We start from the raw sequence: 250,960 nt of genomic DNA on the forward strand, positions 1-250,960 counted from the left end.
GGAAAAAATTCACTTTTTTAAATTAAAAAATAAGACAACAGTAAAGTTAGCCCAATTTTTTTTTTTATATTGTTAAAAGATAATGTCAGGCCCCATACACACGAGAGGATCCATCCGCTGGAATTGATCCGTGGACCGGCTCCAGCGGATAGATCCCCTGGTGTGTACAATCCAGCGGATCTGTTTCCGCGGATTTTTATCCCCTGGGATGGATTTCCAGCGGATAAAAATTTGAAGACATGCTTTCAAATCTATCCGCTTGAATCCATCCCAACGGATTGATCCGCTGGTCTGTACAGAATGGCATCAAACTTTTACCCTTAAAAATCTCCATAGTCGACGTTTAAAAGAATTCTATAGGTTGCATCTTTTTAGTTACAGAGGAGGTCTAGGGCTAGAATTATTGCTCTCGCTCTAACGATCGCGGCGTTACCTCACTTGTGCAGTTTGAACACCGTTTTCATATGCGGGCGCTACTCACGTATGTGTTCGCTTCTGTGCGCGAGCTCGTCGGGGCGGGGCGCTTTAAAAAAATATTTTTTTGGTTTTCTTATTTATTTAAATGTATTTTATTAATTTTTACGCTGTTTTAAAAAAAAAATTGGTCACTTTTATTCCTTTTGTAAACATCCCTTGTAATAGAAAAAAGCATGACAGGTCCTCTTAAATATGAGATCTGGGGTCAAAAAGACATCATATCTCATATTTAGACTAAAATGCAATAAATAAAAAATTGTCATTTGAAAAAATTACAACAGGAAAATATGCCTTTAAGAAGCTTGGGCGGAAGTGACGTTTTGACGTCGCTTCCGCCCTGCAATGCTATGGAGACGGGTGGGGACCATCTTGCTCTCACTCATATCCCAGCCAGGCAGGAGGAAGGACCCGATCGCCTCCGCCGCTGCCGACGGCTCCGGTAAGCGGCGGAGGGCGAATCTGCCGCGGAGACCACCGTTATCGTTTACAGGACCGCTCACAACAAAAATGGATATCTCGGTTGTGGCAGCAGCAGAAGTGCCGACGTATATATACGTGAGCGGGTCCTTATACGTGACATTATTCGACTGGGGGTCATTTTTGTGCCATGATGGTGCCAGTCAGGGCACTGATTGGCATATGTTATGCTTACATTTGTACATGTAGATGGCCATGGGGACTTACCTGGCCATCCACATGTTGGGTGCTTCCCCGGTGGTCCTGGGCGGCATCCTGGTGGTCCAGTGTGGGCATCTGAGGGGGTGCTGCTATTATAAACAATCAGCGCAAACCCCCCCTGTCAGGAGACCCGCCGATCGGCTCTCCTCTACTCACCTCTGTCAGATGCGAGTGAGGAAAAGCCGATCAACGGCTCTTCCTGTTTACATTTAGCCAGATTCAGGTACGTTTACGCCGGCGTATCAGTAGATACGCCGTCGTAACTCTGAATCTACGCCGGCGTTAATTTAAGCGTATTCTGGAAACCAGATACGCTTAAATTAGGCTAAGATACGAGCAGCGTAAGTCTCCTTACGCCGTCGTATCTTAGGTTGCAATTTTCCCGCTGGCCGCTAGGTGGCACTTTCTGTTGAGTTCGGCGTAGAATATGTAAATGACTAGATACGCCGATTCACGAACGTACATTTTTTTTTTGCGTTGTTTACCTTTGGCTTTTTCCGGCGTAAAGTTATTCCAACAAATAGCTGGCCTAGCCAATGTTAAGTATGGCTGTCGTTCCCGCGTCAAAATGTGAAATGTTTACGTCGTTTGCGTAAAAGTCATCCGTGAATGGGGCTGGACGTAATTTACGTTCACGTCGAAACCAATACGTCCTTGCGGCGTACTTTGGAGCAATGCACACTGGGATATGTACACGGACGGCGCATGCCGCATTACCGTTTTAGAGAGCGATCTTCTCCGCCGCTTCCGGGTATAGTCTTCGGGACGGTCGCATCCATCGCGTCACGAGTAGCCGAAAGAAGCCGAACGTCGGTGCGGCTCTATACGGCGCCTGCGCACCGTCGTTCGGCTACTTTCGGAAAATCGTGACGCGATAGATGCGACCGTCGGAAGCCTGTCGGAAGACTGTCAATCAAAATAGGAACGCCCAGTCCCGCAGACCATACCCGGAAGTGGCGGAGAAGATCGCTCTCTACAACGGTAAGTACAGCTTCGATTTTAAAAAAACACCAGATTCCCCTAGACAAAATGAGCCTCAATCTAAGGTTAAAAATTGTAATTTCCGGGTGAACCTCCACTTTAAGATCAGTTGTAAATGCGTCCCGTGTACATGAAGCCTTACTGAGCATCAGGTCATAAAATAAAATTATGTGGAACAATTTTCTTTTTTTTTTCTTATCGAACATCAGTTCTACCTCATTGTTCAGTAATTATTAGTAATAAAATCTATACGTAATGCTATAGATAGCAGCAATTCCAGATCCTTAAATCCCGGTCTGGACCACCCACAGCTACATTGTTGGTATAAGCATTGTTAAATGATCCCTTAAGCTTAAATACCTGTTAGAAAACAAAGCACTCATTAACAGCCAGACTGCTTCCAGTTGTGGGATGCAGACAGTCAGAATAATACAAAAAAACTGAAACCTTCCTTCAGGTCCTCTACAAACTTCTATGGATATCAATTAATGTCGTTCTTAAAATGAAACTCCAGCTAAAACTTTATTCTAATTTTGTGGAAAGGTTAGATCTTGTGTCGGGTATTTAAATGTAGGCCCCTTTCACACTGAGGAGTATTTCAGCTGTTTTAGCACTAAAACTAGCGCATAAATAACGCCTGAAATACTCCTGCCCCAGCATTTCGAAGCTAAAGTTAGAAGCTGATTGGCTTCCATGTACAGCTGCACCAGATTTTGCACGCTCCAGTTTTAGTAAATCAACCCCATTGCTTCCTCTTACTTTATATTTTGCTCCAAGACAGGAAGTGAAAGGATATTACTAAGATAAATACCACAAAAACAGTGGTCATTGACTGTAGATATCTCCATGTGAATGACGGGAGGTAGACATGTGCACAGCAAAAATTTTCGTTTATTTCTGTTTCGTTTTTGTTCGTTTATCGTGATTCGTAACGAGTCGTAATTTCGTAAGACGTTAGTTATCGTATTCGTACTCTTTAGTATTTCCGTAACACTTTTTTTTCTGTTTCCGTTTTTTTCTGTCAGTTTATTTTTCGTTGAATCGAGATTCGTATTTTAGTTATATTTTGTATTCTGCCGCGTTCGTATTTTTAAAATGATTTTATTCGTTCCTTCGTTTTTACGTTAGTTTAATTTTCGTTGTTTTGCTATTCGTATTTACATTATATTTTCCATCATGCCGCATTCGTATTTTCGTAAGAAATATATTTTCGTTGCTTTATGATCATTCGTATTTTCGTGTCTAATTTCCTTTGATTGTAAAAATTAACTTTTTTAGATTTTATTGCATTCGTAATTCTGTTAGAATACATTTTACGTTTATTCGACACACTACTCATCGCAATTTTGTAATTCATACTTTACTGTGATTGACTTGACTGTCTTAGCACACACACCCTGTCTAGAATGAAGTCTGACGTAGAAGAAAACTAAAATATGTCAGATATTACAAATACAAATCTAGAAATTAGATGCACTGCAGTCTAACACAGAAAAAGACACAAGGAGCCAGGAGGTAATGAGAAAGAAGCTCATTGGGGGAAGGAACAAACCTCTTCAGAGGAAAGGGACAGTGCTCAGTTGCTATTGGTCAATGTCCAGAAATATTTCAGTACTAACAAAAGCTAATTTACATTATTTTGTATTTTCGTTGTTTTCATTTCCGTTTTCCGAAGATTCGTAATTTATTTTTCGTTAGTTTTGATTTTCATTTTTTATTCTTTGTTCGGCATTTCCGTTGTTTTTTTTTCGGTCATTCGAATATTAGTAAGTTTGCATTTTCGTTCATTTTGTTTTTCGTAATTATTATTTTTTTTGGGTTCGGTATTTTCGTTGTTTCTATGTTTTCGTTTCTTTCATCTTTCGTATCTTCCTTGTTTTTCATATTCGTTATTTTGAAAATATCGTTATTCGTTATTAATTGTGCTAAATTGTTCGTTCATTCGTATGTTAACGAATCAACTAAAATAACGAAAATTGACGGAAAACGTATTGTAACTTAAAAAATTGCACATGCCTAACGGGAGGTGAGACAGATCTACCCATCCACAAACACACTGGAATGCGTTGGTCTTGTGCCTTGGGTGCTGGACACAGGAGGCCATACATTATTCTTCTTCCTCTTTTCATTGAGCAGAGAGAAGTTCATCCCTGTTGTACAGACATTTTCCACCTCTGCAGGCAGGAGTTCTTATAATCCCGTGTACACACTATGGCCCAGATTCTCAAAGGAGATACGTCGACGACATATCTCCAGATACGCCGTCGTATCTCTGAGTCTGAGCAGTCGTATCTATGCGCCTGGTTCTTAGAATCAGTTACGCATAGATTTCTATTAGATCCGACCGGAGTAAGTCTCTTACGCCGTCGGATCTTAACTGCATATTTACGCTGGCCGCTAGGGGCGTGTACACTGATTTACGCCTAGAAATATGTAAATCAGCTAGATACGCAAATTCACGAACGTACGCCCGGCCGACGCAGTACAGATACGCCGTTTACGTTAAGCTTTTCCCGGCATAACGTTACCCCTGCTATATGAGGCGTACATGCGGCTTACCAATGTTATGTATGGACGTCGTTCCCGCATCGAATTTTGAATATTTTACGTCATTTGCGTAAGTCGTCCGTGAATGGGGCTGGACGTCATTTACGTTTACGTCGAAACCAATACGTCCTTGCGGCGTACTTTGGAGCAATGCACACTGGGATATTCCACGGACAACGCATGCGCCGTTCGTGAAAAACGCCAATCACGTCGGGTCACACGTTATTTACATAAAACACGCCCCCCTGTTCCAAATTTGAATTAGGCGGACTTACGTCGGCCTATTTACGCTACGCCGCCGCAACTTACGGAGCAAGTGCTTTGAGAATACAGCACTTGCCCGTCTAAGTTGCGGAGGCGTAACGTAAATAGGATACGTTACACCCGCACAAAAATACGCCGATCTACGAGAATCTGGCCCTATCGGTTTTTCCTTTGGAATAAACTCCGACGGCTTTTTCCGACGGAACTGCCCTGGGTTTGGTTTGAGCAGGGTTTGGAGAACCAGAAGATTTTATACACCTTCATGATCAAGCCATTTTTTGCTATTCGGCACTGCGCTACTTTAACTGGCAAGTGTGAGGTTATGCAACGCTGTACCCAAACTAAATTTATAAAAAAAAAAAAATTCACATAAACAGAGCTTTTTTTGGTGGTATTTGATCACCACTGGGATTTACATTTTTTATTATATAAACGAAAATGACCCAAAATATTGAAAAAAACAAACAATATAAAAAAAAATAAAAAAAATTTAATTTCTTCATAAAATGTAGGCCAGAATGTATTCTGCTACATGCAATTGGTAAAAAAAAAAATATCCCAATAAGTGTATATTGATTGGTTTGCATAAAAGTTCAAGCATCTACAAAAGATGGGATATATACTGGATTTTTTTTTATATACAGTATACTGTACTAGTAATAGTGACAATCAGTGTCTTGCTGCGACAATCTAACTGATGTTCAGGAGAACTGACTTTCTTACAGTGATTAGTGCTAATAATGTACACTGTCACTGTACTGATGACACTGGCTGGGAAGGGGTTAACATTTGGGGCAATCACAGGGTTACCAGGTGTTCCTACAGTGTGCAGGGGCGGACTGACCGTTCTGGCACTCGGGCACTGCCCGAGGGCCCCATGCCACTAGGGGGCCCCATCAGGGTTGCCAGCCTCAGTAAAACCAGGGACAGTGGCCCATATTCTCTCTAAAAATCCGCGGGCTGCGCTTAAGGCACTTACACTCCGCTGTCCCAACTTACAGGAGCAAGTGCTGTATTCCCCAAACACTTGCTCCATAAGTTGGGACGGCGGAGTGTAAATGCCCCGGCGTATCCTGGCGGATCTCCAAGGGGGCGGCTTGTATTCAAATTAAGCGCGCCCCCGATTCTAATGAACTGCGCATGCGCCGGGCTTCAAAAAGCCCAGTGCGCATGCTCCAGTTCTCGGCGGAAAACGTCAATGACGCCGACGTGTGCGTCATTGACATAAAGTCGTATTCAAGAACGACTTACGGAAACGACGTACCCGACGAAAAAACACGACGCGGACCCGACGCCATCCGTAACATGGCCTACGTGGGACTTGCGGAAATTTACTCCTCATATACCAGGACTAAATTTCCGCTTACGCAAACGACGTTAGCGACGGTTACGTGACGCAAACTCGTTCGGGAATCGGCGTAGAAGGATCATTTGAATACGCAAATGAGTCCTTCACGTAAATGCCATCTAGCGGCGGCCGGCGTCATTACATTTAAGATCCGCCAGTGTAAGTGACTTACAGATGGCGGATCTTAAGTGTATCTATGCGAAAATGATTCTGAGAATCAGTCGCATAGATACACGGGCCAAAAAAGGGAGATACGATGGAGTATCCTGAGATACTCCATCGTAACTTCTATGAGAATATGGCCCATTGTTTTTTTACATCTATCCCTGAAATGTCCCTTACCGAAATCCTTTTGGTCTAAAAATCCCAAGATTATAGCTCCCGCGCGTCTCCAGTACCTTTTCAGTGTGTGTATCCTGTGTGTATGTATATTGTGTGTGTATACTCATGCATACCCAGCCGCCATTTAATGTGTATATGCAGCTATGTTTGTTATGTCATTAAGGTTTCCATCAGATAGCGCTGGTACCTGTGCTGTATAAACAAGTCTACATTGTGGCTCCTTCTAGGTGTGCAGATATTTTAGGTGTCCACTTTGTTCAATTATCATTAACAGACTAGTATAAGGAGGATTATTATGGTATTAAAAGATTTGTGCAAAGTAATTTTTCCCAAGGCTACCTGGACAGTTATCTGCTATCACTAATGTGCTATGATAATGCAGTTCATGTGTCATACTGTGATAATCTGATAATGGCAGGCTCTACAGACAGTACGATCATGCGGGCAACGTACCTCTTATATCGGACACGAGTGTGGTCTCTTTTACTAAGCCCTGGAATGTTATAATAGAGTTTTCTGCTATGTAATAGCCAGGGGCTTCTGCTAGAAACATATAATGGCTACTAAATATACATGTCGTTAATTTATATGAACTTGTTTATCTTAAAGTGGTGTTAATTGAAAGTGATTGTAAAGTAAAAAAATGTATCTTTTTTTGCATTAAAGTGATATTAAAGTGGAGGTTCACCCAAAAAGTTAATTTTTAACATTAGATTGAGGCTCGTTTTGTCAAGGGGAATCGGGTGTTTTTTTTTTAAATCGAAGCAGTACTTACCGTTTTAGAGAGCGATCTTCTCCGACGCTTCCGGGTATGGGCTGCGGGACTGGGCGTTCCTATTTGATTGACAGGCTTCCGACAGGCTTCCGACGGTCGCATACATCGCGTCACGATTTTCCAAAAGTAGCCGTACGTCGGTGCGCAGGCGCCGTATAGAGCCGCACCGACGTTCGGCTTCTTTCGGTTACTCGTGACGCGATGTATGCGACCGTCGGAAGCCTGTCAATCAAATAGGAACGCCCAGTCCCGCAGCCCATACCCGGAAGCGTCGGAAAAGATCTATCTCTAAAACGGTAAGTACGGCTTCGATTTTAAAAAAAACACCCGATTCCCCAGGTGAACTCCCGCTTTAAAGGGGTGTTCCAGGCATTTTTTTATGTTTATTAAAAGTCAGCAGCTACAAAAAGTGTAGCTGCTGGCTTTTAATAAACATACACTTACCTGTTCCCCGGTCCAGCGACGTGCCGCTGGGAGCTTCGTTCCGGTCCCCCCCTTCACCGCCGGCACCTCCACTGCAACTGTGGGCACCCGGCCGTGACAGCTTTAGGCTTCATGGCCGGGCACCCACTGCGCATGCGTGAGCGGCGCTGCGCCATACGATTGGACAGGCGATCCCCTGGGACCTGTCACGTGTCCCAGGCGATCGCCCACTGGGAGGGGCTGCCAAAAGGCGATTAAGTTATTCGCCTTTGCAGGAGAAAGTGGGACAGGAAGTCCCACTCCTCCTGAAGCCCCCACTCCCCCCCAAAAAAAATGACATGCCAAATGTGGCATGTAAGGAGTGGATTAAGCGGAAGTTCCATTTTTGGGTGGAACTCCGCTTTAACCACCTCAACCCCCAGAAGGATTTCCCCCCTAATGACCAGGCCATTTTTTGCTATACGGCACTGAGTCGCTTTACCTGACAATTGCGTAGTCGTGCAACGTTGTCCCCAAACAAAAATTTCATCCTTTTTTTCCCCACAAATAGAGCTTTCTTTTGGTGGTATTTGATCTCCTCTGTGGTTTTGATTTGTTGCGCTATAAACAAACAAAGAGTGACAATTTTGAAAAAAAAAACACAATATTTTTAAATTTTTGCTATAATAAATATCGCCCCCCAAAAAATGTCTTCCTCGGTTTAGGCTAATATATATTCTTCTACAATACGCGTATATTGATATGTTTGCGCAAAAGTTATACTGTCTACAAAATAGGGGATAGATTTATGCATTTTTCTTTTTTTTTTACTAGTAAGGGTGGCGATCAGCGATTTTTATCGACATTGCAGCAAAAAGATTGGACACTTGGGACCATTGACATTTATACAGCGAATAGTGCTGTAAAAATTCACTGATTGCTGTGTAAATGTCACTGGCAGGAAAGGGGTTAACACTAGGGGGCGATCAAGGGGTTAAATCTGTTCCCTGCTAGGTGTTTCTAACTGTGGGGGGATGGGACTTACTTGAGGATGAGACTGATCACTGTTCCTATTCTTTAGGAGCAGACGATCTGTCTCTCCTCCCCTGACAGAACCGGGATTTGTGTGTTTACACACTCAGATCCCCATTCTGGCTCTCGTGCCTGCAATCACAGGTGGCCGGCCGGCATAGCGCCAGCAGACCATGCACACCAGATCTCCCGCCGTGCAGCGCGCGTGAGCGCTCACGCCTGCTAAGGCTCCTAAAGAAGCCAGCGTACCTGTATGGCGGTTCATGCAGGGCTGTAGCCAGCCAGTAAAAAACGGGCACTTTTCTCCTGCAAGTAAATACCAGTGACAGGAAAAGGCTGGCAGTAAAAAATACGGCTGTGACGCCCAGCCAAGACCATCCAAGTGCCTGCTACAGTGTGTTCGGGCGGAGGCAGGTCTGGCAGAGACGGTGCCTGAGCGTGTTGTGTGACGTCATGGTGCAAAGGAACCTTAGCGGAGGGGCCGGACCCTCAAGGGCAGGTCTGCAGGATGGAGCGAGGGTGCCTGCCCATTCTAATTTCTTTTGCTATATCGGAAATAAAATAAGAAATATGTTTTTGTGCCCTAATATCTACCGTAAATCACATGGCTGATTACATATCGTACTTCTGTGTAGACTAAATACTGAAATCTGAACTTAAAACATTTTTTTTTTACTTTTGGAAATACCAGTAAAAACTTGGATGTGCCAGTAAATTTTGGGTGTCGTGTCAGTAAATTTCAATCTGGTAGGCTGGCAACACTGATCTTCACTACTTTTGTGGTCTGAGATACAAACTATGAAGCCTCGTACACACGAACGAGGAACTCGACGGGCGAAACACATCGTTTTCTTTGTTGAGTTCCTTGTTAGGCTGTCGAGGAACTCGACAAGCCAATTTTCTCCATTCCCGTCGAGGAAATAGAGAACTTGCTCTCTTTTTGGCTCGTCGAGTTTCTCAACAGTTTCCTCGACGAAAATGTACACACGACCGGTTTCCTCGGCAAAAAAAAATCTCCTAGCAAGTTTCTTGCTGTTTTTTGCCGAGAAACTCGTCATGTGTACGAGGCCTGAGGGCTATTCAGACTCCTTGAAATAAGACAGGATGTCTTCACAGGACACAGTTATTTTTTTTATACAAATCTAACACAGCCAACCTGGTAAGCATACAATTACTGAATTTGTGTTATTTTCTTTAGATAGACTTTTTAACTAAGAGATTCACCCACTGTATGTGTCCTCTTTCCCATTCTCACCGAAGGTGACTACATTATCGCCGTAGTCACCAGAACAGGAATAGAGGAGAAATCTTCCAATGGGAACATTGGTTCCGCTGACCCTTGTGCATACCAGGGATTCCATCAAGTTGAAGGGATTTCCTTCTTGTTTGGCTATGGGACAGAAAGTCAAGGGGAATCTCCATAATAGGGCATTAATGGCAAAATGGCAGATTAGTCTATCGAAAATGAAGAAAATTCTTTTAGGTAGATTCAGTAAGAGTTAGGCCGACTTATCAGTAGATAAGCCGACCTAACTCAGAATCTACGCCGACTTATGTTTTAGCGTATGCTCAAATAGAGATACGCTTAAACATATCTAAGATACGACGGCTTGCGCCGTCCTATCTTAGATTGTAATATTTTGGATGGCCGCTAGGTGGCGCTTCCATTGCGGTCGGCGTAGAATATGTAAATGAGGAGATACGCCGATTCACGAACGTACGCCCGGCAGACGCAGTACTTTTATTCCGTTTATGTAAGAGATAGGCCGCGTAAAGTTAGAGCTAGGCTTTATTGGAATAGTAATGTCAAGTATGGCTGCCGTTCCCGCGTCGAAATTCGAATTTTTTACGCCGTTTGCGTAAGTCGTTCGTGAATCGGGATTTACGTAGTTTACGTCCACGTCAAAATCAATAGGCCCGTGCGGCGTACTTAGCCGCAATGCACACTGGGAAATGTAGGCGCCGTAGAAGAAAACGTAAAAAACGTGAGGTCAAGCGCCATTAACATAAAACACCCCCCTCAAACACATTTGAATTAGGCGCCCTTACGCCCTCCGATTTAGGCTACGCCGACGTAACTTAGCAGGCAAGTACATTGTGAATCATGTACTTGCCTCGCTAACTTACGGTGGCGTAGCTTAAATTCCTTAAGCTACGCCCTCGCAAAGTTACGCCAACGTACCTGAATTTACCTATTTGCCTTTAGTTCTACTTTAAGCTAACTGACAGTGCCTTCTATATTTTATTGGCTGCCCAGCTGGTGGTTTTATAGGTTGTCGTCTCCGCAGTATAATGCACAAAGAAATTGAGATGTATAAGTAAAACAGACAGAAAAGAAGTAAAGTGTTCATGATGACCACACACCTGGCAATGACTGAGGATTTGATGAGAGATTCAGGTAAGACTCACCGGCTTGTAATTGGGATCGTTGAAATACTAATTGATTTCTTACAATCCTCTTATTGCTAATGCTGTGGGGTTTATGTCTGGTATTTTACCTAATTCCCCTTAGGACCAGTAATGAAAACAAAAACTCAGTGCTGATCCCAGAGATGAGAATGGCTGAACAATAAACTGTAGATCCCCAGTCGAAAAGTATTGTTTGTGGGGTAATACACAGAAGTACATATAGAATAATGCATATAAATGCACATATAAGGGCTTAGCTGCCCTTGAGATCTGAATCACTCGTAAGCGTAATATTTAACCAGCCAAGGCAGCTGTATTAAATAAAGTTTATTGTAAATACTGTATTGATTCATCAATCTCTGCAAACCTGCACCTCTGGGTGTTTGGTAGATTGGCTACCAAGACTTCCTTTGTTGGGTGGACAATCACAATCTGCCTGTTTTATAGTGAACTAATTGAAGTATGTTAATCCAACCTTTGTCAACTTTTTTTTTTGTACGCCATAGGAACCCCCAAAATTATTTTTAGGTTTTGGAGAACTCTTACTAAAACCAATCCATCATGATTCAATGGGGGAAATGCCCCTTATATTGGATACATAGTTACATAGTTAATCTGGTTGAAAAAAGACCCAATTCCATCCAGTTCAATCAACAGAGAAAAAAAGAAAGAAAATTAACACACAGACAACCTCCATTAAATACACTATCCTGTACCCATGGATGACCCAGAGGAAGGCAGAAAAACAAAAACAATTTGCTTCAGCAGGTGAAAAATTCCCTCCTGATTCCCCAAAAGGCAAATGGCATATTCCCTGGATCCAGAAAGAAGAGGATTTTAATGCATCCTCACATGTAGTGAGCACGTGGATGCATGATCATAGTGCGTGTGCCACGTCCTAAATATATTCAAAAAAGAGAAATGACCTAGGGGCGAGTCATGGACTTTGAGGGCACTGTAGACTAGTAAAGATAATAGTCACCACAAAAGGGGGATTTTGATAAAAAAAAATATTTATTACAAAGTTACACAGCGTTGCAGTATTCATTGAGAACCATCAGGAGTTGATAATTAGACATAATTGCAATTATGTCTAATTATCAACTCCTGATGGTTCTCAATGAATACTGCAACGCTGTGTAACTTTGTTATTGTGCAAATTTAATCATATGGAGATTTTTTAAACTGTTTAATATAATTTTTTGTAATAAATATTTTTTTTATCAAAATCCCCCTTTTGTGGTGACTATTATCTTTACTAGTCTACAGTGCCCTCAAAGTCCATGACTCGCCCGTAGGTCTAATTATCTAATTATCAACTCCTGATGGTTCTCAATGAATACTGCAACGCTGTGTAACTTTGTTATTGTGCAAATTTAATCATATGGAGATTTTTTAAACTGTTTAATATAATTTTTTGTAATAAATATTTTTTTTATCAAAATCCCCCTTTTGTGGTGACTATTATCTTTACTAGTCTACAGTGCCCTCAAAGTCCATGACTCGCCCGTAGGTCATTTCTCTTTTTTGAATATTCCCTGGATCAACTATACCTATAAATATTATTATTTATTTATATTATGTGCATTTAGGAATGAATCCAGGCTTTTCTTAAAACAAGCTCCTAAGCAGTGGCAGCCAGTGGTAATTTTATTTGGGGGCAGCAAACCGTACCACCCCCCTAGTCGGCCGGCTGGCGAGCGTGGTACACTTACCCCATCAGCGCTTTTCCTGGGTTCTCGGCGGGGCACGGCACTTCCCCCCTGCTCTCCAGTCTCCCCAAAGGCTCTGGCTTTGTTTCCTCCTACTTGGTGGCCAATAGGGAGTCTCCTCTTTTTGACCAATCAGAAAACGGGTCTCAGACCTGCCTATGGATCTAATCAGATGTGGCAGCGGTGACCGTGGATAGATTCATGCTATGCATGAATCTATCTATTAGTCATATAGGAATGGCAAGGAGAGAGGGGGCGAAGCACGGACGCCCCTAATGGACAGGCCGTCACTGGTACTGAGCTAGCCAGAACCAGCTCTTAAGGAAGTCCATTCCACCTTTTAAAAGCTCTTGATGTGAAGAATGCATTAAGGTGAAAAAACGTTTTCCTTTACAACTCCTTTAAGCTTATGACCGACCAGGACCAGATCCTTCTCCACCATTGATTCCCCCAGTTGTACTCCCCCTAGTATGTATTATACATGCATATTCTTAGCCCCCAAGTGCATAACTTTACATTTATCAACATTAAACCTTATTTGCAGTACAGTTGCCCAATTAAACAGAGCATTGAGGTCAGCTTTTATTTGGAGACATCCTGTGAGGACATTATTCCACTGCATAGCTTGGTGTCATCTGCAAAGACTGAAAGGGTACTTTTAATCCCAGGCCCTATATAATTTATAAATATATTGAAAAGTAGGGGACCCAACACTGAACCTTGGGGTACACCACTGATAACCTTAGACCATTCAGATTAAGAATCATGGAGGTTCACCCAAAAACTCAATTTTTAACATTAGATTGAGGCTCATTTTGGGAAGCAGAATCGGGTGTTTTTTTTAAATCGAAGCAGTACTTACCGTTTTAGAGAGCGATGTTCTCCGCCGCTTCCGGGTATGGGCTGCGGGACTGGGCGTCCCTTTTTGATTGACAGGCTTCTGACGGTCGCATACAGCACGTCACGATTTTCCGAAAGTAGCCGAACGTCGGTGCGCAGGTGCCGTATAGAGCCGCACCGACGTTCGGCTTCTTTCGGCTACTCGTGACGCGATGTATCCGACCGTCGGAAGCCTGTCAATCTAATAGGAACGCCCAGTCCCGAAGACCATACCCGGAAGCGGCGAAGAAGATCTATCTCTAAAACGGTAAGTACAGCTTCGTTTAAAAAAAAAACACCCGATTCCCCTTTACAAAATGAGCCTCAATCTAATGTTAACATTTTTTTTTTCCGGGTGAACTCCCGCTTTAACCACTTCTCTCTGAATCCGGTCTTTTAGCCAGTTTTGTATCCATTTACAAACTGATTGTTTCCAAGCCTGTAGATATCCCTACACACATTAGCAGTGTGTGGGGAACTGTGTCAACCGCTTTTGCAAAATCCAAGTATACACAGCCACTACCTTGTCTAAGGTTTTGATTACCACATTAGCTGTCTATTGCTTAATTTTTTATTTTTTTTTGCTGCAAAAACTCATCTATGTGGTCTTTTATAAATCTCTCCAGTATCTTCCCAACTTTAGAAGTTAAACTAACAGGTCTATAATTACTTGTTAAAGACTTTGGGGCAGATCCACAGAGATCTGCACCCGCGCAGTGTATCAGAGATACGCTACGCCGCCGTACCTTACCTGGCTTTAGTTCGAATCCTTAAAGATTTCGCGCCGTAAGTTACGGCGGCGTAGTCTATCTCTGGCGGCGTATTCAAATCGGTGATTAGGGGGAATGTTTCATTTAAATAAAGCGCGTCCCCACGCCGAATGAACTGCGCATGCGCCGTCCCTAAATTTCCCGACGTGCATTGCGCTAAATGACGTCGCAAGGACGTCATTTTTTTAAACATAGACGTGAATTACGTCCATCCCGATTCACGGACGACTTACGCAAAAAAATAAAAATAAATTCAAATGAGACGCGGGAACGACGGCCATACTTAACATGGCAAGTCTAACTATACGCCGCAAAACACCAGCTTTAACTATACGCCGGAAAAAGCCGGCTAGAGACGACGTAAGAGAATGCGACGGCCGCACGTACGTTCGTGGATCGTCAGAAATAGCTAATTTGCATACTCGATGCGGAAAACGACGAGAACTCCACCCAGCGGACGCCGAAGTATTGCATCTAAGATCCGAAGGCGTACAAAGCCGTACGCCTGTCAGATCTAACCCAGATGCCGTCGTATCTTGGTTTGAGGATTCAAACTAAAGATACGACGCAGGAAATTTGAAAGTACGCCGGCGTATCAGTAGATACGCCGGCGTACTCGCTCTGTGGATCTGCCCCTTTGTCCCCTTTTTAAATATGGTCACCACATTGGCCTTACCCCAATCCAGTGTTACTATGCCAGTCATTAAAGAGTCCCTAAAAATTAGAAACAATGGTTTTGAAATGACAGAGCTTAATTCCTTTAGGACCCATGGGCGTATGCCATCTGGTCAGGAAGAATGCCACCCTTAAAGGAGTTGTAAAGGAAAACATTTTTTTTTTCTGAAATGACTGTTTACAGGGTATAGAGACATAATAGTTAACTGATTCCTTTTAAAAATGATTAAAAATAGATAAAAATCAATCATATAATGTACCTGCAGTTTCTAGTTTCGTTTTTGCATGTTGTTTCCTGCTTCTGTGATGTACAGAGCCACAGAGCCAATACAGGGCAGTGATGGTTTGGAAAACGAAACTGATTGGTGCTGAGGGGTTTTAGACACACAGGCCCAGATTCTCGTAGGGCGACGTAACGATGTGCGGGCGTAGCGTATCTTATTTACGCTACGCCGCCGCAACTTAGAGAGGCAAGTGCAGTATTCACAAAGCACTTGCGTCCTAAGTTACGGCGGCGTAGCGTAAATGTGCCGGCGTAAGCGTGCCTAATTCAAATGTAGGTGGGCGTGTAAGAGGTGGGCGTGTTTTACGTAAATTAAGCATGACCCCACGTAAATGACGCTTCGAACGAACGGCGCATGCACCGTCCGTGGACGTATCCCAGTGCACATGCGTCGGATAGAAGGCCTAAGATATGTCGAACACTGCCTACGACGTGAACGTTACTTACTCACAGCCCTATTCGCGTATGACTTACGTAAACGACATAAAAAGATACGTCTGTTCCGACGTCCATACCTTGCATGGGCTGCGCCACATAGAGACCAGCTTTATCTTTACGCGGGCGTATGTCTTACGTAAACGGCATAACTAATTGCGACGGGCGTACGTACGTTCGTGAATCGGCGTATCTTGCTCATTTACATATTCAACGCGGAAATCAATGGAAGCGCCACCTAGCGGCCAGCGTAAATATGCACTCCAAGATACGACGGCGTAGGAGACTTACGCCGCTCGTATCTTGGCCAAATCTATGCGTAACTGATTCTATTAATCAGGCGCATAGATACGACGGCGGCCATTCGGACTTACGACGGCGTATCTGGATATACGCCGTCGTAAGTCTTTGAGGATCTGGTCCACAGTAATCACACCACCTTGATTAGTGACCACAGAGAGAAAGCTCCCAGTACTGTGGTCATCAGGAAACAGACAACCAGGAAGTGTGGAGATCAGAGAATAATTACAGCAACTTGAGAGCAAAAACGAACAATGAGGACATGAAAACAACACTGCATTAAGGTAAAGGAAGCTATTAAGATAACAAAAAATCCTTTACAAACCCTTTAAAGGCATCTAAAAAGCTAACTCAGTCATACTGCTGGTGTTGACCCTGGAGTTATGCAGGCACCATCAGATGGGAGGTCAATCACCCATAGCTCAGGAAACTCCTAGCAACCTGCGAAGGGACCCTAGGGGTTCCAATGAACCCTGATTAAGAATAGACATGTGCATTCGCCGAATCTTCTTCGAACATTCGACAAACAACATAAGCCTTCAATTGACAGATTCAACCTTAATTTGGATTTTCGGACGGATTTATTTTTAAATTTTAAATAGATAAAAACGAATTTTGGGAGTAACTAAATAAATTTAATTCCGAAACAAAATATTTCAGTGTGCACATGTATAATTAGGAATAGATGTGTTAAAGCGGGAGTTCACCCATTTTAAAAAAAAAATTTTTTATCCCCTTAGCTTCCTGCTCGTTCGGTCTAGGGGAATCGGCTATTTGTAGTAAAATATGAGCAGTACTTACCCGTTTTCGAGGTGCATCTTCTTCCGTCGCTTCCGGGTATGGGTCTTCGGGAGCGGGCGTTCCTTCTTGAGTGACAGCCTTCCGAGAGGCTTCCGACGGTCGCATCCGTCGCGTCACTCGTAGCCGAAAGAAGCCGAACGTCGGTGCGGCTCTATACTGCGCCTGCGCACCGACGTTCGGCTTCTTTCGGAAAATCGTGATGCGATGGATGCGACCGTCGGAAGCCTCTCGGAAGACTGTCAATCAAGAAGGAACGCCCATTCCCGAAGCCCATACCCGGAAGCGACGGAGAGGATGCATCTCGTAAACGGGTAAGTACTGCACATATTTTAAAATAAATAGCCGATTCCCCTAGTAAAAACGAGCAGGAATCTAAGGGGGAAAAGTGCCCTCTAAGGGTGAACCCCCGCTTTAACATAATCCCTAAAATCTCATATTTACACTTTATCATGTTAACATCATTTTAAGTGTAATTTTTAGTACTTAAACTCACAACTTTCATTTAATATCTAGTGACCTGCCATGAAGGTCCTTGTTCAGGCACTTTCTGTTACACAGTTACAATGTAACTATGCATGTATACATGTAGCCTAGCAATTAAAAATATGTTTACGATATAAAGTGTAACTCCTTTAGGGTTTACATCTACTTGAAGAGGGTCTAGTAGACCCTTTACTAAATCCCTCTGTACAACAGCATGTAGGACCCAAGCCGTATTCCCTAATGGACCTTAGTCCATGAGTGCATTGAATCAAGAGCCAGGATGATGGGTAGAAAGACATGAGATCTAATCCTTGTCCTTTTTGTTATTCCTAGCATAAAATGCATCCTACCAGAAACTCCTGAAGAAGCTCAAAGAGCGAAACATGTTGAGCGGTATTTTCTGTATATATGCCTTTAGCGGAATCTATAAAACATAAAGTTTTTTACTTTTATAATAAAATATTGAAATTTTATTGATGCTGTTATCGTGTCTATACCGTGTCTCTATTTTGGACACCGTCAAAGCCCCAGGGTTTGTTACCCCCTTATTTTTTTCTATAGAAATTATTGGGATGTGGTGTTCTTTCTGACGTTGCTGCCTTAATCTTTATTTTGGTAGAAAGACAAGGTTCTCACCTCAAATACGTGGGTGAGGGGAGATACAATCAGAACCCCTTTATAGATAGGGGAATCATCCATAAATGGTATTGGCTCATGTATACAATGATGTAGACTCATTAATCAATTTCCTGATACAATCTCAGGGCTATCCATTTCTGCCGGAAGACCCAAATTACTATGGCTGAAACAATGCAATCTTATGGAGAAACACATGGTATCGATTTCAGAACCTCAACTAACAATTAAACAATCAAATATGTTTCCTTAATTAAGATATATATTTTTATGACTTTTTTAATTTATATAAAATATTTGATAGATTTTTTATGTTTTTTTGTGTATACTGGTGTTCAATTAATCTGTAAATATTTAATTGACATATTTGATTTTTAATTACATCATGGACAGTTTGTTTTTGTCCTGAGGTATGAAGACAGACTGAGCAACAGTACACTGAGTTTCCTAGGCTGTAAGTTACAGCCTGTAACTACTTCTGAACTGGCTATGTAAAAAATCAGCAAGTGCTGTCTATGTCTTCTATTCCTTGGAACATCTGTTGTTCTGATTTATTTTCCAGGTGTCACTGGAACAGGAAACCATGGGAAATCTTTGTAACAGGGACACAGACAGCAGTATAAAAAATGCTGACCAAGGTGTTAATCTTTTTTCCATCTTATCCAAAAACTAAATGTTATGGCTGATGTTCCGGTTTAAATCCTTCCTATTTTAAAATGTTGAAATTAAAAATGTTGCCCTCTCCCTTTTATCTGCTTTGGCCCCTGGGCCTCTTGGCTCAGGCATATCGCACTGCCCCCCGGCCCCGGCTGGGGTGACGGTGGTAACTTGTGATTAGTTCCTTTAATAGTATGTTTTCTACTATGTGCTTTATGTATACCTTTGTTTTCGCATCCCCTGCGTGGGAATTTGTCGATTTGTCTAAAATACTTTAATAAAAAATATTGTACCAGAAATTAAAAATGTTGGTTACTGTTGAATACAACCAATAATTTATTTTTTTCATATTGATCTTTGGGGCCGCGTACACACGGTCGGTCCATCCGATGAGAATGGTCCGACAGGCCGTTTTTATCGGTTCACCGCTGAAGCAGACTGATGGTCTGATGTGCGTACACACCATCAGTTAAAAAAACTTTGGCCCGGTTGTCCAAGGCTATGGCCTATGTTGGCTATGCAGAAAGAGTATAAGCTGCTGTGCGAATGCAATGAGAACTTGATTGATATTTTGGCTCTGCTCTTAAACACAGCCACATAGGAGTGCTCACAGCCCACCGTACTTAACACATATGAAGAAAGAAGATTGGATGACTGCACACCCATATGATGCAGATAACATCTTCTTTATTCATAAAAGTCATCAATAAAAACAGGCACAAGGCTTATTGACAGGAGAAAAAAAGGTTGACGCGTTTCACACGTTTAATACATGCTTTATCAAAAACGGTTTTGACAAAGCACGTATTAAACGTGTGAAAACGCGTCAACATTTTTTCCCCTGTCAATATGCCTTGTGCCTGTTTTTAATTGATAATTTTTTTGAATAAAGAAGCTTTTATCTGCAGCATATGGGCGTGCATTCGACCAATCTTCTTTCTTCATATGTACTCTGCAGCAATGACAGGGCATGCATCCCATGCATAGCTGGATTGCAGACACCATCATTGCACCTGGATCAGCAGGATTGTTTTTACTTAACACATACCTCACCTACATATTATACTTTACATCTCAATAGAGTACTTTTCATACATTGAACACGTTTAGCTAAAAGACGTTCCCATGACTTGCACTTTATTTTCCCAGATGTACTGTATGTCCAAAGTTGTTTTGCATTTAAACATGATGGCCCGGATTCACAAAGCACTTGCGCCGACGTATCTCATGATACGCCACGTAAGTGCAAATATGCGCCCGCGTATCTGTGCGCCGGACCCACAAAGTAAGATACGCCTAAAAACAGGCTTCATCCCGCCGACGTAACTTGCCTACGCCGGCGTAGGGTGGGTGCACATTTACGCCGGAAGCATGGTGGCGCTGCAATTGATTAGCCATTCAAATATGCAAATGAGGAAAATACGGCGATTCACGAACCTGCGCGCGCCCGACACAGGCTACGAGAGGTGCGAGTAAGTTGTACGTCCGGCGTAAAGTTAAGCCCCATAAAGGAGGTGTAACTCAGCAGCAGACATGTAAAGGTCTGCATCAGGGAACACAAGCCGGCCAAGCTGGCGTATTTTACGTTGGACGTGTGTCTGGATGGGCGTAGGTTACGTTCATGGCGTACGCAGTGATCCGGCGTATCTTAGACAGTTGTTCCGACGTGGTTGTAAGCAGGCGCGGGGATGCGTCCACGTCACGACGCATGTGCAGTTCGTTAAACGTACTTGTCTGGCTCTCAAACCATCATTTGCATGGGGTCACGCCTCATTTGCATGGGTTTGCATGGGGCAAGCCCACTTCCACCTACGCCGGCCTGCGCCTTCGAAACCTACGCCACGCCGACACAGCATTGGGAGCACTGGCTTCATGAATTCCATGCTTGCCTCTCTGCGCTGCGTCGGTGTAGCGTACATTGGTTTGCGCTACGGCGGCGTAATGTGCGCCCGCTCTCTGTGAATCCGGGCCGATATTTTTGTAGATGAACAAGAAAGATGCAGAAATAATATTAAATATATTAATTTAAAAATCATTTATTTTTTATTTTGAGAAACAAAATAAAAAATGTACTAGAAATAAAACAGTTGGCAAGTACAGTATAATATGTTGGGAAATCCATCTTACAGTGCTGTCCTGCTAATACTGTGATATACTGTACTTGCCAACTGATTTATTTTTAATACATTTTTTATTTTGTTTCTCAAAATAAAAAATAAATTATTTTTAAATAATACATTTGATATTATTTCTGCACCTAAAAAATCCCAAAACATCTTCCTTGTTCATCTATTTAATCTAGGGATGTGGTGCTAAAACAAAGTTGTCCAAAAAACGTTTCATGTCATTTTTGTAGTCCCTTTATCCGCATGTAATTTAAAAGGAAAAGGTTTGGGACTTTAAATGATGCACATGACACATAGCTGGTAAAAAGGTCAACTACATAATGGCACATTTATTCTTATATATATATACATATATCATGAGTGCATATTATCATTAAAATTTATATATATATATATATATATATATATATATATATATATATATATATACACACAGGGGCAGATCCACAAAGCGAGTACTTTCAAATTTCCCGCTTCGTATCTTTGTTTTGAATCCTCAAAACAAGATACGACGGCATCTGGGTTAGATCCGACAGGCGTACGTCTTCGTACGCCTTCGGATCTAAGATGCAATTCTTCGGCGTCCGTTGGGTGGCGTTCCCGTCGTAATCCGCGTCGAGTATGCAGATTAGCTATTTCCGACGATCCACGAACGTACGAGCGGATCTTTCTTTTACGTCGTCTCTAGTCGGCTTTTTCCGGCATATAGTTAAAGCTGCTGTTTGGTGGCGTACTCAATGTTAAGTATGGCCGTCGTTCCCGCGTATCATTTAAAAAAAATGTTTTCGTTTGCGTAAGTCGTCTGTGAATCGGGCTGGACGTAATTTACGTCCATGTCAAAACAATGACGTCCTTGCGACGTCATTTAGCGCAATGCACGGCGGGAAATTTAGGGACGGCGCATGCGCAGTTCGTTCGGCGCGGGGACGCGCTTCATTTAAATGAAACGCGCCCCCCTACTCGCCGATTTGAATTAGGCGCCGTTACGCCGCGAGAGATACACTACGCCGCCGTAACTTAAGGCGCGAATTGTTCCAGGATTCAAACCAAAAAAAGTAAGTTACGGCGGCGTAGCGTATCTCAGATACGCTGCGCCAGGGGCGGATCTTTGTGACAGATGTCATGAATTACACATTGCAGTATAAAATGTAATTGTTATGAGCTGGCTTGTAATCCATATCATAAAATATATAATAAAATCACTAATGATTGCAAATTCATAATAATCTATACTGTCAACACATGATTATAATGATGAATGCGTTTACAGTTTAGCTTATTATCATAATGATGTTTGTATATACACGACAGAATAAATGTGCCATTATGTATTTGGCCACTTTACCAGCTATATGTCACATGCTTTATTTAAAGTCCCAAACCTTTTCCCTTTAAATTTCAGATTCAGGGGTGAAAGCGTATAACTATATTATGTCATGGGCCTCATTTAAAGTCCCCAAACCCCTCATATACCCACTTTATCCATTTGTATGTCTTTACTGTGACCCATTGTCACAATCTACTGCCAGTAGCAAAGAACTAATTGGGTGCAAACATCCCTCCATCCAATCCACCTGATTTAAATATGGTAATTGTTAAATAAACAAGCACATTATTATTGAAAATACTAGGTACCACCGCCCCACTCTGCTAATCTGGGTCCTTTAAAAAACAATTACACTGATTTGTCAGCATGGAACGATGTGCCTTGTGCCACAACCCATTGTCTCTTTCCCGACCACATTAACCCGCTAAATAATCATATGAAATAAATGCTGAATTTTCAGGGATTAGTCTAATAGCATTAAAGGCTTTATTTATTTATTTAATTTCCTCGGAAGAAAAAAAATAAACTTTTTTTTTTTTTTTAAATGAGATTATTTATTACTTGAGTGGTTTTCCACAATGCAGCAAGGATGGTGTCCGTGAAATTGGAAAACGAAGAAAAGAAGCGATTTTATACATTAATGGTTTCGAATAAAAGAGGAGTTAAGAGCCCTGCTCATCTGCTGGAGAAAGTTGAGATCTTCTGCCAGTGAAAGATAACACTGTCCCTCTAGGTGACCCCCCCTAGTGTCCCCATTAGCTGCTAATTACTTGCCAAACAAATAAACAATTAACTCCTCTTGCCTCTTGGTGGGAGAGTCTTCATTGAGATGCTAAGACTTTCTAATGAGAGATTTTTAATTAATGAGGTTGTAAATCCAGCCCCCTTGTTAACACAGCTATAAGGAGGGCTGCAAGACCCATCTTCTAGTACTCTGGTTTTTGTAGGATCTACAGGAAGCTTGATCATGTCAAGCGGGTCTGTTTGTGAGGCCGGCCCAAGGATGTCTGCAGAGCTTCAAAAAGGTTCTTTTCTTGGTAACAACAGGACCACAACTAGTTCATTCTCCATAGAAAGCATTCTCGGACTGGATAAGAAAAGGGACTTCACTTCCACTACTACCAGCAGGCATTACAGGCCTTGGATGGACGAGTACTGCAGTAGAGGTAAGTCATCAAACGTAACTTAGGTTTCACACATTACTAGTTAAAGGATTCACTCTCTATAAAATCTATGAGGTTTAATATACATATTAAAAAAAACATTTATAGCCATTCTGAATGGTACAAGGATGCTAAGGCTAATATCTTAAAGGAATTGCTAATCTTAAATTGAACGAATATTCACTTTAATTATCCAAGTATGCTAAAAGCAACTTCACGTCACTTGAATTCCCAGTCTTATGGAGATGAAATGAGTAAATAGGAATTTGCTTTTGCATGATTGGATAGTTAAAGTGAAAATTTGTTGAATTTATTGGGTAAGGATTATCAGTTTCTTTTTTTTTTAATCAGATACTTTTTTTATTAAGTTTTTGACATACAAAACATACTTAGTAAGACACAACTTTTTTCTTTAAAATACAGTTCAGAATATTACATATTATATTACACTACAGGTTTCACTTGTCTTCATGAACACATATATAACCATTCCGCACCTCTGTGTTCTTCAGCACTATATTGGGTACATTATATCTAAAAACCTTAAGTGTACCCTTCATAGGTATTTCTATTCCTCCCCCTTTTCCCTTCTTTTTCTCTACCTTCTTTCCACTACCCTTCAAACCTGTTTTGTTCTACGCCGGTCTAATGGGCGCTGCATCTCTATCTTCGGGGGTTCTACTTTGCATCAGCCACAGTGGTGCCAGCCCTGGAGTATTCAGCCAGGGATCCCATATTTTCTCAAACTTCCCCAAATTACCCCTGTGTTTGTATGTAAGCTGTTCCCTAACCAGAGATTACTTAACCGATACTATCCAGTCTGTGTGTGTGGGGGCCATTACCGACAACCATTTCCTAGCAATAAGCTTCCTGGCCAAGAACAGGGACCTTAGGATAGCAATAAGGGTATCTGGGCTATACCGTTCTCCATCAAGCCACCCCAACAAACATATTTTAGGGTCCATAGGAAGTTGAAGGATTATCAGTTTCTTTAGTAAATTTCCGGTACCTGCATTTAGGCAGTTGTTTCAATAAAGGGTGATCTATCGAAAAATAAATTATAAACCTTATGTAAGACCCAATACCAAACATCATATTGGTGCATAATTATAACATTGTGATATTTCAATATTCTCAAAAGACAAAAAAATTTAAATGTTTCATGTAGCAATTGCCCTTCATTATTTTGCTTTGCATTTAATTACCCAAACCTTCATGGTACTTTATGATTTATTTTGATTTTTTTTAAAGTGACAACACAAAAAAAGAAAATATAAAAGAAAAGGGAAATAAGTCAGCTATATTTCCACATAAAGAATCATATTCTCTTTACAATAGTATTATATGTATCTGACTATGGCATCTAGTACTTTAGCATTTCTATAAACATAATTAGCCAAACATTTTCTAACATCCACTCACTTCAAACTGCAAGTACATCTACTGCAGAGATCTATCTGTACTTTTTTTTCTTCCTAATGCTTATTTATGAAATCAGTTTTGTTTGGTTTCTTCTTTTTTTTTTTTTATCCAACAAAATTTTAATCAGTTTTCAGAGGTACAAGGCATACATATTCCCCTCAACATTGCGGGGAAAGACAAAAAGCAAAGACTACGGTATACACAAACAAATCAAATCCAATCCTGGATTAGGGCCGACCCTCCCTCCGTGCATCCCTATAGTCTCCCGCATAGTAGATCATAGCCACATTTCACCCAACATTAATGCCCAACAGCCTATCCGCCACTAAGGCCACCTTGCCCATATCCTCTTAAACTTGTAAGCACTACCCCTATGTTGATATATCAGTTTCTCCATTCTCAGTACTGTCCCAATGTTGGCAATCCATTCTGTCAAAGTCGGGGGAGCCTCATCCTTCCAGTGTACCATAATAAGTTTATTTTCTGCTATCCTCCTCCCTTGTTTGGTGCCTTTGCAAGGTTTAGAAGAAACCAATCTATGTTATACTATTGTATTATTTTATATATATGCTAAAAGTGGTGGTTCTTCAACAGATGGTGGGTGACTTGTTATCCAATTCTTATTAGAGATTTTTGGGGAAAATAGATTGGCTTGCACTTACAATTTGCATCCTTTAGGACCAGATTGTATCTGTTGCCTGTTAGTGCTATCAAGTGTGTCATCAGTTGTGGTATAAACATTAGCGAGTGTTTATCTGATTGCAGTGATAGAAGCACATCTGTGATTTCAAATGACAGTGTACTACATTTTTCAGTCTGATGCCCTTAGTAGGCTCGATAATGCTAAATAATAAGTTGATTTTTTTTTTTACTTTTCAGAAGTTGATAAATCTTGCTGGCGCCTCCCTATCTTCAATTGTGAAATACCACTTCAGGTTCATACAGTCAGACATACGCTAGAAAAGGAAACTGTTGGACAATATGAAAAGTGCTGTTCAGCAACAGAACGCCTGACTTATAAAAGAGAAATGAGCTGGTACAGAGGAAGGAGGCCCAGAACTGCATTCACTAGAAGCCAGGTAAGTTCATTATTATCATTTGTATATATGGATCCAATATTCTTTGTCCAACATGCCTTCATAGTAAAGGGATGATTAAAGAGAAATGAAGCTGTCCACTTTTCAAGGGAATTTTCCCTTTGCTTAGTAAAATAGGCGAAGCTCTGCTAACTCCCATCATCTAACACTATATTCAAGTAAAAATCTGTTTTTTTTTTAAAACTTTCCTTGCGCTTGATTAGGCATTCTTTGCAAAGTGAACTTTCATTGTGTTCACTAAGCTAGGGGAAATTTCCTTTGCAAAGCAAACAGCCTATTTGTCTTTAGTATAATCCTATATCTCCATTCTTTCCTGTCACTATCCAATTTAATTCCACACTGTAAGACCCCTTTTCACACTGGGGCACTTTTCAAACATTTTAGCGATAAAAATAGCACCTGAAAATGGCCTCTCAAGCCATCCTAATGTGAAAGCCTGAGTGCTTTCACACTGGGATGGTGCGCTTGCAAGACGGGAAAAAAAGTCCTGCAAGCAGCATTTTTTTAGGCTGTGCAGGAGCGGTGTATACACCGCTCCCAATACTCCCTGCCCACTGAAATGAATGGGCAGCACTGCCGAAGCACCTGCAAAGCGCTTCGGCAGCGGCGCAACACTGGCGCTATTAACCCTTTGTTCGACTGCTATCAGGGGTTAAAAAACACAGTCAATATACATATATACAGTGCCTTGAAAAAGGCAATAGCTGTATTTATACTAAGATTAAATGACACACAGGTTGACTCTATTTACTAATTGTGTGACTTCAGAAGGCAATTGGTTCCACTAGACCTTAGTTAGGGGTATCAGAGTAAGGGGGGCTGAATACAAATGCACACCACACTTTTAAGATATTTATTTGGAAACAATTTGGAAAACCATTTATCATTTTCCTTCCACTTCACAATTACCTTCGATTTTGTGTTGGCCTATCACATAAAAACCCAATAAAACACATTTAAGGGGTATGAATACTTTTCTAAGGCACTGTATATTATACATTCACATTGGTCCTTGTCCTCAAGGAGCTTACAATCTAAAGTCCCTAACTCACATTTATACATACACACACTATGACCAATTTAGACAGGAACCAATTTACCTGTTACCCAATTGTCTTTGGAGTGCGGGAGGAAACCGGAAGGAGTGTTAACCACTTAGTCACTGTGCTGCAAACTTTACTTATCACTGTTGACTAGAGTGGGGGATGAGTAGAACTTGTTTCAGGTTCTGAGCTCCCAGTGGGGACATTTCTCTTCACTTCTTCTTCCAGAGTCATGGCAGGAATAAGAGGATCTTTCTAGAATAAGGGGAATCCAAGCTTTGGAATAAGGGGAATACAACCTTTGAAGTCTGTTGTCACCAGTACAAATGCCCTTTTAGTCTGATGCCTTTAGTTTATTAATTCAATATTTTTCTTCATTTGTAGATTGAGATTCTGGAGAATGTTTTTCGAGTAAACTCATACCCTGGTATAGATGTGAGAGAAGAACTTGCCAACAAGTTGTCTTTAGATGAAGATAGAATTCAGGTAAGATATGTTTTAAATATGTATTATCTGCATGTGGTATCTTGGCTTTCAGTACTATAAAGGTTAGTTTTTTATTTTCCAAATGGGTTCCTTTAAGCTAGTGCATTGTTGGTTCACTTAAGTTTTCCTTCAATTTCCCTTCCTTTCTTTGTCTGAATTTCTCACTTCCTGTTCCTCCTCAGTAAACTTGCCCCCATCATCCGAGCCGTTCTGACTGGGTGTTAGTTAGCGTGCTCGCCCCCTCCCTTGGGACTGAACAGAGCGTCTCCCTGCAGGGATGTAGTCCCAAGGGAGGGGGCGATTACGCTGACTAACCCCCAGCCAGAACGGCTCGGATGATGGGGGCAAGCTTACTGAGGCGGAATAGGAAGTGAGAAATTCAGACAAAGAAAAAAAAACATTTAGAATGGAAATCGAAGGAAAAGGTAAGTGAACCAACAATGCACTAGGTTAAAGGAACCTATTTAGAAAATAAAAAACAAACCTTTACAACCCCTTTAAGCTGACCATAACAACTTACCTCCTCCTTCCCCAACCTTTAAGCTTTTACCCATACCCTAGATTTACCTTCTCAACACTGAAACCTAAAGAAGACCTGTAAAGGGGAAGTAGGATGCTATTGCTGACCTGCCCATGTAAATGGAAACCATTTCTAAAATGATTCCACTGTTAGCAAAACACTAGTGTTGACTTGAAGTGTTATTAAACCCAAAAACAAAAATGCAATAAACTTCAGCTCCCCAATTCTTAGTTTTGGTGGCTATATTAGTTTACCTTTTTTTATTTTTTTCACCAGGTGATCTTGCCAGTAACTCTGTTATTTTCCAATTTACTTCAACAGGCCAAACTGTTCAGACAAAGTAGCAGTTAAAGGGCTGACACAAACCCATTTAACACTGATAGGGTTGCTTAAAATTGTCAACTTTTGCTTGATTATGTAAAAGTTAAGCTTCAGTTAGTGAAATCTATCTAAATCTGCCAGTCCATCTAACATTACCCTCTTCCTAGACTGACAAAGGTGTCTGCTTTAGTACTTCATCAAGAATGCAGGTACTTCATCAAGAATGCAGACACCCTAATGCCTTGTACACACAATCGGAATTTCCGATGGAAAAAAGTCTGACTGACTTTTTCCATCGGTTATTCCAATCGTGTGTATCCCCATCTGAGTTTTTTCATCTGATATTAAGAGGAATTCCGTCGGAGTTTAGATTTAGAACATGTTCTATTTTACTCAGATGAAATTCCGATGTGATTTGGCCGGGCAAAAGCCCGATCGTGTGTACGGGGCATAAGACAGGAAGTGTGTTACTGGCCAGATCTCCAGGTTAAATAAAAGAGAAAAAATAACTTTTTTGGTCTTGTATAGCACTGCTTTAAAACAAAAATCCAGACCAAATGCTGTTTTTTTTTTTTTTTTTAACTAAACACATTGCCTCCAGCTGACAGGTGGCACCAGAAAGATGCATTACCTGCACACCTATATTTAAACCTTATGGTGCCCAAGTGTCAGGGTCCATATATATGTATTGTGTGCTCGTCAGAATGGATCCATCAGGACTTTAGATCTACCCAGTCTGCCCTTGTCTATACTGCCCATCACCCATTTTTACAGCACTTCATCTTGAATGGGGGAACAAATAATTAGTAAAGACCAAGAAACACAAAGGAACAATAGACCTCATTTATACAAACTGGTAGAGCAACAAGTGATCCTTTCTTTTATTTTGTATCCTGCTGTAAATCATAGTGTAGGATAAATAGATCTTGGTAACCCAAGTTTCTGGGTATATAATTTGTACTCTATCCTACTCCCAAGCTGTGCAACCCTAGACGGATGCTTTGTTTTCCTGTTGACATCAGCCCTGGTGCCAATTCTTATTCTCTTTGTGAGAATGCCAATCCTTATTCTCATGTTTTATTGGAAAGTCCACCCTTTACACACTGTATATCTAATGTATTTACATCTATTTTTATTACAGATCTGGTTTCAGAATCGTCGAGCCAAAATGAAGAGGTGTCATCGTGAGTCTCAGTTCCTTATTGTGAAGGAATCCTTAACACCAAAAATCCAAGAATAAGGACCTTTCTACTTCATGTTACTGTAAACCAGTGGTCAGCAACCAGTGACTTGTCCATTAAATTCGGCCATAAATTACCTCTGGCCTTGCTTGTGATGACCACTTGCCAAGTGCTTAGCATCTGGTTGTCTGAATATCTGCTGCATTATAAACTTTTCAAAAGTGCAAAAATCGAGCTAATGTAGTAACAGTTTATACAAATTAATTTATAGAAACTTTACATAGAAAATTGAAAATTTAGCTTTAACTTCATATATTTGGGCATTGGTGTAGTGAACTATGGCAAACCAGTGCACAAAGGGTTTGGCCACCTAATAGTGAAATTTTTGGTTGATGCTGGTGAATTAAACCAAATGACAATTTGTTCGTTTTCTTGGGGACTTTTGGTGGAATCTCTGTCTCTGGGTCTGGATGCCTGCTGTGGCAAGTATGGGGAGTTCTCACATTTCCTGCTGGATTTTAATATATATTTATTAACACTAAAAATTCAAAAGGAGGTGCTAAAACAAGCAAAGATGGTCGAGACTCCACTACCAGATTCCCTGATAACTAAAATATATTTTGAACTGATTGGCAGTGAGCTGATGTTCTAGGAATACCAGTTACAAAACTTTCTGAAGACCATTTTTAATGTTTTCTACTGTATGCTCCCTGTTGTTTTTCGGGGAAAGAGAGGGAAGTTACACAGTGACAAGAGACTATAGTCCCACCCAAAAGCACACGTGAGAGCTACAACAAGCCTGAAGCACAGATTAGGGCACATTGAGTGAAATGTCTTAAGCAGCCCATAGATTTTGCAAATTTCTTTCCTTCCACCACATGTGAAAGGAAAGAAAATTGCTTGATTCCCCCCATCAACACATTCAGTGTTGATGGGGGAATCCCTCCCGCTGAGCTATTGTGCTCTGCCTGCCCATAGATAGATTGAATAACAGCCAGTCCCTGCTGATCCGGCTGAGATTCGATCCATCTATGGCTAGCTTTTCTTTAGCCCAGATAGCAAGGATAACTTGCCACAAATTTGGGGCAGTGTTGAATGTAAGTCTGTTAACTTGCTGCATATTTTATCTGGCAAGTTGTACACTTGCAGAGCACTTGAAGCAGAAGTACTAGCTGACACGTTTCCAATTTGTAGCAAATTTGCATGGCAAGTCTCTCTAGCAAAAACAAAGTTGCAGCGGTGAGTCTACAGCAAGAGCTCTGCAAGTCTACAGCATGACAATTCAGCCACAGTGACCCCTGTGGTGGGATGACTATTGCACAACATAACTGAACTAGAACTTGCAGCAGACTTGCAGAATGTTTGCAAAGAATGTTTATCTGGAGTCATGCAATGTGGACTTGCTGCAATTGTGCAACAAACTTTTAAAGCCTGGAAGGTCTAGCAATAGCTTAACAAGTCGTTTTCAAACTTGCAGCACAATTGTTTGCTATCTGGGAGCTTAGTTTTTATAGTGTAAGCTGTTTTGTGTCTAATTTCATTATACTGGAATTTAGCTGACAATGAACAGGCACTTTTTGCTTTGCGATGACAGTATCCCCAAATATAAGAAAACAAAGGAATGACACCTTTGGTAGCCATCATTAATGACTTTACTAATAATAGAAGAACTTGGACTTCTGATGGCCTAAGAGAAAATTGAATACATTGTTCTGGTATAATGTGCTAGCTAACACAGTTTTAAAATATGTAAATAGTTTGTGATATAATAATGATATGTCCATGCTGATATGTCCATGCACTTTTTGTAAATAGAAATTTTTAAATGTTTTAATAAATATTTTTAAACACAATCTGTATTCTGATTCTTGATTTATGTAGTTAGTGGCAGCGTGGTGCACCCTTATTAACCCTACACACATTACTGTCAACTTTTACCCACAAAAAAGGTAACAAATTCATAAGGTCTCTGCTTGCACCAATGACTTAGGCCTCGTACACACGACCGAGTATCTCGTCGGGCGAGACACATCGTTTTCCTCGTCGAGTTCCTTGTTAGGCTTGTCGAGTAACTCGACAAGCTTGCTTTGCGTACACATGGTCAAGACAAAATCTCCTCGTTCTCAAACGCGGTGAAGTACAACACATACAACTGTAGGGGAAGTTCGATTCCACTTGCACAACTCTTGGGGCTGCTTTTGCTAATCTCATGAGTTTGCGTGTTAAGTAAACGTTTGGTAAGAGACGATTTGCACTTTACAGTCAGTTACAACTTGAAAAATTTGTTATCTCCATTACAAATGCTACTTTTACTCCCGTCTCATACTTTATTCTGAGCAAGCGCGGGTTTCTTAGCATACACACGCTCCAGTTTCTCGTCAGAAACCAGCCCGACGAGGAACTCGACGAGCCAATTTGAGACTCCAGTAGAGGAAATAGAGAACTTGCTCTCTTTTTGGCTCATCGAGTTCCTCGACAGTTTCCTCGATTAAAAATGTACACACGACCGGTTTCCTCGGCAAAAAATCTCTCCCACCAAGTTTCTTGATGGATTCTGCCCAGGAAACCGGTTGTGTGTACGAGGCCTTATTGTTCTTCCTCAGCAACCCAGTTGTTACTATCCCCAATTTGCTGGCTGATTTAACAGCCAATGAGGAATTGTCTAACTTCCATATCAATAATCAAAAATATGAAGCCCTAAACCTGATGTTGCCATCATCTCTGGGCCAAAAACTCAAAAAATGCAGTGTGCATCCTCGCATATCAAATACCTTTACATCTTGTTACAAAGGGTCCTTCCAGATGCTTTACTCAAAATTTTACACCACTTTTAAACACGAACTATCAACTTGAATTTTTTTTCAAACAAAACTTATTTCCCAGCATCCTTTTCCTTCTGCAAGCGATCCCGGTCCATATTGAATCATCATATGTTAAAAGTGTTCAATCTATCTTTAATAGGTTTGTGTGGGCCTCCAAAACTGCCTGCATTAAACATAACATATTACCAGTGGCGGCCGCTCCATAAGGGGCGCAGGGGCGCCGCCCACTAATCCATGCGTCCTGCCCCTAATCTACATGCAGGGCACCGGATGCATGGATTTAATTTTTTTTTTTATTGAAGCACATGATTAGTGCTTAAGGTTCTAATTGGCTTTAAAAAAGGGGTGGGCTCTGGGGTCCTAAGACCCCATTGGCCAGGAGTCCAAAGACCCGTTTGGCCATGAGGAAAAGCAGTGACCGCCAGGACACAGAGGAGACGGAGGGGGGGGGGAACGTTTAAGTGTTTTCAAGTGTTCAAAAAGTTTACAAATCACTCTGTACCTAAAGACCCTGCATATTTCCTCCTCCACAACAAGACGATACCCCTGCAAATCTAGAAGAAAAAAAAATCTGTGAAAATACTGTAGCGCTACCCCCTCAGGAGCCGCTGGTTTGTTTTGCGATCGGCGTATTAAGTTACCTTGGTGTTGTCTAGGGGTGCAGTTGGAGAACAGAGTATTGAGCGAATGTCTAGACAGTGAACACAGATTTTCCAATGCTTTATTTCCAGGCCAACACGGCCAACATCAACATCAAATGGGAAAGAAAGGTTGATGAAGCAAGAGAGAGAGAACTTTGCAGTATCAGGCCTGGATATGAACCGAGCAATCCTGCTCTCAGTAGCATCAATTTCAATTTGTCGCCACCCCAGTCAGAGTGGGTGAAGTGCCCCCGGACAGACTCCTGCCACAAGCCTGGCAGCCAAAGTGTCACTTTAGATTGCTGGGAGGAACAGGTCTCTCACACAGACCTGGCTCTAGGGCCTCTGCCACAGGCCTATTACTTTAAATGAGCTAAATGCACGAGTTGAGCGAATCCTCCAAGTAGGTTTTAGCAGAGGTCACCGGATGACAGCAAAGTGTACCTGTCAGCATTCGGGTCACCAGCTCCCCGATTGGTTCGTCCAAGCCCTGTCAGACAACCTGCCTCCGGGTTCTCCTCAAGCCGACCCCCCCAATCGAACGGCACCCAGCCTGGGATCCTTTCAATAGAACTGGGGACCCAGTAAGTCACTGGGCCCCTCTCAGGAAAATGGAACTCCGCATAGAATGTGACCCAGGCCTGGTAGGCCATCGCCGGGGTCCGTTGGATGCGCACACCCTAAAGGTGGGTGCCGCACCTGGAACCCGCAAAGGATTCCGAAAAATGGCGTCTGCCACAGATATACTCTCCCCCAGCATGCTCCCCGAGGGAAAACTCCTCTAATTGGCTGCTGCAGCCAAAAAGTGGCTCTGCCAGAACCCCTCTAGCGCCACCTGTTGCTCAGGGGTGGGAACAGCACCCCTGGAGTGCAGACTGACCTACAGGACTGTTCAGGAATTACAGCAGCCCAAATTTAGAAAATTGTGAATGGGAGCAAAATAACTCTCCCATTCCCCACTAACTTTAGCGTAGTGCCCATACTGAAAGTAAGGGGGTGCTACATACTCCTCCCACTTGAAATGACACTGTCCCCAGTGTCCTAAGGCATTAAAGCCTGAATGCCAGCCTGATAGTTGCTAATCACATAGAAAAAGGAGGAAAAGAAGAAAGGACAGAATGTAAAACATTGCATTACAATATTGACATCATTTAAATAACAGGAGACATACAAACATACACAACCCTATCTATCTAGCTGCCCATTCTCCGCAGTATTGACAGTAGGTGGGTCCAGAAAAACCTGCATAGGAAAGACACAAAAAGCATACAAAATACACATCCTGATGTATCAATATAATTTACTATCTATGTACAACCTCCAAGGTCGGAATTGAAACTGTGCACTTGGGCCCGAGCGCAAAATTTCCAGACCCCCCAAAGAGTCCTAATGTAAGTGCGTAAGCATATTTCTCTATTTGCAAGAATATAAAACTAAAGAACTGTATATACATTTCTGTCCTGCATTGTAACGTTGCAGAACACTGCCCCTAGTGGTCAGTGCGCTGGTACTGCGGCAGTTCTATTTCTTTTCAAGTGCAAGAAGTAGCAGTGAAAGGGAAGTAAAAAAAAAGTAGAACAGTACTTTTCTTGCTGTTTCTTCCTGAACTGCTGTGGAGAAGTTTGCAAGGACCCCCCTCTAACTGACTGAACCCAAACCCCTCCCAAGAGTTCTTCACAAAAATGTCAATGTGGATCTGGAGGAGCAGGGGGAAAAAGGGAAACATGGAGAAAACTGAACGGGACAAAAATCCTTGTCCAAACTTCTGTCAAGGTAAGTAGGCCAGGCAACACACCCTCTGGCCCACTCAGTCACACAAAAAGGGCCCGGCAACTCAAACATCGGCGCCCGAACAGGACGGGCACATCACAGGTTGGAGGAGCGGTGAGTAAAAAAAACACAGCAACAGACTCACCAGCTCCTCAAGGTGGGCATATTATGCTAGACTCGCAGGGTGTACCCCGGGCAGGGCGCTTCTTCTTCTTCTTTTTCTTGCCAAGGGCCCGAAATCCCCCAATGCCCTGTTGCTCGGGGAACCGAGGTTCAAAAAGATGGTTGGGAAGATCATCACCACCCATCGTAGAATCGCCCGACCAGAACTCAAAGTCTGAGTGATCCTCCGCTCCGGCGGGGAGGTAATTTCGGCCCTCAGGCAGGACAACCGCCAGGTCAGGTCGGTAGGGCAACCTCCATTCACCCCAGCCGGGTGGTCGGGGAGGTCCCTCCCTAGCAGCAACACATTGGATGGAGGCCACGCCAACTGAAACAGCCTCGCGGGTGGTCTTGGCCTGCACGCATGCTGCGGGGGCCACATGAGAGAATGAGGTAGCCAGCAACAGAGTCCTAGTGGACGGGACGGTGGCATCACCATCACTCGGGGTCTCCGACTCCACGATCCCCTCGGAGTAAAGAATTTCCGGCCATGGGGCCTCCACTTCTGCGGTGACCACCCCTGAGAATCGGTCTACGTGGTAGTCCCTTGGGGGACCGACAGACGGTGCAACATCAAATAAATATGCCCGACACCTCCGGCATCAGGTGAAGGGCAAGAGGCGAACAACCAGCTCCTGTCATTGAGGGCAGGCCAGGCCCAACATCTCGGTCCCTCCAGAGGACAGCAGTGCAAACTGCCCTCTCGTAGACAGCCGAATGCCCGTGTCCGTTGCGGGCACTCCAGTATAAATAGGCACAGAGGACACCCCTGGTGTGGTCATGGGGCGCCTCTGGGCAGCAGGAGCAGCAGTGTCCTTCGAGGTTCTGGACATCCTCAATAGAGATCCGTCCTTCTCGAAAAAAATGGTGGTTCTGCTGTTTTGGCGCGAAGCTGTAGCCACGTCTCACGCAGGGGAGGGTGGCTCCTCCCACTTGAAGAACTTGTCCGGACACGTTGTAGGCGCATGCTAGGCTGCACGTACGCCCAAGCTTAGCGATGCGAGGTTAACTCCCTCGTAACCGGACAGTTCAAAAATCACAATACCGAACACTCTTCGCTCCTTAATAAATGGCTACTCACAATCTCCATTGTCAATGGCAACAGCCGAAATCCCGGACGAGCCCCCACGTGTAGCGCTACCCCCTCAGGAGCCGCTGGTTTGTTTTGGGATCGGCGTATTAAGTTACCTTGGTGTTGTCTAGGGGTGCAGTTGGAGAACAGAGTATTGAGCGAATGTCCAGACAGTGAATAAAGATTTTCCAATGCTTTATTTCCAGGCCAACATCAACATCAAATGGGAAAGAAATGTTGATGAAGCAAGAGAGAGAGAACTTTGCAGTATCAGGCCTGGATATGAACCGAGCAATCCTGCTCTCAGTAGCATCAATTTCAATTTGTTGCCACCCCAGTCAGAGTGGGTGAAGTGCCCCCGGACAGACTCCTGCCACAAGCCTGGCAGCCGAAGTGTCACTTTAGATTGCTGGGAGGAACAGGTCTCTCACACAGACCTGGCTCTAGGGCCTCTGCCACAGGCTTATTACTTTAAATGAGCTAAATGAACGAGTTAAGCAAATCCTCCCAGTAGGTTTTACAGAGGTCACCGGATGACAGCAAAGTGTACCTGTCAGCATTCGGGTCACCAGATCCCCGATTGGTTCATCCAACCCCTTTTTAGACAACCTGCCTCCGGGTTCTCCTCAAGCCGATCCCCCAATCGAACGGCACCCAGCCTGGGATCTTTCAATAGAACTGGGGACCCAGTAAGTCACTGGGGCCCCTCTCAGGAACATGGAACTCCGCGTAGAATGTGACCCCGGCCTGGTAGACCATCACTGGGGTCCGTTGGATGCGCTCACCCTAAAGGTGGGTGCCGCACCTGGAACCCGCGAAGGACTCAGAAAAATGGCGTCTGCCACAGATATACTCTCCCCCAGCATGCTCCGCGGGGGAAAACTCCTCCAATTGGCTGCTGGGGAAAAGTGGCTCTGCCAGAACCCCTATAGCACCACCTGTCGCCCAGGGGTGGAAACAACACCCCTGGAGCGCAGACTGACCTACAGGACAGTTCAGGAACGACAGCAGCCCACAATTTAGCAAATTGTGAATGGGAGCAAAATTACTCTCCCATTCCTCACTAACTTTAGCGTAGTGCCCATACTGAAAGTAAGGGGGCGCTACACAGCCAAAACAGTATTCGTAGGGTTAGGTACTGATGGATGAGAAGACTTGTGTGTGTAATTCTGACGCGCAGTCATAGGCAGTCTCTTACAAAATGCAATCACTGTAGTGCATAGGTGTGCGCAGCCTATTGCATTAGGGTGTGCACCCCAAAGATCAAACATATTTGCATGTGTATATACAGTATACTGATGGTGTCAGCAGAGCCGTGGATGGTGTCAGTAGGGCAGTGGATGGTGTCAGCAGAGCGGTGGACAGTGTCAGTAATTTTTTTATTTTTTTTTATTTGTTATTTTATTTATTTTTGGTGAAATATCAGGGGTCTATTTCTGTGCGTTACTGCACATTTAACAAAGTATATTCCAGTGCGTTACTGCATGTTTAATGCAGCATATTTCTGTGCATTAGTGCACACTTAACGCAGTATATTTCAGTGCATTACTGCATGTTTAACGTCGTATATTTCAGTGTGTTATGTGCCATTTAATGCAGTATTTTTCTGTGCGTTAGTGCACGTTTGACACAGTATATTTCAGTACAATCTGCACCACACAGGGTGATTAGGGTGTGCCAGGTGTGCCTAGGCACACCTGGCACACCCTGTGCGCACGCCTATGCTGTAGTGTCTATGTAGTGCAGTTGCCTATGCATAAAGATGGATTCTTACTTAAATATATCTGCTCAAAGTTAAATCATGCTTGTGCAATAGCAATGCCTGTCATTCTTGTCATTAATGGGCTTGCTCCTCAGTAATATGCTCCCTTCTGCCTTGACATATTTGTTTTCAGAAACGTCAGTGACAACACTCTGGAACATTGTCCAATTAGTTCTGTAAACAGCCGGAGGGCAACATGCCAGAGGCCCTTGTCAGCAGAGGTCCACCTGACTCAGAGCTGGGGAGCTGAGATAAAAACTCTTGTTGTGTTCTTCCTACGTTGTGTATTCCCTGTTTTTCTCAAATCCTGTTTCCTTGTTAATGGGTTTTCGTGTTGACAGAACTGGTTATGTCACTGCTCTTGCTGTAATGATTAGTTTGGTGACTTGTGTCATCAGATTAGTACTTTTGTCATTTGCTTACACATACATGCTGCTCTGCTTCTAGACTGACCAGTAATTGTCTCTGTTAAAGGTTCAGTGCACCCAAAAGTCATGTATTTTTGGTATAGCTGGAGGGTGAGCTAATTTTTACATTATTTCTGCCTCTAATCCTTAACACATAAGAGTTTTGGACGTTTGAAGGTGGGTTGCAGCTTGGTGAAGTGGCAGTAACACTCAGTCCTAGTGTGATGAAAGAACATATATTGAAATAATAGTAAACTGCGCCAAGTAGGAAACCAGATATCAGGCTGGTAAAAAGCAATGATAATAGATAATATGAATAAAAGCACATTCAGTCCAATAAAAAGTTTGTAGCAGCACCACCATGAGTCAGCAAAACTTCAGTGTGAACACACCACCACCAAACTGAAAGCCGCTTACCAGAACCACCCAAACATTAGGCATGTAGACAGATTCTATTCAATGGGCTCCACATCAGATTAGCATCAGACTGGGGAGGGATCCAGGGAGCAGATCTCAAATTGCACCACATCGATGATTGAACATATCCTCGGTATATAAATAAAAACGGACCATAGCGTGATACAGTCAGAAATATTTAATAAAAATGCATGTACTTACAAACATCTCATGATTAAAAGCGTGTATGTATGCCGGCCGGCAATAGCAGCCCTTCCTCCTTCAGATGGAATGCGGTGACGTCAGTGTGCGCCTTGCCAGACGACGTTTCGTCATTAACAGACGTTCTCAATGGGGATAGGGCGATACACTGAACCACCGCTATAAGAACCCAGCCTCGTTGTGGAGTGTTGTGCTCACCCCCTCCCTTGAGGGGGCGAGCAGGAGAGTCAGGACGCTCTCTACGTTGCAGATAGAGAAAGGAGCTGTGTGTTAGTGGGCTTCCTTACTCTCCTGCTCGCCCCCTCCTCCCTCAAGGAAGGGGGCGAGCATGACACTCCACACCAGGGAGAAAGCCTTGCATTACTGTGTGGAGTTACAGACAGAAGAACAGGAAGTGAGGATTTCTCAGAAGAAATAAGGACATTTAAAAGCAAAATCGAAGGATGAGGTAAGTGAAGGAGGACTGCACTATTGGGGGGGGGGGATTCCTTTACAACCCCTTTAAAGAGGAACTTCTCCAGGTATTGATAAAAGTAAGATTCAACAGCCTCAAGTACTGTAGCTGTTGATGTTCAAAACTTAGATACTTACCAGCCCATTCAGTTGTGTAGCCAACGCTTCTTAGGCTGCGTTCACTATTGAGAGTGGATTTCCCCGCATCCAATTTGCATGTCAGGAGATTGTGACTGGCTCTCTATAGAGCCAGTTCACACATCTCTGGAGCGGCTCCAGAGCAGATTGCACGGGAGACCCGTGCGTCTTCCGGTCCATTTCAGGTCCGAATCCAGCCAAAAATTCGGACTGAAATCGGACCTGAAATGGTGAACAGGGATGTACTGGACCCCTGCTGTGAGCAGCTCCATGTGCCAGTGTGAACAGTAGGTTGTCCATGTGCCAATGTGAACCCAGCCTTAAGGTCCACCATCTTGGTTTCAGAAGCTGGCTTTCACTTCCTAATGACTCACAGTTGGCTCCTTATTGCTCATGCGGCTGATATGGCATACCTAGAGACTTATCCTGCAGCCTCCTGGGATTCAAATGTTAGCAACGGTCTCATTAGAGTGTATGTAAGAATGGCTGTTGGATGTAAAATGGAAAATTACCTCATCAAGAATAATGGTGGTATATCTGCTTCAAGTACACAGGAACCTGACACAGGTATCTGTCAAGCTGGGCAATGGATTAAACAGTGTGGGCCAGATTCTCAAAAGAGATACGACGGCATATCTCCAGATACGCCGTCGTATCTCTGAGTCTGGCCGGTCGTATCTATGCGCCTGATTCTTAGAATCAGTTACGCATAGATTTCTATTACATCGGACCCGCGTAAGTCTCTTACGCCGTCGGATCGTAACTGCATATTTACGCTGGCCACTAGGGACGTGTACGCTGATTTACGCGTCAAAATATGTAAATCAGCTAGATACGCGAATTCACGAACGTACGCCTGGCCGCCGCAGTACAGATACGCCATTTACGTTAGGCTTTTCCCGGCGTAAAGTTACCCCTGCTATATGGTGGCGTAAGTGCGGCGTACCAATGTTAAGTATGGCCGTCGTTCCTGTGACGAAATTTGAAAATTTTACGTTGTTTGCGTAACTCGTCCGTGAATGGGGCTGGACGTAATTTACGTTCACGTCAAAACCAATACGTCCTTGCGGCGTATTAGGAGCAATGCACACTGGGAGATTTCCACGGACGGCGCATGCGCCGTTCGTGAAAAACGTCAATCATGTTGGGTCACAGAACATTTACATAAAACACGCCCCCCTGTTCCAAATTTTAATTAGACGGGCTTACGCCGGCCTATTTACGCTACGACGCCGCAACTTACGGAGCAAGTGCTTTGAGAATACAGCACTTGCCCGTCTAAGTTGCGGAGGCGTACCGTAAATAGGTTACGTTACGCCCGCACAAAGTTACGCAAAACTACGAGAATCTGGCCCTGTAAGTTTAGTGAGCTATTTCTTTGCCTTTTCCTATTGGGAAAGGGAAAAGGTGAAAGCTTGAGTATAGATTGGCCCCATTCAATTGAGTTTTTCAAAAAAGTTGGAAAAATGTGATTACAAGCACTTACAATCATCAGATGCTCAAGGTCTTTCCACGCTCCTCTCACTTTTGTCACAAAAATTAAAAAGTACATATACTATACTTTATACTTTTATAAAAGTATAAAAAGTATCAACTTGTAAGTACATGTTTTTATACATGTCCCATTTTCTAAGCTAATTGATTATAATGTGGGATTTTTTATAGAGACCCCTAGAAAGTACATTTACCCACAAATGCAATAGCAAATATACAGATAAAAAGTATTGGCTAAATTGTGTCTACTCTAAACCCAAAAACAAAAATGCCATATATTGAAACATATCTGTCCTTTGGATATGATGGTTGGACTAATTTTATTTATGCAGGCTTTTTCCTATTAGGCTTCATTCACATCTAGACATTGCTATTTTACTGGCGTTTTTGGGGCGTTTTTTTCTAGGCTTTTATTCAGACTTTTTGCAGACTTTTCGCAGGTCACCAATGTAAAACAATAAAAACGCCTGTAATCTGCCAAAAAAAAAGCTCATGCACTTCTTTAAGTGACGGGCGTTTTGCTTTAGGCAACAGAACGTTCAGATATGAACAGGATCCATTAAATGAATGGGATTTATCCTGTTGGGTGTTTATAGAGCTAGGGCTTAGAGCAGAAAAACACCCAAAAAACGTCTAGAGTCTTACTTTCACCTTTTTATTCCGTTAATAACACGGTTCCTGCTCTAAGGTGACAACACTCAAACATTGAGATATATCGCTCTCAATATTGAGCAATGTTGTCATCCTAGAAAATGACTACAGAACACCTCCCTCTCTCCTCAACTGTATAACATGTATAGGTGTGGCTGGTATTTCGCAGAATATAGCTAAGAAAGCTTATAAATTGTTTTAAGATTTAATTTCAGCACGCAAGAAGTCAGAAGGAAACCTAATTTCTGTCAGGAGCAAATAGTATATTTCAATACTTTCAGAAAATGTTATTAGCCTTAAAAAAAGAAAACAAATGCAGCCAATGATAAGAGCATTTGTAAACTGAAAAATACTAAAGTGATTGTAAACCCGCAAATATTATACTTACCTGCTCTGTGCAATTGTTTTGGACAGAGAAGCCCTGCCAAGTGCCCCCATGGCAAGCTATGGGGGCACTCATGCAGGCTGGCTCCTGAGCTGGCTCTGTGTCTCTCCAGAGCGTGTGTTGGCCCCGTCCCCACTCACTCCTCACTGGCTGCTATTGACAGCAGTGGGAGCCAATGAGGAGGGAGACATCACTGAGATCAAGCTCACATAAGTATAAGGGTATTAAAGCGGAGGTTCACCCAAAAACACAACTTTGTACCATCCAAACTAGCATACTAGCATCAGCTATAGTATGCCTTTTTTTTTTTTTGCGCTGTACTTACGGTTTAATCCGTAACTTTCGTTTCAGACACCTGCGGGGAGTAGGCGTTCCTATGAAGAGTGGAACATGATTGACGGCGGGCTATGGCGCGTCACACGTTCCGAAATTAGCCGGAGTAGTACTCGGCTCTTTACGGCGCTATACGGCGCCTGCGCACAGACTAGGAGCTGACTGCGCAGGCGCCGTATATGTCCGCGTCCTATTTCGGCTTTTTTCGGAAGGCATGACGCGCCATAGCTAGACGTCAATCATGTACCCCTCTTCATAGGAACGCCCATTTCCCGGCCGGAGTCTGAAATGAAAGTTACGGATTAAACCGTAAGTACAGCGCAAAAAAAAAAAAAAAGGCATACTGTAGATGACGCTAGTATGCTCGTTTGTATGGTAGATAAAGAATTTTTTTTTTTTAGGGTGAACCCCCGCTTTAAGAGTCCTAGGCACTAAATAAAAGTGGACAGGAACCAGGGCTCAAGTCCTGCGGGAACGCGTGGGAACGCTTCATGTATATGGATTCATCGGGTAGTGTGCGGGTATTCCGTCACTTCCTCGATGCCGCAATGTCTCCTGGGAGCTTTTGTCATTGTTCCCAGGAGACATTGCGGAGGTCTGCCGCAAGTTTAGAAAGAACTTGCACTAACCGATGAATCCATATACAGGAAGCGGCCAGTAACATAAAGGATTACTAAGGTACAGTGGATCGAAAAAAACAAACAAAAATGCTGTTTAGTAATTATGCATATGAGCGTATCATTTTTTTTTTGGTGGGGGAGTGGATCTTGGGTGGGAGTTCCCACACTTTTTTCCCCAAGACTTGATCCCTGACAGGAACATCTAAAAATATGTATATATATGTGTGTATTCCAATAAAATAAATAGAATATGTGGTATAAAAATACATGAAGTAGAATAAAATGAATAGATCATGGGTGCCCAACCAGTGGCCCAGGGGCCACATGTGGCCCGCGGAGCCCTCTGATGTGGCCCTCTGCCTCCTGTTCTGGGATAGCAGGTTGGCAAGCCCAGATCACGTGTTGCCGACCGCCATCCCAGAGCAACAGTTTTGTGAATGAAGCCGCTGGTAGAGGAATCAAGCACTGAGCCATAGACTTCTGTTATTATCTGCGGGGTTTTTTTGCGCTTTCACCTGCAGGATATAATAGAAGTTTATGGCAAAGTGCAGCTAACAAGCAAAAAATATACAGGTGCACTGCGCTGCACCTGCAGTTTAGGCAAATCACAGTGCATCAGTGTGAAAGCCGCCTTAGGCCCCTTTCACATGCTCAGTCTGACCCAATCAGACTTAATATTCACCTATTCAGCAGAGGTAAACAGGCCTGTGTCCTACCTAAAAAAAAAAAAGTAGAAAGGGATCTGCCCCCTTCCGTCTGGGCAGATTGGATTGGATCAGAGGGCCCATAAGGGTGGGCTGTGTCCGTGAACACGGACCTGTCATCCTCCTGCTCCGCTTATTGTGGCCCCCGACCAGTTACCAATTCGCTTAAGTGGCCCTCGCTCTTCAAAAGGTTGGGCACCCCTGGAATAGATTAACTACTTGCCGACCGCCCACCGTCGTTATACGTCCTCACTTTAGAGATGAATATCTCGGTAACGGCAGCAGCTGCTGCCACAATCGAGATATTCATCTCTTCTGTGGGCGGCCGTGTTAACGATAATGGCGGTCTCCGCGGCGGATTCGCCGCGAGATCGCCGTTATCGGTGGCGGGAGAGGGCCCCCCCTCCCGCCGCTCTCCTGCGCCCTCCGCCGCTTACCGTAGCCGTCGGTAGCGGCGGAGGAGATCGCGACCATCCGGCAGCTGAGCGGGGACGAGACTGAAGGAAAAATCTCCTTCGCCCGTCCCCAGAGCTCTGCTGGGCGGAAGTGACGTCAAAACGTCAGTCCCGCCCAGCGTCTTAAAGAAACATTTTTTTTTTTTGTCATTTGAAAAAATGACATTTCCAATTTTTTTTTTTTTTTTGCATTTAAGCCCAAATTTAAGAGGACCTGTCATGCTTTTTTCTATTACAAGGGATGTTTACATTCCTTGTAATAGGAATAAAAGTGATAATTTTTTTTTTTTTTTTCAGTGTTAAAAATTCGAAAATAAATGCGAAAAGCAAAAAAAAAATGTTTTAAAGCGCCCCGTCCCGACGAGCTCGCGCGTAGAAGCGAACGTATACGCGAGTAGCGCCGACATATGAAAACGGTATTCAAACCACACAAGTGAGGTATCGCCGCGATCGTTAGAGCGAGAGCATTAATTTTAGCCTTAGGCCTACTCTGTAACTCAAAAAATGCAACCTGTAGAATTTTTTAAACGTCGCCTATCAAGATTTTTAAGGGTAAAAGTTTGACGCCATGCCACGAGCGGGCGCAATTTTTAAGCGTGACATGTTGGGTATCATTTTACTCGGCGTAACATTATCTTTAACAATATATAAAGAAATTGGGCCAAATTTATTGTTGTCTTATTTTTTTATTTAAAAAAGTGATTTTTTTCCCAAAAAAGTGCGCTTTTAAGACCGCTGCGCAAATACGGTGTGACAAAAAGTATTGCAATGACTGCCATTTTATTCTCTAGGGTGTTAGAAAAAAATATATATAATGTTTGGGGGTTTTAAGTAATTTTCTAGCAAAAAAAAAATGGTTTTGTCTTGTAAACACCGACTCTGAAAAACAGGCCCAGGGCTAAAGTGGTTAAAGATATGACTATAAATATAGATCTGTGTGCTGTTACATGTAGTGCTGTTTTGGATATTTGGATTTTACAATAAAGGCAATCTTTTATTTTGTGTGCGGCTGTCCAGAAGAATTTGTTCTTTTGTTTTGCAAAGGGGAGGGGCTGTGTCAGAGAATGCATTAAGGTAAAAAAAAAAACTCCAGCCTTTAGAACTACTTTACATTTTGGTTCTTGAGCGCAGAAATATTTTACAACATATAAATTGTAATCTCAACTCATAAATAACAGATAAACAGATTTTTTCAAATGTTTCAGGTTAACAAATTTTCAACAAACTTCATTCTCAAAATCCCATTCTTTCAGTAAATTATTTAAAGTAAAATGATTTAGCTATAATATACTGCATAATATAGCCATTAACTTACACTAACGGGTGGGAACAAGATAATCTCTACCAGTATAATACAAATGCATCCACACTGTGTTTGGATTAGTCATAGAACGGACTGCATTCACCCAACTGCTGTACAATGATAGAGAAAGAATTAAAATCTTCTACGACTGTGGGAAGGATCCACTGTTTAGATTCAACCATTTGCAGGTAATTCCCCATCTATTGTTCACCTTAATGCTGGGGAAAACCTATTTAATGGTGGCTGAGCTGCCTAATCCAGTCAGGGCAATCAGTTTGAGTAATTCTCTATTAACTAGCAGCAGTTGAAATCTGTCCACAGTAGAGGTAGAATGACAAAGAGCCCAACTCGAGAGGGATAGAAAAAACAATGGCCATCGCTGCTGGTTGCATGTCAATTAACGAGAGGGTGCCATCAACATATCAATAATCCTTGACTTGACTGTATTGCTTCTTTACAATACTTTTGCATGTTTTTCCATGAGAATACTTACTCATACTCATATGTTTGTTTTATTTATTCCATTTTGTTATATTGGTTTAAAGGGGTGGTTCCCCCTAAAACAAATTTCTAACAATACATTCGTAAGACCCGTTACACTGCGGGTAGGCTGGCTTTTGTTTTGTTTTTTTAGTACATACCTCGATATCGCCATTTCGTCCCTTGGCGGTGGGCGTTCCTAGTTGATTGACGTTCCTCCGACGGGCACATACGTGACGTCACGACTTTCCGAAAGAAGCCGAACGTCGCTGCGCAGGCGCCTGCGCAATGACGTTCGGCTTCTGTCGGAAAGTCGTGACGCGCAGTATGCGCCCGTCGGAGGAACGTCAATCAACTAGGAACGCCCACCGCCAAGGGACGAAACGGCGATATCGAGGTATGTACTAAAAAAACAAAACAAAAGCCAGCCTACCCGCAGTGTAACGGGTCTTACGAATGTATTGTTAGAAATTTGTTTTAGGGGGAACCACCCCTTTAAAGCTGACCATGCATTGAAACACGATGCTCTGTAACCCAACTTGGGTCAAAATTTCTAAAACGTTGTTTATTTGTTTTCTGCAATTACAATCATCAAAAAGGCACAGTAACGGTTACAGCTCTTGCATAGATTAACGCAGATTCAACATTTTCATGGCAGACATTGACTTTTCCCTGACAGTAAGTACCCCGGTTCCTCAACGGAAGAACCATAACAATAAGTGTTCCAGGGCTTGTTGTTATGGTTCCTCCGTTGAGGAACCGGGGTACTTACTGTCAGGGAATAGTCGATGTCTGCCATGAAAATGTTGAATCTGCGTTAAAGGGACACTAAAGGCAGAATTTTTATTTTTTTTAAATAACAAATATGTTATACTTACCTCCGCTGTGCAGTTAGTTTTGCACAGAGTGACCCGGATCTGTGTCTTCTGGGGTCCCTCGGCAGCTGTCTTGGCTCCTCCTCGCAAAAGCTTTCCACGTTCATGCAAGCTCCCTGGCATGGTGGAAAGCTTTTGCCTGCGCGCTCCTGTGATACATCGGCGGCCATAGCCGCCGACTGTATCACTCGGCCCGCCCCCCGGCGCGCTGCGTCATCCGCTGTGATTGACAGCAGCGCCAGCCAATGGCTGCACTGATATCAATCCGCCCAGCCTAGCCAATCAACGGCCAGGCTGGGAAACCAAGAACATCACGTGAACGCGCCCGGGAATTCCGAACGGTCAGGTAAGTAAAACGGGGGGCTTGGGGGGGGCGGTACCATCGGATGTTTTTTCACCTTAACCTCCCTGGCGGTATGATTCTGTCTGGAATTACGTACCAAAAGCGGTACAATTATTTTGCAAGGAAATTTGGCGTTTTATACTGTAGGCCTGTAATTTTTAGAAATAACTCACTTAAATCTGACCAAGCAAGAGTCTTGTAGGCATCCCGGGTATGATTTTTTTTTTAAAACAAAATTATAAATTATAATATAATAAATAATTATAAATAATTATAACAAATAATAATATAATTATAATAAAAATTATTCAATAATGTAATCAACTCAAAATCACTGAAATTTGCTCAGTTGCAGAATTGTCGCTGTCATTATTTTTTTTTTTTTATGACGAATTTCCCCACAAATCGCTATCGCACAATTCTGTAAGTGATTGTAATTTATTATCGCTGTTTTCTAGCTGATCTAAAACCATTTTTGACATAAAGGGACACTTTTGGACAATCTACAGTTTTTAGGCAGAAAGAACATTTTTTATTATATAAAAGTACATGTAGGGTACTGGGCAGACCACTAGGGACACAGGGGGGGGGGGGGGGTGTATTTTTTACATACAGTACTGTAATCTATAAGATTACAGTATACTGTATGTAAAGTGTTTGTTTACTTTTTTGAATTTGGCGCCGATCTCCGTCCCCGTGCGTCGTAACGTCGCAGGGAACGGAGATCGGCGGCACACGGGGAGACTGTGAATCGAGCGAGGAGGTCCCGCTCGCTCACATAGCGGGGTGGCATCGCTGGATCCAGGGACAAGGTAAGTAACTTGCCTGTGGATCCAGCGAAAGGTAAGCCGCGCCGCTGCACACTCTGGACGTCCAGCCCGAGCGTGACTCGGGGTTACCGATCCTAACATTGGAAACCTACCCCGAGTCACGCTCGGGTTTACCGCCAGGGAGGTTAATGCATAGGATGCATTAAGGTGAAAAAACTTTTACCTTTACAACCCCTTTAATCTATGCAAGAGCTGTAACCGTTACTGTGCCTTTTTGATGATTGTAAATGCAGAAAACAAATAAACAAAGTTTTAGACATTTTGACCATAGATACAGATCGTATGGACATATCCAAATGATCTAGAGAATCTGAAGTCCTGCAGAACGCCAGGATCACTTTGGGAATAACATAGAATAAATTCAATAAGTATTCAACTTTGTTCTGTAAATGGTTTCCCAACATGTTAGAACATGATGCTGGTTGGGCCACATTAAGTGGTGGTAGTTAACGTCTCACAGACAAACCTGTTATCTAAGGTCATCTTTACTTGCATATATGAGGTCCTTTAGAGCCGGTTCACACTGGGGCAACTTGTCAGGCGACTCAGCCACCTGACAAGTCGCGTCCCATTCTGTTCACCAGAATCGTTCTAATAGGAGCGACGCAAGTCGCTCCGACTTAGAAAAAGGTTCTTGTACGACTTCGGGGGAGACTCGGGGCAATTTGCATTGACTTCTATACAGAAGTCATTTTGCTAATCGCCTCTGAAGTCGTCTTCAGGACGACTTGCTGAGTCGCCCCCAAAGTCGTGCCGCCCCAGTGTGAACCGGCTCTCATGGTCACTCCTCCTTCCTTGGGTTTTGCAATTCACTAACTCATACTAAGATTACAGAAATTATGTTAGAAATCAGATCATTTTGGTGTAGTTTGTTTTATAGATCCTGCTCTCCTTCTGCAACAATTTCATAAATGAGATACCTAAACTAGAAAAACCCATCAATCGCTTAACAAATGGCATATGAGGTTTATATTGTTAAGTTAACCAAGTCAGAGAAGAGGTACAAAGGTGGGAAAACATTATGAGCTGCATTTTAGTAATTCTACAAGCGGTTTTTGGTTTAATGCAGAGATAAGCCTCGTACACACGACCGGTTTTCGTGGCAGGAAAAATGGCAGGAGAGCATTTGGCAGGAAATCCCTGCCGTGTGTATGCTCCCTAGCAGTTTTCCAGACAAGAAAACTGCCCGGGAAAAATAGAGAACCTGCTCTCTATTTTCCCGTTGGGATTCCCGGCAGAGTGCTTCTCTGCCTCTAGTTGCTGACATCACCCTGCGCTTTACTTTTCAAATGTTTCAAATGTTTTCATCCTTTGTTGCATTTTCATGCAGATGATATCCCAGAGTTTGCCTTCACTTCCTAATTAATCACATGTATTCTAGTACTGGCTGCAGTGCTGAGCCAGGGCAAGCATAACAAACTGCACCCCCCTCCCCCTCAAGATGTATGAGCATTATGTGTCAGAAAAATTCCCCCCCCCACAAAAACACTGAGCACTAATCTGCATACTTACCGCCTAAGTATAAACTCCCCCTCCTCCCAGTATAAATGCACATCCCCTGCTGAAATCCCTCCTCTTAGCACAAGCCTTTACCCCCCCCCCCCCCCCAAAAAAACAACAATTCACCCCTCCAAGTCCTCTACCCCTAAAATTTCTAATTTTTTCTCCTTTTAGTATACATCCCCCCCCCACCCCCTTCCACTTCAAATCCCCTCCAAAACAAATTTCCCCCCAAATCCCTCTTCCTTAGCCCAAATCATCTTCCCCCTGTCCTCCCACCAAACACTAATCCCCTTAAATCAGCACTCTTAGTCGTCGTCCCAATCTCCCCTCCTAGAACAATACCCCCTGGTGCTCCCTAAATTCCCCCTTCCAAAACAGATTCCCTCCCCACTCTCCTGACATGATGCCACAGTGCCCAGGGAAACCACCCCTCCTGCCCAACCCTTGTCGCCCTGCCTGGCTGTGTGCCATCTCTCACGGCTGGTTTCCAAATGTTGACAACAGTGGATCATGCCTATGTTTTGATACAGACACTTGTAGTCTCCATCAGAAAAGTACATGACAGATTGACAACACAGGAGTCTGAATGGGAATGGGAGACAAAGGGGTTGATTTACTAAAGGCAAATAGACAGGTGCACTCTGCAAGAGCAGTTGCTCCAGAGCTTAGTAAATGAACAGAATCTCTGCTGACTTTCACCATCCAATTATGTTTTTTTTTCCTTGCATGTGTAGCACTAACCCGAAGGAGCTGCGGTTTAGATTTGGGCCTGCCGTTACCTCACTGTTCCATACGCTTGTTTCTGGGGTTCTTCTTGAAGAGTTGTCACAGAAATGTTTGCACCAAACACAAAGTCTCTTTCAAGGTTTTTGTTCTCCAACAGAGGGGTAGAGGGATGCGGTGAGGCTCAGGTACCTTTGCTTTGCGGATCACGGGTACAACTTGGATCCAGAGGATTAATTCAGTTCCACACTGGATGTCAGCAACCACCAGATAGGTCTACTCTCACTGGCCTAGCAGCTGGTGCGAAGCTCGTCAAAGTCTCTGCCACAGACTTGATAAGTGTTGTCAGGCCATCCCACGATCTCCTGCCACAAGATCGTGCAACCACTCGCACACTTTGTACAGTTCCAATAAAGTACACAACTAAATTTGCCAGGATACGTCCTTCAATTGAATCCCACTGGTTCAGCTTCCTCCCATAGGCAACGTAGCGAAGGACCATCCCTGGATCAGTAGGCCCCATAAACTCCTGGGCCTACTCTCAGTTGCGAGGCCTCAGACCAGCCTGTCCCGAGGCTACGAAACAGCTCACACATCCCTGAGGCCAGGAGGGCCATCAGGTCGGGATCGGAAGACGAACCCCACCAAAACGGTGTCTCTCCCTTAAGTACCCCAGAATGCACCTTGACCTGTGGTAACAGCGACACCCACCGACAGGGGGAAAATTGTGCAACCCAGCTGAACTGAAACAGAACCAACAATTTAGCATAATTATTCTGAAATTGTTGGTTCTGTTTCAGTTCAGCTGGGTTGCACATTTTTCCCCTTGACGATGGGTGTCGCTGTTTGCAAAAAGTACCCAATCACATGTGTAGCGCCATGCTCCCATTGAGTATATGTTAAATTCTAGTTGCCTGAGTTGTAGTTTACTACAGCTTAGGCAACTAGAATTTAACATATACTCAATGGGAGCATGGCGCTACACATGTAAGTTGGGTACTTTTTGCAAAATGAAGCTTTACCTCATTTACTAAGCTCAGGAGCAATGGCACATGCAAAGTCCAACTGCACTGTGCAAAGAGCACATTCTATTTGCCTTTAGTAAATGAACCCCAAAGACTGAGCATTGTCACCCTACAACAAGAAGTGCTCTGAAGAAAGACTTTCAGGACAGTATTATTTTAATGAGAGCTTCAGATTTAAAGATATTGAAATTTGACTGTTAAATTAAATTCACACATTAAAGTTTTCTGAGATGGGTTTACATGCTTTAAGGCAATACAAAATTACTGGCTCTTACAACAAGAGAGTCGAAACCAGAGTATTTTTTTCCTTATCTCATCTAATGTTTATAGGCTTTTACTGGTGTTTCTTTTATGCAAAGTCTGCTATATATACAGTAAGAATAAATTTACTTGAAATAATAGGGATTTTATTTTGTTCCCATGTTCTTTTTGCATTGATTCACAATATTTTACTTGTATTTTAATATAATTGTAAGGTTACATGCACACTGGAGTTGTTTTCTGACCACAAAAAAACGCCAAACGCTCAGAAACGTCGATAAACGCTCACCAGCGTTTTTTAATATTTTAAAACAATTAAAAAGAATTAAAAATGTAAAACAAAAAATTAAAAACCGCTAATGCGGAAAACGATAAAAACCTAGCGTTAAAAAAACTTTAAAAAAATTTGAAAGACTCACTGCAAAGCTACTGCCGTTTTTATAACATTATTTTAGCGTCCAGTGTATATGGAGCCTTAGGTTACATGGTCAAAATGTAGGTAAAGAAAATTAAGTATGTCTCAAGTTTACTAATTATCTGCTATTACCTGGAGTTTACAGACTACAACCAATCTATGAAGAGTCTAAGAGCAATCCTAGTTGATCCAGGAGGATTATTGACGGCAGACAGACAGTAAAGTGATTTTCCACTTCAGTGTAAAGTATAGTATAATACATGCAAATGTTTCACTATTCTTTGCGTAGTAGTAATTTAGTTGCATGGGGAAAAATAAGTTATAATAGAAATAAGTGTAAAAACTGACTATGGCTTTTGCCAGCACAACATGGAACTATCACAGCTTCCTGTTATAATCTTCTGTTGGGCCCGTGCATGTGCGCCGCCATCTCCATTCAACCTTTATGGATAATATGAACTCTGTATTCCAATCCACTCTATGGAGATTTTATACTGTGCAATCTATTCTCTTTTTAAATTCTTTGGAGAATTCATACTATGCTCTCTATTCAGTCCTATGGAGAGTTTGCACTTTTTGTACTTCATTCTCCATTCAATCCTATGGAGAGTTTATACTTTATACTCCCTTCTCCATTCAATCCTATGGAGAGTTTAGGCCCCGTACACACGTCTGAGAAACTCGACGAGCAAAACACATCGTTTTGCTCATCGAGTTCCTTGTGAAGCCGCCGAGGATCTAGGCGAGCCAAGTTTCCTCATTGACTAACGAGGAAATAGAGAACATGTTTTCTATTTGGCCCGACGAGACCCTCGTCGGTTTCCTCGGCCAAAAGTGTACACATGACCGGGTTTCTCGGCAGAATACGGCTCCCATCGAGTTTCTGGCTGAATTCTGCCGAGAAACTCGGTCGTGTGTAAGGGGCCTTATACTTTATACTCCCTTCTCCATTCAATCCTGTGAAGAGTCCATACTCTGTACTTCATTCCCTATTCTGTCTCATTGAGGGTTCATAATATGTAATTCTTCTTCTATTTAGTCCTGGAAAATGTGTACTCCATACTCCATTCTCTATTTAGTCCAGGGGTCTCCAAACTTTCTAAACAAGGGGCCAGTTTACTGTCTTTCATGCTTTAGGGGGGCCAGATTTTGGCCAGTGGGTATAGAAAAAGGCCTGTTAGTGACAGGAAATAATGCCCCATCATTGGTGGCAGTGGGAGAAATAGTGCCCCATAAATTGGGGTCAGTAGGAGGAACAGTTCCCATCATTGGTGTATCCCCTCCCACTTCAAATCCCCCTTCCTAGCCCAAATCATCTCCCCCTGTCCCCCCACCCAACACAAATCCTCTTAAATCACCACTCTTAGCCCCCCCATTTCCCCTCTTAGAGCAATACCCTCTGTCGCTCCCTAAATTCCCCTTTCCAAAATGACTCCCCCCCGCTCTCCTGACATGATGCCACAGTGTCTAGGGAAGCCTCTTGTTGTAAGGCTGCATTCACACCTGAGCGTTTTGTAGCCTGAAGCGCGACGTTCAAAAAGGCTAGAGGGAAAAAAATACATTATTCCCTATGGAGACGGTTCACATCTCCACTCCAAAACGCCTGACGCCGAACGCCTGAAGCTTAAACAAGTTCCGGACCCTTTTTTGTCACGCGTATCGGGCGGTTTGGTAGTTTTTTAGCGTTTCCATTTCCCATAGAAAGTAATGGAAGCGCTTGATTCCAGCGACTAGCGCGACAACGAGCGTTTGCTAGGGGCGTTTCGTCGCTTTAATCAATAGAACATTTCACCCAGGCAGAAGATTAAAAAAATCTACCAACATAGCAACAAGTGATAAAAAGATGATCATTTTTCCTATTGGCTAAAATAAAAAACGTCGAAGTACAAAAACGTCGGACGATGCTGTATGCAAACGCGCAAATAAGCATGAATACGCGCGACAAAACGCCGTAAAAAAACGCCAGAAAAAACGACCGAACGACCGACGCTCAGGTGTGAATGCAGCCTTAGAGTCGGAGGCCCCATTGTTGACATCAGTGGCAGGAACTATGCTCCACTGCTGCTAACAGTGGGGGCAATAATGCCTCAAGGACCGGATAAAATCAAGCAAAGGACTGCATCTGGTCCTTGAACCGCAGTTTGGAAACCACTGATTTATTTCTATGAAGAGTCTATAATCCCTACTCTGTTTTCCATTCAATCCTATAGACAGTATGTACACTGCAATTCATTCTCCATTCAATCTTATAAAGAGTTTGTACTATGATCTCTATTCAATCAATGGAAAGTTCCAACTGCATAATCCATTTTCCATTGAATCCTATTGAGAGTCCGTAAATCGCACTTCCTTCTCCATTCAATCCTTTGGCAAATCTTTACTTGGTGTTTCATTTATTCCTTCATACATCATACTCTGTTCACAGTACTTAGGGCCAAATCCACAGCCCCGCAGCGCAACGTAACTTAAGTGATTTAAGTTACACTGCCGCAAATTTCCTAAGTTAGGTATCGATCCACAACACACTTACCTGGAAATTTGTGGCGGTGTAACTCAAATCCGTCCGGCGCAAGGCGTGCCGAATCTAATGGGGCGAGTCCCATTTAAATTAGGCGCGCTCCCGCGCCGGATGGGCTGCGCATGCTCCGTTGGGTAACTTACCCGACGTGCATTGCGCTAACTGACGTCGCTCCGACGTCATTTGCTTAGACGTTAACGTAAATGGCGTCCAGCGCCATTCACGAACGTCTTACGCAAACGACGTAGAGTTTAAAATTTCAACGCGGGAACGACGGCCATACTTAATAGGGCTTAGTCAAATAGGACTCAGCCCTATTTTTACGTGGCGTAACTCGACGTAAACGACGTAGAATTAGCGCGACGGGCCCGTCGGAACGTTCGTGGATCGCCGTAAGTGTTCATTTGCATATTCTAGGCCAGCCGCAATGGCCTCGCCACCTAGCGGCCGGCCTAGAATTGCATCCTTAAGATCCGACAGTGTAATTCAATTACACATGTCGGATCTTCTGCCTATCTATGGTAAACTGATTCTGTGGATCAGTTCCATAGATAGTAAACAGGGATACGACGGCGTATCCCTTTTGTGGATAACCCCATTAGTCTACATGGAATTCCACTTTAAGGCTGGGTTCACAGCACCAAGCGGCTCACAGCAGGGGTCTGGTGCATCCTCGTTCACCGTTTCAGGTCTGATTTCAGCCCGAATGTTTGGCTGAATTGGGACCTGGACCGGACTAGAAGCCGTACTGGAGTTATGTGAACGGGCTCCATACATAGAGAGCCTGTCACAATCTCCTGACATGGGAAACCTGCATTCAATTCACAATAGTGTGAACCCAGCCTTAAGCATATCTTAACCACTTAAAGCGGAGTTCCGGCCACAATTTCACTTTTTAAATATAAATACCCCTGTAATACACAAGCTTAATGTATTCTAGTAAAGTTAGTCTGTAAACTAAGGTCCGTTTTGTTAGGTTGTTACAACATTTAGACACTTTATAAAATAGAAATTGACAGGGGCCATCTTAAGTGTGGGCATCATGAAGCCAGACTGTATGACTTCCTGGATTTCAGCCTTGCAGATCTCGCACATGCTCAGTGCTGCACAAGCAGTGTAATAGGTTTCAGATCAGGTTTCAGCACCTGTACTGTCCAAGTCACATGATTCTTCGAGACTGGGGAGTGCACAGACTCCTGGAAAGTTACACCCACTACATTCCCAGGAGTTTGTGTAGGTTAGGAAGCTTAAGCACCTAGGTGCAAGAAGTGGGAAGATTAACTATTCTGCCTAGTAACAACACTTTGAAGGCATCTAAAAAAAAAAAAATTTTTCTTAAAGGACTAATGACATTTTTTTAAAACTACTGATGTAATGTTATATTTATGGGCCGCCGCACGACGATATATGTCAACAGAATGGCACAGCTGGGCACAAGGGCGTACATGTACGTCCCCTTTAAGAACCCAGCCGTGAGTCGCGAGCGCGCCGCCACGGCGCAGTTGCGACCCGGTCCAAAGCTCCGTGACCGCACCTGCGGGACCCGCGGACCCGATCGCCGCCGGTGTCCCGCGATCGGTCACAGGAGAACGGGGAGAGGTGAGTGTAAACAAAACCTTCCCCGTTCTTCTCTGTGGCTTGTCACTGATCGTCTGTTCCGTGTCATAGGGAACGACGACCAGTGACATCACATGTCCAGCCACGCCCCCCCTACAGTAAGAAACACACAATAGGACACACTTAACCCCTTTAGCGCCCCCTAGTGGTTAACCCCTTCACTGCCATTGTCATTTTCACAGTAATTAGTGCATTTGTATAGCATTTTTCGCTGTGAAAATGACAATGGTCCCAAAAATGTGTCAAAAGTGTCTGATGTGTCCGCCATTATGTCACAGTCATGAAAAAAATCGCTGATCGCCGCCATTACTAGTAAAAAAAAATATTAATAAAAATGCCATAAAACTATCCCCTATTTTGTAGACGCTATAACTTTTGCGCAAACCAATCAATAAACACTTATTGCGATTTTTTTTACCAAAAATATGTAGAAGAATACGTATCGGCCTAAACTGAGGAAAAAAAATAGTTTTTATATATTTTTGGGGGATATTTATTATAGCAAAAATAAAAAAATTTAAATTGTCGCTTGATTTTTGTTTATAGCGCAAAAAATAAAAACCGCAGAGGTGATCAAATACCACCAAAAGAAAGCTCTATTTGTGGGGAAAAAAGGACGCCAATTTTGTTTGGGAGCCACGTCGCACGACCGCACAATTGTCAGTTAAAGCGACGCAGTGCCGAATCACAAAAAGGGGTCAGGTCCGGGTCTTAAGTGGTTAATGCAATAACAAAAATGTATTTATCTTGGTGCTCATAGAGAACCAGCCAAAGTCTTGTGTAGACAGACTATAAAAAAAAGTAGGATCAGTTGATGGTTCTGCGGTAGTACTTGTTGTCACCAATTACCTGGATATTGCTAATTTGTTGAAGTAGCCTCACACCCTTCATAGCCTCAGGCCTTACATAGCGCTTGAGATCATTTGCATTGTGTTTATAATGAGCTCCCTGCTGTGTACTAATTAACTCTTAAGCCTAGGTAACAAATAAAGTTTAAACAAAGCCTATTACAACCTGGCTCAGACACAGATTTTACATATTTTATTCTCATTAAAATTGGTAAACTTTTTTTTACTGACATTGTTTGGTCAGCATCTTGAACATACTCGTATAATACAAGACGTACAAATATGACCCAGCCAGGCAGCTGCCATGATGATATTTTACTTGGAAATCAGTGTGGAGCAGAATTTTAAATGGTATTGAAGGATAGAAATATTAGTCATTTAGAAAGGTGCACATCATAATTTTAGTAGTAAGTTATATATAAGTAATATAGTTGTAAGTAATAATATAGAATCATTACTGTGTAAACTATGGACCTTTATGTTAAAACAGTTAAATGCTAAGTTAAAATTAATTTACATTAACTCTTCAGCGGCACTTGTAATTGTGTCCAGACACTGCTGCCACACATCACATCCAGGCTTTCCAACACACTTTTCTCTATTGGAGGCAGGGGCGGACTGACCATTCGGGCACTGCCCGAGGTCCCCATGCCACTAGGGGGGCCCTATCAGGGTTGCCAGCCTCAGTACAACCAGGGACAGTATGTAAAAATCTGTGTTTTAAAAAAATCCCAAGATTGTAGCTGCCCCGCCTCTCCAGTACCTTTTCAGTGTGTGTATGTGTATACTGTGTGTATGTATACTGTGTGTGTATATTGTGTGTCTGTATACTGTATGTGTGTGTGTGTATGTATACTGTGTGGCCCCATAATCTATTGCCCGGGGGCCCCATAATCTTCTATTGCCTGGGGGCCCCATAATCTCCTATTGCCTGGGGGCCCCCATAATCTCCTATTGCCTGGGGGCCCCATAATATCCTATTGCCCGAGGGCCCCATGAGTTGTCAGTCCGCCCCTGATTGGAGGTAAACAGTACAGTTTGGTCATGAACCTGCCCCTGGTATGAGATGGGACGATGATGGAGATGCAGCATTCCGATGAGGTCTCCTCCAGTAAGCATGTCAAAACTATTGACTGACAGTACTGTGCAAAGCAATAGAGCAATGATTGGCCCAGAATGCTGGCCCCCAATCCCTCATTATCCAAGTGCGAGGGCTCCAGTGCAGAGGATAACAGAAGCCTGATATCGAGACAGATTCATTTATTTGTGCTACTTCTATATACTGCAATACTAAATATTGGTGGGTATGTCTCTGTAGCGTAGCGTGCCACATCCAAATAACTAGACAGAAAAAGAGAGTATCCCCCAGGAGGGCATGGGCCTGGAGCAGAGAAGCGGGGGGGGGGGGGGCTGCTGCCCCGCCTGAGATTGAGAGAGAAGCGGGGGGACCTCTGGGCCCTTTAATAAAGAGAAAAAAAGAAACGAAAATTATATATATATTTTTTTTTTAAAAGGGGGGTTGCCCTTTAATAATAATAATAATAATAATAATAATAATAATATATATATATATATATATATATATATATATATTTATATACACAAATTATTATTTATTTGTTTTATAAAAAAAGGGGGGTTGCCATCCGGGACCTCTGGGCCCTTTAATAAAAAATAAAAAAAAGAAACCTCTGGGCCCTTTAATAAAAATTAAATAAAAAAATATATAAAAAAAATAAATAAACATTTATAAAAAAAAAAGAGGGGGGGTTGCCATCCAGGGCCATGAATAAGCACTAATCCAGTGCGAAACGCGTCGGCTGTTCCCTTGTTTCTATTGCTGTAACCCTGTGATGTATCTGCTGTTCGTTTAAATAAAGACAACCTCAACGGTCATTGGAGTGCGGCTATCCATTTTTCTCTTCAATTCTTTTGCCATCCAGGGCCCTGGGGACATCTGGGCCCTTTAATAATAAATAAATAAAAAATAAATATATAAAACAAAAATAAACATTTATAAAAAAAATTAAAAAAGGGGGTTTGTCACATGGGGCCATGGGGACCTCTGAGCCCTTTTATTATATATATATATATATATATATATATATATATATATATATATATATATATATATATATATATATATATATATTTACATATATAATAAAAAATAAAAAAAAATATAAAAAAAATTGTCCCTTTAATAAAAAATGAGATACAAATATATAAAATATATATATAAAACATTTAAGTACACATCATATACGCATTCTTTGTCAGTAACTTATATGCTGTCATTGTTATGTTGTTACATTTATTGTGTGCTCAAACCTTTTGTTAATCTATTATAGACATATGATTGACCCTCTCATAAACACCCTTGAAGAAGGAGATTCAGAATATCCATATTGCGTTGGATGAACCACGAAAAAAAACATTGTCAATCGTTGGTGATTGTTATAATTCATATGCAGTTACTGTAAACATTCCATCTACTTTTTATCCTTTATTTTACTGATGTATGCATTTCAATAATAAAAAGTACAATTTTCTTTATACAATTCAATCTCAGTGCCTTAAAAGTCCTGTCAGGGGATACTCTCTTTTTCCTTCTATATACAGTACTGTTGCAGTGGCTCCCTAGGTGCTGCTAAGGCCTCGTACACACGATAGGTTAAACAAAGGACAACGGTCTGATGGACCGTTTTCATCGGTCAAACCCGATCGTGTGTGGGCCCCATAGGTTATTTAACCATCGGTTTAAAAAAAGCCAACTTGCTTTAAATTTAACCGATGGGAAAAAAACGATCGTTAGTAGGCACAACCATCGGTTAAAAATCCACGCATGCTCAGAATCAAGTCGACGCATGCTTGGAAGCATTGAACTTCGTTTTTTTCAGCATGTCGTTGTGTTTTACGTCACCGCGTTCTGACACAATCGTTTTTTTAACCGATGGTGTGTAGGCGCGACTGACCATCCGTCAGCTTCATCGGTTAACCGATGAAAACGGTCCATCGGTCCGTTCTCATCGGATGGACTGGTCGTGTGTACGCGGCATGAGATGTAGGGTCCCCTGGCTGCTCCCAGTGGAGACCCACCCTGAACTGAACCCAAAATCACCAACACACCAGTTACATAAAGTGTTTGTTTTTTTTAGGTCAAAAGAAATTGGTGCAGAGGAAAATTGTCAGTGTAGAAATACCAAGGCAAACGTAATAACAATTTTAGAAATAGATATTGTTATAACTGGATATGAGACAATATGGCCTATCTAAAATTCTAAAGCCCTAACTATGCCACTGGCCAGTTCTGGCCTAGCACACAGTTTGCCAGAACTGTTTTTAATGAAATGTTAATCATTTTCAAAGATCCCAACAAATTCTCTAAATTCCATTTTTCAGTAGGTTTCTAGCAGCCTAAAAACACCTCCCGGTTGTTTACATTAGAAGGCTGGTAGCCTGCTAAGCTCTGTTCCTCTAGAAAAACATTTAATGGCTTGTGAATTTTAAGGGCTCTTGCACATGGCTGCATATTAAAGGGGTTGTAAAGGTTCGTTTTTAAGGGCCAGATCCACAGCCAGCACCGCAAATTAAGTTACTCAAAACTTATGTCATTTAAGGTCCGGCGCCCTAAGTTGGTGTCGTAATTGCCGTATCCACAGCGCATTTGCACTCAAAATTGCGCTTGCGTAACTTAAATTACGAGGCGTAAGGCGGGGTTATTGCAAGTGGGAAGGAAGTGGGCGTGCTTCATTGTAATGAGCCGTGACCCCATGCAAATGAAGGGCCGGCCCTACTGCGCATGCGCGCACGAATCTGCTTCTCACTGGGCATGTGCAGAACTTTGTTCGGCGCAATCAGTGAGATAGGTAAAAGGCCAAGCGTACTTAGTTTGAGGATCGCCCTGTGTATAAATAGCCCCAGTCAAACACACTTCCCTTGCAAAAGTATTTCCCTGTGTCACCCTTCCTAGAGCAAGTTGCTTCTGCTCTGAATGTTTGTCGGTGTTTGTTGGTGAGTTGTGTGTGATAGAGAAGTTTTGGAGGAGTATTAGATAGTAGTTGGTGTTTGTTTCTGCTAAGTGTATTTTCTGTTTGTTTTTTTCTGAGTGTATTTTTTTTTTTCTGATTGTATTTTGTGTTTGTTTTTTTCTGATTGTATTTTGTGTTTGTTTTTTGCGTGTTTGTTTTTGAATTTGTAGTAGCTGTCTGCTTGTGTGTTTTGCTTTTTGTGTGTTTCTTCTGTGAGTGTTTTTGTTTGTTTGTTGTGTGTGTATTTTTGTTTGTTTGTCCTGTGAGTTTCTTATTGTTGCTGAGTGGTGTCTGTGATGGCACCCAAGCGCAGGAAGCTCAATTTTAATCAGGTTGAGAAGCAAATCCTTGCTAGGTCCATCGTCCTATATGGGTGCTATTTACATGGGCCTGAGAGCCGGAACACCTCCCCGGCCCAAAGGAAGGCGATTCTAAAGAAGGTTACGGATCAGATCAATGCGGCGGGGGGGGGGGGAGACGAGGACCCCCGCTGGCATCCAAAAAAAGATAAACGATCTTAAGAGCGTGGTCCGGAACAAGGTGGCTAAGATCAATGCCCATGCCAGGGGCACTGGAGGAGGGGGACCCTGCCCCATCCGTCTGAGTGAGGAGGAATGGGCAGTGGCCCGGTGTTTCCAGCCAGAGCAGGTGGTGGGCCTGCGTGGATATCAGACAGGTGTTCCTGTGGGGCCAGGTACGTTTTTGGTTTTTCTATCTGGTGATTAGCATGTGTGGGTGGGGGAAGGGAAGATGTGCCAAGTGTGTGGATCCTCAAACCTGTGATTGTTTTGTGTCCTCCACAGATGACCAGGAGATTGCAGGCCCATCAGGCCAGGAGGTTGCTGGCCCATCAGGCCAGGCTGCTGCACCACCCCAAGGACAAGAGGCTGCTGAGGATTCCCCAGGGGAGGGGAGTGGCCAAACCTCCCCTCATGAGGAGGTTGAGGGGGAGGAGTATGAGGGGGTGGAGGAAGAAGATCTTCAAATTGGCCGGGAAGTCCTTTTGGCCTCTGATATGATGACCTTTGAGGATACCCTTGAGGCTACACTTGAGGCTACCCCAGAGCCTACCCCAGAGGCTGGCAGCAGTCAGGCCACCATCAGGGGTAGCCCCTCCCACTCCTCCCCCAACAGGCCGCAACCCACAAGGGTCACTCTCCCCCTCCTCCCAGGCCACAAGCCTCAGGGGCAGGCAGGATGGCGACCCAGGAGACCAGTGGGGTGGCCGAGCATCAGCTGGCCAGTCTGCAGAAGGACAATGCCCGGCAGACCCGCACTCTGGGTCAGATAAAAGTCACTCTGACCCAGATGGAGCACAGCCTGGGTGTAATGAAGGAGTCACTTGGTGATGTGGCCACCAACTCATTGGCGGTCATCACATGTTTGTGTGAGCTGCAGACCGCCACAACAGACGTGGCCCAGGAGGTGACTGCCCTGACCCAGGCTGTGCAGGACAATACCCGGGCTGGCCAGGCCAATACGGCTGCCGTCACTGTCTGTCTCACAAGGATAGCAGTGGCCTTGGAGGGGAGGCCAGCAGGAGGACAGACACCAGGGGAGGCTCCTCCTTCCCCTGCTCACCCACCCCCCCATGAAGATACTCCCTCCCCTGCTAACACCCCCCCCATGAAGATTCTCCAGTTGGCCGTGGCCGTGCCCGTGTCCGTGCCCGTGGGCAGCCCAGACGGAGCAAACGCCGCCGAAATTAATTTGCAGGGGTACTTTTTATTTATTTATTTTTATTTTTTTACGATTTTGTTTGGTATACTGTACTTATGATTTGGTTTATGTGTGTGAATGATGTGTGAATGTGGGGGGGGTGGCATTCCTGATTAAATAAGGGTGTCACCCTCAGTTTTGGTGGAGTAGGGATCCCCAGGACCAGGGAGAAGTGATCCCAGGTTCCTGAATGGTGTATGAATGCACAGTAACAGAATTGGAGCCGTGGCGTGGCATTACTGCTCCAAAGTACCAATGGGGGGGGTACTTGGATCTAATCCAATTAGATGTGCATGTGATATGTCTGTGCTAGGGACCACAGTGGGTGTGCATGCATGCATTCTCATTGTGACATAATTAATGTGTGTGTTTACTGTGCAAAGATGCATTCTGCGAGGCGTCTCCTGACTGCTGTTCCCTCAGAAGAGGGGGTACTCTCGGTCACTGAAGTCACTAGTCTAGCTATGCGCATGGATGCCCCTGGCATGTTGGCATACAGATTGTAGTCCAGCAAGTGTGTGTGCTCAGCTCTTCCTTAATGGTGTTGCTTTAGCTGACCTTTACACGGCATGTGTAAAATTAGGGCACCTTTTATAATGTGTAAATTTACACATTGAAACTAACAGAAGCGCAATCTACGGCGCACACACTTAATTTTGTGGATCGCCCTATCTCCCTCATTTGCATCTTTGCCTATCAAAACAGCAGCGTTTCTAGCGTAATTTGCGCACAGAAAAGCGCCGGTGTAATTATTTTAGGTAGGACGGAAAAAACGGATTTTAAGGCGTATCTCGTTTTGAGGATCAGGCGCAAATATACGCGCCGTGTAAATTTCAATTACGCCGCGTATCTCGAGTTAAGTCGGCGCATCTGCTTTGTGGATCTGGCCCTAATTTTCTAAATCGGTTCCTTTAAGCTAGTGCATTGCTGGTTCACCTACCCTTTTCTTTCGATTTCCCTTCTAAATGTTTTTTTTCTTTGTCTGAATTTCTCACTTCCTGTTTTGCCTCAGTAAGCTCTTCCCCATCATACGAGCCGTTCTGGCTGGGGGTTAGTCAGCCAGAACAGCTTACTGAGGAGGAACAGGAAGTGAGAAATTCAGACAAAGAAAACAAAGAAAAAAAAACATTCAGAAGGGAAATCGATAGAGAAAACGGTTAGTGAACCAACAATGCACTAGCTTTAAGGAACCTATTTAGAAAATAAAAAACAAACCTTTACAACCCCTTTAAGTTTATGCACGCAAAGCCGCGTACGGCCTTTTTTTAAATGTATGTCTATGAGCGCAAATACATTTCACTGTGGCTCATGGGAGCCACAACAACAAGCATAATTTACACTGTACAGCAATACATCTAATAGACGGGCATGTAACACAACCCTAAAATGATTTTCTCCACAATGTTTATAGATACAGAGATGAATGAGAGCTTGTTTAAAAGTGTTAAATGCTTCTTCAAAATATATAAATACTTTAGTGTGCATAGTCTGGACACAGGTTTACTTTAACAGTAAGAAAAAGAGACTGTTATTACACGAAGCACTGAGCGCTCCCTCTAGTGGCTAATGTACCAATCTCTATATTTAACAAAACAACAAAAATGTAGAAAAGTAAGCATGTCAAGTTTAAGTCATTAAAATTAAATAAAAATAAAAAAACTACACCATACTTTCCAATAAAAAGAAGGACTGCAATGATTTAAAATCATAGTTTTACTTTAAGCATTTACATTAACCACCCTTGCTGTCGCAACAAACATTTAAGAATGTAAGGCAGTGCCCAGTTTATGGGTACCTATCCCTCTCTGCAGGGGCGGACTGACAACTCATGGGGCCCCCGGGCAATAGAAGACTATTGGGCTCCTGGGCTTACAGATGGCCACCACGCCAGGAGGCAGTGCAGAGGCGGGCAGCAAAAATCTCGGGATTTTCACATCAGAAGCATGTTGGTTTCAGACATATCAGGGACAGATGTAAAAAAAACACAGATTTTTACATTCTGTCCCTGGTTTTACTGAGCCTGGCAACCCTGATGGGGCCCCCTAGTGACATGGGGCCCTCGGGCAGTGCCCGAGTGACTCAATGGTCAGTCCGCCCCTGCCTCTCTGTCATCCCTGGATGTTCTGGATGTACTATATGGCGATGAACCACGCCAGCTCATATCTGTTTTCTATAACATGCTCACCATTCCAGCTGTGACTAAACTAGCATATTCTATTAAGCAGAGGTGGGTAGATGGTGTTGGAGAATTGGAGGACGAGGATTGGTTATGAGGTGCTGGAAACTTCCAGGTTGGTGTCCCCCAAACTGTCTGACAGACTTACACAAGTCTTTATTACACATAGGGCATACCTGACCCCACAACGAATGGCTACATTTTGCTTCTCACGCAGCTCTATGTGCTCAAGGTGTCTGATTTGTGTCAGCACCTTTGACCACCTCATTTGGCGGTGTCCTCGGATTCAGGGATACTGGTTGTAGGTCATCCACGACCAGATGGGCTCACTAGTGTCATTGGATCCCAAGCAATGCCTTCTGGGCTTATTTCCCGATTCTTAGAATCAGTTACGCATAGATATCCATTAGATCCGACAGGCGTAAGGCTCTTACGCTGTCGGATTTTAAATGCATTTTTTTTTCGCCGCTAGGTGTCGCCTCTGTCGAGTATGCAAATTAGCTAGATATGCGAATTCCCGAACGTACGCGCGGTCGACGCAGTGAAGTTACGACGTTTACGTAAGGTTTGCTCGGCGTAAGTTTGCCCCTGCTATATGAGGGGCAACCAATGTTAAGTATGGCCGTCGTTCCCGCATCGAAATTTAAAAATTTACGTTGTTTGCGTAAGTCGTCCGTGAATGGGGCTGGACGCCATTTACGTTCACGTCGAAACCAATGACGTCCTTGCGACGTCATTTGGAGCAATGCACCCTGGGATATTTTCCGGACGGCGCATGCGCAGTACGTTCGGCGCGGGAACGCGCTTAATTTAAATGCTCCACGCCCCCTACCTGGCTAATTTGAATTAGGCGGGCATGCGCCGGGTGATTTACGCTACGCCGCCGCAACTTTACAGGTAAGTTCTTTGTGAATCAAGCACTTGCCTGTAAAACTTGCGGCGGCGTAACGTAAATGACATACATTATGCCGCCGCAGAGATGCGCCGAAATACGAGAATCTGGCCCTATATTGGTACAGTTTATCCTCTTGTATGTTGTTTCTATGACTTTATATGCAATTCATATGGAAATAATTGACACCAGTTATTTTTTTGTTTGTTTTTTTGTTCTTATAATTTGTTTATTGGGTTGTGAGACTTTATTTATTATATACATTGCATTGTACAGTTGTTCTGTATGAATCTTTTGTATGAAACTCAATAAACCTTTGTTTCTAAAAAAAAGAGAGAAAAAAAGAATGTAAGGCAGTAATTTTAGATAATGTTTATCCTATGACATCTATTAATACATTTACAGAAAGGAAACAGGCCATTCTAATTTATATGTGGAAATTACTCTTTAAGGCTTAAAAAAATGTTCTTTGCCATCAAATCTGAGATACAATCATACTATGAGTTCCACATATGGAGAGCAGGGAAGCAGAGGAAGACCAGATGTTGGGTATTATAATCCTGAGGGTTTAAAGAGAAGTTGAACATTATATATTGATGGGAAGGTTAACGTCCCATGAGGGTGGAACAGTATCATGCAGTGTAAGGCTCAGTGATGATATATATAGGATCATCATTCACATCCAATGCGTGGCTTCAATTCCATCCTACAGTCCAGAGCTGTGCAATTCACTCATACATACAAAGGGCCAAATCCACAGACATGCAGCCTACTTTTCAGAGTTAAGTTACACTGCCGCAATTTTCCGAAGTTAAGTACCGATCCTCAAAGCACTTACCCGTAAAATTGCGGCAGCGCAACTTAACTCCGTCCATCGTAAGGCATTCCTAGTTTAAATGGGCGATTCCCATTTAAATTAGGCGCGCTCCCGCGCCGGACGTACTGCGCATGCGTGTGACGTCATTTTTCCCGACTCGCAGCGCGCGAACGTAATTTACGCCGGGCTTTGTGGATTGCGACGGGACAATAAATTTGCGACGGGTGAAAAAAAATTTACGCGCCGGGAAAAAAATTCAAATTTAAAAAAAAATCGTGGCGATCGAAAAAAAAGGTCTGGTTTTACATGGTGTACTAACTTTACACATTGTAAAACCAGCCCTAATTTTACGCGTGCAAATCGTAACTTACGCAGAAAACACAAAGCTTAAAAGCTTTGTGGATCTGCTTAAGTACTCATTTGCATACGCTAGGCGGCATTTCGACTCAAAATGCCCCCAGCGGCGGATGCGGTACTGCATCTTAAGATCTGACAGTGTAAGTGTCTTACAGATGTCAGATCTTCTGCCTAACTTTGGAAAAATCCTTTTGAGGATCGTTTCCAAAGTTAGGCTCAGAGATACGCAGGCTGAACAGCAGTTCCGCCTGCGTATCTCTTTTGTGGATTTGGCCCAAAGAATTTAAGAAACCATATGAAAAAAGAACACTTAGTTAAAGCAGAATATGCTCTTGTTTTTATATTTACAGTAAATAATTGGAAGTAATAAAACAGGCAGGTGCAAAAGTAACCCCCTTAATAAAGAATTTTGCAATTATCACAATATCTATAGGATTCAGAGTTAAAGTGATTGTAAACATTAATTAGTTTTTTTTTAAATCATAAAGATGTTATACTTACCAGCTCTGTGCAAGGATTTTGCACAGAGCAGCCACAACCCTCCTTCTCCGAGGTCCCCCGCCGGCGTTCTTGGCTTCTCCTCCCTTTTGAGTGCCCCCATAGCAAGCAACCTTCTATGGGGACACTCATGTGGGCTCGATCCTGATCCAGGCTGTGTGCATCTATAGATACACACAGCACAGCCCCATCCCCTCCTTCACTCCTCACAGGATTTGATTGATAGCAGCAGGAGCCAATGGCTCCCACTACTGCCCCTGAGTCATGTGCAGAGAGAGCAGTGCTGTTGCAGACAGGCACAGCCCTGGATCGAGATTGGTCTCAGGTAAGTGTTTAGGGGGTGCTGGGGTGAGCTGATCATGGAATGTTTTTCTACCTTAATGCATTCTCGGCCTTTAGCCTTTACCACCACGTTCTTAAAATCCTGGGTATATCAGTCAACATCAATGGCTAGCATGAAAGCTCACTATACACTCTACAATATGACAGTAAGGCTGGCTATAGATGGTTCAGATCATTAATGGGCAGGTTGAATGAACCAAGTTAATCAACTTGTGTACAACCAGCCTGCCAGATTCACTTGTGATTATCGCAAATGACTGCTATAGCCGCCAGTGATAAGTACTGCCTTTTCCAGGCAGGGAGGGCTTCCCCCACCCTCCCCTGCTGGGAGAAGACAATGGCCCGGAAGGAGGGATTCCCGCATCAACACTGTCGTGTGTTGATGGGGGAATCAAGCACATTTCTTTCCTGCAACCCTAGATTTTCAGGAAAGAAATTCTCTCTGTGTATGGCTGGCCTAAAATCACATATACAATGTACATTCTCCTTTGGATTTACCAAAACTGTGTAATATGAGGACCTATACAAACTTGCCAATCAATTCATATCAACTGAGAAAAACCCTTGCATTACATAGTTGTTGGTAGATCGAAAAGCTGTAACTGGAAGTTCCATAAAGCGTTTGGACTCTGATGTATTGTTCAATTCAGATGTAGGATAAACCATTGGTCTCTCAAATTTGCATATGGGAAACAATCTCTATGAGATCCCTGGTTAAAATTAGTTTACTGAAAATCATATTAAATGTCAAAACTTACATGGAGTCTGCCAACTCAGAAGGTCGATTGTCTAACCACATGTCTCAGATGGCCAGGAGACCATGTCTGTCCTCAGATGGAAGGATCCTAGGTGTGCCACTATATCTGCCAATGATGCCACAGACTTGACAAGGCGCAGGAGCGCGAAACATGTTGTCTCAGCGACGGGGCCAGGCACACAATGTGCTTCACTGTGCCATCTCTCCACCCCCTCCATCGGCCATTGTCTCATGCTTTGGCGCAACAAGTGACGTCACTGCTAGGCACCGCTTCTGCACGGTGCAACCACAGGGAGACCCATGCAGCCTTCGGCTGGTCACACACCATCTCCAAAACAGCACAGAGGCTCCCCATCCATTGATTTTGCCCTGCCGCTGAACACACAAGCCTTCAACATCCACCGAATCATTGACAGATATAGGGGCACACCTAGGATCCTTCCATCTGAGAACAGACATGGTCTCTTGGCCATCTGAGACCTGTGGTTAGACAATCAGCCTTCTGGGTTGGCAGATTCCATGTAGGTTTTGACATTTATTATGATTTTCAGTAAACTAATTTTAACCATGGGTCTCATAGAGGCTGTTTCCCATATGCAAATTTGAGAAACCAATGGTGTATCCTACATCTGCATTGAACAATACACCAGAGTCCAAGCCCTTTATGGAACTTCCATTTTCAGCTTTTTCATTATTCTCCCTCCCAGGAGTTATTTCCAGCAGCTGAGACTCATAGGACTGGCATCACATCTCTGGCACTGGTCTCTACAGCAGGCGCCTGATCTCTTTTGTTGGTAGATCTAAAGATTGCTTTGTAAGCTTGCCATGAATTTGGCGAGTTTAAGGCACTGAGAACTATCCAAAACATTACTGTAAACCTCCAACTATCATCTATCCCTAATACTAGCATTTCTACTGGCATATCCTCTGCCCTCACTTGTTTTTTCTTCTCCCCTTCCTATTTGGAAGGTAAGTAATTTTATACTGCCACCTCTATGTATATTGATACCACCAAAACTGGTGGTCACAACTATGGATAATCTTCCTGTTCCCTTTTTTTTCCCTTTGTTCTTCTCTCATTCTATCATCCAGACTATATTTCTGTCAAAGTATCTCCCTCTGGGACTGTCATTTGGGCTATGTGGGAGTGGCTAAGCAGGTTCCAGTGAGAGATCCACATTGACATTCTTTTGTTCATTGGTTATTTATTGTTTTCTTGTCCACTATAAGACGTGTTATCATTATTATTATCATTATTACTTTATAGAATCCATTGTAAGCTCCTGAAGAAGCGTTTTTCCAACGCGCAACATGTCGGGCTGAGCACCGTGTGACACTCCACCTCCTGAGAACGTCGAGGGTCTTTTCAAATTTTCAATTAAGTGGCTGTGAGTCTTCCACTTTTAATTTATTTTGAGTCCCTGTACTGTATTTACATGCATTAGGTGGTCTGTCATGCCAATGTTTTTGTAATTGTAGGCCTCTTTTATGGCACTATTTATGTCATTTTTTGTTTTCTAAATAGTTTTGTATTTTTATAATAAATATCCAAATTTTAATCATACTACGCCTCCAAAGTCCATTATCTGCCTTATACACATGTGTATTTTCATTTATACATATGTGTGTATATTCTCTTTTTCAAATTTATCCCTAAGGCCTTGTACACACGACCGAACATGTCCGCTGAAAACAGTCCACGGACCGTTTTCATCGGACATGTCTGCTGGAAGCTTTTGGTCTGATGTGTGTACACACCAGAAATCCTGCGCATGCGTCAAATTGATTCGACGCATGCGTGGAAGCATTGAACTTCCGTGTTAGAGAACGTCGGTGTCTTCTACGTCACCGTGTTCTCTGTCCGCAGGGGGTTTTGGTCTGATGGTGTGTACACACATCAGACCAAAAGCTTCCAGCAGACATGTCCGATGAAAACGGTCCGTGGACTGTTTTCATCGGACATGTTCGGTCGTGTGTACAAGGCCTAATACTCATCATCATCCTTACACTTTTTGCCGAACCACAATTAAAATATTTGGTTTGAGTAAAGTACGGTAGGGTTAAACCTCTGTATTGTTTGTACTGCTGTTCTGCCTGGAGTCCTTCTTTAAAAAACTGGAGTATAAGGAAAAAATGTTTACAGAAAGATCAGACCATAGACAAATGTCTCACTGATCTGTAAAATGTGTGAAATACAGCCTGCTGTCAGTTGTTAGCCCCTAAATAGAACCAGTCCAGAATCCAGAGCCCGGGCTTCGGGAGCACTTAGAGTATTTCACCCAATGCTTTGTTTACCTACTTAAAATTACATCTGAACATTAGCAACACATAACAATGGTGACTAGTTTAGGTGAACAAAACTAATGTATTTTTCAGGCTTAGGGGACTTAAGAGCCTTAAAGTCCCTGGCCACATGATTAACCAGTTAGGTGTGGCTCACATATCACTATATGACTATGAAAATTGTAGATTCACACTGATTCACACTGAAGGCATCAAAACTATGAATTACTGTAACACATGTGGAATTATACATAACAAAAAAGTGTGAAACAACTGAAAATATATTTCATATTCTAGGTTCTTCAAAGTAGCCACCTTTTGCAGCAGACACATCTCTAGAACTGTTAAGAGGAGACTGTGTGAATCAGGCCTTCATGGTAGAATATCTGCTAGGAAACCACTGCTAAAGAAAGGCAACAAGCAGAAGAGACTTGTTTGGGCTAAAGAACACAAGGAATGGACATTAGACCAGTGGAAATCTGTGCTTTGGTCTGATGAGTCCAAACTTGAGATCTTTGGTTCCAACCCCCGTGTCTTTGTGCGACGCAGAAAAGGTGAACGGATGGACTCTACATGCCTGGTTCCCACCGTGAAGCATGGAGGAGGAGGTGTGATGGTGTGGGGGTGCTTTGCTGGTGACACTGTTGGGGATTTATTCAAAATTGAAGGCATACTGAACCAGCATGGCTACCACAGCATCTTGCAGCGGCATGCTATTCCATCCGGTTTGCGTTTAGTTGGACCATCATTTATTTTTCAACAGGACAATGACCCCAAACACACCTCCAGGCTGTGTAAGGGCTACTTGACCAAGAAGGAGAGTGATGGGGTGCTGCGCCAGGTGACTACCTCTTGAAGCTCATCAAGAGAATGCCAAGAGTGTGCCAAGCAGTAATCAAAGCAAAAGGTGGCTACTTTGAAGAACCTAGAATATGAAATATATTTTCAGTTGTTTCACACTTTTTTGTTATGTATAATTCCACATGTGTTAATTCATAGTTTTGATGCCTTCAGTGTGAATCTACAATTTTCATAGTCATGAAAATAAAGAAAACTCTTTGAATGAGAAGGTGTGTCCAAACTTTTGGTCTGTACTGTATGTTGTTTGAAAAACAGCATTTAAAAAACTCATAGCAACACAAAATGATAATATAAAAACATTTGGTGGATTGAGTTCTATCAACCTCCTATGTTCCAGAGAGATAACCTGATAATATAATATTTATTTATTGCGTTTTTTTACCCCTACATAGGGAAGCTGTTGTCTGAACTCCTAGAGTGGGCATGACAATAGCTGTACTCTAATTTTCCTCTTTTTCCTCTCCCTATACTATTTCCAGGTTTGTCCATCCGCAATGATGGCCAAATGTGACAAATGCAATCGATTGGCATGGGGAGACAACCATAACGCAGTCTTAGGCCCCATACACACGGGAGAATTTATCCGCGAATACGGTCCAGCGGACCGTTTCCACGGATAAATCCTCTCAAAGATATCCGCTGATTTCGATGGGATGGAGTGTACACACTATCCCATTGAAATCCGCGCGGAAATCCTCTGGCGATGACGTGTCGCGCCGTCGCCGCGATTATGACGCGGCGACGGGCGCGACGCTGTCATATAAGGAATTCCACGCATGCGTCAAATCATTACGACGCGTGCGGGGAATCCCTTTGGACGGATGGATCCGGTAAGTCTGTACAGACGAGCGGATCCATCCGTTGGAATGGATTCCAGCAGATGGATTCGTTGTGCAGCACAACAAATATTCGATCTGCTGGAATCCATCCCAGAGGAGATTTCTCCGCGGAAAGAGATCCGCTGGCGTGTACACACCATAGAATCTATCCGCAGAAACCCATTTGCTGGGATTTATCTGCGGATGGATTCTATCGTGTGTATGGGGCCTTAGAAGAGCTGCACAAACTGCAGACCCACCCACAGAATCTGCAGTTTTTCAGTTATTATAACAGACAGAGGGGAGACATTTGACAGGTAAGCCGCCCATGGATTAATAATCTTTTTAACTCAGTCAACAGGCTTAAAAAAAAAAAAAAATGAATGGATTACCCCATCCATACAAGCGAGGTGGATGACGGAATTTTCCCACTGTAAAAAATCTTTTAGCAGTTAATATGAATACTGTAACACTGAATATCGGTAAAATACAACACAAAATTAGATACATTTCAGCTGGTGTACATGTTATAATGATAGATCATCAAAACTTATTCTCACATTCTTTCATATGCATAATTCTTTGCCATGTCAGAAAATGTTTTGATGATATTATTATTTTGATGATATTATTATTATTATTATTATTATTATTATTATTATTATTATTATTATTAATATTATTATATCTTAACTAAATGTTGTTTTTTTCAGTTATGTTTTCACTTAATTTTTTTTTTTTTTTTTTAAATGCCAAAATAGATGATTAAATATGTTGTTCTGCTCCAATTGAAAGTTTTCAGGTTTGAGAATACATACAGTACTGGTGGGATCAACTATCCACCGGATACTTGTATCATTTATACTGGTCATACATAAAGCAATTTTCAGGCTATTTCAACTACTTTTAACTAGTGGTATCATGTGCTATATGCATAGCTCCCTGCTGTCCCTGATTTCGAGGGACTGTCCCTGATTTGGAACAATGTCCCTCTGTCCCTCTTTCCTCCTCATTTGTCCCTCATTATGGGCTGATCTGTATAGTTGTATCTAAAATGCACTTTTTCTCTTTCAAAAAGTGTTTCTCAGTGCTAAAACTTTCATCCCAATTCTAAATTGCTGCATTTGTAAAGTTCGAAATCTAATATAAAGGAAAAGTAGTGGTAAAAAAAAAAGCACTTGTGGGTTTAACTAATTATTTTTTGTGTATAAGTCTCCTTTAAGGGGGCGTGGCAAGGGGAGTGTCCTATGCCTGCATACTTTTGCTAATAGGTGTCCCTCATTCCCATCTCAAAAAGTTGGGAGGTATGGCTATATGCATAGCCCCCAACTGTGCCAGCTTTTGAGGGACTGTCCCTGATTTGAAACAAAGTCCCTCTGTCCCTCTTTCCTCCTCATGTGTCCCTCATTTTGCTCTGATCTATATAATTGTATATAAAATGTACTATTTATCTTTCAAAAAAGTGTTTCCCAGTGCTAAAACTTTCATCCAATTTCTAAATTGCTGCATTTGTAAATTTCAGAGACCAGTATAAATGAATAGTATTGGTAAAAAAAAGCACTTGTGGGTTTAACTAATCTGTTTGATCAAAGTGAAATCTGCATATTGTTGGTTTCCAATATCAAATACCAAAGATCTCTCAATTTTTTTATTTAGCCTCTGAACATTCAACCAGAATATTTTCAGAAACGACATAGTAATATCATAAACAAGTAATGTAAGTATATAGGATTTGAAAAAGCACAGTACCTGGTAAATGGAACTAGTAAACTTACTGTCCCGGATTCAGATACAAGATACGACGGCGTATCTCCTGATACACCGTCGTATCTCTGAGTGGGGTCGGTCGTATCTATGCGCCTGATTCAGAGAATCCGTTACGCATAGATATCCCTAAGATCCGACTGGTGTAAGTGTCTTAGGCTGCATAATCACGCTGGCCGCTAGTCGGCGCTTCCGTATAGTTACGTGAGGAATATGCTAATTAGGTATTTACGCCGATTAAGAAACGTACATCCTGCCGGCGCATTTTTTTACGTTAGGCTTTTTTCGGCGTATAGTTACCCCTGCTATTTGAGGCGTAGCTAATGTTAAGTATGGCCGTTGTTCCCGCGCCGAGTTTTGAAAATTTTACGTTGTTTGCGTAAGTCGTTCGCGGATAGGGCTGGATGTCATTTACATTCACGTCGAATCCAATACGTCCTTGCGGCGTACTTTGGAGCAATGCACACTGGGTAACTTTACGGACGGCGCATGCGCCGTTCAAAAAAAACGTCAAAAACACGGGGTCAAGTAAAATTTAAATAAAACACGCCACCAACATCCCCATTTGAATTAGGCAGCCTTACGCCACAACACATACGTTACGCCGCCGTAAATAAGGGCACAAGTTCTTTCTGCATACGGAACTTGCGCCCAAAATTACAGCGGCGTAACGTATCGGAGATACGTTACGCCCGCAGAAAGATGCACTCATTTTTCTGAATCCGGGCCACTAATTGTAATGTAGCAGACACAATGTAGGGAATGGACGCCATCTAGTGGGAACATAGGGTAAATACTAAGACTGTACAAAACAGAACAAACCCAAAGCCTGGTACACACTGCAAGTTTATTTTTCGCTCAACCCCTGAACAAAAGAAAAACTGAAAGATCACCATACCAACACAAGCAATGTTGGTTTGGCAATCTCCTCCACTGGGTGTTTGTATTCTGATACCCCCCTGCCAGAATACACTAATCAGTGTGTAAACAGGGATGTTAAAGCAGAGTTCCACCCAAAAGTGGAACTTCCGCTTAATCCACTCCTCACCCCCTTACATGCCACATCTGGCATGTCATTTTTTTGGGGGGGGGAGTGGGGGATTCAGGAGGAGTGGGACTTCCTGTCCCACTTCCTCCTTCCGCCGAGGGGCTGCTAAGGTGAATAGTCATATCGCCTTTTGGCAGCCCCTCCTTTTAAGCGTGACAGGTCCCAGGCGATCGCCTGTCCAATCGGATGGCGCAGCGCCGCTTGCGCATGCGCAGTGGGTGCCCAGCCGTGAAGCCGAAAGCTGTCACGGCCGGGTGCCCACACTTAGAATGAAGACGCCGGCCAGAGAGGGGGGGAGAGGAGCGGACCCCCTGGCCGGCGCATCGCTGGAACGTGGAGCAGGTGAGTGTATGTTTATTAAAAGCCAGCAGCTACACTTTTTGTAGCTGCTGACTTTTAATAAACATTAAAAATGACTGGAACACCCCTTTAAGTAAAAATAAAGTTCATTTTATTTTTGTACTGTAGCATAAAATAGACCCTCACCATGCCACATCCTCAAATATGTATAACAAATTGGAACAAAAAAATGTTTCCAAGAAAGGCAGACTTTATTGGCACAACAGGAGGCAATATATTCATAAAATCATAAAGTTTATTACATATTGAATTAAAATATTTTTATATAAAAGAAACAGCAACACCCCAAACCACATGTCTAATTTGGTGTTTATTTTATATGAAATGATTTTAATTCAATATGTAATAAACTTAAAGATTTTATAAATGTTTTCTCCTGTTGTGCCGATAAAGTCTGCCTTTATTTTTATACTGTTGTTATCTGCTGAAAACGGGTCACAGGAATGCAGAATGAACTCCACTCCTGTGATCCACAGGAGAAGTACATCTAAACAAGCTTTGGCTGTACTTCTGCTTTTAAGTGGATGTAAACCAGAATTTTTTATTTATTTTTTTGATGCCACAATGTACAGTATAAGATTTCCTATCATAGAAAAAGTATTCAGCGCTGGAAAAAAATAAATATATAAACTAAAAACCTAATAAATGCAAGCCAGCACTAAGGACAAAAATAAATGGATACACAAATTAAAGTGAAAGAATACACAATCTCAAGTGTATATAATAAAAGAAAACAGTGTCCATGTGAAAAAAGTCCATAAATAAATATCCACAAAAAAATCCAGCAGAAAAAGAGATTCCAGAGTGAAAGTGAAGAGATGACACCATATACTATCCACCACCAGTGAAAGATGGCCTCTCACCTCACACCTTCGACCCTTACGGATCACAAAGCATATCTGTTTAAATCAAAGCTCAGCTGACAGCCTCCATGGGAAACGAATGGATGAGATTAGCACCACGGATCCGGACCCAATGACTTTCCAACAGAGATACCACCATATAATAGGAAAGAAAGGGAAATCTAGTGCTCTCCGATTGGATTTCTTTTATTTAAAACAAGCAATATAAAAGTTGCACTCACATGTAAGGACACTCAGTGTGCCGAGTGTCAGCGTAACAGCATGTAACAGCATGTATACAAAACCGTCTGTCTGCAATCTGCGGCGGTCGTGGGTGCCGTTCTGCGTGGCTCCTCCCCCCTGTACGCGTTACTTCCCGTGGGCGGGACTTCCTCAGCGTGGGTTAAGGGAACACCTTAAGAGCCCCCCTTTTACTTACCTAAACCCCCTTTCACCTGCTGCGCTCCCCCCCGATGTCCTCTTCTCTGCTCAGTCTGGCCGTTGATTGGCTAGAGTGGATGGAATGATAGCAGCGCAGCCATTGGCTCGCGCTGCTGTCAATCACATCCAATGACACGTCACGTTGGGGTAAACGTGTAAAAGAAGTATCTATATTCAATCAGAATAATCTGCAAGCAGCCCATAGGGATGAGGCTGTTCTTGACTGTATGGGTTGACTGACATGTATTTGACCACCTTATTTGATCACATATGATTAGCTTTCTCTGATAATTGCCCCCAACACTGCCTGTTTCAATCTTATTCCTACTCTATGCCTAAAGGAGTTTTATGGTCACATTTTATATCAACATTTAATAACAATCCAAAACAAGGGGCCCAGTACAAAGAAAATAATCAGCATTAGGTACAGAAAGGGGCCAATAGCACCAAAATGTTTGAGGCATGCCGTTATTAGTACAGGTGGAATTTTAAAAATGGTGCCCAAATATATAGCTAACAGTGGTAAAGTATAAAATGTCCCAGAGTTGGTGTGACTGGAATGAAAAAAAATCCTTGTGTAGGGTGTTAGTGAAAACAAAAATGTCCACGAGTCTTCCCTGTAGGGGGGCTTCCTCCCTACAAAGCTCCCCCCCCCAGTACAGAACTCTATTACCCACCCATAGCTATTTACCCAGTCCTGCAGAGCTCTCCCCGTTCTGCGGCTAGACAGCCCAGCTTGAGGAGGTGCTGTCACTTGAGGCGTACGCTCATCTGTAAATACAGACTCCAGCACAGGAAGCAGCTTCTGTGTTTACAACAATTGACAGCAACCAGCAGGGAGCTCAGGGCCAGAGCCGAAGGTGGTAGTACCGAGTACCGCCACGCTCCAGACGAAAAATAAGCCCTGCTGAAAGAGTGACAATGTACAAGTGTTAGCATATAAATATAAGTCATTACTTAAAATACAAATTTAAACAATTACTTTATACTTTCCAATCACTGAGATGACTTAAAATCATATTTTTATTTAAGTATTCTAAACCACCCTTGCTATCTTAACAAGCACTAAAGAATTTAAAACGGCAATTTTAGGCTATTTATCCTGTGACATCTATTAATTCATTTACAGAAAGGAAACAGATCGTTCTAATTTATATGTGGAAAAGTCTTAGAAAAAAAGTTATTTTCCCATCAAATCTGAGGGTCGTAGAGATAAAATCATACTATGAGTTCCACATGTGGCGAGCTGGGATACAGAGGAAGACCAGATGTTGGGGTATTATAATTCTAAGGGTTTAAATAGAAGTTAAACATTATATATTGATGGGAAGGTTAACGTCCCTTGAGGGCTGTACAGTATCATGCAGTGTTAGGCCCCATACACACGATAGAATTTATCCGCAGATACGGTTCAGCGGACCGTATCCGCGGATAAATCCTCTCTAAGATTTCAGAGGATTTCAATGCGATGGCGTGTACACACCATCGCATTGAAATCCGCGCTGAAATCCTCTGCCGATGACGTGTCGCGCCGTCGCCGCTATTATGACGCGGCGACGGGCGCGACACTGTCATATAAGGAATTCCACGCATGCGTCTATTCATTACGGCGCGTGCGGGGAATCCCTTTGGACGGATGGATCCGGTAAGTCTGTACAGACGAGCGGATCCATCCGTTGGAATGGATTCCAGCAGATAGATATTCTGTGCATGTCGACAAATATTTATCTGCTGGAAATCCATTCCAGGGGAGATTTATCTGCGGATAGATATCCGACGGAGTGTACACACCATAGGATCTATCCGCAGAAACCCATTTGATGGGATTTATCTGCGGATAGATTCTATGGTGTGTATGGGGCCTAAGGCTCAGTAAGCATATTTATAGGATCATCACAGCCAACGTGTGGCCTTGATTCCATCCTACAGACCAGAGCTATGCACTTCACTCATACATATGAAACAACTCAAGAATCCATATGTAAAAGGAAACTTGTAGTTCAAAGCAGAATATGTTCTTGTTACTGTACAGAACTACTCAGAAATAAATCACTGATGGACAACCTAATACATCCAGAGTCCCCATACATGTTCTTTGACACAACACAAAGTTTTGGTGAATTCTTGCACAGCCTTGTCACATCATATTTTATCACATAAGAAGTATTATACTACAAGGCGCTGAAACACAACAATGAACATTTCGACCTGTTTTTTTCTAATCATACACAATTCAAATTTCCCACTAAATTGGCCCAAAATCACGCTATAGGCCTGACTGGCCCTGTCAATACCACTTGGCTTGACCAGTTGATTTAACATTTGACTGGTGACTGGGCCGAGTGGAAAATTCTTTTTTTTTTCTCAAACAAAGGTTTTTATTGAGAAAATGCGGAAAACAACGTACAAAACTCCAGAGCACAATCATACATGAGATCACAAGGAATAATACATGTATAACATGACATAACACTCAAATGCCACTCAGTATTACAAAATCCCATAAAGCCGTCCCCCACTCCCCCACCCAGTGGGTGTATACAAACACTCAGGAGCCAATCCATTACAAACCTAGAATAACCGGTCATACAACAGATCTATCGGGGCTAGACCCATAACATTGAGCCACTGGGCCCATGACTTTTCATATTTACCGCTGGTCCCTCTTCTCTGATACACCACCTTCTCCAGCCTCAATGTGACCCCCATCTGTTTAATCCACTCCTGCACTGTAGGTGGGTCAGTGTCCTTCCAGTGTCTTAATATCACCAAGCGAGCCTGGAACAGGGTTCTACCAACAGCCTGTCTAGGGATATCCTCCACTAGGAGGCCCTCAGTTATCCCCAGCAGGCAAACCTTGGGCTCCAAGGGGACCTGTATCTGGAAGGCCCCATTAATAGTGTCAACAACCCCTGTCCAGTACAGGTGGAGCTTCGGACAGCGCCACAAAAGGTGGATGAGATCCCCATGGTCCCTGCAGCACCTAGTGCAGCAGGGGTCTACGCCAGTCCCATACGCGCTAATCTGGCTGTTGTATAGTGGACCCTTAGGAGAATGTAGAGCTGCGACAGTCTGTGTGCCACATTCATGGAACATGTGGGGACCGCCTGCAAGGCTTCCTCCCCACTGCTCATCCTCACGAGTGGAAAATTCTTAGGTGAACAATGGCTACATCCTTTCAATCACTTGGGTATAAAAGCCAAGTAGAGGTGGGAGCAAGGCACTGGATAACGATTCTTGGTTAGGGGTTGTAAAGGTTTTAGTTTGAGTCTGATTGCAAATTGGGGGTGCCTCGAGGGATAAAGGTCACTTAAAGCAATCTACCTATAGTTGAGCCAAAAGAAGCATCTGCTATATGTTTGTTAAGCTCTGTGTATTGCTATTTTAAAAGTGGTATTGGAAATAATTCCGCGCTGCCCTTCAATTTAGCGGCTAACACGGCAATTAGACAAATGGCAAAAACAATATAGGGACAAAAAGTGTAGCGCTTTTTAAATAACTTGATACAAATTGATGTAAATAATCCAAACACTCAAGTGATAAAACGTAAGTGAAAACAATAATTAACAATGGTGATAAAACTGTCAGCAAACAATTGAATGGCCTTGACATATAAAAATCGAAATCAAAACGGCACTGTTTGTGTGAAAGTTCAAAGTTTCGTGTTGACATCAAAACAAAGAACCAACGGTGAAAATAACAAAATGCTGAAGTGAGGAAAACCGCCACCAACAGGTAGAAGGCTTACCGGAGCGTTTAAACCCAAAAGAACATACGTTCCGTGGGTCAAACGAGCTTTGTGAGGTGGAACCACCGATGGAACTGGACACTCTTATATACTCCAAATGGCTGGACCGAGGTAAACCAGGTGTCAGCAGGATGGGGATATCTACAAGATGGGGGTATCCTTAAGAGGTGACCTCGTAAGGGATGATGGTCCAAGAAATCCCAGAGGCGGTGCAGATGGATATATTTAGAAAATTGGGAGAAAAAAGGGGCCACATAGCGTGATTCCATATTAAGTATAAAAGGACTTTAATGTAGTTGGAATACTTACATTTAAGAAGATAGACAAGCGCTTTAAAGGTACATATGGCAACAATGGAGTCCTCCCTTAAGTATATCCGTCTGCACCGCCTCTGGGATTTCTTGGACTATCATCCCTCATGAGGTCACCTCTTAAGGATACCCCCATCTTATGGATATCCCCATCCTGCTGACAACTGGTTAACCCTGGTCCAGCCATTTGGAGTAAATAAAAAAGAGTGTCCAGTTCCATCGGTGGTTCCACCACACAAAGCTCGTTTGACCCACGGAACGTATGTTCTTTTGGGTTCAAATGCTCCGGTAAGCCTTCAACCTGCCGGTGGCTTTTTTTCCTCACTTCAGCATTTTGTTATTTTCACCGTTGGTTGTTTGTTTTGATGTCAACATGAAACTTTGAACTTTCAGTGCCATTTTGAGTTTGATTTTTATATGTCAAGGACATTCAATTGTTTGCTGACACTTTTATCACCATTGTTTATTATTGTTTTCACTTACGTTTTATAACTTGAGTGTTTGGATTATTTACATCCATTTGTATCACGTTATTTAAGAAGCGCTACACTTTTTGTCATTATATTGCTATTTTAAGAAAATGTTATGGCATTTTATTTAAGAGATACTAGGAGGAGTGTGGGCAGGACGTTTGTGTGATTTAGTGACTTGTTAACAGTCTGTCTAATTTTCTGAGACACAACAATGGCAACTTGGACACGTGAACCCTGTGTGCAACCTCCAGAGAAATGTCTACGAGATCCTGGAGAACTGACAGTGTCCTGGCATTTCTGTCATGAAAAAAAAAAGGGACATGAAGACCAAGAAGAAGAGCAGCCACTTAAGATATGCAGTTCACCAGTCTTCATGGTTACACCACAGGACCTGGTGACCGTATCTCCGAATGACCCAGTGATTCAAGAAATTCTGACCTACTTAAATGGTGAGTATCTATCTGCTTTACCAGGACATCTTCAGCCATGCTACCAAGTAAGAACCTTTGATGGTGTGCAGCTGGCTGTGGAATCCCCTGGTCACCCCACCCCTCTGCTAGTAGTAGCTGGTCGGCATACAGAGGGAAGAATGCAGCTGGCTTCTCTCCCCTCTCTCTCTGAGATGACAGAATCAAGATCTGTGTAAAATCTCCAGCTCATCAAGTAAAGTAGTAGAACCACAAAATGTGTAAGCTAGGGTATAGAGGTAACAAGCCAAAGTAAAAAAAAATTATGCATAAAGATACGCAAAGACAACTATCCTCATTCCTGGATGAGGATAAGGAAGCCACTAACCAGTATATTTATTACTCTTCTGTCTGAAGTTCTCCTTAAAAGAATGGGGTAAAAGGAAAAATATAGGGGCAGATTCACAGAGCAAGTACGCCGGCGTATCTACTGATACGCCGGCGTACTTTCAAATTTCCTGCGTCGTATCTTTAGTTTGAATCCTCAAACCAAGGTACGACGGCATTTGGGTAAGATCCGACAGGCGTACGGCTTCGTACGCCTTCGGATCTTAGATGCAATACTTCGGCGCCCGCTGGGTGGAGTTCGCGTCGTTTTCAGCGTCGGGAATGCAAATTAGCTTTTTCCGACGATCCACGAACGTACGCGCGGTCGTCGCATTCTCTTACGTCGTCTGTAGTCGGCTTTTTCCGGCGTATAGCTAAAGCTGCTATTTTGTGGCGTATAGACATGCCATGTTAAAGTATGGCCATCGTTCCCGCGTCGAAATTAGAATTTTTTTTTCGTCCGTGAATAGGGATGGACGTAAGAAATTTAGGAACGACGCATGCGCAGTACTCCCAAGCCCCCTACCCGGATCATTTGAATTAGGCCGGCTTGCGCCGGAGGATTTACGTTACGCCGTCGCAACTTTACAGGCAAGTGCTTTGTGAATCAAGCACTTGCCCGTAAAACTTGCGGCAGCGTAACGTAAATGCGATACGTTACCCCGCCGCAGATCTACGTGAATCTGCCCCATAATGTATATCGCAAGATGAGTCCATAGGCAAATGTCACACTGACCCATAAAATAACTGAAATACAGCTAGCTGTCAGATGATAACCCCTAAATACAACTGAGTCCTGACCTCAACCCAATAGAATACCTTAGGGATGAATTAGAGTGGAGACTGCAAGCCTTCTCGTCCACATCAATGCCTGGCCTCACAAATGCGCTTTTGGAAAAATGGTCAAACATTCCCATAGACACACTCCTAAATCTTGTGGACAGCCTTCCCAGAAGAGTTGAAGCTGTTATAGATGCAAAGGGTGGGCCAACTTAATAATGAACCCTCCGGACTAAGACTGTGATGCCATTACAATTCATGTGCGTGTAATGGCAGCCGCCCATTACTTTTGGTAATAATGGCCCGGATTCACAGACATCGGCACACATTTATGCCGCCGTAACGTATCTCCATTACGCTACGCCGACACAGCGCAGAGAGGCAAGCATTGAATTCACAAAGCCAATGCTGCCAAAACTGCGCTGGGTTTCCAAGGCGTAAGTCGGCGTAAGTGGAAGTGGGCGTGAGCCATGCAAATGAGGCGTGACCCCATGCAAATGATGGGCCGAGCACCAGACAGATACATCTAACGAACGGCGCATGCGCCGTCCCGTGGACGCATCCCAGTGCGCATGCTCACAATCACGTCAGAACAACTGCCTAAGATACGCCAGATCACTGCCTACGGCGTGAACATAACCTACGCCCAGTCATATTCACGTCCAACGTAAACTACGTAAAATACGTTGGCTTGAGTTCCCTGGTGCAGACCTTTGCATGTCTGCTGCTGAGTTACACCTGCTTTATGGGGCTTAACTTTACACCGGACGTACAACTTACGCGCACCAGTCGTAGCCTGCGCCGGGCGCACGTACGTTCGTGAATGGCCGTATCTCCCTCATTTGCATATTTGAATACAAAATCAATGGGAGCGCCACATGCGTCCAGTGTAAATATGCGGCCACTCTACGCCGGCATAGGCAAGTTACGTCGGTGGGATGAAGCCTGTTTTTAGGCGTATCTTAGTTTGTGGGTCAGGCGCACAGATGAGACGGCGCATATTTGCACTTACGCGGCATATCAGGAGATACGTTGGCGCAAGTGCTTTGTGAATCCGGGCCATAGTGTGTATATATAATATATAGATATAATAAATTGTATGGTGCTGCGCTGTTGCACATAGAAAACTCAAAACATAAAAATAGCCAATCAAATGTACACATAAACACTGGCCCAGATTCAAGAAGCAATTGCGCCTGTGTAACCATAGGTTACACGGCGCAATTGCTTACTTGCTCCGGCGTAGCGAATGCTCCTGATTCAGGAACATCGCTACGCCGACTGCAGCCTAAAATCTGTGTGGCATAAGGCTCTTATGCCACGCAGATTTTAGGCTGCATTCTAGCGATGACCGCTAGGGGGCGCTGCCATTGTGATCTGTGTATAGTATGCAAATTGCATACTAACACCGATTCACAACGTTGCGCGAGCCCTGCGTACGCAAATTACGTAGTTTGCGTACGTCGGGTTTAGCTTAACGTTACACATCCTAATAGCAGGCGCAGCCAATGCTATAGGATACCCACGTTCCCGCGTCGCGACGTTCGAATTTTACGTTGTTTGCGTAAGTGAATCGTGAATGGCGCTGGACGCCATTCACGTTCACTTTGGAGCAAATTACGTCCTTGAAAGTTTCCCGACGGAGCATGCGCTGTACGCTCGGCGCGGGAGCGCGCCTAATTTAAATGAATCCCGCCCCCGGCGGGATCATTTACATTGCGCGCGCTTACGCCGGGCAATTTTGCCGGCGCGCCCTCGCAATTTACGGAGCTACTGCTCCGTGAATCGAGGGCAGCGCAAAATATTTGTGTGGGCGCAGGGCAAAATCGTTGCCCTGTGCCTGCGCAAATAAAGCGCAAATCTACTTGAATCTGGGCCACTGTGTATATTGTGAATATGGCAGTAAATAAATGTATCAAGTAAACAATGAAAAAAGTCCAAAAGGTGCAGTATCAATAAAGTGACACAAACTAATGCCGCGTACACACGATCGGAAAATCCGACAAGAAAACCGTGTTTTTTTTTCAGACGGAATTATGGCTCAAACTTGTCTTGCATTCACACCAAAATCCGACCGTCAAGAACGCAGTGACGTACAACACTACAACGAGCTGAGAAAAATTAAGTTCAATGATTCAGAGCATGCGTCAAATTGATTCAGAGCATGCATCTTTTTTTGCGCGTCGGAATTGCATACAGATGATCGGAATTTCCTCCAAAAACGTTTGTCGGAAAATTTGAGAACCAGCTCTCAAATTATTCTTGGCGGAAATTCCGACAAAAAAATTCAGATAGAGCCTACACACGGTGGGGATTTCAAAAGCTAACATCGGACTTTTCTTGTCGAATTTTCCGATCATGTGTAAGCGGCATTAGTCCTAAGTAACAGCGCTAACGGTGCTAAAGGAAATAAGTGAAGTGCTAGGTTCTTTCTTTCACTGTGAAAGATAATAAGAAGATAATAATGGGGTCCTGGATGTTGTAATCAATCTCGCTGTGAGCTTCTATGAGTGGATACAGTCAACTTCCACTAGGGGGCCATATATTCCTGGTAGCTGATTCCCACCGGAATGGATGTATATTATATACTTCTTTGGAGAGGATGTATGTTCTGGAAGTTCCTCCCGAGTTTGCCCATAAGGTATAGGAAGGGAAAGAAGGGGTCCCAGATAGTGTAGTATTGTAAAAACTAGGGTTGTCCCAATACCACTTTTTTAGGACCGAGTACAAGTACCGATACTTTTTTTCAAGTAGTCGCCGATACCGAATACCGATACTTTTTTTAAATGTGTCCCCAAATGCAGCCATGTCCCCCCCATATGCAGCCATGTCCCCCACATATGCAGCCATGTCCCTCTAGCCATGTCCCTCACATATGCAGCCATGTCCCTCTAGCCATGTCCCTCACATATGCAGCCATGTCCCTCACATATGCAGCCATGTCCCTCTAGCCATGTCCCTCACATATGCAGCCATGTCCCTCTAGCCATGTCCCTCACATATGCAGCAATGTCCCTCTAGCCATGTCCCTCACATATGCAGCAATGTCCCTCTAGCCATGTCCCTCACATATGCAGCCATGTCCCTCTAGCCATGTCCCTCACATATGCAGCCATGTCCCTCACATATGCAGCCATGTCCCTCTAGCCATGTCCCTCACATATGCAGCACTGTCCCTCTAGCCATGTCCCTCACATATGCAGCAATGTCCCTCTAGCCATGTCCCTCACATATGCAGCAATGTCCCTCTAGCCATGTCCCTCACATATGCAGCCATGTCCCTCTAGCCATGTCCCTCACATATGCAGCCATGTCCCTCACATATGCAGCAATCTCCCTCTAGCTATGTCCCTCACATATGCAGCAATGTCCCTCTAGCCATGTCCCTCGATGCGGCGGCGCGATGCGGCGGCAGCGGCGGGGGGGGGGGGGAAAGGGGGGGAAAGTATTCTATTTAGGTATCGGGGGTATTTGCGCGAGTACGAGTACTCCCGCAAATACTCGGTATTGGTCCCGATACCGATACTGGTATCGGTATCTGGACAACCCTAGTAAAAACCAAAGGTACTTTATTCAAAAAAGACAGCTAATGTACTCACATAGCATATGGAGTAAGAAACAAAAACTCCACGAGCGGCGAGCTCGTAAACCGACGTCACTTTCGGTGTGCCTGTTTGTCCCAATGCATAGCGTCACGCTTACATATTCCTTATGAATTATACCTTTTATATATTTCAGGTTGGCCAACTTTGTAGGTTAGTTTATCAAATACCATTCTAGAAGGTGAAAGTGCCTAATACTACAATATTTTTTTTTTATATGGTGTGTATGGTGTCTACATTGATCACCTAGATATTGGCTAAATAAAATAAAAACATTTTTTTTTTTTTAGAAGGTTATATTGTTTATTTATATATGTTGCATTATAGAACAACTGTCGATTAGAGGCACAGTTTTGCTGTTCTATCTCATAGTGGCAGTGGAGTCAAAGCTTGTCGATCCAGGTAATGTATGATGAACATTATGATGAGTGGTATTATGTTGATTCAGATGTTGACTTGTAACATGAAAGTATTAAATTATTTTTCCATGTATACAGACATTTATTAAATGGCGTTCCTGAAGAATCAGTCTTTGACCTGTGAAACGTGTTGAACAGGCAAAACGACCCCATGTGGATAATTATAGTTAGGGCTCTCTATAATTGTGTATATCTGCAAATGTTATGACAAATCATGTACAACATGTGAACTGTATGTGAAAATTCAACCTGTATCGGGGATTTTTATTATTACACGTTGGAAAAAAATTGTTTGCTTTTTTTACAAATGGTGTGTGGTACCGTTAAAGTCCTTAATACCTTAAAGGGTCACTAAAGGAAAAAAATGTTTTGCCTAAAATTAATGTCTGCAAGGTAGACAGACAGAATAGTGTAATGATTCTGTTAAACGAGTAAATACCTATTAAATTCCTTCATCTATGTCACCTCCAGCATTCTAGTTTCTGTTCTCTCATTCACTTCCTGGTTTGCATCGCTCGTTCATGTAAAAACTACATTTCCCAGTATGCATTGCGGCACGCCCAGTAATTCACACCTCCTTGAAGTCTCTAACACGCAGAGAGCGTCCTGCCGCACAGATGTAGTTCCCAGGAGGGGGTGAGCACGTCACTGACCACCGCAGTAAAGCCTCCCTTCACGGTGGTCAGTAAAATCAGACAAGCAGGAAGTGAACAGAACAGAGAAGAAATAGAGCAACTTCTGAGCAAAAACGAACAATGAGGAAGTGAAAAGAGGAATGTCTGCAGGTAAAGGATGCTTATTATGAAAAAATGTTTTTTCCTTTACAACCCCTTTAACTTCTTTAAGGGAAAGATGTGTACTCCTGCTCCCCACTTGTGTTTCTCTGTGTCCTCTTACATTGGTGCTCGGTGTATGTTCTCCCTTAAGTTGGTGATCCATGTCTGTACCCCTTACATTGGTGATCAGTGTCAGTGCCCCCTTACATTGGCAGTCAGTGTCTGTGCCCCTTACATTGGTGGTCAGTGTTTGTGCCCACCTTTTATTGGTCTTCATTGTACTTCCTTGATGATCAATGTGCCCTCTGTGTGCCCCCTTTGCTGTTCAGTGGTGGTCAATGTGCCCTCCCCTTGCTGCTCAGTGTGCCTCCCCTTTTGTCGGTAGTTACAGGGAGCAGTGTTACTCAAAGGATCTGTGGGGAAGCTTTGGCAGAGAAAGAAGGAAGGGGATAGGTGGCAGAGGAGGAAAGGGGGGGGGGCTGTGTTTACATTTGTGATCACAGTGATTGGTCATAAAAGTGATCACAAGGAACAAAGCCACTCTGATCTGCTCTGTGCCTTTTGCCTGTGATCTGTGTGCAGATCACAGGCATTTTTGCAGGCGGTCGCAGAGCCAGGACCCAAGACACCCTGCAAGAGATGCGGACAATATACCTAGGTCGCCTGTACCATAGGTGTGCGCAGCTTATTGCATTAGGGTGTGCATTCCAAAGCTCAAACCAGTGTCAGTACTGACCACTCATTGTGTTCATTCAGAAAAGGAAGGGGCCAGTAAATTACTTATTTACAGGCCCCTTCCCCCACTCATCCTAAAACATCCCCTTGTGTGTGCCCGCAGCAGCATCCGGTGAGAGAGAAGAGGAGGAAAGCCAGCATTGCTGCAGGTGGTAGGGGGAAGCCAGGGCAGTAGAGGTAATCTGCACTGCATGGGGTGATTAGGGTGTGCCAAGGCACACCTGGCACACCCTGTGCGCACGCCTATGACCTGTACCTATTTACGAGGGAAAGAAAAACAAAGATAATTGCGGTATTCTCTTGCAAGATAGCCAAGTGGTCTGAAATAATGTAGTTAAGCCCTATAGAATCTAAATAAAATATAAAAAGTTTGCCCTAAATAAATAAAATATATACAGAACACTAAACAGTCTCTGCTCTTTGCATTACTCCACTAAGGAAAAGCAATATCTGCTGTTTTACACAAAATCTCCATACACTTTTTGCATTGCAGTGTTTTTCAGATGCAGTGTCTTGTTTTACCTGCAGGTGGCGGGGTTGCTCTCGATACAAGATACTAAAGGCAATTTTCAAAGGTGCCTTAGACCATTAGTTGTTCAACACCTTTTACTAGAGGTGTTGTACAATTAACAGCTGTTTTTTACTACTATTGGGGACGAGGAAAATTGAGATCATTCATTTTGGTTAAAAAATCCAAAGATTTCAGCTAAAAAAAAAAAAAATGTTGATGAATTGCATTGAAGTCAATAAGGAGGGTGACGTTAAGGTTGTCATTTTTGGTTTTTAAGACCTCTTTCACACTAAGCCTAATGCGGCCATGGCCCCAGTGTGAAAGGGGTCTAAGGGAGCAATTGGATTTAAATGACTCCTGTGGGATACAGAACCTTTATTTCACTATCCTCAACCCATTCTTGTGCTCCTTTCATAGAAATAAAAAAAAAATTAAAGCAACAGTACACAAATAATGGTCAATACGAACACAAGAAAAAAAAAATAAGGACACAAATACAAAGAACACAAAATTAATAAAAAAAAATACGAAATATAAAAACGAAAATATCTAAATACCCCCCTCTCCCCACAAAAACAAAAAAATTGCCAATGGGAAATCAATAATTTTGCAGTGAAATCAATTATGCAGAAATCACTACACTTCTTCAGCCCAATGAAATGACACTGTTCTGTTGGAGCTCATCAACATGTGTAGCACCCTCCTAGGGTAGGATGCTAAGCAAATTTTGTTTTTGGCCATGTATGTAGACAAGGGTGCAGCGATTGTTTTGGTCTGTTCAGGGTTTCACAGTCCGGGAGTTCGATTGCTTCCCCCTGTCTCTGGAAGAGGCTTCCAGGACATAGCAAGGGAGATTCAAATGACCAGCCTGAATATTTGTCATGCTGTAGCCAATCCCTGAAGAGAAGTGTCCAAAGGGTGGCGTAGGTCAGCGACCTATGCCCGGAAGAGGGAGCAAATACCTGAATTACACAGGTATCTGCTCCCTCTTCCCCCCTGAAAGGTGCCAAATGTGACACTGGATGAGGGTGAGGATTCCGAAAACCGGAAGTTCCATTTTTGGGTGGAACTCCGCTTTAAGGCTATGTTCAAACAGGAGGCAAGGGGGTGGTAATAACAGGCAATTTTACATTGCAGATGCTCAGGTCAATTCACCTTCCATGGTCACTATGTGGCAAATTCAACTTGGCATGTCAAAATTAGCAGGCATTCCACTTTCCAAATATGCCCATCAAAGTCAATGGCACAGAGTCGCAAATGTGTGCCAAACACTTGTGTACGCCTGACCATCAAGAGCATGGTGGTACCCCCCAGAGACAGGGTGGGCTGACATTTCACTTCAGCGGTAGATTTCTTAGGCACACTGGGACATGTGAAAAGATGGGCGCCAGACACTTTAAGGCGCAAAACAAAAAGGGAATATATTTCTCACAGCAAACAAACTCCAGGGAGAAAGGGGCATGGAGTTTAGAACACACATTACTGGCTTGTAGATTTAATAACACACAAAAAGTCACCAGGACAGAAAAATCACCTGTGTGGCCGTGCGGTCACGAGAGCGCACTTACTTGAATGGGCTACCGTGCCCTGCGACATGCAGAAAAGAAGTCCCAGCACTATTTTTTGAAACTTCGGTTCCCAGTACGGTTGCAATTTCAGGTGCGAACAGCGTGCCTTTAGGATTAAGGGCACCTGCCCGTGGGTCCCGCATTTCTCTGTGTGGGTGGTTGCGGCTGCCGGTATTTGTGCAGGTCCCGCAGTGGCACTACCTGCACAGATGTGAACCTAGCCTTAAGCTGAACCCAGAAATCTCTACCTTCTTTGTAGCAACCATTACCATTAGCAACCACAAATTTCCAGAAGCAGCCGAGGTAGTCCAAATGAGTTCAGCTTAATGCTTTCAGAGGCTTTCCACAAGTTCCTCACCCAGGACCCTGGGTCACTGACCAATCACAGTTTTTTTTCCCCCCAAAATTGTCTGTCTTTTTTTCTTTATATAATAGAAGAAAAGAAAAAATACCTCTTTGTCTCAAAAATGGTATACATTCGAGCAGGGCCATCTTTAATGTTGATTGGACCCTGGGCAAAAAAATTCTTGGGGCCCCCCCATGCAATTTTGCTCACCACCTGCTCTGAGACATACAATAAATATCAGCTAGACTTAGGGCCCTTTCACATGTACGGACCGTATGTCCGCATTTTCATCCGTCCGTTTGCGGATGAAAACGGGACATACATTGGTCCCTATGTGATTACGGGTGTCAGCGGATGACCATCCGCTGACACCCGTAATTTGTCCGCCTCCGCAAAGATCCGCATTTGCAGACGGAAGAAATACTATTTTTCTTCCGTCTGCCGCATCGGATAGGGGAGAGCGGATAGGGGAGAGCGGAGGAAACACAGGGCGGTCCCTGCACAGTGTGCGGGGACCGCCCTGTCAGCTGCCAGCTCAGCTGGGACTTTACGGAGGATCCCCGCTGAGCTTTGCGGACACACGGAGCGGATCATTACTGATCCGCTCCGTGTGAAAGGGCCCTTACTGTATCAGATCAGGCAGATGATGATTGGTTGCCAGATGTTACAGCATATCATTACCACTTACTGACTGGTTGCTAGAGGTTACAGCACACGTTACGGCTCACTGATTAGTTACTAGAGGTTACGGCACATGATTTATTCTTGTTGATTGGTTGATAGAGATTACTGTACAGTAATACTGCTCACTGATTGGTTGCTAGAGGTTACAGCACATCATCTCTTTACTGTAGAGGGGCATGATATACATATGAATGCCACCTTTATTTACATATCAATGCAGACGGGCTTCAGCTATTTACATATGAATGCTCCCGTTATTTACATATGAATGGTGGTTATTTACAGGCAAACATAGGGTCTGCAGGTGAGTCATCTGTACACAATAGGGCAGAGCTGGGCAGCATTAGTAGCAGCACTTCACATTGAGATATCAGGACACAGCAAAGGACTAAAACTTCAAGGGACAAGAGAATTTAAACTTAAAGCGGAGGTTCACCCTTAGAGAGCACATTTTCCCCTTAGATTCCTGCTCCTTTTGTCTAGGGGAATCGGCTAGTTGTTTTAAAATATGATCCGTACTTACCCGTTTACGAGATGCATCCTCTCCGTCGCTTCCGGGTATGGGCTGCGGGAATGGGCGTTCCTTCTTGATTGACAGTCTTCCGAGAGGCTTCCGACGGTCGCATCTATCGCGTCACCATTTTCCGAAAGAAGCCGAACGTCGGTGCGCAGGCGCAGTATAGAGCCGCACCGGCGTTCGGCTTCTTTCGGCTACTAGTGACGCGATGGATGCGACCGTCGGAAGCCTCTCGGAAGACTGTCAATCAAGAAGGAACGCCCGCTCCCGAAGACCCATACCCAGAAGCGACGGAGAAGATGCATCTCGAAAACGGGTAAGTACTGCTCATATTTTAAAACAAATAGCCGATTCCCCTAGACCAAACGAGCAGGAATATAAGGGGAAAAGAGGAAAAATTAAATAAATGGGTGAACTCCCGCTTTAAAGTATGACACAGCTGTTTTTGGCCCCACAACCATGACAAGGCCCAGGGCAGCTTCCCCTTTTGCCCTGCCTTAAAGACGACCCTGCATTCGAGTCCAGTGTTGCATGACTGAGTAATTACAGGTCTGTACTAAAATGGTTAACCAATGTACCTGATGTTCCATGTTATTAGAAAGTGGAGGTCTTCTTTAACAAAATCAGAAATGGTGCAGTACTTGTGACTCAATGAGGTCACAGTACATCCTCTTGCATGAGAAGATGAGGATTTAGGTTAGTGGAAATGACATAAAGGATTGAGCAAATATTGACTGTGACAACAGGAGAGGTCCATATAACATTTACACGTCTATTATCATTTAGATAAGCATAAAGGCAGGGTAAGGACAAGGCCATATCTGACACCAACCGGTGGAAATACTGAGCAGTCTTATGATGACAGCCGTGTTTTTCAAAACCTTACATCATCGATCTGTGTTTATAGACCGGCATGTCCTTACATGTTCCAAGGAATGATTTAAAGCAAACCTGCACTTTGACCATTCAATGTAAGGATTTAAAAGAGACTTAGTGGCAAAACTTTTGGCCATACTTTTCTTCTGGGTCACAGGAGTGCACTTACTTTTGTTCCCCTTTGACAGCGTCAGCTATTAGCGGGATATTGCCTGATATGAGCTGACAGCACAGCCGCATCATGGCTCTTGAAGGATGTCGACCATATTGTCAGGATCCACCCAGATGCCTGATTGAAAGCTGGCTCTACCTCCCATCACATGGCTGAGATCTGAACCTAGCTGTGCCCATCCCTCCCCAGCCTGGCACTTCAGTGAGCAATGGAGGGGCAAAGCAGAGACCAGCGACTGACAGTCACTGCTCTCCACTCCAAGCAAACCGAGAACTGAGCGGTCAGAAGTCATGTGATTACTCAGTTCTCGGTCTTAGAGCTGATATGGGACAGTTGCAGTGCAGAGATGAGCATGAAGGGGATTTTTTATGTATCCCAAACTTCTCCCTTAACCACTTAAGACCCGGACCAAAATGCACGTAAAGGACCAGGCCCCTTTTTGCGATTCGGCACTGCGTCGCTTTAACTGACAATTGCGCAGTCGTGCGATGTGGCTCCCAAACAAAACTGGCGTCCTTTTTTTCCCACAAATAGAGCTTTCTTTTGGTGGTATTTGATCACCTCTGCGGTTTTTATTTTTTGCGCTATAAACAAAAATAGAGCGACAATTTTGAAAAAAATTCAATATTTTTTACTTTTTGCTATAATAAATATCCCCCGAAAATGTATAAAAAAACATTTTTTTCCTCAGTTTAAGGCAATACGTATTCTTGGAAATAAGATCTCGCGCCAATAAAAATTTAATTAAATAAAGTGAAAATTTGTATAAATAAATGAATATATAACCAAGCTGCTCTCTGTGAAATTACATAAATGCAATTTTGAACAGTGGAGTGAAATATAGAGGCGCTAGGTAGTAGTGTGAGAACACTAAGAAATATTATGCATAAATACCTAAATATAAATGAGTGAGTATGAAATAAAAATTATATAAATAAATAATAATGACCACGTATAACAAAAATTAACCACAATAATTGTTAAAAACAATCAATAAAAAAAGGATTTGCACAATATAAAGTGAAAAATGTGATAAGAAATATATAAAAATAAAATAGAGTCCATATATGTATAAATGATGAATCTTCAATAATATAGACAGAAGATCTTCCACCTTCACCAAGATATAGAAAGACCACCAAAAGTGCTCATGGATGGCACCTTACCGCAAATAATGGACCACTTTAACTAAAAAGAGGTCAATTAGGCAGATTGGAGAAAATTTCCCAGGTTTAGATCCCTCAGTCTCACAGTCTTGATAGTGCAACACTCCACGCCACATGAGGTATTAAAACAAGAGAAGGAGAAATCGCCATAGAATAATATTGTTTTTATTATATAAAACAGAAGAACAAACGCCAAATGGCCTCTTACTTGATGGGGTGCCTAGCCCCGGCACTGAGGTTGAAGGCGTGGGTATTATGGGGAGATGAGATGGAGTCCTATCACCGGCATAAACATGCAGAGCCGCAATCGCGTGGTTGGCGTGCGTTCCACCCTCCAAGATTGGAGAACCAGCAGGACCAGGAAGTGGGTGGGTCGAGCGTGACCTGTAAGCCTCGACGTACGTTTCGTGATGATGTCACGTCGTCAGGAAGCATACAGAGTCGCGCTCAGGGTCTGTCTTAAAGGCCCATCAATCAACTAACTAACCCACTTTAGTTGATTGATGGGCCTTTAAGACAGACCCTGAGCGCGACTCTGTATGCTTCCTGACGACGTGACATCATCACGAAACGTACGTCGAGGCTTACAGGTCACGCTCGACCCACCCACTTCCTGGTCCTGCTGGTTTTCCAATCTTGGAGGGTGGAACGCACGCCAACCACGCGATTGCGGCTCTGCATGTTTATGCCGGTGATAGGACTCCATCTCATCTCCCCATAATACCCACGCCTTCAACCTCAGTGCCGGGGCTAGGCACCCCATCAAGTAAGAGGCCATTTGGCGTTTGTTCTTCTGTTTTATATAATAAAAACAATATTATTCTATGGCGATTTCTCCTTCTCTTGTTTTAATACCTCATGTGGCGTGGAGTGTTGCACTATCAAGACTGTGAGACTGAGGGATCTAAACCTGGGAAATTTTCTCCAATCTGCCTAATTGACCTCTTTTTAGTTAAAGTGGTCCATTATTTGCGGTAAGGTGCCATCCATGAGCACTTTTGGTGGTCTTTCTATATCTTGGTGAAGGTGGAAGATCTTCTGTCTATATTATTGAAGATTCATCATTTATACATATATGGACTCTATTTTATTTTTATATATTTCTTATCACATTTTTCACTTTATATTGTGCAAATCCTTTTTTTATTGATTGTTTTTAACAATTATTGTGGTTAATTTTTGTTATACGTGGTCATTATTATTTATTTATATAATTTTTATTTCATACTCACTCATTTATATTTAGGTATTTATGCATAATATTTCTTAATACGTATTCTTCTACCTATTTTTGGTAAAAAAATCGCAATAAGCATTTATCAGATGGTTTGTGTAAAATTTTTAGCGTTTACAAAATAGGGGATAGTTTTATTGCATTTTTCTAAAAAAAAATTGTTTTACTACTAATGGCGGCGATCAGCGATTTTTTTCATGACTGCGAAATTATGGCGGACACATCGGACAATTTTGACACATTTTTGGGACCATTGTCATTTTCACAGCAAAAAATGCTATAAAAATGCATTGTTTACTGTGAAAATGACAATTTCAGTTTAGTAGTTAACCACTAGGGGGTGCTGAAGGGGTTAAGTGTGACCTCATATGTGTTTCTAACTGTAGGGGGGCGGGGCTGGATGTGTGACATCATTGATCGCCTTTCCCTATATCAGGGAACAGACAATCAATGACAGTGCCACTGTGAAGAACGGGGAAGGTGTGTTTACACACACCTCTCCCCGTTCTTCAGCTCCGGGGACTGATCGCGGGACTCCGGCGGCGATCGGGTCCGTGGGTCCCACAGCCGCGGTCACGGAGCTTCGGACCGGGTCGTGGGCGCGCGCCAGCGACCCACGGCTGGGCATTTAACAATCACGTACAGGTACGTGATTGTGCCCAGCCGTGCCATTCTGCCAACGTATATCGGCGTTAGGCGGTCCTTAAGTGGTTAAAGTGGAGTTCCACCCAAAATGGGAACTTCTGTTTTAAGTGCTAGTAAACCCCTGACGCCACATTTGGCGTGTAATTTTTTTAGGGGGGTAGCAGATACCCTGTTTTTAGAGGCACCCAGCTCCCATTCCTCCACTGGTGCTGCTGCGCCAGAAGGAAGATCACCTCTCCACCTTCCCTCCCTGCAATCTTCTGGGACACATCACAGTTTGCCTTGCCATTCACGGTGCACAGAGCAAAGAATTAGGGTTGCCACCTTTTCTTCAAGCCAAACCCGAACACTTTAGCAGCGCAGGGCACTTTTCTTCCCTGTAGTACACTATGGCCCATATTCTCAGTGAAGTTACGATGGAGTATCTCAGGATACTCCATCGTAACTCCCTTTTTTGGCCAGTGTATCTATGCGACTGATTCTTAGAATCATTTTCGCATAGATACACTTAAGATCTGCCATCTGTAAGTCACTTACACTGGCGGATCTTAAATGTAATGACGCCGGCCGCCGCTAGATGGCATTTACGTGAAGGACTCATTTGCTTATGCAAATGAGCCTTCTACGCCGATTCCCGAACGAGTTCGCGTCGCGTAACCGTCGCTAACGTCGTTTGCGTAAGCGGAAACTTACCCCTGCTATATGAGGGGTAAGTTTCCGCAAGTCCCACGTAGGCCATGTTACGGATGGCGTCGGGTCCGCGTCGTGTTTTTTTGTCGGGTACGTCGTTTACGTAAGTCGTTCTTGAATACGACTTTACGTCAATGACGCACACGTCAGCGTCATTGACGTTTTCCGCCGAGAACTGGAGCATGCGCACTGGGCTTTTTGAAGCCCGGCGCATGCGCAGTTCATTAGAATCGGGGGCGCGCTTAATTTAAAAACAAGCCGCCCTCTTGGAGATCCGCCAGGCTACGCCGGGGCATTTACACTCCGCCGTCCCAACTTATGGAGCAAGTGTTTGGGGAATACAACACTTGCTCCTGTAAGTTGGGACAGCGGAGTGTAAGTGCCTTAAGCGCAGCCCGCGGATTTTTAGAGAGAATATGGGCCTATAGGATTAAAAAAGACCTGAGACATCGTTGGGTGACCCAAGGAAAGTAGTAATGTGGCAGACATATTGGTGGCATGTGGCCAAAATACTTGCCACCCGCAGCTCCTGGACGGCAACAGATTTGTGCGTGACTAGTTACTTGGGGAGCCACAGCCTGGACTGAATAATGTGTCCGGGTTTCAGGCGGACTGAAACCCTGGACACATAATTCAAAACCCGAACTGTCCGGGTGAATCCTTGTCAGGTGGCAACCCTACAAAGAATCCCATGCGATTTGAACAGGAATGTGATGCGATTGCTGTCCAAATTGCATGTAGTTTCCCGCACTGCTCCTTAGTGAATCGAGGCTGAAGTTACTATAACTGCTAAAATGGCATGTGATTCTTTGCAGTGCGATTTGAGCCCATTCATTTGCACCACAAAGGTATTGGAGCATTTGTATGAGTACGAGAAGTCATGCAAATGCTCAGTATCGGCACTGATACACTACAGGTATCAGTACACTGATCAGGGTTACTGGCTATAGCTGGCAGCGCTGATCGAGCAGCATGTACAGAAGTCAATCGATAGATCGACTTCTATACAACTTCCCTGCTTATATACGGATTGAAGTTCAGCCGGGACCTGCTAAACCGTGGCCAGTTTAGAGATCCTTATGCCGCGTACACACGGTCGTTTTTTGTCTTGTAAAAAAACGTTGGCCCTGATTCAGGTAGGACTTGCGCATTATTTGCGGAGGCACAGGGCAACGATTTTGCCCTACGCCCCCGCAAATAATTTGCGCTGCCCTTGATTCACGGAGCAGTAGCTCCGTAAATTGCGATGGCGCGCCGGCAAAATTGCCCGGCGTAAGCGCGCGCAATGTAAATGATCCCGCCCGGGGCGGGAATCATTTAAATTAGGCGCGCTCCCGCGCCGAGCGTACAGCGCATGCTCCGTCGGGAAACTTTCCCGACGTGCATTGCGGCAAATGACGTCGCAAGGACGTCATTTGCTTCAAAGTGAACGTGAATGGCGTCCAGCGCCATTCACGATTCACTTACGCAAACGACGTAAAATTCGAACGTCGCGATGCGGGAACGCCTGGTATCCTTTAGCATTGGCTGCCCCTGCTTTTAGCATGGGCAGCCTAACGCTAAAGACGCCGTACGCAACCGACGTAACTTGCGTACGCAGGGCCCGCGCAACATTGTGAATCGGCGTAAGTATGCAATTTGCATACTATACGCTGACCACAATGGGAGCGCCCCCTAGCAGTCAACGCAAGAATGCAGCCTAAAATCTGCGTGGCATAAGAGCCTTATGCCACGCAGATTTTAGGCTGCAGTCGGCGTAACGAGTTCTCTGAATCAGGAGAACTCGTTACACCGGCGCAAGTCAGCAATTGCGCTGCGTAACTATGGTTACGCAGGCGCAATTGCTACCTGAATCTGGGCCGTTGTTTTTTTCTCATGAAAAAAAATGACGTTTTTCAAACTTCATTTTAAAAAACGACGTTGCCTACACACCATCGTATTTTCAAAATGCTCTAGCAAAGCGCGGTTACGTTTAGCACGTACGGCGGCACTCTGTTCCATTCAAGCTCGCGTCATAACTTGCTTCTGAGCATGCGCGGGTTTAAAAACGTTGTTTTAAACATAATTTTAGCCTACACATGATCATTTTTTATGACACAAAAAACTACGTTTTGAAAAACGACATAAAAAATTGAAGCATGTTCGATTTTTTTTTTGTCGTTTTTCAGAAGACATAAAACAACGTTTTCCCCACACACGGTCATTTTAAATGACATTTTTAAAAATGACGTTTTTTTCATCACAAAAAACGACCGTGTGTACGCAGCATTAGAAGGTCTCACTCGTCCCCTGAATTTCTCTCATTTGTGTGACCTCCTCTGATGAATAAAAATGGTATTTTCTGAGGTAATGTGCGCTCTGGAAATGTAACACTTCCATTGTGACATTGCGGCCTGGGATGAATTGCTGAGAGATTGTGTGAATACTAAACACATCCATTATACTGAGAGGACCAGGAAGCAGAGTCTCTGACAAGTACTTGAGGCTGGGGAATCTATTGTCTTTCACAAACAAGGTGAGAATTCTCAGTCAAGACAGGAAGTGCCTCAGCAAACAGCTCAGCAGGGGACTTCTCCTGGATGGTTCCTCTCTGTGTTTTCCCCCAAACACACTTTATTTACATGCATGTGGATACACCGATTGAGAAAAAACAAAGCCCCAGCCACACAATGACAAGTGCAGCAACTACGAATGTGTTTAACATTTTGTCCTCTTATGATACATTGTATATCAGTGTAGTATAAGGTGACCAGATTTTTTAAATGAAATCCGGGGACATATTTTTTCTTTACTAGTAATCGCAACAATGGCAACGGACTCTCTGCCCGTCGCCGCCCGCCTCACAGCCTCTCAAGTCTCAGGCCCCGTACACACGACCGAGTTTCTCGGCAGAATTCAGCCAGAAACTCGGTCGGAGCTGGATTCTGCCGAGAAACTCGGTCGTGTGTACACTTTCCAGCAAGGAAGGCGACGAGGAACTCGTCGGGCCAAATAGAGAACATGTTCTCTATTTCCTCGTTGTTCAATGAGGGAAGTTGGCCCGCCGAGATCCTCTGCGGCTTCAACAGTGAACTCGACGAGGAACTCGATGTGTTTGGCACGTCGAGTTCCTCGGACGTGTGTACGGGGCCTCACTCTTCGGGCCCCGGCTACTACTGGATGGGGAGCGGAGGAAGATCACTCCGCCAGGAAAGGCAAGGAGATAGGCAGATGGCTGGCCAGGATTTGAGCCAAGGCAGAAGAACATGCGAGCGAAGCTGAATCGGCATGCGCCCGAAACTGAAGAAATATTCCCTCCGCTCCGACCAGCACATGATCATCAGAAAGGGGCACATATAATGGGAAAAATACAACCCCCCTATGCTAGTAGGCATGGCTGAGCGGGGGGGGGGGGGGGGTGTAAGTCTTTGAAATTGCCCCTTCCCCTTATTAAATCCAATCTTGGGACAAAACCAGGGACAGACTTGGTCCGGGGACAGTGTCCTCAATCCGGGGACTGTCCCCTGAAACTGGGGATGTCTGGTCACCCCAGTGTAGTAGTTTCATTCAGCCCTGGTCACAAGGCATAGGCCATTTCTTTGTATGAGGGTGAACTTTTGGCAAAAATCATGAGATTTCATTGAACTTTCACTAGTTTTGGTGAAACACATTGCACCCAAGTGAGAAAACAAAATTGGGGAGGTTTCTTGTGATGTTTAAAAGCTTATAAGGCCTCCTCCACACTGTGGGTTTAGCCCCAAGTCCAGTATATCGCTTCTGTTCTGGGTGTTCATCCCTGTGCACATACACCCCTAGTACAACTAGGGGTGTTGTACAGCCCTGTCCACCTACAGCAGCTGCCAGCCGCTCATGGAGTTTGACAGGCTGCCAATAAATCCAATTTTGTCACATCGGTAGTAAGATGGTAACAATTTTTTTATTTGGATCCTTGGATTTAAAAGCTTAAAGCGGGAGTTCACCCGAAAAAAATTTTTTAACAGTAGATTGGGCCTAATTACGCGAAGCAGAATCGGGTGTTTTGATTAAAATCAATGCAGTACTTACCTTTTTTGAGATAGATGTTCTCCCGCCGCTTCCGGGTATGGTCTACTCTTCGGGACTGGGCGTTCCTATTTGATCGACAGCCTTGGCGGGGTGGATTTGCACTCAGTACAGGTGGTACAGGAGGGTGGGGTTGCACCCAGTACAGGTGGCGGGTGGATTGCACCCAGTACAGGAGGGAGGTGGATTTGCACTCAGTACAGGTGGTACAGAAGGGGGGTTGCTCCCAGTACAAGTGGTACAGGAGGGTGGGGTCGCACCCAGTACAGGTGTTACAGGTGGTCGGGGTGGATTGCACCCAGTACAGGTGGTACCAGAGGGGGGTTGCTCCCAGTACAGGTGGTACAGGGGGGGTTGCACCCAGTACAGGTGTAACAGGAGAGGGGGGTTGCACCCAGTACAGGTGGTACAGGAGGGGGGGTTGCTTCCAGTACAAGTGGTACAGGAGGGGGGGGGGTTGCTCCCAGTACAGGTGGTACAGGAGAGGGGTTGCACCCAGTACAGGTGGTACAGAAGGGGGGTGGAGTTGCACCCAGTACTCACTGATAGGGGGGGGACCACCAGTCCTCCTGTAGGGGGCCCGGGCACACAGGGGGGCCCAAAGAGCAGGGGGAATTAGTGTGGTTTGGCAGAGGGGCAGTTACAGAAAGATGCCCTGTGCAGCTCTCTGCAGCTAGATATGAAAGATAATTAGGACATGCGCACTCCAATCCAGCGTAGCTTTATTGTAAAAAAAAAAAAATGGAAACAGGCACTACAAATCACAGCAATGGAACCTAGGACAGCTGACGCGTTTCACACTAACTTTAGTGTTTACTCATAGCTGATTTTCATAAAAAGAACCTCTAATACATACCGATCCTATCCAAACACATGATAAAAGGAATAGACTAAAAATTATAATGATGAAAACATAAGACAAATACATGTACTGATGTAGGTAACTGCCAAAAGATTAGATACGTACATAGAGTATATCTGAGAAAAGAATATAAGTGCAGATGGAGATTTCCCCACTACTCTGCAGCAGCTGAAAGCCAGTTTCTACCCCTCCTTCAGGCTTTCAGCTGCTGCAGGGAGAGACACAGACACAGGGCATCATTCCTGTAATTGCTTCCCAGACACCGATTCCCCTCCCTGTTCTGCCTGCTTCTGACCCCCCCCCCCCCCCCCCCCTGCCCCCTCGTCACTGTGAATATAATTTTTTTTATGTAAAAAACAGATAAAAAAGGGATAATTCACACAGCTTCTCTGTTATGTTTGTGTCCACTAATAATGATTTTAGTGCATTTTTTGTGAAAATATGGTGATATATTGGGGGGGGTCTTCCCAGGTAGGCTGTGATTTCTAACAGCAGTCCTGCTGGTGGTACAGGAGGGGCGGGGGTGGATTTGCACCCAGTACAGGTGGGGCGGATTTGCACCCAATACAGGTGGTACAGGGGGGGTTGCAAACAGTACAGGTGGTACAGGGGGGGGGGGGTGAAGTTGCACCCAGTACAGGTGGTACAGGGGGTGGGTGGAGTTGCACCCAGTACAGGTGGTACAGGGGGGGTTGCACCCAGTACAGGTGGTACAGGGGGGGGGGTTTCACCCAGTACAGGTGGTACAGGGGGAGGTGGGGTTGCACCCAGTACAGGTGGTACAGGGGGGGGGGGGTTGCACCCAGTGCAGGTGGTACAGGGGGGGTGGGGTTGCACCCAGTACAGGTGGTACAGGGGGGGGGGGGTTGCACCCAGTACAGGTGGTACAGGGGGAGGTGGGGTTGCACCCAGTACAGGTGGTACAGGGGGAGGTGGGGTTGCACCCAGTACAGGTGGTACAGGGGGAGGTGGGGTTGCACCCAGTACAGGTGGTACAGGGGGGGTGGGTTTGCACCCAGTACAGGTGGTACAGGGGGAGGTGGGGTTGCACCCAGTACAGGTGGTACAGGGCGGGGGGTGGGGTTGCACCCAGTACAGGTGGTACAGGGTGGGGTTGCGGCTGCACCCAGTACAGGTGGTACAGGGGGAGGTGGGGTTGCACCCAGTACAGGTGGTACAGGGGGGAGGTGGGGTTGCACCCAGTACAGGAGGGGGGGGGGTAAAGTTGCACCCAGTACAGGTGGCACGGGGGGGGGGGGGGGGGGGTTGCACCCAGTACAGTAGGGGGGAGTAAAGTTGCACCCAGTACAGGTGGTACGGGGGTGGGTGGGGTTGCACCCAGTACAGGTGGTACAGGGGTGGGGGTGGGGTTGCACCCAGTACAGGTGGTACAGGGGTGGGGTTGCACCCAGTACAGGTGGTACGGGGTGGGGTTGCACCCAGTACAGGTGGTACAGTAGGAGGGGGAGGGATTTCTCTCAGTCCTGGGCTCCCTGTCTCTCTCTATCTCTCTAAATTTTTTTTATGTAAAAAACAGATAAAAAAGGGATAATTCACACAGCTTCTCTGTTATGTTTGTGTCCACTAATAATGATTTTAGTGCATTTTTTGTGAAAATATGGTCTTGATATATTGGGGGGGGGGTCTTCCCAGGTAGGCTGTGATTTCTAACAGCAGTCCTGCTGGTGGTACAGGAGGGGCGGGGGTGGATTTGCACCCAGTACAGGTGGGGCGGATTTGCACCCAATACAGGTGGTACAGGGGGGGGGGGGGGAAGTTGCACCCAGTACAGGTGGTACAGGGGGTGGGTGGAGTTGCACCCAGTACAGGTGGTACAGGGGGGGTTGCACCCAGTACAGGTGGTACAGGGGGGGGGGTTGCACCCAGTACAGGTGGTACACGGGGGGAGGTGGGGTTGCACCCAGTACAGGTGGTATAGGGGGGGGGGTTGCACCCAGTACAGGTGGTACAGGGGGGGTGGGGTTTCACCCAGTACAGGTGGTACAGGGGGAGGTGGGGTTGCACCCAGTACAGGTGGTACAGGGGGGGTGGGGTTGCACCCAGTGCAGGTGGTACAGGGGGGGGGGGGTTGCACCCAGTACAGGTGGTACAGGGGGGGGGGGGTTGCACCCAGTACAGGTGGTACAGGGGGAGGTGGGGTTGCACCCAGTACAGGTGGTACAGGGGGAGGTGGGGTTGCACCCAGTACAGGTGGTACAGGGGGAGGTGGGGTTGCACCCAGTACAGGTGGTACAGGGGGGGTGGGTTTGCACCCAGTACAGGTGGTACAGGGGGAGGTGGGGTTGCACCCAGTACAGGTGGTACAGGGCGGGGGGTGGGGTTGCACCCAGTACAGGTGGTACAGGGTGGGGTTGCGGCTGCACCCAGTACAGGTGGTACAGGGGGAGGTGGGGTTGCACCCAGTACAGGTGGTACAGGGGGGAGGTGGGGTTGCACCCAGTACAGGAGGGGGGGGGGGGGTAAAGTTGCACCCAGTACAGGTGGCACGGGGGGGGGGGGGGTGGGGTTGCACCCAGTACAGTAGGGGGGAGTAAAGTTGCACCCAGTACAGGTGGTACGGGGGTGGGTGGGGTTGCACCCAGTACAGGTGGTACAGGGGTGGGGGTGGGGTTGCACCCAGTACAGGTGGTACGGGGTGGGGTTGCACCCAGTACAGGTGGTACAGTAGGAGGGGGAGGGATTTCTCTCAGTCCTGGGCTCCCTGTCTCTCTCTATCTCTCTGCAGTTGTCAGTGGATCTCTCCGCTCTGCACACTGATCTCCCGGTCTGGTCCAGCAGGGGGCGGAGCTCGGCGCTAGTTAGTACAGTACATGCGCAGTGGACGGACAGGAGAGACCGTGGGTTGCGGACCATGGCACCGAGTGTGCGATCCCTCATCCGTCTCCTGGCCCTAAATCTCTTCCTATTACCCGGCCCGGGATGTGGAGCTACCGGCGGGGCCCGGAGAGGAGCCACCGATCCATGTACACCCAAGGTGAGTGTTCTCCCCGCCGCCACAAACTCTATGGACTTGTGTGCGAAGTTTGCAGAAAGTTGTGTCCGGAGTGTCCCCGGTGCTGCGTGCGATCCCCGGGAGTGTCATTGTATAGTGTGTGTTCGGTATGGCCCGATGTGTGATCGGTGATATGTCTGTACATGTACTCTACATGATCTGTCTGTACTCTGTGTGATCTGCACTCCTCTCATCTCCCAGATCTATATAGTGTACAACAAGTGTACATACATCTACCTACTGTATACATAGACATATATAGTGTACATCACATGCATCTATCTACTGTATACATAGACATATATAGTATACATCACATACACCAACTGTATGCATAAACATATAGTGTACATCACACACATCTATCTACTGTATACATAAACATATAGTGTACAGCAAGTGTACATCACATATGCCTACTGTATACATAGACATATATAGTATGCTATCATATAGAATAGTAGAGTATTATATAGTATAGTAGAAGACGTATAGTATCATATAGTGTAGTATAACATATGATCATGTAGTATATAGTACAGTATAGTATTGTAAATAACATAACATTATAGTATAACATAACAGTATTGCATAGTATGGTGTATATATAATAGTATAGTAGAAGTATAACATATGATTATGTACAATATTATTATATAGTATACTGTAGGTATAGTATTTATATAGTATAACAAAGTATCATATAGAATAGTATTGTATAACATCACATCATATAGTATGGTGTCATTTAGAACAGTAAAGTGTATTATAGTAAAAAAAAAAAGTGTCATCTAGTATAGTATTATTTAGTATACCATAGTTTTATATAGAATAGGTATAATATTATATAGTATAACATAGTATCATATAGAACAGTGAAGTATAGTATTGTAAAGGTATAGTATAAAATAGTATAGTGTGATACAGTATAGTATTATATAGAATAGTATAACATAGTATCATATAGAGTAGGTATAATATTGTATAGTATACCATAGTATCATTTAGAATAATTATAGTATAATATAGCATAGTGTCATATAGTATGGTATCATATAGAACAGTAGTATAGTATTGTAAAGGTATAGTGTCATCTAGTATAGTATTGCATAGAACAGTTCTGTATAGTATAACATAGTATCATATCGAATTATATATATATATGTGTGTGTGTGTGTGTGTGTGTGTGTGTGTGTGTATAGTATCATATGTATAGTGTCATCTAGTAAAGTATAATGTAGAATAGTATAGTATAACATTAGTACTGTATACAATATAATATGGTGTCCAATAGTAAGTCTAGGATCTCCTAGCAATTCAGATGACTTTGGTTAGATTAGTTCCCAGGATGCGTTCACACCTAATCCCAAACAAGTCAGCGCACTGCGAAATGATGGCGATGCTTTTATAACATGTTTTTCTTTACTTGCACTGCATTTCTAATAGAAATGACATTCCTATTTGTTGAATGTCTTGCTATCATTTTTTACACCTGTATGGTACGTCTTACATGAGCTTTACACGGGTTACCATTGAATGCCATATAACGTGCCTTTTGAGGTGTGAACCTCAATGTTTCCTCAGTGTTTGCGTTAAATGCTTTTTGACATCTTTTGCATCATGAGCTTTAAAGCAAGATGCACTTCAAGCGCTGTTAATACCATTTTTTCCAAACCACATTGGACCGTGAAGATAAGAATGTTCATCATTGGGGACACGTATGTTATCGTGTGTGTAGCGTGCATTTTACATGTAAGACAAAGAGCACAGGTGTGACTGTACAGTGCTTTGTATATCATCATTGTTCTCTGGGCCTTGGGCTATAAGTCTACAGATGATGGATGGATGGATGTGTACGGTATCATCTCTAGTCTCTTATATGTTTTGAAGTAGCCATATCACTTGTGATGGTTGTAGCTGTGTTTATATCCTTCCAGCTATTCTTCATTTGTATATATACAGATTTCAGCTTCGTTCACACAGGCGTAAAGAACAGACTCTTGCTTTGCAATCAGGAAGCTTTCTAAACTTTGCAGAGCAAATGCTGTTCTTTACATGACTACCAGGGGGTCTAGTACAACCGTACCTCCCAGTGACTACCAATGTAAGGAGCATTCGTCCAACTGACCAACAAAATTAGAGGGCATTCCTCCCACTGGCGACTAATGTAAGGGTGGCATTTCCTCCACTGGTCACTGATGTAAGGAGCCATTCCTTCCACTGACCACCAATGTAAGGGGGCCATTCCTTCCACTGGCCACTGATGTAAGGGTGGCATTCCCTCCCCTGGCCACTGATGTAAGGGTGGCATTCCCTCCCCTGGCCACTGATGTAAGGGTGGCATTCCCTCCCCTGGCCACTGATGTAAGGGTGGCATTCCCTCCCCTGGCCACTGATGTAAGGGTGGCATTCCCTCCCCTGGCCACTGATGTAAGGGTGGCATTCCCTCCCCTGGCCACTGATGTAAGGGTGGCATTCCCTCCCCTGGCCACTGATGTAAGGGTGGCATTCCCTCCCCTGGCCACTGATGTAAGGGTGGCATTCCCTCCCCTGGCCACTGATGTAAGGGTGGCATTCCCTCCCCTGGCCACTGATGTAAGGGTTGCATTCCTCCCCTGGCCACTGATGTAAGGGTGGCATTCCTTCCACCCGCCACCAATGTAAGGGGGGCATTCCTTCCACTGGCCACCAATGTAAGGGGGCATCCCTTCCACTGTCCACCCTCTACCTCATGCCAAGAAAGCGTAATTCTATTTTATCCTGCTGGTTTGGTGCACTTTCAGAAAGTACACCACACCCGCAATATATAATAGAGGTCTGTGGCAAAGTGCAGTTAACTAACAGGAAGGCCGCAGGTACACTGCGCTGCACCCACGGTCAGGTAAACTGCAGCACATCAGTGTGAAAGCAGCCTTATAGAGGGTTTAAGACAGTAAGAGCTTGTTTACATTCACGGTTTGGGGGGCGGTTAAACCCCATAGTTGAGATGTGTTTTTACCTCACCCTCTCAACCACTGGTGTAGTGTCAGGGGTCACAATGGTGACACCACATTATGCTCCAGGGGGCCAGTGCGGCCTCCTTGTCACATTCTGTTTTACACTTGGACAGGAGAGGCTATGGGGGCAGCATATACAGGAACCGATGCTCTCCATTTTTCTCCTGCAACCGCTGAAGGCCAGCTTGTTCCCCTCTCCCTCCTTCGGGCATTCAGCGGTTGCAGGAGAAAAATGGAGAGCATTGGTTCCTGTATATGCTGCCCCCATAGCCTCTCCTGTCCAAGTGTAAAACAGAATGCATTATGCTTATAAAATAAAAAATAAAAAATTCTGAACCATTTTATTTAATTGGGACCAGTTACCAAGGGTGGCCCTTGCTTATCAAAAGGTTAAGTACCCCTGATATATACCGTGACCTGGAGAATGAGAACCTCCCTAGATGTGAAGCCTCGTTGTTTGGCATACCAACTTTAGTTACATTTACTCTAATTTCTATAATTTAGGCCCATACATGTATATTTGGACTATATTTCGTATTGGAAAATGTGCTAGTGGTTTCTGTCACGGGGCTGTTGGAAAGATCAAACACTGGCGTCTCCAGCTCCTGCTAGCCATGTGGGTGTCGGTGTCATATACTTGTTGCAGGAAGTTCCACTGTATATATGGCTGAGATGCAAAGCGTTGATGTGTCCATTCATCTCTCCTCACCTTACACCTGAGGAGATGGGGGGGGGGGGTCTTAAAAGGCCTTTTCCCAGGATGTTTCCTGTATGCATTCATTGTGCCCTGAGGCGTCAGGAGGAGGAGGGACACATATCTTGTAGCCGAAGAGTGTGAAGAAGTCATTTGAAAAGGCTTTTCATTACACTGAACCAGTGCTTTATTAGTAGATTCCTGACAGGGAAATAATAGGGTCACCTCATTGTGCTCGGGATGAATGGAAGGGGCAGATCACTCGTGTGTAGAGGATTCTGCATTGGACAAGCAGAAGTGGATTGTCTCACGTGTATGTTCTATTAGATCAAATACTTCCTAGGTGACCTGTACGGTGTCATGCCTGCCCTTTTGCTAATTTGTGGAGAATGATATGAGTTTAGGGCATCAAACGGCACAATATTCAAGGGTCAATCCACCCAAAGACCTACCCTAGTATGAGATCTCACTGTAGTAATCCCTCACTATGTTACTGTTCACTTGGGAGTTTGGGTTGTTCTAACTCACCACTGTGTGTTCCTCCTGTTTTTTTTTTAACATTAGTTTGAGGCTAATTATGTGAAGCAGAATCGGGTGTTTTTTTTTAAAATCAATGCAGTACTTACCGTTTTAGAGATAGATGTTCTCCGCCGCTTCCGGGTATGATCTTCGGGACTGGGCGTTCCTATTTGATTGACAGCCTTCCGACGGTCGCATACAGCGCGTCACGAGTTGCCGAACGTCGGTGCGGCTCTATACGGCGCCTGCGCACCCCGACGTTCGGCTACTTTTGGGAACTTGTGACGCGCTGTATGCGACCGTCGGAAGGCTGTCAATCAAATAGGAACACCCAGTCCCGCAGCCCATACCCGGAAGCGGCGGAGAACATCTATCTCTAAAACGGTAAGTACTGCATTGATTTAAAAAAAAACACCAGATTCTGCTTCACATAATTAGCCTCAAACTAATGTTAAAAATAGATTTTTTGGGTGAACCTCCACTTTAATGCATCCTATGTGTGTTAACCGCTCCTTCCCATTAAAAGAAATGGGCACCGCAGTAATACCGCCGGCAATGCTCCTCTGCAGAGGCGCATTGCCGGCGGTATTAACCCTTTTCAGCCGCTAGTGGCCGAATACCACCGCAATTCCACAGCAATTCAGACGGTATAGCAGCGCTATACCGCCACCGCACATCCCGCCCCAGTGTGAAAGGGGCCTAAGTGTAGCAATATGGTTACATTTAATGAAGGTACAACATTTGGCAACTTATTGCTACACTTGGAGGTGCCTCTCTTCTCTTTTTATACCCTGTAAAAAAATGCTTTGATATACAAGTGCTTTGGATTACAAGCATGTTTCTGGAACGAATTATGCTCGCAAACCAAGGTTTTACTGTATAAAGCAATAGTAGTGGTAAAAAAAAGTACTTGTGGTTTCAAAGCGGGGGCTCACCCGAAATTTTTTTTTTTTAACATTAGATTGAGGCTAATTGTGGGAAGCACAATCGGGTGTTTTTTTTTTTTTTTTTTTTTTTTAAATCAATGCATTACTTACCGTTTTAGATATAGATGTTCTCCGCCGCTTCCGGGTATGGTCTGCGGGACTGGGCGTTCCTATTTGATTGACAGGCTTCCGACCGTCGCATACAGCGCGTCACGAGTTGCCGGAAGAAGCCGAACGTCGGTGCGGCTCTATACGGCGCCTGTGCACCGACGTTCGGCTACTTTCGGCAACTCGTGACGCGCTGTATGTGACGGTCGGAAGGCTGTCAATCAAATAGGAGCGCCCAGTACCGCAGCCCATACCCAGGAGCCGCGAAGAACATCTATCTCTAAAACGGTATGTACTGCATTGATGTAAAAAAAACACCCGATTGTGCTTCCCACAATTGGCCTCAACCTATTGTTAAAAATTAGTTTTTAGGGTGAACCCCCGCTTTAACCACTTTAACCAATCTTGTTTTTTTGTACAATTCTCCTTTAGGGGGGCGTGGCCAGAGGTGTGTCCTATGCCTGCATACTTTTGCTGATAGGTGTCCCTCATTCCCATCTCAAAAAGTTGGGAGGTATGTGTCACCGATTGCATTTTATTCTTGATGACATAGTGGCTATTTGCGAATCGCATCCCTGCTGCGTTTGGGTGACAGGTACACTTTGATCGGCAGATTTTGCCATACTCTCAGGTATGCCACAACTAGGCGGCGTGCAGCTGATGAGCTTGGCATATTATGACAGTTGTGCCATGTCCGGACATGCCTCTGGAGTATTCCAGAAGTTCTTTGAAGTTTCTAATAATGCGTCTTATGTTCTTTCTCTACACGGCGCACGCTTTGAAATCCCTTTGTGCGATATCTGTGCGAGTCTGGGGCCTTTTGAAGTGTGTCGTTCTAATTACCCCGATAATAAGGCCCCTTTTCAGGGCTCCTTTTGCTGCACAAAAAGATCTCATTTCCAAAAACACTCTCTCCACCGGTGTATCGGCTCGGCACCTCGGCTGATCTCTCAGTAGACTTGCTTGACCTGTTTTGCCATGCTGACTGTCCAGCCTTTGCTTTATCAAACCCTGCTTGTAAACCTTGAATAGGTTTCCCATGCTATTAGATGACTGATGGCCTCTGTCACATATTGTTTGCTCTGGGGTTGGGCTGCCTTTGAAGTCTTGCCTATAGGAAGCGCAGCCGCTGTTTGTTCTAATAAAATTCCTTTTCATTTCCTCCCCTTAAACCGCAGGCCACTTCCCCCTGTCATTCAGCACACTGCAGGGACGCAGCTTGATTGAAATGCATCACATCCCGACACGGCCAGCAGACGCATAACAGCGCACTCGTTATTATTTACAAATTCCTGTGCGTCGCTCCGAACGCCGATTTTTCCATCATATTTACTTTATGGGAAAAAAAAAAAATCATATTCGACAAAAGGCATCTGAGGTCAGCGTAAGCGTTGTATTTACGGGGAAAAGTATTTTTCCCTTGCCGTAATAATAAAACGATCGCCCTGATTAAAGGTAGGAATAGAAAGCAAGACCTGGGCCCAGATTCACAAAGGACTTACGAAGGCGTATCTCCACGTACGCCGTCGTAAGTCCGAATGTGCGCCGTCGTATCTATGCACCTGATTCTTAGAATCATTTGCGCTTGAATTCAGCCAAGATACGAGCGGCGTAGGTCTCCTACGCCGTCGTATCTTGGGTGCATATTTACGCTGGCCGCTAGGTGGCGCTTCCGTTGATTTCCGCGTTGAATATGCAAATGAGCTAGATACGCCGATTCACGAACGTACTTGCGCCCGGCGTATTAAAATACGCTGTTTCCGTAAGGCGTTCGACCGGCGTAACTTTACCCCTCATAAAGCAGGGGTAGGTCATGTTAAGGTATGGACGTCGGAAACGTCGGAACAGCGTCGTATTTTACGTCGTTTGCGTAAGTCGTACGTGAATGGGGATGGGCGTAGGTTACGTTCACGTCGACTAAGCATTGAGCCGGCGTAATTTACGGTGAAAATTCGACGTGATACTGAGCATGCGCGCGCATGCGCCGTTCGTAAGGCGCGTCATTTACGTGGGGTCACGATTCATTACCATACAACACGCCCCCTACCAGCCTACTTTGAATTAGGCGGGCTTACGCCGGCCCATTTACGCTACGCCGCCGTAACTTAGGGCGCAAGTTCTTTGTGAATATGGTACTCGTCTCTCTAAGTTACGGCGGCGTAGCGTATATGAGATTTGCTACGCCCGCCTAAACTTACGCCATTCTCTCTGAATCTGGCCCCTGGTGTGGCGAATTCCATTTGTGCTGTGTGTATATCAGCTGGGCACTGCTGGCTGGACATTGCAGAATTAAGCCCAGCGTCTATCCTTACTGGCAGCTGCGTGCATGTGGATCGATCAAACCCTGCGCTTAGGTCGGAGCCTGCTTTTTGATGGCGTGGAGAAAGCTGCTAGCTTTTTTTTTTTTTTTTTTACTTTAAACTGTGCAAGGAACTTTAACATCTGGAAAGAGACTTACTGGGTAGGATTTTGCAGATAAGGCAAAAATGAGGGGAAAAAGGGCCCCAGGATGGATATTTAAATAGCGTAAACAGATCCAAATCAGGGTTTATTCCACGCAAATGTATTGGTTTGAAGAAATTAAATGTATATTGTTTGCATCTGAAATGGCCACTTGGCATAACCCCAGAAACAAAAAAAAATTAACAATGTATTAATGGATTTAACTGCCAGGTGTGTGCGGCGATTTTTACATTTTATTCCTGTGTGGTCACAGATACCTCCCCCCCCCCCCCCCCCCATTATTAAAGTGTATGTCAGGACAAATGAAAACAACAAACCTACACAGAACATCTCTGTGATACATTGCAGTGTTAATTTAGTCGACTTATGCCCTGTACACACGATCGGTTCATCCGATGAAAACGGTCTGATGGATTTTTTCATCAGATGTCCGATGAAGCTGACTTTCAGCAGTCGTGCCTACACACCATCAGTTAAAAAAACGATTGTGTCAAAACGCGGTGATGTAAACACAACAACGTGGTGAGAAAAATGAAGTTCGACTTGATGCGTTGACTTGATTCTGAGCATGCGTTGATTTTTAACCGATGGATTTCCCCACAGACGATTGTTTTTTTCTATCGGTTTTTTAACCATCAGATAATTTTAAAACGGGTTCTAATGCCGCATACACACGATCACTTTTCTGCATGGTTTCTCACATCGTTTTTCGGCTTCTGAAAATGTCATTTTTCTTGTTGTAAAAAATGATCGTGTGTGTGGGCAAAAACGACGTTTTAAACCCGCGCATGCCCAGAAGCAAGTTATGAGACGGGAGCACTCGTTCTGGTAAAACTACCGTTCATAACGGAGTAAGCACATTCATCACGCTGTAACAGACAAAAAATCGCGAATCGTCTTTTACTAACACGGAATCAGCTAAAAGCAGCCCAAAGTGCCATCTTGCGTGTTGTACGTCACCGTGCTTTGTTCATCATTTTTCAAAAACGATGGTGTGTGGGCAACGTCGTTTTTAATGATGAAGTTGGAAAAACTTCGTTTTTTGGACATGCTGAAAAATTACATTTTTTTTTTCATGCCGAAAAACGACCGTGTGTACGCGGCATCAGTTTTTTCACAGATGGTGAAAAAAACTGATGGGGCCCACACACGATTGGTTCGTCTGATGAAAACGGTCCATCAGACCGTTTTCATCAGACGAACCGATCGTGTGTACGCGGCATAAAACATTTTAGTCGACTAAATGAATACTATTTTAGTTGACTAAAATACAACTAAAACAATTAAGATGACTAAGGCCCCTTTTACACGGGCGGACCGTTAAGGTCCGCCTGTCAGTTTTTTTGGTGGACCTGAACCAGTGCTCCATGTAAGTCTATGGAGTGACGGATGTCAGCGGTGACCATGTCCGCTGTCATCCAATCCGGTCCGATTCCCTAAAATCAGACGTATGGCGATCAGCCGCCATCCGTCCTGGCGGATGAGATGGGGTGACACGCTGTCCGTTTTCGTCCAATCTCTCAATAGCAAGCGGCGGCGCTCAACAAGCCCCTCCCTGCTCAGTGAGCAGAGAGGGACCTGTCATCCGCCGGCTCAGCGGAGATCAACGGAGAGATCTCCCGCTGAGCTGGCGGATTCCGTAGCAATGGATCCGCCTGGTGTGAATGAGGCCTTAAAGCGGTTGTATACCCGCCAATTTTTTTTTTATTTTTTAAAGCGGAGGTCCACCGAAAAAATAAATATTAAAAGCCAGCAGCTACAAATACTGCAGGTGGCGGACTTTCAGCCGCATATTAGCTCATTATGAAATACTTACCTCAAAACGAGGTGTAGGGAACTCACCTGGTCCACGCCGAGCGAGATATCATCTTGACTCGGTGTGTCTTCCGTGTATCGCCGCTCCAGCACTGTGATTGGCTGGAGCGGCGATGACGTCACTCCCGCAAGATTTTAATCCGGCATGGGTCTCGGTGGGGCCGGCCCTTCAGCCAAGGATACCCCCTGCGCATGCGCCGCTGCAATCAGCGGCGCATTGCGAGGGGAATATCTCCTAAACCGTACAGGTTTAGGAGATATTCTTTATACCTACAGGTAAGCCGTATTATAGGCTTACCTGTAGGCAAAAGTCAAAAAAGTGGGTTTACAACCACTTTAAGTTTTTGGGTGAACCTCCACTTTAAATACGACTAAAACTAAAATGGCATTTTAGTCAAAAGACTAAAGCCGCATACACACGACCATTTTTCATGTCATGGAAAAAAACAAAGTTTTTCTCGATGTGATTCCTGTCAAGCTTGCCTTGCATACACATGATTGTGAAAAAAAAATGCTCTAGCAAAGCGCGGTGACGTACAACACGTACGACGGCACTATAAAGGGGTAGTTCAATTTGAATGGCGCCACCCTTTGCGCTGATTATGCAAATTTCCCTTCTCGTAACTTCTGTGCATGCGCGTTTTTTTTCCATGTCATTAAAGCTTACACACGACGTTTTTTCACGACAATAAATACGGCGACGTGAAAAACTACGAGAAAAAATAGAGCATGTTCTAAATTTTTTCTTTGAGAAAAATGCTCTGGAGCCTACACACAATCGTTTTTAATGACCAATTAAAAAAATGGCATTTTTCTCGTCGTGAAAAACGGTCGTGTGTACGCGGCATAACATGGGACTAACATGCCCGTCTTTCCCGCGTCGCTTTTGAATTTTTATTTTTCCCCGGCGCAAGTCTTTTTTTCACGTCGCGATTCACAAAACGTCGGCGCGTCGTAATTTCGCGCGAAGCACGTTGGGAAACTTGCGACGGGAGCATGCGCAGTACGTCCGGCGTGGGAGCGCGCCTAATTTAAATGGTACCCGCCCCATTTGAATTGGGCCGCCTTGCGCCGGACCTGTTTACGATACACCGCTGCAAATTTCCAGGTAAGTGCGGTGTAACGTAATCGGGTTACGCTGCGCCGCCGGTATGTGAATCTGGCCCTAAAATCCCATTTTAGTCAAAAGACTACTTACCAAACCGATGTAAAAAAAATGCTTCCAATGGTATGTTTAACAGACCAAAAGGGAGCAAATAAGAGAAGCAGATTGTTAGTTTGCATACACCTTAATTACTGATAAAATATCCTATTGTTGTGGCTATTAAGAGTACTTAGTGTGTGATCATACAAGTGTTTGAAGTTGCCATAAGCTGGTGTCTAGAGCACCTTAGCAAGCTGAAGACTCAGGTTTAATGGCAAGTGATTAGCAATGCAAGTAGACGCTCTAGTATTTATTTTACAAGAGGTCGGCAGATAATATGAAGGACAAATGTAAAGAATCCTTTGCACGCCAGCAGCATTGAGAACCTGCATTTATCAGCCTTGCACAAGATCAAAGCTCCTACTATACCAAGGACAACTGTTCAGCTGGCCACTGTGCTGAAGCTGTGCCAAGAACCCGTTCATTTGTGTTCCAAGCGAATACGTCAACTGGGCGCTATTCTGTAGAACTCTCACAGAGAGCTCACATATGTCGTGGCCTCACATTTGTTCTGCCTTTTTTTTGAACGGACATGTCTTGTCTTGGTAGTGAAAATTATTAAAGCAAAATAATAAAAGAACATATTTAGTACATCTGTGCAATACATGCACACTTTCCCCATGATTTATACCTATAAACATGCTGCAAGCATAGAAAAATAATTGTTGATGTGCCAGGAATATAATGTGCTCCTAACTTCCTTTTCAACGTGACAACACAGTGTATTTTGGCTGTGAAGTCCAAAACATGTGGTGTCAGCCCTGCCTACTTTATTTCTGATTGATTACAAATAACACAGACCTCTCATCTTCCAATACTCCTCATTTCCATAGTCCCTCTTTATCTCCTCCTCGTCTCCATAGCCCCTGCTTATATCCTCATCATCTCCATAGCCCCTGCTTATATCCTCATCATCTCCATAGCCCCTGCTTATATCCTCATCATCTCCATAGCCCCTGCTTATCTCTTCTTCATCTCCATAGCCCCTGCTTATCTCTTCTTCATCTCCATAGCCCTTCCTTATCTCCTTCTCATCTCCATAACCCGTTTACGTTACACCGCCGCAAGTTTTCAGTCGAAGTGCCCGATCCACAAAGCACTTACCTGTAAACTTGCGGCGGTGTATCGTAAACACGTCCGGCGCAAGGCGGCCCAATTCAAATGGGGCGGGTACCATTTAAATTAGGCGCGCTCCCGCGCCGGACGTACTGCGCATGCTCCGTTCGCAAATTTCCCGACGTGCTTTGCGCGAAATTACGACGCGCCGACGTGTTGAGAATCGCGACGTGCGTAACGTACTTACGCCGGGAAAAGACGGGCATACTTTAACATGGTGGAGTAATTTTACACCATGTTAAAGTACCCCTAACTTTGCGACGGGAAACTAAGACTTGCGCCGACGTAACGACGGGAAAAACCTTTGTGGATCGCCGTAACTGCTAATTTGCATACCCGACGCTGGTCTACGACACAAACTCCCCCCAGCGGCGGCCGAAGTATTGCATCCTAGGATCCGACGGCGTAATTCAATTACACCTGTCGGATCTTAGGGCTAGCTATGCGTAACTGATTCTATGAATCAGTCGCATAGTTAGAACGGCCCTAAAACAGAGATACAACGGCGTATCAGGATATACGCCGTCGTATCTCTTTTGTGAATCTGGCCCGTAGTTTGCACTTGTAGTGCAAAGTGGATTTGCCTTTCGTAAATAACCATGTCCGATTTTTTTGATTGATTGAAGGATGTTGGGTGGAACGGTGAAAAAAAAAACATTCTAAATTTGCTATATGTTTTTCCAGCTTGGACCAGCTATAGTAGGAAACTCATAAACTGATGTACACCCATCAATGTTGCTGTACACTGAAGAGGACTCAATGGAGTTTTTGACATTGTAAATTATCCAAAGTGCTTGGATAAAAGCTGTAACTTCACTTAGTTGTGTTTAATTGTTATTCCACATTGTCTTGGCTAGCAGAAATGAGAATTTATGTTGTACGTTTCCAGGGTTTTCACGTTTCCAAGTCATAAATTGCAGATTCCTCCTCGCTCTTATACTTGCCCATGCGGTATCCACAGAAGGTTGTTTGTGTTCACTGGTAAAGCGATAAACGCTTCACAGGAGATTGGAATGACCATTAGCGATTCCAAAGCTGTGGATTACCATGCAGCAAATTTGAAATGAAACCTGGACAGTGTACTTGATTTTAGTATAGTTGAGAGGACACCTTAAATAGGAAAAGTGGCAAGTGAATATATTTTAGCATTGGTAGAATTGGCGGAACATGAGGATCATGTCGTTCGGTGCAGTAGGTGATGCTAATTTTCGGGATGAGAACAAATCCTCTGTGTGGTGTGGTAGGTGATGAAAGAAGCCGTCTCTGAGGTGGAGCAGAGTATGCAAGCGCCTTTGTGGTGCAGTGAGAAATGCAAGTGCCCTCTTTTTTGGTACAGCAGAATGAGTGTTCTCTTTGTTGTGCAAAAGGTGCTGCAAGAGCCATCTGTAGGGTGTAGCAGGGGATGACAGTGCCCTCTCTTTGTTGCAACGGAGGAGTCCTCCCTGTGGTGCAGCAGAAGAGACAAGCGCCCTTGCCAATGTATAGCCAGATATGTAATATCATCCCCATCTGTGTTACAGGAAGAGTTGTTAATCTGTGGTGCAGCCACAAGAAGATGTGGCTGAAGATGCAAGCGCCCTCCCCAACATTTATAGTGGAATATATCAGTGCTCCATTTGTGGTTCAGCAGGATTTCTTAATGCCCTCTCTGTGGTACAGCAGAGGATGCACATACCCTCTCTGACATATAGCAGGATATATTGGCACCCCATTTGTGGTTGAGCGAGATTTGTTAATGCTCTCTCTGTGGTGCAGTAGGGGATGCAAGATGAATCTCTGTGGTACAGTAGGGATTTGCAATGCCCTCTCTGCAGTGCAGCAGGGTATGCAAGAGACTTGGGTGTAGCAGGTAATGCAAACAGGAGATGTAAATGCCCTCTCTGATGTACAGCAGGTTAAGTGAGTGCCCTGTCTGTGATGCAAGACAAGCTGTTAATGCCCTGTCTGTGGTGCAGCAGGGGATTATAATGCCCTCTCTGTGGTGCAACAATGAATTCAAGTGCCCTCTCTGTGGTGCATCAGGGGAATCAAGTGCCCATCTCTGTGGTGCAACAGGGGATTCAAGTGCCCTGTCTGTGGTGCAACAGGGGATTCAAGTGCCCTGTCTGTGGTGCAACAGGGGATTCAAGTGCCCTGTCTGTGGTGCAACAGGGGATTCAAGTGCCCTGTCTGTGGCGCAACAGGGGATTCAAGTGCCCTGTCTGTGGCGCAACAGGGGATTCAAGTGCCCTGTCTGTGGCGCAACAGGGGATTCAAGTGCCCTGTCTGTGGCGCAACAGGGGATTCAAGTGCCCTGTCTGTGGCGCAACAGGGGATTCAAGTGCCCTGTCTGTGGCGCAACAGGGGATTCAAGTGCCCTGTCTGTGGCGCAACAGGGGATTCAAGTGCCCTTCTCTGTGGCGCAACAGGGGATTCAAGTGCCCTTCTCTGTGGCGCAACAGGGGATTCAAGTGCCCTCTCTGTGGTGCAACAGGGGATTCAAGTGCCCTCTCTGTGGTGCAGCAACAGATACAGGAGTCGCTCTTGTGGTGCAGAAGGTCCCGTCAGTCCTGGATGAAGTCACACACCAGTGGTCTCCAAACTCCAGCCCGGGGGCCATATGTGGGCCTTTCCTTGCTTTTATATGGCCCTTGGAGCACTATTTCATCCACCTATACGAACATGGGGGCATAATTTCCCCCACTGACACCAATGATGGGGCACAATTTTCTCCCAACGAAATTTTTTTCCCCCCACTGATGTCTGGACCTTTCCTACTCTCAATGGCCACCATCTGGCCCCCCTAAAGTCTGAAGGACAGTAAACTGGCCCTTTTTTTTAAGATATTCTGGAGACTCCGGTTCTACACAGTTAGTTTCGTCTTTGCCCATTATTCTCAATGACAGATCTGACCACATGTGTGTAGCCTGATTCTTTCGGCACCCACGTTACCTCTTTGGTAACCATTTCTTTTGCCTGTTAGCACCAGTACAAGTGCCCCCCATTGTAGGGTGGATTTCTGCTTTGTCTAGGGCCTTCAACTGTTGACCTCAAGCACAGATTACAATTAGCAGTTTTTCCATAATTTAGGGCAATACGACCTGCCCTTTGACCTCACACCATTTAGTAGCCCCAGGTTTACGCCTTGTATAATAAGAGTTCCCCCTCATTATTCTCTACATTTACAACGTCATTTGGATCCCACTGCTTTAAGTTTTTCTTTTTTGTTTGTTAATGTTAGCGTGATATGGACACGGCGTAATTAAACCTGCAGCATTTAAAGGGGCATATAATGGGAAACAGATGCCCCTTGAAGCACATCAGTTGAAAAATCAGGAAGCAGATCTGCACCAGGAACAAGCTCATTTCAGCCCAGCTCAAGCATGTGTTTGTCTTCCGAAGCTGGTAATTTACAAGACGACAATTAACCTCTTCACCCCAGCGAGCAAGGCCTGTGGCACAATGCATGCATGGCCCCTGATTACAGCATAGGTGAAGCCGCTGACTAGGATGAAAGCCTTATACTGCAAACATTATTGGCTGGGGGGGATGGAAATTGGTTACATTTGTTGCACGCAACAACAACAGGCAATGTTAGTAAATGATGGCTCCTGTTCTGCGGCCCCTTAAAAACACATGTAGCCTTTTCTTTACAAAAGTTTCAAAGTGCAGTTACCTTGTAAGGCAGCTTAAAGGGACACTTGGAGCCGGTTCACACTGGGGCGACTCGTCAGACGACTCAGCCGCCTGACAAGTCGCGTCCCATTGTATTCAATAGAACAGTTCTAATAGGAGCGAGGCAAGTCGCTCCGACTTAGAAAAAGGTTCTTGTACGACTTTGGGGGCGACTCGGGGCGACTTGCATTGACTTCTATGCAGAAGACATTTTGCAAGTCGCCTCTGAAGTCGTCTTCAGGACGCCTTGCCGAGTCGCCCCCGAAGTCGTGCCGCCCCAGTGTGAACTGGCTCTAAAGGTTCCCGTTTAAAAAAAAAATTAAATAACAAACATGTTATACTTACCTCCACTGTGCAGCTCGTTTTGCACATAGTGGCCCCGATTCTTGTCTTCTGGGGTTTCTCGGCGGCTCCTCCCCGCATTAGCTAACCCCCTTCATGGGAAGCGCTCTCCCGAGGGGGTTAGCTTGCAGGCAAGCTCCCATAGCCGCCGTCTGTATCACATGGCCCCACCCCTGGCGCGGTGCGTCATTGCATGTGATTGACAGCAGCGCGAGCCAATGGCTGCGCTGCTATCAAGCTAGCAAATCTAGACAATCAACGGCCAGACTCCAAAGAGAGGAAGCGCACAGCAGATTCGGGCTCAGGTAAGTAAAACAAGGGGGCTGGGGGGGGGCCGTCATTGCCAGGTTCTTTTTCACCATTAATGCATACCGAAACTTTACAACCCCTTTAAAGCAGATGTAAACCCAATCACCAAATCCTCATATTTTTTTTTACATTTTACTTATTATCGATACTTATATAGCGCCATCAATTGACATATCTATTGCACATTCACGATAGTCCCCGCCCTCAAGGAGCTTACAATCTAAGGTCCCTAACCAGAGCTTTTTTTCTCAGAAAATAGGTGCAGGAACTCAACCACGACCCCGTTCAGATTTCACAAACAGTAGAAGGGTCTTAAAGGGGCATTAAATACCAGGATTGCATTACATACAGAGTGCACAGTTCAGGGGGCTACACACAGAGTGCATAGCTGTCACTTGTAAACACAGAAACCAGACTTCTGTGTTTACAAGTGATTGTGATGAGCAGGCACCAAAGGGTCTGAGCCAAAGGTGGTGGAACTGAGTTCCCCCAAGTTCCCCCTGAAAAAAAGCCCTGTCCCTAACTCATAATACATACACATACTAGGGCCTATTTAGAATTAACCAGTGGCGGCTGGTGGTATATTTTTTAGGGGGGCAATCAATCCGTCCTCCACCACGCCCCCCCCCCCCCCCCCCCCGATCAGTCGGATCACCCACACCACTCACCGGTCGGTCACAAGCCCCGCACTTACCCCATCTAGGTCGCAGGCGGTGCTTCCTCCGGGCGGCGGCTTCACCCTGCATCTCCTCCTCTTCGGCGGCCAATAGGATCGCTTCTCCTCTCGGCCAGTCGTGTCTCATTGGCCAGAAGGAGAATCAGGAAGACTATAGTGAATGTTAATTTGTGACTGTCACACAACTGGGTAGGCTCAGGGCACTTTGGCTTTATTCCCGCTCGTTTTGAGAGACAACACTTGGCAAACCGAGTTAGGATTTTTTTAAAATACAGTGCTCGTATTGCGAAGCGCTTGTTAACCGCGTTACTCGAAATCCGAGGTTCCACTGTAGAAACACGCATGCTCCATCAGACAACATTAGCAGAAGTAGAAAATGTCGTTTTTCAGGTTGTAAAAAATGATTGTGTGTGGGCTAAAACCCAGCGCATGCTCAGAAGCAAGTTAGGAGACGGGAGCGCTCGTTCTGGTAAAACTACCATTCATAATGGAGTAAGCACATTTATCATAATGGAGTAAGCACATTCATCACGCTGTAACAGACAAAAAAAGCGCGAATGGTCTTTTACTAACACGAAATCGGCTAAAGCAGCCCAAAGGCGAATGAAACTTCCCCTTTATAGTGCCGTCGTACGTGTTGTACGTCACCGCGCTTTGCTAGATCATTTTTTTAAAACGATGGTGTGTAGGCAACATCGTTTTAATGATGAAGTTGGGAAAACATCGTTTTTTCGTCATGCTGAAAAACTACGTTTTTTTTTCATGCTGAAAAATGATCGTGTGTACGCGGCATAACAGTTAGAATAGTAACGCGACTGACATAACTGTATGGAAATGCCGTCATCTTTCTCTGGAGTGCTTTGTGTCTGCAGTCTTCCAGACCGTTTAGATGTCAGCTGCCCAGCTGTAGCAAGCTGTTTATGAAATATGAATACACCCCCGGGGCTCCATTCTTCTGGCTGCTAGAGCTAGCCTAGGTAATGCCGCAGTCCTACCTAGAATACACACACTCACATTGCCGACGTCCGTTCCAGGAACTTATCTCATGCACACTTCCTGGGACCTAAGCTTTCTTCTTTAAAGGATTTTCGAGATAAAAGACAGACACTGCTTTTCGGACCTCCATGTCGTAGAATGGAAAGGTTCAACGTCTTGAAGGAAATAGCGATGTCTTCAACATTCTCTCAGACCTCGTACACACGACCGAGTTTCTCGGCAAAAACCAGCAAGGAACTTGCCGGGAGATATTTTTTTGCCGAGGAAACCGGTCGTGTGTACATTTTCGTAGAGGAAACTGTCAAGAAACTTGACGAGCCAAAAATAAAGCAAGTTCTCTATTTCCTTGACGGGAATGGAGAAAATTGGCTTGTCGAGTTTCTCGACGGCTTCACAAGGAACTCGACGAGCAAAACGATGTGTTTCGCCCGTCGAGTTTCTCGGTCGTGTGTACGAGGCCTCATTTGCAGTTACTGGCAGAAGAAACAAGCCAGTTATAGATGGATCGAAAATCATCCGGTTCAGCAGGGAGTGACCAGATTTCAATCCATCTATGGCTGTTCCCACTCCACAGAAGTTGATATAACCCAGGGCTGGACAAATTTGCTTTGAATCGAGGAGCCAGCTAAAAAAGTTAGGAGCCAGTGTTTTTTTTTAACTAACAAAGCTTACAGGTAGAACATGTAACATGTTCCTGAAGGTGAACTTATGCCGCGTACACACGGTCGGAATTTCCGATGGAAAAAGGTAGAGAGCAGGTTCTCTATTTTTCCGACTTTTCTCATCGGAATCTCCGACGGACTAAGCCCCCATTCACATCTAGGCGTTTTTACGCCTGTAGTGCTACGCCGCTGCCCCAGAGGGATGAGAACACATGTCCCTCTATGGAGATGGTTCACATCTCCACGCCGAACGCCGGACGCCTGCCGCCTGAAAAAAGGTCCCGGATCTTTTTTTCAGGCGGCTTTCGGCGTTTGGCTAGGAGATGGGAAGCATCTCCATAGAGGGGGTCAATCTGGGGCACATCTAGGCGGACAATACCGGCGTTTTGTCGCCGCAAATCGTGGTACAAAACACCGCTATTTGTACCGCGATTTGCGGCGACAAAACGCCGCAAAAATTTGTCTGCCTAGGTGTGAATGGAGCCTTAGATAGAGAGCAGGTTCTCTATTTTCCCGTCAGAAATTCCGACAAAGTTTTGTCACTTGGGGGGGGGGGGGGGGGGGGTTGCAGCCTGTCACTTTGGGAGGTCATGGAGGGGGGTGTTGCAGCCTATCACCTGGTGGGGGATGCACTTTATCCCCTGGAGGGGGTGGTGGTTGCAGCCTGTCACCTCGGCTTGGTGTGTGTGGGGGGGGGGGTGGTGCAGCCTGGGTCTCCCCAGTGCTGTCAGATCCTGTCACTGGCCCAGCTCTCCTCCCTCCCCCTTCTCCTTCGTGACCACAGAGAGAAAAGTAAGTAGTGGTGCTGGGAGAAGCAGAGAGGGTACCCTCTGGTGCTCAGAGCGTGGCCGTGCAGGTTGTGCCAGCTTGCTCTGCCAGCCTGCTAGCCAACCCCCACCCTGCATGGCCGTGCTCCCTACAGGCCACAGAGTGGCAGCGGCCCGGGGGTTGGGGACTCCGGCTTAAACAATTCTATAGCCAGAACTTTTTTTTACATTTTTTGCACACGTTTATAAAATTTTAGGCCTGAAGATTACATAAACCCCCAAACATGATATATTTTCTGAAAGCAGACACCCTAGAGAATAAAATAGTGATATTAAATGATAATAATACATTTCCCAATTTTTTATTACTGCATTACTGTATCAAAAAATTACAAAATTACATAAAATGATCCCCCAGCTGCCCCTTTACCCACCCCTCCACTAACCAGCGGACTAGGTGTCACTAAGCTCGCTGGTATGCAGTCTTTGTGTTGAAGCTGAAATGCTGTCTTAGTTACGGATTCATCAATCCGCCGTACTGTGAAAGAAAATCCCTGGTTGGCTCGCTATGAATTGAAGTACGGTAAATGAATTGAAGTACGGTAAATTTCCAGCTTTGGCTCCCGTGGATTAGAAAGAAGCCATTCTGTAGTATAAGTTGACGTAGCTGTGCCGCTTTAGGAGATTTCTACATCTTCTACCAATGTCCTGGGCCCTATGAGAATGCCAACACATTTCTTGCATGAGAGGTTTCCGAGGTGACCCTGCGTGAAGTAATTACTGTCACCCCCGGCCTGGCCGTTCTCTGCTTTTCTCAATACTAACTTGTCGGGTTCTATGAGAATTGGAACCAGCAATTATCTGTACCTGGATCCAGACAATGGCGTCACGCAGAGACCTGGCCAACGCTTGTCATTCCACAGCCGCCCCTCTCGATCTCCTGCTCTAGGGATGATTGTGGGGCTTAAAGGGACAATCTCCCCCCTGGAGTAAAGTGATTGACGTCACTGACTGTTCTACGACCCCCTGCTATTTTATCCACTTCATCTATACACTGCGGCTGATGAGAGTTTTATTGGGCATACAAAATGTTCTGTTAGCCTCAGCTGGTAGGCTGTAATAAATGGATCTTCCTGCCCAGTCTGCTACTGTAGAAGGTACGACGTGGTCAAAATACTTCTCATGCATCAGTTGGGAACATGTCGGCATTACCAAATCACATTATTTAAAGGGACCCTGTTGTCTGAGCTTTCATTGCAACAAAAACCTTCCATAAGATTTTATGTGCATTTAACATATTTTGTGGCAGTTATTTACCTGCAAGAGCCTCACTTGTGTAGATATCCTAAAGCCTTGAGACTGCTGCTGGGCACTGCCATCTTGGATGTGATGTCAGCAGCCCCAGCAGACTCAGAGCTGTCATTCAAGGGACACCTAGCACATGTGTCAAACACAAGGCCCACTGGCCGAATCTGGTCCGCCAGGCTATTTAATGTGGCCCTCGCACCTCTCCTGCAGCTGCGGCACCCCCCCTCTTCTCAGCCCCCAACCATGTCTTGGCTAGAGGTCGACCGATATATCGGCAGGCCGATATATCAGCCGATATTTGGCCGTTTTGGAGAAATCGGCCGATTTTTATCCAAATTAGGCCGATATTTTACATGGCCGCTAGCGGTGCCACGGATCCGGAGCTAGGCCGAAGCCTGATGCTGTGACCGCAGCGGCAATCCGCGGATCCGCGCGGTCACAGCATCAGGAGAGACCGCTGTCTCCACATTTAGCAGACGCCAGAGCCCTCCTCTGGTCCTCCTTCAGACCCTGCGTTTTCTGTTACCCAGCTCTTCTCCTAGCTTCTTCCCGGCAGCAGCACAAGATAAGGTGGGGGCACTGTGATGTACGTGAGGATAGGGGACTCTTGAATTCTGATGGTGGGGGGGCTCTTGACATCTGAAGGAGGGGGAGTTGGATGCTCTGGACATTTAGTCTTACAGATGCAACCGGCTCTTAGAGAGCGACCATAATGCTGATGAGACCCTCATACTAGCTCATTATGATATACTTACCTTAGATCGAAGCCCCCGCAGCAGTCCCGGCACACTACTTTGGCCGGTGACATATCTCCCGGAGATACTTCCGGGTATCGCGGGCTCCGGCGCTGTGATTGGCTGGAGCTGCTGTTTGCAGCGTCGAATATGCAAATGAGCAAGATACGCCAATTCACGAACGTACGTGCGCCCGTCGCAATTAGTTACGCCGTTTACGTTAGAGATATACGCCGGCGTAAAGATAAAACTGCTCCCTAGGTGGCGCAGCCCATCCAAGGTATGGACGTCGAACAGGCCTATCTTTTTACGTCGTTTGCGTAAGTCGTACGCGAATCGGGCTGGACGTAATTTACGCTCACGTCGAAACGGCGTACTTTGGAGCAATGCACACTGGGATATGTCCATGGACGACGCATGCGCCGTTCGTTAAAAACGTCAATCACGTCGGGTCACCAGTCATTAACATAAAACACGCCCCCTGTTCCACATTTGAATTAGGCGCGCTTAGGCCGGCCCATTTACGCTACGCCGCCGTAACTTAGGAGGCAAGTGCTTTGTGAATACAGCACTTGCCTCTCTGACTTACGGCGGCGTAGCGTATATGTGATACGCTACGCCGCCTCAAAAGTAAGCCGCCCTACCTGAATCCAGCTATTGCTCTTTAAGGCAGTTCACACCAGACACAGTTCCGCACTGTTTCGTGTGCATTTTTTTCTGCACTAAAAATGCATCCACAGTGTTTTCTGTGTATTCCAATGGCTCTAGTTGGCTCTAGTTCACATCATGCAGTCAGTTTCCGGTGCAGAAAAAATGCACACAAACTGTACGGAAACTGCGTCTGGTGTGAACTGGCCCTTAGCGTTGCTATTACCTTAGTACCAGTATTTATGATGCAGAAGAAGCTATTTTAACACAGCTGCAGGGTTTGCTGGGCAGCTTTAGTAATACACTTGTTTCTCGGAATTGTTCCTTGAAGTACGAGGTTTTCAGTTGTCATCGGTAATAACGGTTTGCATGGTTAAGCCAGCTGCACTTTGGTGCGGTCATTGGCTACCTGCTTTCTGAGATTTGTGTAGCCCAAATGCCAATGTTCTATAAAGACTTCAGCTTGTCTTTCTGGTACTTTATTAGTGGGATTTATTTAATGTATAACTTCTGCAACCTGCTGGATAAGCCGATAATTCTAAACCATGATTTTATGTCTTTGCTTAAAATTATTACAACGCAGAAAATAAAAGGAAAATCTTTTTATTCTGGAGATAAAACGATTTCAAGTAAGGCGCTGGGCATGGGATCCCAAATATGTTTTGTATTATATGAAAATTCTGTTCCTAGCAGTGGTCACATCTGGCTGGAAGAAACAAAAACACAGACATTTACATTGAAACTTTTCAAATGTGGCACAGAGTTCAAAAAAGAGAGAGGAGTTGTTTTGGTGCAATGCAGTATAAATTATTAGGCTTACCGTATATACTCGAGTATAAGCCGACCCGAATATAAGCCGAGGCACCTCATTTTCCCACACAAAAATGGGAAAACGTATTGACTCGAGTATAAGCCTAGGGTGTCCATCTGCATGCCTCACTTTGTCCATGTGCATGCCTCACTGTGCCCATGCTTCCCTGTGCCCATGCTTCCCTGTGCCCATGCCTCCCTGTGCCCATGCCTCACTGTGTTCAATATTGGAATGCACTACCAACCACCATTCAACTGGAGTCGGACCACTTGGCCTTCAGGAGAAAGATTAAAACCCATCTCTTCTGAGGTCAAGGGGTTCCTTACCCATGAAATGGATACAGCGCTCAGAGGCGATTCAGTTTGCATGTGTTGCGCTTTACAAGTCACTCACTCACTCATGCCTCACTGTGCCCATGCCTCACTGTGCCCATGGCTAGATTGACGTTTAACATGGGAGTCTATGGAATGGGTGCCTGGATTTCAAAAATCGGTGCTCCCCATCTGTAGGTCCCCCGGACAAAAAAAACTTTGCACACTTGTAGTGCAGATAGAACCAGGATCAATTGGAAAATATTTATTTCCAGTTGATTGTCAGTAGTGTAGGGATGATCAGTTGGTGAGGCTGCAATTTGGGGCACGGTGAGACTACAATGGAGGGCACAGGTCACGCTGCATTGATGGGCATTTGTCTTCTTTTTTTTTTTTTTTTTTTGCCGATCCGAAAAATGATCCGATCCGTGACTCCTGATCCGAGGAACGATCCGAACCGTGAGTTTTTTGATCCGTTGCACTCCTACTTGTAGAGGAAGAGTGGGGTTACATGTGTGCCTTCCACGGTTGGGTGAAGTTCCGCTTTAAGAATATACAAAAATTAGAAGGACCCTGGGTTGAGCACATGTTAACATTAAAGTGGATGTAAACCCTCTCTCATCCTTTATAAACTACTGCCATAGTGCTGATCTATAAGGATATAGATGCCTCCTGCATGTATCCTTACCTGTCAAATGTCTCCCCTCTGTCTGTTGTAAGAACTGAAAAACTACAGATTCTGTGGGTGGGTCTGTTGTCTGGAGCTTGGTGGGTGGAGTCGTGATGTCAGTAGACTGCCCTGCCCTCCTCTACACTCCCCTTGTCGACATGCATTTTGTCCTGTGTATTTCTTACACTAAATTCTGCTATGATCAGTAACATCCAGTCAAAATCCAGAAAAGTAACCACATGACTTCAGAAAAGGAGTGGGGGTGGGAATTAAAAATAATGCCTGTCTCCAGACTAGTGCATAAGATATGTAAATGACCTGTCACTCACAGCAAGGGGGCGGAACGGCCTAAGGTTTTTCTCTGTAAGTCCGTTTTATTTCACTGAACAATAAAAGAGGATTGCTCAGAGCTGGATTGTGTGGCAAGACTGGGCACAGATGATGGGAAATCTTTTACTCTACATTGTGACAGCAAAAAACAAACATTTTTTTGGGGGTTTACATCCAATTTAAGGCAACCGAACACTAATATTGAAGTTTTAAATACAATGGTAATCTTTTATCTCTTGGGTTCTCCCCAAGATCTCCCGTCATTGTGCTGATCTTGCCCTTGTAGTCCCACTCCTACTATTGCAGATTTTTTTAATAGAAGTCTGTATATTGTTAGATATGAAGAATCCAAAGTCTGAAATGAAACACAGATACCGTCTAGTTCCTACTAAATCAATAAAGCAAAAATCAATAATCAATATCTACCAACATCTGAACTAGTCTTCAGCAGACTAAGGGGTAGATTCACGTAGAATGGCGCAACTTTGTGCGGGCGTAACGTATCCTATTTACGTTACGCCTCCGCAACTTTTACAGGCAAGTGCGTTTGTTATTCTCAAAAAAAAGTTGAGGCGGCGTAGCGTAAATAGGCCGGCGTAAACCCACCTAATTCAAATTGTGAAGAGGTGGGCGTGTGTTATGTAAATCAGGCTTGACCCGACGTGATGGACCTTTTTCCCGAACGGCGCATGCGCGGTCCGTGGAATTTCCCAGTGTGCATTGCTCCAAAGTACGCCGCAAGGACGTCATTGGTTTCCACGTGAACATAAATGACGTCCAGCCCCATTCACGGACGACTTACGCAAACGACGTATCTTTTTTAAATTTCGACGCAGGAACGACGGCCATACTTAACATTGGTACGCCGCACTTACGCCACCATATAGCAGGGGTAACTATACGCCGGGAAAAGCCTAACGTAAACAGCGTATCTGTACTGCGTCGGCCGGGCGTACGTACGCGAATTTGCGTATCTAGCTGATTTACATATTTTGACGCGTAAATCAGCGTACACGCCCCTAGCGGCCAGCGTAAATATGCAGTTACGATCCGACGGCGTAAGAGACTTGCGCCTGTCGGATCTAATAGATATCTATGCGTAACTGATTCTAAGAATCAGGCGCATAGATACGATCGGCCGGACGCAGAGATACGACGGCGTATCTGGAGATACGCCGGCGTATCTCCACTGAGAATCTGGCCCTAAGCCTGTAGTTTTTGCACTTTGTACTTTTCCATGAAATTGGCCTAGTTGGGCAGTTGCTTTGAAATCAAGGGAAACAGTATTTCTGGTTCAGAAAAGTAACAGTTTCCATTCATTTATTAGACGTTTGTTAGTAAATGGGTACCTTGTTCCCACTCATTTTAATGCCCCCCCTCCCCCCACCCATCCTCATTTTGATCCTAAGAAAAGGTCAGCGTGAAACATCAAGTCAAACCATCCAACTTAACAGGTGAAAAGTTGTTCCCTGGCAAACCAAAATGGAGATTCTCACAAAGGATCCATCTTTTATTCATCAGCTAGGAACAATAGGAAATCGTCGGAGCTTAAATTTCAGAAAAAAGCCTCATTTGGGGAGGGTAATACCGTAATCACTGTATTCACTTCACCCCCCCCTTTGGTTTCTTTTTAAGTTAAAACTGGAAAGCGTGAAGTGTCATGCCGAGTTGCTGTCGCGTTCAGCCAAGCGGAGAAATTATGAACCTCACCAGATCTCATGGGCACAGGGCTCCAAAATCGCGTCTGCACTTCGTTCATTGAGGTTTTCCCTAATCTCACCGCGTACATCCTTCCCCTCAGACTCTTATCGTGAAATCCTCTCCTATTATAAAACACATAATAAAGCTTATTATCTAAGCTGTATGAATCATTGTGATAGAATGTACTGTTATTCTATACTGTATAATAAGTTCTTCCGAAAGGCTACACCATAGGGAATTCTTAGAATTCCTTGGAAACTCTGTACAGGTTGATCTGAGCAGTTTGTGTGGTTATGTATAGGTGATTGGGTCATGGAGGCTTTGGAGTTGATTTACTAAAACTGGAGAGTGCAAAATTTGGTGCAGCTCTGCCTAGAAACCAATCAGCTTCCAGGGTTTGTGTCTAAGCTGTTACTGTATATACTCGAGTATAAGCCGACCCGAATATAAGCCTAGGCACCTAATTTTACCACAAAAAACTGGGAAAACTTATTGACTCAAGTATAAGCCTAGGCTGTCCATCTGCATGCCTCACTGTGCCTCACGGTGTCCATGTGCATGCCTCACGGTGCCCATGCCTCACTGTGCCCATGACTAGACTTACGTTTAACATGGTAATGGGTCCCCAAAGTTACCGGAGAAATTACCGTTTAACATGGGACTCTATGGAAGGGGTGCCTGACTTTGAAAAATCGGTGCTCCCCCGGCTGTAGGTCCCCCGGACAACAAACTTTGCACACTTGTAGAGGAAGAGTGGGGCTATATGGGGCCAAGTTTGGGGTCCAGGTGACCTACGGCTTGCCGATACCGGGTCCCCAAAGTCCTGTTGTTTGATCATGCCTTCTTCCACTATCACTATCTATCTCCTGATAAAACGGAGCCTTTGTAGTCACTCTGCACATGCTCAGTTTGGTGTGTATTGCTAGAGAGTTATTTGAATGAAAATGAAAACATCTCCTACAAGCTTTAAAGCGGTTGTAAACCCGCATATAATTTTTATTTTTTACACCTGCAAGGAAAAGCCATAATGAGCTAATATGCACCGCATATTAGCTCATTATAAAATACTTACCTCGGAACGAGGTAGGGCACTTACCTGGTCCACGCCGAGCCGAGCGTGTCTTCCGGGTATCGCCGCTCCAGCGCTGTGATTGGCTGGAGCGGCGATGACGTTGCGCATGCGCGCGGGAGATTTTTTCTTTCCGGCATGGGTCGGCGGGGCCGGCCCTTCAGCCGAGGATCCCTCCTGCGCCGCTGCAATCAGCGGCGCATTGCGAGGGGTATATCTCCTAAACCGTACAGGTTTAGGAGATATTCTTTATACCTACAGGTAAGCCTTATTATAGGCTTACCTGTAGGCAAAAGTAAAAAAAGTGGGTTTACAACCACTTTAATCGGACACGGCTAAAAGTCACAAGACTGCTATATACTGCTGATGACAAAAGGTATTTAACCATCCCACCTAAAGAGGATCTTCACCTGTATTTGGGAAAATGAAAAGTCACCGGCTACAAGTACTATAGCTCATGACTTTTAGGCTTCATGTACACTGTTGCTGGTAAACGGACGTTCAGGAGCAGTTTTTTTTCAACTACCCCTGAACTCTCCTCTATATTATCTTATCAGTACATGTACACAGGGTCTTTTACAGTAGTTTCTAGGCAGTTGAGTTTCGAAGCATTTTTTGGAAAGCAACAAAAATTTGTTCAGGACGGACGTTCAGAGGCATTTGCGCTCTGTACCTAGTGCACCCGTGAACCCTGCGCTCTGTACCTAGTGCACCCGTGAACCCTGCACTCTGTACCTAGTGCACCCGTGAACCCTGCACTCTGTACCTAGTGCACCCTGCACTCTGTATGTAATGCACTCCTGAACCCTGTGCTCCATACGTAGGGCACACCAGATTCAAATGGCCCTTTGAGGGCAACAATAGTGTTGATGGGGCCCGCAATGAAATTGAGTTTGACACCCCTGGGTTCGAGGATCTGATGGTACCAAAACTTGTGGCTTTAGCATTGCAAGACAGCAGTGCAAAACCCTAAGCAATCAAATATTTTATTTCACCTTTTACAATACTCTTTAGAAGTTATCCCTTTTTTTTATAAAGTTTTATACATTGTGTGGTGTTTTTGCTGCTCATGGAACTCCTAGTCTCTTTTGTATCTTCCTGAGATCTTGTATGTGATGAAGTGGGACAGGAAGAAATGCATGCCTACATTTTAAACTGGGATTCTGAGGCCGTCTTGTAAAATGCCATGTCTAGAAGATAACGTGGGCCTTTTGTTTTTTTCCAGGCCTCGATCAAAGCTACCCGGCTTCTCTGTTTTTGTTGCACGTTGACAATCTGTAGATACCATTACATTTTTTCAGCATGAAACCAAACTCTTCAAATCCCAGAAGCCGTCTCAAATTTATGGCCAATAAAGGAATTTATTGTACTAGATGACATCTGCTGTATCACTCTGGGAGCTGAAACTGGCAAGCTATAGAGGGAGAGAAAATTTCCAATTCAGATCACTGGAACAGGGGCAGAAGTGTCTCATTTCAGCTAAGTCCCCCCAGATAGAAAGATAATTAAAACTTTTTTTGCCCCCCCCTCTCTTAGATTTCACAGAAACACAGTCTGGCCTGTTCCGGTATCAGGTACAAGTGTCCTTTTGTAATGCGCGGTAAGCGTTCGCTTTTATCAGAAAGTGGTAAAATCACAAGGAAAATCCCCCAGACTGTGAAAATGGGAACACAAGAGTTAATCTATATTCAGCCCTATTTTTCCAGACTGCAAGTCTGCAAAAACGTATAGTTCAATCTAGTTTGGCAAGACTTTTCTAATACTTGGGATTTTACACCAGTGATCAAAGTATGGATTTAAAGGAAGCATTGTAATGTATTTCCTGTATTTTCCATATTACGGGCCGACTCGTAAATCCCATTAAATGCTTTACATTATAGAGAAGAATGGCAAGGATGCTCTTTTTTTTTTTTTTTTTTCTTTTTGTTGTATAGTAACCAAAAGTATTGGGAAGCCGAAATCTTTGACATGCCCAATTTTTTGTAAGGAAATTGAAAAAACATGAAACCGGTTGAGCGCAGTGTCCACAGTAGCGGTGCAGAAGAACGCTTCATCCTGCACTGGGACTGCCCTCCCAGCAGGAACCATGCAACTCTCTGGTCAGCAAAATGGGGTGCAATGCTTTGTGAATGCTGGGGTGTCTACTGAGCCCTTCTTCTCAATAAACTCTTCTAAAAGAACCAGTTGGGAGAGTGATTGCCTGGTTTTAAAAGTATAGTATGTGCCAAGCTTGATGGCTTTGTAAACTTACCCCATAACTGTAAATGTTCTGGGTTGCACATATTTTAACCACTTCCTTACTGGGCACATATACCCCTTCCTGACCAGGTGAAATTTCAGCTTGTGGCACTGCGTCACTTTAACTGACAATTGCGCGGTCGTGCGACAAGGCTCCCAAACAAAATTGACGTCCTTTTTTCCCCACAAATAGAGCTTTCTTTTGGTGGTATTTGATCGCCTCTGCGGTTTTAATTTTTTGCGCTATAAACAAAAATAGAGCGACAATTTTGAAGAAAAAAAACAATATTTTTTCCTTGTTGCTATAATAAATAGCCCAATTTTTTTTAAAAAAAATTTTTTTCTCAGTCTAGGGGATACGTATTCTTCTACATAATTTTGGGAAAAAATAAAAATAAAAAAAATCGCAAGAAGCGTCTGGTTTGTGCAAAAGTTATTGCGCTTACAAAATAGGGGACAGAATTATTATTATTATTTTTTATTATTTTTTTTTACTACTAATGGCGGCGATCAGCATTTTTTTCGTGACTGTGACATTATGGCGGACACATCGGACACTTTTGACACATTTTTGGCGCCATTCACATTTATACAGCGATCAGTGCTATAAATATGCACTAATTACTGTATAAATGTGACTGGCATTGAAGGGGTTAAGACTAGGGTGAGGAAGGGGTTAAATGTGTACCCTAAATTGTGTTCTAACTGTAGGTGGAGGGGGGGTGACTGGGGGAGGTGACTGATCTATGTCCCTATGTACAAGGGACACAGATCAGTCTCCTCTCTCCCCTGACAGGACGTGGAGCTCTGTGTTTACACACAGAGCTCCACGTCTTGTCCCTGTAGCCGCCGATCCCGAGTCCCTGGCGGACATCACGGCCGCCAGGCACTCGCATCGGCATCTCAGCGATGCGCCGCTTCCGGGCGCGCGCCGCTGGATGCGCGCGCAGGCCGTAAAAACACGGCCAGTTAAAGATTCAGAACCACCCCGCGTCCGTATAAAGTCGTACGGCCGTCGGGTAGTGGTTAAGTTAATACTGTAACATTTTCCGTAGAGTTTAATTAAAAAATCAGCTATTGCTACAATACTCTCCTTGCCTTGGACGTTGTTCTCCATTCTGCCGCTACTCTTCTGTGTTGAGTCATTATGGCTGGGTTCACACTATTGCAAATTGGATAACGGGTTTCGCCGCATCCAATTCGCATGTCAGGAGCCTGTGACCGGCTCTCTATTAAGGCAGTTCACACAGCTGCGGAGAAAATTGCACAGTCCTGTGAGGCCTCGTACACACGACAGTTTTCCTCGACAGAATCCATCAAGAAACTTGGTGGCAGAGCTTTTTTGCCGAGGAAAACGGTCATGTGTACGCTTTTTATTGAGAAAACTGTCGAGGAACTCGACGAGGAAAAAAGAGAACAAGTTCTCTTTTTTTCCTCGACGGGAGTCTCAATTTCCTCGTCGTGTTCCTCGTCAGGCTGGTTTTCGACGAGAAACACATTCGTGTGTATGCTTAGAAACCCGCGCATGCTCAGAATAAAGTATGAGACGGGAGCGCACCTTCGGTAAAAGTAGCGTTTGTAATGGAGATAGCACATTTGTCACGCTGTAACAGTCTGAAAAGCGCGAATCGTCTCCTACCAAATTTTTACTTAACACGCAGTAACATGAGATTAGCAAAAGCAGCCCCAAGGGTTGTGCCAGTAGAATCGAACTTCCCCTGCCGTTGTATGTGTTGTACGTCACCGCGTTTGAGAACGACGAGATTTGGTCTTGACTGTGTGTACGCAAAGAAAGCTTGTCGAGTTTCTCGACAAGCCTAACAAGGAACTCGTCGAGGAAAACGATGTGTCTTTTCCGACGAGTTTCACTGTCGTGTGTACAAAGCCTGAGTCTTCTGGTCCATTTCAGGTCTGAATTCAGCCAAAAATTTGGACCAAGATCGGACCTAAAACAGTGAACAGGGACGGATGGTCCCCTGCTGTGATCTGCTCCACACAGAGATATGAACCCAGCCTCAATCCACTTCCTACAAATCCAGAGAATTATTGGCCCATCAGTCTTTTGTAAGGGACTGAGGAATTTATCAATAAAGAGACACTAAAAACATAAAATAGTGCAGCGCTAAAAAATAAGAAACACATAAATCTAAAAATTCATATAGGTAATGTCTGACAGTTCAAAAGACATATAGACAGTCCCAGTTCGTATAGTTTAAAAACCAAAGATGGCGAAAAAGAAGGCACCGACAAGCAGGGATAAGACCTGCCGTGTAGAGCTGACTGCGCAGGCGCTGTATAGTGCCGACTCGCAGCTTGGCTATTTCCGGAAATCTGGCGACGTGCGTTGTGCGACAGGGGAACTGTTTTACAAGCCGTCAATCATCTAATCCAAGGATAGGAACGCCCAGTCCCGCAGTCATCAGAACCCGGAAGCCCTGGACAAAATGACAATAGAACGGTATGTACGGAGAAAAAAAAAATGACCTGCATACAGTAAATGTCCTTAGTATGCTGGATGTAATGTTAAAACTTTTTTTTTGGGTGAACCCCCGCTTTAAACAATCTCTTTATTAGAATAAGGAAGGTTACTCACAAACATAGCACTGAAACCCAGTCCAACGAAGAATGTTTCTACCACACCATGTCTCTCTGCACGTTCTGAAAGGTGGCTGTACTGACATCACACAGCTTTCCTGTCCGCGCACGTATCGTCCCTATGGGCGGGACTTCCTCAGTGTATCTTTTTCCCCTCTGCTCAGTAGGGGATCTGTGAGCTCTTGCATTTATTTTGGAAACGGGATTGGACCTGGAGGTAAGGGAGTATAAATGGACACAAAACCACTCCCGCCTGTCCTTAGAGATGCATGGACCTTCTGATCAGGTCTGCTCGAAAAACAGACAGCCGGACCAGATCGGAATGACCATGTGAAATGGGCTTTACTGTTCAACCAACAATTTTCCAACTTAGCTCCTTCAACAAATCGGAAAAAAAAGCTGGGTGGTCCTAACAGGGCCAACATTCAAGCAGTTTATGGCCAGCTTCAGAAGCCTTCAAAACTCTACCCTAAGGCAGGCCATAGATGGCATGAATTTGCACGATTCCCCCTTCAACACAGACAATGCTAACAGGGGAGCCCCTATTGCTGGGGTAATGTATTCTCCAAGTGGTGGAAGCTGTCCCCGCCGGGAGAAGACAGTGGGCTAGATTCAGATAGATTAGCGGATCTTTAGATCCGCGTAATCTATCTGATTTACGATCCGCCCGCGCAAATTTGAGAGGCTAGTGCAGTATTCAGAAAGCAATTACCTCCAAACTTGCGCCGGCGGATCGTAACTCCCCCGGCGGAATTCAAATTCTAGGGGGAGTGTACAATTTAAATCAGGCAGGTCCCCGCGCCAATTTAACTGCGCATGCGCCGCCGGCTAAATTTCCCAGTGCGCATGCTCCAAATGACGCCGCTAGGACGACATTGTTTTCGGCGGCAACGTAAATTACGGCCATCCGTATTCGCGACGGACTTACGCAAACAACGTAAAAAATTCAAAACTCGGCGCGGGAACGACGGCCATACTTAACATAGGATACGCCGCACTTACCCCTGCTATAGCAGGGGTAACTATCCGCCGGAAAAAGCCGAACGCAAACGTTGTAAAAAAGAAAGCGACAGGCGGGCATTCGTTTCTGAATCGGCGGAAATCGGAATTTGCATATTTGTCGCGTAAAAAACCGAAGCGCCACCTAGCGGCCGGCGGGAGATTGCAGCTTAAGATCCAACGGTGTAAGTCACTTACACCTGTCGGATCTAAGGGAGATCTATGCGTAACTGATTCTTATGAATCAGTCGCATAGATCCGACCGTCGGATCTCAGAGATACGACGGCATATCAGGAGATACGCCGTTGTATCTCTTTCTGAATCTCCCCCAGTGATTATTGCTAGCTGCTATAGCAGTGATAATCGCAAGTAAAATCCCGCAGCCTGGTTGTACCCAAGTTGATCGATCAACTTGTTTATATTTATCCTGCTCATACACAGTTCCAATCTGAACCGGCTGAGATTCTAACTGTCTATGGCCAGCCTTAGGGTAAATCTCAGGTCATTCTGACCAAACAAAGCTTCAGCACCTCCAGGTAGTGCCAAAGCTTGGCAATACCTTCCTGGTTCAAACTCATATGTTGTTTAAGTGGCAAGGAAATATTTTATATAGTTGTTTGTAGCTTAGTGGCAGTAATCTTTGTAATACAATAGCATATATTTTAATCTTGTTTAATAGCATAATGCATTCAACAGAAAGCTGTTTATTCCATTAACATTTGAACATTAGATTGTCTGAGCGGATTTGATTACATGTATCTCTCTTTTTATTGCCAAGCGTTCAAGTCCAAACGAATTCCTGGAAGGAATAATTGGTCTTTGTTTTCAGCTGAATTCGGATTTTTGGCTTTCATTCATTTTTTTATCTGTTATGGTGTTTTTTTGTTTAAGGTACCTATGTTTTTTACATATTTCTGCATTAGCGTTCACTTCAGGCCTTTAGCCTACTCGTATTTAGGTCATTGGCAGTGTGAGGTGCCAGGATACTGGTGAGATGGATAGTGAAGTCAACGCTCTGCTGTCAGGTACATCATTGCCTTTGGGCGCTATTTCAGCATGTCATACAGTCAGAAGAACTTTAGGTGATTGCCAAGGTTTTCAGTGGACCTGGAATGAACTTCCTGCTATCTTAGTTGTGAAAGTGAATTTAAATGTTTCAGGTTACCGAGAAGTGAAGCTGATTTTGCTTTTTATCACAAACGGCCAAAAGGAAAGCTTTCACTTGACTTATGGCCTTTATGGGGGAATAAAGATTTAAAACGGAATGGCCCGTGATACCCAGAGACTTTTGAAGGATGCGGGGTACTCTTGTGCCAGCTTCACTAATGACTCTTGGGTCTAGGGTCATCCTATGCCCAATAGGGGCATAAGATGACTGAGAAATGATATCATGAATTACATGAGATGGGACAATAATGATAATTCATGTATGGCAGGATATCTTGAAATATTACAAGTGGTTTATTCTGACCCCAACAGGTCAATAGGACAGTATTCCTTCATGTGGGGACACATAGACTGTTGAGGTGCTAATTAAGTCTACCTGGCTGTAATGATAAAAGCTTGCTGTGATTGCGTTCTATTGTCTATTGTGCTAATTAAGTCTGCCTCTCGAACCTTTCATTGTGTATGCTAATGACACTGTATTGTGTGAAAGTTCTATTGATGATAATATGTGATGTGACTTGGCACCCTCTAAAAGGTCAGACGTCTGACTCATGTTTACTAGCCCTTGATAAATATCTGGTGCTTCTGTGTAGGGGAACGCTTTAGACTTCCTCCCAGAATGCAATGCATGGGCCTAAACGGCCAATTGCCAAATCTTAATTTAACAACCTGAAGTTAGACGCTTATTGGCTACCACGCACAGCTGCACCAGGTTCTGGGTGCTCCAGTTTTAGTAAGGCATGAGTGGAATTTTTCGAAAGAATTTTCATTTGAAAATCTTATCTAAGAATTTCTGTTCGTATTTCGCACCATTAGTGGGCTGCAGCAACAGCCGATTTTCGTGCGGCCAATGACATGTTGGAAATTTTTAAAAAAACTAACGATTTTCTAATCAATGATGGGAGCTAATCAATGATGGGAAAATCGTGCGAGAAATGTAATCAAAAAACAAATGCGCATGTGCAAGAAAGGAAAATTCCCAGAAACGAAAATTCTTTTCTGTAGCAACAGAAGGTGAAATTGAAGGTTTGGTTGGTCAAATTTGGAAATCAATGGTGGTGTCATCGGATCACAAAACGCACAAATTTTATGATTTTCAAAAGAACGTTTTTTTCAAAATTCGACCATGTCTTAATCAACCCCAATGTCATCAATCCTGTATAAGCTACCTTTCCATCAAACATGAATCCCACACAGGCAGGGCCGATCCGCCCTATAGGCTCACTATGCAAGCTGCTAAGGGTCCCGCAAAGCTGCAAAGGGTCCCCCAAATTACTAGAGGCCCCGCCTGGTGAGAAGTCATTTTCGCCGCCCTCACCCCGCTTCTCAACTCGCTGGCTGCATGGGAAAAGAGGTAAGAAGTCAGCACCCCCTGCTTCTCAATGTAATGTAAGATGTCATTTCCGACAGCAGAACATGATGGGAATGCAAGAAAGGCAATTGGTTGGGAGTGGGCTAGTAAGATGCTCTCTTACTTTGTACTGAATGGGCAAACTGACAGTCTTTTAACTCTACATGACCTATCTATGTATGGGATACCGTATATACTCGAGTATAAGCCGAGTTTTTCAGCGCATTTTTTTTTTTTTTGTGCTGAAAATCCCTTCCTCGGCTTATACTTGAGTCACCTTTTTTTTTCCTGATCTCCCAGATTTGGGCACCTGTTACCGGCCGGCCTCTACAAGTGTGCAAAGTTTGTTTTCCGGGGGACCTATGATCAGGGAACACAGATTTTTTTCAAAGATGGGCACCCCTTCCATAGACACCCATGTTAAATGGTCATTTCTCTGGTGAATTTGGGGACCTGGTACCGGCCGGTCATAGGTCCCCTGGACCCGGAACTTGGTACACATGTAGCCCAATTTCTCCTCTACAGTGGAGCTCTACGTACAGCCCTATTTGCGAACGACTTACGTAAACGACGTAAAATACGTCTCTGTTCGATCTTTTCTGACGTCCATACTTAACATGACTTACCCCTGCTTTATGAGGGGTAACTTTACGCCGGAAAAAGCCTTACGTAAACAACGTAAACAAATGCGCCGGCCGGACGTACGTTTCTGAATCGGCGTATCTACCTAATTTGCATATTCCTTGCGTAAATCTACGGAAGGGCCACCTAGCGGCCAGCGTAAATATGCAGCCTAAGATACGACAGTGTAAGAGACTTACGCCGGTCGGATCTTAGGGAAGTCTGAGCGTAACTGATTCTACGAATCGGTCGCATAGATACGACCCCGCACACTCAGAGTTACGACGGCATATCCGGAGATACGCCGTCGTAACTCCTATCTGAATCCGGGCCTTAATTTTTATGTTATTGTGTATATGTAGAAATTTATAAATTTGCCTCTAGAAGTATGATAGATAAGCTACTATAAAAACTCTGGACGTCTGTTGAGATACATTGTACCACTTTAAACTAACCCAGAGCTGGGCTTTAAACTAGTTCCCTTGAAAAGAGAACGTTGAATCATCTTTTATAAGGTTTCACTTTGACTTTTGGTTGTTTTTTCCTTTCCAACTTGTATGTAGTAAATTTAAACTACAAAGGCCATTTGACCTGCTAGAAGATAATTGTATGGTTTATTTAAAGATGTTCCTCCGGTTGTGGAATTACAAGGATTTGTCTGTTAGTGTTTGGATAAGCAGTGCGTGCCAGGGGTAGATGGAGGCAATGGTAACTAATGATAGCTTTCTACCTCAATCCCACAACGCCTGCTCCTCTCTGCGTGTTCTGACATAACCTGCGTTTGATGCTGTGTTAAAGAAGGAGGGATGGCATTTGTTTTGAGGAACTCTAGCTGCGCAAAAAACGTAATTACGAGCTAGCATCTGACTGCAGACTTAGCACGCAAACCTTTGTTTTGGCTTGCTTTCAAGTGTACTTATAACAAATCCTCAGGAAAATGGGAATTTCAAACTGGCTGCATTTTTTTAGCTCTTTTATAATGTGACAGATCCATAGGGTGTAACTTTGGCGGGTGGAGCGTAAAATTTGTTAAAAGTTTGTGTTCGTCCAAGAAAATGTGCATTTTCAAATACAACAAAAAAAAAATTGCAGAACAATAGGTACTGAGCAAAATTATAAACGCAACACTTTGCAACACTTTTGTGTTTGCCCCTATATATCATGAGCTGAACTTAAAGATCGACACATTTTTCTATGTACACAAAAGGCCTATTTCTCTCAAATATTGTTCACAAATCTGTCTAAATCTGTGTTAGTGAGCACTTCTCCTTTGCCGAGATAATCCATCCACCTCCAGCCTCCAGAACACAATAGCTCAGCAGGAGAGATCGATACACTAAAGCCCTGTACACACGATCGGTCCATCCGATGAAAACGGTGTGATGGACCGTTTTCATCGTTTAACTGATGAAGCTGCCTGATGGCCTACACACCATCGGTTAAAAAAACGATTGTGTCAGAACGCGGTGACGAAAAACACAACCACGTGCTGAAAAAAAAGAAGTTCAATGCTTCCAAGCATGCGTCGACTTGATTCTGAGCATGTGTGGATTTTTAACTGATGGACGTGCCTACAAACGATCGTTTTTTTTCTATCGGTTAGGTATCCATCGGTTAAATTTAAAACAAGATTGCTTTTTTTTAACCTATGGATAAATAACCGATGGGGCCCACACACGATCGGTTGGGTCTGATGAAAACGGTCCATCAGACCGTTATCGGTTTGGCCGATCGTGTGTACGCGGCATAACATTGCTTAGTCAGTACAGAAATCTCTGTTTTTTTTTTTTTTCCGTTCAGCTCACTGGTTGGAATGAAAAAACAAAAACGAAATATGTGTACCAGGCTTAAGTTTGGTGTGCGTGCCTAGATGCAAACTGTCTGCGTCCAGGGGTGAACATCCATCTTTAAATAAATACTCCATGTGCAACTAAAAAAAGACAGTTGAGGACAGTGGCAGCCTGTCATTGATTTGTACAGTCTTCCAATTCATAGTTTATTGGAAACACCTGGCTACACCTGGCACAGATCTATGTGGATCTTGGAAAGGAACGGCCCTTACTGCCCTAATTGTGTGCATGAGTCCTACGAGTGGTCATAGTTTGCTAATAGCAAGCAGTGCAACATTATTTGCCGTAATTGTTTTATGACAGGACCATGTAGGGGTTAACAAAAGTGTGATATTCGGTGTCACCGGGCCTTTTTTTCTCAGTAGATATGTGCAAGAACTCAACCATAACCCTCAACCCCCCCCCCCCCCTTGCACATACACCCTCCAAACCACATCAAATAGTGGGTATGATGAAATCATACTAATAGAGGAAGGGTTTTAAAGGGGCATTAAATACCAGGAGTGCATTATGTATAGAGGGCAGTGTTCAGTAGGGTTACACACAGAGTGTAGAGTTTAGGGTTGGGCTACATACATGGTGCAGAGTTCAGGGATGCCGGTCTTCTATGTTTACAAGTGATAGTGGTGAGCAAAGAGCCTGAGCCAGAGGTGGTGGAACTGAGTTCCACTATGTTCCAGCTGAAAAAAAGCTCTGATGCCCCGTACGCAGGAACGGTTTTCCCGTCAGAAAAAAAAAAAACAATGGTTTTCCCGACAGAATTCCTCTTAAGCCTGCCTTGCATACACACGGTCACACAAAAGTTTGATGAACTTTTGACTGCCAAGAACGCAGTGACGTAAAAGACTACGACGAGCCAAGAAAATTAAGTTCAATGCTTCTGAGCATGCGTCGAATTGTTTCCGAGCATGCGTAGGAATTTTGCGCGTCGGGATTTGTACACACGATCAAAAATTCTGAGATACTGCTTTTTATCTTTTTCCAGCAGTTTTCCCGGAAAAAGTCTGATGGAGCATACACAGGGTTGGGATTCCCGACCAAAGGCTCTCATCAGATTTTTTCCAACAGGAAAACCGATCGTGTGTACGGCCATGAATGTCACACAGATAGATTTTCCTACACTGATAGAAAGTGTGTATGACTGGCACTGATCATTCCCTTGTCTCTATAGAAAAAGGAAACAAGACTGACCACACTTTAGCATATCTACATCAGCTGGTCAGGCAGAAAATTGAAGGTATTGAAGATATTTAATTTGGCAGTTTATTAGATTCCATGACTTTTTTTTCAGTGTAGACGAAAACATGAAAGAAAACATCCGTTTGGATGTTGATGGCAATACTTTTGGTAGACATCAACAAGTAGTTTCTCTGTGGAAGTTGATTTGTGGTGACGTTGTTTAGTCAGTTTTTGAGTAGACGGCGGAAAGCAACTGTTAATCCTGAACCCTGAAAGTGTCTCTGTGTGTCCTGTCACAAGGTACCAGAAACACACATTTCACACAGACAGCCCTTTGTTCCCTGAATAATGAAACCTCTGCAAAACATATTCAGGAAACCAGGGCTCTGGCCTAGTCACTTGAGTATCATTTATACGGGTGTATCGTGACAGCTTTCAGGATAACAGAATACCGCATACAGGCCCCGCTGATACCCAATCCCACAGAAGATTTGTTCCAGATACTTTACTTTTCATTCATCTGAAACCATTTTCAAATGTCCGTCTTCATCAAACTTCTCATAACTACATACAAGTCCAACTTCCAGGTTAGGCCTTGTGCGTCGGGGGCATATTATGACACATGTAAATTTGGGATTATCTCAATGACGCTGTCATAGCGTTCAGTGTTTGGCCACCCATGCGCTATTGAAAGATGTGTGCACACACATTTCTTGTTGGTCCAATTTAAATGTTCCTTTGAATTTGGATTTTTTTTTTGATTAACTACATAATGCTATTTGATTACCGTATTTATCGGGGTATAACGCGCACCCCAAGCTTAGAAAGGTAAAAAAGGAAAAAAAAGAAAACTTCAATTTTTGCCCTGCGTCCATCGGCGGCCTTGCGCGGGGTCCGTCCAGCCTTGTGGGTGTCCGTCTGCGGCTTCCTTGCGCGGGGTCCGTCTGCGGCTTTGGAGGTGTCAATCTGCGGCCTCCATCCAGGTGTCCGTCTCTGTCCAGCGTGTCCGTCTGTGGCTTTGGAGGTGCCCGTCTGCGGCCTCCGTCCAGCGTGTCCGGTGTTCGTTTTTGGATTTGGCGCGAGCCGAGAGGAGCCAGATTTCCTGTGTGTTCGGCTTATCTCAGGTTCTCTCGCGTGGCTGCGGGCGGAGCCGAGCCTAGCCGAGTGCGCAGTACACTCGGCTTGGATCGGCTCTAGGCTGCGGAAGGCTGAGCCGAGCGTGGCCGAGCCTAGCCGAGTGCGCAGTACACTCGGCTCGGCTCTAGGCTAGCGGCTCAGACAGCGGGGATCGGCGTATATCGCTCCCCCATGATTTTCCCCTGATTTTAAGGTGAAAGAAGTGTGCGGTATACGCCGATAAATACGGTACTTTGTGATTGACCTAAAGGGAACCTGGGCTTTGCCTAGCCTAAACTTTCTGTCCACTTTCCCTTCTCTCTGTATGCCCACTGAAGAGAAACATTATACTTCGTACTTCTGGGTCTGAGGGAGCATGTGAGCATGTAGCATTAGGCCTCGATCACATGGGGTGTACTACATTGTGCGCAGGTACAAGGCCATGTTTACCCACACAGGGATGCATAGGTGTTCCAGGCAGTCCCATTGATGTGACTTGGGACACAGTCATTGTTTTGAATTTGACATCCCAGTTTTTATTAGAATAGCATTTGAAATATTGAACAAAAAATGATAAAGATTTGTTTTAATTTTTAAATGCTTTTCAAAAGTATAAACCCAACAAATTTTGTAAAATTTCAGTACCGTGTTTCCCCGAAAATAAGCCTGGGTCTTATATTAATTTGGACAACAAAAGGCACAGTAAGGCCTCGTACACACGACCGAGGAACTCGGTGGGCGAAACACATCGTTTTCCTCGTAGAGTTCTTGTTCTCCATTCCAGTCGAGGCTCTCTTTTTGGCTCGTCGAGTTCCTCGACAGTTTCCTCGCTGAAAAATGTACACACAACCGGTTTCCTCGGCAAAAAAAATCTCCCAAGTTTCTTGATGGATTCTGCCGAGGAAACCGGTCGTGTGTACGAGGCCTCAGGCTTATTTTTCGGGGTAGGTCTTACCATGTAATGTTCTGTCTTCTCTCCTCCTCTCCCTCCCTGCCTGACAGGAATCCCCAGTGTGACCTGAGTTAAAATGCTTGTAAAATCCTATAGTGCACTCTATTACAGTAGTATATAATGTACAATGTATGTGTTTCTGTAATATAATTGTGCCAAATACCTTCATTATAGAAACACACACACATTGTACATAATTTAATACTATAATAAAGTGGATTATAGGATTTTACAAGCATTTTTAACTAGGGTTTATTTTCGGGGTAGGGCTTATATTGCAGCCTTCCTGGAAAATAGCGCTAGGTCTTATTTTCGGGGGAAACACAGTAGCACAGTTTCATTACAATTTTCCTAAATTAAAAAAAAATATTTAATGTTTTCTTTTCCAATCATTTTTATTAAGGATAAAAACCAAGCAATACAGTATAGAAAAACATATTTAATCTTTTAAGGAGGAAATTCATAGTTAATATATGCTGTGTCATTGTTGTAAGATCGAAGGTATGGTCACCTGTGGTGGCACATCTATTATCCTTTAGTATAGAATCATAGGTTTGGATGCACAGCTGTCATAGAGCCTATATTCTTCATCTTTGAGGAGTACGTTGGTCAAGAATTAATGTAGTCTGACAAGAATATAATTCTTTGCAGAGGGCCAAACCCTGTTGTCCATTAAAACAGATGCAAGTACCTGAAAAACACTTTGTAGGACGGAGATACAGATCTGTGCTCAGCTGGATTGGATTTCAGGAATAAATTGGTCCCAGAAATACATGTTTAATATGATCATAAGAGATCTGAGGTCTTTTGTTGATGTAATTCTGTAAAATGTATACATCATAAAGCAGACCATAAGATGCAGTCTATACACAATTAACGTATTTAGCGTGTGCAGCCTGCTGCAAAGTGGATGAGCTCATGGGGATTAAATGCAAAACTTTTTTCTTTTCTTTTTTTTTTTTGCCTCTTTTAATCTTTTTTTTTTTTTTTTACATTTTCTTTTAAACTTCCTATAGCAAAATAATTATTTTTTGCACCCTGTGTTGGCCCAGGCTGGGATCTTTTCCTGTAGGCTGGTCTTGGAGATGGAAACCTGTTTGCCATTGGTGATCTTAATACTTTTTGATTCATTATTTTAATTAATCTATGTTTCTATACTGCTTTTCTTTTTAGTACTCAAAACGCTTTATCTGCTGTTGAGACAGATGAGGGTGCAACCATGTGGGGCACACTCTGTAGAATATCATATGAGAATCAATTACAATGCAACATGTCTTTGGAGTGTGGAGTACCCGGAGGAAACCCAATGCAGCATATGGAGAACATGCAAACTCAGTACAGATCCTGACCAATAGGGAAGGTGCTGAGGCATGTTCGGATTGTAGTCTGAACCAGCCTGAGTTATCCCACCAGGAAGTTGTCGATGCTTTTGGTAATCTTAAAGGGGTGGTTCACCCTAAAAACTACTTTTTTTTTTATTAGACTGGCCCCCCACATTACTATACGATTAAGGCTATTAGTTTTTTTTTTCATGCTGTACATACCTTCGTACAGCATATTCACCCGTGGCTTCGGGGTTGCGAGTCCCACGGGAGTGGGCGTTCCTAACATGTCTGTGATTGACATTTTGACCAAAAGCGAGCTCCCCCCGTCGCGTAAGCCGCGTCACGATTGGCGAAAGGAGCCGAACGGCGATGCACATGCGCAGTATAGCGCCGACTCGCCGTTCGGCTCCTTTCGCCAACCGTGACGCGGCTTACGCGACGGGGGGGAGCTCGTTTTTTAAAATGTCAATCACAGACATGTTAGGAACGCCCACTCCCGCGGGTTTTGCAACCCGGATGCCACGGGTGAATAGCTGTACGAAGGTATGTACAGCATGAAAAAAGAACTAATAACCTTAATCGTATAGTAATGTGGGGGGCCAGTCTAATAAAAAAAAAAGTAGTTTTTAGGGTGAACCACCCCTTTAAGGCTGGGTTCACACTGATACTACATTCATCCTATCCTACTGCGACATCAGTCCTACATTGGTCCTACATCCATCCGACTTGAATGAACAGGATACTACTTTGATCCGACTTTGTGATAGTCTGACTTGTCCTTTGATAACAACAAAAACCTGGGGAATGCCCAGGGAAAAACCAAGCCTACTTACCGACCAGCTAGCAGACAACCAATTAACCTGTCTAACACTATGCGTTAAAAACAGGGGTCTAGTCCGCACGCATTTGCAAACGCATGCGTGAGCCACAGAGCCGCGCCAAGGCACCCTGTAATATCTGTGGTCCTAACACTAAACAATGAGTGTCCCCACAGTGGAGGCACATGCATTTTAATGGATAGATAGGGGCAGGTGGACTGAAGGGGAGCCACCCCTTCTTAAAGGTACAAGAGCACACCAAACACCCAGCATATAGCACAGTGGCTGCAAAGGTGTTGGTGCACTGCTGGACACTACAAGCACCATAGGTGAAACACAAACATGTCCACCGCCCCCATCTATAGCTGGCTATCGCAGTAAGTAGCATTGGAAGGCTAAAACAGATAACAACAAAAACCTGGGGAATGCCCAGGGAAAAACCAAGCCTACTTACCGACCAGCTAGCAGACAACCAATTAACCTGTCTAACACTATGCGTTAAAAACAGGGGTCTAGTCCGCACGCATTTGCAAACGCATGCGTGAGCCACAGAGCCGCGCCAAGGCACCCTGTAATATCTGTGGTCCTAACACTAAACAATGAGTGTCCCCACAGTGGAGGCACATGCATTTTAATGGATAGATAGGGGCAGGTGGACTGAAGGGGAGCCACCCCTTCTTAAAGGTACAAGAGCACACCAAACACCCAGCATATAGCACAGTGGCTGCAAAGGTGTTGGTGCACTGCTGGACACTACAAGCACCATAGGTGAAACACAAACATGTCCACCGCCCCCATCTATAGCTGGCTATCCCAGTAAGTAGCATTGGAAGGCTAAAACAGATAACAACAAAAACCTGGGGAATGCCCAGGGAAAAACCAAGCCTACTTACCGACCAGCTAGCAGACAACCAATTAACAATGACCACAGGCTGGGAGCCATAAACGATCCAAGTGAAGAACTGTGATCAGCACACCAAGGATCCCTCAAGAAGGGTCCAAAGCTTTATTAATGTGGTGACATAGTACACAGAAGGCAAAGTTTCAGAGCCACGCAGGGCCCCTTCTTCAGGCAGTGAACAAAGTTCAGTGTATGTTAAATATGACTTGCACTGCACTTTGTCACTTGCCTGACAAAGGGGCCCTGCGTGGCTCCGAAACGTTGCCTTCTATGTTTTATGTGGCAACATCGTTAATTAAAGTGGAGGTTCACCCAAAAACTCAATTTTTTAACCTTAGATTGGGCCTAATTACGGGAAGCAGAATCGGGTGTTTTGGTTAAAATCAATGCAGTACTTACCTTTTTTGAGATAGATGTTCTCCCGCTGCAGGACTGGGTGTTCCTACTTGATTGACCGTCGCATACAGCGCGTCACCAGTTTCCGAAAGTAGCCGAACGTCGGTGCGCAGGCGCCGTATAGCGCCGCACCGACGTTCGGCAACTCGTGACGTGCTGTATGCGACCGTCGGAAGGCTGTCAATCAAATAGGAATGCCCAGTCCCGAAGACCATACCCGGAAGCGGCGGGAGAACATCTATCTAAAAAAAGGTAAGTACTGCATTGATTTTAACCAAAGCACCCGATTATGCTTCCCGTAATTAGGCCCAATCTAATGTTAAAAATGTTTTTTCGGGTGAACTCCCACTTTGAGCCTTTGACCCTTCTTGAGGAATCCTTGGTGTGCTGATGACACTTGGAATAGGATCTGAACACGCCTTAGCTCATCCCTGCAGACCTGGACTCAGACCAAGGGCCCCAGGGCTTCAAGGCAGAACTACTATGTTCTAGGTTAGTGGTTTAGAAAGTATTTCAAAGTTTGGATCAACATGACAGCCAGGCACCCTGGGGTTTTCCAGCAGTGGCAGCCTTCATCTTTTCTTGGTATAGGTTTTCTTTAAGCTGGAAAGCACACCAATTAACCAGTTTATTGAAGTATGGAAGCAGGAAGTGCAGACAAACAAGTTGTCTGATGCTTCCTAATGGGTGGAGTTGTGAGACAGAAAACACATGTCTTCTAATGAGTAACATATGTCGACTCCAACAAAGCTCCCTTCCCAGCCTTGCTGCACCCAGCGTTGCTTGAGGGCTTAGCTGCTTCCTATCTACTGTAATTATTATGCAACAATTATCCATCGCTTGGGTTCCCTGCTGCTTACTGCTCCCTGATTAGTTTATATTATACACCAAGATTACTTCCTGGATTCATGCCTTTTTTTTTTTAAGTACCCTAAACCAGGGCAGGAAGAGACAATTTTTTTTTATATTGCTCCTGTCTTGTAAATAAGAGATTGCTTCAGTTAGTAAATATGTGTTTTTTGCATTCTAGCCAAACATAATTTTTGTTTCTAATTTATAGTTGAGTTAGCAGCTTAGTGAAAATGAAAGTGTATGTGTATGTTACCCCTAAATGTATTACAACAGATGTGTGTCTTATATGCTGTATAAGAGTGACACAGTAACCTGTCAAATTTCTATTTATTTGAGCACAAATATCTGGTAATCCTTCCCTTTCATTTACTTATTCAGCTGACCATGCCATGCACGCACAGAAGCATACTGGTGCTGGTGTGGTCAGTTTTTGTTCTCAATTTTGGTCTGCCAGAGAGATAATGCCACACTGATGCATGCTAGGTCAGTGGCTCCCGGTGTGCAGTTTGACAGCCCATTTCACCACATTTAGGTAACGATTGTGGTGGATTGTAGCATAAGGCCCCTTTCACCGTTCAGGTCCACCTGTCAGTTTTGTCGGTGGACCTGAACAGCCGCTCCATGCATGCCTATGGAGCGTCGGATGTCAGCGGAGACATGTCCACTGACATCCGATCTGATCTGCCAAAATCAGGCGTATGGCAATACGTCCCCATCCGTCCATTTCAGATCGGGTGAGAGCTGATGAAAACGGATATGCTGTCCGTTTTCATCAGATCTCTCCATAAGAGACAGCGGCGCTGCACAAGCCCCTCCCCGCTCAGTGAGCAGAGAGGGACTTGTCACCCGCGGGCTCAGCGGAGATCTGCGGAGAGATCTCCTGGTGAACCGGCGGGAGCTAGCGGACTCCGTAGCGACAGAGTCCGCCTAGTGTGAAAGAAGCCTAAGGCTTATGTCTTTGAGACCATGGAGTTGGTTTACTAAAGGCAAATAATAGACTGTGCACTTTTCAAAGATCGAGAGCTATAGAAACCTGAATTACATACAGATCTTGTCTTTGTGAACTGATACCTGCCTTCCAAGCCTCCCTTTTGGTTAATATCATGGGCAGCCAGTTTTACCAATAGGAAGGGTTGGAAATTGGGAATGGCGGGGCTAACCTCAATCTTTATAGAAAAAGGCGAGATTTGCACATATTCTCTCGACTTACTGATTTGAGTCTCTAGCATGATTCGTACAAATGCATTTAATGATTTACCATAGAAATTATTATTATTATTATAATACAAGATTTATTCAGCGCCAACAGTTTGTGCAGCGCTTTACAACATGAGGGCAGACAGTACAGAAACATAACAATTCAAAACAGGAGGAATACAAGGGCCCTGGTTGTTAGAGCTTGCAATCTAAAAGGGAGGGTCAAGTAATACAAGAGGGAATAACTGTTAGGGATGAGCTTATGGAGAAAGTGGAAATACAGTTGTTAGGTGGAGGTGGGATAGGCTTCTCAGAAGAGAGGGGTTTTTAGGGATCGCCTAAAAGTGGACAGAGTAGGAGATGGCAGGACAGATTGGGGTAGGGCGTTCCATAGGGTGGGAGAGGCTTGGGAGAAGTCCTGGAGGGCATGGAAAGAGGTGACCAGGGAGCCTATAGTAATCATCTTAGCAATGCATATAAGTTAAAAAATACAGGAAATTTTACATTAGGTCGTTAATGATGCTGGGAGTTCCAACCATTTTCCCATGGATTCCAAAGGTTTGACATCCACTGATGAGAAAAGGAGTCGCTTATGCAGATAAAAAAAACATTCCTCTGCAAAGAGGTTCTCCAGCACGCTGGAAAAATGTTTTTGCCAGATATCCACATGTTTTTTTAATTTCCTTTGTTTTTTTCTTTGCAATTAATCCTTGGAGTCTGTTGAATCAGAAAAAATGGCGAGCCTAAGCCAGCTGTGTGCGTTTTGGTCATGCATTTCTACACAAAATATAATTTTTTTGTGAGCCAGTGGAAGGAACATTGGCAGTTGAGATTGTAGTATTTAAAAGCAATTTATTTTAAGATCATTTTCTTTTTACAGAAATGAATTCTCTATTCTTAGTGTCTGCTAAATCCATCTTCTGTTTTTTCCTGCCATTAAAATAAGATCATATTATACATTAAGTCTGTGGCTTCCCTGCTGTGTGAGAGAGTTAGAGGCGTGTGGTCTGGGGTTTCGGTTCTGGGTCACCGATTCCCATAACTCAGGGTTAGCTCTCTGTTCCGTTCACGGTTCCCTGGAATCCACCATGTACAGACAGGAAGGGAAATTTGTTAAGCAATTTGTAACTAGGAATGACATGACAATATGGGACTGAATTATGGAAATCAGCGTCTGATGCGGGTCTGACGCGGTTCCTGCTTGATCAATTTCACACAATCATCCATTGACATTATACTAAATTATGTTTAGGAATTTATAAAAAAATTAAGGAGACACATGTATACAACCATTGCTATCTGTTTCTTCTTCAAATGCTAATTGCTTGGCTGTCTTGTTGACCTGCTGGCATTGAACCCAAGAGGGGAGGACTGATTCTTATCAGTACCCACTTCTTCTTCTGCAATCCTTTTCTTGGAAAAGGGTGACATCCCTTTCCCTAACCCCTCCACTCTATTGGTAGCTGCTGACATAAAAACGGAATTTCCTCTTTAAGTTGGGTCGTACATGGCTCGAATTTTCTGCTGACTTTGCTGAACTTCGAGCCATGGGTGACCCTGTGAGTGCCACTTGGCTTGACAAAAGTCATTTTTAAAATCGGGGGAGCTAAATAGAAAGTTGTTGGCTGAACAGTGGCTGCTTATCATCAGCAGGGGCGGCCTTAGGTGTTCAGGCGCCCTGTGCGAGCTAGTCCTGTGGCGCCCCCCCATCTTCACCCCTGGTCACCTAAACATACACAAAGAGGTCCCTTACATCCTCCTCCCCTTCTGTGTGTAGGCTGGCTATATAAAGTAAATACTTTTAATTTTTATCTGAAAAAGTAGATGCATGCAGGGCCAGGGGCTCAGTGTGACTTACCTTTCGGTGGACAGTGCGGCTTTGCATTTAAAAAATGGCACCGCCCGGTGCTTAGATGCCACTGCGCATGCGCTGTCTGCCCGAGAATAGCCGAGCGCTTTCAGGCTTTCCCGAGCAGCGGCGGCGCAGTGTGCCTGTCGGGGCCGACAGCAGCCATTTTTTTTCAGGTGCCGCAGCTGATGCGTTGCTCTTCACCCAGTCCCAGGGCAGGGGTACCTGGCAGCGGCTGCTGCTGTGACTCGTAGGAGTTGGACTCCTGTGATGATCATGTGAGTAACTCACTGCGACTCACATTCTGCGAGCTGTGATGGCTGCACGGCGCCCCTGTTGCCCATGGCGCCCATGGCTCGCACACCCCAAAGGCCGGCCCTGACCATCAGATGCAATCACTGTTCGGGTATTTAGACAGCCACAGTTGCTTAGCTTAAGAGAATCAAATGATCTGTCTTGTTCAGCCCACAGGGCTGAACAGGAGAAATGTAAGTGAGCATGGCTAGTCTTAAGGGCCGTACACACAGGCCGAATATGGGACGGCATCAGCCGGTTTAATAGAAACCGTCTGACGTTCGGATGTGTATACGGCAGCCGCTCCGATAGAAGCCAGCCATTCAGCCGGTCTCTGTAGAAGGGGCATGACTTAAAAAGGACTTCCGATTGGCAAAGTTAAGTTTGTATGCAGGGCCGGATTCCAGACAAGGCCAACAAGGCCAGGCCTCGGGGCGGCAGTGGGTGCAGGGGCGGCACTGCGGCTGAGAGGAGAGGACACTTTCACTTTCATATCAGGAGTTCCCCCCTGTCATGCGGATGGTGAGAGGAGAAAAAACAGAGGGAAGAGAAGGTGAGATAGTTCTTGGCAGCAGCAGCAATTTTGTCATTTTCGGCAGCAGCAGTGTCCTGCCGAAAAAGTCCCCCGGCGGATAATGTCCCCCCCGCACTGCGCAGGCGGGGGCGGCATTGAAGGACCCGGCCTTGGGGCGGCAAAGGGAGTAAATCCGGGCCTGTTTGTATGGTTAGTCTTAAGAGCTGTATACACAGGCTGAATATTGGGCAGAATTGCCAGGTTAAGTAGAAACAAGCTGACATTTGGCCTGTGTCTACGGCAGCCAATGGTTGAGAGCGCTGACTGGTATGTTCTGGTGGGGTTGAACCAAAGAAAAGCGAATAGTGTGTATGAGGCTTTATAGTTCTTGATCTCTTGTGAAGAGTTTGCTTGGACATCGGACCTTCACACTTTTATAAGCCTGTTAGGCCTCGTACACACGACCGAGTTTCTCGGCAAAAAACAGCAAGAAACCTGCTGGGAGATATTTTTTTGCCGAGGAAACCGGTCGTGTGTACATTTACGTCGAGGAAACTGTCGAGAAACTCGACGAGCCAAAAGGAAAGCATGTTCTCTATTTCCTTGACGGGAATGGAGAAAATTGGCTTGTCGAGTTTCTCGACACTTCACAAGGAACTCGACGAGCAAAATGATGTGTTTCGCCCGTCGAGTTCCTCGGTCGTGTGTACGAGGCTTAAAGCGGGGGTTCACCCTTAGAGGGCACTTTTTCCCCTTAGATTCCTGCTCGTTTTCTCTAGGGGAATCGGCTATTTGTTTTAAAATATGTGCAGTACTTACCCGTTTACGAGATGCATCCTCTCCGTCGCTTCCGGGTATGGGCTGCGGGAATGGGTGTTCCTTCTTGATTGACAGTCTTCCGAGAGGCTTTCGACGGTCGCATCCATCGCGTCACGATTTTCCGAAAGAAGCCGAACGTCGGTGCGCAGGCGCAGTATAGAGCCGCACCGACGTTCGGCTTCTTTCGGCTACGACGCCCGCTCCCGAAGACCCATACCCGGAAGCGACGGAAGAAGATGCAGCTCGAAAACGGGTAAGTACTGCTCATATTTTAATACAAATAGCCGATTCCCCTAGACCGAACGAGCAGGAATCTAAGGGGAGAAAATTTTTTTTTTAATACATGGGTGAACTCCCGCTTTAAGATATCCCTTTCCAAAGTCATTAAAATGTCATTCCCCAAGATTTTTATTTTGTTCATTCAAACCGGAGTTCCAGCGGTTTAATGTTTATTACAAGTCAGAAGCTACAAAAATTATAGCTGCTGACTTTTAATAAACAGACACTTACCTGTTCCACGCTCCAGTGAGGCGGCCGCGCGGAGCGTCGCTCCTCTCCCCGGCGCCCCCATTCACATTCTGGGCACCCGCCTGTGACAGCTTTCGGCTTTGCAAATGCGCGAGTGGAATGGACAGGCGATCTCCTGGGACCTGTCACGTGTCCGAGGAAATCGCCTAGAGGGAGGGGCCGCCTAGGGGCAGAGGAGGAGTTGCCTAGGTGGAAGTAGGAAGTGGGACAGGAAGTCCCACTCCTACCGAAGCCCCCACTCCCCCCCCCCCCCCCCCCCAAAAGATGACATGCCAAATGTGGCATGTAAGGCGGCGAGAAGTGCTTAAAGCGGAATTTCCACTTTTGGGTAGAACTCCGCTTTAACTGAAGAGCGTTTTTTAGATGAGAAAACCTGACTCACAATTGGTGTTCTAATTCACTGTTTTTCAACTCCAGTCCTCAAGGCACCCCAACAGGTCATCATGGTTTCAGTCCTTCCATTATTTTACACAGATGAATTGATCAGTTTCACTGCCTTAGTAATTGCCACAGCCATTTCATCTGAGGGAAATCCTAAAAAAAACTTGACCTGTTAAGACGCCTTGAGGACTTGAGTTGAGAAACAGTGATCTAATTCTTTTGTAAAGTTGCTTGTGTTGTACAGACCAAAAGTTCCTCCATTCCAAGCCTAACCAAGCCATGGAGATGGCTTAAGCCCTGTACACACGATCGGCCCATCCGATGAGAACGGTCTGATGGATTTTTCCATCGGTTAACCCAGTGTTTCTCAACTCTAGTCCTCAAGGCGCCCCAACAGGTCACCTTTTCAGGATTTCCCTCAGATGAAATGGCTGTGTTAATTACTAAGGCAGTGAAACTGATCAAATCACCTGTGCAAAATGATGGAAAGCCTGAAAACATGACCTGTTGGGGCGCCTCGAGGACTGGAGTTGAGAAAGACTGGGTTAACAGATGAAGCTGACTGATGGTCAGTCGCGCCTACTCACCATCGGTTAAAAAACTGATCATGTCAGAACGTGGACACGTAAACCACGTACGACGGCACTATAAAGGGGAAGGTCAAATACAATGGCGCCACCCTTGGGGCTGCTTTTGCTGATTCCGTGTTACTGCGTGTTAGTAAAAGTTTGGTTAGAGCCGATTCGCGCTTTTCTGTCTGTTACAGTGTGATGAACGTGCTATCTCCATAACGAACGCTAGTTTTACCAGAACGAGCGCTCCCGTCCCCTAATTTAGTCTGAGCATGCGTGGATTTTTAACCGATGGACGTGCCTACTAAAGATCGTTTTTTTTCCTATCGGTTAGGAATCCAACGGTTAAATTTAAAACAAGTTGGCCTTTTTTTAACCGATGGATAAATAACCGATGGCACCCACACACGATCGGTTTGGACCGATGGAAAACGGTCCATCAGACCATTCTTATCGGTTTAACCCTAGTGTATGTTTGCGGTCTAAGTCACGATGGAACAAAAAAGGGCCTCCACCAAAATTTTGCTCCAAGGTTGAAAGCGCACAACTGTCTAATGTGTCTTTGTATATTGTAGAAATTAAAGCCGTATTATACCCTCAGCGGGTTTTTAGCTTATCATGTTGGACACAATAAAATAAATATTATCTGGTAAAATTATTGCTAAGTGATTAAGTCAGCTGCTGAAAGTGCTAAACAAACTGAGGGTTTAATATCACTTTAAAGGAACCCTAAACTGCAAACATCTGAACTCCATAATTTGGAGTCTTATACTATAGGCCAAAAGGATATATGGTGGGTGGTGGTAATCAGAAAGCCAGAGATGTGATCAGGGCCAGAATGTTTTATAGCTACAGGAGTGGGTCAGGTTGCAGAATCGCCATCCCTTGTATTTCTCTCAGCACAGGTTTCCTCTAACAATTGGAGAGGCCTTTGTAAATCAGACCTCATGCAGCTGACACAGATTAATGTGGATACCCCTGCGCTCAGCTGTGAGCGTTCTCTGTGAAGGCTTTAGAGGCATTCATGGGAAACTGTAGCCTGACCAGCTGAATGGCCGTCCTACTCTCTGGGGTTTTCCTCTGCCTGGAAAAACGTCCAGACTAATTCACACTGCAGCTAATTACAAATCAAAATGTTGGCCGCACAATGCTGTGCTCAAATATCATCAGCTGTCTCTTTCATTTCAGATTTGGGGATTGTTTTGTGAAGGAACAGCAGGAGTCATGTATCAAAGTGTCTGCACCTTGCCTCAAATCAGTCCGTTTTCATGCCTACTGCGGAAAAATGTCATGTGAAACAAATTTCTACCAGCAATGCCGACCTTTTTCTCTATCCTACCCCCAAACAGCAACACACACACACATATATATATTAGTGCTGTCGGTTAAACGCGTTATTAACGGCGTTAACACAAACCCATTTTAACGCCGTCAATTTTTTTATCGCGCGATTAACGAGGTTCACCCTTTAAAACATTTTTTTTTTGTCAGCACGTACCTCTTAACCCTTTCACGCCGACGGGACGCATATATGCGTCGTCGGCGTTCGGGGGTTATACCGGGATGATGCCTGCAGCCGCAGGCATCATCCCGGTACCGTTGTTTAGAGCGGGCGATCGGCTATCCAAACATAACAACCGATGCGGCTAAAAGCCGCTCGGTTGTTATGCCGGAGGAGCGGGAGGGGACATCCCCCCCCTCCCGCCGCCTTTCGCCGCTCTGACCGGGCCTCCCGTCCCACCGGGAGACCCGATCCTCCATCCGCCGCGTTCTGTGTTCAGGCGGAGACTGACACTAAGCCGTAAACGGCTTTGATTCAGTCTCTGCATTGAAACCACGGAAGCGGCGTCATGACGTCACTTCCGGGTTTCTCGGCTGCCAATGGCGCCGGATTTAAAAAAGTACACAGTATTCAGATCTGAATACATTGAAGTGTAAAGGAGGGCTCGGAGGTCTTTTAGATCCCTCCATAAAGAGTACCTGTCACCACCTATTGCTGTCACAAGGGATGTTTACATTCCTTGTGACAGCAATAAAAGTGATCAAAATGTAAAAAAATAAAAAAAACACAATTTAATATTATAAAAAAAATAAATAAGAAAACAAAAAAAAAAATGTTTTAAAGGGTGAACCTCCTTAATCGCGCGATTAATCGTGAGTTAACTATGACATTAATGCGATTAATCGCGATTAGAAATTTTAATCGCTTGACAGCACTAATATATATATATATATATTAGGGCTGTTACTGATCAAAATTTTTCTGTTCGATTAATCGTTTATTTTTTTTTATCGATTAATCGACTTAATCGGCACCATTATCGGCACCTTTTTCTCTATCTGCAAAATTCCCCAAAATTTTTACGCATCTCTTATTTATCATACTTGTTTCCATAATTTTGTCCAACCCCTGTATGTGTGTGTGTGTGTGTGTGTGTGTGATTATTTATATATATATATATATATATATATATATATATATATATATATATATATATATATATATATATATATATATATATAAATAGTGTGTGTGTGTGTGTGTGTGTGTGTATGTATGTATGTATGTATGTATGTATGTGTGTGCTGCTGGGGAGGGGTGTGTGTGTGTATGTGTGTGTATGTATATATATATTAGTGTGATCTTTGGGGAGGGGGGGGCAGATGTCGGCTAGTGGCAATTTATGCATACATGCCATAATTGGGCCATGTTTAAAAAAAAAAGGGGGACACCCAGATTTATCTGGTATGGTGCAGTACAGAACATTAAAGAAAAATTCCACCTATGTCTAGATTATACATAGTTAACTGGCCCAACTTGGACCAATGTAACTCTGTATATACTATACCTGACTGATGCCCCTGGAAGCTGGAAATGACTGTAGTAGACTCCCCTACTCCGGTGATCTCCACTTGCTCCTGGGCCCCGTGCTGAGCAGCCGTCTGATGCATTGTGAACACAGGGGGTTGGCTGCTCAGCATGGGTGCCATTTAGAGGACGCTTTGCTTTTTCTGAAGGAATGCAAAGTGTTCTTTGATTGCGGTGGAAAGCATGAAGTCATTGCCCTGCCTCTCCACCTCGTCCATCAGAGAAGATTCACAACCTAAAAAAAATTGGTATTAATAAAAAGGATAACCTGATAATCCTTATACATTGATATATATCATGCAGCACCAGGGATTTTTTTCAGGGGGAATTTGGGGGAACTCCGTTCCACCACCTTTGGCTCAGACCCTTTGGTGCCTGCTCACCACAATCACTTGTAAACACAGAAGTCTGGTTTCTGTGTTTACAAGTGACAGCTTTGTAACCCCCTGAACCCTGCACTCTGTATGTAATGCAATCCTGGTATTTAATGCCCCTTTAAGACCCTTCTACTGTTTGTGAAATCTGAACGGGCCGTGGTTGAGTTCCTGCACCTATTTTCTGAGAAAAAAAGCTCTGTGCAGCACTAATCTAAAAAAAATTATAAAAACAAAATATGAGTGCATACAGAAACTAAAAAATGAACAAATGAAATATAAATAAATATAAGAACAATAGTGAGTCCAATGAATCTTGTCCCAGAAATAAAGTGCGCTCCTCTTCGTAATCTTTATATATTACCATTTGCTGTCAAAATTCCACAAATTTTGATAACCTTCTTCAGTAATACGTTTAGTGAGTCGAGGTGCTAGAAAATTGGGCTGAATTCTCTTTGTTGATTTTTTTTATATTTGGAGGTCCCACGAAAAAATAAATAAATTAAAAGCCAGCAGCTACAAATACTGCAGCTTCTAACTTTTAATAAATGGAGACTTGCATGTCCAGCGCGCCCGCGATGTCGGCAGCCGAAGCTGAGCAATCTCTTGTCTCCTGGCATGCCCCCACCGCCATCCTCGGTGAGGGAATCAGGAAGTGAAGCGTTGTGGCTTCACTGCCCGGTTCCCTACTGCGGCGCGGCCCGTCCTCACTGGTCCCCGCTGTCTCTTGGGACCAGTGTATTTCCTAGAAGACAGCAGGAGGGCGAGGGGCGTGACTCCTGCGGGAGTCTATTCCTGGAAGTGGGTGCAAATACCTGTATTATACAGGTATCTGCACCCCCTGAAAGGTGCCAAATGCGACACCGGAGGGGGGAGGGTTCCGAAAAGCGGAGGTTCACTTTTTGTGTGGACCCCCACTTTAATAAAAAAGGCTGTTTGCTGTGTGGTTGGATGATGGGACGTCTTCAAGGGAATGGTTGTCATTTTGGTAACACCCAGAGGTTTTTGTCATCAATATATACCCATCTGCTCACATCTGAGATGAAGGCCCGCAGAAGAATAAAGGCACACTTCCTCGCTGCTTGTAAAGTGCCTTTGAACTTTGTATAAACTTTCAAGTAACACTTGAGGTGTTGGTGCAGGTGTGCGTTATTGAGGAGACTAAAGGCTGTTTATTAGGCAGTAAAGCCAGAGGGATTTTGTCCCATTGTTAGCCATGATAGAAGTCATATCCTTTTGTACCTGGATGGGGTGAGCAGTTGAAGGAAAAAAAAAAGATAACAGTTCAGGATGTTGAAATTGATATGGCCTTTCTTTCCTAGAAACACTAACAAAGCTGAACAACTTCAGATGTAAAAAAAACACAGCTCTCTAATCTTTAAAGGCAAATTCCACATTTTGCAAAAATGTAATACACATTAATAATAAATAAATGCGCATTTATTGAATTAAGTCATTTAGAACCTGCAGAGTATTGCAACAGCAATCGGTAGATCGCAGGTGCAAAGCATAGGCTCCTTCAGAATCTTGCCCCAGGTCTGTACCTCAGTATGGATCTTCCTTTCTGGCGCTGGAGGCAATGCTGTATCCTGGCCTATGCCAACAAGGCCCAGGCCTAGGACAGCACTTTGCAGGGGTGCAGCACGGAAAGAGTCCCCGCCGGCTTGCGCTACACTGTTAGTGTAGCGCCAGTCTTATGAGGCGGACTGGGCTGAGAGGCAAATTAGTCTAGTGCTAGGATGAGCTTGGGTGTGTTATTTGGATATACCATATTTATCGTGTATAACACGCACCTTCACTTTAGGAGGGAAGTTTCAGGAAAAAAATGTAATTAAAAAAAAAAGAACTTTGAAGCAAAATATGGGTCAGAGCCTAATCGTTGCCCATCTGCAGCCTCACCATTGCCATGAATGCAGCCTCACCATTGCCATGAATGCAGCCTCACCATTGCCATGAATGCCGCCTCACCAATGCCATGAATGCAGCCTCACCATTGCAATGAATGCAGCCTCACCATTGCAATGAATGCAGCCTCACCATTGCAATGAATGCAGCCTCACCATTGCAATGAATGCAGCCTCACCATTGCAATGAATGCAGCCTCACCATTGCAATGAATGCAGCCTCACCATTGCAATGAATGCAGCCTCACCATTGTCATGAATGCAGCTTACCATTGCCATAAATGCAGCCTTACCATTGCAATCAATGCTGCCTTACCATCCGAGGCAGTGCTGAGGGGCCACAAAAGTTATATATATCCAAATCACCAGAGGGGCCGTATTAAACCAGAACGTGGGCCGCAATTGGCCCATAGGCTGGACTTTGGACATGCCTGCTCTATACGCATCTAATTTAGCTCTGCTGGTTTGTTTTTATATGGAAGGCCTATAGCTAACACACAACTCAGATAAGCAGGTCAGGTTCAGCAGCATTCCAACGGTCTCTACAGGTTCGATTGGAAAAGGACCACCGGGATCTGCTACAGGACTTGACTCCAGAGTCTCTAAACTAACAAAGCCTATTACACCATTAAGCCTTGCACGCATGCGATTGTACCCCAGATAATCATGCACTTTAATTCTACTACACCCCATTTCAGGAAATGAATCCCAGAAGTCCTTCAATCAGAGACAGACAATAAATGACGCACAAAACAGGCACAGCAGGGAAGGATTAAGGGAACCGGCTAGAAGGGGATCATTATTATGCTCTGAAGTATTTCATAGAATTTAATGGACAAAGTTTAAAAGGAATCAGGTGTTTGAACTGGAATGTGGCGGTGACGCAGTCGGGGCATCTCGTCAACAATGGAGTTAGATAATCTGTTGGTAATGTGACTGAACATGCAAAGCAGTCCTTCCAATTAATATTCTGTGAGGGATTTATAGTAATATCCGCAATTGGGCTATAATGAAGGTCAGACATTTTTCTCTCACTGTAGATATGGGACAGTGTCGTATGTCCAACGATGAGACAATTGGGTTGGCCAATTTGACTTGCGCCAAATAAAAATTTAAAGTGTCTCTAAAGCCAAAAGTTTTTTGTTTGTTTGATTTTGGATGGAGTATGCCAGTACGGAATATTGAAACTCCACCTGTGGAGATTTCCCTTTACTTCATGTGCCACAGACACAACAGGAAATGAGAGGAACTCCCTCAAAATGAGGGAAATTCCCTCTTAGACAGTCGTCTTTGGAAAAAGTGCATGTTTAGGTTATAGAACAGGCATGTTGTGCTTGGATGTAAGAGAGGGCTGAACTGAGTAGATAAAGGCCTCCTGTACATGGGTGTATAACTTTATGTGCCACCTCACTGGAGAGAAATTCTGTGTAAAAAAACAATGGTCCCTAGGGCATCTCAACAGACATCGGCCCGGATTCACATACATTGGCGCATATTAAGCCGGCGTAGCGTATCTAATATACGCTACGCCGACGTAGCGCAGAGAGGCAAGCACCGAATTCACAAAGCACTTGCCTCCCAAACTGCGCTGGGTTCCCTCGGCGTAGGTGGAAGTGGTCGTGAGCCATGCTAATGAGGCGTGACCCCATGCAAATGATGGGCCGAGTGCCATACAAGTACTTAAACCGAACGGCGCATGCACCGTCCCATTGACGTATCCCAGTGCGCATGCTCAGAATCACATCGGAACTACTCCCTAAGATACGACGGATCACTGCCTACGATGTGAACGTAACCTACGCCCAGCCCTATTCACCTACTACGTAAACGACGGTCGCATCCATCGCGTCACAATTTTCCGAAAGTACCCGAACGTCGGTGCGCAGGCGCAGTATAGAGCCGCACCGACGTTCGGCTTCTTTCAGCTACTCGTGACGCGATGGATGCGACCGTCGGAAGCCTGTCGGAAGACTGTCAATCAAAATAGGAACGTCCAGTCCCGAAGACCATACCCGGAAGCGGCGGAGAAGATCGCTCTCTACAACGGTAAGTACAGCTTCGATTTTTAAAACAACTAGCCGATTCCCCTAAAAAAACAAAGACAAAATGAGCATCAATCTAAGGGTGAAATTTTTTTTATGGGTGAACTCCCGCTTTAAGGGGTGTAATGCACACTTCTCACCTATAAACAATAGGCCTGGTATAATAACTAGAGGACATGAAAATAGCAGGTAAAGCCTATAGCGGGCATGTTTTCAGGGACCCTCAGCCATTTTTTAACTTAAAGCGGTGGTTCCCCTAAAAATAAACTTTTGACATTGCATTTGCTCTAATAATTACAATTAGAATCGGCTGGTTTTATGTAAAAAATACCTCCGTACGTAGCGTTTGGTATATTCGTTCCCACCGCCACTTCCGGGTACGATGCTGGCGGTGGGCGTTCCTTATTGATGGACAGGCATCCGACCGACGCATCCATCGCGTCACGAGATGCCGAAAGAAGCCGAACGTCGGTGCGCATGCGCCGTATAGAGCCGCACCGACGTTCGGCTTCTTTCGGCATCTCGTGACGCGATGGATGCGTCGGTCGGATGCCTGTCCATCAATAAGGAACGCCCACCGCCAGCATCGTACCTGGAAGTGGTGGTGGGAACGAATATACCAAACGCTACGTACGGAGGTATTTTTTACATAAAACCAGCCGATTCTAATTGTAATTATTATAGCAAATGCAATGTCAAAAGTTTATTTTTAGGGGAACCACCCCTTTAAGATGACTGCCATGATTGGCGTTACTCTACAGAGGAAAAACGCCAGTCACCGTACATAATGTAAATGGATCCTTAATCTGTGACTACCTAATCATTCATTGTTGCGTTCATGGCCAACATTCGATTTACTGAAAGCCACACCTACTTAATTCTAAGAAATATTAAAGCACTTTGGTAATTGTATAATAATAAAAACTCCAACTAACAATAATTTATTTCTGAGAAAAGAGTCATTAAATGTGTTCATTGTTGAGTTTCAAATGTTGTAAGGAAGCCTTTATGACCGATTAAATTCGGTCATCTTGGGTTCAAATTTCCTACTCCGGGCCCCAGAAAGAAATGAGCAGAAAACACCCGTTTGACATGCCCGCTATAGCCTGTGCCTATTCTTTTCATGTCTTCTAGATTTTATACCAGGCCTATTGTTTATAGGTGACAGGTGCACTTTAAGACTCCTAAATCTCTTGGCTTACATAGCCTTTTTGATTTTTTTTTTTCTTTTCTGGTGCCACTTTTTTTTTTCGTTCCAGTGACTTTGTGCTTGTGCCAAATAGAGGAGGAGGTCTATCCTGATCTCACCCAGCTCACCGAGTCTCCAGACTCCCATTCTGCATTCCTGTCCCTTGTCTCAGGTTACAGTGGAACACAGATTGTCTCTTTTTTTTTTTTTTTTTTTCTTTCATCTGACTTTTTTCCTGTTTTCCCCATAATTACCCATTGAAACAAAAATAAGCATCTTTAAACTGATTTAGCAGCAAGCGATTGTTTTCTCCTGCTGTCACGCACACCCGAATGTCATCGTTTGTTTTGCCTTTTGAAGTGACGCCCCATGCATCGGGCCTTGCAGCATGCACATGTACAGCATTGTGTAGCCGAAAAACCTGTGATAACATCTGTAAGTTGTGGCAAGGGTTTCCTTTGCACGCACATGGGGTGAACGCACGCGTGTTTGTTCAAACCGCTCTCTCATCCTTTGGCGGTCCTGGAATTCCTAACTCTTTCCGCGCTGGAGGGGAAATGCAAAAGCGGATGATGGATTCCAGGTAACCGGGGCCAGTCTAGACCTGAGGCAGTTAATGAATTTTTCTGTAGAGGATCTCCTTATCATACAGACATCTCTTTATGCTATGACACAAGCACTTATCTTAAGTACACCAGATCTGGAGTATTATCTTAGTGCTTTACTCTAGCACGACATGACATTCACAGTTCTAATGAATGGCTAATGTGGCTTTTCATGGAATGTTCACCTGTAGGAGTAGGGCGTTCAGGTGGAAGTACAGATACTAAGGCCCCATACACACGAGAGGATTTATCCGCGGATACGGTCCAGCGGACCGTATCCGCGGATAAATCCTCTCGAGGATTTGCGCGGATTTCCATCCGATGGAGTGTACTCACCATCGAATCGAAATCCGCGCTGAAATCCTCTGGCGATGACGTGTCGCGCCGTCGCCGCGATGATGACGCGGCGACGTGCGCGACGCAGTCATATAAGGAATTCCACGCATGCGTCAAATCATTACGACGCATGCGGGGGATCCCCTCGGACGGATCGATCCGGTGAGTCTGTACAGACCAGCGGATCGATCCGTGGGATCCGATTCCAGCGGATAGATTTGTTGGCATGTCAACAAATTTTTATCTGCTGGAATTCGGAAATATCCGCGGATAAAGATCCGCTGGAATGTACACACCATAGAATCTATCCGCTGAAACTGATTCGCTGAGATTTTTCAGCGGATGGATTCTATCGTGTGTATGGGGCCTTATGCTGTACTTCGTCAGCGGAAAATTATGACCGCAAACGATGTGCGTCATTTGGTCCGTTTCAGGTCCGAATTCAGCCCAAAATACGGGTCAAGATCGAACCTCATATGCGGCTCATATGTGAATCCAGCCTCAGGCCCCGTACACACGACAGAGAAACTCGACGTGCCAAGCACGTCGAGTTCCTCGTCGAGTTCAGGGATGAAGCCGCCGAGAAGCTCGGCGGGACGGCTTCTCCCATAGAACAACGAGAAAATAGAGAACATGTTCTCTATTTTCTCGTCGAGCTCCTCGGCGGCTCCATCGAGCCAAAACTGTACAGACGACAGAGTTTCTCGGCAGAATCCGGGTTTTGACCGAGTTTCTCGGTGAATTCTGCCGAGAAACTCTGTCGTGTGTACGGGGCCTCAGAGTAATCCAATAAGGTATTGCAGAAGGCAACAAATGGAGTAGCCCATAGAAATTTATTTATTGTAATCGGATCATGTAGGACTGTTTCTGTTTGGATACTCCGGGTTCCTGAGCTTTTAAAATACTCATTGGGCCAGATTCTCGTAGATCTCCGGCGGCGTAACGTATCTCCTTTACGTTACTCCGCCGTAAGTTTTACGGGCAAGTGCCTGATTCACAAACCACTTACCTGTAAACTTACGGCGGTGTAGCGTAAAGTCCACCCGCGCAAGCCCTCCTAATTCAAATGATCCTGGTAGGGGGCGTGGATAATTTAAATTAGGCGCGCTCCCGCGCCGATCGTACTGCGCATGCTCCGTCGGGTAAATTACCCGACGTGCATTGCGCTAAATGACGTCGCACGGACGTCATTTGTTTTGACGTTAACGTAAATGGCGTCCAGCGCCATTCACGGACGACTTATGCAAACGACATTAAATTTTCAAATTGTGACGCGGGAACGACGGCCATACTTAACATTGAGTACGCCACCTAGGGGGCATGTTTATCTTTACGCCGCGTATCGCTTACGGAAACGACGTAAAATCACTACGACGGGCAAGCGTACGTTCGTGAATCGGCGTGACTAGTCATTTGCATATTCTACGCTGACCGCAATGGAAACGAAACCTAGCGGTCAGCGTATATATTGCACCCTAAGAAAAAAACGGCACTTGCCGTCGTATCTTAGGCATGTTTAAGTGTATCTCAGTTTGAGAATACACTTAAACATACGACTGCCTTAGATTCGGACTTACGTCGGAGTATCTGCTGATACGCCGGCGTAATTCTATGTGAATCTGGCCCATTGTTCTTTAAACTACCTCTAAGTTCTCAGCAGTACCATTTTATTCTATAGCAGGGGCCTTGAATTAAAAAATTGACGGAGGTCCAGTAAGCAGAGGTCCGAATCTCGTTAGAACTATAACACATCACGGTCGTCGTCCCCGTACATCATCGTCTTCAGCGTACCTTTGAAAACATAGTCCCCTTTACATGTGCTAGCATGGCATTCTAGCACATTATAAAAGACTTGCCTTAAAACTAAGCCTTCCAGCGGCGCACTGTCACCGCTACAGAGGCTTCCATCTTTATCTGGTCTTACTTCCAGGTTCTCGGGCCTTCTGACTGGCTGAGTCACGATGACGTCACACGCAATGTGTGCAGGAGTCTCGGCCGCAGCACACAGCATTGAAGGAACGGAATGGGTATGCCGGTTCCTTCAGAATGCATGCGCCGGTGATGTCACCAGCTGCTGCTCGCTAGAATATCTCCTAAACCGTGCACGTTTAGAAATTGTTCATTTTATCTACAGGTGAGCTTTATTATAAGCTTACCTGTAGGTAAAATTAAAAAAGTCCCACAGTGTATTTAGTTCCCTTTGCCATCACTGCTCTACTTTACATTGCAGTGCCCTTTTTATCGCAGTGCCCCTTTACACGTCACAGTGCCCCTTAACATAACACAGTACCACTTAGCACAACACAGCGCCCCTAACACATCACAGTGCTCCTAACACAACACAGAGCCCCCTTTAATGCAAGCCTCCCCTGCACAGTCCTACAGTGCCTTTGGCAGGGCAGAGGCACTAATCACCATGGTCCAAACAGGATTGTCACTCAGTCCGGTTCCAGAACGCGGTCCGCCATTTAGTGACCGTTATTCTATAGACAAGCTAGAAGATTTCACCACTAGGTGATGCTGCTGGTTAAACCTTTAATTATTTGAAAATACAAAGCTATAAGCTGAAGGGATTCCTAGGACCAATAATATAAATTGTATTATTGCTATACACTTATTGTTGTACACAAAATTGCACCTGCACCATTTTTGAAGAACCCTCGTATTTAATTAGTGTACTTGGCCAGTAAGTATAGTCCACTTCCACTGCTTTTCTCTTGCATAAGCTGATAAGAGGGTAATGTAGCTCCTGTCTGTACAACCAGGTACAGCGATGTATGGCCGGATAATATTCTAGAACAGCCTTTCTCAACCAGGGTTCCTCCAGGGGTGCTTAGGGGTTCCTTGAGCTTTGGCTAACTGCCCTTCTATATGACGGAGCCTTCATACTTTCAAGTCTTGACAGAGCCAGCAGCATGACTACATGGGTTTCATTATGGCCACCCGTGTAAGGGGGACATACTTGCCACTACCAATGTATCGAAGATATTGAGTAATCTCGATAGAGACCTGAAAATTATTTCAAGGGCTCCTCTGGGGTAAAAAGGTTGAGAAAGTCTGTTCTGGAGGTTTTGTAGTCATGTGATAACTACTGAAAGGAACATTATCTCTGGGTGGATTAGTCTGTAGGTAATCTGTCAGTACAGGGATTCCCTGGCCCTTAGCACAGTTATCCATTCATCAGTGTCATTCTAGTACAGCGCATGCATTTTACTACTGAACTTTGCATTTTTATCACCAACTACATTTTTTTGTAAGGGTTTTCATATGCATAATAATGAACAAAAAAGTCAACAAAAAAAAACATTCATTTAGATGAAAACTTATCCAATGAAGTGAATTTTTTTTTTTACTAATACAGGCTAGGTTAGACATATATATCGGTCGGTTCACTAGATCCATGTATGGCCGGCTTTAGGAAAAGTTTCACACTATGAGGTTGATTTACTAAAACTGAAGAGTGCAAAATCTGGTGCCACCCTGCATAGAAACCAATCAGCTTCCAGGTTTTATTGTCAAAGCTACACTTCCCGACCGCCGCATGTAGATATACGTCGGCAGAATGGCATGGACAGGCACATCAACGTACCTGTACGTCCCTGCCTAGACGTGGGTCGGGGGTCCGATCGGGACCCCCCCGCTACATGCGGCGGTCGGATCCCCTCGGGGAGCGATCCGGGACGACGACGCGGCTATTCGTTTATAGCCGATCCGTCGCGATCGCTCCCCGGAGCTGAAGAACGGGGAGAGCCGTATGTAAACACGGCTTCCCCGTGCTTCACTGTGGCGGCGCATCGATCATGTCGCCCCCTTTATAGGGAGACTTGGTCGATGACGTCACACCTACAGCCACACCCCCCTACTGTTGTAAACACACACTAACACGTTCAGCGCCCCCTTGTGGTTAACTCCCAAACTGCAACTGTCATTTTCACAATAAACAATGCAATTTAAATGCATTTTTTTGCTGTGAAAATGACAATGGTCCCAAAAATGTGTCAAAATTGTCCGAAGTGTCCGCCATAATGTCGCAGTCACGAAAAAAAAAACGCTGATCGCCGCCATTAGTAGTTAAAAAAAAAAAAAAATAATAAAAATGCAATAAAACTATCCCCTATTTTGTAAACGCTATAAATTTTGCGCAAACCAATCGATAAACGCTTATTGCGATTTTTTTTTTTTTTACCAAAAATAGGTAGAAGAATACGTATCGGCCTAAACTGAGGAAAACATTTTTTTTTAGATATGTTTTTGGGGGATATTTATTATAGCAAAAAGTAAAAAATTTTGCATTTTTTTCAAAATTGTCGCTCTATTTTTGTTTATAGCGCAAAAAATAAAAACCGCAAAGGTAATCAAATACCACCAAAAGAAAGCTCTATTTGTGGGGGAAAAGGGACGCCAATTTTGTTTGGGAGCCACGTCGCACGACCGCGCAATTGTCTGTTAAAGCAACGCAGTGCCGAATTGTAAAAACCCCTTGGGTCATTTAGCTGCATATTGGTCCGGTCCTTAAGTGGTTAATATTGCTATGTAAAGGATGTCCACAGACATCTCATCCAGGCAGAGAACAATTAATATTGGTATTAATGAAGCAACAATTCTAATTCTATTGATGGTAATAAAACTGCAGGTTTAGGGGGCGGTGCCGACACCAATACAGCTTAGGCAGCTGTGTTCAGATCGCCATAAACACAGGGACACTCCTAGGCTGTTGTATGCTTGTTAATTAGAGAGGAAGTTCCTGTTATTTAGTTAAACAGATGGTTGCACACAAGTTTGCCCCAGGCACCCAATCTTTTATGAGCCATCTAAATAGCAGTGAAGACCATTGTTATGTATACCCTGCAAATAATAAGAGGTTTGAGTCTTTGTGTACAGTTGCGCACTCACCTTTGCTTTCTTTTTTTTTTTTTTTTTTTTTTAATCCTAACACATAGGATGATTGTTAGGCGATTATAGAATTTGGTGCAGTTGTGAAAAAGTCTTCTAGAGTTGGGTTGGAAAGTATAAAATTATTCTTTTGCTGTTGTGTAAGGGGTTGTTATTACCAGCCCCATGGGGAAGTGTTGCCAGACTCCAAATGCATAGACAAAGTAAATGGTCCTATTGTTTCCTCTGAAAAAGGACAGGTTGCAATTGTATGTAGTACCTTGCAATTTGCTATTGCTATGCATTGCAACATGCTGTGGTGCATGGAGTTGATTAAAATGTCATTTTGTGGCTTTTCAAGTGGTTGTAGAGGCTAAAGTTTTTTTAAAGTGTTTATAAAGGATAATTTTTTTTAAAATAACAAACTTGTTATACTTACCTCCCATTGTGCAGTTTGTTTTGCACAGAGTGGCCCCAATCCTGCTGTTCTGGGGTCCCACGGTGGCTCCTCCCCGCAAAAGATAACCCCCGCTGGAAAGCTCTCTCCCGAGGAGGTTACATTGCGGGCACACTCCTGTGTCATACACTCAGTGTCCATAGCTTCTGAGTGTATGACTCAGCCCCCCCCCCCATTGGATTTGATTGACAGCAGAAGGAGCCAATAGCTGCACTGCTATCAATCTATCCAATCGATGCCAAGACTCCGTGGAGAAGAGGACGCCGGGGGACGCGCAGAGCAGGTGAACGGGCTCAAGTAAGTAAAATGGGGGGGCACGCGACAGCCAGGTGTTTTTTCACCTCAATGCATAGGATGTTTATTATTATTTTTTACTAGTAATGGCGGCGGTCTGCAATTTTTATCATGACTGTGACATGTGGTGTACAGATCGGACACTTTTGACACTTTTTTTTAAATCGTTGACATTTATACAGCATTCAGTGCTCTAAATAGTCACTGATTACTGTATAAATGCCACTGGCAGGGAAGGGGTTAACACTAGTGGGCGATCAAGGGGTTAAATGTATTCCCTGACTGTGTGTTCTAACTGGGGGGGTGGGGGGGGGGACTGACTAGGGGAGGAGACCAATCAGTGTTCCTATCAGAGCTGGTATTCAGCTCCTGGGGAGCTGCGGGCAGGAGTGGACTAGGCCGAAGTCGTGGCCTCGCCTAAAAACTCCTCCCTGCAGCTCCTCAGGACTCGCGCGGTGTCAGCGCCAGTCCTGGGAAAAAGAAAATCTAACTAATCAATTTTTTTTAAATATGAAGCGATTGGACCTACCAACTCTATTTTTTTTTCCCTGCCCTAGTTCCTAAGAACTAGGGACACACGATCTGTCTCCTCTCCCCTGCCAGGACGTGGATCTGTGTGTTTACACACACAGATCTACGTTCCTGTTTTGTCACACGCTATCACAGGTGACTGGTGGACATCGTGGCTGCCGGATACGCACATCGGCTCCTTGGTGACACGGCGAGCACGTGCGCCCCTTATGCCAGCGGGAAGCGGAGGATGGGAGATCCCCTCTGCGGACGTCATATGACTATGGGAGGGATGGGAAGTGGTTAAAGTATAATGAAAAGCAAAACTTTTTATATGATCCAATGAGATAGTATTACCATACAGGTTATGTTGATGGAATACATTGTTCATATATTTTTGTATGAACACTACAAATATATTCTTCAGCCAGTAGATGGCAGTCTTTATAAGTTTGTAGCTGCATCTATGGGTAAACTCTATGGCCCGGATTCACAGTCAGCGGCGCACATTTATCTCGCCGTAGCGTATCTCCTGTACGCTACGCCGACACAGCGCAGAGAGGCAAGCATGGAATTCAAAAAGCACTTCCTCCCAAAATTGCGCTGGGTTTCCAAGGCGTAAGTCGGCATAAGTGGAACTGGGCGTGAGCCATGCTAATGAGGCGTTACCCCATGCAAATGATGGGCCGAGCGCCAGATAGATACGTATCACCATCTGCGCATGCGCCGTCCCGTGGACGCATCTCAGTGCGCATGCTCACAAATACGTCAGAACAACTGCCTAAGATACGCCGGATCACTGCCTACGGCGTGAACGTAATCTACGCCTAGACATATTCACGTCCAACGTAGAATACGTTGGCTTGTGTTCCCTGGTGCAGACCTTTGCATGTCTGCTGCTGAGTTACACCTCCTTTATGGGGCTTAACTTTACGCCGGACGTACGACTTGCGCGCACATCGCGTAGCCTGCGTCGGGCGCACGTACGATCGTGAATTGCCGTATCTCCCTCATTTGAATAGAAAATCAATGGGAGCGCCACATGCGTCCAGCGTAAAAATGCGCCCACTCTACGCCGGCGTAGGCAAGTTACGTCGGTGGAATGAAGCCTGTTTTTAGGCGTATCTTAGTTTTGTGGGCCCGGCGACGGCGCATATTTGCACTTACGCGGCGTATCTCGAGATACGTCGGCGCAAGTACTTTGTGAATCCGGGCCTATGTATTTTCTGTTTCCTGTATTTTCTGTTTCCTGTCTGCAGTTAAGCAGCAAAGCAAATCCCAGGTGGACTGCGCACTGCCTGTCTGTTCTGTAGGGCTATATACAGAATTTCTAACAGTTGTGCATTCTGCTGTCATTTGTCCTCCCATAACTTATTTACACTTGACTTTTGTCACTTTTGTGACAGTACTATACGCTTTGTGTAAATGATTACAAGAGAGTGTTTGAGTTTGTAACATATACATATAGAGACTGATACATTTGCTTTCCTGTTTTATACACACAAACAATTTTTGTTTTCATTGTGCGTCTCTATAATGATTGGTAAAAGAAGATAATGGCGTGGCCCATACATTACTCTTTTTATGTTCTTTCTTTTTTTTCTTTTTGAGCTCCTTACCATTTTAAACAGTAGTTTAAAGGTAGTTTTATGTAAAATGTTATAGTGAGTAATAGGGGACATAGATGAAAAGGGCTCACGTTATCAAAGGTTTCTCAGATTCTGTTAATTGGGTTGTTATGTTGTCTTTAATGGGCCTAGGCACTTCTGAGGTTTGCAGCTGACAAATGCGGCAGATATTTATACTAATGAGGCACTAAAACATCACAGCGTGTCATTTGATTCATGGGACTCAGCCAGGATTTGTAGGGCACATGGGAGGTTTGACTGGAAGATGCTGTGTAGGGTCTGATTTATTGGATTGTCAGTGAAAAAAATAGACCCATCAGTGAGAGTGTCCTGGTGCTTCTCCCAGTGTGGAATAAGAACAAGGAAGAATCTGATTGGGTGCTATGAGCAACCCTAAGGCCGGCCATACATGGTTCGAATCTCGACCGTTTCAGCTAAAATCGGCCAAAATTCAAACTGTTAATGGGCAGGCTGAATGTACTAAGTTACCATATTTATCGAGGTATACCGCGCGCCGGTGTATAACGGGCACCCCAAGCTTAGAAAGGTAGTTTTAAGGAAAAAAAAAACTTAAATTTTTGCCCTGCGTCCATCGGCGGCCTTGTCCGGCGTCCGTCTGCGGCTTCCTTGCGCGGGATCCGTCTAGCCTTGTGGGTGTCCGTCTGCGGCTTTGGAGGTGTCAGTCTGCGGCCTTGCGCGGGGTCCATCCAGCCTTGTGAGTGTCCGTCTGCGAGTCCATCCGCACCTTGCCCGGGGTTGCAGCGGATTTTGTTTTTGGATTTGGCGCCTCGGACGAGCCAAGAGGAGCAGGATTTCATGTGTGTTCGGCTCCTCTCGGCTTGTCTCGGCTCCTCTCGCGTGGGTGCGGGCGGAGCCTAACGTGGCCGAGCCTAGCCGAGTGCGCAGTACACTCGGCTCGGCTCTAGGCTGCGGCGCTCAGAGACAGCGGGGATCAGCGTATATCGCGCACCCACGATTTCCCCCTGATTTTAAGGGGGAAAAAGTGCGCGTTATACGCCGATAAATACGATAATCACTGTCTTCTTCTAGTGGGAAAGGCTTCTCCCACCCCCCCCCCCCCCCCCCGCTTGGAGAAGACAATGGCCCGGCAGGAGGGATTCCCGCATCAGCACTGTCTGTGTGATGGGGGAATCAAGTGAATTTCTTTCCTGCAACCCGTGGTTGCAGGAAAGAAATTTGCTTAGTAAATGGCCAACTGAGATTATTCTACACCATAACAAGTCAAAACAAAGGATCCGGATTAAAATGATCAATCAGATAGATATTTGTTCACAAAGGGACAGCATGGACAGCCTGCTAACTCGGCAACAAATAGCAGCCAGACTGAATTAAAGTATAACCAAAGGCAAAACGCAGTTCCATTCAGTTCCTGTTTGTCCCCCCAGTAGGGAGATCCGTCCTCTCTATATTTATCATTATCACCAAAACAAATTTTTAGTGGGGGCACTAGTTCTGGTGACAACCAGGGATTTCCTTCACTTTTGGAGAGATTTTATTTCACTTCCTCATGTGGCTATGGGACAGGAAGTGAAGGGAAAAGTCACAAATGGGACACAGATGGTAATAAAAAAAAAAAAACTGACAGGGGTTATAGCCATCCCTTACTCTATTCAAAATGGGGGAAAAAAAGTTTTTGTCTTTGGATCAGTCTTCAGGCCCGTACACACGATTGGATTTTCCATCGGAATGTGTCTTGTCAGATTTTTCGATCGTGTGTACAGAAGTCTGTCGGAATAAAATCCAAAGTACAAACACGCATGCTCCGAACCAATGCTAACTATAAGACAACATTAGCAAAAGTTGTCCAAAGGGTGGTGCTAAAGAGCTGAAAAACCACGTAGTACGTCACTACGTTTGTGTTGGTTAGCCGACAAAGTTTTGCCGTCTGTATGCAGAACAAGTTCACGGCCAACGCCCTTCGCACAAAAATCCACGGATTTGTCTGATGGAAATCCGATCGTGTGTATGAGGCTTTCGTTTTCTTACCCTCTTGTATTGAATTGTGTTGAACTGTCCTGTGTTTTTTTTGTTTGGTTGTTTTTAGGATCTTCTCAAACAGTTGGCGCTACATAAATTCTATTATTAATAATAATAATCTATCAGTGAAATCCTATTGGTTGTCATGGAATACGGCTACGTATCATTACTTTTTTGTTACTGTTACAGTTCTTGTGCTGTTTATATGCTGTGAGATACAAACGGCTTTTACTAATATTCATTCCTTTTCTTTTTTTCTAGGGAATTTCTCTGTTAAACAAAAACAATGGACAGCCCAATATCACATTCCGATATGACAGTAAGTATCCCTTCATTGCAAAATATTTTATGTATGAACAGGGCTGGACTGGGACCGAAATTTGGCCCTGGACTTCATCCAGACTGGCCCACTTTGACAGGTCTCTCCTATGGCGGCCGGACAAATGCGTAAATCAGCGAGATACGCCTATTTACAAACGTACGCTTGCCCGTCGCAGTAATGATACAACGTTTACGTAAGGCGTTTTCAGGCGTAAAGTTTTTCCACCAAAAAGCTGGCCTGGCCAATGTTAAGTATGGACGTCGTTCCCGCGTCGAATTTTGAAAAATTTACGTCGTTTGCGTAAGTCGTCCGTGAAGGGGGCTGGACGTAATTTACGTTCACGTCAAAACCAATAAGTCCTTGCGGCGTACTTTGGAGCAATGCACACTGGGATATGTCCACGGACGGCGCATGCGCCGTTCGTTAACGTCAATCACGTCGAGTCACGATTCATTAACATAAAACACGCTCCCCTGTTCCTCATTTGAATTAGGCGCGCTTAGGCTGGCACATTTACGCTACGCCGCCGTAACTTAGGACGCAAGTGCTTTGTGAATACAGCACTTGCCTCGCTAACTTACGGCGGCGTAGCGTATATGCGATACGCTGCGCCTGCCTAACGTTAGGCTCTCCAACATGAATCTAACTACTAGTCTTTAAACCCCTTTCTCTTTCTCTCTCTCTCTACAGACTGTACAGTTAATTTTGGGGGGAAGCATCTTATAGCGGAGATGCAGAACATAACCATCATCCAATATGCGTGCAACGACCAGGTGGCTGTTACTGTAATGTGGACAGCTAGTCCTACCGGTAAGTTAAAATGAATAAAGGTGGACCACTTTTCCTTCTGCAAGTTATGGTGAATGTAAAACGTGTCACCGTTATTTCATATTTAATTTGGTACTAAGGATTTTAATTTTGGCCGGGTACCAGTACACACTATCAGAAATTCCGACGAGAAAACCGTGGATTTTTTTTTTCTGGCGGAATTTTGGCTCAAACTTGTGTTGCATACATACGATCACTCAAAATTTAAATCGTCAAGAACGCAGTGACGTACAACACTACGACGAACCAAGAAAAATGAAGTTCAATGCTTCAGAGCATGCGTGGTTTTTGTGTGCGTCCGAATTGCATACAGACGATCGGAATTTCCTCCAAGAACTTTTCTTGTCGGAAAATTTGAGAACCAGCTCTCAAATTTTTCTTGGCGGAAATTCCGGCAGAAAAATTCAGATAGAGCCTACACACGGTCGGAATTTCCGACCAAAAGCTCACATCGGACTTTTCTTGTCAGAATATTTTTGCAGGAGTATATTTCACCGTGCACGGTTTGAGCGGAGGTCCTCTTTAAGACCAGGAAGAGGATGATCTTCTCCCATTGTGCAGTTCCTTTCTCTATTCACAGATCAGAGTCACAAACACATTTCTGTTACGATGCATTTGGAACTACCATACTACAAAAAGCTTAGCAAGCTTCCTAGTTTTATTATCTTTTTCCTGGCCGCTGACGTGTGTTTTATGCAGCGCCGTTTAAAAACCGCACTTCGGAATACACGTCCACCTCCCCATTTTTTTTATTTTTTTTTTGCAATATGGCAGTATGGAGATGGTTAAATTGATTTCATTTTGGGCCTCCAGATTTACATTGAATTCCAATTGTAACCAAGTATGAGACCCTTTATACGCACTCGGTGACATAAATAACAGACATTGGTAATATCTGCCTTTTTATTAAAACATACTTTTTTTTTTTAACATTATTGTTTTAAATTTCCACCTCATCCAGTGGGGACATCATGTTACACACATAAAACATATGTCTCATAACATCAACTACATGCAGTTTTCATTTATTGTTTGAAATTATAAGCTCTGGTGGCCACTAACAGGCGCTGTAAAATATTTATGAAATATCGAGGTTCGGGAAGAAAAAGTCATTTTAATCATTTTTTTTTGTTTCATTGGGTTGTGAATTTTAGAAAGTGGAGTGCGGTTACTGCCTTACATGAATTATTGACCACGGTCATTTTTGAAGTGTGTTTTATGCATGCACAACATAGGCTGCCATCTTGCTGGCTAACCAACATTGATGAGAATGGAGCTTGGCAGGTCATTAAAGTAAATGTAAGGGTACTTTCACACTGGGTCCTGATGGTGATGAAGCGCTAGTTGTAGCGGCGCTTTACTGTCGTTTTAGCTGCACTTTTCAGGCCGTTAGTGGGGTTCTTTTAACCCCCCCCCGCTAGCAGACTAAGAAAAAGTTAAAAATGCCAGTGTTGCAGCGCTTCGGAAGCGCTTTTCAGGCTGCCCAATCATTTCAATGGGCAAGGGCGGTGTAGGATCCGTGTATACGGCGCTCCCACAAAGATGCTGCTTGCAGGACTTTTTTTCCCGTCCCGCAAGCGCACCGCCCCACTGTGGAAGTACTCTGGTTTATTAGGTGCATTTGCAATATCCTATACCTGGGGGTGCCGTGCAAGCGCTCATCCAGCACAAACAAGGGGTGCCGGCTGTGGTAATACTGCCAAATATATGCGCAGAGTCAGCTTTTTCAAAATGCCCCCGAAACCTCCTAACAGCTTTCCAAGTTACATCCTTGCTTCTTTCTAGAATGGAGCAGTCATTGGGACAATTATCCCCTAGTGGTACAGGACCAAACAAAGTCCTTTTCCCAAAGCCCGGCACATGTGAAGTTCATTCTCTGCACTGTCACACCTTCAGAGCTCATCCACCGTGACAGGAGAGCGCAGTGCGCATGTGTGGGGCTCGCGAGGACGGTGCTCGCTGCTGTACCATTAGCAGATGCTCCCCCTACTGATTACATCTTGGAAATTATTAGGTGTTGAGGCATGCTTCCCTCATTGTTATAATGGCCTACAGATATGAAAATAGAAGTAAAGCATATTTTAAAAAAAAGCTGATTGCGTTAGGGTGTGTAATAGTATTTGAGGACTGCATAGGAAATTTTATAATAAAGGTAAACTAACCCTTTTAACCAACCAGAAGGTTTTTGGATTGTAGGAGTCCCATAAACTGGAGAGAACCTACACAGGCACACATACAAACTCCATTCCAATAGTGTTCCTTGTGAGAACTCTATGAAGACCCTAATGCTGCAATGCACAGTCCTACTATCTAATCATTAAACTGCCTTGCAGTAATGGCCCAGTTATCATGATAACCTTTGTGCAAGGTTAAAATAATCACAGGAATGGATGTGTGTTGCCCTTGTAAACCAAAAAAGTAAATGGACTAAAAATGGCTCTCACTGACCTATGTAGCTGCAGGCACTGTGAAGCAATTCATCCCTAAAGTTAACAGCAGGAGCACTGAGGTTGTAGAAGTCCCTCTCGCCACTCAGCTTACCTTGCTCCCCCCTCAGTTAGCAGCTCTGCCCACCCTGCTTCCCCAGTGACTTCCAGTCTTCTAATCTGTAACACAAACACAAAGCAGGAGCTCTGGGGGAAGGTGAAAGGGTTTTAAAGCCAAACTGAACCCATCAATTCAACAGTTTCTCAAAACAGTTATATTAAAGGCATGCTATGAATTTGAATGACTTTAAAGTGGATGTAAACTCACTCTCATCATTTCTAAGTTACTCGTTGGGCGGAGTCGTGATGTCAGTAGACTCCCCACCCACCTCTACACTCCCCTTGGCCAGGCATCGTTACTTCCATAGTGCTGATCTATAAGGATATACATGCCTCCTGTATATTTACTTGCCTGTCAAAAATCTTCCCTTTAGCTGTTTGGACCCCCGTAATACTCCGGATTCTGTGAGCGGGTCTGTTGTCTGGAGCTCGTTGGGCAGAGTCGTGATGTCAGTAGACTCCCCACCCACCTCTACACTCCCCTTGGCCAGGCATCGATATTTCTTACACTGAACTTCTGCTGGTCTTGTGGAATTATGCCCCATGATCACTAACATCCAGTCAAAACCCAGGAAAGGCGCCAAATGACTACAGCATGCCTAATCATGCTGAGGTGTGGAGCAGCCAATCCTGGGAGAGCTGGAGAATAAAGGAGGGGGGATGTGAAGTACACAGAATGCCTCTCTCACACTTGTGCATGAGATAAAGAAATCACCTGTCACTCACAGCAAGGGGGAAGAAACTGACACTTTTTTTGTGTGACTGTTTTAATCTTATTGAATAAAGACAGGAGGATTGCTCAAAGCTGGATCAACTATTTGTGGCAAGACTGGGCACAGATGAAATGACATCCTCTGCTGTAACAGATATGAGTCTTAATTAAAAAAAAAGTTTTGGGGTTTGAACTCTGAGAATAAATTGCTTCACAGTGCCTGCAGTTACAAAGGTAAATGATGACTTGTTTTAAAGCTCACTTGCAGCTTATTAAAATGTATAAATACTTGACAGTCCATTGGCTTGCCATGTGTTCACCTTTAGCTATTTGTTTCTTTATTGGTAACTGAAACAATAAAACAAAATTAACAGTTGGATAGAAGAAAAAAAAAAACATACTTTTTGATAGGAGGATTAGGAAATTCTGTGGCTTTTGTGCTGTTGCAGAACTACACGTCCCAGCCTGCCCTGGCTGCCAGAAACTTGCATAATCTGGAAGAGGATTGGTTCCTGGCTTTCAAGGTCTGCCTAGTAAAACAAACAGGCCTTTTCTTCTGTCGGCAGTGAAGAGCCAAACTGAAATTGTTGATTCTTCTCCAAAACACACAGCGCAATCTTTACCTTGGGAACACAATTCTGTGTATTACTGGGACCTGCCTATAGCGATGTATGTCTCTGTATCATTGTTCATTGTGCAAGGAGGGGGGGGGGGGGCACATTACCGTAATGCAACCTACAAGACATAATTTATCAGATTGTCTTCATGTAGCCCAAGGACAGTAAACCGTCCCGGGGCTGGAAAGCCTCAGTGTTTTCCGATAGTGGCTGCATCCCTAACAACTGTATAACATGTCTTTAAAAAGTGGGAGAAGGTGTTAGCTCTTTTTCTTTTCTTTTTTTTTTACTTGAATGTGTGTGTTGTATTTTCCAGGCATCGAGTATCTGAAAGGTTTTCGCATTATTCTGGAAGAACTGAAATCCGAGGGGCGGATGTGTCAGCAGATGGTGCTTAAGGACCCCAGGCAGCTGAATTCCAGCTTTAAGAAAGTTGTACGTGCTGTAATACCAGTTAATGCCATTTGATGTTTTCAATTGTCTCTTTATAGCTTATTTTTATCGAGTACCCCCCAAAAAAAACGTAATTTTTTTTTTTTTAAATCGCGTAATTTAACACAAGGACATCAGCAAGTCTCTCTATTAAGCCCAGTGAAAGTCTCACTTTTTATACTTGTTACGCACTTAAAGAATATGGCTCTTTGAATGTGTTTGTGATTAAAACTGTAAGCAGCTGCCCTGTGCCAGCACACTGGAGAGCCAGTCCACCGCTCTAAGGTCCTTTTCACACTGGGGCGGGAGCAGCAGTGGCGCTATAGCGGCGCTATACTGTCTGATTTGCCGCGGGATTCGGCCGTTAGCGGGGCGGTATTAACCCCCGCCAGAGGCCAATAAAGGGTTAATAGGGCCCGCAATTGCGCCTCTGCAGAGGCGCATTGCGGGCGGTATTGCTGCGGTTTCCCATTGTTTTAAATGGGAAGGAGCGGTATACACACCGCTCCTCTCACCGCTCCAAAGATGCTGCTGACATGAGATTTTTTTCTCTCCTGCCAGCGCATCGCCTCAGTGTGAAAGCCCTCCGGCTTTCACATTGAGGTTGCTGGGCAGGAGTTTTTCAGGTGGTATAGCAGCGCTATTTTTAGCGCTGTACCGCCTGAAAAACTCCTCAGTGTGAAAGGGGTCTTACTGTGTGCAGTTTGGATCTCTAGTGATCCGACACGACCCCTCTACAGTACTCCAGTTAACAAAGTGCATGTTCCCTGAGCAGTGTTGTTGATTGGAGCACCAAGCAGGGTGTGTGATGAAGTGCGGAGACCCATGGTTAGGCTCTAGTGTTCTGCCAGCCCTGGGTTTTACCCTTTTTATCATGAACACTTAATGCCATAATCCAAGCTTTAAGGATAACTGATTTTTGCTATAGTTATTCTTTGCATGGCTCCAGCAACTTTACAAGCCTTAAAGGGGTTGTAAACCCTCTTCTTCTTTTTTTTTTTTTTTTTTTTTTAAATAACAAACATACTTAACTCCACTGTGCAGTTAATTTTGCACAGAGTGGCCCCGATCCTCATCTTCTGGGGTCCCTCAACGGCGATCACGGCTCCTCTACGCATCGGGAAACCCCCTAAGAGAAGCACTCTCCCAGGGGGTTACCGTGCCAGGCCCGTTCCCGAGTCCAGCATTTGCATTCATAGACACAGAATGCTGCATTCGGCCCCGGCGCCCACGTCATTGGATTTGATTGACGGCAGCGGGAGCCAATGACGCGCTGGCCAGGGCTCCGTTCCTCTCCCCCCCCCCCCCTCTCCGGCCGGCGTCTTCATTCCTAGTGTGGGCACCCGGCCGTGACAGCTTTCGGCCTCACGGCTGGGCACCCACTGCGCATGCGCGGGTGGCGCTGCGCCATCCAATTGGACAGGCGATCGCCTGGGACCTGTCACGTGTCCCAGGCGATCGCCTACAGGGAGGGGATGCAGAAAGGCAATTAGACTATTCGCCTTAGCAGCCCTTCGGGGGAAGGAGGAAGTGGGACAGGAAGTCCCACTCCTCCTGAAGCCCCCACTCCCCCCCAAAAAAAATTACATGCCAAATGTGGCATGTAAGGGGGCGAGGAGTGGATTAAGTGGAAGTTCCACTTTTTGGTGGAACTCCGCTTTAAGCCTAGTACACACGATCAGAATATCGTATAAAAAAAATGGCGATCGTACGCTAATCTAATTTTCCAAAGAGACAAACACGAAAAAAAATTGTACAGTTTTCAGCGATACAGTTTTTAGTACAGTTTTCAGCCGAAAATACAATACAAATACATTACATCACTTCTGAATTTTTATTCTTACGAATGAGAATATTCGTACTTTAGTAAGCTATTCGTTTTTGATATAAAGACTAGCATGCCAAAAAAAGATCATTCGTCCGATAATCTCATCATCTGTACTAGGCTTTATACAGTACTCAGATGTCTCTGGGTCATGTGACAGCCGTATATTGATTAGGAAAAAGGTACTTTAGATGGGGTTCTTCGTTTATTAAAATAATTAAAGTGCCATCATACACATACAGATATAGAAGAGACAATGTGAAATAAAGTGTTTGTTTAATATCACTTTATAATCCTTGTGTGAACTGATGGGGAGATCCACTGTCTCTTTTTGTTCTGGTGACCATTATCACCAGAACAGAAAGTAAAGCCTCGTACACACGCTCAGTTTACTCAGCAAGAACCAGCAAGAAAACTGCTGACAGAGCTTTCTTGCCGAGTATACCGAGCGTGTGTACGAGGCTTTCAGGTTTCTCGTCAAGAAAACTGCCCAGAATCTCGACGAGAAAAATAGAGAACCTGCTCTCTATTTTCTCGTTGTGATTCTCGGCTGTTTTCCTGCCGAGAATCCCGAGAGTGTGTATACTTACCTGGTCGCCGTGGAAACCCGCGCATGCTCGAAATGACTTTGACGCATGCGCGGTAGCTTCCTAGGCATAGGTAGGGTCCAGCAAGATGGCGGCGACGGCATCGAATGTGACAAGCGCACGCTCGTCATACGTGATGACGTCACCACATTCTTGCCTTCCAAAAAAACCACTCGGACGGCAAGAGATTCTTGCCAAGAATCTCGTCAGGAAAAACTACATTTTTTTTCCTGACGAGATTCTGGCCCGTGTGTACAGGGCTTAAGGGGAACTTCATGTCACTGGAGCAGTAGGTGATCTTTCAATGGGGACACCTGTACTTGTGAAAACTGTCTTCACATTTCTCCTTTCTTGGATGTCCACTCACTTTCTATAGTGTAATTGGGAAAGTGTGTGGAAACCCAATGTGACAAGACAGCAAAAATAAAAACTTGATTCGATTTTACCCATTCCCTGCATTTTCAAAAATTAAGAAAAAGAAAATTGGCTATAGATGCCCTTAAATGGCCAAAACCAAAACATATGATTCAATATCGTTCCCTTTGTTTTTTCTCACTTGATTTACCATTCTACTATTTTCAGGTTATGGAGACCCAGCCATTTATGAACCTGAAGTTTGAGACGGATTACTTTGTGAAAATTGTCCCGTTCCCTTCAATAAAAAACGAGAGCAACTATCACCCGTTTTTCTTCAGGACCCGCCGTAAGTTCTGACCTTAATAATGTCCTAACCATACAGTGCCACAGATGCTATGTATGTGGTCCAGGTTTTCTCCGGGTGTTGTATATTATATAGAGAAAGGAGCACTTTGGGCAATGCACTTTGGAGTTCCATTTTTGTGATAATAAAAAATGTCTTTCCATTTTACGCCAACTCAGAATGCCTTCTAAAGATTGGTGTGCAAAGTCTAATGAGAGCACCAGGCCGCAGAGCTAGGGGGCCAAAATCTTTATTATTATTAGTGTTTACTCATAGCAAGGTAACTTAGAACATCCAACATGTTTTGGAAGTGCCAACACTGCCCTATGCATCAAAGCTTTAAACTTGGGTTAAAAATCGGATTGATGCTTTATCCTCCTAGGTTAGTATAAGGTTTGCTTTTAAAAAAAAAAGCCATACTTCTCTTTTGAGGTCAGTGCAACTTCCGTATATACTCGAGTATAAGCCGATCCGAATATAAGCCGAGGCGAAAACTTATTGACTCGAGTATAAGCCTAGGGTGAGAATGCAGCAGCTACTGTAAGTGGAAAAGAGGGTCAACAATGTTCATTTGCAGCTTCACTGTGTTCATTTGCAACATCACTGTGCCCATTTGCAGCCTTACTGTGCCCATTTGCAGCTTCGCTGTGCCCATTTGCAGCTTCGCTGTGCCCATTTGCAGCTTCACTGTGCCCATTTCCAACATCGCTGTGCCCATTTCCAACATCGCTGTGCCCATTTCCAACATCACTGTGCCCATTTCCAACATCACTGTGCCCATTTGCAGCCCCGCTGTGCCCATTTGCAGCCCCGCTGTGCCCATTTTCAGCTTCACTGTGCCCATTTCCAACATCACTGTGCCCATTTGCAGCTTCACTGTGCCCGTTTGCAGCTTCACTGTGCCCGTTTGCAGCTTCACTGTGCCCCGTTTGCAGCTTCACTGTGCCCCGTTTGCAGCTTCACTGTGCCCATTTGCAGCCCCATTGTGCCCGTTTGCAGCTTCACTGTGCCCGTTTGCAGCTTCACTGTGCCCCGTTTGCAGCTTCACTGTGCCCCGTTTGCAACATCACTGTGCCCGTTTGCAGCTTCACTGTGCCCGTTTGCAGCTTCACTGTGCCCCGTTTGCAGCTTCACTGTGCCCCGTTTGCAGCTTCACTGTGCCCCGTTTGCAGCTTCACTGTGCCCCGTTTGCAGCTTCACTGTGCCCCGTTTGCAGCTTCACTGTGCCCCGTTTGCAGCTTCACTGTGCCCCTTTGCAGCTTCACTGTGCCCGTTTGCAGCTTCACTGTGCCCGTTTGCAGCTTCACTGTGCCCGTTTGCAGCCCCACTGCCCATTTGCAGCTTCACTGTGCCCATTTGCAGCTTCACTGTGCCCATTTGCAGCTTCACTGTGCCCATTTGCAGCTTCACTGTGCCCATTTGCAGCTTCACTGTGCCCATTTGCAGCTTCACTGTGCCCATTTGCAACATCACTGTGTCTCATGTACCTGATCTCCATCCATTTTCACAAAGCCTCTGAGTCTCCCGCAATGTTATGCAGTAAGTGGCCGGTGTTCTGTCATATTTTCCAACCCAATGGTTCTGCGCATGCGCGAGCGCGGCCACCGTCCAGTGTAACAAAGCCCTGCCTCCTCCTCGTCTGTGATAGACAGAACACTGATTCAGTTTCCCAGTGTTCCGCCTATCACTGAGGAGGCGGCCTTTGTTACACTGGACGGCCACCTCCTGGATGGACTAGATGGATGGACGGCTGCCGACTGAGTGCATTACACAGTGGGGAGACTTGAGTATAAGCCGAGGGGTGCTTTTTCTAGCACAAAAAAGAATGTTCTGTAAAACTCGGCTTATACTAGAGTATATACTGTAATTTCATTTTAGACAGCTCAGTCTCATGTTATGTTGAAAGACAGCTGGGTTTGAATGGAACAACTTTGGTTGTGATTTCTCAGCTTACCTGCAGTGCTCTGGCAATCCTTTGTCAAGTGCAAAATATGTATTTGTAAAACAAAGAATGTGCATTGCTGTGATGGGTAGGGAGTGTGAATCACAAGACTGGCTGAACAGAATTATAATCTATCTGGTAAAACAGTTGCTATTTGTCTTGTTCAGCTGTGAATTTCGTTATGTGTGTGGTGTTCCACATTTAGCTGATCCCCATTGCATATCTAGTCTAGATGGGTCTCTTCACATGTCAGTTACTTGCGTGAGACGTGTTCCCCCGGAACAGTATGAGGGGCGCACATTGCATTTATCTGCTGTAAACTCCGCTCCCATGTTTGGCTGCTGCAGGATACCTCAGTGTAAACAGCTATAAATTGAATCACATGTATTTATGTTAGACGGATCTGTTAATGGAATTCTGGAAACAAGTCAGGGGAAGGATTGCTGGGGGGCTGAATACAGTAGTCCAAAAGCCGCACTCTTATTGCCTCCTCCTTACACTTGTGTCAAGCCACAACAAAAATGACGGGACCAACTGAGTATGTCCCAGAAAGCCGAAAGCATCAGCCTGCTCCGAGTTCTTCATCCTGGAGGCATTCCAGTCCCATAGCTCATGTTTTCCACAAGTAGACAGAAGAGGTTGCCAGTTTCCTTTGCTCTGATCTTCTCGTCTTAAGAGCTTATTGTTTCAGGATTTCACAACCCGATTCACCACAATTCAATAGGTATTGTATTGATATTCACCTAAACATATGTAGCACTCAGTACACAGTGTCGTTCATTGTCATTAATGTTTCCATTTTAGGGCAAGGACACCTTATCTGCCTGGGGTGACCACACACGGGGAAATGCCTGGGTGCATAACATTCTTTTTCACACTGCTGCGAATTCTATTGCGAATTGGAGCCGTTGCGATTTCTCAAATTCGCAAGTCATTTAAATTACATAGTTTAACATTAGTGCCGTTCACATCAATGCGTTGCGAATATAAGATGCAGGAAAAAAGGATCCTGTGGAAGTTTGATTCGTGTACGGTGCAAATTCAGCTCTGTAGACTGGCATTCCCTGAAATCGCGGCATCGAATTGCGGCGAAATCACGGTAAAATCTTGTGATTTTGAATTCGCAGCAGTGTGAACCTAGCCTAAGGGCTCTTTCACACGGGAGGCCCGTTCAGGTCCGCCTGCCAGTTTTTTAGGCAGACCTGAATGGGTGCTCTGTGCTCCTTTATGGAGCCGCGGATGTGAGCTGTGACATGCCCGCTGACATCCGACCCGCTCCGATCCGCCAAAGTGTGACAGAGGAAAAACCTACTTTTCCATCCGTCTGGCGGATCGGGTGAACACGGACAGACGGTCCGTGTTCATCCGATCCCCCCCATAGGGGAGAGCGGAGAAAAGACAGGGCGCAAATTCATTGAGGATTCAAACCAACTCAAAGTATGTTACAGCGGCGTAGCGTATCTGACATCTGCGCCGGGCGCAGCGTAGATTTGTGAATCTACCCCAGAGTTTTTAGTCACCCTCCCACCCTAAAAATATTTATTAGATGAATTTCCTCTCACTTCCTGTTCTGGTAACCAGAAGAGGAAGTAAAAAAAATATTCAAAACAAGACCTGTAAAGTAGATGTAAAGACCTTAGTGTAAGCTTCTTTAGCTTTGCCATGTAAAGAAAACAATGTGAGAACCCTCCAAAATCGCTTTATTCCCTCCACTTTGCAGCCGTCACATGATCACTGTAGCCCCTCTTTCTCCAGCGCTCCCAGAGTGTGTGTGGGGGGGGGGGGATGCATCAGCCCAGTGTTCTTCCAGAAGACACAGGGACGCAGACTCACTTATTGCAGATTGGCTTATGTGCATAGCATGGCATACTAATAGGGACTGGCAGGATCACTAGGTATTTTATGGTTATTTACCTTCCTCTTTAAGGCAGGGCAAAAGGGGAAGCTGCCCTGGTCCCTGTCGTTGTGGGGCCCAAAGCAGATGCCCCATATTTGCCAACTATCCCAGTTTAAATTCCCTTGTCCCTTGAAGTTTTAGTCCTGTGCTGTGTCCTGATATCTCAGTGTGAAGTGCTGCTACTAATGCTGCCCTACCTGCAGACCCTGTGTTTACATGTAAATAACCGTAATTCATATGTAAATAACGGGAGCATTGATATGTAAATAGCTGAGGTCGGTGGCAGACATATGTATATAAATGCCCTTCTGCAGTGACGAAATGATCTGCTGTAACCTCTAGCAACCAATCAGTGAGCAGAATAAGGGCTCTTTCACACGGGCGGCCCGTTCAGGTCCGCCTGACAGTTTTTTTTTTGCGGACCTGAACGGGCCGCCCGTGCTCCTCTATGGACATGCCCGCTGACATTCGACCCGCTCCGATCCGCCAAAGTGTGACGGAGGAAAAAGCTACTTTTCCATCCGGCTGGCGGATTGGATCGGGTGAACACGGAAAGACGGTCCGTGTTCATCCGATCCCCCCCATAGGGGAGAGCGGAGAAAAGACAGGGCGGTCCCTGCACAGTGTGCGGGGACCGCCCTGTCATCCGCCGGCTCAGCGGGGATCAACGGAGCGATCCATGCTGAGCAAGCGGAGGTGCACGGGGCGGATCATTACTGATCCGCCCCATGTGAAAGGGGCCTTACTGTACAGTAATCTCTAGCAACCAATCAACAAGAAGAAATCATGTGCTGTAACCTCTAGCAACTAATCAGTGAGCCGTAATGTGTGCTGCAACCTCTAGCAACCAGTCAGTAAGTGGTAATGATATGCTGTAACCTCTGGCAACCAATCGCAATCACTTCCTGATCTGATACAGTAAACTGATTTTAAGTCTAGCTGATATTTATTGTATGTCTCAGAGCAGGTGGAGAGAATTTTTTTTGCCCAGGGTCCAATCAACATTAAAGACGGCCCTGCTTCCTACATTAATAGAAGTAGCCAGTATGTGGGATTGTACAGCGTCGTCCCAATTTTTCAGAATAACATTTACAAATAAAAAAAAAATATATATATATATATATATATATATATATATATATATATATATATATATATATATATATATATATATATATATATATATATATATATATATATATATATATATTATATATGTGTGTATGTATGTGGATAGATAGATAGATAGAGATATATATATATATATATATATATATATATATATATATATATATATAGTATTCCAACCATTTCCTTCTCCATTCAAAGCATTAAAAACAAACAAAAGTAAAATATAAGTTGAGACTTGTGGCCGGTTCCATAACTTGCTAGAGAAATGTATAAGGTGTAGTGTATGGACCGGCTCCACAGAAAACAGCACAGCCCGGATCTGCCAACTGCTGCAGCCAATACAGCAAATCCTATTGAGTTTCTGTATGTAGGAGTTTGTAATTGCCAAATATTCATTGTGCATTTATACTGACTTTTTATTTTTTTCTAGCATGCGAGACATTACTGCAGCCAGACAACTTAACCTGCAGGCCATGTAAGTAATCTCTGAATTCTGGACATTCATCCTACATGTGATTGTGTTATTGATTGGAGGGCAGAAATCATCACTTAGGCCGCGTACACACGATCGGTCAAAACCGATGAAAACGGACTGAAGGACTGTTTTTATCGGTCCAAACCGATCATGTGTGGGCCCCATCGGTCAGTTAACCTTCGGTCAAAAAAATGAGAACTTGCTTTAAAATTGAACCGATGGACTGGTAAACGATAGGTCAAAACCGATCGTTAGTATGGAAAACCATCGGTTAAAAACCTGCGCATGCTCAGAATCAAGTCGACGCATGCTTGGAAGCATTGAACTTCGTTTTTTTCAGCACGTCGTTGTGTTTTACGTCACCGGGTTCTGACACGATCGGGTTTTTAACTGATGGTGTGTACGCACGACCAGGCCCGTCATTACAGGACAGGCAAAACAAACAATTGCTTGGGGCCCCCAACTTCCCTTTCCCAGGCTGTAGTGTGGCCGAGCTCCTCTTCCATCCTCCTGGAGTCCTTTAAGTCCTGACAGGAAGTGCACACTCAGTGCTCACTTCCTTTCAGTCCGGCTGGGAACGAAATCTCCTGTACCGCGCGGTGCCTGGCCTGAGACTGGGAACCCATAATGATAGAACACCAGACTGACAGGAGCTCGGCCACGCTACAGCGGCAGCCTACAGGGAAGAAGGGGAGGTGAAAATAGAAAAACATAGGGACTAGGGGGGAGGGGGGGGGGGAAGAACATGGGTGTAAAATATTAGTGTATCACTAACATAGGCTTTGCCCGCGGGGGAGGGGGGGCTTGGGGGCCCCCATTTTGCTTGGGGCCCCCAAATTCCTTAAAACGGCCCTGCGCACGACGGACCATCAGTCAGCTTCATCGGTTAACCAACTCCTATCACATGGGCAGGGAAAAGGGGGTGGAGTCAGGGGTGGGGCCATGTGGGGGGGGGGCAGAAAAATTAGGTTTTGCCTAGGCTGTCAAAAATCCCTACACCAGCCCTGTATAGGAGTCACATTGCTTTGTGAATGGACCTGCAGCCTTCGGGGACCTAAGACGTGTTCCAGAAGGTTGCGGGCCATGAGAAGAGAGAGGAGAACTTCCACTCCAATCATTTAAACCAGGGGTCTCCAAACCTTCTAAATAAAGGGCCAGTTTACTGTCCTTCAGACTATAGGGGGGCTGGACTGTGGCCAGTGGGAGTCAAAAATGTCCCAGGCTTGGTTGTCACTGGGGGTAGTAAAATTACATCTTGCTTGTGGTCTCTAGGAGGAAGAATAGTGACCCATCATTGGTAATAATTGGAGTAATAGTGCCCCATCGTTCGTGTCAGTGGGAGGAATAGTGCCCCATGATTGGTGTCAGTGGGAGGAATAGTGCCCCATCATTGGTGTCAGTGGGAGGAATAGTGCCCCATCATTGGTGTCAGTGGGAGGAATACTGTCCCATCGTTGGTGTCAGTGGGTAGAATAGTGCCAGTCACAGGAATAGTATCCCATCATTGGTGTCAGTGGCAGGAATAGTGCCCCATCATTGGTGTCAGTGGGAGGAATAGTGCCCCATACAGCACAATACAATCCCTCCCAGTGCTGAGAGGTCCTCTGCAGTTGGATAGGACAGTGACAAATCCCAATGCCTGGCGGATGCAGCCCTCCACTGATAGGGGAATCCAAAATGGGACTACAAATGCAACAAACAAGATTCCATACTGTACAGGATGTGTGTACTCCCATTACATCCCGCTACAGTGCCAAGCTGATGTGTTTCGGGGGCGCAACCCCCTTCCTCAGAGCTGAAATAATGCCTCATGTCGGTAGGAGAGAAAATTCCCCAAGGGCCGGAAAAAGACAAGCAAAGGGCCGAATCTGACCCGCGGGCCACAGTTTGGAGGCCTCTGGTCTAGGCGGTCGGGGTGGAAGTGGGAGGGGTTTCTGCTAGGTACTCCTTTTTATGCTCACAGAATATTTGACATCTTTTATTTTCTTACTCCTATGCAGATTGGAAACCAAAGAATGTGAATGTCACACAGCAAGGTGTCAACATGCAGGTGTCATTTGACCACGCCCCTTATAACTTTGGCTTTAACGCCTACTATGTCAACTATAGGATGAAGCACGACGCCTCCTATAAACAGAAGATCTGCAGACAGGTATGGCTGATAATTGTACAATCGTGTGTGTGTTGTGTTGTGTCTTCTTCAGATTGTAAATGTGACATGGAGCATTAAAGTGTCCTACAATATACAGCAACATCATTTTCATAGAAAGCAGTCCCCGAGCTTCATTCCAGGGACACTGCCTAGGCTCAGATGATGTCATCAGTTCTCTGCAGGCAGGAGAAAACTCTCTTTCTTCAATGTATCCCCCCCCCCCTTTGTGATTAGACTGTACATTGTCACGAGCCAAGAGGCTGCATCAGGGGCTGGTTTGTGTCAGATATTTTCCAATACAACCAACAACTGCACAGGTACCAACATTTACACCATTGTATCATTTCTGAGCCAGCGTCTCAGTCTGGGACTTTCAAAACAAAGGGCCAGTTTACTGTCCTTCAAATATTAGGGGGGCCGGACTGTGACCAGTGGGAGTAGAAAATGCCCTGACATTGGTGGGAGTAAAAAATACACTATTGGTGTCAGTGGGAGGAATAGTGCCCCATCATTGGCGTTAGTGGAAGGAATAGTGCCCCATCATTGGTGTCAGTGGCAGGAATAGTGCCCCCTCATTGGTGTCAGTGTCAGGAATAGTGCCCCGTCATTGGTGTCAGTGGCAGGAATAGTGCCCCGTCATTGGTGTCAGTGGCAGGAATAGTGCCCCGTCATTGGTGTCAGTGGCAGGAATAGTGCCCCGTCATTGGTGTCAGTGTCAGGAATAGTGCCCCATCATTGGTGTCAGTGGCAGGAATAGTGCCCCCTCATTGGTGTCAGTGTCAGGAATAGTGCCCCGTCATTGGTGTCAGTGGCAGGAATAGTGCCCCGTCATTGGTGTCAGTGGCAGGAATAGTGCCCCGTCATTGGTGTCAGTGGCAGGAATAGTGCCCCGTCATTGGTGTCAGTGGCAGGAATAGTGCCCCGTCATTGGTGTCAGTGGCAGGAATAGTGCCCTGTCTTTGGTCTTAGTGGGAGGAATAGTGCCCCATCATTGGTGTCAGTGGCAGGAATGGTGCCCCGTCATTGGGAGGAATAGTGCCCTGTCTTTGGTCTTAGTGGAAGGAAGGCCCCTAAGGGCCGGTAAGGGCAAGCAAGAGGCCACATCCAGCCCCCAGGGCCGGAGTTTGTAGATCCCTGGTCTAGGGTAAGGTGAAGGTGTTGCCCGCACTGCGATGTCTATGAGAGATAATAAATACTGGTGAGTCTTATACTTGCACATCATTTAGTTTGTAGCAAATGAAATAAAAAAACATATCTGTGCCCATCGCTCCGTCCCCTCCACCTCTCTCTGACCTTTAACCCAAATTCTAAGGTCCTTCTATGGGACACACGAGGTTCCCGTCTTAGGACTTGATTGTCACGATGACTTCCCCTGGAGACGTCACGCACACGGGCGTTTGAGGCCATCCAATGTAAATTGCGGGCGTGTTTCTGCCCCGGGGAGACACAGCTGCTCATAGTAATGAATGTCTGTATGCGGGTATACGCCATGCTCACACACAAGAGGCATTCATGGCTTTACCCCTGGCACCTGCATACAGCCATTCATTACTACGGGTGGCTGCGCTCGGCAGCTGTGTCTTGTGGACACGGAAGATCGCCCGCAATTTATGTTGTAGGTCTTCATTCACCCGTGTGCACGAGGCCCAGCGCTACAAGATGTGTGTGTATTGGACATGTGCTGAGCGTGACTTTTCTCGCCCGGGTCTCACAGAACCAATAGAGAAAATCTATCCAATGCTCATTCAGTTTTAACAACAGCTGTGATTTTAGACGCAAAATCCTGTTTGATCTTTATGCCGTATTGTTATTTGCTTGCAGAATACGGCCAAATCAATATTGTGCGTGCTTTATGTAAATTAGTCAGGAGACTTGCAGTAAAATGAAAAAAGTCATAGTTAAAGGGTAACTCCACTTTGTGTGAAAAAAATAAATAAATCGCAAATTAAAAAAAAATATATAGAATATACTATGGTGACACATATTGTAATCTGCAGTGCTGTCATTTTCTGTATAATGCAATCTGACTACCGTATATACTCGAGTATAAGCCGACCCGAATATAAGACGAGGCACCTAATTTATATAAAAAAAAAAAAACGTATTGACTCGAGTATAAGCCTAGGCCAGTGATGGCGAACCTTGGCACCCCAGATGTTTTGGAACTACATTTCCCATGATTCTCAGGCACTCTGCAGTGTAGTGGAGCATCATGGGAAATGTAGTTCCAAAACATCTGGGGTGCCAAGGTTCGCCATCACTGGCCTAGGGTGTCCATCTCCATGCCTCACTGTGTCCATGCCTCACTGTGTCCATGCCTCACTGTGTCCATGCCTCACTGTGTCCATGCCTCACTGTGTCCATGCCTCACTGTGTCCATGCCTCACTGTGTCCATGCCTCACTGTGTCCATGCCTCACTGTGTCCATGCCTCACTGTGTCCATGCCTCACTGTGTCCATGCCTCACTGTGTCCATGCCTCACTGTGTCCATGCCTCACTGTGCCCATGCCTCACTGTGTCTTTGCCTGCCTCACAGTGTCCATGCCTCACTGTGCCCAGTCTTCACTGTGCCCATGCCTCACTGTGTCCATGACTAGACTGACGTTTAACATGGGAGTCTATGGAAGGGGTGCCCCGCTTTGAAAAATCGGTGCTCCATGGTCGGAGGTCCCCCAGACAACAAACTTTGCACACTTGTAGAGGAGAAATGGGGCTACATGTGTGCCAAGATTGGGGTCCAGGGGGGCCTATACCGGTAGGTGAGTTTCTGTTTATTAAAAGCCAAACAACAAGCAAAAGGTACAAATCTGGAATCTATTAAAATCCCTGCAATGTACATTGATCACCCAGAGGGGGGTGTTTTTTTTTCTCAGTTGAAGTTACTCTTTATAGTGGTTCTAAAGGCAGAATGATTTTTTAATATTAATGTATGCTATGCATTAAGATAAAAAAAAAAAAACGTCTCTGTGGATCAGTTGTAGTTCTGCAACAGCTGGATGGCCGCCAGTTTGAGCCCCCTATCCTAAAGGCTAATAAACAGCTGGAAGCACCTGTTTATATGTAAAGACTGCCGCTGCAAATTCATGGCATCATGCCAATTTGACAGGCGGCACCACCCGTCAAACTCGGCCATTAAAGCCAATAGAGCTGCACCACAGCTGGGAGCCAAACGCGGTTGCAGTGCATTAGCCCCATTATAATCTCTTGTTTGGCAGCAGAGAAAAAAACAGGCATTCAGAAAGCAGCAAGATCACCTCCTGAACACCTGACAGCGGTTGCTTAGCCGCACTCTGAAAAGCGATCCACCGTGGATTGCTGTTCAGAGGTTTGGCTAGTATGCACCTAGCCCTTTTACTTTTGTAAATGAACACGAACACAACAAAGGTCGTATTTCTTCGACTCCTAGCCGAGCTCTGAGACAGTTAAATGGACAGAGAGGAAGTGGGTTGGAGTGAAGCGAAGTTCTGGGCTCGGGGCCGAGATTCTTCCTGCCAGAGTTATCATCACCGTCTTGTGTGTGTTGGATCCTGACGCTATTTGCTCAGTTCAATGCTCTAAGGCATTGCTAGGACAATTTCCAATCTGCGTCAGCAGCGGAGGAAGCTCACAGGCCCAATTCTAGGCGCTGGGGAAGGCAGGACTGAAGAGGCAGGAATTATTGGCTGGACTGGTCCATAGTCTTGTGTAATAGGCGGCGTGCAGAGCGTGCGAATACGTTTATTGCCGGCCTCTCTAGTAATAAAACTCCAGTGTTCCTCCCTTCCTCTGTCTCCCCGAGGATTCTGCTGCTGCTCCAAAAAAGCCAGAACAAAGCATGGAATATGGCCAGAGCTGACACATTTTGTGGGAGGGGTTTATCTTGGTGGATGGATTTTTCCACCAATCACAATGGAGGTGTTTCCTGTCCTTGTATTGCTTTGATTGTTTGCTTTTTTTTTTTTTATAAAATGGAAATTTAGAAATTGTGCAAATAACAAAAAATGTATGAATTTGTTTGCTGATGTTTCAGGTTCAGAACTCCGATTATACAAACTGTCTGCTACAGAACGTCTCTCCTGGGGATTATGTCATTGAGGTGAGTTGTCTTCTTTGGGGTAGATTCAGGTACAATGGCCTTAACTTGCGGCGGCGTAGCTTAGCGTGTTTAGGCTACGCCGCCGTAAGTTAGCTAGGCAAGTACATGATTCACAATGTACTTGCCCGCTATGTTACGGCGGCGTAGCCTAAAGTGGGCGGGCGTAAGGGCGCCAAATTCAAATGTGTGTAAGGGGGACGTGTTGTATGCTAATTGTGCTTGACCTTACGTTTTTTAAGTTTTTTTTTTTTTCTGCGCATGCACTGGGCGCCTACATTTCCCAGTGTGCATTGCGGCTAAGTATGCCGTACGGGCCTATTGATTTCGACGTGGACGTAAACGACGTAAATCCCGATTCGCGGACGACTTACGCAAACAACGTTACAAATTTCGAATCTCGCGGCGGGAACGGCGGCCATACTTTAACATTGCTATTCCATAATAGATGGAATAACTTTAGGCCTGATAATGGCTTACTGAAACGGCGTAAATGTACTGCGGCGGCCGGGCGTACGTTCGTGAATTGGCGTATCTACTCATTTGCATATTCTAAGCCGACCGCAATGGAAGCGCCACCTAGCGGCCATCCGAAATATTGCAACCTAAAATAGGATGGCGCAAGCCGTCCTATCTTAGCTATGTTTAAGCGTATCTCTGTTTGAGAATACACTTAAACATAAGTCGGCGTAGATTCTGAGTTAGGTCGACTTATCTACTGATAAGTCGGCCTAACTCTTACTGAATCTGCCTATTTATGTCTATATCATCACCTTGTGGGGTTTTATGTGATGGCCGGCAGTATTCAGTAATAACGAACGCCAAAGGCAGATATTGCAATAGAAATTATAGAACTGCATGCCTGGAAATTGGCAATGTAGTGGAAGTTCCGTATGCATTTGTAGTGCTATAAAATACTTGTGCATTTCAGGACGAGATTTGCTCCTGTATTTGGTTCTGCAAATAGACTAGAAAGACCTCAATTAGTAACAATAGTTAAAGGGGTTGTAAATGTAAATTTTTTTCCTAAATATCTTCCTTTACCTTAGTGCAGTCCTCCTTCACTTACCTCATCCTTCCATTTTGCTTTTAAATGTCCTTATTTCTTCTGAGAAATCCTCACTTCCTGTTCTTCTGTCTGTAACTCCACACAGTAATGTGAGGCTTTCTCCCTGGTGTGGAGTGTCGTGCTCGCCCCCTCCCTTGGACTACAGGAGAGTCAGGACGCTTTCTACGTTGCAGATAAAGGAGCTGTGTGTTAGTGGGCACCAAAAACATAAAAATATCATTTCTACAATGCAGGTCTCCTGGTGTTACACATTTTCCTCTTTCTGTTACCATTCAAGTAACATTTCATGTGTTATCTTCTCTCCGCAGCTTCTAGATGACACTAACACAACCAGACGCTCCATGCATTACTCACTCAAACCAGGCAAGTACTTGATAGCCGTGGCAACTAATAAGGAACTGCCTATAATAGCCAATAGGATCTGTTTCTTTTTGCATTTCTTTTAATAGAACACCAGTAAACAAAACATTTCCTCCCCCTTTAGTGATTTCTCCTTGGGCTGGACCCATTCGCGCCATTGCCATTACCGTGCCTTTGGTCATCATTTCAGCCTTTGCAACACTGTTTACTGTTATGTGTCGGAAAAAGCAGCAAGGTAAGTCCTTTCACAATGAATAAGAATGTGTTTTTTTGGAGAAAAGTTAAATTAACCAGAGTTTGATCAGAATAACTAAGTCGTGTGAGTTGATTTTACTGTTTCTAATTTTATCCCTTAATACTTTTCTTATCAAAATGTTCAGTTCACTTCCAAATATCACAACCATATTGTTATAATGTAAAACCTTTTATCAGCATTCAGTTAAAGCTGAACTCCAACCAGATGTAAAAGACACACATTATTGCAGCTCTACCATCATTATTACCGTATATACTCGAGTATAAGCCGACCCGAATATAAGCCGAGGCACCTAATTTTACCACAAAAAAATAGGAAAACGTATTGACTCAAGTATAAGTCTAGGGTGAAAAATGCAGCAGCTACTGTACATGGAAAAGAGGGTCAACAATGCACATCTGCAGCCTCACTGTGCCCATGTGCAGCCTCACTGTGCCCATTTGCAGCCCCACTGTGCCCAACTACAGCCCCACTGTGCCCAACTACAGCCCCACTGTGCCCAACTACAGCCCCACTGTGCCCAACTGCAGCCCCACTGTGCCCAACTGCAGCCCCACTGTGCCCATCTGCATGCCTCACTGTGCCCATCTGCATGCCTCACTGTGCCCATCTGCATGCCTCACTGTGCCCATCTTCAGCCCCACTGTGCCCAACTGCAGCCTCATGTACCTGATCTCCAGAACACCAGCGCTGTGACATGCAGTCTAGTCGGCAGCCGTCCAGTGTAACAAAACCCCACCCCTCCTAGTCCTCGTCCGTGACGGAACACTGATTCAGTTTCCCAGCAGTGAGTCAGTGTTTCGCCTATCACGGACTAGGAGGAGGCGGGGCTTTGTTGCACTGGACAGCCGCTGACTAGACTGCATGTCAAAGCGTCGAGAGATCAGGTGCACGAGGCTGCAGATGGGCACAGTGAGGCAGGGAAACTCGAGTATAAGCCAAGGGGGGCTTTTTCGGCACAAAAAAAATGTGCTGAAAAACTCAGCTTATACTCGACTATATACAGTATGGGCCAGATTCAGGTACAATTGCGGTGGCGCAACGTAACCCGTTTACGTTACACCGCCGCAAGTTTTCAGTGTAAGTGCCTGATTCACAAAGCACTTACCTGTAAACTTGCGGCGGTGTAACGTAAACCCGTCCGGCGCAAGCCCGCCCAATTCAAATGGGGCGTGTACCATTTAAATTAGGCGCGCTCCCACGCCAGACGTTCTGCGCATGCTCCGTTCGCAATTTTCCCGACGTGCTTTGCGCGAAATTGCGCGAAATTACGGCGGCCCGACGTGTTTGTGAATCGCGACGTGCGTAACGTACTTACGCTGAAAAAAAAAATTCTAAATCGACGTGGGAACGACGGCCATACATTAACATGGTGGAGTAATTTTACACCATGTTAATAGCCCACTTAACTTTGCGACTGGATAAAAAGACTTGCGCCGACGTAACGAACGCGAAAACCTTTGTGGATCGCCGTAACTGCTAATTTGCATACCCGACGCTGGAAAACGACGCGAACTCCACCCAGCGGCGGCCGAGGTACTGCATTCTAAAATCCGACGGTGTAAGTCAATTACGCCTGTCGGATCTTAGGGCTATCTATGCGGAACTGATTCTATGAATCAGCCGCATAGATAGGACAAGAGATACGACGATGTATCAGGAGATACGCCGTCATATCTCTTCTGTGAATCTGGCCCAATATCCTTAACCACTTCAAGACCAGTCTAATTCTGATATTTCTCTCACATGTGTAAAAAATCTGCATTTTTTCTGCTAGAAAATTACTTGGAACACAACTCTGTATAACTTTTTAAAGCAGAGGCCCTGGACAATAAAATAGTGGGTGTTGCAAATATTTATGTCACACAGTACTTGCGCAGCAGTTTATCACACTGAAATTTTCATGAAATACACTTTAATCTAAGTAAACACAATATAATACCCATTTTTTTTGTAAATTATAGAAGACGATGTTGTGCTGAGTAAATAGATACCAAACATGTCACACTTTAATATTAAGCACGCCTGTGGAATGGCAACAAACTACGGCACAATAAATTATCCATTGGCAACGCTTTAAAAGCCTTTATAGGTTACCAGTTTAAAGTTACACTGGAGGTCTGGTGCTAGAATTATTCCTCTCACTCTGATGTTTGCAGCAATACCCCACGTGTGGTATGGTGCGATTGCTGTTTACATATGTGAACGGTGGCACTTTAAAAAAAAATGTTTAATAGATTTTATTATTTAAATGTATTTTTTGCGCTGTACCTGTATATTTTTTTAAATGATCAATTTTATTGCTCTTACCAGGGATAAACAACATCCCTTGTGAGATTTGGTCTATTAGACCCCGACTCTCTCCTCTGCCCTCCAAAGCAGCCGATCAAACAAACTGAAACCAGAAGTGACGAAATTCTTGTTGCTTCCAGTTTCTGATGTCATAGAAAAAGGGAAGGAACTTCCCATTGGCTCCCAGTGCTGTCAATCAAAGCCAATGACGAGGAAGCAGGGGACAGGCCTCAGTCAATTGGGTAGATTCAGTAAGAGTTAGGCCGACTTATCAGTAGATAAGCCGGCCTAACTCAGAATCTACGCCGACGTATGTTTAAGTGTATGCTCAAACAGAGATACGCTTAAACATATCTAAAATAGGACGGCTTGCGCCGTCCTATCTTAGATTGCAATTTTTCGGATGGCCGCTAGGTGGCGCTTCCATTGCGGTCGGCGTAGATTATGTAAATGAGTTTTTGTAGGCCGATTCACAAACGTTTCCGTAAGGCCTTAGGCGGCCTAAAGTTATTCCACCTATGAGGTGGAATAACAATGTTAAAGTATGGCCGCCGTTCCCGCCACGAGGTTCGAATTTTTTACGTCGTTTGCGTAAGTCGTCCGCGAATCGGGAGTTGCGTCGTTTAAGTCCACGTCGAAATCAATAGGCCCGTACGGCGTACTGAGCCGCAATGCGCACTGGGAAATGTAGGCGCCCGGCGCATTCGCAGTAGCCAAAAAAACGTCAAAAACGTGAGGTCAAGCCTCATTGCCATTAAACACGCCCCCCTCCAACCCATTTGAATTAGGCGCCCTTACGCCCGCCGCGTTTACACTACGCCGCCCTAAGTAAGGAGGCAAGTACTTTGTGAATCATGTACTTGCCTCTCTTACTTAAGGCGGCGTAGTGTAAACACGCTAGGCTACGCCGCCGCAAATTAGCGCGCCCCTACCTGAATCTACCCATTTAAGTGTATCTCTGTTTGAGCATACACTTAAACATAAGTCGGCGTAGATTCTGAGTTATTGGCTTATCTACTGATAAGCCGGCCTAACTCTTACTGAATCTACCTAATTGTATGCAGCAGCAGGAGGGGCCAGGAGCGCCGGTGGGGGACCCAAAAAGAGGAGGTTCGCAGATGCTCTATGCAATTTCCTTGCACAGAGCAGGTAAGTATAGACATGCTTGTTATTTAAAAAAGAAAAAAAATACCTTTACAATCACTTTAAGTACTACTGCAAGATAACGTCCTGTTTGTTGTATATAGGATGGTAATATTTTTCTGTAATCTTCTCCTGTAGAAAACATCTATTCCCACCTTGATGAGGAGAGTTCGGAATCCTCTACATATGCCGGAAGCCTACATGTCGAAAAACCACGCCCGCGCCCAAAAGTGTTTATTTGCTATTCCAACAAAGACTGCCAGAAACATATCAATGTGATCCAGTGTTTTGCCCATTTCCTGCAGGATTTCTGTGGATGTGAAGTGAGTAGCTGTTTTGAGTTTTATCATTTAGCAATGAATGTATCTTACCGGTTTTAGATGCTTAATGTGATACTAAAGTCTCGTTTTTCTTTAGTTAAAAATAACAAAAATGTTATACTTGCCTCCTCTGTGCAGCCCCAATCCTCCTCTTCTCAGGTCCCTCTTCGGCTCTCCTGGCCCCTCCCTCCTACTGAGTGCCCCCACAGCAAGCAGCTTGCTATGGGGGCACCCGGGCCGAGCCACAGCTCCATGTGTCCATTCAGACATGGAGCTTCAGCCCGGCCCCGCCCCCTTTCTCTCCTCATTGGCTGACTGACTTTGATTGAAAGCAGTGGGAGCCAGTGGCGCCACTATGCTGTCTCAGCCAATGAGGATGGGAGTCCTGGGCAGCCGAGACTCTCCATAATGCATTAAGATAAAAAAAACTTCCTTTACAACCATTTAAAGGCCAGGGACACTAATGACCTCTGACCTGTCCATTTAGGACAGTGTTTCTCAATTCCAGTCCTCAGGCCCCCCCAACAGGTCAGGTTTTCAGGATTTCCCTCAGATGAAAAGGCTGTGGTGATTACTAAGGCAGTGAAACTGATCAAATCACCTGTGCAAAATAATGGAAATCCTGAAAACCTGACCTGTTGGGGGGGCCTAAGGACTGGAATTGAGAAACACTGATTTAGGACAACAAAAGGTCAGTGCTAATGAAGGCATTGCCACATCTCTCTGTGGGATCTGTGTAGCCAGAGGCAGTCGAAATAAGAAAAGAAAGCACTCACATTGCCTCATCCGTAGATAATTATGGAAATACAAAAAAAGAGGGTCCCAAAAGGTGAACCAAGGTCGGACTTTAAGGGCACATTAAACAATAAGGATATAGAAAAATTATAATATTTATTGAGACATAGATACATACATACATACATGGTATAAAAAGGGACATGAAAAAAGATTAAAAAAACATATACATAAAGATACATAGTATATGACAGGGATAAGCAATTAGCGGACCTCCAGATGTTGCCAAACTACAAGTCCCATGAGGCATAGCGAGACTCTGACAGCATCAAGCATGACACCCAGAGGCAGAGGCATGATGGGACTTGTAGTTTGGCAACAGCTGGAGGTCCGCTAATTGCTTATCCCTGGTATATGATGTGAGCCCTAGTGCGTCAACGCGTTTCGCCAGGACATATTCGGGATTCATTTCTTGCCAGAGACAGTCGTATAAGGAAAAAAAGGGTTAGAACCTCTGTCAAGCTTTTATTTGTTTCGGGTGCCATAAAAATGAAAGTGAGAGTTAATCAAAAAATGTGAGAGTCGTCCCCAAAACAAGAGGTAAGGGGAAATCTAAGAGATTTCCTATAATGTCCTGTTCTCTTGGACAGGAAGTGAATGGAGATTTCCCCAATGGTAAATAGAAAACAAATAACCTGGCTGTAGATACTTTTTTTTAAAAGACACTGTCTCCTTGCCAATTCAGAATAAAGTTACAGTGGCACTACCCCCCCCCCCCCCCCCCCGCGGCACTAACACAGCCCCCCACCACCACCACCCACTGTCCTTAACCTGGATGAGGGTAGTGAGAGCGTGGCGGACTCAAGGAAAGCCGCCCCAGTGACCGGTGTCCTCTCGTGGAGCAGTTTCCGTGGTGTCTCCTCTCTCCTCCTCCTGGCACTAGGCGTCCAATAGAATTGCCTGACGTTTTGGCCAATTGGGAAACCAGTGTCATACCTGCTTCCTGATTGGCCGGGAGGAGGATCAGTGTTGTAACAGAGAATTTTCATTCGCTGTTACAACACACCTGGGTGGGCTCCAGACGCAATGCTCTGTGTCCTGAGTCCACCCTATTTTGAAGCCTAGTAGAGCCCTGGCTGCTCTAATTCATATGCCCAGTGACCAGAAAGGGGCCGGACACGTGAATAGGGGTGGCCGTGGCTGCTGTGGATAGATTCATGCTATGTATGAATCTATTAAAGCGGAGCTTCACCGTAAAGTGGAACTCCCGCTGATCGGAACCCAGATACAGTACCTGTCTAAAGACAGGTATTTGCACCCATTTCCGGCCACACAGTCTCTGGCAGACTGCGGGCATGACGTCACCTCCCGTCGCCCCCCCCCCCCCCCCCCGTTGTGTTCTGGGAACACTCGGCTCCCAGTACACAGCGGGAGCCAATCGGCAGGCGTAGTGCGACTTGTGCATGCGCCGTAGGGAACCGTGCAGTGAAGCCGGAGCGCTTCACTTCCTGGTTCCCTCACCGAGGATGGCGGGGGAGGGCAGCAGAGTAACGAGCGATCGCTTGTCCTCTGCTGCGGGCGGCGCTGGACTCCAGGACAGGTAAGTGTCCTAATATTAAAAGTCAGCAGCTGCAGTATTTGTAGCTGCTGGATTAAAAATGTTTCTTTTCAGCGCACATCCACTTTAAATGCATATAGGGGGTTGGCGAGTATAGGGGGGGTGGCACCCTAACGGACGGGTCCCCCCTAATCGGGACTGCTTTGTGCCTAATGATTGCACAAAGCAGGTAAGTATAACATGTTTGTTATAAAGAAAAATAATTCTCTTTAGAATCACTTGAAGCTATGCAGGAGATAATACTGCTTCAAGCCAGAGATTATCCACTAATTATTTGCAGATTTAGTCTTTAAAATTCGTTTTTCCATTTTAAATATGTTTAGAGTTTCAGGGCAGAACAAAAGCTTGTTTCCATGAATCATTTTCATTTGCCGTGTCTGTTTTTTTAACTACAAATGGACCTTTTTTTTTTGCCCTTTTCAGGTTTCTCTGGACTTGTGGGAAAACCTAAAAATTTGCAAAGAAGGTCAGAAGGAGTGGCTGAAACATAAGATGAAAGACTCTCATTACATCATCATTGTGTGTTCCAAGGGTTTGAAGTATTTTGTAGAGAAGAAGAAGAGGAAGAGCAAGGCCGCCACCCTTGAGTCTGGGAAAGGGGAGATCTTTGTGAGCGCCATGTCCATGGTCACTGAGAAGCTGGCCAAGGCCCAGGGCGGCTCGGATAGTTCAGACGACCTAAGTAAATACATCACCGTTTACTTTGATTACTCGAGTGAGAACGATATTCCTGCAGCTCTTGATGGAACCAAGAAATACAAACTCATGGATCACCTTCCCCAGCTTTACTACCACCTGTATTCCAAGGAGCTAAGCTTGCAGGACCACGATCAGTACCCGACTAACATCAGCAAGCGCAACTATTTCCGCAGCAAAGCTGGGCGCTCCTTGTACGTCGCCATATGTACCATGCACCAGTACATGGAACAGGAACCAGACTGGTTTGAGAAGCAGCATGCTCCGTCTCACTCTCCTGCCGTGCATTGCCAGGAGCCGGTGATGGAGAAATTTGACTCGGGTTTAGTGTTAAATGATGTCACCGTGAAACAGGTGACAGAGCACGATGTTCCTGCGCGGGCAGAAGTGCTGACATCAGCGGACTGTCATTCGCAAGTGCAGAACAATGATGCTGGCGATGAGCTGGAAGTACCGGCCACTAATGTGGAGTGTTGTGTTCTGCAGCCAGTGCTCCATTCTGTCAAGGTGGTCAACCAGACGGACATGCCGCGGGACTCTGGGATATATGATTCTTCTGTTCCTTCTTCTGAGCTTTCATTGCCATTAATGGATGGACTACTGCCTGACCAGATAGAAACCTTATCTATTGCAGAGAGTATTTCATCATCTTCAGGACTAGGTATGTCACAATTACTGTGATCAGTCATCATTCTAATTAGAAGGTTTATATACTGCTTACGACTTCTTCTTTAAAGTCTACCTTTTGGACCAGGGGTCAACAATATCCGGGTGGCAGGTCGCAATTGCGACAAATTGTGACCTGGCGCCCGCCGGTAATTGAGGCCGCGAAGCCGCGGCCTCAATTACCAGCCGCCGCGGGCCCGCCGTGATCGTGCGGTGGGGGTGCACGGAGGCACAGGATCCTGTGTCTCCGTGCGCCCCCACCTCTCCCGCCGCGAGATCGCGGCAGGCCCGTGACGGACGGTAATCGAGGCCGCGGCTTTGCGGCCTTGTGAAGTCCCAAGCTCTTCCTTCTGTTGGCATTACAAGTTAAACAGCAATTCTAATATGTCATTTTTCACTATTTTCACTGCCATCTCCTTCCCTCTAATTAGAACCCCCAAACATTATATATATGTTTTATTCTAACACCCTAGAGAATAAAATGGCGATCGTTGCAATACTTTCTGTCACGCCGTATTTGCGCAGCGGTCTTACAAGCGCACTTTTTGGGGAAAAAATTACACTTTTTTTAATTAAAAAATAAGACAACAGTAAAGTTATCCCAATTTTTTTTAATATTGTGAAAGATAATGTTACGTCGAGTAAATTGATACCCAACATGTCACGCTTCAAAATTGCGTCCGCTCGTGGAATGCCGACAAACTTTTACCCTTTAAAATCTCCATAGGCGACGTTTAAAAAAATCTACAGGTTGCATGTTTTGAGTTAGAGGAGGTCTAGGGCTAGAATTATTGCTCTCGCTCTAACGATCGCGGCGATACCTCACATGTGTGGTTTGAATACCGTTTACATATGCGGGCGATACTCACGTATGTGTTCGCTTCTGCTCGCAAGCTCGTCGGACGGGGTGCGTTTTCTGGCTCCTAACTTTTTTAGCTGGCTCCTAGATTCCAAGCAAATTTGTCAAACCCTGTTTTGGACTATGTTTCATCCTACACTCATATTTGGGGTATATTATGAAACATGGTTGCGTACACTGACCCCAAAACCCTCATGGAACTCTTATGCCGTGTACACACGACCATTATTCATGTCATGGAGAAAAAAAAAAAAAATTCTCGACTTGATTCCTCTCAAGCCTGCCTTGCATACACACGATCGTGATAAAAAATGCTTGAGCAAAGCGCGGTGACATACAACACGTACAACGGCACTATAAAGGGGAAGTTCCATCACCCTTTGTGCTGCTGATTATGCAAATTTTCCGTCTCATAACTTGTTTCTGAGTATGTGCGTTTTTTTCCCCCTTGTTAAAGCGTACACACGACCGCTTTTCACGATGAGAAAAACGACGACGTGAAAAACGTTGAGAAAAAATAGAGCAGGTTCTAAATTTTTAATGCCCATTTTTCTCGTCAAGAAAAATGCTCTGGAGCCTACACACGATCGTTTTTCACGACCAATTAAAAAAATTTAATTTTTCTCGTCATGAAAAACAGTCGTGTACGTGGCATTACTCTTAACCGGGACGCATCATTCTGTTTAACCACTTAAGACCCGGACCATTATGCAGGAAATTGACCTGGCCAGTTTTTGCGATTCGGCACTGCGTCGCTTTAACGGACAATTGCGCGGTCGTGCGACGTGGCTCCCAAACAAAATTGGCGTCCTTTTTTTTCCACAAGCGCAAAAAATAAAAACCGCAGAGGTGATCAAATACCACCAAAACACAGCTTCCCCGTTCTTCACTGTGGCGCTGTCATCGGTCGTGTGTTCCCTTTTATAGGGAACCACAATCGATGATGTCATACCTACAGCCACACCCCCCTACAGTTAGAAACACAAATGAGGTCACACATAACCCCATCAGCGCCCCCTTGTGGTTAACTCCCAAACTGCAACTGTCATTTTCACAGTAAACAATGCATTTTAAATGCATTTTTTGCTGTGAAAATGACAATGGTCCCAAAAATTGTCTGAAGTGTCCGCCATAATGTCGCAGTCACGAAAAGAAAACGTTGATCGCCGCCTTTAGTAGTAAAAAAAAAAAAATTTATAAAAATGCAGTAAAACTATCTTTTTTGTAAACGCTATAAATTTTGCGCAAACCAATCGATAAACGCTTATTGCGATTTTTTTTTTTACCATAAATAGGTAGAAGAATACGTATCGGCCTAAACTGAGGAAAAAAAAATAATGTTTTATATATTTTTGGGGGATATTTATTATAGCTAAGCAACCGCTGTCAGGTGTTCAGGAGGTGATCTTGCTGCTATTTTTTTTTTCAAAATTGTCGCTCTATTTATGTTTATAGCGCAAAAAATGAAAACCGCAGAGGTGATCAAATACCACCAAAAGAAAGCTCTATTTGTGGGAAAAAAAGGACGCCAATTTTGTTTGGGAGGCACGTCGCACGACCGTGCAATTGTCAGTTAAAGCGACGCAGTGCCGAATCGCAAAAACTGGTCGGGTCCTTTAGCTGCCTAAAGGTCCGGGGCTTAAGTGGTTAAGCGGTTAAAAACAGTTTTTTTTTATTTTTATGCATTAATTTTTATCCACCCTGGGTATGACCGTCAGCATTTGGAGGTGGGATGTTGCTTTTAGGTTTGCATGCCTGTCTTTGAAGGGCTTTATTTTATATGTTTGTTTCTAATTCCCTGCAGGAGAGGAAGAGCCAACAATCCCGAAATCGGTCGTGTACAGCGTGTGCAAAGCAGATCTCCACTGCCACATTCACCCGGATGAGCTCCAAGCCGTCGCACCTTTGTAGCTGATTGGTTAATCCAAAGGACTGGCTGGCCCCAATGGCAGTGAAGGAGTTAATATGCATTGCCACTTTAGAAAAGGTTCTGTGAACGGTCACCACGCCACTCCGGACCCTGAACCTACTTGAATATATGAGAGACAGAAAAGGCACCCCCGTCAGCTTTTGTATCACTAGCTTGGGAACTTTGGCGCGTGAACAAGACAGACGTCGGGGGGCTGAGATGATAAACTATCATGCAGGGTGTTTGAAATGTACTGCATGAATCTGGGGGCGACTGATCAGGTCCCACAATGGGACATACATGACATTGGATTGCAATTTTTTTATTTTTTTTAATATGGTACATTTGGGACAACAAATATTATTTTCCTTCAGTGGAAAATGGATGGCAGTGTTTTCTTTAAATGTGTCCCCATCGCCAGATCTTCTTCATTTGATAAAAAAGGGAATAAAACGCATCTTTTGGTACATTCAGAAAAATAACTTTATTTACAATCGGTCAGGTGTACAGTGTAAAACCCCTATGTGCCGTTTCATATCTACAGTTGTATTCAAAATTATTCAACCCCCACTGAAATTGATTGTTTTGGCCAGTTTGACATTGATTTTGATCATTCAGTCATCCTGCTTACAATTAAATCAAAAAGGCACGTGTAGCTCAGACAAATATAACATAACATTTATAATGAAATAACCACAAATGTCTTTTCTGTGCTCACATCATTATCAGTTTTATTCAACCCCCAGTTGACATTCAATCTTAGTACTTAGTACAACATCCTTTTACAGTTTTAAACTTGAAGCATAGCTTGACACAAGTGTCTTGCAGCGATCTACGGGTATCTTCGCCCATTCGTCATGGGCAAAAGCCTCCAGTTCAGTCACATTCTTAGGCTTGCGCACTGCAACTGCTTTCTTTAATTCCCACCAGAGGTTCTCAATCGGATTTAAGTCTGGTGACTGCGATGGCCACTCCAAAATGTTCCAGCCTTTAATCTGCAACCATGCTCTAGTGGACTTGGAGGTATGCTTGGGATCATTGTCCTGTTGAAAGGTCCAACGTCTCCCAAGCCTCAGGTTTGTGACGGACTGCATCACATTGTCATCCACTATCTCCTGGTACTGAAGAGAATTCATGGTACCTTGCACACGCTGAAGCTTCCCTGTACCTGCAGAAGCAAAACAGCCCCAAAGCATGATTGACCCCCCGCCATGCTTCACAGTAGGCAAGGTGTTCTTTTCATCATAGGCCTTGTTCTTCCTCCTCCAAACATAGCATTGATCCATGGGCCCACACTTCTAATTTTGTTTCATCAGTCCACAGAACACAATCCCAAAACTTGTGTGGTTTGTCCACATGATTTTTGCATACTGCAGTCGACTTTTCTTATTCTTTGGAGACAGCAAGGGGGTGCGCCTGGGAGTTCTGGCATGGAGGCCTTCATTACGCAGTGTGCGCCGTATTGTCTGAGCAGAAACTTCAGTACCCACATCTGACAAATCTTTTCTCAGTTCCTCAGCACTCACACGGGGACTTTTCTCCACTCTACGCTTCAGGTAGCGCACAGCAGTCAAAGTCAGCATCTTCTTTCTGCCACGACCAGGTAGCGTTTCAACAGTGCCCTTTGGCTTGAATTTGCGAATGATGCTTCCTATGGTGTCTCTTGGTATGTTTAACATCTTTGCAATCTTCTTATAGCCGTTGCCCTTCCTGTGAAGAGTAATCACCTCTTCTCTTGTCTTCCCGGACCATTCTCTTGACTTCACCATGTTTGTAACCACACCAGTAAATGTCTAGAAGGATCGAAGTATCACAGTCATTTTAAAGCTGCCTGATTGGTGCTTATTAGGCTTTATTGCTGCTCCCTGACATCCACAGGTGTTTTCAATACCTGATTGAAAACACTTCAATGAACCTCTGTTCTTCAGAGTGGTAGTCTTTAAGGGGTTGAATAATTGTGTGAATGAAGAATTCACAAAATAAACATTTACTACTGTATTACAAAACCAATTGATGTCATTTTAGTTGCATATGGTTCTTTAAGAAGTCCTTGTAGGATTTCATTCTGAATACAATTACAAATGTACACTAAATTCCCTAAAACCCTTTACAGCATTGGGGGGTTGAATAATTTTGAACACAACTGTATGTTTACACCAGTCACCACTGGGGGGCGCTGTTCATTCACTATGGTACTAAATCTCGGAGAGTGGAGAGACTCCAGCTATTGAAACATATAAAATATAGATGCGCTAATATTAACTTAAAAGGTGATAAAACGTACAAAGAAAACTAATCAGGGAGAACACTCCATAAACTGTGAATTACTAATATGTCCTTAATTAGTGCACAGTGATTAGCAGGATTCCATGCAGGGAAAAAAATCACTCTCTTCAATCTGAATGCTAATCCAGCCCTCCACCGCTGTGATCAGATGATACAGGCACTCACAGACAGGGATTGCATGAAAGAAAAGAGAAAAAACCTCATTGCGCAATATTCGATGACAGATCAAAAATGTAATCAGAGCATTGACATATGCACTCACGAATCCCCGCTTTCAGTAAAGCATGAAAACGCCACTCAGTATGCTGTTTCCTCAGCTCGATCCGATGCACTCGGATTCGATCGCAGGCTCCTCCCTACGTGTTACGTCACAGGCACGCGACTTACTCATGGCTTCCTACTATTGAACATCCGTAGACGGCGCATATACATCATTACCTTGTATTGTTTCCAGCCAATGGTTGTCCTACCAGCATCACTACAAGAACAAAAACCCAGATATGGTACTCAGCGCAGAATTTTACGTCTAGCTCAGGCACCCTCAAACTACGGCCCTCCAGCTGTTGTAGAACTACACATCCCATGAGGCATTGTAACACACTGACATTCACAGACATGACTAGGCATGATGGGAATTGTAGTTCCTGAACAACTGGAGGGCCGTAGTTTGAAGACCCCTGGTCTAGCTAGTCACAAGTGTGCTTTCCTTATGTAAAAAGTTCTAGAATTATAAGAGACAGTATTTGATTGGCTGCTATGGATTACAGCCCCTTTGCGCTCACTAAACTGGGCATAGATGGCTCAAGTTTTAACCAATTAGTCCCCAAGAGACTGAGAGATAGTCCATTGAATGCCCCATCCATGCTAATAGTGTGGATGGAGGAACCTGCATTCTATTCAGGCAGCTACAGCGCTCATGGCTGTCTGAATACACTTGTGCTGCCGAACGGCCGAAAGGATTATTATTATTTTTCAGGCCACCCACGGCTCAAGTTTTGCCCAATTTAGCAATAATAAAATCTGAGCCATCTATGCCCAGCTTTACTTTGCTTGCCATGCAGTGTCTGAACAAACTCAAGGTGCTTACAGACTGCTGCAGAGCTGAGATTACCACGCTGTCCCTGTAGAGGTCACTTCTCTGATGTTCCCTCAAATCACTCAATTAAAAGAAAGGTTACTCCTTAACCACTTGCTTACTGGGCACATCTACCCCCTTCCTGCCCAGGCGAAATTTCAGCTTTCATCGCTGCGTCGCTTTAACTGACAATTGCGCGGTCGTGCGACGTGGCTCCCAAACAAAATTGGCGTCCTTTTTTCCCCACAAATAGAGCTTTATTTTCGTGGTATTTGATCAGCTCTGCGTTTTTTATTTTTTGCGCTATAAACAAAAATAGAGCGACAATTTTGAAAAAAACCCAATGGCCCGGATTCAAAGAGCAATTGCGCCTGCGTAACCATAGTTACGCAGCGCAATTGCTTACTTGCGCCGGCGTAACGAATGCTCCTGATTCAGGAACCTCGTTACGCCGACTGCAGCCTAAGATATGCGTGGCATAAGGCTCTTATGCCCGCATATCTTAGGCTGCATTCTTGCGTTGGCCGCTAGGTGGCGTTCCCGTTGTGCTCAGCGTATAGTATGCAAATTGCATACTAACGCCGATTCACAACGTTGCACGAGCCCTGTGTACGCAGTTTACGTCGTTTGCGTATTGCGGTTTTCGCGTAACGCTGCACCTGCTATTAGCAGGGGCAGCCAATGTTACGTATACCCGTCGTTCCCGCGTCGCGAAATTTAAAATTTACGTAGTTTGCGTAAGTGAATGGCGCTGGACGCCATTCACATTCACTTTGAAGCAAATGACGTCCTTGCGACGTCATTTACCGCCATGCATGTCGGGAAAGTTTCCCGACGGAGCATGCGCTCTACGCTCGGCGCGGGAATGCGCCTAATTTAAATGATTCCCGCCCCCTACGGGATCATTTAAATTGCTTGCGCTTACGCCGGGCATTTTGCCGGAGCGCACACGCAATTTACGGAGCTACTGCTCCGTGAATCGCGGGTAGCGCAGAAAATTTGCGGGGGCGCAGGGCAAAAACGGTGCCCTGCGCCTACGTAAAAAAAAGCGCAGATGTTACTGAATCTACCCCATTATGTTTTAACTTTTTGCTATAATAAATATCTTAATTAAAAAAAAAAAAAATTCTCAGTTTAGGCCGATACGTATTCTACATATTTTTGGTAAAAAAATCGCAATGAGCAAATAGTGATTGGTTTGCGCAAAAGTTATAGCGCCTACAAAATAGGGGATAGAATTATGAAAAAATATGTATTTTTTTTTTTTACTAGTAATAGCAGAGATCTGCGATTTTTGTCAGGACTGCGATAGTACGGCGGATAATCCGACGGAACGCATTCGTTGTCGTAAAATTTGAGAGCATGGCTATAAAACATTTGTTGGCGGAAATTCCGACAACAAATGGAGCATACAGATGGCCGGATTATCCGACAAAAAAACCTGCCATCACACAATTGTTGTCGGGAAATCCGATCGTGTGTACGAGGCTTACCTCTAGCACCAGTCTGTAAGCACCTTCTAAATCCCCAAGTCGGATGAATTGTAAGATATGTTACCTGTCTTGTATGGCACATAACAAGACTGGCATTAATAGTGGCATCACAGTGTTTTTCTAAAAGGATTTAAGCTTGCTGGTGAGCTCGCGGGATGGCACCATGACACAGAATTGGGTACAATCTTTGATTCTCTGGTTAACTGGTACGGAATGCTGAGCCTTGTAGTTCCACAATGAGAAATCAGATAAGTGTGATGGTTTTCTTTATTAAGGATCAAGAGCTACATTGATCATGTGATGCAATACTAGAGAGCCAATCAGAACTGTGCTTGTGTAAGAAGTGGAGCACAGCAGGGGGTCTGGTCCAAATTCGGTCAGAATTTTTGCCTGAATTTGGACTTGAAACCGGAGCCAAAAAATGCACGAGCCTCTCCTGCTTTGCGCTCCTTTTTAAAAGGTGAACTTCTCCTTTAAGCCCAATTGGAATTATTATTTTTTTTAAACACATTGGGTTGGATTTACTAAAGACAAATAGAGGGTGCACTTTGCAAGTGCAGTTGCTCCAGAGCACAGGTGTCAAACACAAGGCCCTGCAGGCCATTTCATGTGGCCCTCGCACCTCTCCTGCGGTTGCAGGAGAGCTCCAGCCCTCCTCTGGTCCTCCTCCAGACCCTTACTTTTTGCTTTCAAACAATGCATCCATCTTCTTGCATAAGGCATTGTGATGTAAGGCAGAGTGGGGGGCTCAACTTCTGCTGGTGGGGTGGCTCTTGACATCTAATATATGGGGAGGGGATGCTCTGGCCCCTAATCTTACAGATACTACTGGCCCTTTTGAGGGCAATCATAATGCTGATGCGGCCCACAATGAAATTGAGTTTGACACCCCTGCTCCAGAGCTTAGTAAATGAGGAGAAGTTTCACTTTGCAAAGAACACCCAATCACATGCTAGGGGGAAAAAAACATTTTTGCTTTACACATGATTGGATGATGGAAATCAGCAGAGCTTCCCCCTGGTTTACTAAGCTCTGGAGCAACTGCGTATGCAGAATGCAGTCTATTTGCCTTTAGTAAATCAACCTATTATATGAATAATTGCAGTGTGTTCACAATCGCCATTACTATAAACAGTCAAAATGTACGTTTTTAAGGTAAATTGTGTAATAATTGTAAATATAATTTATAAAAGTTTTGGTTCACAGAATAATAAACCTTATCAGCTTAGCAGATTCCCTTTGCTGTTCAGACACTAAGGCCCCTTTCACATTGAGGCGTTTTTCATGCGGTACAGCGCTAAAAATAACGCTGCTATACCGCATGAAAAAACCTGCCCTGTAGTGTTCAATGTGAAAGCCTGAAGGCTTTCACATTGAAGCGGTGCGCTAGCAGGAGCGCTCCAAAAGTCCTGCTAGCCGCATCATTACCGCGGTATAGGAGCGGTGTGTTCACCGCTCCTATACCGCGCCTTCCCATTGAAATCAATGGGAAAGCGCGGCGGTATTAACCCTTTTTCGGCCGCTAGCGGGGGTTAAAACCTCACCGGTAGCGCCCGAATATCGCGGTAAATACGACGGTATAGCCGCGCTACAAATAGCGTGGCTATACCGTCACCGCGGCTGCACGCCTCAGTGTGAAAGCAGCCTAAATCTAAATTCGCTTAGAATAGACAATAGTCCAGCTTTCCCAAATGCACACACTCTGCGGCTTTCTATGTTGATTCTTTTAAATTGTCCTAATGATGGCAATTATTTTAATGCTGAAATACATTAACTATATTGAATTCATTCAACTTTCTGCCACTTGGTGACATCAGTGTTAGTGATGGCATTCTAAGCAGATGGGTACACTTTTTTTTTATGGTCATTTAGCAAAGTGTGTACAGGTATCACTGCTGTAGATTTACTAAAACTGGAGAGGGAAAAATCTGGAACTGTACATACAGGGGCGGACTGACCATTCGGGCACTTCCCGAGGGCCCCATGCCACTAGGGGGCCCCATCAGGGTTGCCAGCCTCAGTAAAACCAGGGACAGTATGTCAAAATATGTTGTTGTTTTTTTTTTTTTTTTAATCCCAGGATTATAGCTGCCCCGCCTCTCTAGTACCTTTTCAGTGTGTGTATGTGTATTCTGTGTGTGTCTGTGTGTGTTTACTGTGCATGTATACTGTGTGTGTCTGTGTATGTATACTGTATGTGTGTGTATACTGTGTGTGTTTACTGTGTATGTATGTATACTGTATGTGTGTATGTATACTGTGTGTGTCTGTGTATGTATACTGTATGTGTGTGTGTCTGTGTATGTATACTGTATGTGTGTGTGTCTGTGTATGTGTATTCTGTGTATGTATACTGTGTGTGTCTGTGTATATATACTGTATGTGTGTATAAAGTGTGTATGTGTGTGTCTGTGTATGTATACTGTGTGTGTCTGTGTATGTATACTGTGTGTGTCTGTGTATGTATACTGTGTGTGTCTGTGTATGTATACTGTGTGTGTCTGTGTATATGTATACTGTGTGTCTGTATACTGTGTATGTATAGTGCATGTATACTGTGCGTGTCTGTGTATGTATACTGTGTATATATTCTGTACGTGTGTATACTGTGTGTTTACTGTGTATGTATACTGTATGTGTGTATGTATACTGTGTGTGTGTATACTGTGTGTGTGTGTGTGTGTGTGTCTGTGTATACTGTGTGTGTCTGTCTATGTGTATACTGTGTATGTGTATACTGTGTGTGTCTGTGTATGTATACTGTATGTGTGTGTCTGTGTATGTGTGTACACTGTGTGTGTGTCTGTGTATGTATACTGTATGTGTGTACACTGTGTGTGTCTGTGTATGTATACTGTATGTGTGTATGTGTATATGTATACTGTATGTGTGTCTGTGTATGTATACTTAGTATGTATACTGTATGTGTGTATACTGTGTGTGTCTGTGTATGTATTCTTAGTATGTATACTGTGTGTGTATGTATAGTGTATGTATACTGTGTGTGTGTATACTGTATGTGTGTCTGTGTATGTATACTGTATGTGTGTGTATACTGTGTGGCCCCATAATCTCCTATTGCCCGGGGGCCCCGTAATCTCCTATTGCCCGGGGGCCCCATGAGTTGTCAGTCCGCCCCTGTATACATGGTAGCCAATCAACCTCTAACATCCGCTTGTTCAATTAAGCTTCTTTCATGCAAATGAAAGGTACACATTTGCGCGCATGCGCGTTTAGATCTGTGCGGCCCTGGATGCAGAAGTGTCCCACTTTTTTCTGCGCAGCTAAATGCAGATGGGCACAGCTGTGTGCCTGGTGCTGCGTTTAGATGCGCACAAAACTATGCACAGTACTCATCTACACACAGCCTTTTTCTTTTCTGCCTCTGTGAAGGAGCCCTAAAGGAGTTCTGATTATTGAATAGGAAGCGTATCAAAGTCCTGCCTAAAAAATAAAAAGATTTTTACGGTTTTTCTGCACATTATGCTCCATTTTGCTAATGCGTATTGAAGGAGAATAGCTCAGAATAAACAGGATGTATTCAGTCTGATCATAGATCACCCGGCATCTGCCCTTCTCTATGTAGATTTCCGTGTCTTTTATCAGATTCCTTCTCTTATTATTGTACCATTGCCAGATGCAAGCTTGGTGGAATGTGAGGTCAGTGACTGAGGGATGTGGAGTGCTGGGTAACGATGTAAAATCTGCTGATAATTTGTATTCTTTTATTTGGAGTAAAACATTCTGTCCAATATTTGGTGATTAAGAGGATTTAAAAAAGATACTTTAAAAGGACAGTCATTATGAGTAACAATGCTGCCCTCTAGTGTTCATAACCAGTAATGCACTCCAAAATGGCAAATGGAGGTTTTCATAAAACATTTTCAGATACATCATTTTTTTTCTACATTCTTTCAAACGAATGCTTGTAAGATTGTGCAGTCTGTGGACTGAATTGTACGGGGCTGATTGTTTTTCAAAGAACCTTATTGTTTGCCCCCATTAACCCTCTGCGAGTCCTGCTAAATCAAAGCAAGAAAAGTTTGCTCTTCTTTTGAACATTGTGACATACGTAGTCGGCTATTTCACAGCGGGAAGGTTACTAAGGAAGGCAAAGGTTCAGGATTTAGTGATTTTAAAGACAATTTAGGTTTACTAAATTACACATTTCTCAAACGCAAGCGTGGCTTATAATAAAAACCATGTTATTGAACTCCTATGAAGATTTCTAAAGAACTTTTTTCCCTTAAAGGGGATGTAAATGTAAATTTTTTCCCCTAAATAGCTTCCTTTACCTTAGTGCAGTCCTCCTTCACTTACCTCATCCTTCCATTTTGCTTTTAAATGTCCTTATTTCTTCTGAGAAATCCTCACTTCCTGTTCTTCTGTCTGTAACTCCACACAGTAATGCAAGGCTTTCTCCCTGGTGTGGAGTGTCGTGCTCGCCCCCTCCCTTGGACTACAGGAGAGTCAGGACGCTCTCTACATTGCAGATAGAGAAAGGAGCTGTGTGTTAGTGGGCGTCCTGACTCTCCTGATTGCAGTTTGATTACATTTTGAAAAACTTCCAGCTTAACAAATCATCAGCACATTGCCAGAAAAGTGCCTTACCAAGGCAAAGTAGAACAGCAATATAAATATATCCACACTGCCCTCTAGTGGTCATATCATATATTGCACCCTGAGCTAACTTGTGGTCATAAGTGGCCACTAAGGCCCGGATTCACACACAGCGGCGCATAGTTATGCTGGCGTAGCGTATCAAATTTACGCTACGCCGACGTAGCGCAGAGCGGCGAGCACAGTATTCACAAAGCACTTGCTCCCAAATCTATGCTGGGTTCCCTCGGCGTAACTCGTCGTAAGTGGCAGTGGGCGTGAGCCATGCTAATGAGGCGTGACCCCATGTAAATGATGGACTGAGCGTCGTAAAGAGACGATTAACGTACGGCTCATGCGCCGTCCCGTGGACTTATCCCAGTGCGCATGCACGTCAAAACAACTGCCTAAGTTACGTCGAATCACTGCCTACGACTTGTTACGTAACCTACGCCCAGCCCTATTCACGTACTACTACGTATAATACGACGGCTGTTCCCTGGTCCATACCTTTGCATGAGTTGTGCCTCATAGATGGGGAATAACTTTACGTCGGGCGTACGACCTACGTAAACCGCGTATATTATGCGCCGGGCGCAACTACGTTCATTAATCGACGTATCTCCCTCATTTGCATATTTGCAATGAGGCGGCCAGCGTAAATATGCGCCCACGATACGCCGGCGTAGGAAAGTTACGTCGGTCGGAAGAGGCCTATTTTCAGGCGTATCTAGTTCTGTGGGCACGGCGCACAGATAAGACAGCACATAGTTACACTTATGCGGCATATATCTAGATACGTTGGCGTAAGTGCTTTGTGAATCCGGGCCTTAAGCTTTATAATGATGATTTAGACCAGGGATATGCAATTAGCGGACCTCCAGCTCTTGCAAAACTACAAGTCCCATGAGGCATAGCAAGACTCTGACAGCCACAAGCATGACACCCAGAGGCAGAGGCATGATGGGACTTGTAGTTTTGCAACAGCTGGAGGTCCGTTAATTGAATATCCCTGATTTAGAGCAAAACTGTGTTTCCCTCCTTTTGTTTGTAATTCGGTGAGTAATATTCCAGTTCACAACTGTTATGCTAATGTTAGTGCCATTCTTTGTAAATGCCCAATGTGTGGCCACCATTGTGCATTGCTTGGAGTTGGGGAAAAAGGGCGCATGTACATTATTTTTCCATTGAGGTGCGTTGGCATGAAAAATATTGCCTCTAAAATAGGAATACATAAATAATATAATAAAATGTACCATCATCCAGAGATTAGGTATAGAAAGATTGGGTCTAAGGTCCCCAAACCAAAGAGCCAAATAGAAGGGGGGGCGCGGTTGGACTATTGCGGTACTGATAAAATAAAATAAAAGAGGTGCGTTGGCAGTCCGTTTATACTAAACGTGCACTGCAATGGACCATAGAAGTGTAAATGGGCCCTTAAAGTGAACCTATGCCCAAGTACGAACATGTTCTTATCAAACGGTCCCATTTTATTGTGGAATTCTCCCATTTTAGCAGATCGTAGATGTTTGCATTTTACACATTGGCACCTGTGAGAAGTCGGAATGTCTGAAGTTATTGTGGTACTACAAGTCTCGGCATACACTGCTAACACCTGGAGCCTTTAGCAGTGTATATGATTTGGCCCAGTGAGCGAAGTTTGCCCAGTTTTGATATTTTTTTTTTATTTTTTTTTCTGTTTGAGTTTTTGTAAATATTGTAGCTGTAACAGGCTGTAGCAAGTTGTAAAATGTACATTTATTTTATAAATTAGATGAGATATGTTAATATTGAAGCAATGTAATGTGTCACAATGTCTTCATTCCTGTACAATAAAAGAAGGTTTTTCTTACTTTTGTTGAGCAATTATTTCTGGCAAATATTTTGTTAAAAATGCAGTTTAAAGTGATTTGTAAAGTCTTTTTTTCCCCCTATAAAAATAACAAACGTGTTGTAGTAGAGGGTGGTGATATGGATGGGCGACAGTGTCAAAGAAGTGGCACCAACATCCCTGTAGATATGTATAGACAAAGGGAAGTTTTTTGGGGGTGCCAGCAAAGAAAAAACGTTTCAAAATTACAATATGTAACAAGGTTTTTATTACATAAAACAGAGTTAAAAAGGTTTGGCGATGCATAAAGTTTGCAAGTACAAGATAACACCCACAGTCTAAATTAATAGAAAAATTGGTCACTCGACAATGGCGTTGGAGTGACTTATCCCGACATGTTTCGCCACTTGGGGCTTCCTCGGGGGATGTTTGAGGACAATTGGATGTCGTACTGTATAGAGCGAAATACAATTAGAAACATAGCAATAACTTTAAATGCATCACAAAAACATCAATTTTACAAGACAATATATGATGTTGGCCTCCATACCCAATAACAATCACCCACTCCCATTGATGGTCATCATTGGGCATGCTATACTTACCTGGATTTTCACAGAGCAGCCCAGATCCTCCTCTTCTCGGGTCCCTCTTCTGTGCTCCTGGCCCCTCCCTCCTGTTCAGTGCACCCGAGCCGAGCCACAGCTCCTCGTGTCCATTCAGACACTGAGCCTCGACCCATTCCCGCCCCCTTTTCCCCCCTGATTGGCTAGCTGACTTTGATTGACAGCTGCCGGAGCTGTGTCTCAGCCAATCAGGAAGAAGAATTTCGGATGATTAAGACACTCGTGGAAAGAGATGAGAAAATTATGAAAGAGAAACTAAATTGAGCTTCGGTTAATCCTGAGACTTGCTGCCACATCCCAAACTCGTGGATAGAGATGGGACTCAGGTAAGTGTTAGGTGGGCTGAGGGAAGCTGCTACACACAGAATGCTTTTTATCTTAATGCATAGAATGCATTAACCACCCGGACCATTATGCAGGTAAAGGACCAGGCCCCTTTTTGCGATTCGGCACTGCGTCGCTTTAACCGACAATTGCGCGGTCGTGCGACGTGGCTCCCAAACAAAATTGGCATCCTTTTTTCCCACAAATAGAGCTTTCTTTTGGTGGTATTTGATCACCTCTGCAGTTTCTAGTTTTTGCGCTATAAACAGAAAAAGAGCGACAATTTTGAAAAAAAAAACAATATTTTTTACTTTTTGCTATAAAAAATATCCCCCAAAAAGATATAAAAAAAACTTTTTTTTTTCCTCGGTTTAGGCCGATACGTATTCTTCTACATATTTTTGGTAAAAAAAACGCAATAAGCGTTTATCGATTGGTTTGCGCAAAATTAATAGCATTTACAAAATAGGGGATAGTTTTATGGCATTTTTATTAATAATTATTTTTTTACTACAAATGGTGGCGATCAGCGTTTTTTTTTTTTTGTGACTGCGACATTATGGCAGACACATCGGACACTTTTAACACATTTTTGAGACCATTGTCATTTTCACAGCGAAAAGTGCTATAAAAATGCACTGATTACTGTGAGAATAACAATGGCAGTGAAGGGGTTAACCACTAGGGAGCGCTAAGGGATTAAGTGTGTCCTATTGTGTGTTTCTTACTGTAGGGGGGTGTGTCTGGACATGTGATGTCACCGATCGTCGTTCCCTATGACCGGGAACAGACGATCAGTGACAAGCCACAGAGAAGAACGGGGAAGGTTTGTTTACACTCACCTCTCCCCGTTCTTCAGCTCCTGTGACCCGATCGTGGGACACCGGCGGCGATCGGGTCCCGCGGGCGCGTTTACAGAGCTTCGGACCGAGTTGCCAGTTTGAGATCCCTGATTTAGAGGGTGCTCACTTGCAAAGTAAATCCTAGTAAATGAGGCGAAGCTGGTTCAATTTAAACAGCCAATCATATGCTAGAAAAACATTTTTTTATTTTTTTCCCATGTACCTTGCACACCATTAGGCACAGATAGTGAACACGGGTTTACCTTTTTTTATCAACAAGGATAGTCTTGTCCTATCTTTTGTGTCAAGGAAGGTTGGTTCCCAGGTGGAGACGTTGCTGCTTGCAGTCATATTTTGGATAACTTATAAATACGGCAAGATGAGCGAAGAGCTGATACATTTTATCATATTTCTGATTGGAAAAGGAGATGGGCTACAGTGGCTGCCACCCAGCTTGGCCATGTACAGGAGGGGCGAGTCGTGAGCAGAGCTGTGGATTTGGGTATGTTTCTGGGCATATTTTTTGGGGTTACTTACAGAAGTTGATTTATTAAAGTTATAGCCACTTGCTGATCACAATACGGTCAGCTAAGCCAGTGGCTGGCTTTCTAATGAAAGCGGTCGGAGCAGCTCATTAGCCACTGGATCTCTTTAAAAAGCGGTGGAAGGGGATATGTACTTGTACTCAGTGAAAAAAACGGCATTCTAAGAATGGTGGCAGTGCCAAGTGAGCAACCCCCTGTGGGCAGTGTGCAGAGGGGAATCCACTTGGCACAAGACCCAGAAGATCACAACTATCACTGTAACAATGACTACTACAATGATTGTCCGCTTCCTCAGCGGCCCCTCAGCTTTGAGATATGTATACTTATATATTGTGCCAAGCTGGACCAATGTAAGGACACAATAAAGACGATGTGATTGTACACCCATTAACACCCATCATACCATAGCAACATACCAAAATAATAAAGTAAACACAGGACTGTGGGAAAGTTAAGCCCCTATTGAGTTTAAGGGCCAATCCACACTGTGCGGTGACAGCATTTTATCACATGGTAAAACATCTGTCAGCACAGGGTGCTGGGCGGGCGGGGGATGCACACTGGCAGCATTTGATAGACACGGTAGCGGCAATTGATGGGCACACTAGCAGCAATTGATGGGCACACTAGCAGCAATTGATGGGCACAGTGTCAGCAATTGATGGGCACACTGGAAGCAATTGATGGGCACAGTAGTGGCAATTGATGGGCACACTAGCAGCAATTGATGGGCACAGTGTCAGCAATTGATGGGCACACTGGAAGCAATTGATGGGCACAGTGTCAGCAATTGATGGGCACAGTAGCGGCAATTGATGGGCACAGTGGCAGCAATTGATGGGCACACTGGCAGCAATTAATGAACTCAGTAGCGGCAATTGATGGGCACACTGGCAGCAATTGATGGGCACACTGGCAGCAATTAATGAACACGGTAGCAGCAATTGATGGGCACACTGGAAGCAATTGATGGATACAGTAGCTGCGTTTGATGGCACAGTGGCTGCGATTTATGGGTATACTGGCAGCAATTGATGGGCACAGTAGCGGCAATTCATGGGCACACTAGTAGCAATTGATGGGCAGTGTCAGCAATTTATGGGCACAGTAGTGGAAATTGATGGGCACAGTGTCAGCAATTGATGGGCACAGTGGCAGCAATTGATGGGCACACTGGCTGCAATTAATGAACTCAGTAGCGGCAATTGATGGGCACACTGGCAGCAGTTGATGGTTACACTGGCAGCAATTGATGGGCACACTGGCAGCAATTAATGAACACAGTAGCGGCAATTGATGGGCACACTGACAGCAATTGATGGATACAGTAGCTGCGTTTGATGTCACAGTGGCTGCAAATGATGGGGGTTTTTCTTTCCGTTTGTTTGCACCCCCCAAAAAAAAAAAAAGAATTGTGAGCACCATTCGCCACTGCTCTTAAAACATACATGGAGTCAATTTACTAACATATATTGCATGCAATTTTTGTGTTTTATTTGTATTTATTTATTTTGGGGGGGGATATTGCATGAGATAATAAAAGAGTCAATTCATTAAAATAAAATATCAAATGCGAGGTAAATACAGCAAAGATAGAAAAAACATATATAAATCATTAAAGTCAAGACAAATAAACACGCACAAGCATTTTCCTTTATCTCAGGTCCAGGCCGATGATATTTTAGTAACAATGAGGTGACCTCTGCCCTGGGAAAGTATACAATGTATCGGTGTGGAAATGTTCTGCCTTGAGCTTAAAAATGGAAATAAATTGTAACATTTCACCAGAGGAAGATTCTTCTGAGAATGAAAGTAACATAAATCCAAAACCAAATTAGATCTTTATTTGTTTGATTTTTTTAGGCTTTTTTCTCTGTTTTCACCAGGTGCCCAGTTACATACCTCCTGCATTAGAGCGCCCCCCCCCCCTCCCCCACTCTGGGTAAAGGAGAAACACAGACACCTTGGGACGGCAGCATTGTCAGTCTGGGGGGAGGGGAGTGTTAGATGTACTAGCAGATTTACCTAAACTAACAAATTGAAGCCAAACTCTAGCTAACACTGCACTTACAGCAAACAGTTCTGTTCCTTTTGGAATAAAGGCTTTACATGAATAAATAAAAGTTGATCATCGTAAGCAGCCTTGTCAGTGGTAAATGGTTTGTCTCAACCCTCTAACTGCTACAACTATAGGAGACCTTGTTCTGTAGAAAAACAACAGACTTACTGGCTGGATCACTAGTTGATAGCCATCACATCTAAGAATTGGTAAGTGGCAATACAGGAAATGTTTGCTTTTGCGTTTAGCACCACTTGAAGCATGAATGTTTTATGCCGCACCGATCACCCTCCCTGTGCACCATACGTTTCTCCCTGCTGCCCAAAAAACTTAGAACCTGTTTTAAAATGATCTGATGGTTAAAAAACCGATAGAAAAAAACGATCGTCTGTGGGGAAATCCATCGGTCAAAAATCCAGGCATGCTCAGAATCAAGTCGACGCATGCTTGGAAGCATTGAACTTCATTTTTCTCTGCACGTCGTCGTGTTTTACGTCACCGCGTTCTGACACGATCGTTTTTTTAACCGATGGTGTGTAGGCAAGACTGATGAAAGTCAGCTTCATCGGATATCTGATGAAAAAATCCATCAGACCGTTTTAATCGGATGAACCGATCGTGTGTACAGGGCATTAGAGCTGTGAAAATGTGGAATAGACTCCCTCCAGAGGTAGTTCTGGCCAGATCAGTAGATTGCTTTAACTACTCCCCTGCGCGAGAGCTTGTAGCTATACGTCTGCTCTTGCGCAGGCCACTAGGGGCGCCCCCGCTCTCCCCCGACTCCCGTGCGCATGCCCGGTGGGCGCGATCGCCGCCGGGCACACGCGATCGCTCGTTACAGAGCGGGGACCGGGAGCTGTGTGTCCTCCTGTCAGGGGGGGAAATGCTGATGCTCTGTTCATACAATGTATGAACAGAAGATCAGTGATTTCCCCTAGTGAGGCCACCCCCCCCCTACAGTTAGAACACACCCAGGGAACATACTTAAAGCGGGAGTTCACCCATTTAAAAAAAAAAAAAAAATCTCCCCTTAGCTTCCTGCTCGTTCGGTCTAGGGGAATCGGCTATTTATATTAAAATATGTGCAGTACTTACCCGTTTTCGAGCTGCATCTTCTTCCGTCGCTTCCGGGTATGGGTCTTCGGGAGCGGGCGTTCCTTCTTGATTGACATTCTTCCGAGAGGCATCCGACGGTCGCATCCATCGCGTCACTCGTAGCCGAAAGAAGCCGAACGTCGGTGCGGCTCTATACTGCGCCTGCGCACCGACGTTCGGCTTCTTTCGGAAAATCGTGACGCGATGGATGCGACCGTCGGAAGCCTCTCGGAAACCTGTCAATCAAGAAGGAACGCCCATTCCCGAAGCCCATACCCGGAAGCGACGGAGAGGATGCGTCTCGTAAACGGGTAAGTACTGCACATATTTTAAAATAAATAGCCGATTCCCCTAGTAATAACGAGCAGGAATCTAAGGGGGAAAAGTGCCCTCTAAGGGTGAACCCCCGCTTTAACCCCTTCCTCGCCCCCTAGTGTTAAACCCTTCACTGCCAGTGGCATTTTTGTAGTAATCCAATGCATTTTTATAGCACTGATCGCTATAAAAATGCCAATGGTCCCAAAAATGGGTCAAAAGTGTCCGAAGTGTTCGCCATAATATTGCAGTACCGAAAAAAATCGCTGATCGCCGCCATACTAGTAAAACAAATATATTAATAAAAATGACATAAAAATACCCCCTATTTTATAAACGCTATAACTCTTGCACAAACCAATCAATAAACGCTTATTGCGATTTTTTTTACAAAAAATATGTAGAAGAATACGTATCGGCCTAAACTGAGGGAAAAAATGCTTTTTTATATATTTTTGGTGAATATTCATTAAATATACATTTTTTTCAAAATTGTCGCTCTATTTTTGTTTATAGCGCAAAAACTAAAAACCGCAGAGGTGATCAAATACCACCAAAAGAAAGCTCTATTTGTGGGGAGAAAAGGACGCCAATTTTGTTTGGGAGCCACGTCGCACGACCGCGCAATTGTCAGTTAAAACGATGGAGTGCCGAATCGCAAAAAGTGCTCTGGTCTTTAACCAGCAATATGGTTCGGGGGTTAAGTGGTTAACCACTTCCCGACCGCCGCATGTAAATGTACGTCCACAGAATGGCACGTACAGGCAAATGGGCGTACATGTACGTCCTTGCCTTCTAGCGGGTGGGGGGTCCGATCGGGACCCCGCCCGCTACATGCGGCGGTCGGGTTCCCTCGGGGAGCGATCGGGGACGACGGCGCGGCTATTCGTTTATAGCAGCTCCGTCGCGATCGCTCCCCGGAGCTGAAGAACGGGGAGAGCCGTATGTAAACACGGCTTCCCCGTGCTTCACTATGGCGCTGCATCGATCGAGTGATCCCTTTTATAAGGGAGACTCGATCGATGACGTCAGTCCTACAGCCACACCCCCCTACAGTTGTAAACACACACTAAGTCAGTGTTTCTCAATTCCAGTCCTCAGGCCCCCCCAACAGGTCAGGTTTTCAGGATTTCCCTCAGATGAAAAGGCTGTGGTGATTACTAAGGCAGTGAAACTGATCAAATCACCTGTGCAAAATAATGGAAATCCTGAAAACCTGACCTGTTGGGGGGGCCTGAGGACTGGAATTGAGAAACACTGCACTAAGTGAACCCTAACTCCTACAGCGCCCCCTGTGGTTAACTCCCAAACTGCAACTGTCATTTTCACAATAAACAATGCAATTTAAATGCATTTTTTGCTGTGAAAATGACAATGGTCCCAAAAATGTGTCAAAATTGTCCGAAGTGTCCGCCATAATGTCGCAGTCACGACATGTTTGGGAGCCACGTCGCACGACCGCGCAATTGTCTGTTAAAGCGGCGCAGTGCCAAATCGCAAAACCTGGCCTGGGCATTTAGCTGCCTAAAGGTCCGGGGCTTAAGTGGTTAAGAAAGGCCTGGATACTTTCCTAGATGTACAGAATATAACTGAGTACTGACATTTATAGGTAAAGTTGATCCGGGGAAAATCCGATTGCCTCTCGGGGGATCAGGAAGGATTTTTTTCCCTGCTGTAGCAAATTGGATCTCATGCTCTGCTGGGGTTATTCGCCTTCCTCTGGATCAACTGTGGGTATAGAATTGGGTATATGGGATTGTATGATATTATTATTGTTATTATTTTTATTTATTTTTTATTTTTTTATGGTTGAACTGGATGGACTGTCTTTTTTCAGCCTGACTAACTATGTAACTATGTAACCACTCTGACCAGCCATGATTTGCCTGCATTGCATAGAGTAGCACAGGGAACCAGCGATGATGTAACTAAAGTAGGACATGTAATAGAAATGGAAAGATGTAATTTACAATGTCATTAGCATGTTTGCCAAGAGGGAGGAAAAACCAGGGAAGGCAAAATATTAACAGATTGAACTTCAGCTTTAATTAATATTCTAATTATATTGTCAGGTATCTGTAAAGCCGCTAATGTCCCGTAGCTTTGTCCCAATTACTTGTGATGTTTGTACATGTTTGGGGCAAACCCCTGCTGGCATAGAGCTCTTTACTTGTATTTAGGAAATAGCTGGAGGACAAGGAGGCGCCAATTAAAAAATGGCATTACTCAGCAATGAATGAGAGGGCGGAGCTTAGCATGTATTAAAAGAAAGAACACCCTTCACCCTCAGAAGGAATATCTGGTTCTGTCATATTGGATGGCTGTTCTTGCTTCACAAAATCCCAGATTCTGCTCTAATCTTCTGGAATGATATCTTGGCTGGCAGTGCTGTACCAAAGAAATTCCTGGATTACTGAGAAATCCCTCAGAGGACCTCCTGTGTCCTAGAAATCACATGCCCACCTCACTGCTTCATCTACATGCCCACCTCACTGCTTCATCCACATGCCCACCTCACTGCTTCATCCACATGCCCACCTCACTGCTTCATCCACATGCCCACCTCACTGCTTCATCCACATGCCCACCTCACTGCTTCATCCACATGCCCACCTCACTGCTTCATCCACATGCCCACCTCACTGCTTCATCTACATGCCCACCTCACTGTTTCATCCACATGCCCACCTCACTGCTTCATCCACATGCCCACCTTACTGCTTCATCCACATGCCCACCTTACTGCTTCATCCACATGCCCACCTCACTGCTTCATCCACATGCCCACCTCACTGCTTCATCCACATGCCCACCTCACCGCTTCATCCACATGCCCACCCCACCGCTTCATCCACATGCCCACCTCACTGCTTCATCCACATGCCCACCTCACTGCTTCATCCACATGCCCACCTCACTGCTTCATCCACATGCCCACCTCACTGCGTCATCCACATGCCCACCTCACTGCTTCATCCACATGCCCACCTCACTGCTTCATCCACATGCCCACCTCACCGCTTCATCCACATGCCCACCTCACTGCTTCATCCTGATCTCAAAATAATTCCTAGAAAACTTCTAGATGTCCTCGTTTTTGAAGACCAAGCTCAGGAGCAGGGTTTATAGTACTGTATTTGGGTAGGTGGCCGCCACTTGGGGGAAAGGCATTTAAATAGTAACTCCACTTTTGCTAAGAGAAAAACAGCGATCAATTGCAAGGAGTTAAACAAACTTTGTTGCAGATTCCTACCTTTTGTTATTCAGAAGATATACTGTAGCTGTTTGTTTGTCTGTGTCCATGTGGAAAGTGAATCTGTTTGGGAGTAGTTTTATAATAATCAGTCAGAGGAAGAGGCCCACCAGTGGTGCCAATCAGTGCCTCATCAGTGGCAGCTAGCAGTGTTGCCTATCAGTCTTACCTACCAGTGCCCATCAGTGCCACCCATCAGTGCCAGCTAATAGTGCCACTTATCAGTGCCCTTTAATGCCACATATCAATGTGCTTCAGTGCCACCTATCAATGCCCATCAGTGGCACCCATCAGTGCCACCTATCAGTGCCCACCAGTGCAGTCTCATCAGTGCCCACCAGTGCCACCTATTGGTGCTGCCTTATCAGTGCCTATCAGTGCAGCCTTTCAATGCCACCTAGGGGCCGACTGACCATTGAGGCACTCGGGCACTGCACGAGGGCCCCATGCCACTAGGGGGCCCATCAGGGTTGCCAGGCTCAGTAAAATCAGGGACAGTATGTAAAAATCGGTGTTTTTTTTTTTTACATCTGTCCCTGATATGTCCGAAACCGACAAGCTTTTTATGTGAAAATCCAGAGATTTTAGCTGCCCCACCTCTGCACTGCCTCCTGGCTTGGTGGCGATCTGTAAGACCGGGGGCCCCATAATCTTCTATTGCCCGGGGGCCCAATGAGTTGTCAGTCCGCCCCTGGTGCCACCTAGTAATGCCCATCAGTGCGGCCTATCAGTGTCCATCAGTGAAGCCTCATCAGCATACATCAATGAAGGAGAAAAATTACCGTTTGCAAAATTTTATAACAAAACTGTTTTGTTTTTCATTTTCTTTTTTTTTTAACAAAACATAAAAAACGCAGTGGTGATCAAATACCACCAAAATATATTTGTGTGAAAAAAATGATAAAAATGTAATCTGGGTAGAGTGTTGCATGACCGCGCAATTGTCATTCAAAGAGTGACAGCGCTGAAAGTGCCCAGAAAGCAAGTGGTCAAGCGCCACCTGCAGTGGAGAAAATAGACTGCACCTGCCTACACACTTTTCAGAGATTGGGCTACTGTGAAATTAAAGACAGCTTGCAGGTCTGTCCCGGGCACCTTCATTCCAGGACAATATAGTGTCCCAGACTAAAACTGACACGGCCACCCCCCCGGACCAATCTGATGCCCCCAAAAAAGTCTGCCACATCACCGCTTTACTCACTGACAGTACTTGACCTGGCCGGGAATGGCTGGAGGAGCACAATCCCCGCCCCCTGCTTGTGATTGGAGAAATTTTAAATCCCGCCTCCTCTGTCCAATCACTGTGCTGTGATTCGTTACAGCACAAGCTGATTTTTGGGAAGGGGGGTGTCCCTGAATTGTAGTTTGGAAATGTGGTCACCCTAATGTTACGGCCCGTACACACGATCGGATATTCCGACAACAATTGTCCGATGGACGTGTTTTGTCGGATAATCCGACCGTCTGTATGCTCCATCGGACAATTGTTGTTGGAATTTCCGACAACAAATGTCGGTTAGCCATGCTCTCAAATTGCCCGACAACAAATGTGTTTCGGGAAAGGGAATAGCCGCTCCAGGTGGGAACCCAGATGAATATCCTCTGTTGCAGACAACTCAGGTGCAGGCAATGCACTTAGCAAAGCAGGAACAAAGATTGTCTCTGGACAGCCGCACTCTGAACAAATTGTAGCCTTTTATTAAAAGAAGGACAGCACTACAAGTCACAGCAAAATAAAATAAAACCTGACTGTTGACGCGTTTCGCACTGAAACTAGTGCTTAGTCATAGCTAAAAAATGTGTTCCGTCGGATTATCCGATCATGTATACACATGTCCGTCGCACTAAAATCCAAAGTACAAACACGCATGCTCCGAACCAGTGCTAACCATCAGACAACATTAGCAGAAGTTGCCCAAAGGGTGACGCTAAAGAGCTGAAAAACAACGTAGTTTCGTAAATGTTGGCTGAAAAAGTTCTGCTGTCTGTATGCAGAACAACTTCACGGCCATCACCAAAATTCTACGGATTTGTCCGATGGAGGTCCGATCGTGTGTATGAGGCTTAACCACTTCAGACCTGCACTATTGACAAAAGACGTCAACAGCGCGGCTCTCAAGTGCCAAGTGGACGTCTTTTTAAAAGCATTACCCGCGTGCGCAACTGGGTGGCGCGCTGTGGGTAAACACTGTCCCGGCGCATCGCTGAAGAGCCAATGCGTGTACCTGGTGGCCGCGATGTCCGCCGAGTACACGTGATCGGCGGTGACACAGCAGGGACGTGGAGCTCTGTGTGTAAACACAGAGCTCCACGCGCTGTCAGAGAGAGGAGACTGATCTGTGTCCCTTGTACATAGGGACACAGCATCGGTCACCTCCCCCAGTGACCCCCCTCCACACACAGTTAGAACACACCCAGGGAATACATTTAACCCCTTCCTCACCCCCTAGTGTTAAGCCCTTCCCTGCCAGTCACATTTATGCAGTAATTAGTGCATTTTTATAGCACTGATCGCTGTATAAATGTGAATGGTCCCAAATTTGTGTCAAAAGTGTCCGATATGTCCGTCGCAATATCGCAGTCCCAATAAAAATCGCAGATCGCCGCCATTACTAGTAAAAAAAAAATCATAAAAAAAATCATAATTCTGTCCCCTATATTGTAGGCGCAATAACTTTTGCGCAAACCAGTTGCTTATTGCGATTTTTTTTTTTTTTTTACAAAAATACGTATCGGCATTAACTGAGAAAAAAAATAGTTTTAAAAAAAAAATGGGATATTTATTATAGCAACAAGTAAAACAACAAGTAAAAAAAAAATATATATTTTTTAAATTGTCGCTCTTTTTTTGTTTATAGCGCAAAAAATAAAAACCGCAGAGGTGATCAAATACCACCAAAATAAAGCTCTATTTGTGGGGGGAAAAGGACGTCAATTTTGTTTGGAAGCCACGTCGCACGACCGCGCGATTGTCAGTTAAAGCGACGCAGTGCCGGAAACTGAAATTTTGCCTGGGCACGAAGGGGGTTTATGTGCCCAGTAAGCAAGTGGTTAAGGGTTTACATCCAGTGAGTGAAAGCTCCGACATCCTCTGTTAAAGGATTTTGATTGATGGATATTAAAGCCACATCGGGAGCCTCCTGTAATAAGTCATTATTCACATGAGCCCAGGTCATGCCCTGCATATAAATATCTATCCCTGTGGGCTCCATTCTCCGACCTTCTTGTATCCTCTCAACCCTATGAGTGCTGTGGCATTACATCTATGGTTCATCTATGGTGATTATATAAATAGTATTACACTGTAGGCACTGCTCTGGCAGAATTGCATGCAGCTGCTAGCAGGACATTCATGAGAAATAATCCAGATACTTGTATGCATTACACATGTCTTGGAATATCTCTCCGCCGCTTTTTATTATACTGAATCCCATTTCATCTAGTCACTGGCAAAACTAGGCGTTTTAGAAAATGTAATAAATATGAATGGAGCCGGTCCACCAAGCATACAAATCCTTTACAATCAGACACAATTATTCTTCTCTAATTTCTTTTACCTGTGACAACATTGGACTTCCTGAATACTGGAAATGGACAGGAACTTCGGAGAAATCATTCCAATGAAATCAGACAGCAGTAAAAAAAAATGTTCCCCTTGGTCAGGGCTGTCTTACCACAGGGCGAAAAAGGCAACAGGACTGTGGACAGAAATGTTAGGCTGACAGTGGCCCTAACGATCCATTACATTAGAAAAAAAAAACTTTAAAGGGGCAGCTGCTTTGGGCCCCAAACAATGACTGGGCGTCATTGTTTGGGGCCCAAAGCAGCTGCCCCTTTAACTGCTTGCCGACCAGCCGCCGTATAACTTATACGGCGGCAGGTCGGCTCTGCTGGACGAGATCACGTAGCTATACGTCATCTTTCCCAGCAGCCAATAGGGGCGCGCCGCCGGAGGTGCGCACGTACGCCTCCCGGTTCTCGCTCCTGACTCCCGCTCGCGTGCCCGGCGGTCGCGATTACCGCCGGGCACCCGCAATCGCTCGTTACAGAGCGAGAACCAGGAGCTGTGTGTGTAAACAATGTATGAACAGCGATCAGTCATTTCCCCTAGTCAGTCCCACCCCCCTACAGTTAGAACACACCCAGGGAACATACTTAACCCCTTCCCCGCCCCCTAGTGTTAACCCCTTCCCTGCCAGTGGCACTTTTTAATAGCTAGATTCAGAAAGAGTTAAGCCGGCGTATCAGTAGATACACAGTCGTAACTCTGAATCAAAGCCGTCGTAAATTTAAGTGTATTCTAAAATTGAGATACACTTAAATGTAGCTAAGATACGACTGCCTGCGCTGTCGTATCTTAGCTGTCTATTTCCGCCGGCCGCTAGGGGTGTGAATGCTGATTTAGGCCTAGAATGCGTAAATCAGCGAGATACGCCTATTTACGAACGTACGCTTGCCAGTCGCACAAAAGATACGCCGTTTACGTAAGGCGTTTTCAGGCGTAAAGTTAGTCGAACAAAAAGCTGGCCTAGCCAATGTTAAGTATGGACGTCGTTCCCACGTCGAATTTTGAAAATTTTACGGCGTTTGCGTAAGTCGTCCGTGAATGGGGTTGGACGTAATTTACGTTCACGTCAAAACCAATAAGTCCTTGCGGCGTACTTTGGAGCAATGCACACTGGGATATGTCCACGGACGGCGCATGGCGCATGTCCACGGCGTTCGTTAAAAACGTCAATCACGTCGGGTCATGGTTTATTTACATAAAACACGCCCACCTCTTCACAATTTGAATTAGGCGCGCTTACGCCGGCCCATTTACGCTACGCCGCCGTAACTTAGGAGGCAAGTGCTTTGTGAATACAGCACTTGCCTCTCTGACTTACGGCGGCGTAGCGTAAATACGATACGCTACGCCGGCTCAAAAATACGCCGCCCTACGTGAATCCAGCTAATAGTAATCAATGCATTTTTATAGCACTGATCGCTCTAAAAATGCCAATGGTCCCAAAAATGTGTCAAAAGTGTCCGAAGTGTCCGCCATAATGTCACAGTACCGAAAAAAAACGCTGATCGCCGCCATTACTAGTAAAAAAAAAAGTTAATAAAAATGCCATAAAACTACCCCCTATTTTGTAAACGCTATAACTTTTGCGCAAAACAATCGATAAACGCTTATTGCGATATTTTTTTACGAAAAATTTGTAGAAGAATACGTATCGGCCTAAACTGAGAAAAACATTTTTTTTTATATATTTTTGGGGGATATTAATTATGGTAAAAAGTAAAAAATATATTTTTTTTTCAAAATTGTCGCTCTATTTTTGTTTATAGCGCAAAAACTAAAAACCGCAGAGGTGATCAAATACCACCAAAAGAAAGCTCTATTTGTGGGGAAAAAATGACGCCAATTTTGTTTGGGAGCCATGTCGCACGACCGCGCATTGTCAGTTAAAGCGACGCAGTGCCGAATCGCAAAACGTGGCCTGGTCTTTGACCACCAAAATGGTCCGGGGCCGAAGCGGTTAATGAATGTTATAGCAAATGTATAACCAAATGTCTTTTCAGTTTGTATACTGTAAAGTTAAAGTAGTTCTAAATGTAGAAGTTTTTTTTATTTTTTTTACCTTAATGCATATACATTAAGATAAAAAACCTTCTGAATGCATCTTCACCCCCAGTCCCCCCTTATACCTACCTGAGCCTGATATTGATCCAGTGATGTGCCCCGGAGCGCACCCTCTCATGGGGACAAAAGCCCCCAAAGCCTGCCCCAAAAATTACAGCGCATATGGAAAAGGTACAACGGACAAAAAAGGAATGGGCTGTTGTGTGGGTGTAACTTTTTATAGCTATGCACTGGCAGGGCTACTATGAAACTTCGGCTGCCATGGAGGCACCAGGGAAAAAAATTGCCTTTAGTTGTGCTTTAAAGTGTATGTCAACCTTAAAATCAATCACTGCAAACTTTTTCGATGTCCCTCAAAATAGACCTAGTATTACCTTTCATGTACATAAATGTAGTAAAACACAAAAAATAACTGGTGATCCTGCCAGTCCCCTTCATGAAGACCCTGCCCATTTCTGACCACGCAAAAAATGGAAGCAGATCCATCCTAGCGTGGTCAGTGTGCATCCTGGATTCCTAGATACTTAGAAGCTACAGGGTGTGGTGCCTACACACGGTGTGCCTGTAGTCCCATAGGTGCTAACCCCCCCCCCCCCCTGGCCCAGTCCTTCACAGCTTGAGTGACAGAAGTTCTGGGACATGCAAACTTTTCAGTCTCCACCTCCAGCCCTCATTGCTATGGGGAGAAGATGGAACCTGACGATCATGTTACCGATACCAGTGGCGGCTGGTGCTCAAAATTTTTGGGGGGGCGCAAACAAAAAAAAAATTGCAGCCTCACTGTGCCCATCAAATGCAGCCACTGTGCCCATCAAATGCAGCCACTGGGCCCATCAAATGCAGCCACTGTGCCATCAATTGTCACCACTGTGCCATGCCATCAAACGCAGCCACTGTGCCATGCCATCAAACGCAGCCACTGTGCCATCAATTGTCACCACTGTGCCATGCCATCAAACGCAGCCACTGTGCCATGCCATCAAACCCAGCCACTGTGCCATAAATTGTCACCACTGTGCCATGCCATCAAACGCAGCCACTGTGCCATCATATGTCACCACTGTGCCATGCCATCAAACGCAGCCACTGTGCCCATCAACTGTCGCCACTGTGCCAATTGTCGCCATTGTGCCCTTTAATTGTCGCCACTGTGCCAATTGATGCCACTGTGCCCTTTAATTGTCGCCACTGTGCCCATTGTCGCCACTGTGCCCATTGTCGCCACTGTGCCCATTGATGCCACTGTGCCCATTGTTGCCACTGTGCCCATTGATGCCACTGTGCCCATTGTCGCCACTGTGTCTATTGTTGCCCCTGTGCCCTGTTAAATGCCCCCCCCCGCCCGGCACTTACCTTTCTGGGGGTCAGCCATCCTCCTTCCACGTCCCTCGATGACGCTTCAGCAAATCAGGTTACCGGTAACCAGAACCGGTGAACCTGATTGGCTGAGACGCCTGTCACTCTTATCCAAGGAACGCACCCCCCCGTGCGTCCCTTAGATACGTTTCTGGAAGCCGATTACAGCCTGAGGGCTGTGCCGCTGGCTCTGATAGGCACTTGCACACAGCCAACCAGCTGCCGTTATTCAGGTGGCCCGGCGCTCACCATCCGGCCATCTGAATAGTCGGCGGCAGCAGCAACAATAACATAGATTCAATAGATTCATGCAATGCATCAATCTGTGTTATTGTAATCAGTGGCGGTGCAAGAGCCAGAGGGGGCGCCCTCTATAGACGCACCGCCACTGACCAATACCTTCTCAGAAAAATCAGGTATTTACATTTTTTTACTTGTTTTAAATGAAAAAAAAAACACATGTACCAACATTGCTCTAATACAGGGGTACAGGGGTCTCCAAACTTTTCAAACAAAGGGCCACTTTATTGTCCTTCAGGCTTTAGGAGGGCCGGATTGGGGCCAGCAGGGGCAGAAAATGTCACGGGCCAGATATCAGTGAGAATAAGTATGACCTCGGGGTTGGTGGTCAATAGGAGGAGGAGTATTCCCCCTATTAGTTGGAGGAATAGTATCCCGTCATTGGTATCGGTGGAAGATATAGTGCCCCATTGTTGGTATCAGTGGGTGGAATTGTGCCCCAAGGGCCGGATAAAGGCTAGCAAAGGGCCACATCTGGCCCTCGGGCCGCAGTTTGGAGATCCCTGCTGTAATATATCAGTATTACAGTGCAGCATGTTTTAGTTTAATGAAAGTGGTACTACTTGTTCGTTGTATTTGGGTACTTGAGGAATTTTAGGTGTGACAGTCTGTTTAGGTGTCCTGAACCTGTCCATGTGATGTAATGGACAATCTGGATTTAGCAGTCCTCCTCCGTCCTCCTCCGTCCTCCTCAGTCCTCCTCAGTCCTCCTCAGTCCTCCTCCGTCCTCCTCCGTCCTCCTCCGTCCTCCTCCGTCCTCCTCCGTCCTCCTCAGTCCTCCTCCGTCCTCCTCAGTCCTCCTCAGTCCTCCTCCGTCCTCCTCCGTCCTCCTCCGTCCTCCTCCGTCCTCCTCAGTCCTCCTCCGTCCTCCTCCGTCCTCCTCAGTCCTCCTCAGTCCTCCTCAGTCCTCCTCCGTCCTCCTCCGTCCTCCTCCGTCCTCCTCAGTCCTCCTCAGTCCTCCTCAGTCCTCCTCCGTCCTCCTCCGTCCTCTGGACTGTATGCTCCATACGTTTCTATTAAATTAATGAGGCATAGGGAGACAAATCAGAGGACACCACATCCCATAGAAAATGAAAAAGGATTGGGTGGGGGGATCGGGTAACAAACCCAGGGACTTTAAACGGTGTCAATTAAAGAATATAACAGAGAATAATGATGTAGATAAAAATATAATTTATTCGATGATACAAAATTTCACAGAATTAAGACATGACATTGTTGATCCTTGTGATCATGTAGCGGCTCGAATGAACCAAGCAACGCCCAGACCTGTTAGAAATTGCCCGACATGTTTCGCTACAAGCTTCATCAGGAGCATATATACAGGGAAGGCTACAAGGGATAAGCAGAGAACAACATCATCACTATTTGTATAGATAATTGGCGTGTCGATAGTATTATACTAACAGACAATAAGCAAATTTAAACAATGAATAATCATTAACAATAGAAAAGGAACAAAATTAATTGAATAATGTCAAGTATTCATGAATAATACAGAGATCACAGAAACCCTAATAAATCAGGGTGATCATGAGCAGACTTACCACGCAGAGATCAAAGATCATCAAAGGTCATGTAATAAAAACCAAGCATAAACAGCCATAGTTTAAAGCCAAATTAAACCTGTAGGCATAGAGCCCCACTGGAACTATTCCATACACAAGCCGTCAAAGAGATGCTGCAGTATAAAAGAGAGGGAATAGATGAAATTAAATATATATAGGGTAAATTGTATAGATCCCTAAAATTCCAGACAGATACATGCATGCACAGATAAAAAAAAAAAAAAAAAAAAAAAAAAAAATCTATGCAAAGAACACTAAACTTGCCAGATATGGCAAGAAGAAGAAAGAAAAAATATCCTAAAAAATATATATATATATATACCTAATGAGGTTGGTAGGGTCCAGTGAATAAAGCTGGCATCAGCGTATGGATAAATCCAGCACCTAAATGGTTAAACAACCATTGGTCAAAGGGTGGGACAAAATCCCCAATGTTGAAGACTGGTAAAAAACAAAAAAAAAAAAAAAAAAAAATTATAGATATAATGATAGGTAATATGTATTAGAATAAAAGGGAAACAACTGAAAAAATTATTGATTGTTGGTGTGGTGAACAGTTCAAGATAGTAGCACACCACTTACCTCTTCAATGCTGACAGGTTAGCTAAAAAGCACGGATAGATCTGAAGACCAAGCAGTCTAGTGACCCTGACAAGGCAGAGCCATTGAATGGATCATGAGTGTGGATCTCTTTATATACCTCCCACAGAGGCGTTTGATGACGCCGCTGGGGGTGGGCTGAAGTGATGGGCAGTGATAGGTGCTGGACTTCAAGGGGGGAGGACAGGGGGGAAGACAATTGAAATCCCCTGTCATGGATCGCCAGCAGCGGCGAAGCATACCACGCACGCGCACGTCAGTGACGGGTGGATGACGTCACAGGGCGGCGCTGAGAGTGAGCGCCATCTTAGATCAGGGATGGAGACCTGGCAAGGCGGATGACGAACTAGAGTGGGTCACTGACAGTCAGTCCGTCGTCACCGAACGGTGAACGGCGGCGAAAAGAAGTGAACACACTAATGAGTGAGCGCGGCATGGTGAGGGAAGGCCAGAATGGAAGTGGCCGGGCCACACCAAGGATGTCCCCATCGGAGGCAGATGGGTGGAGCCAAACGATAGTGAGCAGCACCAACAAGCAATGCCCATATGGGGTCACATAAATAGCAGGGACCGGGCCTATTTCCCCACATTATAACGTGCGCCCCTATTGCCCATACAGCACAGAGACAGCAGCATAATGAAAAAAGGAGACCAGTGGAGGCAAAAACAAATACAGGCATGGCAAAAACATATATAGATATATAGAAGGAGACCTAAAACATGGTTTGAGGATAAATAACAAGCCAATACAATGATTGTGGTTAATGGGAGAGCTACGGAGAAAATGTCAATAAAGATTAAAAAATGTATAGATGTATTTCTCCATAACACAAAAAGGGGGGGGGGGTTTGATCTTGATCAAAGAGTGCTGGTAAATCTGCTCTGTAGATACATGTAGACATTAAATGATACATTGGATATGAAAATGACTGATTTAACAATAAACAACTTTCAGTATAGGGGAAAAGACAGAGAAATAAAAAAATAAAAAGATAGCAAAACCAAGATTAAACAATAAATGGAATATCTGTTTTTAGAGGAAGGGTTTGAAACTGAACCCCTCATTCAAACCGGGTGGCTTGAGAGCCGCTAATTGGTGGATCCATTTAGCTTCTTTTTGCAAAAGTATCTTATCATAGTCCCCTCCTCGATCTCCTGGGGGGACATACTCGAGTGCAAAAAAATGCATGCACGTACTGTCGAAGTTATGGAACAATCCCATATGTCTGCTGATGGGAGTTTCCATCTTTTTCTTTCGCACCAGGGCAACATGATCCCTGATGCGGTGGAAAAAGGGCCTCTTCGTCTTACCGACATAGAATGCACGACAAGAGCATTGCATGATATAAACAACACCTATTGATTGGCAGTTGGCCGCAAAATAGGGTTTGTATTTATGTCCGTTCGGAAGTACACATGTAGCCGATGCAAATATATATCTGCAAAATGCACACTTGTGGCATGGGCGTGTACCTAGCAGACTTGCAGGGATGGATGTACGACTGGAGTGATGACTCTTGACCAGCTTGTCACGGAGCGAACTGGACCTGCGAAAGGTAATTTGAGGGTGAGAATCTAGATGTTTGGACACTAATTCATCACCCATGAGCAGATACCAGTGTCTTTGAAGGATGGTCCTTATTTGTTGGTGATGTCCAGAGAAGCGGGTAATTATTCTGGTACCCGGATTTGGTTTGATTACTTTCGGGTCATAAAGTAAAGAACCTCTGGTTTTGGTCTTTACTCTGGCAAATGCCCTTTTTAGACACTTGTTACTATAGCCTCTATCGCGGAAACGTTTTTGTAGTGAATTTGCCTCTTGGATAAAGTCCTCATCAGAGCTACAATTCCTCCTAAGTCTGAGGTATTGTCCATAGGGGATGCTGGATTTGAGAGGTTCAGGATGGGAGCTGGATGCATGAAGCAAAGCATTCCCTGCCGTGGGTTTCCTAAATAAAGAAGTACCTATAGTACCGTCTGGTTGAATTAAAATATGGACATCAAGAAAGGAAATTCTTGTCTGACTGGTTTCAAAAGTAAATTTAAGGTTGAAATCATTGGTCTTGAGGCTATCGAGGAAGGTGATCAGATCAAGATGGGGTCCAGTCCAGATGAACATAATGTCGTCGATGAAACGACGCCAAAATGGGATATGTTCCAAATGGTGCTGGATCCCATCTTGATGAAAGAGGTTGCGCTCCCACCCCCCCAGGTACAGGTTTGCATAAGAGGGGGCACACTTGGTCCCCATAGCAACCCCCTGCACCTGGAGGTAGTGGGAGCAACCAAAGAGAAAGATGTTGTTGGTGAGGATAAACCTCAAAAGATCCAAAATGAATTGATTGTAGTGAGGCCTTGCCTCACTGCAGCCAGATAGGAAGCCCTCGACAACTCCCACCCCATGGGTATGGGGGATAGAGTTGTATAGGGCTTCAACATCCAACGATATAAGCCAAGACCCCTCGGGCACGGCAATGCCATCGAGGGATCTGAGCAAGTCGCTGGTGTCTTGTAGGTATGAAGATAAACCTTCAACGTGTGGTCTGAGGTAGTCATCGACCATCTCGCTGGCTTTTTCAGTGAGAGACCCATTACCGGACACAATGGGGCGTCCAGGGGGTGGGGATACATTTTTGTGGATCTTAGGCAGGGCATACATGGTTGGAGTGCGTGGGCAAGTGACGTTGAGGAATTCCCAGGTTTTTTTTGTAATAAGTCCAGTGTGATAGGCAGAACCTATTAATCTCTGATATAGAGAGGTAGTGAGGTTCAGATGGTCTAATGAGACCTTTCTGTACCATTGTTTGTTGTTAAGTATGTTAAATACCATGCATTCATATTGGGTGACATCCATTACAACAAGGTTTCCGCCCTTGTCGGAGGGCTTGATTATAATTTCCGAACATTGCTGTAGAGAGGCAAGAGCCGCTTTCTGGGTAGATGTCAAATTGGTTTGGGATGGGTTGACCCATTTAGTTTCTGTTATTTCCTTAGTCACTTGACTGGTGAAGGCCCATACATTGGGGTTCCCCTGAAGAGTGGGGAACATTCGTGATCTCGGTTTGTACTCCCTTTGAGCCGATGTAGTGGGAATGATATTAGGTCTAAGGCCAGTGGATGGTGATATAGATGAATCAAAGTTAGACTCCAAGAATTCAGCTGCGGATAGATCATCGTCATTGATATGGCCTTCTTCCCAGAGTTCCATTAACTCCTCAACTGCCTTAATATCAGCAATAGACATGTTTTGCCATAGAGGGTTGTCAAAGTTGGTAGTGTGAATGGCAGGTTTAGGTTTGTCGAATAAAATTTTTAACATCAACTTTCTAGAGAAGAGGTTGATGTCTTTAATAAGTTCGAATGCGTCAATGTTTTGAGTTGGACAAAAAGATAGGCCGAGTTCAAGAACTGAAATTTGGTCCTTAGACAGTTGAACAGACGAAAGATTGATTATTTGGAAACCGTCCTGGGTGTTGGTGGAATTGTTGGATTTTTGTTGGTCCACCTTCTGGAATCTGGAACTGGCTGGCTGAAAGTTTGTGTCGGACAAAAATCCCCCTGTAAAGTATCAGAGCCTATATCATTCATCAGTGATGTAGGTGCTCCCAATGGGGCAACAGGGTCAATGATATTCGAAGTGGCTACGGTATGATTATCCACAAGTGCATTTTTAGCTAGTGTAGCACGTGTATTCATCTGACTTTTGGGAAACGCCCCCCGTTTGGAGGTATTGGTGGAGGCTGAACCCCTACCAGCTTTGGATTGGAACATCCCATGAATCTTGGGGCCTGTAGTTACACCTGCCATCTGGATGGCCGGAGTGGAAGGCATAGATGAATCAGAATCCGTACAATCGGTGGTAGAGTCACGTGGATTGGACTGATTAGAGTTGGTATTTCTGTTTTTATTTTTATTGGCGATGTTTGGTCGTTTACGTCCTTTGTTGGTCGCTGCCCAATTGTAGGCTTGGCCATTGTCAAAGGCCAACTTATCACGGATGAATTTCTTGTCTTTGTTTTTTAATAAGGTGGATACATAGGCCTCCAAATCCTTATTCAAAGCAAGTTCTTTGGTAGGGAAAATTTCATCTGCAATGACGAGGCTATTGTCTTTGTATAGATCCTCGATTTCTAGATCTAGAGTGGCCAAATCGGATGAATACTGATCACATAGGAGAGTCATCATTTTGGCCGAACATTTCTGAAGATTTAATTCCCATTCAAGCTTGAATTCTGAGCTGACATTAAAAATAGTGGGAAAGATCTGGATCCTAAGACCCCACGGGGTGATCTTATCCTCAATGTACTTCATAAAATACCATCTATTCCAGAATAGACGTGTTTTACGTTCTAGCATTCGTTGGAGTCTAGCAAAGAATCCTTCAGTGGATAAACCCCCACTTGCTTGACTTTGAATTTTTTGGAATTTGTTCATTAACCCTTCGAAAGCATTACCACAATAATCGGCCATGGGTACAAGGGATGTAGGCCCTCAAAGCCCAAAAATATAAAACTTGATCAAAAACCACTGGATGAAACAAGAGAAAGGGAGAGAAGGAAGGGGAGAGAGAGACAAAATAGAAATAAGCCTAGAATATGTAAATTACAGTCATCATATATATACGTATGATAGGATTTGATAATTCGCTATGCCTACTAAGAGTGATGGGTGGATACCACCCTACGAGAAACAATTAAATTAATGAGGCATAGGGAGACAAATCAGAGGACACCACATCCCATAGAAAATGAAAAAGGATTGGGTGGGGGGATCGGGTAACAAACCCAGGGACTTTAAACGGTGTCAATTAAAGAATATAACAGAGAATAATGATGTAGATAAAAATATAATTTATTCGATGATACAAAATTTCACAGAATTAAGACATGACATTGTTGATCCTTGTGATCATGTAGCGGCTCGAATGAACCAAGCAACGCCCAGACCTGTTAGAAATTGCCCGACATGTTTCGCTACAAGCTTCATCAGGAGCATATATACAGGGAAGGCTACAAGGGATAAGCAGAGAACAACATCATCACTATTTGTATAGATAATTGGCGTGTCGATAGTATTATACTAACAGACAATAAGCAAATTTAAACAATGAATAATCATTAACAATAGAAAAGGAACAAAATTAATTGAATAATGTCAAGTATTCATGAATAATACAGAGATCACAGAAACCCTAATAAATCAGGGTGATCATGAGCAGACTTACCACGCAGAGATCAAAGATCATCAAAGGTCATGTAATAAAAACCAAGCATAAACAGCCATAGTTTAAAGCCAAATTAAACCTGTAGGCATAGAGCCCCACTGGAACTATTCCATACACAAGCCGTCAAAGAGATGCTGCAGTATAAAAGAGAGGGAATAGATGAAATTAAATATATATAGGGTAAATTGTATAGATCCCTAAAATTCCAGACAGATACATGCATGCACAGATAAAAAAAAAAAAAAAAAAAAAAAAAAAAATCTATGCAAAGAACACTATACTTGCCAGATATGGCAAGAAGTAGAAAGAAAAAATATCCTAAAAAATATATATATATATATACCTAATGAGGTTGGTGGGGTCCAGTGAATAAAGCTGGCATCAGCGTATGGATAAATCCAGCACCTAAATGGTTAAACAACCATTGGTCAAAGGGTGGGACAAAATCCCCAATGTTGAAGACTGGTAAAAAACAAAAAAAAAATATAGATATAATGATAGGTAATATGTATTAGAATAAAAGGGAAACAGCTGAAAGAATTATTAATTGTTGGTGTGGTGAACAGTTCAAGATAGTAGCACACCACTTACCTCTTCACTGCTGACAGGTTAGCTAAAAAGCACGGATAGATCTGAAGACCAAGCAGTCTAGTGACCCTGACAAGGCAGAGCCATTGAATGGATCATGAGTGTGGATCTCTTTATATACCTCCCACAGAGGCGTTTGATGACGCCGCTGGGGGTGGGCTGAAGTGATGGGCAGTGATAGGTGCTGGACTTCAAGGGGGTAGGACAGGGGGGAAGACAATTGAAATCCCCTGTCATGGATCGCCAGCAGCGGCGAAGCATATCACGCACGCGCACGTCAGTGACGGGTGGATGACGTCACAGGGCGGCGCTGAGAGTGAGCGCCATCTTAGATCAGGGATGGAGACCTGGCAAGGCGGATGACGAACTAGAGTGGGTCACTGACAGTCAGTCCGTCGTCACCGAACGGTGAACGGCGGCGAAAAGAAGTGAACACACTAATGAGTGAGCGCGGCATGGTGAGGGAAGGCCAGAATGGAAGTGGCCGGGCCACACCAAGGATGTCCCCATCGGAGGCAGATGGGTGGAGCCAAACGATAGTGAGCAGCACCAACAAGCAATGCCCATATGGGGTCACATAAATAGCAGGGACCGGGCCTATTTCCCCACATTATAACGTGCGCCCCTATTGCCCATACAGCACAGAGACAGCAGCATAATGAAAAAAGGAGACCAGTGGAGGCAAAAACAAATACAGGCATGGCAAAAACATATATAGATATATAGAAGGAGACCTAAAACATGGTTTGAGGATAAATAACAAGCCAATACAATGATTGTGGTTAATGGGAGAGCTACGGAGAAAATGTCAATAAAGATTAAAAAATGTATAGATGTATTTCTCCATAACACAAAAAGGGGGGGGGGGGTTTGATCTTGATCAAAGAGTGCTGGTAAATCTGCTCTGTAGATACATGTAGACATTAAATGATACATTGGATATGAAAATGACTGATTTAACAATAAACAACTTTCAGTATAGGGGAAAAGACAGAGAAATAAAAAAATAAAAAGATAGCAAAACCAAGATTAAACAATAAATGGAATATCTGTTTTTAGAGGAAGGGTTTGAAACTGAACCCCTCATTCAAACCGGGTGGCTTGAGAGCCGCTAATTGGTGGATCCATTTAGCTTCTTTTTGCAAAAGTATCTTATCATAGTCCCCTCCTCGATCTCCTGGGGGGACATACCCGAGTGCAAAAAAATGCATGCACGTACTGTCGAAGTTATGGAACAATCCCATATGTCTGCTGATGGGAGTTTCCATCTTTTTCTTTCGCACCAGGGCAACATGATCCCTGATGCGGTGGAAAAAGGGCCTCTTCGTCTTACCGACATAGAATGCACGACAAGAGCATTGCATGATATAAACAACACCTATTGATTGGCAGTTGGCCGCAAAATAGGGTTTGTATTTATGTCCGTTCGGAAGTACACATGTAGCCGATGCAAATATATATCTGCAAAATGCACACTTGTGGCATGGGCGTGTACCTAGCAGACTTGCAGGGATGGATGTACGACTGGAGTGATGACTCTTGACCAGCTTGTCACGGAGCGAACTGGACCTGCGAAAGGTAATTTGAGGGTGAGAATCTAGATGTTTGGACACTAATTCATCACCCATGAGCAGATACCAGTGTCTTTGAAGGATGGTCCTTATTTGTTGGTGATGTCCAGAGAAGCGGGTAATTATTCTGGTACCCGGATTTGGTTTGATTACTTTCGGGTCATAAAGTAAAGAACCTCTGGTTTTGGTCTTTACTCTGGCAAATGCCCTTTTTAGACACTTGTTACTATAGCCTCTATCGCGGAAACGTTTTTGTAGTGAATTTGCCTCTTGGATAAAGTCCTCATCAGAGCTACAATTCCTCCTAAGTCTGAGGTATTGTCCATAGGGGATGCTGGATTTGAGAGGTTCAGGATGGGAGCTGGATGCATGAAGCAAAGCATTCCCTGCCGTGGGTTTCCTAAATAAAGAAGTACCTATAGTACCGTCTGGTTGAATGAAAATATGGACATCAAGAAAGGAAATTCTTGTCTGACTGGTTTCAAAAGTAAATTTAAGGTTGAAATCATTGGTCTTGAGGCTATCGAGGAAGGTGATCAGATCAAGATGGGGTCCAGTCCAGATGAACATAATGTCGTCGATGAAACGACGCCAAAATGGGATATGTTCCAAATGGTGCTGGATCCCATCTTGATGAAAGAGGTTGCGCTCCCACCCCCCCAGGTACAGGTTTGCATGAGAGGGGGCACACTTGGTCCCCATAGCAACCCCCTGCACCTGGAGGTAGTGGGAGCAACCAAAGAGAAAGATGTTGTTGGTGAGGATAAACCTCAAAAGATCCAAAATGAATTGATTGTAGTGAGGCCTTGCCTCACTGCAGCCAGATAGGAAGCCCTCGACAACTCCCACCCCATGGGTATGGGGGATAGAGTTGTATAGGGCTTCAACATCCAACGATATAAGCCAAGACCCCTCGGGCACGGCAATGCCATCGAGGGATCTGAGCAAGTCGCTGGTGTCTTGTAGGTATGAAGATAAACCTTCAACGTGTGGTCTGAGGTAGTCATCGACCATCTCGCTGGCTTTTTCAGTGAGAGACCCATTACCGGACACAATGGGGCGTCCAGGGGGTGGGGATACATTTTTGTGGATCTTAGGCAGGGCATACATGGTTGGAGTGCGTGGGCAAGTGACGTTGAGGAATTCCCAGGTTTTTTTTGTAATAAGTCCAGTGTGATAGGCAGAACCTATTAATCTCTGATATAGAGAGGTAGTGAGGTTCAGATGGTCTAATGAGACCTTTCTGTACCATTGTTTGTTGTTAAGTATGTTAAATACCATGCATTCATATTGGGTGACATCCATTACAACAAGGTTTCCGCCCTTGTCGGAGGGCTTGATTATAATTTCCGAACATTGCTGTAGAGAGGCAAGAGCCGCTTTCTGGGTAGATGTCAAATTGGTTTGGGATGGGTTGACCCATTTAGTTTCTGTTATTTCCTTAGTCACTTGACTGGTGAAGGCCCATACATTGGGGTTCCCCTGAAGAGTGGGGAACATTCGTGATCTCGGTTTGTACTCCCTTTGAGCCGATGTAGTGGGAATGATATTAGGTCTAAGGCCAGTGGATGGTGATATAGATGAATCAAAGTTAGACTCCAAGAATTCAGCTGCGGATAGATCATCGTCATTGATATGGCCTTCTTCCCAGAGTTCCATTAACTCCTCAACTGCCTTAATATCAGCAATAGACATGTTTTGCCATAGAGGGTTGTCAAAGTTGGTAGTGTGAATGGCAGGTTTAGGTTTGTCGAATAAAATTTTTAACATCAACTTTCTAGAGAAGAGGTTGATGTCTTTAATAAGTTCGAATGCGTCAATGTTTTGAGTTGGACAAAAAGATAGGCCGAGTTCAAGAACTGAAATTTGGTCCTTAGACAGTTGAACAGACGAAAGATTGATTATTTGGAAACCGTCCTGGGTGTTGGTGGAATTGTTGGATTTTTGTTGGTCCACCTTCTGGAATCTGGAACTGGCTGGCTGAAAGTTTGTGTCGGACAAAAATCCCCCTGTAAAGTATCAGAGCCTATATCATTCATCAGTGATGTAGGTGCTCCCAATGGGGCAACAGGGTCAATGATATTCGAAGTGGCTACGGTATGATTATCCACAAGTGCATTTTTAGCTAGTGTAGCACGTGTATTCATCTGACTTTTGGGAAACGCCCCCCCGTTTGGAGGTATTGGTGGAGGCTGAACCCCTACCAGCTTTGGATTGGAACATCCCATGAATCTTGGGGCCTGTAGTTACACCTGCCATCTGGATGGCCGGAGTGGAAGGCATAGATGAATCAGAATCCGTACAATCGGTGGTAGAGTCACGTGGATTGGACTGATTAGAGTTGGTATTTCTGTTTTTATTTTTATTGGCGATGTTTGGTCGTTTACGTCCTTTGTTGGTCGCTGCCCAATTGTAGGCTTGGCCATTGTCAAAGGCCAACTTATCACGGATGAATTTCTTGTCTTTGTTTTTTAATAAGGTGGATACATAGGCCTCCAAATCCTTATTCAAAGCAAGTTCTTTGGTAGGGAAAATTTCATCTGCAATGACGAGGCTATTGTCTTTGTATAGATCCTCGATTTCTAGATCTAGAGTGGCCAAATCGGATGAATACTGATCACATAGGAGAGTCATCATTTTGGCCGAACATTTCTGAAGATTTAATTCCCATTCAAGCTTGAATTCTGAGCTGACATTAAAAATAGTGGGAAAGATCTGGATCCTAAGACCCCACGGGGTGATCTTATCCTCAATGTACTTCATAAAATACCATCTATTCCAGAATAGACGTGTTTTACGTTCTAGCATTCGTTGGAGTCTAGCAAAGAATCCTTCAGTGGATAAACCCCCACTTGCTTGACTTTGAATTTTTTGGAATTTGTTCATTAACCCTTCGAAAGCATTACCACAATAATCGGCCATGGGTACAAGGGATGTAGGCCCTCAAAGCCCAAAAATATAAAACTTGATCAAAAACCACTGGATGAAACAAGAGAAAGGGAGAGAAGGAAGGGGAGAGAGAGACAAAATAGAAATAAGCCTAGAATATGTAAATTACAGTCATCATATATATACGTATGATAGGATTTGATAATTCGCTATGCCTACTAAGAGTGATGGGTGGATACCACCCTACGAGAAACAATTAAATTAATGAGGCATAGGGAGACAAATCAGAGGACACCACATCCCATAGAAAATGAAAAAGGATTGGGTGGGGGGATCGGGTAACAAACCCAGGGACTTTAAACGGTGTCAATTAAAGAATATAACAGAGAATAATGATGTAGATAAAAATATAATTTATTCGATGATACAAAATTTCACAGAATTAAGACATGACATTGTTGATCCTTGTGATCATGTAGCGGCTCGAATGAACCAAGCAACGCCCAGACCTGTTAGAAATTGCCCGACATGTTTCGCTACAAGCTTCATCAGGAGCATATATACAGGGAAGGCTACAAGGGATAAGCAGAGAACAACATCATCACTATTTGTATAGATAATTGGCGTGTCGATAGTATTATACTAACAGACAATAAGCAAATTTAAACAATGAATAATCATTAACAATAGAAAAGGAACAAAATTAATTGAATAATGTCAAGTATTCATGAATAATACAGAGATCACAGAAACCCTAATAAATCAGGGTGATCATGAGCAGACTTACCACGCAGAGATCAAAGATCATCAAAGGTCATGTAATAAAAACCAAGCATAAACAGCCATAGTTTAAAGCCAAATTAAACCTGTAGGCATAGAGCCCCACTGGAACTATTCCATACACAAGCCGTCAAAGAGATGCTGCAGTATAAAAGAGAGGGAATAGATGAAATTAAATATATATAGGGTAAATTGTATAGATCCCTAAAATTCCAGACAGATACATGCATGCACAGATAAAAAAAAAAAAAAAAAAAAAAAAATCTATGCAAAGAACACTATACTTGCCAGATATGGCAAGAAGTAGAAAGAAAAAATATCCTAAAAAATATATATATATATATACCTAATGAGGTTGGTAGGGTCCAGTGAATAAAGCTGGCATCAGCGTATGGATAAATCCAGCACCTAAATGGTTAAACAACCATTGGTCAAAGGGTGGGACAAAATCCCCAATGTTGAAGACTGGTAAAAAAAAAAAAAAAAAAAAAAAAAAAATTATAGATATAATGATAGGTAATATGTATTAGAATAAAAGGGAAACAACTGAAAAAATTATTGATTGTTGGTGTGGTGAACAGTTCAAGATAGTAGCACACCACTTACCTCTTCAATGCTGACAGGTTAGCTAAAAAGCACGGATAGATCTGAAGACCAAGCAGTCTAGTGACCCTGACAAGGCAGAGCCATTGAATGGATCATGAGTGTGGATCTCTTTATATACCTCCCACAGAGGCGTTTGATGACGCCGCTGGGGGTGGGCTGAAGTGATGGGCAGTGATAGGTGCTGGACTTCAAGGGGGGAGGACAGGGGGGAAGACAATTGAAATCCCCTGTCATGGATCGCCAGCAGCGGCGAAGCATACCACGCACGCGCACGTCAGTGACGGGTGGATGACGTCACAGGGCGGCGCTGAGAGTGAGCGCCATCTTAGATCAGGGATGGAGACCTGGCAAGGCGGATGACGAACTAGAGTGGGTCACTGACAGTCAGTCCGTCGTCACCGAACGGTGAACGGCGGCGAAAAGAAGTGAACACACTAATGAGTGAGCGCGGCATGGTGAGGGAAGGCCAGAATGGAAGTGGCCGGGCCACACCAAGGATGTCCCCATCGGAGGCAGATGGGTGGAGCCAAACGATAGTGAGCAGCACCAACAAGCAATGCCCATATGGGGTCACATAAATAGCAGGGACCGGGCCTATTTCCCCACATTATAACGTGCGCCCCTATTGCCCATACAGCACAGAGACAGCAGCATAATGAAAAAAGGAGACCAGTGGAGGCAAAAACAAATACAGGCATGGCAAAAACATATATAGATATATAGAAGGAGACCTAAAACATGGTTTGAGGATAAATAACAAGCCAATACAATGATTGTGGTTAATGGGAGAGCTACGGAGAAAATGTCAATAAAGATTAAAAAATGTATAGATGTATTTCTCCATAACACAAAAAGGGGGGGGGGGTTTGATCTTGATCAAAGAGTGCTGGTAAATCTGCTCTGTAGATACATGTAGACATTAAATGATACATTGGATATGAAAATGACTGATTTAACAATAAACAACTTTCAGTATAGGGGAAAAGACAGAGAAATAAAAAAATAAAAAGATAGCAAAACCAAGATTAAACAATAAATGGAATATCTGTTTTTAGAGGAAGGGTTTGAAACTGAACCCCTCATTCAAACCGGGTGGCTTGAGAGCCGCTAATTGGTGGATCCATTTAGCTTCTTTTTGCAAAAGTATCTTATCATAGTCCCCTCCTCGATCTCCTGGGGGGACATACTCGAGTGCAAAAAAATGCATGCACGTACTGTCGAAGTTATGGAACAATCCCATATGTCTGCTGATGGGAGTTTCCATCTTTTTCTTTCGCACCAGGGCAACATGATCCCTGATGCGGTGGAAAAAGGGCCTCTTCGTCTTACCGACATAGAATGCACGACAAGAGCATTGCATGATATAAACAACACCTATTGATTGGCAGTTGGCCGCAAAATAGGGTTTGTATTTATGTCCGTTCGGAAGTACACATGTAGCCGATGCAAATATATATCTGCAAAATGCACACTTGTGGCATGGGCGTGTACCTAGCAGACTTGCAGGGATGGATGTACGACTGGAGTGATGACTCTTGACCAGCTTGTCACGGAGCGAACTGGACCTGCGAAAGGTAATTTGAGGGTGAGAATCTAGATGTTTGGACACTAATTCATCACCCATGAGCAGATACCAGTGTCTTTGAAGGATGGTCCTTATTTGTTGGTGATGTCCAGAGAAGCGGGTAATTATTCTGGTACCCGGATTTGGTTTGATTACTTTCGGGTCATAAAGTAAAGAACCTCTGGTTTTGGTCTTTACTCTGGCAAATGCCCTTTTTAGACACTTGTTACTATAGCCTCTATCGCGGAAACGTTTTTGTAGTGAATTTGCCTCTTGGATAAAGTCCTCATCAGAGCTACAATTCCTCCTAAGTCTGAGGTATTGTCCATAGGGGATGCTGGATTTGAGAGGTTCAGGATGGGAGCTGGATGCATGAAGCAAAGCATTCCCTGCCGTGGGTTTCCTAAATAAAGAAGTACCTATAGTACCGTCTGGTTGAATGAAAATATGGACATCAAGAAAGGAAATTCTTGTCTGACTGGTTTCAAAAGTAAATTTAAGGTTGAAATCATTGGTCTTGAGGCTATCGAGGAAGGTGATCAGATCAAGATGGGGTCCAGTCCAGATGAACATAATGTCGTCGATGAAA

General features: G+C 44.5%; 2 protein-coding genes across 2 annotated transcripts; both read left to right on the forward strand.

Annotated features, from left to right (window-relative positions):
• The first annotated feature begins 23,273 nt into the window (after nt 1-23,273).
• Nucleotides 23,274-30,630, forward strand: HESX1 (HESX homeobox 1). Its single transcript, XM_040358604.1, has 4 exons — nt 23,274-23,505; nt 25,804-26,003; nt 27,449-27,550; nt 29,533-30,630. Exons 1-4 carry the CDS (start codon nt 23,307-23,309, stop codon nt 29,629-29,631), a joined length of 600 nt encoding a protein of 199 aa, XP_040214538.1. The 5' UTR covers nt 23,274-23,306; the 3' UTR covers nt 29,632-30,630.
• Nucleotides 30,631-104,524: 73,894 nt separating this feature from the next.
• Nucleotides 104,525-207,820, forward strand: IL17RD (interleukin 17 receptor D). Its single transcript, XM_040359242.1, has 13 exons — nt 104,525-104,751; nt 175,453-175,510; nt 176,204-176,323; nt 180,533-180,651; nt 183,643-183,763; nt 189,161-189,205; nt 191,206-191,357; nt 195,368-195,433; nt 196,808-196,862; nt 196,984-197,094; nt 200,689-200,873; nt 203,647-204,580; nt 207,249-207,820. Exons 1-13 carry the CDS (start codon nt 104,629-104,631, stop codon nt 207,353-207,355), a joined length of 2,196 nt encoding a protein of 731 aa, XP_040215176.1. The 5' UTR covers nt 104,525-104,628; the 3' UTR covers nt 207,356-207,820.
• The last annotated feature ends 43,140 nt before the right edge of the window (nt 207,821-250,960 follow it).

The sequence above is a fragment of the Rana temporaria genome, chromosome 7 (assembly GCF_905171775.1).
Source record: "Rana temporaria chromosome 7, aRanTem1.1, whole genome shotgun sequence".
NCBI lineage: Eukaryota > Metazoa > Chordata > Amphibia > Anura > Ranidae > Rana > Rana temporaria.

Bases quoted from the DNA above. Each gene is read 5' to 3' on its own strand.
- HESX1 (XM_040358604.1), top strand. From the start codon at position 23,307: ATGTCAAGCGGGTCTGTTTGTGAGGCCGGCCCAAGGATGTCTGCAGAG. The intron at 23,506-25,803 runs GTAAGTCATCAA...TTTACTTTTCAG, and splicing joins GGACGAGTACTGCAGTAGAG to AAGTTGATAAATCTTGCTGG. The intron at 27,551-29,532 runs GTAAGATATGTT...TTTTTATTACAG, and splicing joins TAGATGAAGATAGAATTCAG to ATCTGGTTTCAGAATCGTCG.
- IL17RD (XM_040359242.1), top strand. From the start codon at position 104,629: ATGGCACCGAGTGTGCGATCCCTCATCCGTCTCCTGGCCCTAAATCTC. The intron at 197,095-200,688 runs GTAAGTCCTTTC...CTTCTCCTGTAG, and splicing joins GTGTCGGAAAAAGCAGCAAG to AAAACATCTATTCCCACCTT. The intron at 204,581-207,248 runs GTATGTCACAAT...AATTCCCTGCAG, and splicing joins TTCATCATCTTCAGGACTAG to GAGAGGAAGAGCCAACAATC.